The 288,358-nt window shown below is 41.0% G+C and overlaps 7 protein-coding genes and 1 pseudogene across 11 annotated transcripts; 7 read left to right on the top strand and 1 right to left on the bottom strand.

Annotated features, from left to right (window-relative positions):
• Positions 1 to 74,403: 74,403 nt before the first annotated feature.
• On the top strand, positions 74,404 to 85,439 carry LMO2 (LIM domain only 2). The gene is made up of 3 exons (XM_063117394.1): positions 74,404 to 74,563; positions 81,114 to 81,329; positions 84,352 to 85,439. Exons 1-3 carry the CDS (start codon positions 74,523 to 74,525, stop codon positions 84,569 to 84,571), a joined length of 477 nt encoding a protein of 158 aa, XP_062973464.1. The 5' UTR covers positions 74,404 to 74,522; the 3' UTR covers positions 84,572 to 85,439.
• LOC134393859 (U1 spliceosomal RNA) lies at positions 75,909 to 76,055 on the bottom strand (annotated as a pseudogene).
• Positions 85,440 to 99,362: 13,923 nt separating the features above from the next.
• On the top strand, positions 99,363 to 118,637 carry FBXO3 (F-box protein 3). The gene is made up of 11 exons (XM_063117412.1): positions 99,363 to 99,655; positions 105,404 to 105,493; positions 108,012 to 108,175; positions 109,702 to 109,816; positions 109,979 to 110,183; positions 111,580 to 111,625; positions 112,777 to 112,861; positions 113,939 to 114,061; positions 114,917 to 115,032; positions 115,562 to 115,752; positions 117,434 to 118,637. Exons 1-11 carry the CDS (start codon positions 99,549 to 99,551, stop codon positions 117,557 to 117,559), a joined length of 1,368 nt encoding a protein of 455 aa, XP_062973482.1. The 5' UTR covers positions 99,363 to 99,548; the 3' UTR covers positions 117,560 to 118,637.
• A 14,411-nt stretch (positions 118,638 to 133,048) lies between these two features.
• On the top strand, positions 133,049 to 141,546 carry LOC134392786 (CD59 glycoprotein-like). Its single transcript, XM_063117413.1, has 4 exons — positions 133,049 to 133,062; positions 137,039 to 137,116; positions 139,161 to 139,262; positions 141,196 to 141,546. Exons 2-4 carry the CDS (start codon positions 137,053 to 137,055, stop codon positions 141,387 to 141,389), a joined length of 360 nt encoding a protein of 119 aa, XP_062973483.1. The 5' UTR covers positions 133,049 to 133,062; positions 137,039 to 137,052; the 3' UTR covers positions 141,390 to 141,546.
• Positions 141,547 to 147,740: 6,194 nt separating this feature from the next.
• Positions 147,741 to 158,496, top strand: LOC134393728 (CD59A glycoprotein-like). 2 transcript variants are annotated; one of them, XM_063118808.1, is made up of 5 exons: positions 147,753 to 147,812; positions 153,790 to 153,863; positions 154,724 to 154,810; positions 156,899 to 156,994; positions 157,920 to 158,496. In XM_063118808.1, exons 3-5 carry the CDS (start codon positions 154,747 to 154,749, stop codon positions 158,114 to 158,116), a joined length of 357 nt encoding a protein of 118 aa, XP_062974878.1. In that variant the 5' UTR covers positions 147,753 to 147,812; positions 153,790 to 153,863; positions 154,724 to 154,746; the 3' UTR covers positions 158,117 to 158,496. The 2 variants fall into 2 exon arrangements, with proteins under 2 accessions (XP_062974879.1, XP_062974878.1); XM_063118809.1 differs by lacking the exon at positions 153,790 to 153,863 and having other exon boundaries at positions 147,741 to 147,812.
• Positions 158,497 to 172,317: 13,821 nt separating this feature from the next.
• On the top strand, positions 172,318 to 178,828 carry LOC134393398 (guanylyl cyclase-activating protein 2-like). Its single transcript, XM_063118426.1, has 4 exons — positions 172,318 to 172,512; positions 172,696 to 172,845; positions 177,015 to 177,123; positions 178,626 to 178,828. The coding sequence occupies exons 1-4, from the start codon at positions 172,318 to 172,320 to the stop codon at positions 178,826 to 178,828; spliced, it is 657 nt and encodes a 218-aa protein (XP_062974496.1).
• Positions 178,829 to 182,355: 3,527 nt separating this feature from the next.
• LOC134392778 (golgin subfamily B member 1-like) lies at positions 182,356 to 251,209 on the top strand. 4 transcript variants are annotated; one of them, XM_063117391.1, is made up of 29 exons: positions 182,356 to 182,559; positions 191,750 to 191,807; positions 192,991 to 193,134; positions 193,581 to 193,727; positions 197,574 to 197,696; positions 198,469 to 198,636; positions 198,971 to 199,156; positions 199,635 to 199,757; positions 200,795 to 200,908; positions 203,829 to 204,150; positions 204,634 to 204,743; positions 205,185 to 205,302; positions 206,191 to 206,282; positions 207,949 to 208,099; positions 215,168 to 215,277; positions 215,549 to 215,639; positions 218,296 to 218,426; positions 220,678 to 220,787; positions 222,157 to 222,325; positions 223,847 to 223,951; positions 224,299 to 235,125; positions 235,434 to 235,585; positions 238,140 to 238,299; positions 242,474 to 242,626; positions 245,445 to 245,609; positions 247,600 to 247,697; positions 248,267 to 248,401; positions 249,531 to 249,645; positions 250,256 to 251,209. In XM_063117391.1, the coding sequence occupies exons 2-29, from the start codon at positions 191,763 to 191,765 to the stop codon at positions 250,412 to 250,414; spliced, it is 14,523 nt and encodes a 4,840-aa protein (XP_062973461.1). In that variant the 5' UTR covers positions 182,356 to 182,559; positions 191,750 to 191,762; the 3' UTR covers positions 250,415 to 251,209. The 4 variants fall into 4 exon arrangements, with proteins under 4 accessions (XP_062973461.1, XP_062973460.1, XP_062973462.1 ...); XM_063117390.1 differs by having other exon boundaries at positions 215,549 to 215,672; XM_063117392.1 differs by lacking the exon at positions 245,445 to 245,609 and having other exon boundaries at positions 215,549 to 215,672.
• A 14,202-nt stretch (positions 251,210 to 265,411) lies between these two features.
• On the top strand, positions 265,412 to 287,869 carry LOC134392777 (actin, alpha skeletal muscle B). The gene is made up of 8 exons (XM_063117389.1): positions 265,412 to 265,551; positions 270,552 to 270,680; positions 275,708 to 275,818; positions 277,268 to 277,352; positions 279,585 to 279,746; positions 283,161 to 283,352; positions 284,633 to 284,814; positions 287,671 to 287,869. Exons 1-8 carry the CDS (start codon positions 265,423 to 265,425, stop codon positions 287,812 to 287,814), a joined length of 1,134 nt encoding a protein of 377 aa, XP_062973459.1. The 5' UTR covers positions 265,412 to 265,422; the 3' UTR covers positions 287,815 to 287,869.
• Positions 287,870 to 288,358: the final 489 nt, after the last annotated feature.

Raw genomic sequence — 288,358 nt, 5'->3', positions numbered from 1 at the left:
TTGACCCTGGGAAATCGCATTCCATAACTGAAGGAATAGGCATCGCACATAGGATCTGTTAGATTCACCCTGCAATATAGAATCCCTCTGCAAACAGTGAAGTACTGACAACATTCTACACTAAACAAGTAATTGACTCATTCATATGGCTTGTGTGACCAGAATGAACATGAACATAAGCCTAACCTGGACTTCATTAGTTTGCCCTAAGTAAGTGGTTGGCCTCTTGTATTATATATTCATGCTTTTATTTTAAAACCACACACTCATTCACAACCTGTACCGTCATACAGTACTAAGCACTGTTTAGGGAGTTTCGGCTATTGGGCGGTATAAAAATACAATAAATAAATAAATAAATAAATAAATAAATAAAATAATAAATAACTGAGCATGCATAACATAACTTTGCCAACAGTTCCTGCCCTAGGCATCAATGGGGCAGGAAAATCTTAATAACTTTTGAAGGAAATATATGCTATGCCTGCTCCAAAATTGGAATAAAAGGGGCAAATGTATTTTCAGCACTTTTAAAACTTGCTGTACCTGTTTATATCAAATTGGTGTGAAATTTGGTACATCAATAGACCACCTTTAAATAAATAACAGATGCCAAGTTTCAAGATGTGTTATTTTGATAAGCAATAGGAGTTTGAGGCATATTTGTATTCCATCTTTACTCCACTGACCTCAAAGCAGTGTAGATAGAATTCTTAGGTAGTCTCCCATCCAGGCCCTAACCGGGTCCAGACTTGCATAACTTCAGCAAGGTTGCTATATTAAATGCCTTCAGACCATGTGACATGACATGACCAAAGGGATTATTTTTGTGACGTGGGGGTGGCAGCACCATGCCAGGCAGAGCAATCCTCTGGAGGTAGGAGGAGATTCCTTGGCAATTTCCTCCCACAAAGGGGAACAAGGTGGGGTGGGGATTTGGGAAAATAGAGACCTTGATCCACTCCTGACATGCCTGAACATGTCCCTTTTCAGCCCCTACTGCCATTGGAGTACCAACAGCAGGGGCATGATGGTGGCAGATTTCGGTTTCTACTGCAACAAGTAGTCTTCATGAACTGGAGTACTAGAATCAGAAGACTCATTGATATCTGATCCTCTTCCTCCTAGGCTATCAATGGCTACTAGTCCTGATGTCTATATGCTACCTCCAGTATCAGAGGCAGTAAACTAATATACACGAGTTGCTGGTGAACATGGTTGGGAGGGTGCTATTCCATCGTGTCCTGCTTGTGGGTGTCAGAGAAAGGTTGCCGTGGGGTCTTGCAGTTTTTAGCTCAGATTTAATTAGAAATCTTTGAGCTTCTTCAACCTCTGGAATGTCAGAATCCATTGAGTTGTTTTCTGCCAGTGTTCTCAGAGCAAGGATGGGAAGTTGCCCTATTCCCCACAGCCACTTACTTGCCTTGGCCTTGGCCTTGGCAGAGAAGCTGTCTGTGAGAACTTGATAGAGAAAGAGTGGGGGTTTGCAGAAAGATTGCCCAGATTGAACTGTCATCTTGGTGGGCTGAGCAGTGCTGCCCTGTTTGGACAGAGGAATTGCTGAAAGGCCAAAAGCCCCTGTCTGTCAAGTGGTCCAGAGGAGGCCTATGCCTCCCTTTTTAAGCTGATGTAAAGGCAAGGAGCCTTTGCTACGAACGTCTGGTCTGCATTCCTGGAAAACCTCCTTGTTTGGATCCATTCTCAACTGAGACTCTGGGGTCACTCTGCACATGCTTCCTCCTAAGTGAACTTTGGATTACTAAGAACTTGTCATGAAAAGTACTGTGCGGCTTTTCATAGACGAACACCCATTTGCTCTGGATTGTGTGTCTTTGTTTGTCACCAGCTCAGTGTACCAGCAGACTGGGTTTAATCACTGACTGTTGGACTTTCCTCTGCCTGGACTCAAGCGGCGAGGACTTGCCCATGTAAAAGCAGTGGCTCAGAATTCTGTGAGTTTGAGGGTTTTCCTTTCCCTTGATCTTGTTTAAGCTTTGACCATCTTGCCTGGAGTTACCAACTTGTGATCCGAAGTTGGACTAGTTCTCTTTGGGTGGTTTGTTAGGCCTTTCAAGAACTTGCTCCTTTGATTGCCTGAAGGATCATGTCAGGAATCATCCCTATCCCTTGTCCGGGTTTGGAACCCATGTATGGATTGACTTTCCCTTGTGTTCAGAACTGTGGAGATGGCAACAGGGAAACCACATTGATGAGGATCTCGCCACAGTAGTAGTGACTAGCTTTTGACTGTTGAATTTCTTGGATACTATAGCTACTGTCCATCAGCTACATGATTTCTGAAGTGTGTAACCATTAAGCTTTTGCTGTGGGATTTCCTGCAATAAAGAAGTCTCACTGATTTGGGTGTCATGTGTCAGTTTGCCAGAACATGTGCTTGCCTGAGGGACCACAAAACTGACAATGGATCCCTGGTCGACTGCTGGTTGGCCACTGTGTGAACAGAGTGCTGAACTAGATGGACCCTTGGTCTGATCCAGCATGGCTCTTCTCATGTTCTCCTAAAACCACACATAGATCGTTTTTATTAGAATAAGCAGGCTGCTGTTCTTCCAGAATCAGATGTTGATGATGGACACGGAGATGGCAAGTTACATTTCTGCCTCAGGACTGTATCCCTGTCTGGGAATTCACTCCCTACCCTTGAAGTATCCAGTTCCTCACAAGAGACTTTACCCCATGGTTTGAGTCCTTCTAAACTATTGTGTCTCTGAAAATATTGCTAGTTCATTCATGCCAGTGTGGCTCAGCAGTAAATTAATCTAAATTATATCAGCAGTATAATTTTAAATCTAAATCCCTTTATCATAGGGATTTAAAGAGATTAATTGTCATTGTTGACGATGGTAAATATACTTAATGTAGAATCAATTTTGGACCTAATTTATATTTCCTATATTGGGAACCTTGGTGATGATTTACAAAGCAGCAGAATGTATAAAAGGCCAAATGCTGGACTAGCAAATGAAATCACAAGCTGGGGGGTGGGGGTGGAGGCAAGATGTGCGGTTTGTTTTTCGTTTGATTAGTTTTTAGTCAGTTAATTTTATCCTAGCATTTCTGGGAGGTTAGCCTGTACTGAGTACACAGCTTCCTCAAGGAGTATTGGTGAAAACGAACAGCTTTGTGTGTAAACGGGAGATATCCACCCATGACTTGGAGAGGATGAGCAACGCCGAGCAGTAAACAAACAACGTAATTATTTGAGTTGTTTTAACATTTATATCTTTTGGCTGGGAGTATACAAGTGGAACTCAAAACAAGAGCTACGGTGTTTACCAGAAAAGATTACAAGGCCTTGGGAATTGCACCTGTCGCTGGTGATCTCTTTCTGGGTAAAAAACAAGCAAAGATCAATCAGTTCTTCGAAAATAAAGGGGATGTTGGTGGAGCTGAGAAGAGAGTCGTAAACTCCCCAAGCCCCATTTTGGACTGGACCCCGTTGTCAGGATCGGTACTATTGCTGAGTGCTTACAGGACCCAGGTCCGCGCTCAAAGGGCTGCTCTGCTGCAGAGTGCTGGCAGAACTCAGGCCCTGGCCAGCAGCAGTTCATAGTGGGTTAATTCAGTGCAGCTGGGAGCAGCTAGAGTCAGGGCTATTTAAGACCAACATTGTGGCTCCAGCTTTTGTCACAGCAACACTGTTTCTGTGGTGCTCAGCTCCTGTTCCCGTGTGCCTTGTTTCCTGATGCCTTGTTTGTTCCTGACCTCGGACTGCTCTCTGGACTACGCTACTGCTCTTGCCTCTGCCCGGCCTTGTTTGTTCGGACCTTGGACTGTGCCCTGGACCACACCCTTGCTTCTGGCCCTGTCTGGACTCAGGTTGGACCTTGCTTTTGAACCTTTGTTCGACCCTGGACTTGCTACTACTGCTGGCCCTGTTGGACTCTGGTCTCTGCCACCGGGTTGACCCCGGAACCTCGCCCCCTGCCTCTTGCTCCCACCAAGTCATGGCTGTACAAGTAAACCGGTCTATTCCAGACAGCTTGTGTATGTTAGTCTCTGTACACCTTCGCTCTCCTGGGTCCTGGCACCAAGTCTGCGCTCCCAGCCGCCCATGCCCCAGACTGTTACACCTGACTGGTAAAGGGAATATCCAGGTACCAATAGAGGAGTTTCTATGCAAAGACCTAGCAGCCCAGCTGGCATTTGCTGAACAGATATCTCTCTCAGGATGAGCACAGCCAGCTATAGACGACACAATCCTTAGGTAAATACAGGAACTGACCCAAGAGAAGGGGAAAATAGACCAGAATACGTCCCCTGTTCAGACAGAGAAACTTCACGAGAAGCGACTGCTAGTTGAGGGTTGGATTTATTTGTTGATGAAGGACTAGCAAACAAATTTTAGAAGCAAGCCACAATTTTAGGCAGCAGTTTTAACTTTCTTTGCACATGAACAAATCTGACACAGACACAATAACCCATACAAGAAATACCGTACTTTTGTTTGCCAACAGTTCACTTAAAAGCCAATAAAAGAACACACACAACTCATTCACTGCTAAATGTGTCATCTGGACAGACACTTTTAAAATCAATATGAAATTCCCCATCACACTAACTGTAAGCCCCATCACATCTAGGTCGAAACACGTGGCGGCGCAACGAAGGCAGAAGGGGTGGAAGACACGAGAGAGGCAGACGACATCATGTGAGTAATTCGCAAGAGCTCAGTAACGAGCGTGCTGTAAAACGCTTGTCAGATGGAGCTTTGCGAAAAGAACCAAGCATGGGCAATATTAACAGTGTTGTGCATTTTAATTATTTTGATTATTGATCCCGCTGTGAATATTCTCTACAGGTATTTCAGATTTCAGTCCTTTCTAACCAAAGCATTGCCACTAAAATAAGATCCTTCCCCTAGAAGTGAAATAAATTATTTCACTCATCAAGTGAACGAGATGTATTTGTGCTGAAACTAATTAATTTTGCAGCAATAGCCTGGCATAACTTGCATTTGTGAAGTTAATTATTCATACAATAATAATGCTTACGATGTAAAGTTCCACATCTTTATCTCAAAATCTTTTATTTCGTTTTGTATTTTAACCCATTAATTGTGCAACATGCATTTTATACCTATTATGCTACATCTGGAGGTATTGGATAACTTCTGCCCAGCTGCTAATATCCCTCTTTTGGAAAAGGGTAGTGGCAGTGTAGCTACAGACATTCCTGGAGGAAGTAGATTATCTAGACCAATTATCTAAACCAATTTCAGTCTGGTTTCAGGTCAAGATATGGCACTGAAACTATCTTGGTTGGGACAGGGGAAGTGAAACCCTGTTGCTTTTCCTTGATTTCTCTGTGGCTTTCCATACCATTGACCATGGTATCCTTCTTGACTGCCTCTGTGAGTTGTGGGTTGGAGACAACATTTTTTTGGTAGTTCTGATCTTACTTGCAGGGCCGATACCAGAAAATATCATTGGAAAACTATTGTCCAGCCCCATAGTACCACAGATAATGAAAGTTGTGTTTAATATTTTGTAAGACCATCCTTATTGATTTATTATTTTATTTATTTACAAATGTTATACCTTACTCTTCCTTCAGAGCAGCTTAGGGCGCATTCCTGTTGATTGTGCCCTCTTGATCGGAAGCCCCTGAACTCGGAGAGCCAATCAGCCAATGCAGGGCAGGAGGAGTGGAGGAGGTGATCTTCGCCCCACCCCCCACATCCTCCCACCCTGCTTTTCTTTTCTTTTCGCACTTTAGAGGGGAAAGGAAGGAGACAGAAGAGGCCTCAGGATAGCTTGTATCCTGGCCATTCCAGTCTCCTCCTCTTCTGCCCCCTCTCTCTGAAGTCACTTCTCTGACCTCTGAGAGGAGCCAACACAGTTCTTTCTGTGTTGGCTCTGAGGGTTCAGAATGAGGGGTGCAGATCTCTAACAACCCCTCCCAAGGTCAGAGTGCTGTCTCTGATCTTGGAGGGGAGAATCCCCAGTATCCTATGGGCCCTCGCAATATTAAGAAAACAAGTACCAGTAGAACAATAACATCCCACTATCAGAATAAAACAATTTAAAATACAACTATATAATCTAAAAGAACTAAAACAAACAAATCAGGTGCTAAGTGCTTTTGTAAATAAAAAGCTTTTTTAACTTGCATTGAAAAGTATTCACAGGAGGGTTGTCTAATTGCACCTCTCCAGGGAGAGTTCCACAAATGGAGAGCTGCCATTAAGAATGCCCTGTGACAAGTCCCTGCCCTCCGCACTTCACGTACGACAGGAACAGGGCATTTTCTGCAGTTCGAAGAGCTGGTAATGGGAGTGATGCGCCTTCAAGTACTTGAGTCCCAGATCATTAAGGGCTTACTATACTAATAACAAGACCTTAAAGTGGGCTTTGGATCTCACTGGCAGCCAGTGCAGTGCTTTCAGGATAGATGTGATATGATTCCTCTTAGCCTCTCCGACCAGCAGCTGGACAGCAGCATTTTGCATTAGTTTCAGCTTCCAGAGTATCTTTATTTATTTATGTATTATTTGATTTGATTCATACCTCTCCTTTCTACCAAGAAAATTGACACTCAAGGTGGCTCAAGGAGAGCCCCACATAGAGTGCATTGCAGTAATCTACGTGAGATGTTACCAGAGCACGGATAACTCAGGTCAGATTATCTCAATTTGGGAAAAGCCACAGCTCCTGAATCAACCAGATCTGGACAAAAGTGCTCCCTGCAGTAACAAATTGAAATTGAGTAGTACATGCAACCTACATACCTGTTCCTCCAGGGGGTATGCTACTCCATACTCCATCCAGAACAGGCCAGCTACCCAATTCCCAGGCCTGAAAACTACTAACCCACAGCACCACATTCTTGTCAGGATTCAGCTTCAATTTATTGGCCTTCATCCAATCCGTCACTACCTTCAAACACTGATCCAGTACAGCCTCTCCTGATTCCAATGGGGGGGGGGGAGGAGAGAGAGAGAGAGAGAGAGAGCTTTCCAAAGTTCAAAACCATATCCCACACATGTAGGTGGTCCTTCAAATAACGTAGACCCAAATCTGGTCCTGACTTGTGATATCTGCAGTAAAAACAACAACTTGAATGTTAGCATTTAAGAAAGGGACTGGAAATAGAACAGTATCATAATGCCATTGTCTAAATCTTTGGTACAGCTAGATTTAGTATATTCCACACAGTTCTGATTACTTGATCTCACGAAGCCTATTGTAAATCAGGAGAAGGAACACTATGTTAAAAAAAGAAAAGAGTGATGGGTTGGAAAATCATCCCAATGAGGAAAGGTGAAAGAGGCTGTTTAATCTGGAGAGAAGAAAGAGAATTAAATGGAAGGGAAAATTAGGGACACTTTCAAAAACGTGCAAATGTGGCTTTTGTGAACATAAGGAACAGTTATTTCCAATGTGAATAGTAATTTCTAATTTGGCAATTTAATTAGTATGATCTAACTGATGTGTGTTTCTCTGTGCCTGTGAAATGACTCAGTCTTAAAACAGGTGCATTATAATCAGTGCTGAAATATCCAGGCTCCCGCTCCGAAAATAAAGTGCTGGTGGAAGAGTGGGGCACAAAAATATTGTCTTGAAGGAGCAGGCAGGTGTTCTAAAAACATCAAGGTGAGTTTGTGGCTCATAAAAGCACAGTAAGGCTGCAATCCTATGCTGATATGTCAAGTATCCAATGCAGGGCTGCCAAAGTGCAGAGGTGATCTTTGTCTCCTTGCTCCAGCTGCCTTGCTTTTCTGCTAGATGGGCAATTTTGCCTGTCTAGCAACTGCGGTTCAGAGGAAGAGGGAAAAGGATTCAGTGTAAGGCTGCCACCACAGTCTCTTACACTCCCCACCCCCGGGAATACCCCCTTTTTTCTGTCTTCTCACTCCATTTACCAAGTGCAGAGACGTATGCAGGGCAGTTCTTTACACGCCACCTATGAGGGAGAGTGGGTGGGGAGGGCAGTTTCTTATGAGGTCGGAATCAGGGGTCCAACCACATATCCAAGAAACCAACCAATCCTATGGCACCCCAGATGCTGTCTAGGAGCCTCACAACTGCTCTCCTATTCACTTTGACTAGTTTAAACGTTGGCAATATAATGTGGTTAATTTTACTGAAATCCTGTTATGAATGTGAAAGAGTCTCATAGAATCATAGAATAGCAGGTTTCCTCACAAGAGCCCTGTGTTGTAAGTTAGGCTCAGAGTCAGTGACTAGCCCAAAGGACCCAAGTGAGTTTCATAAGAACATAAGAAGAGCAGTGTTGGATCAGACCGCAGCAACGTGGGAAAGCCCCGTGGTGCAAAGCGCAAATCCATAGCTACCACGGGTGTTTCCACGCATATATAAATTTCTGGAGGAGAAGGCTACTAGTTTAGTATCGGAAGAACTAAGCCTATGTACACCAGTTTCTGGGGAACATGGGTGGGAGGGTGCTGTTGCACTGTGTCCTGCTTGTGGGCCCCTGGCCAACAGCTGGTTGGCTACTGTGTGAACAGAGTCCTGGACTAGATGGACTCTTGGTCTGATCCAGCATAGCTCATGTTCTCTACCACTGAATGATTAGGTGAAATCCAATGTGCCCATTGACAGAATGGAATCTGCCAACAGAGGAGGACTGGAGGACTCTCTGGAACAGATTTTTGGGGTGCATGGGGACTGCAAGGAGAATAGAGGATGAGAAAGACCCACTGCATGAGCAAAAAGTCCACTTGTGTGACATTGGATGTAGCCCATGGTGTTAGGCATGTAAGTATATGCCCTAAAATGAGTTGGTAGAGGAATGGATCTTATTCATGCCAAAGGAAAATCCAAAATGGTGAAAAATATTTATTCAAGAGTTTCAACACATTTCAATCTGTCCTGGGTCAGAGAACAATTCTTTTCAAAAGACAGACTTGCAGTTTGGGTATGTAAATTCTAATAAGAATGATGTTATTCTTAAATACATCAGGAATAAATATTGGGCTTGCTCTATACTTGATTTGTCCTTTGTCATTATGTGTCCAGATATACTTTGCTCTAACTTAAATCAAAGGATTGTGAAAATAAAATAAGCAATATTACGCTCACTGTGACCTTAATATAAGGCAAACTATAAATCTAAATGAACAAATAAATGATGTCTCATCTTGAAGAAACCATGTTATTTACAATGCAAACTTTGGCCATTCTCAACTTTTATTGCTGGGAGTTGTCAACAACATACAGAAGTATGATGGAATAAGGCTACTGTTTCTCCAGATTTTTTTCCTGTTCTTCATTTCAGGCTGCTTCCATCAAGACTCAGTCTCTTCTGAACCAGTGTTCGTTGTAATGTCATTGCCGCATAATCTTTTGCTAATGTCTTGCTGAATTTCTGGAAAAGGAATTTCTAGAACAAAATAGTATAATGATTAATGTTCACACACACACCAATATATTTTCATATGTTGGACAAGTTTTGGAAGGCATCAGCGCACATCCATAATCTCATGTGCCACTCTCTGACTCAGATTTTTCAAGACACAGTGAATTACTATCAGTTACATTCGGTTAGCAATTCAGAAAACCCTTTTGGGACCATAGCTGGTAGGGACATGAGGAAAGAACAGATAAGCACATATAAAATAAAATGCAGTTTCAATTGCTAAAATCATACAAAAATGTATTAGATTATTTCATTTCATTTAACGTTGATATCCCACTTTTCTATTAAAAGTAATCAAAGCGGCTCTTCTATTAATTTCAACCCATAAGAACTGGTTGTATGAGCATCTCTTTCTTTATACTGAGCATCTGCTTGACATTATAAACTGCCCTGAGTGAGGCAAGGCTCAGAGAGGTCTCCCTAAGGCAGGGGTGGGCAACCCAGTGCCCTCCAAATATTTTTTGGACCACAATTCCTAGAAGCCTCTGCCAGCATAGCCAATGGTCAGAGATTATGGGAGTTGTAGTCTCCCCCGTTCTAAGGGGATCAGATAGCTAGGCATATATTTGCCACAGATGATCCTGGCCCATTTCTAGGCAGCCTGGATGCATCATCATTTGGTGAAGTGTCAGATGAACAACTTACATCCAGCACACACTACTGGTTGCACTGAAGAATCCCCAGATTATTAGAATACAGGTAAAAGCAGTTTTGGGGATGTTTTGTCCTTGTTTTATATCCAATTCATGCATTCTGGTCTCTTAGTTTCCACACAAATATGTTGCTATTGTACATTGCTGTGGTTCCAGACCCTAAGCACAATCATTATATTTCATATTATTATCATGTGCCTTTTATTTTTATGAATGCCAGCCAGCAAGGTTAACCATCTCTGTTGTTCAGTAGACTACTAGTTAATTATCAGGATGGATGGTAGATGTTTTCTTAATGGGAGGGAGATACTGAGACCTCTGGCAGGTAAAAGCCAGTTTCTTTTCTTCGTTGTGTGCCCCAGCTCAGGAGATGGGGCTAAGACCTGTATAAATGCATAAGAAAGATAGCAAAGCAGAGAGAGGGGTGCGGGGCTGTGAGCTGAAAATACCTTAGAGTGTAATCTCTCTCTCTCTCTCTCTCTCTCTCTCTCTCTCTCTCGGGATCTGATGTTGGGCAGTGGGTCTATTGACTGCTAGGAATGTTGTGCTGTTCACCTCCACCTTTGTTTTATTAAGGTATTTACAAAATAAACCACATATTGCAGAAATGCCAGACATTTCCAGTGATCTCTCCTCCAAAAGGAAGTAGCACTGTGGTTCCACTGGAACTTCTCACTGCTCAGGAAGGTAGGAAATATGTAAAATACTATTTAAAACAATATTTTTTTAAAAAAAATCTCCATGCAGAGCAGTGGTTATTTGTTTTGTGCTTTCAAGGATTATACACCGCAAAAAAGTCTCTGGTGACACATGAAGTGTCATCTTTGTCAGAAAGTGCAGTTGCAGGTTATGAAAAAAGGCGAGGGGAAAGAAAATGGAGGAAAAGCCAGAAGGCAGCATTAGTTCTTTTCACTTTTCTGTGTTAAAGAAGAACAAACAGCTCATTTGTTTCTGAGGTGCTGCACATCTGTTTCTGCATCTAATCACTGTTAATTATGAAGGACCACGTCTCGGTAATATTCCCGGTCCCAGAGCTATGGTGTGCTTGTTGCCTTCTTCTGCAAGGTTTATTGCCAACTTTGGGCACTGCCTCATTTCATTATCGAATGCAAAAAAAGGTAGAGCTTTTTCTAGATCCTTGGCACGCACTACAAACTCTCCAAGCTTAATACTAAAGCGGTGACTAATCAGGGAATTCCCACGAGGAAGCCATGTAATAGCTCTTGCAAGGGTAACAAGGACAAGTTCCATGGTGTTTCAAGCCAAACAAAATGCAGGCAAGTCTATCCTTTAAAAAAAAAAATCTTTCACAGCCAAAAACAAACAAGCAACAAACAAGCAAGAAGGCAAGCCATGCCTTTCTCAAACAGAATGGCTGTATGATTAGCATGCAAAGTTTGTGTTGCTTTATCATAGCAGGACTAATAGTGAAATTCTATTAATTGCTGAACGTTGTTTTGTTTGGCAAATCCAGGAAGCAGTTTACATGGCTATGCAGTGCTCTGGTTCACAGTGCTTCTGAAATAGTATTATTGTAAGGGGCTAATACTGATTAGGGACAGTTCCCCGAGGAAGGAGGCCCTTTTGATGATTGAGTCATTTCCTTTCTCTGTTCTGCTTCAGTGATAGAGTGCTTCTCTCACCACAGATACACACCCTTTCTGTCCAGAGAGTCCTCCAGCATGGAGTTCAGAGCTTCATGCCTTGGCCTGGTGTAGAGATGGTTTAGTCTATGGCTCCTGGAGCAAGCAATAAAGAAAGCGTCAGCCGAAACCCATCACAATACTACAGATTTCTATAGAGTCTTTTGAAAGTAATTCATTTGCAAAAGCCTATGCAATCATTGTATAATATCCTTGCTATCATCACATATCGTAGGCATGCTCTTCTCTTAATTTAAAGAGCTACCATAGCTCCAAAGAAAGAACACACTGCTTTGAAAGGCACATAGGATTGATTCCAGAAATCAGCAATGACATTTTGATCTGGCAACATTATATTGGGATGGGAGGGCAGAGGAAGTAAACAACCTACTGGGATTTGCACTGTAAACCCCATAACAAAGCTGAAAAGACATTGCAGCTCTCTTGCATTCCAGTTTCTGTTCTGACAGACTGGTGATTTCCCATTTAATAGACAACATACTACTAATTACATAGACTACATTTAGGATTCAAAGAGAAACTGCAATGAAGTCACTAGAACTAACTATATACACTAAATCCAAATGAGGCAAATAGGCAGAGCAATCCTATGGAGGTTGGGTGGAGAGAACCCATGATGGAGAAACTGACACATCAAAACCCTGCTGTACACACTCCATCCAGGACCGAATATGGTGGAGATAGCTTCCCACCCACACCCACACCCGCTCCACTATGACAACATCAAGGCCGGCATAGTTTCTTTCCTGTTTAGGAGAAATGACAGGGCTTTGGATTCTGCAGATCCAAGGCCTTCCTCAATACGCCCCTTTTTCTATCTCTACCAATGGTGAATCACTGGTGGCAGAGGGGGAAATGGCAGCATAAGTTGCCACTGCCGTAACAAGGAGGCCTCCATTGGGAGATCTACTTCTCTGGCTGGAGACCTGTAGAGAGGGAGGGTCCTAAAATCCTATGGCCTGCGCAACACCTTCACTGGAACCATAGAATTGCACTTCTTAGGTAAGAGTGGGCAACTTATGGCTCTCCAGATGTTTTGGCCTACAACTGTCATCATCCCTCATCACTGACTATTCTGGCTAAGCCTAATGGAAGTTGCAAGCCAAAACATCTCTCCCAGAATGGCCTGCTGGGAGAGATTCATCAACTTAATGGCCTTTGCAAGTTTAAGAAAGCTGTAAAGACTGATCCCTTCTGGCAGGGCTATCCAGATGAATTTTAAGATGTTTCATTGTTATTTTAATCTTGTATCAGTTTTATGCGTTTTTAATCAGTTTTATGCATTTCATGGTATTTTTGTATTTAATGTTGTTTCCCACCTCGATCCAGAGGGAGAGGGCGGGTAAGAAATAAAATTATTATTATTATTTGGAGGGCCACAAGTTGCACACCCCAGTCAGTCCTCAGCTGTCATGCCAAAATGAGGAGGATCATAACATAAACAAGGACATATTAGCAATCATTCATTTCCTATTCATATATGCATGTCACAGAAATAATAGTAATTTCGTATTGCAATGTTTTAATTACTTCAGACTTCCAGCGTCTTTCTTCTGAGCTTTGGTGAAACTTATCTTGCTTATTTTAATTCACTTGCAAAAGAGCTTTGCTCTAGCAGGCAGCTTTATCTGAGCAGTTTACCGTTTGCAGAGCTTACCTTGATTCTCTTGCACACTAATATTTTTATTAGCATTTTTGTTCAGGAAAATAGTGTGGAAAAAACAGACTCTAAATAAAACTGACTGGAACCAAAGTAATCCAGGAAGTGGTAGATAAGTTATAGGGAAAGAGAACATCCTTTTTTTTTCCTAGGAAAGAACTGGAACTGGCAGGTCTCCTTGCAGGTTTCTAGCTTTCACCACAAATAATTGGGATCTGGGTAAATGTTAGCCTCAACTTACCTGGCTGTCTCCTGACTCCTGAGGCATTTCCCATGTGACAAATTTGTACACCGGTAACACTCTGTATAAGAAATTCCACACAAACCTTGTGTTGATCATCCTACATCTGTTCCGCAGCATGTACAAACTTGGATGCTAATCTCATGGCTTCTCAACCTGTGTACGTGCAGCAGAATAGATGCCAGCTAGCTTTACATGAGCCAAGGGAAAGTTACAGCAAATCCCAACACTCTCACACTGCAACAACCTTTGCAGAAGGACTCACTTTATCAAGATGTTGCAGATAGTATGCCCATTATCCATGGCTTCGTTGTCGCACTTTTCCTAGATGGGAGCTTTTGAAATGACATTTAAGGCCAGCAAAGAAAGGCTATCATGTCTGAGCTAAGACTAGACCTTTCAAAGTGTTTTCCCTCTAGAGGTGCAGTAATTGCTTTACGATTAGACAGGAAGCTGTATCAGCATTATTGCTCTAAAGGAGCCAGCGTTATCAAAAGACAACACATCGGGGCCTGTCCTCACAGGAAGGGCATCGTGAGTAATCAGCGCTTTAATCCAATTGGCTGTGCGACCTTTCGGGTGGTTGGTATAGTATTTTGGGGAAAACATCTGACTACCACTATCATGGATGTGAATATGGGGGGGGGGGTCTCCCAAATCGTACACACATTGTGATTTGCATCTAAGCATAGGTACATTCCATTCTGCCTCTTAGCAGCGGCCTTTTCAAAGATGACTATTCCCAAACAAGCAATAAGGAGGCAATTTAGGAATATATTTAATAGGTGCTCCTCGGCTGCTTGCAAAATACAACATATCCAGATCAGATGTAAAAGAATAATAGACCTGAGATGTTATCAGGATATCGGGATTCTTTAGATTAAGGGGAAATTGCAGTTCCTTATTGGGGCTTTGCTTCCTACTTCTGTTGCGCATTAGTAGTGGGGCTGCATTACACAGCCGGAGAGGGGCAACCATGTGGTCAATAATGGAAAACATCCCCTCCTCTTGCTGCTCATTGCCCTGAAGGGGACAGTGCCCTCTAGTGGATGATATGTACTGCAACTTCCCCTGTACAAGTAGGTAACCCCAAGATATTTCAACAGAATCGGGGTATCACAGGGTTTGTTTAAAAAACAGAATTACTGGGGGAAGGCCCTGGAGAAGTGCAGGAGGTTGCAGGTGTTGTCAAAAGGACCTGCGAACGTTTGTGAGTGGCCAGGCACGTGCATGCCTTATTTTGTTTGTGTGAAGAATGTCATTGATTTTACCTCTCCTCAGATGCTCTGTCCCATTGGCTTCAAACAGATTATGAATAAAAGGACCCTCATACAATAGGCTAAGTTCTGTTGATCTCTTCAGGAGTCCAAAGATCACATCCTGATCTTTACTTCTCAGACCATACAGGAAGTACACTTAGGCATGTCTACACCTCCAAGCGTTCCGGGAGAGAGGGAGGGGGGAGATCTCATGATTTTCTGATTGTGAGATCCTCCCCTTTGTGCAGATGGCGCCCGCAACATCCCGGGAGGAATGAGGGATGTTGCGCCTGCCATTTCCCCCCCCTTTTTTTTTTTACAGAAGATGAGCACTTGTGCGCTCCATAGGAAAAGTAAGTTTTTTTAAAAAAACCAATCCTGCTACCTCCGCCTCCGATGGGCACGGAGCGCCTGAAGAGCTCCATGCCCCATTCCCAGCTCCTCGCATTTACTCTCGAGGAGCAGGGATGAAACTGGGACAGCCACCCACACCTCCTGCGGTCTTGGGACAATCCCGAAACTGCAGGAAAAATTGGGCTAAAAGCCATCCTGGTTATCCCGGGGAAATAGAGGGATCTTCCCTCCCTGCCCCCAGGATCCCCTGTGTGTCATGTGGATGCACAGGGATGATCCCAGGACGATCCCTGGGATAAGGCATGGTGTAGACATGCCCTTAGTTGCTAGCCCATCCAGCAGGGCATTAAAAGCTGCTGCACTGAATAGTTGGATCCGCTGGGCAATATGTCCCCTGTCTCCTCATGCCTCACCATTGGCTGTGCTTGCTAGGTCTGATGGAAGTTGCAGTCCAACAACATCTGGAGGGCCACGAGTTGTCCAACCTTGGTGTACATGAGGGGGAAGTCAGTCAAAATGTGATGTTTGTAGTATGCATGTGAGCCTAGTAAGTAAATGACCAATGGAACTGGGAGACTGGAGTGTTTGGATTTCGAGTAAGGTCACCAGGATATTTTCTCCTGTTAACCTTCAAAACTTTTCACGGTCTAGCTCCTTCCTATCTCTCCTCTCTCATCTCACACTATTGCCCCGCTCGTGCTCTTCGCTCCTCTGATGCCATGTTTCTCGCCTGCCCAAGGGCCTCTACTTCCCTTGCTCGGCTTCGTCCATTTTCTTCTGCTGCCCCTTACGCCTGGAACGCTCTTCCAGAACATTTGAGAACTACAAGTTCAACCGCAGCTTTTAAAGCTCAACTAAAAACTTTTCTTTTTCCTAAAGCTTTTAAAACTTGATGTTGTGCGGACTTTATACTGTTAGTTTTACCCTACCCTGTGCCTGCTTACCCTACCCTGTGCCTGTTGGCATTCTCTTCCCCTCCTTATTGTTTTACTATGATTTTATTAGATTGTAAGCCTATGCGGCAGGGCCTTGCTATTTACTGTTTTACTCTGTACAGCACCATGTACATTGATGGTGCTATATAAATAAATAAATAAATAATAATAATAATAATAATAATAATAATAATTTTAAAACACTGTTCAAACATGAAAGGGCACTATTATTCTGTCTGATTAAAAAAGGGGGGATATACAATATTTCAGTAGATCTGGGGGCTTTTTACTCCTATGTGTAAGCTATGTTAGTTTGGAAAGCATGGAATTAACTGAAAGTACATACCTATTTGGAACAAATCCTCTCCCAAAGCATAATTCCTTAACTACTGGAGGAGGAAGCAGTGGCTTCAGTGTCTGAACTCTTTTCTGAGTTGTATCCCTGAAAATAAACATGTACTTTATTAATCATTCTCCCGGAGATTGTCAAAAGGATGGAAATTTGAAATCAAGTGAGCTTCAAAGAAATATTGCAATCAGATTGGAGAACTGTAAGAATTTCATAAATATTTAGATGCTGTCAATAATACTACATATTTAGAGCAAAAGTAAATGAAAGCTGATTCGTCTTACTCAGCTATAGTTGGGATCGCAGATTGAAGTCCCCCCCACAAAGAAATTAAACAATAAGCAAAAACTCTGCTGCCCTGGAGATGCCTGGCTGGCTGGGGAATGCTGGGAGTTGTAGGACTTTCTTCTGTCTAAACATGCATAGGATTGCCCCCAAAATAGATATTGTACTTCCTATTTTATTGAAAGTTAAATATTTCAGGTTGAAACTATTTTGGCTTTCATTATAAGAATATATGGATGAAACAGGGGTTGAAAACAATGTCAATCCATCTTTTAAACCTGACTATTCTCCAATACTGATGAGCATTGAACTTGTTTCTTTTATAAGCTTTTTGTTTTTGTTTTGGCTTTGTTGTATTCTTTTAATAGGGCAGTTCACATTCTCAAATGTGATAATAAAATATTAAATGTGAGGTTTTCTTCTAATGATCTGTGGCAGCCTACCTTACTGAGTGATAGTGAAGAGTATTGATTAGGCATATAAGAAACTCCATAGTAACTACAATATATAATTATAATAAGCCATGAGGCTTATTATATGGAAAATTCCTACTGAAGAGCAGGAATTCTCAAGTTAGAGCAAGAGTATTTACAGTGATAGTATCTTCTGGGTTTGGCTTTCATCAGGTTTAATACAGGAATGCACAAGGGGCAGGTAACTGTTAGAAAATCCCTTCCTTAGGAAACAAAAGATATTGCAAAACCTTTGGTTCCCTTACATTGGTTTTCCTAACTTTCCCCCTAAAAGCTCCCGGGCAAGTAACAAGTTAAAACAAACACACACCCTCCTGGTGTTTTTGTTTTTATCAAAATTTCCAGGGATCTATACACACCAGTTCGAAAACAAAATACGTAATACAGATACACAAAATACTGGCTCAGATCAAAAAGAGTCAAAGGGATTCTAAAAAAAACCCATTAGCCAGTCAGTTCTAATCATACAATTGTATTTATTTATTTATTTATTTATTGCATTTTTATACCGCCCAATAGCCGAAGCTCTCTCGGCGGTTCACAAAAATTAAAATCATGAAAAGCATAAAAACAACCAACAATCTGAAAACGCAAATACAAAATACAATATAAAAAGCACAATATACAATATAAAAAGATTGTGTGCATGCTAGGATTTTTTTTAAAGTATGTATACTTGTGATTTAGAGAGAGTTACAAGCTAGTGTTCAAATCACTCCTTACCAGCTAGCTAATACTGTTGTCAGATACTGATTTAAAACAGAACGCACCTCTGAAGGATCATCTTGATTAGAAGATGAGTTCTCCTTCTCCGTGCACTTTTATGAATGTTGTTCTGGCCATATCTTCTGTAAAACAATGGTCCAGGATGGCTAGGGAGATGTCTCTTTCTAGGAATGAATTGCTAGAAAATAGTTTGGAATGTGAAACCCACCAGAGCCTGAGGAAAGTGACACACATGTCATCTTCCCTATGCCTGCTCTTCTAGGAAGAGGTGGTTGAGGTCATAGAACATAAGAAGAGTCATGCTGGATAAGACCAAGTGTCCATCTAGTTCAGCATTTTGTTCACACAGTGGCCAACCAGATGCCTCAGGGAAGCCCACAAGCCGGACATGAGTGCAACAGCAGCCTCCAGGTCGTGTTCCCCAGCAACTGGTATGCAAAGGCATGCTGCCTCTGATGCTGGAGGTAATTTATAGCCCTCCTGATAGCCTTATCCTCCATCAATTTGTCCTTTTAAAGCCATCCAACCTATCTAATAAGCTTTTAAAGCTACATCTCGGGGTAGTGAATTCCATAGTTTAACTATGCACTGTTTAAAGAAGTACTTCCTTTTATCTGACCATTCAGCTTCACAGGATGACCCTGGGTTCTAGTATGATGGAAGGTGTGTTCTCCACTTTCTAAGCCCCATGCTTAATTATGTTCTTCACACATTCATCTTTTTTTTTCTCAGTTAGACAGCCTCAGACATTGTAACCTCCTCCCATATCTACCTGCCCAGACCCTAAGGTCATCCTCAGGGGTCCTTCTCCACGAGCCCCTGCCAAAGGAAGTGAGGCAGGTGGCTACCAGGAGGAGGGCCTTCTCTGCTGTGGCACCCCGGCTGTGGAATGAGCTCCCTGAGGAGGTTCGCTTGGCACCTACATTATATGCCTTTAGACGCCAGGTGAAGACCTTTTTATTCTCCCAGTATTTTAACTGTGTATAAATAAATTTTAACTTGGTGTTTTAAATTTGTAATTTTGCATTGCTGCTGTTTTTATCTGGTTGAGCTTTTATATTGTATTTTATATTATGGTTTTATACTGCTGTTTTATACTTTGAATGTTTTAAATTTTTGTGAACCACCCAGAGAGCTCCGGCTATTGTGTAATAATAAATGTAATAAATAAATAAATAAAATAAACCTTTCCTCACAAGGGAGTGACTTCAGCCTCTTGATCATTTTGGCCTTTTTTTTGCACCTTTCCCAACTCTACAGTATCTTTTTTGAGGTGCAGTGCTGTACAATAGATTTGTGTAAGGACAGTGTGATATTAGCAGCTTTGGTTTCCAAACTACGTATGTTCCTGTGTATGTGAAGGAACAAAAAAACTTGCAATATTTGAGAGAGACATAGAAAGAGATCCAGCTGAGAGTTCTGGAAGCACTGTGAGGTGCTGGGGTGCCTGTGTGGGTATTTGATATGAGGATAGTGGAGCTTGTATGCTTATATTGTTTAAATAAACCCAAAGATTACGAAACACGGTAAGTGTCCTCTCCGGTGCACTTTTCTTTCAAAGTAAGCTCTGCTCTGAAACATCACACAGCTGGGGAAAGCAGAGAGCACCCATAAGAGCGTATACATTGTGCATTTGGTACCGAAAATAAAGTGTGCAACCAAGGACTTCAGGGACAACAGATCAAGAATTGACACCATATGGTGATGACAATACATTGTTTGAGGATTGTAATATAAAACAGTGATACCTCTCTGGTCTCATGTTTGTTTAGATGAAATTAGTCTGTCTCTGTCCTAAGTGGGAAGATGAGGATGCGAAACCTTTGCCTTTTCAAACCTTTATCCTATATAGACAAATCGTTAGAATTTTTTTTTTCTACAAGAAATATGATTATCCATCTTTCACCCATAAGAAGAGCCATGGTGGATCAGACCAAGGGCCCGTCTAGTCCACATTCTGTTCACACAGTGGTCAACCAGCTGACCCCAGGAACCGTACAAACAGGACATGAGTGCAACAGCATCCCCCTGCCCATGTCCCCCAGCAACTGGTGTGCATAGGCAAATTTCCTCTGATACTGGAGGTAGCATATAGCCATCAGGACTAATAGCTATCAATAGCCTTATCCTCTATCAATTTTTACAATCCCCTTTTAAACCCATCAAAATTGGTGATCTTCACTACATCTTATGGAAGTTTAACCATCAACTGAGGAAAGTAGTACTTTCTTTTATCTGTCCTGAATCTCCCACCAATCAGCTTCATGGGATGACCCCAGATTTTAGTATTATGAGAGCACTGTCATTAGTCAGGAATGATGGGAGTTGAAGCCCTGAACTTCTGGAGATCTACTTTCTGCCCACCCTGTTGTAGGTAATAGACACTTTGAATAGTATCCAGAAATATATAGGGAGCCTGGACAGCTGTCTTCAAATTAGCTGAATATAATCTTGCCCAACAGTCCCTGTAGAGTATAGTAAAACCTTGTCTGGATTAAATTTCAGATTGTTGATATTTATCCAGTTGTCTCCAGCTGTTGTAAACTGACCCTGCTATTCCTTGACTGACAGAATCAGAAAGGTAGATCCAAAGGGATCTCCCAAGCCGGGAGAGTGGGCATCCAAATGGCAGATGTGGTTCAATATAAGCAAGTGTAAGGTGATGCACGTTGGGGCAAAAAAACCCAACTTTAAGTACAGCCTGATGGGATCTGAGCTAGTGGTGACCAAACAAGAAATAAATCTTGGGGTCGTGGTGGACAGCTCGATGAAAATGTCCACCCAGAGCTTTATCACACCAGCGTTATACTGTGCAATCACTGCAAATTGCGTGCAAAGGACTCCAAAGTTTTCCACCTTATAATCTGCTTTGATTGTGAAGTACTCCCATGCATCCTGCCTTAATTGTGCTATAAAGCCAAAAGATTCGCCATATTTAGCCACTTTTTGAGCGTATGGGTGGGAGGGTGCTGTTGCACCATGTCCTGCTTTGTTGGTCCCTGGTCTACAGCTGTTTGGCCACTGTGTGAACAGACTGCTGGACTAGATCCAGCAGGGCACTTCTTATGTTTTACTTACTCTTTCTTCCTCCATGTGAAGGAAGAGGAAGTATCGTGCGACAGAAGTGGGGGGAAAGCGACCGTAAGGAAACGTGTTTTCCCCCCTCTGATGATGCTCCGTGTAACAACATTTTGTTGCAGTTCCACTTGTAATGGTCCCTTATTATCACTTTCGGTCAGCATCCTTACCACAAAGAAAGTTGTGTTTCTAAACCAATTCAGGGCCTGAAAATTCTGTGGGATGTGATGGCCACTGGCTTTGGCTTTACTCAACAGGAAGAGCTGGGACTTTGACTGGGTAAGGATAGTCTTTCCTTCTCTCATTCACAGGGTGTTGAGACTCCTGGCTCTGAGCCCTGCTTTGACTCATGGCTTATTTTTATTATTTATTATTTATTTATTTTATTTATTACATTTTTATACCGCCCAATAGCCGAAGCTCTCTGGGCGGTTCACAAAAATTCTAATTCTCAGCTTCAGAACCCAGCTAATGGCTGTCTACAGTTCAGCTCTGATGTTACAAAACAGACATTAAAGATTGTTGCGTTCTTTGGGTACAAGATTTGAACCCTTATTCATCTCAGTTAATTTTCAAATATGAATAGGAAGATGGTGCAATGTTCCAATGACATCTGAAACTCTGTTTACATTAGGAATGAATGAATCAATCAATTTTGTTTTGTCTCAGTTCTCCAGTATTTAGTACATTCTGCCGTGTCCACAAGGATTTAACAGAAAGCATTCATATCTGCCTTTAAAACAGCTAGAGTTTCCCATTACATCTGGAACCAGAGAACCATTTGATCTTGAATCAGCCAGGATCAAGCCATAGTTTATGATCCTGGCTTGTTCACCAACTAGTTTAAACTAACCAGTGTTCCCTGAGTTTGTATGTAACTGGGAACCCTGGTTAGATTAAAAGCAGAAACAGATCTCCTCATGGCCACACCAGAGGAGAGGGGATTGGTGAGTCCATGAGCTTGAGGCTTATGTACGTTAATTCTTGTAAAGCTAAACCGTATTTAGTGTTACATCTGAACCAGCCTAGAGCCTCTTAAGAGATCAAAGCAACTGGAAAGCATGCCACTATCATGTTGAATTCATTACTACACTTTATAACCAGTGCCTGTGCCGCAATGTAGACTGTGGAAAGTTTATGTGAACAGCATCTCCATCTTGGACAAAACTCTTGTGTCTTTCTGTCCTGAAAGCTTGTGATGTACCAAGACGTGGAGTAAGTTCCCCCATGCATGAACATCACTTAATCTACCATCTCGGCTCTGGTGCTTGAAAAGGTACCACTAAACAGATAATTGCCAGTTAACTATTACCCTGTACCTGCAGTATAAAAAAAACAACTTTTTGTTTGGAGGATGGCTCAAACAGAATCAGCTCAAACAGAAACGGCTGCCCCAACTGTGTTATGATGAACCCTCTGAGCTCTAATTGTTTGGTGAAAAATATTGCTCAGTGACTGCATAAACAATTTTAATTGGCTCAGAAGCCCAAAATGTGCTTTTTTTGTTTGGCTGCCAAGGCTGCTTTCTCACTCACTAATTATGCTGAGCTCTAGCTTTTAGCAAAAACAGGAAATAAAGCATCCATTACTCAAATGACAACTTCTCACCCAGCCTGCATTTCAACATCCATTGTGTAATTTCCTACTCCTGAGCCCAGTTAAGAGCTAAACACATTTTAAAAACAAGTCGCCCCTTTTTGCGAGGGCCATGCTACGGTTTATGCTACCCATTAATAGACTGCAACGCTTGCAATTCTAGAAACTCTCTAAAGAGGTTTGCTGCACACCCAGCATGCATCCATGATACAGAAGTCATTATCTCCCAGTACGGCTCCTGCTACCTACCTATTTTCAATAAATAAGCCCACCACAGGATTCATATCAACCTTCAGGCAAGACAACAGGTAAAACTGCCCTGTGGGATTCCTAGTCACTGTCCTTCAGGGATAACCTCTTTCTACACTTCCCAACAAAGGGTCATTGTCAACCATCAGCCACTCTCAGTAAACCCCCGCCCCCCCAGCCAAGTCCTGATAGAATCAGCAGATTTGCTCAGCTTTATCTAGCAACCAAGAAATAGATTATTGACTGTTTTACACAGATATAATTGGACAATTGTTCTCGTGGGAAGCCTCTGCTTTTGAAGTGAGCACTCAGAACAGGAAGGAAGGATGCAAGAAAACAGCTGTGACACCTTGGAGGTGGAGAGAGTTTTGAAGACTTTAGACCTTGTCCTTCTCTGGTGCAGCAAATTATAGGCAGTTGCTAGAAGAAAAAGATTGCACGACAGCACAGCAGAAGTTATGATGGCATTTGAATGGTGGATCTGGTGCAGCTGTTTGGGTTTTCTGTTCTGGCCATGCATGTAATTTTTTAAAAAACTGCATCGATTGATGATGTGCACACAGTACTTCAACCTCAAACTAGCCCTTGCGGGATAAAGAGCTTTTAAATTGTATTTTATAGTATGGTTTTATATTGTTGTTTTATACTTTGAATGTTTTTAATTTTTGTGAACCGCCCAGAGAGCTCCAGCTATTGGGCGGTATAGAAATGTAATAAATAAATAAATAAATAAATAAATAAAGACAGATGTAATGTTCTTAACCGTGGCCATAGCAAGTTAGCACAGCTTCTCAGTTTGTCTGGGACATATACAGGTCTTGCAAGTCAAATGCTGGACTAGCTCTCAGTCTCTTCCCTGTGTCCAAAACCTTTAGGCTCTTTGGAAATGTAATGTGCCACGCATACATTTATTCATTTATATGTCCACCCCTCCTCCTTGCAAAAGTAAATAAATAAATAATGTGTAATTTTTCAACCAATTGCAAAACTGCTCCAAAGATTGGGAAGAGGCATGCTGCTGAGTGCTAGGCAATGACCACTAACCACCCCTAGCTTTCCAAGTTTTTCAGACTTGCTCTAGGACTGAAAAGTGCACGTACTTTTTTCAGCTAAGGTGCATTCAGACCTCTTCTGCCACACTTAAAATGTAAATGCACATAGGCTTTGGCAGTGCAGACCCCTGCACCCACGAGTGGCCATCCAGGTGGTGGTGGCGTGTACTGTGGTGCCTCCGGGTGGGAGGAGCACTACTGCCCCATTCCCTAGTAATCACATGGAGATGCATTAATTATCATGATCCCATTCTTTGTTCAAGGTGCCGAAAAAGGATTTATAGGCACCTTGAAAAACCTTTTATAAAGGATTTGATTTCCCCCTTGTTCACCAACACAATTACAAAAGACAATTTCTTTTGATGATGACTTAACATCATGTAGTCTCTAGCATATCAGTGTAATGGCGGCTATGTTGCCCTTCCTCCCCGTTAAACTCTGCAGCAGGCAAAATCCTGGCATTCAATGCTGCCCCTTATGCCTGGAACGCTCTTCCAGAACATTTGAGAACTACAAGTTCAACCGCAGCTTTTAAAGCTCAGCTAAAAACTTTTCTTTTTCCTAAAGCTTTTAAAACTTGATTTTGTTCTGACTTTATACTGTTAGTTTTACCCTACCCAGTGCCTGTTTACCCTACCCTGTGCCTGTTTGCATTCTCTTCCCCTCCTTATTGTTTTATTATGGTTTTATTAGAATGTAAGCCTATACGGCAGGGTCTCGCTATTTACTGTTTTACTCTGTACAGCACCATGTACATTGATGGTGCTATATAAATAATAATAATAATAATAATAATAATAATAATAATAATAATAATTTCAGCAGATGAAAGAATTTGGCTCTTTTCAGACGATCAGTTTATAATGCCAAAAAATTATTACCTCTCATTTGTTGTACAGCATCTACATGGTGCCTCTATTGTGAGAATATCATATTTTTCCAGCAAGCATGCTGCGAGATGTTCTCAATGGAAAAATGCAAGTCTTATTCCAGCTAGTGCATTCTGTCATATTGAAACTGCAGTATGGAATATGTGAGTGACACTAGCCCCTATTGGTTTCGTCGTTATGTGACACTGCCAGTGATAAGAGATGCATTCAGCCCGTTGGCCGATGCCATGTTGTAATGGGTTGTTTTTTCTGTTAGCTTAAAAAAAATTGTTTTAAAAATATATGCAGCCTTTGTACTCTTCCACTCTAGAATACCAGTGCAGAGTGAAATTGTCTAAGACAGCAGGCAAAATCTGAAAGCATCCTTGTCAGTTTCACTTCTGCTGAAGATTCAATGGAGATGAAACTGACGAGAAGTTCATAAGGGCCTTTTCCAGACCATTCTTTGATTCTGTAGGAAAAATGACCAATAGTAGCATTGTTTGAACATAAGGAAATACTTCCCCATGACGTCTTCACGTGCTGCTCCTGTAATAATAGCTGAAAGCTGAAATCTACCAGTAGCAACAAGGACAAATGACTTGGAAGGAGATGAGTTACCTAGACAAGATGAGTTACCTAGGGCTTGTCTATACGGCTTGTTTACCCCGACCTAAATGCATATATTCACATTTCAGGACACATGATGCAGCCGTCTATTCGCCGTAGCGCCGGGTTTTTAATGCGATAATGCACATATTAATAGTTGCGATTCACCACAACTTTTGGATCATGTCTGAGTTTGCACCGTGTTATGGTTATGTGTCTTTGGGGGAGTTAAAATGTATTTTGACATGTGGGCGGAACTTTGAGGGTAGGACAACATGATTGGCCGATTTCCCACCTATTGGCTGCCTCATTCCTTCGTGCCATTTTTAATTTGAATTACATGATTCTGCGGAGCTCCGCAGAGAGAGCATATTAAAACAAAGAGGGGGGAATGGGCATCCTCCTCTGCTGCCTCGTTCCTCCCCCCCACTCCACTCCTGGTTTGTCTGTTATATGAATCTGTGGAGCTCCGCATATAAAATTTATAGTTTCCATCGTCTCTACTCCGTAGCATCTAATTTGCATATATGCACATGTGCGCATTTATAACTGCACTATAAAAAAATCAGGAAATAAATTGCTGTTGCTGCTGCTGTGTGGCGCTCTTTGAATCAATGAAAATTTGGGTTTATATTTAATGAGGAGCAATCTTGTTGTCGTATGGACAAGGGCCAGTACAGCATTCGCCAACCTGATGCTGTCCAGATGTGTTTTGTATTACAACTCCCCAAAATCCCAGCAGATACTGGGAATTGTAGCCCAGCACATCTGTAGGGCACCAGGCTGGGGACATGCAAAAACACATGCAAAAACCTCCATGAAACTTTTTGAAAGTATCACTTGAACATTCAAGCAGGCCAGTTCCTCCCCTGCCAGTTAGCCCTTTCTCCAAAGGGGGAAAAAACTCTTACCATGGAGCAAGGAAGTGTTTGTGTGGGTGGGTGGGTGGGTGAGGGTAACGGGCAGGTCAAGATAGGAGAGCAGGGCAGGCAGCAGAGGGCTGGAATGTCAGTTACAGGTGCAGCCAGAAGTCATAGTTCTTGAAACTCCTATGACCTCTGGCTGCACATGGTGGAGGTGGGTTGTGAATTGGGGCCCAGCTGGAATGCCTCAAATAGTGGTCGGTGGGGTCCTCTAATTCAAGCAAAGATGCTGCCATTTTCACTTCAATAATTGATCTGTCTTTAGCTTTTTACTACCTTGACTACAATACAGATAACCCACCCTGACAAGCACATATACATGAGCAGAAATACTGTAGTTCAAACTGTAGTTTCTTACTAGGTAAAAAAAACCTTTACCCTCACTGCCAAGGTGAAACTAGCAGTCAAGACAAAATCTTGAGAAGTTCCTAGTCTGTTCCACCCTCAATAAGCCTTCCAGTTATTTCAAGGCTCGGTGCTTCTTCTTTCCTCCACTACAGTGCACATCTAGCCTTTTAAAAATGTAGCAGAACTATCCCCATTCTGTGCTACAAGACTTTGTACCTGCAGCACAACTATCTGCCCCTGAACCTCATCTCTCCGCGTCCTCCCATCTAATGTGTCTGCAAGGGATATTGTGCTATAGGGATTTTTGGGAGTATCCCACAAAAAGATAAGATGCGTTTGTGACACTCTTTGCTTGATCGGGTGGAAAAAGCCTTTATCAAGGTGGAGCCAGTTCATGTTCAGACCATGAAGATTTGGATAAGCTGTGCTTAGAGGAAAAGAGATAGTTCCAACTCTTGGTTCAGTGTGTCTGATGAGCTGCGTTCAACCCTTATGAATTATTTCCCCATAGCCGTTTATATTCTACCATGACATTCTGTGATCTTTCACCATTGTTAGTTACAATATCATAATGGGAGGAAAATGTTCCTTCAGAAGAAAGGGCCTGTATTATCCAGCATTTGAAAATATGGAAAGTGTAGAAATTGGCACAACTGCCCAGATCCAGAAAGAAGCAGAAAAATCCATTTTTAAAAAAATCTTTGTGTAGCTTTTCTCAAAATGCATTATCAAAGAGAGCAATAACAAATCTGGAGCTGTGCTACTGTTGTACCTTTATTCAATGAATTATAAATAAAGAACTTTCTCGAAGGATTTCTCAGGCTGTATATCACAGAGTGAACTTCCTTGATCAGGTCTCCTCTCCAACCAATATGAAAGGCTATAAACTGTCTGGAAGGTGGCCAACGAAAGAGCAACATCCCACACGCACGTATGTGAGCACAGACATATTTATACTCAAGCAAAATGACAGCCTGGACCACGCTGGATCTGGCAAGCCCAAGCCCCGACGTTTTCATCCTTTTTCCCTTGCCTGCCCAGACTAGATCTGAACCAGCCTCACCATTCCTGACTGTTATTCATGGGTTGCTCCTAACTGACCAAGTGCAACCATCTTCATAATTGCTTCCCTCTTTTTGTATAGTAGGGATAACAATGGCAGGCCACAGGCCAAGTCTGCTAAGGGTTTGCTGCTGTCTGGCTTGCTGATCAAGAGCCTCTGATGAGATCCTGCTACATAACATAACAAAAGAGAACTTAACGCTGAGTATATTTTCAGTTCACTTTTATGTCTGGTTTTTATCTCTGTGATGTTGTATTGTACATTGTAAAATTCTTGTCGGAAACACAATGCATGAAGGGCAATCTAAAAAAAAAAAACATTCAAAAACTGTTTACTTGGGATCCAGACATTGTCATTTTCTACTCATGACCCTCCCGTGTTTTCTTACTACTTTTTCCATCTTTTCCCTTAGAGCCTTTCTACATGAGGCATTTATTGTGTGCTCATGATTCTTCACTCATGGTAGTTTGCAGGTGCTTTACACGATGTCATCATCCTTCAGGGCCCCTCGCATGCTTTGCAATCATTATAGCAAGGTGTTTTTTTCTAACAAGGAAGGTCTGGTATATTCGTGAATGGCAGCATGAAACCCTGGTGTATTTGCACAATTCCATTATACCATGGTGCCACCTAATGGTTGTGTAACAGAAAGGCAGAGAACGACAAACCCTGGGGAAAAACATGTGTAAAGGAGCAGATCTTAATCCCACAAAGAATCTGGAAGCAGAAGCCTCAGTAAAGGTGCAGGTTAAAAGCTTCATGTAGAAAAGCCCTGAATGCAAAATATCTGTTAACGAAATAAAGGCAGAACAGCCACACCATGCCTTCTGATTGCTAGTGCTCAGAGTGTTACTAGGCCTGGGCTCATGCGGCCCCAGCCCCAAATCTATTTCCCACAGTCCCAGATCTATTCCCAACAGACCTGAGTGTCCATTGGGGCCAATGGAAGGTTTCTTTCTTAGCTAAGTTGCCATGTGGGGGGAGGCAGTTTTCAAGGGGGGGTTACAGCTGGGGAAGGAAGGGTTAACTCTTCCTTCCCCAGCTGTAAACCCCCCCCCTTGAAAACCCTCCCCACATGCTACACACCGCCCCGCAACCCATCTCTTTTGCCATGGCAATTAGGCTTGGTGAGGTGGACTTTTTCGATTGATTTGGGATGATCTGAGGTACAAATTAATTGAAGAATGTGCTTTATCTGAAATAAGAACATAAGAAGTGTCATGCTGGAACAGACCATGGATCAGACCATGCTGGATCAGGCACTCTGTTCACACAGTAGCCAATCACCTGTCAACCAGGGACCCACAAGCAGGACATGAGTCCAACAGCACCCTGTTGACCATGTTCCCCAGCAGCTGGTGTACATAGACATACTGCCTCTGATACTGGAGGTAGCACCTAGCCATCAGGGCTAGTAGCCATTGATAGCCTTCTCCTCCAGGAATTTATCCAAGCCCCTTTTAAAGCCAAGAGAAACTAATTGTCTGGATTTACCTCCTGTAACTGTCTTGTGTATTCAAAGCAGCTCCACAAAGAATGCTGCATGCTTGCTGCTGTAGTTGTTATATCTTTTATCTGATGGTGTTTTTGTCTATATGCTGCTTTTTAGAGCACAGCTCTGAAAAGTAGGTAGAAACTACTTTAACTAAGGGTGCAACCCTATGTTTGTTTAGACAGACAATAGTCCCATAACCCCCAGCACTCTCTGACTGACAAATTAAATACTTCCATATAGCTTTTTAATGTTCTAATTCTGATGTACTACAGACAATTAAAGAAATTGGGGAAATGCCAGCGATATAAATCCTACCGATATTACTATTTTTCTTTTCTTCTTCTTTTTACCAACAATTCCTCCTGATCTAGATTATGTACACTTTTGCAAGAGACAGCTGAAGACAGGGGTCTCTTGTTCAGCCACAGAACAGGTGCAATGTGAGTCCCAGCAAGAGCTAAGCTTTTCCTCACACTGTGCTTTGCGAACGTATCAAAATCTCACTGACAAAATCTCACAAAGGCTATTTATTTATTTAATTAATTATCTATTTATTTTTAAGTCATACCATTTCCTCAATTCTGGTCTTGTTTGAGGCCTTCAGGTGACATAGCATGAAGGTTAAGAGCCTGTTATGACGCAGTGAAGAGCTGCCCAGCTTCACAGAATTGGCAACCATTTTTAATAGGAAACAGTCAGCAAGCAGTCAAGCCTATTGGAATGCATGTCTGTGTGTGTCTGTCACCCATGCAACAACTGGAGGGAACCAATGAGATACAACAGTTGTTGCATCTCATTTTTTTACACCAGTTTTAAAATCTCTTCACTGGCTGCCAGTTAGTTTCCAGGCGAAGTATAAAGTGTTAGTTATCACCTTTAAAGCCCAACGTGGTTTGGGTCCAGGCTACCTGTGGGCTCACCTTCTCCCGTACAATCCGCCCCACACACTCAAGTCCTCTGGGAAAAATCTACTTCAGCTAGCAAAAACTAGATTAACAATTGTTACCCAAAGGACCTTCTCTTCTGCTGTTCCCAGACTGTGGAGTGGCCTGCCAGAGGAGACTCGTCAACTTAACAGTCTACTAGCATTCAAGAAAGCTATCAAGAGAGACTGATCTCGTCCGGCAGGCCTACCCAGGGTGATTTTAGCATCTTTTTAGAATGTTTTTAGGATGTTTTAACAATGTATATTGTGCTCTTAATTCAGTTTTATGTATTTTATATTTACTGTTGTTCCCTGCCTCGATCAAAATAAAGAGGTGGGTAAGAAATAAATTGTATTATTATTTTTATATTATTATTAGTCTTCAGCCTTTTCAGACTCAGTACCCACTATTAATCCCTACTACCTGCAACACAGGACCCAGAGTATACGGGTCCTATATATGTAACATATATGCTCATCTTACACTTGCTCTCACTGTCTTTTTCAAGGCCTACACTGCAAATATACTGGTTTAACAGTCATTCCTTCTCCCTAGGAACCATGGAGTTCTCTGAGGGAAGGGAAGGCCACAGATCTCTAACTGAGAGAATCCTTAGTTCATTCACCGAACTACAATTCCTAAGATCTGCAGGAGTGGAAAGCCATGACAGTATAGCATACAAATAGCATGACTGTGTAGTGGAAACAGAGGCGGCTGGTCCATATAGGCAAACTGGGCAGTCACCTAGGGCACCAAGTTAAGTGGGGCGCCAGATTCAAAGGGAAAAACAAATTTAAAAAATAAATAACTTAATAATTATAATTAACATTTTAAATGCAATTTTATTTGAAACTGGACTGAAATATCTAGCTGGCGTATACAAATCTATTCTGAAAATTTCATGACTTTATCTCAACTCAGAAACATTGGTTGGACAGATGGACAGAAAAATGACTAATTATGCCTCTGTTTAAATAAATATGCTTAAAAAACATTAAATGGAAAATAGGGGTAAAATGTTTCCCAGTTTATTTATTTATTATTACAGTTATATCCCGCCTTTTTTCCTGCAAGGAACCCAAGGTGGCATACATAATCCTCCTTCCCTCCATTTTTATCCTCACAACAACAACCCTGTGAGGTGGGTTGGGCTGAGAGTCTGTGACTGGCCCAAAGTCACCCAGTGGGTTTCCATGGCCGAGTGGGGACTAGAACCTGGATCTCCCGACTCTCAGTCTGACACTCTAGTTACTGCACCACACTAGCTTTACCAAAACCTCAGCCTAGATCTGCCCTTGAGGTGTGAAGGTGGGGCCTCCACTTGCATGGTTTGCCTAGGGCACCAGTTGCTGGCAGCTAGTCTAGGGCTACCCATGAGCACAGGTTTCTGGCAGCTTGGCGGACAGCAACCAATCAGGGGCTTACCATCCACCCAGCCACACCTCTGCATAGCAGATGGAACGAGGATAGATGCTGGAAGGGCCATGTTTGCCTTGCTCCATCCTGAAAAGTCGGGATAAGTCTCCGACTTCTAAAATGCGGAGCTTCTCTAGAAAGCCCCACAGTGACTTCAAGGTGGCTGCTGCATGGTATAATCGACACAGCAGCACCCCGGAGCCACCTTGGAACTTCCAGAATGTATAGACATCCGCCATGTGTCTTAAGACACCTTGATAAGAAGTTGTCCAGTATATGCAGTGTAATGAAGAGATTTACTTAATTTTACTGAAAGATTGGAGACTGCCATATATTCTAGGAACCCATGAACTGCCTTCTCATACCATAGTATCAGCACACTATGGGAGTAGAAGGGGGCAAATACCTTAAAATGGGTTGAAATCGTTTTAAGAAGAGGGGCAGAGACAAGAGAACAATGAGCAACATGTGAAAAGACTGGATTCGTTATTAATTTTGAATGTCTTTGAATGAGAAAAAAAAATGACCCAGAGAAAGAAGAGAGATTTAATTTCAAAACTGGCTTCATTTGCTGATGAGTAGTAAATGGCTGAATTAATGGGAAATCCAGATACTAAAAGCCTAGGATTTCAGGCTGGCTGCGAGTTCACCAAGTACACTGGAAAATAAATTAGTCTGGAGAACAAAGAACATGATGACCTGGAAATGCTGTAGGGAATGTTAAGCAAATAGAAATCTTGGTTATATGCATTAGGTTTATGAGGCTGCTTTTGAAGAATGTATATCAGGGCTTAGCAAGCTGTGAAACTAAACCGTGAATCTCAGCATTTCTGAAGTTTGAAATTCAGATATGAATAAGTGCTTATCTATTTTGGGGGGCTCATTTCGAAGGCACTTTGAAAGCAATAGAAGCATATGATCAGACATTTTTGCGCATGGCGCCAATCTGCATCAAGGATGCCACAAATGGCACAGACAGCAGGATGCTGCGGCATTCCTGGGCCAGCTCTGTGAAACCGGTAATGGTACAGAATCAGTCTTTCACTACTGCCTGTCTCTCTCATGTGGAGCTCATTAGTGCTCCCTTGTTGATAAGACAAAATCATTACATGGCAAAGGGCCATATAGAGCTGCATAAAGAGTCAAGCCAGGACTGGGACCACTTTCATTCAAATTTCCTTTTACCCTTAAAGCTCACTGGGGGACTCTGGGCCAATCACTTTCTCATCCTAATCTATGTCACAGCCTAACGGGCTAGTCTTTTGGGTGGCACAACTCAATGGGTTGGATCCAGGATTTGTGTTCTGTGGATGGAAGGGCTCTGCTCATGGATGTTGCCTCCTGATTTTTGTGGATTCCTGTGGCCCCCACACCACAGCTCTCTCCATTCAACAGGGTCCCTGACCCTCTGTGTAGCATTTTTAAGAGAATGAGAAGGGCCTGCTATACAGAAGAGGAGGCCGAGAAATCTACTTCTGCCAGCCCAGTTTCATGTGCCTCAATATGGATCCAATCCTTTATTGTTTTTACCTCACATAGTTGTTGTGAGGGGGAAATGTGTCAGCATAGCAATGTAATAATAAAATATTGTGGCATAGAATCCAATATACCTGGCTCTGTTATTTCAGAATAACTGTCAGGTCACATCCCAAACATACAGAAGCTATGGATTTTCCTTAATAGGTTTTATCTACCAGCAGGAAAGAAGAGATATCTCCCTGCCACCACATCTCACCTCTCCTTTCTGTCTTCCTGGGCTGGGAAAGCATTAGTTGCTCATCGCCATAGGTGATACCTGCCTATGTGCTATTTACCTCAGACTCTTTATTGCTCCTTACTGATGATTGCACTCCGCATTCCAAAGGGATATAATGGGGCTGTTTTCCTAATTAAATTTGTCCAACCCATGTCTTCCACTCATGACTGAGACAAATGTGCCTGATTCGTGCTATTTGCATGTACATTTGGAACCTAGCTTTAGAACTGTTTAAATCCAGGCTATATGGAAACTTATTTATTTATTTATTTAGCAAATTCTCCCTCATTCCTAGTCCCGGAGCTCAATAAATCTTATAAATTTGTAACATGGGCCTTGACTGTATGTTTTGGCATCCCGAGGATGCACAGATCATACTGCCATGCTACAGATTGGTCCATCGGGATCTAAGGGGGAAACAGGCTGAAATTCACTCGGTGGTGACTGAGGAATTTAGCTGGCAGTGGACTTTCCTCACAGACCCAAAAGTTCCTCCCGTGGTCCTTCCTGGATATTCCAAGCAACAGGATTTCATTGGTGCCTATAAAATTTATTGCAGGCACCAATGAAATCCTGTTGCTTGGAATATCCAGGAAGGACCGCAACAATTCTCCTGAGAAGCCATTCAGTTCTCTATATATGACTTATTCCTACCAGGCTGTTGTATTAGCTGAGTGTTGTTGTTTTGGTTGGAATGGCATGCCCTTATTTATTTATTTAAAACATTTGTATCCTGCCCTATATCATTACGATCTCAGGGCAGCATACAGATAAGGGAGTGACCAACAACCCTGCAAGGCAGGCTGCTTCCCACACTCCTTTCTTAACAACTGCCACCATCCATCTGTCCACTCTGGTCTTATGGGAGGAACTTTTGGGTCTGTGAGGAAAGTCCACTGCCACCTTAGTTCCTCAGTTGCCACGAGTGAATTTCAGCCTGTTTCCCTCTTAGATCCCGATGGACAGGATAAGGAAAAATGCAGCACTAGTTAGCTAAATTTTGTTCCTTGACTAGAAGCTGTAACATTCCTGTATTTTTAAAGATGTGTTGAAACTTAGTGTTAGTCTGTTTTTTGAATTTGGTTGGAAGCTACGTGGTCTTTGGAAGCATAAAGGCCACCATCAAATACCTATGCTTACCTCTCTGTCATTATGACCGTCTTTCCTCCAATCATAAATTTAGGAGAAGCCTGCACATTCTTTACAGCCACCTTCTGTTTCAGTTTTCCAGACACCGCACTAAAAATGGAAAAACATTCAGTAAGTTTGAGATTAAAGCCTGCATGCAGATAAATTCTCGCTTTGTGGTCATGATGATGCAGCAACTCTATCTCAAAGTCTCGAAGCCAGTAATTGGATATTTTAACACATTTCAGTGAAAGATCAGCATTTAAAATAAGACAAGAAACAATAAAACAAAAATGTACAAGTATTGTGAGCTAAAAAGAACTCTTTTCAAAGTGAGCCTTTACATTTAGGGCTTCTTTAAATCAATGATTTATAGCACGCTCGTGACTGGCCACTAAATGAAGTTTGCAGGTCATTTTGATGACAGCACGTGCCTCCTGCATATCTCCCACTTCTTCCCCCAGTTATTCTGTTTTTAAAAATACCTTGGATATCCCAATTCTTCTGAAATATCTCAGGATTTCCTGCTATGTGCACCTGAAGTTGCGCTACAAAATCCTCACTAGAGGGCGCTATCCTATTCAAGTATATGAGCAGGGAAGTTTTCAATTACAGACAATGTGGTTGCCCCTCTCTTCCTATGTAATTCAGCTCATTGCAATTGCAGAAGAGAAGCAAGAAGCAAAATGCCGCTAAGCAAACACGATTTCCCTTTATTCTAAAGAAGCCCTTAAAATACTAAACCAAAACCAAAACAATCAAATAAACACACCTGCAATCTTCTGACGTGGGGAAAGAAAATTCCACAACTGTGGATCAGTCCCCACAGGGACAAGTGCCTCTCTTGTCCACACACTGAAAGCAGCTCTATATGGATTTTGATTAAACTGTTGTTACTCACCCTGACTTTAAAGCAAAATAAGTATCTTACACCATCGAGTTCAAACTTTGGTCCCAAAATTACGAGGAGTCTCGACACTTTTCATCACTCAGTAGGTACAGCGTCCAGCTACAGTAGTGAGTCCAATCAACTATACGGCATCATGGTAATAATTTCTCATGAGTTATTGCTAGGCCTCTTCCCCTGTAAGACTGCATTTCCTACCACACTTTCTTGGTCTGAGCAACAACTTCTTATACTGGATGATCTTGAGGCTTCTGCTATGGATCATGACCATGATGAACTGATCACCCAAATACTGAGAATAAATTGGTTTGTCTTACTATGACCTAGTTTGCACATCACAGCAGCATTTAGTGGGTTATAATCCACAATTCGCAGGGATGTGCACTGCCTGTGAGCTGCTTCTGGTTTCTGTAAATAACCTCTGATGGGCCCAATTAGGGGTTATGAGCATCATATGCAAACCCAGACTGATGGGTTATTTAGGGTCTAAAAATGCAACAGTTAACCCAGAGTTTGTCATTGGGTTAACTGTTGGATTGTTTATTGCTTAGCAACCCATTGGTCTGGGTTCACACGTTACACTTGTAACCTCTGATCGGTGTTTGTTTATAGAAAAAGAAAGCAACTCACACGCAGCATGCATCCTGGCAAACTGTGGGTTAATTAATCCACGATTTGTCATTGTGACATGCAAACTGGCCCTATGACATCTTCAGACTCCTTATGATGAAGACTGGCATATATTCTCTCAGGCATTAACATCATGGCAATGAGACTTTCTATTTCCTGAAATACGTAATAAATAAACAAAATCAGTGTATTTGTTATCTCCAAAAGCCAAATGTCAGTGAACTGGATGTTCTGACTTTTGTGCTTTCATGAGAGTGAGACAGTTGCAGTGTTTAAACAACAGTCACAGTGGGTTCTTCACCCTTGGTGTGAACTTCACTGCTGACAGTGTAAGAACTTGCATGATAAACATAAAATAGCAAGAGATCAAATGTTGGATCAATCCCCACACTTGCCCCTACACTCACGAATCAGGCAAAATGTCTATCTTTTTTTAAAAAAGAGGGAGAAACACAATGGCATGAGCGTTTATCCTTCATCTTACATTAAAAGCAAAAATCACAAACATTTCTTAAAAGTTGCAAAACTGCACCAGTTTTTATTTTTATTTTGGAGGGCAGAGTCATGAGCTGCTGATCTCACAGGTGCTAGCTAGTAGGTGCCTTCCAAAATCAGCTTTTCCCCACTCAAGCTGTGCCATGCTGAAAACCCCATGCGCTGGAAAAGAAAAATGCACATTTCTTTAAAAAGTAGCAAAACTACCTCTGCCTCTGCAAAAAAATGTTAATCTACAAAGGATGAAAACATCTTGTTGGAGGAGGGCTATGAAATATCTATTTGCTCCACCTAAATTCTGCAATGCTGTTCAATGGGCCAATCATTGGGAGAAGGACTGCTTGAAGAATGCCCTCACATACTGGGCTTTTCTACACAAGACTTTTAACCCAAACATTTACTGAGGGTTCTGCTTTGGGATTCTTTGTGGGATTAAGATTGGCTCCTTTACACGTTTTCTTTCTCTGCCTTTCTACATGTTCCATTATACAACCACTAGTTGGTGCTGTGGTATAGTAGAATTGCAGAAATATATGAAGTTTTCATGCCACCTTTTACAGATATACCAGGCTTTACTCATTAGAAACCCTAACACACACACACACACACCCCGCTATAATGATTGCAAAGCATGGGACAGACACTAGAAGAAGAGGAGGATGTATAAAGTAGGGCTTCGGATTTAGATCTGAATTCTGAGTCAAAGTGGCCGATCTGGACTGAACGGGTCAGGATCTTGAGCAGGTCAGATCTGGGCTGAAGCGGCCTGAAGTGGGTCAAATTGGTATGAAATGCTTTGGATCTCTTCAGAGTGATCTGGATGATGTAGCAGCCCAGCCTGGATGGACAGACATCCAACTTTCCCAGATGCCTGCCAAGCAGCTCCCCATTCACACACTCCAGACATGCCTGCCATTTCCATAGGATTTCTTTTACAGAAATAAAATGGTGATTTCCTTGAAGAGGCACAGGTGGCCGTGGGCACTTGCTGTGGGTCCAGGAGCAGAGGGCTTGTGCGGCTCAGCAGGTGCAAGTGGTAGCAGCTGTTTAGCAGGCACCTGCCGGATGTCCCAATAATTTGGACATTTGAATCTCGCGTCAGATCCACAGTGGGTTGGATTGGGGGCAAAGCAAACCAAGGATCAGGAAGTGCCGATTTGGCCTCCAAAGCGGGTGGGGAGGGGTCCATGCACAGCCATAGTGTAAAGCACCTGCAAACCAACATGAGTGTGGAATCATGAGAGCACAATAAAAACCTCATGTAGAAAGGCTCCCTACGTGCCCCAGCAGGGCTTTAATCTGAATTTATGAACTACTCTAAATAAATGAATGAAGCAAATTTCACCTTAAACCTATCACTATGAGATTTCAGAATTCTCAAACCTTATTAAAATATAAGAAGGGTAGCTATTAGTACTGATGGGAAGGACATTAACAAATCTTCCTCATTATCTAAGATTCATGCCTGGGCAAACTGCCTGCTCTTGCTAACTTTAATAAAAATCTTTTTCAGGAAGCAAAAAGAGAGAGGCAAATTAATTGTGCAGAGGTTAGTCCTTGTCGACGTCAATCTGATTGTGATGTTTCTGTTATCTCCTGTGCAAGTATCACTTCCCATCGCTGCATCTAGCTACAGCGGGCGAGATCTGTCTTAGGCTGAACATATGAACCCGCCTTGTATGGAAACAAGCTCCCTTATTTTAGGCACACAGGAAGCTACTGTATACAGAGTCAGACCTATTAGTTGACCTGGGTCATTATGTCTACACTGACTGACAGCAGATCTCCAGGTTTTCAGTCTTTGCCAGTTATAGCCTGAGATGCCAGGGATTGAACCTGCAGCCTTCTGCATGCCACACATGTTCTCTACCACTGAGAGATGTATTACATAATACCCAAGAGTATCGAATTTGAGCTATGAATATGGGCTACTTCTGTTCATAACTCCATGCTTTAGCACCAAACTATATATATACACCCCCCCAAAAGGAGGTATGTGGCGTGGGAGAACTGCCACATCAACATCATGTCTTGGGGCATCTGGACAGCCTAGTCTTTTCCTGGCCTTGCTTTCATCTCCATCTGATATGCAGATGGGCTGGAGATTGACATCACCTCAAAGTGCTGGTTATCACCCAAAAAGCTCTATACAGCTCAGGTCCAGGTTATCTGCAAGATCGTATTCTCCCATATGAGCCTGCCCATGCTCTGAGATCTTCTGGCGAGGCCTTTCTCTCAGTCCCACCAACATCCCAGGGATGCCTGATGGGTATGTGGGAGAGGGCCTTCTCTGTGGCTGCTCCAAGGCTCTGTGCTACACTTTCGGAGGCAGGCAAAAACATTTTTGTTCTGGCAGGCTTTTGGAACTATTCTGGACCTGTGTTAATGTATTGGATCCCCCCTCCCCCCATTTAATCTGCTACTGTTTTTAAATTTTTAACATGTTTTTAATTTTACTGCAGGTTTAATTCTATTTTATTTTTGTAAATTTATTTTTCTGTGTTTTAATTGTACATGTTTTAATCTTGTAAACCACTTTGAGTCCCAGTACTGGGGAAAAGGTGGGATATAAATCTTCTTCTTCTTCTTCTTCTTCTTCTTCTTCTTCTTCTTCTTCTTCTTCTTCTTCTTCTTCTTCTTCTTCGCACATGCTCTTTGTGGGGAATCTTGTGTGCTGAATGAGCATATTTGATTCTGCTAAAGCCTCCTGCAGACTTGACCTTGCACATCCTGATCCTATCATGTATTGCATGTGATGGAGCAAAAATGGATAGAAATGGCCCTTCCTCACAGGTCAAAGTGTTGCACCAATGCAGGAGCAACAGTGTCACTACAGGGGTGCCTACTGTCTTGCCTCTGGAGCTGCACCATGAAAACAATGAACACAAGTCTGGGCCCCTCAGCCACACAGCTCCTTCACACAAAACTTGGGTAAAATGTCAAGCCCCAGGTGACAATGGAGAAGCCTATACCGCAGCTTCTTCCCATGACAGCATCACATTTCCTGGAAACCGGAGTAACACTGGCATAGCGAAGAGCTGTCGCATGGACTCATCCTATGCAGCCCAAGGTTTCTCTTGTTACCAAGACGTAGCCACACTGCAGCAGCCCACACACCACCAATGCAATGTGAGAAGGGGCTCAGGATATAGGTAGAAAAGGGCTATGACAGATAAGTAATAGAAGAATGGTACCATTCTATCTGGAGCAGCTCCATACTTGTAGACTTGGAAGCAGTCGCAAGGGAAACAGAGTATTGACGTCATAATTCTGTCAGCCAGTTGAGGAGAGTCCTTTCAGTCCCTGGATGCTTCCAATTGGAAGGTTCCTAGTTCTACCAATCAAAAGGGATTGTGCAGCTTTTCCATCTTTCCCTCTTTAATGTATTTTTATGGAAGAAGCGGTGGGAAAAGGGTTACAAGTGGAAGATGGCGTTGTCTGGACACACACGCACCAAATTCCCTGAACAAAGCAGAACGACCGAATGATAAAAGCCTCATCGGGAAGTATTCTCTGTCCATGATTCATTTTCAGTCAGCTTTAAAGTACTTTTTATTAAAACTATAAAAGCGACAGTGATTTTATCCCCCAATAGCTAATGATTAACTGTTGACACACAATGAAATCTGAACTTTAAGGGAAATCCCCATTTTATCCGCATCAACAGGGCTCCCTTTGTACCGGTGCATTGATCAAACATTAGTATTACCTCCAAAAAGGGCGCTTCGCCAAGTCTGATAGACAAAGCACACAACAGGATACCAGTAGGAGAGGAATATTGGCAAGTGTCCACTAGTAAAAGGACTGGTGGGTTCAGCCATTGGTTTCTCTAGGACTGGTGGGCTGAGACACTTTCCATCTAGCAGTTTAAAGTCATAAAGAATTATCCCACTACCTTGTTCCTGTGCCTGAAATTGTGGCTCCTAAATATCTGTCTTTGAAAGTCAGCCATCAGTGTGTGACAAACTTCAATCAATAGGTGAAAATCTGGAATAATAAAATGTCAGCCATCATGGAAATGATGCTACTGTGTGCCACTTCTCACAGTGGGTCAACTCTAAGGGCTCATCTACACCAAGCAGGATATTCCACTATGAAAGCGGTATATAAAAGGCAGGAGCCACACTACTGCTTTATAGTGGTATTGAAGTGCACTGCAGGATTTATACTACTGCTTTATAGTGGTACTGAAGTCCACTGACAACTGTTGGGGGCCTTGACTCATCTACACCAAGCAGGATATAACACTATGAAAGCAGTATGAAAGCGGTATTCGGTATGTGTCAAATGGGCCCCAACAGTTGTCAGTGTACTTCAATACCGCTATAAAGCAGTAGTGTGGCCCCTGCCTTTTATACACTGCTTTCATAGTGGAATATCCTGCTTGGTGTAGATGAGCCCCCTGTCAAAGCAAACACCAATCACAGAGCATAATGTTACATTAATGCTAAAATTGACTGTAGAGCTGTTCACATTTTCAAGTGGATTGCATACATTTTTATTAATTACATTGTCTGGGTACAGCAATTGCAACAGACTCACAGTGGTTTTCAGAGGATAAATGTGCAGGTGGTTATTAGAAAAAAAGAAAGAAAAGAAAACGCATTCATCTCGCCAGCATGATGTGGTGACCAGGAAGAGCTATCACAGGAAGCCATCTGTAAAAAGCCCGCCTATCAGTGTGCTGCTTACAGTTGTGTGTGTGTGTGGGGGGGTGTTACAGGAAGTCAGGCATGCAGGAAGTCAAGCAGAGGTGATTGATGCCTGGCCAGTTGCATTTTCAAGCGAGTCTCTATTCCTGTTTTGTCCTTAATATTGTCCATAGGTCCATTTAAGGAAAGAAGAAAGAAGCTGTCTACTGAAAATCATCGCCTATTATTTGCCGTGGAATGCAAAGTATGTTTTCAGACAGGCTGATAAATTACAGATTTGGGGTTTATTTCCTCTAGGGTGTGGTTACAGGATATTCACTTAGAATTCAAATAATTTGTTTAAAATGCTGCAATGTCCTTTTCCTGGGAAGAGGAATTTCAGCTCCCTAGAAGATACTGGGGGCAAGTCATGCCAAAGATGAAGGAATTGTTGTTGTTGTCTTGTTGTTGTTGTTTGCCAGAAAAGAAGTTGTGATGAAAAAGTGTAGCCATTGCCAGAATCCAGACTGCAATTGAATTGGTCAGAATAGGAGGACACAATGGATTGGATCCAGATTTAAACTGGATCCACTATACTGGCAGAAGTAGACTTCTCTATCCTTCCTTTCCTTGGCTGCCCCTCCACCCCTTGAAATTGCTACACAGACAGTCAAGAGACTCCTGCCTAATGGGGTGAGCTGTGGTGTTGGCGGGAGGGGGATCCCCCAAAATTGGGCAGAGGCCTCCTCAAGTAGAGCCTTTCATCAAGTGGAAGGCAGATTCTGGATCCAGCCCAGGAACCTTGAGAGAAGCCCAGTTGGATCACACCAACAATCCAAATATTCCCCTATCCTCCTTGATCCAGTGGCCAACCAAATGCTACAGCGTCCTCCCATTGCTCCCCAGAAACGTTTATTGAGTGGCATACTTTTTCAAGTGTTAATCACAGGCAGGTCCATGCAGGGAGAACATAGCAACGGCAGTATGACCTATGTGTATTCATTTCATATGTGATTCATATACGGGGGGATGGGGGAATACTGTTTCTGAACAGGGCAGTTCTATTTAGCCATTGTAACTAATAGCCATTGATAGACCTGTCCTCCAGAAGGTGAACATTTAGATCTATCTTCTTTTTCATTTTAAGAGCTTTTCTACATAAGGCATTTATTGTGCAGTCATCATTCTCTACTCATGGTTGTTTACAAGTTCTTTAACAGTGTTGTGACACTCCAATTTCTATTCTGCTTGTAAACTGCACTTTCAGCAAGTTTTTTTAGAGCAAGGGAAAGCGGATATTATTTCTGAAAGTGAAAGAAAACACTGTTTCCACTTGTGTATTTCTGCTATTCTGCTCTATCACAGTGCCACCTAGAGGTTATGTAGCAGAAAAGCAGGAAAGGAAATTCTCTTTATGTAGCTCTCAGATCTCAATTTTGCGATGAAACCGAAAGTAGATGCATTGGATTAACACCTCATGTAGAAAAGCGATAAGACTGGAGACAACTAATAGTTTTAGATGGCTTAAAAAAGGGCTAGGATAGGCTTAGGTTCCCATAGTGTGCGCACATGCACACACGTCCTTTGATGTGTTACTAGAAGTGGTATCACTGTCGTCTGTTCAAATAGGTTTTCAGGTTTTTGAAATTATATAAACCTCTATGAAACTGTTTATATTTCTATCAAACTATATTCAGGTGTGTTCAGCCTCTTATTCTTTAGAGGTTTCCCAATGTCTCTTGCAATTATTAACTTCTGTGTTGGGAATAAAACTATTAAAGGATAGAGGCTGGTCAGATTAAAAATGTTTTTTTGCTACTGGAATCAAGCATATTATAGGAACTACTTAGCTTGGATATATATTTCTATAGTTAAAGGCATGTAGATGTTTAGTTAATGTATTTCTTGTTTTTATTATACTATAAACAAGATATCCTTTCTTCTATTTCATATTGGTCATAAATTAAAGAGTCTTTTCTACTCCCAAAAAGAAGAAACATTAATCTAAATAGCAATTACCTTTGTATAATGTCAGGAAGAGCATAAAAAAATTCCTATTCTTGCTGTAGCACACTTTAAAACTGAAAAAGTCACTACACATAGAGCATTTTCTTTCCTGCTTTTCTGCTCCATAACCTCTAGGTGGCACTGTAGTGTAATGGAATGGTGCAATTACATGAATGGAAATAGTGTTTCCTTTCGCTTTCATGAATAATACTGCATTTCCTGCTCTAAAAAAACTTCCCAAAAGTGCTGTTAAAATGAAACTGGAGGTTCACAGCAGCATCTAAAAACCCGTAAACAACCTTGGGTAGGGAATGATGAGCATTCAACAAGTGTAGAAAAGTCTAAGTGAGTAATATGTTTAGGATTGTGCTGTACAACAATGGGGCAAAGGAAAAGAAGCAAACCAGTGGGTGGCAATATGGGTCTTCAGTATGAGAGATTTTGCTAGTTTAATGCTATAGTAACTCACCTCAGGAGTTACTATCCTTTTGATAGTTATGCAACTTCAGATATAGTGCATTGCATTGGTCGTAGCATCATCCATCCCAAGTGGAGAACCAAGATAATGATTTACTAGAAAACAAGTGATTTCCTAACAAATATTGAGGACCTTTCTGCACTGTCAAACAAAATGTATTTCAACTGCATTTTATTCTTTGACACTCTCACAAACCCTGATACGATACTGTTTAGCTTTATACATCTCCTTGATCAACTATTGGAAAGAAATGGCTAATAAATATAAAAATACAAATAACAAAAATGTAGGTCATTGCATGTTCTGGCACAGGAAAGGGGGCCATATAACATCCTCAGAATTAAATTTGAAGAATTTTTGTGAACCGCCCAGAGAGCTTCGGCTATTGGGAGGTATGAAAATGAAATAAATAAATAAATAAATGCACAATAATCTAGCCAAAGTTAAGAAATTAAGAGGAGCCCTGTTGAATAAGACCAAAGACCTACCAAGTCCAGCTTCCTGTTTCCTGTAGTGGCCAACTAGATGCCTCAAGATAGACTTCATGATCAATTGATTTCAGTGGGATATAAGGGTCCTTAATTTATTTATTCATTTATTTATTACATTTATACCGCCCAATAGCCGAAGCTCTCTGGGAAGTGTGTTGAACGCCTTTCAAGGGTTGAATTCCATGTTGGAAACGCTCTTGGGCATCACATTCCAGTCGTGGTTGGGGCCAGAGGCCAAAGGAGCAGGGCCAAAAGGGGTGGAGCTATAACTACTAGCCTATATTACCTAAAAGTTCTTACTGCTAGTAACGAAGCTTTAAGAGAGGCATTTCAATTTCAACTTCATAGAATGCGGAAAAAACGGCACAAAACCAGGAAAATGCCAGACAATCGGTGGTCAGGCAAAAGCGTGCATTGCCATCCTAGGTCTTAAATAAGCCGGTAAAAGGGGGGTTTCACAAAATGCTAGGGCAGTGTGGGTTGGGAAGGCAGTTAACGGCTACTCTTCACTGTTTCCGAGCCCAATTAAGAGGGCTGTTTTTGACCTTTAAAGCTCTAAATGGTTTGGGACCTAGTTACTTGAAGGACCGCTTCAGCCTGCCCCCACTTTGAGATCAGAAACAGAAGACCTTCTTATTTTCCCACCTGTAAGAACTATTCAGTGGTGTCTACACGAGGGAGGGCCTTCTCTGCAGTGGCCCCAAACCACTGGAACAAACTCCCATCAGAGGTCCGCCATGCACCTTCCTTGTAGGCTTTTAAGAAGGCCTTAAAAACATTTTAATTTACCATGACCTTCCCATGATGAGTATTGTTTTTGCTGCAATTGTTATTGTTGGTTTTGTTGTTTTCAATTCCTATTTTATTGTTATCGTATTTTTATTGCTTTTAATGTTTTTACTGTTTTTATGTATATTATATTATTGTAAGCCACCTTGTTGTGGCTCCTGCCATGAAGGGCAGCCAAGCAATGTTTTAAATAAATAAATATGTTAAAACTATGATTAGACAGGCACTCTAGCTCTGGCTTTGCACAGTGAGGAAGCACATCGCAACCAAAGAAATTACAAAAATAAGATAAACGTTTTCTTTAAAAAAAATAGCTCACAAAAAGCGTTGGCAATGGGGTGAGGGAAGTGCGTAATTAATCATTACAAATGAAGTCACAGATTATATTCCATTCTCTTCCCCTCCTTATTGCTTTACTATGATTTTATTAGAATGTAAGCCTATGCAGCAGGGTCTTGCTATTTACTGTTTTATTCTGTACAGCACCATGTACATTGATGGTGCTATATAAATAAATAAATAAATAAATAATAATAATAATAATAATAATAATAATATTCCAATGGTGTCCTGTGTGACTTGGCACAGCCTTATTCTGTATAGCAATCCAACACAACACCAATGGGTGAGCTATCTGGAGAAAGAACCACATATTCCCAGACACGTTGAGGTTTGTGTGTTGAGAAATGTGCTGTTCCCACAGCAGAATGTAATGAGTGGAAACGTGTCAACATTTTGTCACCCAAAAATGACTTTGCAAAAAGTCCTAACAAACTCCTGAATTGAACAGCACAAAAGGTTCACTCTGTAGAAAAAGGAGTGGCAAATATTGTGAAATACATTAAACCAGTGCAGAAATGAGGAAGGAAACAACAGGTTAAATCATTTTGTTTTCTAAGCTTATTCTCCAGATAGAGGCTTAGAATCAGAGCTGATTACAATGCAAGGGTTTGATTAAAATAAGACAGAAAGCAGAGCGATCTAACAAAGATTTCTATCCATTCCAAAGAATGCCATGATATTGTAAGTATCCCACCCACCTCAATAGAGGCTTTGATAATTCCAAGTGGAATTTATCTTTAAATCTTCTTGAGCCCAATTCTATTCTCAGCCACACTGCTGCAAAGCCATAGTAAATTTATTTTCTTTATACATTCTTGCCTTTGGTGGAGCTTACTTGATTGTAACAGAATTTGAGTCTAAATGAATTAATAGCAGATGTTCTATCTGAAAGTAGATTGTAGGTAGCATCATCATTATTATTATTATTATTATTATTATTATTATTATGTGTTAATCCAGGGCCATATTTACACTGTGAGTGTGGCTGCCTGTGCAAAATTCATCTGACCAGCAGGATTGGTACCACTCCATGCTAAACCTCTGCATATTGTTTGGGATGACTGTACTATGGGACTAACCAGGAACATCTGTTGAGAGCCCATTTGATTGGCAGGCACCCAATCAGTCAGAGGTGTGGATGTTGGCATTGGATTTCATTATTATTATTATTATTATTATTATTATTATTATTATTTTAACACATTCATATTCAACTCTTTCTCCAAGGAACTCAAGAATTATCCCATTTATCCTTACAACAAACTGTGAGGTAGCCAGGCCAACAGATAACGACTTGCCCCAAATTTCCCAGCAGGTTTCATAGCCAAGCAGGGATTTGAACCTTGAAACCTCTATTGCTAAGCACAGCACTTTACCACTACAGTGGGGGAGCAAGTTACCCGCCCAAAGCTGGCCCAAGACATTGAGCATCATCTCACAGGGGAAAACAGTGTTTGCTTACCGTCGCTTCTCTGCCCAAACATTTGTCCCTCATTACTTCCTCTTTTGAAAGAGGAAATAAACAACGTGCACGTGGCCCATTCAGTGGGTCGTTTTTATCCCGCTACGTCTCCTGCACGCAGCAGGAGATAGCGGCAACTTTCGTCTTTAAAAATAAGTCGGACTTACTAGGGTGGATTTTTTTGTCGTGCGAAGAAGGCTAGAAGGGGTGGGAGGTGTACAGGAGGCAGACAACATCATGAGAGGGACCCAATTGTGTTGCCTGAGACAAGGTACAAGATGGCACCCCTTTCCGTCCCATATGCAAAAACCAACCAGAATGATAATTGAATCTTAGTTTAACATTGGTGATGGGACTAGATCTGGCAGCAAACCTTGATGATGATTGATGATGATGATGATTTAAATTTATGTGTTGCTTCATAAATTCTTGAAGTGACTTACACACAAAAACACAGACATCTGTAATATAACCAAAATCAATACAAACCACAATCAGCATAATAATACCAATAAAAATAAACACCATAAAAACATAATCTAAGAACAATACACTATGAGAACTGTTTGTCCACAATACACAAATCTTCCCGACCCACACCCCCAGCTTAGAATGAATGCCACAAAAGCAGCCCACAACAACTGGGCCATAAATAATATCTAGATGCCTGGGGAAATAATTAAGTCTTCAGGGACACAAGACAGGACACAGGATAAACACACAGCTGTCCTCTTAACATCTTGCAGCTGTTTCATGCCCCCCAGCATCAGCTGCCTCACTCTGCCTAATGTTAGGGCCAGCCCTGCACCCAGCTGAAAGAAGATGCCAGTGGCCTGATTCATAAGATCATGGAAGGGAAATAAACGACGATGGCTCATCTGTTCACCACCTGACAACAGAACCCTACAACAGCCCATGGGTTCTGGGTGGCTTGTTAGCCACCGCAACAAGCTACCATGGCTGGGTTTGCATGGCATGACAAGCCATGCTACCGAAAGTAGTTATGCTAATCTCCCAAGCATGAGACCGGCACCATGTCTTTATGATGCCACTTTACCTACTCATTTCCCCAAAACACTGCCGCCGCATCGCTGCTGTGAAGCTGAATTGAAAGAGTTACATGGCAGGAATGAGCGCTGGCTATCCAGCAGCACTGGGGGAAATAGCAGCGCCGCTGTCGGACTGTGGGAACAGGGAGCAGATATTGAGGGAGCGAGGAAACCACGAAAACATTTTATTTCTGAATGGCAACTCTGTGCAACTTCGAAAGCTTGTAGCAGTGCAGATGCGCTGCTACAGTTCATTTAATTTGTACAATACCTATCTTAATTGCCCTTTCTTTCGCTCCCCGACTTTTACGTCGCCATGGTGGCCATTACAAGGCTTGTTGAGCCCGCACCCTGCCCTGCATTCCTGCACTTGCCCTGCGCTGGGATCCAGCTCTAGGTACGCTCACTTTCTTAACCCGGACTGAGGCCACCACTGATGAAGAAACAACTATGGTGACATCGGAGCAATGGGAAAACTTGCGGGAAAACGACACATCGAAAAACTGCAGTTTTGCAGGGAAAAGCACAATGTGGCTACAAGTTGGCAACTGCATCATAGAATCATAGGATCATAGTATAGTAGAGTTGGAAGGGGCCTATAAGGCCATTGAGTCCAACCCCCTGCTCACTGCAGGAATCTACCTCAAAGCATCCCTGACAGATGGTTGTCCAGCTGCCTCTTGAATGCCTATAGTGTGGGAGAGCCCACAACCTCCCTACGTAACTGGTTCCATTGTCTTACTGCTCTAACAGTCAGGAAGTTTTTCCTGATGTCCAGCCAGAATCTGACTTCCTGTAACTTCAGCCCATTATTCCGTGTCCTGCACTCTGGGATGATCGAGAAGAGATCCTGGCCCTCCTCTGTGTGACAACCTTTTAAGTATTTGAAGAGTGCTATCATGTCTCCCCTCAATCTTCTCTTCTCCAGGCTAAACATGCCCAGTTCTTTCAGTCTCTCTTCATAGGGCTTTGTTTCCAGACCCCTGATCATCCTGGTTGCCCTCCTGACATATAAACAATGGAGTGCCACTGCACAGTCAGTACATAGAGCCTACAGACAAGCTCCACCACGTACAGGGGTGGGGCCAGAGGAAATAAGTTATCATGACTTATTTCCGCCTCCATGATCATGCAAACCTGTTCATTACCTGGGAGGACAAAGGGCATGGCTAGACAGGGTGATGTCCCAGGGATCACCCCAGGATCATCCCTGTGCGTCCACATGACGAACGGGATCCCGGGGGCAGGGAGGCATGATCCCTCCCTTGCCCTGGGATATGGCCCTACACTTTCATCCCACTGTCTTGGGATCGTCCCAAGACCGCAGGAGGTATGGGCCGCTGTCCTGGTTTTGTCTTGGCTCCTTGCAAGTAACCTTGAAGAGCTGGGCACGGGAGCTCCTCAAGAGCTCCATGCCCATCGGTGGGTGGGAGGAGCGAGAGGTTTTGTTTTTTAAAAAATACCTTTTTCATAAGAGCGCGCCTGCGCTCATTTCAGATTACAAAAAAAAATGGCAGGCGCAATGTCGTCCCGGGATGTTGTGCGCCATGTGTAGACTGTGGGGGAGGGTCTCACAATCACCATATTGCGAGATCTTCCCCCTCTGGACCCTAGGTGTAGACATGCCCAAAGTATAGATGAAAGAGGGTCGGGGACTAAGGGTCAGGTAGGTCAAAGAAGAAAGACCTTAAAGCCAGTCAAAAGAAGGTCTAGAACTGTGACTAATCTGACTAGGAAGGGTTTATATTTTCCTCCCAAACAATCAGATGGCTGGACTGCAAGGCAATCCAACACTGGGTGATCTTGCAATAATGAGGAAAAGTAGAAGACTTCTCCCAGTCTGTGTGTCCATACTGGTTGAATAGTTATGGGTCTCTGGATACTCAGGACCATATGATCATTTATCTTGCAGTGACTGCTTAATATCTTGCCATGTGGCATCTCTCACTGCATGGACCGCCAGTTATTTGTATCCTTCAAGTTGTGGATCAAAGATTACCACTACTACCCTATCCCAGCTTATCTGGATTTTTGAGTGCTTGATAAAACACGTCTCACTGTGCGCCTGGAAAGTACAAACAACTTCTCAAAGAGAAAGCTGACATTACAAAGCTGACATGGGTGAATTCTTAAGTAGCAACAGTACAATACTGCAGAGTAGCTGACTGCAGGAATATGCCCATAGTTATGGGCCTGGAGGGCCCAACACTTAAGAAGTCTCTCCCTCATCAACTTCAACATCAGCTGTGCCAACACATCATTAACCTACACTGGCCCAGTTCTCACATAAAGCTTTATTGCGGGTTAATTAACCCACAATTTGCCAGCCACAAGTGGGAGCAAGCGCTCCTCACCTCTGCTGTTAGTTAATAATGTATGATCGCCCTGTTCATAGGCTGTTATTGTGACATCCAAACCCAGGCACTCTGGGTTGTCTAAGGGCTAATGCCCTGGTAAGGTTGAAGGCAGTTTAGAAATGTTTTAATCAGTAAGTAAGTAGTGATGAAGGACTGTCAGGCCTCTGTTTAAGGGGTCCTCTGTTTGAAGGACTGTCTACTCCAAGTCTGGTTTAAAGATCAAGAACCAAAAAAAAGGCAGAGCCTTAGAATTGCCCATCAACAGTTAGCACCCCAACAGTGGACTGAGCAGGCACACAGTTCAGTTGCACACAGCCTTCCCTGCTATGGTAAGATGTATTGAAACTCTATTTAAATTATATTAATTATTTCTAAGTTTGCATCGACACGTAGATGCAAATTTCATACAAATATGTGTCCTCTTTTAGAGGCAATGCCCAAGCAGTCATCCTAACATGTCCTGCCAGGGGGATTGACGTTCCTCTATCCCATTTTGCTATCCGAGGTAGGTAGTAAAACCATGAGATCATATGCTGACCCTCTTGAGAGCTGCATTCACCTTGGGCAGGCCTGGCCTATAAGTTATCCGGCATGTATTTCAGACTATCCCATTTCACCAGACAGACCCGCTGTTTAAATGCTGCCCAAATGGACTCCCCCTAACACAGTTCCGCAGAAATCAGTGCTCCCAGGCAGATCATCACTCCTCTGCAGCACCTGACAAAGCAGAATACCTCTCTCCTGCTTCAGGAGATTAAAGCAGCATTTCTTTTTGCACTACCCGGTGATTTTTATGATCTGTGATAAAGTTAATGTACAGGGCTGTCATTCTCTGTTTCATTTAACCGGAGTGCCCGGCCATTTCTCTGGACAAAGCCTATCGATAATCTCATAATTAACCTACTCTGCTCTTAGATATTTTGTCCTAAAAGCAGCAGGCCAAGCCAAGGAGCATGCACATATAAGAGGATTCTGGTTTTATTAAAGTTTTGTGAGATTGCAAAAACCCAGTGGAGAAAGTCTGCTGATATACTCCCCCTCCCTAGAAGCAGGAATCCTGATTACTGTCCGTGTTCTGCCTGAAGCCTTCCCGGAATCCAGAGATTTCCTCTTACACTTGGAGCCTTTATAGGCTTTTGTAGACACTATGACTTTCCTTTTAGAGCTTTTCCACATGGGGCTTCTGCTTCTGGATTCTTTGTGGGATTAAAATCAGCACATTTACACATGATAGTTTTTTTTACCAGTATTTTTGTTTCTCTACCTATAATATGTTCCATTACATAACCACTAGGTGGCGTTGTGGTATATTAGAATTGCAGAAGTACACTAGGAGGTTGTGCCACCATTCAGGATATATCAGACTTTCCTTGTTAGAAAACAACAACAACAACTCTATAATGGTTGCAAAGCACAGGAGAGGCCCTGGATGACAATGGAAAGCACCTGCAAACTACTGGGATTGAGAAATCATGAGCGCACAATAAATGCCTCATGTAGAAAGGCTGTTTGTTATATGTACCCTAAGAAAACAGAGCTCATAATGCCCAGTTGAAATGAGTGTCAATACAACTTTGAAATCTGGGCTTTCCCTCCTAATTAAACTTGTCCAATGTGTAAAGTCTTTTTACCCAGGTATATGATTATAATACGGAATGGATGGCATGATGGTTGAACAAAATGTTAAATGTGGCATTTCCTTATAACAATATGCAGTCACTTTGGGTAACCTTCTAGGTTGTCTCAAACTGAAGACAAACTGGCCCAATTCATATGTGATCCCCAAACTGCATGGGCACTGCTCCAGATGTAAAGCAAGGGCTCATCTACATGGGTGCTTTTCCCTGTGGTAGCTTCAGACTGGTGGCTGGTGATCTGCATAACGCAGCCACCACTCTGAAGCGGTCCAGGGGCAAAGCCCCAAAGCTCCACGCTAAAAAAGTCGGGGACTTACCCTGACTTTTTTTAGCTTGGAGCAAGGCTCTGCACCTCTGCGGAGACTTGTTAAGAAAAATAAAATAAAATTTGAAAGAGGGATTCGAAATCCTGTGAGGGAGGGAGCACCCCATTCCTCCCCCTTGTCCCCCCCCATTTAGCTTTAAATGCAATCTTTCTCATTTACAGCTAAAAACACACACACATCAGTCAGTTTTTTTTAAAAAAAACCCTACTAACCTTAGAAGAGGGGGCAGGGATGCTCCCAGGGGCCCCAGACCTGCCTTTTGAGTGCTTGGTTGGTTGGGCAGGTGCAACGGCAATGGTGGCGATAGCGCCCAGAAAGCCCACAACTGTGCTCCTTCTGATATAGATGGTCAGAAGGAGTGTCAATGCGGCAGTGGCGCGCCTTGCGCCACCACACACAGCATTCCCAATGTCATCAAGACGAGGGCCAGGCCTCACTGAAGGCAGGCCATATTTACCCTAGTAAAGGCCTCTGAAAGTGGTTGCCGCTTCACCTCATCCTACCAAATAGGCAGAGTTTCAGCGTATGATCTAAACTCCTAGCTGCCACCATCCTTTCAGAATCGAGAACTTTTCTACTCGGGGCATTTACTGTACATTCGTGCTTCCTTATGGTTGTTTACGGGTTCTTTAGATAATCATGGGCACATACATTCACTGCGAAAAGGAATTAGATTTTAGCTAGCACAAAGCTAGCTGATAATATACCCCCCCCCCAAAAAAAGGCACTTTAATCTTATGAAGTCATACAGTTGTGTCCAGCCCTGTCAGGAGCTGCTGTATGAGTGATGGTCTCCTTGCTGACAGCCTTCTAATTGGACAGTAGCAGGAAAGAGCAGAGAGCAGCTCTGAAAGATGTGTTTGTGCCAACAAGAGCTGCCAACATGGAGGAAGAGACCTCGCAGGAAGTGGATCTGGAAAACAGAAGTGAGTCGTTGCTTCGTTGCTACGCTCTGAGCTAAATATCTGGAAAGCCCCTAGAACTGTTTCCAAGAAAAGCAGCCCTAGTTCTATAGACTTTCTCTTTCTCACTACACAACAGTGTGAAGCACGGCTGTATGATGGCATCATATTTTCCTGTACTCAAATCACAATATATTGTCAATGGGGGAAATGTAAACCGCTCCCTGCCCCACGTCTCCAGATACCGTGTCTATTCATACTGTGATTGACGTTCAGAATGGGCTTGGCCATTAAGAACTATTGAATAGTTCTCTTTGCAGAAGAGCAAAGAGCAAAAGAACTCCAGTGCCATTTTGTGAACTTTTACAAAATGCTAGAGCTTTAAAAATATCTTCTGTCCATGTGCACTTTCCCTGCTCTGCCTCTAATCATCTACCACTAGTTTATTTATTTATTTATTTATTTAACAAAAATGAAAAGCACTACTGTTACCCTTCCTCCCAAAGAGACCTGCTTTTGAAGAGATAACAGTACAGGACATGCAAATATATACAACTGGATCCTGACCTCAGTGTTTTTTTAAAATGAAGAATTGTCCTGGGAAGGAGGAATTTACAGTAGAGGGAAGGTGACACTTCGGGCGTTACTAGACGAGGCTCTAGCGCGCGTTACCTTCCGCAGCCACGTCAAGGCTTCCAGATGACGTTCACGAGGATCCGCCGTTATCCTGCGGTGAAGCCTCTTTCTCCCGACTTTAAAAAAGTGAGTTGTAGTGCGCCTTTTCCTGCTGTCCCGCGGTAATTCGGAGTACGTGTGGGAGGATGTGAGGTCACTGCGGTCGGCACTGGTCAGGAAAAGGCGTGCTAAGGGGGAGTGGTCAGCGGCTTCGGTCAAGCCGCCTCCGCCATTTGCGCGCAGTCCGGCAGCTGGGGCAGCGCGGCGGAGCGGCTTTTTTTTTTTATTTCCCCAGTGACAGTTTGCGCAGGAACGGAGGACCGCAAAAGTGGCTGGTGACTCCTTGCGGTGGGCAGCTACCGTGGCCGCATAATGGCGGTGCTGTACGCTGCAGGCTGGCAGAGGGCAGAGCTGTTTGTGGGCTGCTGCCATGGCTACGGCCAGATGTGGGTTGGCTCCTTGGGATGGGGCACAGGGCACAGAGGCGGTCATCGCCGCCGACACCTCAGAGGCATGATGGGAGATGTAGGCACAGAGTGGCCATGCAGACGATTGACCTCGGGTCATATGACACCCGCCACGACCCCCATCAGGAAGTGAGCGCATCAATGTTGACCCTCAACAGCACCAGCAGCACTTCGGCTGGCACTGGCACTGCCGCCGCTGCCGCCGCCAGGGCCGGCGGCGGCATCGCTGACGGCTGCGCAAGTTTGCGGTCTTTCGGACGTGCGCAAACCGTGCAGCGAGCGAAAAAAAAAGCCGCGGCATTCAGGCCGGTGTGGCTGCGCAACCGTGCTCGCGGCGGCAGCAGCACAACCGGCGCAAACTTCCGCCATAAATCGAAGGCAGGTGTGGATGATGAGGCGTCACGGCTGAACGGGAAAAGCCGCTTTCACCGCTCCTCAACGACGGAACACCCGGTACGTCTAGCAACGCCCTTCGTCTCTTCTCCCACCAACCACTTCTATGCTCTAAATTCTGCCCTGCTCACGACTGCTTTTTCATTGCACAAGAGTGCTGAAAAATGTTTGCTGCTTTTGGAATTCTTGTAAGGCAGGGCTGGGGCAAACAGCAGCCCAGCAGTGTGTGGGGCCACTCTCCAAAGTGGGCATGGTATTCTTACTGCTGCCATGTGGTCTAGGCATGCTTGACTGTACCCAATCCACACACACACACACACATATCATTCAAGAAAGGCAAGGGACAGGAAAAGCCCCCTGAGCCAGTGCCTCGTGGTGTGATAATGATGCTGAGAGACCAGGAAATGCTGGTGTGTTTTGCTTCCTGTCTCTCCTCTTCTCCCCATCTGAAGTTAAACTTCCAATGCCTCTTCCTCAAGTGGACAGATTCACAAGCTGCTGATGTGCAGACAGCTTGCTTATCTTCCCATCAGGAGAGAGGCAAAAGTTACGTTAGAGCATGCTTGTTTTGCTGGAAAACATAATGAAATAATGACCCAACTGATACATAAAATCTAGTCGACCATGCTTCCCATATGCAAATAAATAATATGAAATTCTCTGAAAGAAAGAAAAAAAAACTCCTATGCCTAAAAAATAAATAAATCTGCTGTTAGTCCACATCTTCAGCTATCAGATAAACATGGGTGAACTGGTCTCAGCATAGTATCCACATAGTGGCAGAAGTGGGCGGGCAGGAGAGGGGAAATGAAGGCAAGGGGTGGTTTTGGTGCTACTTTACTATAATTTTCTGTTTAGGGTGGTGGCCATACTTGGTGGTAGAGCAGACAATCTGCATGTTGTAGGCCATAGGTTCAATTCAATCACCAGCATCTCCAGTTAAAATGATCTTAGATAGGAAGGCTAAGAAACACCTCTGCTTCAGCTCTTGGAAGGCAGCTACTAATCAATGCAGATATTACTGGGGGCTTCTCTATACACTCTATATACCCCACTGTGGCTGTGCAGTTGTGTCCCATTGTTTAAATGATGCAGACGCCAACTTGCGGCCACATTGTGCTCTTCCCTGCGAAGCTGCACTTTATCGATGTGTTGTTTGACCGCAACTTTTTACGTTGCTCTGATGTCACCACAGTTGTTTGTTGTCTGTCGGTGGTGGCTTCTGTTCAGATTAAGAGAGTGGGTGTAGTTAGGGGCGGATCCCAGTGAAGGGTAGGCACAGGAATGCAGGGCAGGTAGCGGACTCGACAAGCCTACTAATGGCTGCCATGGCGATATTAAAGTCTGGGGAATGAAAGTAAGGGCACTTATGATGAATATCGCATAAATTCAATGAACCGTAGCAGCGCAAAGTTGCCAGGAAAAAAACAAAAAGGTTTTCACGGTTTTCGGTCCCTTGAGATTTGCTGCCCATTACCGCCGTCTGACAATGGCACTTCAATTTTTCCTGTCTGGATAGCCCGCGCTGACTCATGCCTTATAACCATATTGTGTGTCATGTCTAGTCCTGCTCCCCCTGGGTTGGAAGAAGGTGTTTCAGGTGATCAATCAGAATTAGACTCTGAAGTAGAGGAGTTGGCGCCATCAACAGGCCAGCTTGTACCAGTGGGAGAGAAAGCTCGCATGGGCTCTTCACCAGCTGGGAGTGAACTCTCTCCAAAGCTTATTTCGTCAAGGGCAACTAATACACAGTCAGTGGGAAGCCAACATTCTTCTGAGGAAGAGAGCACGGAGAGGTTAGCCGATTCTAGAGTATGCCGCAGACTAAAATGGGTGGAACAAAAGGAAGGTGAGAGGAAGTCAGCCCGGCTGGCATCCCGTCAGAAGCTGCCTCAGAAGTAGTCTCTCTGAAGTTAACACATCTTGGGAAAGGGCTTTCCATTCTTCTTGAAAGGACAATTGTCTGGCTTAGTTTGCATAGTTTTACCTAGGGGAAAGTTCCTAGAGATTAGACTCTCTTCAGGTGGGAAGGGATGTTTATTGCTTGAATAAAGCTTTGTAGATTTACTTAGCAAGCCTCATTATTGTCTCCCAAGAAAACTAAAAATTTTGAGAAACGGGACATCGTGGCTGCTTTGCAGCAGCAATGCTGAAGGTTTGAGGGGAATGCGTAGGTAAAGTGGTACCATCTAGACGGCCCCTGGGATAAATGGACCAACAATCAGACTCAATACAAGTGAGTTCCATTCCATTTATTATGTTTCTATACTGCCCCATAGCTGAAGCTCACTGGGCAATTCACAAAGATTAAAAGGCATTAAAAATGCATTATACAAAGTGCAAAGCCATTATCATATAAAACACAGACAGCGCACACCAAGACAACATAAACATTTCATTTCGTATGTAGTTAAGAATATAAGAAGCGCTGTGGGGGGACCAGACCAAAGGCCAACCAGATGATTACAGGAGGCCCACATATAGGACGTGAAGCTGGGCAACCACGATTGTGGTGGGGCAATTGGTATTCAGAGACATGCTGCCACTGATCCTGGAGGTAGCCATAATGAATGAATAGCCACTGGTATTATGCTCCCTGCATTTGCCGAATCCCCCTGAAAAGACATGCATTTGGTGGTCATCACCACATCTTATTCGTATGAGGGTCCAGGGTCCACGAATACCACAGAAGGTCATATTTGTAAACCGCCCAAAGAGCTTCAGCTATTGAGCGGTATAAAAATGCATTATTATTATTATTTTTAAAAAGGAAAATATCTGAGTGCCTGCTAGTGCTCAAGTATTGTTAGTAAAGTACTCAATGCTCCCTGCTAGAGATCCTCCAGTTCTTACAGTTCTCTTTGGTATGCACACAGCATTCCTTTTTCGCTGGCAGAGCAGAGTGGTGGCACTGACAACAGCTGGAGAGGGTCTCTCGAGATGAAACAGGTGTTGCACGGCAGCAATTAGGGAGACAGCAAGAAGGCAAAATAACAGGGAATTGCCAAGAGCTACATCCTTCCCTCAGGGACAGTGTCTGACCTCAAGGAAGTCCACGAGACATCCAGCTGGACGGAAAGGAAAACCTAGGCACATTCGCTATCCCAATCACGCATCCCTTTATATTCGGGGTGGTAATGAAATCTTCGTCAAATGATGCACTAAATGTTGTGACCACTGTAAATAAACGCACAAGAAACAAAGAGCATACCACAGCCGGCTTTTCAGGCGGCTGAAATGCAAAGGCTGTCCATGCGAAAGTTTGGCTGTCATTAAAAAGGAAGCCAGGCAATTTCATGCCACAGTAGTTAAAGGCAGCCGGTGTTCTGGTCACTGGTAAGTACAATGTTGTTGCTAATGTCTCCAGTAGCTGCTAATTTACTCTTCCATTTTGCTCCTCTGCACCAGCCACAAAGGGAGCTGACTCCAATTATTTTTCAGACAGAGCCCAGGCTGGTGTTTACCATTATCTCCCTGACAACCCCCTTCGTGTGACAACATTATGCAATGTAATTGCAAAGCTGCTTCATCTCACTGGGGTTGTTATTTTCGGTTATTTTTCCCAAGGTCAAGGATAATAATTAAGGGATTGGAATGCCTGCAACACAACCTTGTTATGTACAAAAAATAACTCCAATAACGCACCCACTGTTCCCATGTGAGGAGATTTCTGTCCTGTTAAGAAGGGCTGGAAGATCATATGAAAGGAGTTGGGGGGAGGGAAACACTAGGAGATAATTTGAACAGAACAGCATCCAAAGGCCAAAACCTTAAGTATAGAGATTACACACACACACACACACACACACACACACACACACACACACACACTTCTTGATATTTTTGTCACATTGTAGCATGACCAAGAAATGAAACCCAGGAAGGAGATTTCTAGGGAAGGGATAGGCCTATGCAGTAAGGTACAGACGCAATTTTCAACAACCTTTATTGCATTCTATGGACAAAGAATGCTTGAGGAATTCTGTATTTGTGAATTCCTTTCCTTTCTGACCTGATTTACATCTCTCAGGCCCATGTATGGATCAGAACATAATTATGTTTCAGATTTCACGTTTCTGAATTTTGCAGTGCAGTTCTCAGCTCAAAAAACACATCAAAATGGATTTTAATATCCATATTTTAGGATAAATACACTTAGAAATATGTAAAATACATAGGTAAAATACATTAAAATTTGTGTTTTGTTAGAAAATAAGTTCAGAAAAACTTACTTAAATGTATATTGATATGTGAATTTTAGTGTGGGTTTTAAAAAATAATTTGCATATTAATGTGGAAACAGGATGGAAGGGATTTATGAAACGACACATATGAATTTGGAATTGGATCAGGATTTGGAATTTGGATCAGGAATATACACTGATCTGTCCATCCCTACTATGAAGTAAAGTAAGCAGGCAACAATCTGGGAAAACTGAGGGAACAAGAAACAGGTCTCCTTTTCTAAACACCATGAACAGGAAATGGGTTCATCTTGTATTCCAACAATACCCCTGTTTTATTTTCCCCAATGAATTGCTGCTACTCACACCTATGAAGGAAGTAAGGGATTTAACTTGGAAACATCATTGCAATGGTGGAAAAACTTGTCCACACCTGCTCCTGAGACAATGGGCATGTCTACACCATGCCTATATCCCGGGATCGTCCCGGGATCATTCCTGTGCATCCAAATGCCACAAAGGGGATCCCGGGAGCTGGCAGGGACGATCCCTCCATTTTCTTGGGATAACCCTTAGGTGTAGAAAGGGCCCAAGTGGCCTGACAATTTCTATAATATAAGGACCCTCCAATCCCTCACATGCACGCACAGCCTTGATAAGCAGTTTACTAGTTATATAAAAAGGTAAAGAACAGAGGAGGCTCCAAACTAAAAACAACAACCAGACATCTACTGTTTTGCTTCACCACAGGGATTTTAAGCTGCATCTGCCTTTTTTCAAGGACCAAATGCACACATTCAGAGCCATGTGCACCTGGAAGTGTGCCTGGCTTCCTGCCTTAGAGAAGGTAGTGAGGCCTGTTTGGCCCATTGCCTGCATGAAGCAATGCATGACATTTATACAGAGTTCTCCCATGTGGCATTATATTTGCTGTTTAAGAAACCTCTCCACGTGCTTCCAGTCTGGCGTTACAAGTGCCTATCTGGAAATGGAATGAGCTCCTTTGCATTCTTCAACAATTAGAGATGGTAAATAAGCAAGTTAGGCTCTAACAATGTTTTAATATGGGTTAGTTCTCCTTCACACACTTTAGCTCCCCTTTCTTTCATACAACCAAGGTAATTAAGTATTTTGTCCTTAAAGTGCGATGCAAAAAGATCATAGCAGGTCCTTGAGGGACCAAGGCTCCATTTGCAAGGGAGACGGTTAACAGCCCCTGAACCACTCAAAAGAGCTCTGCTGGACAGCTACTCAAAGTTGCAACGGAGACGGCAAAGTAACCTTCTTTGCTGCCTGCACCACTGTGCAATAGGCACAATGATGTGTTCTAGAGTGTATTCAGTCATCTTCACTTTGAGTCTTATGCCATTTGTGCTCTACCAGAAATCAAGCCTGTTTCATTGACCGCAGTTCCCTGGTATACCAAAGAGCGGGGGGAGGGGCGTCTACAGCACCACAGAGGGCACTCAGGTGCCATCAAGTTGATGGTTCTCCACATCTCACTGTTCCACAAGGAGACTAGGGCTTCAGCTAGATCACCAGTGCCCACTCTACATGGAAACAGATTCAGAAGTGTTTTCAGGTTATATCCAAATTTTCATTTAATCACTTTGGTCCCTCAACAGCACACGAAGCAAGAAAAGCTGAGTGTGCAATATCTAAAAACCCACTTTCACAAGTCAAACTGCACTATAAAGCGCCAAGCTTCGGGGTTGGGTGGATGGAGTCCAGCGAATATAACTAAACATCATCAACCCAGTAAGTGCTGCTCAGTGAATGAGAGAGGCTTGCTCCCCATCCTTTCGATGCTCCCCTGCTCAGGGATGTTTAATGGAAGAAATGAAATAGGTCTGGTAGCTTAGCACACACCTCTGGGTCCTCCACCCCTGCAGGAGGGAAGTGAGCCGTGAGTTCAAATTTCACCAGGCAATGGCCTGACCATGACAACTTACCTGAGAATAAATCCCATTGAACTTAGTAGGACTTATTTCTGAGAAAACGTTAATAAGCTTGCACTATTAAGCACCTAGTTGAAGTAGTTGAAATCCAAGTTAAAATAGGAGGGTTCTGCCCTATGTACAATAATAGATGCTTGTAAGGATATGACCATAGCGCAGTTTTGAAAGGACATAATTGTGTATCCAGTCAAAATCCAGATACCCAAGTCATATTCATCCATGAATCCAGACTAGACGAGTCCAAAGAACACCACAAGGAGTCACACATGTTGCCCACAAACTTCCATTTTCATTGTATTAATTGTGTGCTTCCAGTTATCTCTGTAAATACTGCACTGACATTAACCAGTTGTTTATAAAGTACTTGGAAAATGGAAACTGTTTTATATATTCTAAGAATGATTATGGCAGAGAATTCTCCCGTGGGGAGAAAAAGGTTCTGCTGAGTCTCTAATTGCCCTGATAATTCCCATCTGTATTTCCCCTCGAGTAAAGCCCACTGTCTGTATTTGCAGTTAGTGGCCCTTTTGGAAGCCAGATATTTTCTCCTGCTTTGACATCCGATTCACACCTTAGTATGGTAATTGTATCCAGCAGCCTGACCCCGTATGCTTTGACAGAGATGGCAAAGGAGAAAGAGTAAAAGTATTGGCACAAAGAAAGTGCAAATCACTTAGAAGGCTGACACTGATGAGCAACGGCCTTCTGGAAGGAGGTAGTCTGCAATAATTGGATCCCACTTGTGTGCAAGGCAGAAAGGTCTTGATGGGAGCAAGGGAAATCAATGAAGCAAGATAAAGGCAGGACGAGGGCGGGGGCACCCCACACATTTGGTGCCAGTAAAACATTTCTCCATTTTCCTGGGCCTTATAACTTACTTTTCATTATCTCTAGTGTGGGCCGACGTGCATCTTCTTTCTTGGTTGTAAAAACAGGCTGGTTTCATCTTTGTTGCCTGTTTAAAGAAATAAAGCAAACAATCTGTTCACCGAGGCACATGTGTTGTCTTCCAGATTTCCTCCTGCACAACTCCCATTTGTTTCAGGGAGACTCGCGTAAAAGCAACGCAAGAACATAATCTATTCTGCCTTTTGTCCATGCTGTTCCCGTGAATTATTTCAATGTATTGCAGATCTCCTCCAGACATTTTAATGTTGGGAGTTATGGCCTCAAAGCAGCAAGATCCAGATATTGGTTTTAGATTCAAATGTCCCTGTCCCTGAGAAAGAACAGCCAGAACTTTTGCAGAAAACTTCTCACCTAGGTCAGTGGAGTTAGTGTGTATTTAAATCCACTGAGAAAAGGTAGGTCTCAGATGGTGGAATTAAACTACATTCAGCTTGGTAGGTCTCAGGTTGTCCTGCTTTGCCTCAGATCATAATACACTAATCTTCCATACTCCTCAACCAAGCGTTGTTACCTTGGTACACTTCAACTACTGAAGGGCACCGTTAACAATTTAGAAATGTTTTTTCCTGCTCAGCATGTCCTTTGTTAATCATAGTCTGCATGAGCTTTTCTACACAAAGCTGTTGATCACTGTGCTTTCGGTTTTGTCGCAGAATTGAGATCCAGGCTCTACACAAAGTGTTTTTCTGCTATATAACCTCTAGGTGGTGCTGTGCTATAGTGGAATATCACAATTGCACAAATAAATATATCTTTTCTTTCGCTTTCAGAAATAATACACCATTTTCCCCGCTCTAAAAAAAGGGGGGGAAGCACCTCTAAAAACAGAAGCAAAACTGGAGGATCACAACCACAGCCCTGGGCTCATATATCACCTTGCCTTAGAACCAACTTCTCTCCCTCTCCCTCACCCCATTTTTATGACAGTATCATTGCACCCCAGAGTTGCTTTGCTATATTTATTTCTTGCCCTATTCCAGGAACACAGAATGGTTACAATGAGTTGCATACATGGTGTCAATCCACAAGTGGAAGGGAAACCACTGGTGGAACGGATTTCCCCTCCCACATGCAGCCCAGCCCCATGCCCCCAAATCTGCTCTGGAGAATGGGGAAAGCCTCCAGAGCAGATGGGGAAGGCTGCAGTGGGGAGGAAAGCAGGGGAAGTCCTATTCTATTCACTCAATGTGAGATCCAATCATTGAGCTTTTCTACATGAGACTGTTAATCGGCTATTAATCCACTATATCTACTTTCATCACAAAGTTGAGATCTGACTACTACACAGAGTGTTTCCTTTCGTGCTTTTCCACTACATAATCTCTAGGAGGCACTGTGGTATAGTAGAATAGTGCAAATGCACAAGAGGACATTGTACTTTCTTTCACATCCACAATTAAATGCTGCATTTCCACGGCTCTAAAACAAAACTTGCCAAAAGTGCTAGTTAGACACAGAAGTGAAACTGGAGGGTCATGACATTGACTAATGAACCTGTAAATGACTGTGAGTAGGGAATGATGACCTCACGATCCATTCCTCATGTAGCAAAGTCCATTTATTCTCCCAGCAATATTGAGACTAGTTACTGATGTCTACATTGAAATCACTTCCAGGTAGAAAATAGGATGTAGTCTTTTTGTAGAACGTCACAATGGACAATGCTGGTTATTTCCCCCTCTACAAATAGTTGTGGGGAAACAGCAATCTTGAGCAGGATCGCTGGGGGGAAGGAGAGGAGATTAGAGCCTCTCCATCCCCCCAGTGACCTTCATCAAGATCACTTTTTCCCCACTGCTAAGAGCGGTGGAGAAGCATTAATTTTGATGACAATTACTGGAGTGGGGCCTTTCCCTTTCTCCAAGAAATCCTGATGAAAATCACCAGAAGGGAGGTGTCTGTGTGTATCTACATGAGTGTGTGTGTTGTATGCTTGAGCGTTGCTATGTGCGTACATGAGTGTATGTGTATTTGTGCGCAGAGGTGGAGCCCCTGAGTCACCTCCTATCATTAAATGTGGCCCTTGGGCTGAAAAGGTTGCCCATCCTTGCTCTAAATAAACAGAATTTCCTAGTTCCTCTGAAACATGATTCATCCCAAATTTTCCAAAGCAATTAGTGTTACATCCTGCTCTCTTTCCTCAGACAAGGCTCCATAACAGGTTGTCCGTTTCCACTAAGCTTATAAAGAATGATGCATAGCAGCTCTTTCCTTGTAAAGCTGCAAGTAAAAATGTACAGGTTCCCACATTTGAAAGAAAGAGCACTTGGAATGATGTAGTGCACTGAGTTACCAGATAAAAGAGCTTTGAGGAGCCTTGAAAAGATAGCAGATTTAAAAGAAGGAATTGTTTTTATATCTTGCCTTTCACACTTGAGAGACCTCGAAGCATCATTGTTCAGAGTAATGTAATAGATGTTGGTGTTGTAATAGCTTGCCAGAGCCAGTATATGGCCAACAATAGAATTATACTGTTCTGGAGGACTTAAAGGGTCATCAAGTCCTATCTTCTGCATTGGTGATAGCACATTTGTCTAGAAGAAAGTCCCATGGAAGCCAAAGGGTTTTACTTCTGAATAATTATGCCAGCTGCATCCTGCTAGTTTCTGGTTGGAATCTGGAGAATCCTGGTGTCTCTTACTTCCTTCGTCTATAAGCCATAACTTCCCACATGCAGTTTACACCAGAATGTTCCTCCTATGAGTGTAGGAAACCATCATATAATAATGCAGTGGAGTCTAGGGTTCTGACAGGTTCTGACTGAAACCCAGAGTGGATTCACCATTCCATTGACATCGCAGCCATCAGCCTCCACTGGAATAACTGAAATGCAATTCTTGTGACAACCTGTCATTAATTAATAGAAAATATTCCTGATTTCATTTTATGCCTATAACAAAAGACAAATCAAAAGCCTGAATTCAATAAAAAAATTTACAAGTAGCTTCTATATCTACTTCTCTTTCTTTCCTTCTCTTCCTTTCTTTATACAGTAGAATGATTATTTCCTAGTGGCACGTACTTCTGAATAAACAGGCAAAGGACTGAACCCATATTTATTTAATTTTTTCCTATTCCACCTTTCCACCAAGATTGATCTTCAACATTACTTTTGAAAAAACAACAAGAGTTTAAAACAATACAACCTATCATCCAAATTGTACCGAATGAACAGCAGAAGGACATAACAGTTAAATTGATAAACAGTCCATATTATTTGCCATAAAAGACTCACTAGAGCAAGACATTTTTAGCTTTGTGCCAAAACAGTAGTGTCAGCACCAAGCAAATGTTCTACAATTGGGGGGCCATCACAGAAAAGGCCATATCTTTGTTAGCCATCTGTCTAACTAAAAATCTCAACAGGATTCTCCCTCTTCAAAGCATGTCCCTCATGCACACTTCTCTGATGGGATTCAGGTTTAGACAGAAGGGGCATTTGCTCATCAGTGCTATTCCCAGCTTTTCAAAGTGACTTAGAGCTTGCTTGTTTTCCCTCAGCCAATGTGGGAAAGTATTGCAATTTCCGCATCAATTTCTGCCTCAGATTATGATCTCAGCGGATAGGCAAACTCACACAGGATAACACAATCCTGTAGTTACCTGGTCTTAGAGTTCTTACTGTGTATCAAGAGGCTACATATGAAATCAGTACAAACCCCATATTATCTCTAGAATAATGAATTTCTAGTTTCCATCATGGAATGTGCCATTTTGGGAATAGCAATGCACATGCTTTAAGGCCAGTTCATATGAAGCATATTTTGCATATCATAAAATGCAATGAGAAAATACATGCACATGTGATCCGTACCCACCCCTTTGGTAATTTTGTCATAAATTCTAAGGGCTAAACTACATACTACATTAAATACATAGCATGCAGCTGATAGAAAGATTTAAACACCCCCCTGCCCATGCACAGTATTCTCAATCCGGATTGGGCCCTTGCAAACTTAAATAAACAAAATGGTGAGAATCAACTACATGCTGCATATTTAACATAGCGTGTAGTTTAACCATAAGGGGGAATTTGTGTATCTCTGCCACAATGAAACGAATGCTGTACAGATGCAAGGAGAGGTTATACATTTGTCCACAGTGGAGATAAGTTAGTTTCCCTATTGAATGTTACACCTGCTCTTTCCTTTAAACATTTTGGAATCCAGTAAAAGATTGTGTGACTCCCCCACTCTTTCCTTTCTTGACTAGTGCTGTTATTTCTGATCGCCTGTTTGGCTTAAGAAGGAGGAAAGAAGGTGTCACTGCTGAATTCAGCATCCATTTCTTCTTCCCCTCAGTTTACTAAGGTGATCAGCACTGATAGAACTCCTTAAGATATCATAAGCGGAGTACAGGGACTCACAAACACCCTCACAGTGCCAAATGTGGGGTTTCCACCCCCTTCAGTGCCTTGTAGATTGAAAGTTGGGTCAATCTTGTTTTTGCTTACAGATTGGTCTTGCTGGGTCAAGGCACACACATATGCAAAAGGTAATCAATAACACTGGACTTGATCTAGGATTTGCTTCAAAATAAAATAGACAGTCTCATCCATCTTAACACAAACTCTTAAGCAAACTCATCTTGCTTAATTCCAAGTACAAAAAAGATCATCTTAACACTCCACAAAATACAGTTTCCAAAACAAACAAAGACCAAGAAGATAATCTGATGTTTGCTTTGTTGTTTTGAGGCAGCACATGAAGGAATTTCAATCCTTGTTTAAAGATATACCAATGAATCTAGGTATATATTTCTATATCTTTAAACTATTATAGCATTTAGTGTAGAATTAAAGATGGCAACAGAAATGGCTCCTTCACCTGCCAGATCAAATATACTATATTTACGCTGTACCTTGTGGTTTAATTTTTTGTGTGAACTGTGGTATAGAATGAAATAAATACATAAATAAATAAATATTGAAGAGAAGGAACATGAATTTTCCTTTATTCCTCATGGTGGGAAAGGAGAATACTACCCATATTCTATGCCATTCATTAATAAAGGGAGGCTTCTGGATAGAGGAAAATACAGCTGTAAAGTTATTACTTACAAATCTGGCAAAAGAAGAAAAATCTTATTCCTATAAATCCAACTTACATTGCACTCTCTTTTTTTCTTCTCTTGAATAGTCAGTTAATCCATGTCAGCTTTAGAATGCTGTAAAAATGCTTATTTTGCTTCCTGTTATTTTATCCATTGGGAAGTGACATTGTATGCAGCCACTAAAAGTTTGAGGAAAGAGCTTATTTTAGATATGAATGGAAATTCCCCATAGAAAAATGTTCTTTGTGTTCATTGCACCCTGAGTAAAGGGCACACCTTTTGGTTTCACAACAGCTTTGTATATTCCTTAAAAAGGGCCCTACTTATGATGTGTGGTTTTAAACCCCACCTGCCACATGAAACCCAAACATTGCTTTGTTTCTGTGATACAGAGTCCTTAAGGCTCCATGACAACGTTTATCTTCTTGCAATATTTCCTGCATATCTGTTTGCTGAACCAGATTTATTTCAAGTACCTACCAAGCACAGCAAAAAGCCACACTGATTCTCTAAAACGTTGGCTTTTTGATTACGGTTTCCACCTCTTTCTCGTTCTTTTCTTTTTTCAGTTTGCGTCTGCAAAATGAAAAGCACAAACAACACACTTCTCAGTCATCACCAGACCTCTCTATAGATCAGCAGGCAGAAAAAACAGACAAGGATGTTTTCATATGTCACAGAACTAACCCAATGTGGGAACTTCAGTGATACATAGAATACTCTTACAGCACGATCCTAAGCATGTTTAGACCGAAAAAAGTCCTACAGTTTCCACCATTCGCCAGCCAGCATGGCATAGGAGTGCACCCTTAAACATTTTGAAATGACCCTCCAAAACCATTTCAACCTCTGTTTAGTATAGTTTATAAGCTCCGTCTTTATTAGACAATTTGCCACGATCTGACATGTATTACACATGTTTATCACTTGATGGCTGCCACATCAATGATAACTTCCATGTCTAGAAAAGTCATCCCAGATCTAATTACTGCATACTACAGTCAGATCATCTCAAATGCAATAATCTCCAACATTCGCACATCTAGCTCAGATCATCCAGATCAGTGGTTCAGAATGATTTCCGCACAATGTGTTGAGTCTAGCCTCAAGGACATATTCACAGGGAAAGCAAAAGTGTGACTACATAGTTACAACAAGAGGTGATAAATCAAGTGATATACATGCACGTGTGAACTAGTCTTATGTCAAATTCTGCCCTTGAGCATACTAACTTGTTGAACAATGCCAAACTCTGCCTTTCCACCTTACTTCGTACTATCGTTTTATGAGCTTTCCCCACAGGATTGACAAAACCATGTTCCAGTCCTATGAACAATCTTCACAGCAGCAGCCCAAGATAAGATTCCATTATTATTATTATTATTATTATTAATAATAATAATAATAATAATAATAATATCCTGCCTTTTTCGTAATACTGGGACTCACAGCAGATTACAAGATTAAAACATGTACAATTAAAACATAGAAATATAAATTTACAAAAGTAAAATAGAATTAAACCTGCAGTAAAATTAAAAACATGTTAAAAATTAAAAACAGTAACAGATTAAAAAGGGGGTGGAATCCAACACACAGGTCCAGAGTAGTTCCAAAAGCCTGCCAGAACAAAAAAAGTTTTTGCCTGCCTCCGAAAGTGTAGCACAGAGGGAGCCAGCCTAGCCCCCCTGGGAAGTGAGTTCCAGAGCCTTGGAGCAGCCACTGAGAAGGCCCTCTCCCGTGTACCATCAGGCATGCCTGGGATGTTGGTGTGACTGAGAGAAAGGCCTCCCCAGAAGATCTCAGAGCACGGGCAGGCTCATATGGGAGAATACAGTCTTTCTGGACCCGAGCCACAGGGCTCATCTACACCAAGCAGGATATTCCACTATGAAAGTGGAATATGGTATGTGTCAATGGGCCCCAGGAGCCACACCAAGCAGGATATAGCAGTATGAAAGCAGTATATGGTATGTGTCAATGGGCCCCAGCAGTTGTCAGTGCACTTCAATACCACTCCTGCCTTTTATATACTGCTTTCATAATGGAATATCCTGCTTGGTTTATAGGTGATAACCAGCACTTTGAATTGTGCCTGGAAACAGACTGGAAGCCAGTGATGTAGCTCTTTGAACCAGCTGAAGTTTCTGAACACTCTTCAAAGGCAGCCCCACATAGAGTGCATTACAGTAATCCAATCAGGATGTATCTAAGGCATGTGTCACCATGGCCAAGTCCTAACATGATGCAGGAGTTGGCACTGGAGTTGGCATTGCAGGGCCCTTGGGCAAGATACCTTCTTGGGCTACCTTCTCACCACCATTGTCACCAGCTCCTACTGTTCCTCCTCCTTTTCTTCCATCATTGCTACCACTTGCTCTCTTAACAGGCAGAGAGCCAGTGAGGCCGTGGCATCCACTGCTCTTTCTCCTCACCGCTGCCACCACCGTTGTCTGGGACACAGTGAGAGGCAGGTGAACCAGCTGGTTACAATGGTGTAAAGGAGGAGCAACCCCAGAGGGCTGGGGTGTGGGCCCTGACCGTGCCTACCCTTGACACTGCCCCTTCCCATTGCACAACATTCTATGGGCCTTTCAGTGGCACTGGAATCGTGAAAGCCTGCAAAATCTCTGAGAGCTGTCTATATGCAGGGAAAGCCCTGCGGTGGCTGCGGATTTGTGCTGCGTCTGCCAGGAAGAGGGGCAGTGGCTCCAGGACCGAGATGACCATGGGTAACCCCACACTCCTTCCTTAGCGTTGGGATTATCTGACACCACCCCGGGCAAGTAAAACCGGGGGGGGGGGAGAGGTGGGGAGAGGTCTCTGAAGAATTGTTGATGTTCATTTTTAGCTTTTTCAAAAGTTTTCATACCAAAATACCGAACTTTGGTCCTTGTTTAATGTAGTCACTGTTCAAATCTTCTTCCCAGAACCCATCGACAAATGTATATTTACAACCACTTTCCCTTAAACTGCAAAGTCAATAAGTCTGCTCAATTCAGTAAGTGGCTTGAAGATTGCAGTCTTGGACTATTTTGTGAGTTTACCCATTCAGCAACTTCCACTGCTTAAATTCCTGGACTGTCTTTTTCAAGTTTTAAAAAGAGGCTTCAAGGTTTGTTAGGAGAACTCTAAGGAAAAGAATTGCTTTTGTGAAATGCATCTGTTTTTGGACTGTATCCAATGGTAACTTTGCATTAGCAGAAAGTGCATCTGCTTGCGCATGTCGGGGCACCCAATTTTCCCAGTCCTCCTCAGCTTACAACAGCCTCCTGGCACCATATCCCATTCTGTTCTCAACCCTCAGGAGCAGCTTGGGGAGGGGAGAATGGTGAAAATCAGATGCCCAGATTTGTGTCAGAGGAAGAGTTTCCTAGTAAGGCCACCATTGGTTACAATACAACTCAATGTTTGCTTTTTTTAAAAAAAAAAAACCTTCTGTAAAAAAATGTTTAACTGCTTTTTAACTGTTGATCAGGCTGCAGCAGAGGGAGATGAGATGGGGGAGCATGGCCATTCCGCAAGCCCTGATGAAAGTCTGCTTGCTTTCCCCCCCTCCCCCTTCCCCTCTCCATCCCTTTCCCCTCCTTTGTCTCATCTTTTCAGATTGCAAGCCTGCAGGCAGGGACTGCCTTATTTTGACTTATGCACGGAAGTCACTCAGGGAAACTCTTCGAGAAGGAAAAATGCTTTAAATAAATGTTGAAGTACTTATAGCTTCATACCTGTTTCCCTCGAATTATCCCTACAGCGCTAAACTGTTGGCGCTGTTGTTGTTGTTGCATCTATGGATAAATAGATGGACCTGGGATAAGACAGCTTCCTGTTTCTACCTCCATCCCAGGCAGCCCAACTACATGGTTAGACAGAAGAGTAGTAACCAGTGGGCTTGTAAACTCTTAGGAGCTTGACCATCTAGTCTTTTTAGTGTTCAAGAGGCCAGAATATGGAGATGCAGACACTAAGCCCTGGGTGTGGGGCCTTCTATCCCCTTCCTTTAAAAGCTTTTTGTCCACTTCCTTTAAGTGTCCCGTCCAGAAGACCAAGAGACACAGGATCAGTGGTACAGCTAGGACTGGAACTGGGGGTCAAAGTCCAGGACCCTGTAGCCCTGGGGGCCTCAAAGTGACAACCCAGAAAGTAGCAGGTAATGGGAGCAGCATGCTCAGAGTCTATCTATCTATCTATTTATCTGGGTTAAGAAATACTTTTTGTTGTTGTTTTGCTCTAATGTATCAGGAATGTAGAAGCAATCATAAAAGAGAATGGGATGGGCACAGGTGGAGAAGAGAAATGTTAATTGTGTCCTTCACAACTTCACATGACTTGCTAAAGGGGTGCCCTGTAAAACCATTAAATCCAAGGTCCTAGTTGCATTAATGCACAGGATCAGTAAGGATCTGCAGATTATTTTTTTATGCCTAGACACTTGTAACATTATTTGAATTTATTACCACAATCTAGCAAGGGAGATCCATGTATGCAGCTAATGCATATGCATATTGATGTCTATTGATGAAGAGAAGTATATACATACTTCCTCATCAAGTACAGCAGGCACAACTAAAGGTGTACACATACATACCTAAATTCTGTGGATCTGTGTTCAACCTTTTTTTAGCTAGATCTACAAGTTCTTCAGAGAAACAAGATCAGGAGCATCCAGTTAGGATATAATCATCATCATCATCATCACCAACAACAACAACTTGAAACTTTGCTTAGGGCACTGGACAGGCAGAGTACTTTTGTGATTGTCAGGAGCAGCCAGCCAATCAACACTGTGAAGGGCAGGCTTCCTGTTTCTACCAGAAGCAGGCTGTGCAGAGTGCTCATTGGCTGGCCCCTGTGACAATCCCAAAGCCATTTTCCTTTCTCACTACCCTAAGTATGTGTGTGTGTGTGTGTGTTTTGTTTTTAAGACTGACTTTTCAAAGCACTCAATAATTGGATAGAAAACTAGTGCTGCTCTTTCAGGAGGCAAGGCAGGGTGAAGACAAATGTAGAATACATTGTTGCGTCCCTCTAAACAAATATCATATTTCCCTATCCTGATCGGGATCTGAAAAAATAGTTTTGCATGTTTTCAACAGGCTGCAAAAAAAAAAAAACACCTTTTTTAAAAAAACTGGCTATGGTGCATGCCTATTGGCTAGCGTCCATGGTATCACAAACATACTTTTCCCCTTTCCAATTCCCCACTAGTTTTACAACTGGTTTCCAACAGTTGTGTACATGTGTGTTCTAAACTATGAATGGCTGTAATGATGTAATCAGAGACCAGATTTCATATTAGATTATAGCAAGTTGAAGCATATTAAGTGCCCCATCATCAATCCACCAATGTCTGAGTTAAATGGGGAAAAGCTCAGGGTTGTTTTTTTTTAAAAAAATGTGCAGTTGGACACAAAATGTGCAGTTGGAGGGGGAAGGTGCAGTTGGAAATCTGATAATGTGCAGTTGAAAAAAGTGGTGAAAAAATAACACATGTGTTATGTGTATGTGTGTATTAAGAACTAAACAATAGACAAAGTCAGGGATGGCATGTAACACAAATTATATAAGGATGCAGGTGAAAGAGCATCTGTGACTGATGTTGTTGGGTCCTGTGACAATGTTGCCTGAATAGATGTGGGGGCAGAGTTGGCACTTGGGTGTATTGCTTGTTCTGGTCCATTTGTCTGTGTACTGTTGCTGGTTAGCATCCGCTTCATGTTGGGAGGTTATCTGTAGGCCAGGACTGCTCTGCCTCCGAAGGCTTGTGTGAGAGAAGTGTCTGTGCTGATGATGGGTTGGAGTTCAGGGATGATCCGTTGCAGTGGTTTCAACTGGGGCCTGTAGGTGACAACCAGTGGTGTACTTCTCTTGGTCTGTCATTCTTCCTGGGTATCCGTATGGCCTTGTCAATCTGTCTTTAAGTTTGAGCTGCTACTAGTGTTGGTGATAATCTGTCCAGTCGTGAAAGAAAAATAATGTGTTTGGCTTAGGCGGGTGTGTGTGGGGGTGTCTGACAGGGCATTTGTGCAGTTGGAAAATTTGCTTAACCGCCCACCCCACCCCCCAAAAAAACCCCTTTAAGGTCAGACAATGTTATTGTTTCCTAACGATCTGTGTTCTAAACAAAGAGGCACCAGAGGCCTCTCAATGCTCACTGAACCCCATCACAGAACTTTACTCATCTGGTACCACTGGGCTTTAGAGGATGTCCTGCCACCGCTGACATTATTCCCCAGGAGTTTGGGCCTGTACTCATGTAGTTAAAATCAGGCAATTGCAAATTAACTTCTTTCTTCTGCTTCTGCTCCTTTGGAGGGCGGGGGCAGGGGAGAAATAAATATGACACTGAGCTATTTCACTAACACCTCGTGGTTTTGATCTTTTCTGGTATTTTATGACTGTACTTATACAGGAATCACGGGAGCAGATGGTCCCCTCTAGTTCAGAGGCACACTTCCAACCTGGTGCTGTCACTGCAGTTCTAAAGTGAAGCTTCATTTTAACGACGATGCAGATCACTACTCTGCGTGAATTATCCTGTGTTCGTGGAGGGTTAGAGGGGACGAAGGCTAGAGAGAGGCTAAAAAATATGATGAGATAGCTATTCCTTTCCATTACCTATTTCTATGCCCATGCTGGAGCCCTTGAACTATATCTATTTCAATATTTGATATATAATGACCGATCAATAATGCTTCCCATTCCAGCATTTCATTAATTTCCAAGGGGTGAATCTGTAAAATGATCATCCATCTTCCCGATTCTGAAGAGGAAGGGTGCAAATGTGTTAATGATCAGCCAAGCACGCAGGAAGGCAATAATTAGTGGTGGTTTTTAAACCCCTTTTGGTCTCAAACGGCGCTGCGGTTCATAAAATATTGCCCACTTAAAAGTGATTCCCCCTTACAAGGCAACTTTCCATGAGCCCTGCTTGCCACTTTGCCTGCTCGCAAATCGCTGCGTGGCTCAATTAAAACGGCACCGCCAACAACGCGCAGAGCCTTTCTGCGTGCCTGTCCATGCGGTGTCAGCTGCCTCCCCGCCTTGGCTGAGAGCGAGCCGGAGGGCTGGCCCTTTAAGGCGCCAACTCAGTCGTGAGAGGGATGCTGCTGCTCGGGCTCGCTGGAATCCCCAGGAGCCCCGTTAAGAAATAGACAGCTGTCTCTTTAAATGTCATTTCCTTCCATTGTATTTGAATCGTGATCAGGAAAGAGGATGTGAAACCAGAGGGGCTCGGAGGACAGACCACGGAGCCAGCCGGCGCGGGCAGCAAGAGCAGCGAGCGGCGATCAGCATGGTGATGGTGGCGGGCGAGCCGGCGACGGTGGAAGCTGCCTCTGCGGCGCGCGAAGCCCTCTCCAGAGCGCGCCCTGAGCTGCGCAGGCAGGAAACAGAAGCCGAGCCGAGCGGAGGCTCCGGGATAAGCGCAGCAGTGACAGCTGAGAGACGGCGCTGAGCAGCAGCAGCAGCAGCAGCAGCCGCGAGCAGCTCTCTGCAGGCAGTGGGGCACACACAGTGGAACAGGAGGAGCGTGGCAAGGATGGGAGGTTAGATCCTAAGGGTTAGCCTTGCTTGCAGAGACGTAACAGGAGCGGCATCAACAACACAGCAGCCCACCTTGTCTTCTTCCTCTCTCTCTCTCTCTCTCTCTCTCTCTCTCTCTCTCTCTCTCTCTCTGTCCCTCCTTTGGTGTCACAGGAGGAAATCCTGTGAATGTCATTGGGGGGCGGAGGGGGGTGGGGGCCACTCTGCTGCTGCTGAAGCGGGTGAGACACATTCGGGAGCAGGCAGCCTTTGTGGGGGCAGCGAGGGCAGATCTCATCCCAGACAAGCCCACCACGTCCAGCACGCACTACAAAGGACCCGGACCTGCCAATGTCATCAGCCATCGAAAGGAAAAGCCTCGAGCCCTCCGAGTAAGTGGCCCTTTCGATCGTGACACCCCCGCGCACCCCTTTTCAACGTCCTAGCTGTTTCCAACTTTACCTTTGGATGGATGTGCATTCTCTGCAATCAATGGGCTGCGTGCGGTGTGTGGAGGGAGGTCTGGGCTGGGTTGGGAAGACACCTTGGTCGTTATTTTCTGGTTCCAGCTTCTAGAGAGATTGCTCTTAGAAAGTGCCGGCTGGCGAGAAAATGCAAGAGGGCTGCGTCTTCCTTCCTTTCTTTGGGTTAACAGCTCCCTTTCCTCCACCCCAGTCTCTATGCTGCGATCGCACTCTTATTATGGATGGATCGTGCAGCGTGTCTGTCCGCGTTGGCAGATTTCCTTAAGCTAATCCTAAAAGTGCCTGCTTGCTACTTGTAGGGATGTCAGCTAAAGCCCGGAGAGACAAACATGAGTTCCCCATTTTGCGTTGGAGACAAATGACCAGAGTCATCAGCTCTCCTATCAAAGCTCCTGTTGAGGGTGGGAGTAGAGAGGGAGAGGACCGGCCATTAGGAGCAATGCATTTTCCCTCTGATCTCCAGATTCGGTGCCGGCGGGGATGCTGATGAAAGTCATTTCGGGGAGGGGGGGCAGGAATCTAACACTTACCAAAACCCGATGTTGTTTTCAGTCTCTCGTTCCCCTCCCTGCCCAGCTTCACTGGCTGATTAGACTGAAAGGTCAAGGCTGTTATCAGATGTGTGCTCAACTTCCAGGTTTTCATAATGCAAACCATCGGTTTGAAACTGACAATAAAATGTCAAGCAAAAGTGTTTGTGCATGAGCCAGAGGACTAGCAAGAAGAGAAGGGTCCATCCCTCCACAAACACCCAAGCCTCATCCTGTTCTCCTGCCAGCTGGCACCTTAAAGAAGTTCTAAAATGCATACGTTATTATAGAATTGTGATTCCTAGTCGATTTCTTACAATGATCTTGCTGTACTCCCAAAGTAATGCAGTTACCAAGGTTATTAACTCGCTGTATCACTGGTGCTGACATGAATTGGGATTTTAAAGCCACAATCCTATACACACTTACCTGGGAGTAAGTTCTATTGAACTCAGAGGGACTTACTTCTAAGTAAACATGCGTAGGATTAAAGTTGTGTACTTCACTACTTATCATGGTTTATTTATCTAGATCACAGTAGATTCATGATATATGAACTGGGAAAACTTATTTTAACTTTAACTTTCTATGACCCTCTTTTTAAAAATACCCCCCACATACTTAAATAATCTGTCAACTGTTCCCATGAGGTTTCATGAAAAAATACAATATGATCCTATGCTGTTATTCAGGTTCAAGTGCCACTGTAATAAAAGGAACCTATATGTGGATAACTGGCCAGAAGTATGCAGTCGAGTTTCCCGCATTTGGGGAAATCGCAGGGGTCAGCACACCCCGAGTGCAATGGATGAGTCTCACCCTGGGAAACTACCTTCATGATCATGGCGTCTCCCCTGCCAGGAAAGCCTTATAATAGCATAGTCCTAACCATGTTTCTGAGAAATAGATACAAGTGATTTTAACTTAATTTAGTCTAGAGTAAATGTGATTAGGATCAGTGTTAATTTCAGATAAATATTTTTTCCACAGACCTACACATTGTCTATAATGTCAAAAACACTGCACATTGGTTACAATTCTTTCTGTTGCCTGCTTTCTCTACTAGATTATTGTATTTATTTATTTATTACATTTCTAATCCACCCAATAACTAATGTTCTCAGGGCAGATTACAAATAGTCAACAAACTAAAATGCCATAAAACAGTTAAAAATATCAAATACAATACAAATATTTTTTAAAAAATAAAATAGAACAGAATACAAAACATCAAGCAGCACAGTAATTGATAAAATAGCCATAGTAACCTAGAACTAGGTTTAGAACATTAATCTTCCTGTTCATCCTTTAGCCTGCAATCCTATACCCACTTACTTGGTAGTAAACCCATGAAACTCAATGGGACTTAGCTTTGAGTAGACAGAAAAGTTTGTGCTGTTAATTTTATAAAGACTTATGAAAGTAACTGTCAGCAACAAAAAGTGTGAGATCTTCTAGAATAGAAGTATTGCATCCATCATTCTAGAACACCAAAGAGCATATTATGGGTATTTCCTCTTTTAAAACTCCCTCGTTGTGTGCTAAAGTTACATGAAATTAGTTTTAAAGAACTACTGCAAGTTGCATAGCATAGCAATGCAAATCAAAGCCTTAATAATGTAAGATATTGGGAGGTGCATCTGAAATTTCAAAATAATAATTTTATTTCTAATAGCTATTTCTTTTCGCTATTTATGTACACCTTTTGGATGTCATGCAGATTGTTTCTGTGTATTGGTTTCATTAAATTGCATAATATTTTTCTTACCCCCTAGACATTTTTAAATATATAAACACTTTCATGACAAGGCATGTGGAAACACAACAACAGCTGTTCTGTTTTATTTTACTGTGGGTTGGGTAGCAATGCCACTGCTTAAAATAATGTGCAGGACAGATTTTAAGGATTTTGGTGTGATCGTGTTCATGAAGAAATTGCCACTGATGGCACTGGCAGCATCCTCCAAAAAAGGCTGCAGGCGGAAATAAATAAATGAATAAATAGATGGAACTTAGAATACAGAAATAGGAACTGTAAAGTGTAAAATGTTTCATCTGCTTATCCACATTATTCTATAACTCTGGACTGTTAGGTGAGAGATTTTTCTTCATGAAGGCAGATCAGGTCTTAATACAAAACATCTGGAGAACCTGGTCATTTTTCTGGCGTTGAAGAAAATAATATTTGACTAGAAGATTATTTTTCAACTAAATACACCCTGAAGATGTTTCACTTCCCCAAAATATGAATTTGAGGTAGTTTAATCAGTTTTCATTATCTCACGTGTTTTTCTTGTGAGATTGCTTTGCGAAAGTACAGGCTGGAGAAATACAATAGTACTGTTTACTTACTCTCCAGCTTAGGGTGCAAACCTAGGCATGTTTAGACAGGGGAAAAAAGTCCTACAACTCCCAGTATTCCCCATCCAGACTCCCCGCCCCCCGTCTAAATATACATAGGATTACACTCTAAACATATATGCCTTCTACTAGCCCTTGTACTTGTGAGAGGCTGGGGAAATGGCAACTATTGTAACCTCTTAGAAATCAGGGTTGCGCTTGATAATGAAAATCAAGCGCAACCTACTCAGAGATTTGGTGGCTGTGGGGTGTGTGTGGATTGTCCACCTTCAAACTATCTGGTAACTAACCTGTTATTGTACCAATTAATGGTATGGGCAAGGAGAGAGCATGGCTTTACAGCCTCGCTCTCAAGAACAGGACCGCAAGTGGAGGTCAATGTCTGACTGTCTGGGAAAAGAGTATTTTCCTTCCTATTTGTTTTTAAAAGTTTAATAAGAAGTGAGTGATACATTGAATGGGTGCCGAGTAGGATTTGACATGGGAAAATCCAATCTAGGGGAGAGAACTGGTAGAACCAGGACTTGCCTAGGCCTGCATAGTCGTTATTTCTTATTTGACAATATTGTATTTCATGATAACTTTAACTATCATTTTGACAGGCTTACATTGGTTTGTGCTTAAACAGATCTATAAGGCCAATATAACATCAATACTGACTAGAATGTACTTTTGATTTCATTTTCTCTCCCTCATTCCGATCATTCACATGTGGTACAAATGGTATGGAAGAGACTCCAATAAACTTATTTAGCATGGAAACTGACTTGAGTAATACTCAGGCCAAGGATGGAGTGCACGTTGTTATGAGCTTGAGCAAGATGCATAATGTAAGCCAATACTTAGGAAATGTGAGGGTTCCCCCCCCCATTATTATTCAATAGCCATGTTTATGAGCGTAAGGTTAAACATGTGCTAAAAATGTCTTAGTGTGAGTTGCTGACTATGCAGGCTGTCAGTGTTTCACTAGGAGTAATTCTCAACAGTGGTTGCAAAATGGAATATCCAGGGAACAAAGAGGTTTTCAGGGGAAGAGAATGCATTTACATTAAGAACTGGTTTTCTTCTAACTCTAATTCTTTCTAGTAATTATTTTCACTTTTTCTCCCCAAATAAAAAGTTGGGTGTTGTTGTTTTTTGCAGAGCAGCAGGGGATACATTACTTCTTGATAGTAACTGCCACATTGCATAGTTGTGAGAGGGGTGGACTCTTCCCACGTCCATGTAATGTAACTCAGATTCATCTCTAAAAGAAAAGATGAACGTTATTAACAAGAAAGAAAAGAAAAGATGAATGTTATTAACAAGTAGGTTCTGCAACAAAATGAAGCAGTGTGGCGTTCAAGATTACAGTCAATCCCTTGTGCCTTTTTCCAGGATATTCCATTCCATTTACTTTCCCCAGCCACCCCTAACACTCAGTCAGCTTTCCATACCCAGTAAACATGCTAATTCCTCACTGGGCTGTTTGTGGCACTTCCCCTCCCCCTTAGGGGGTTTTCCCTGCAATTTTTGTGTAGGTCTGTAAACCTTGGGATTTCCCCAAGCCTGCTGGTAGCTCCCTCTGATGCGTGGATGGTGCTGTATTGCTACATAAAGATCCGAACTTGAAGAATGAGTTTGCTATTTGTATATAGGATTATTTCTCTTCTGTAAGCTCAAGTTCAGTACAGGAGTGAATAACTCATAGGAAACACATTGCACAAACAGTTATAGAAGAACAGTGAAAGTTGCTTTTGATGGGTTTATTGGAATCACAAAGGGTATGAAATATAAAGGTTATTACAATCATGAGGACAAAGCCAATTGCATAGGTTCTTAATACAAAATGTCTTTTGAGTTAGTCGGGAGCAGGGTGCAGTTATAACATTTAAAAGGTACCCTTGGTGACAGAGACACAAAAGATCAATTTCCTTATGTTAAACAATCACACCTATTTTGGATTCAAGCAGATGTAGAACCAAACTGAATGAAAAAGCAATTTGAAGCATTCACTCACATTTAATTAGATTTGTATTACAAACCTATGCATTCCTGGGGATGGGAGGTCTTTCTAGCCAAAATTTTGAATATGTTTACTCAGAAGTAGGACTAAGTTCAATGAATTACAAACATTCCTATTTAAATGGCTACTTTAATCACATGTGTACCCCCAACTGTATGCATTTTCATTTACAAGGAAGTTAGTGGATTCAAACTCTGTGGGGCTTATTCCCAAATATGCATGCATAAAATCGCAGCCTTAAAACTCACAACCTTTCTCACAGCAGTTTCATACACTATGCTACAGTTTCCACGAAGTGTACATTGAACAGGATGATGCAACCAATTAAGTAAATGTGCATAGGATTGCAGCCATAGTCCCAGCTCAGCCATAGTTTTACTAAATGGATTCAGAATAACTTGACTATTTTACACTGGTTAATCTGTAAAATGGGTATAAAAGTTACCTACCTCACAGAATTGTTTTATGGACAGACAAGACCAAGACTCTAAAGAAACATACTTATACATATATAGCATCATTTACAAAAGTTGCAAATATTTCTCATTAAAATATCCATCACAGCAGTGAAAACATTGCTACGCTTGACAAAGCAGTAAAGGGCAACAAATATAAAACATTTGTTTTTCTTTATGAACTTCTGCAGGCCTTCTAGTTTGTCTTTATCCTGTCTATAAATTCATTGTTACAGAACAATATCCCAGAAACAGAGTTACACCTAAATCTTGATTCACTAATGCAGCAGTGACCAAAGCTATAACTCACAAGAAAACAAAATGCCATTTAAAGGAGGCCATAGTTCACTATTTTAGGCACAATATTTGCAGTTTATTAGAGTTACAGCAATAATCAGAAATATGTAGTGCTGAATTTAGACAAAAACAAAGGCAATCCGGACAATGTTGCTTTCTCTATTCTTGTTGATATCTTAAACATTACGTTGTTAAGTAATAGAAAATATGTTCACAGCAGCGTGTATATTCTGCAGGACTAAAATATTTATTAAAAAACAAAATAAACCAAAAACCCACACTGAGAGAGGCTGGATTCTACAGCTTGTATGAACTTTTGTAAACTGCCATAGAGCTTCAGCTATGAGGCGATACATAAATTTAATAAATAAATAAACTATACAAATTTAGCATTTTTGTATATATTTCTTTATTTGGATAATTTATTCTGCATCTGTATTTAGTACCCTTACCAGTAGAGAACTTATTCAGACCAATCCTACCACCCACCTATGGTAAATGAGATTTTCCCAAGCATTTCCTACACTTTCCGAAGTTTATTTTTCAGCCTTAATCTTTCAGAAATGAATGCTGAGATTCTCAGGATTTCAAATCCTATACCCAAATCTGTGTCCTTCATTTCTGCCCTATTTGGGATCATGAAAATACCTTCCCATATCTAGTTCTGTGTTGTCTGTGCTTTTTTTTTTTTTAATTGGTCATAAAGTACAATGAAAGAAAAATTAGGCTAAGCAGCTCTTCTAAGGAGACTACCATTGGGTTGGAATGCTTGATTTGGTTTGTTTCTAAAGCCTGCTTCTTTCTACTAGGGAGCCAGTGGATGAGGTGCTCCAAATCCCTCCTTCCCTGTTAACATGTGGAGGATGCCAACAGAACATTGGGGACCGTTACTTCCTCAAAGCCATTGACCAATACTGGCATGAAGACTGCCTCAGCTGTGACTTGTGCGGGTGCAGACTTGGAGAAGTGGGAAGGCGGCTGTATTATAAACTGGGCAGAAAGCTCTGTCGAAGAGACTATCTCAGGTATGCCATTGCCTTGTTACCGCTTTGTTTTTCCTCACAATTATTTAGAACAAAGCTAAGATCCACTGACGAAATTGTAGCACAAGAATGAGATGGGATGGATACTGCCTGCACAGAAAGTGATATGCACAGAGCTGGAAATGGACTAGTCTCAAAAAAAGCCAAGTCTGGATCGTCAGATTAGCTTGAGCGGGGTGGGTGTGGGTGGGAGGTTGGGGGAGGAATCTCAAGGCAAAGTCTGAAGATATGCTACTGGGTGTGGGGTGGAGACTGGCAAGCTACTTCTTTTTGCAACACCACACTTCTGCAGGGTGAATGATGATGTTAGAGTCACAATGTGGCATAGCAGCAGAGCAAGGAGGGAAGAATTATGCTAACATTACAGGCAGGCATGCCAGGCAACATGCACTTCTCCCTAATTGGTTGGGAATGATGGGATCTGTAATTAAACACATATGAAGGACATCAGGTTGAGGAAGGTTGGTGTACACACTTAAGGAGCCATCCTATGCATGTTTAGGCAGAAAAAGGCATGCTGGGAGTTGTAGGCCTTTTTCTGCCTAAACACACACAGGATTTAACAATTTTATTGTTTTCTACAAAAGAATAGGAAAAAAAAGACAAGCAAAGAAACAAAACATAACAGAACATCACACACTTAACTTAAACACGCATAGGATTGAGCCCTTAAGATATTTAGGTTATCTTGTACATATTTTCTACTTTAAACTAGTATCGAAACTCTTTTGTTCCCTATTGATTGCTTATAAATATGTTCTTCATTAAAATTCAAGGATATTAATTGTTTTCCCTCTCTAATGTATTTCACTTGTGTGATACCGTGAAGCCATGGGAAGTGACTCCACTTTATTTACAGCCTGATCTAGCTATGTTAACATACTCAAAGTTCACCTTGTGGGGAGAGGAATAAAGTACTAACCCACCTAATTATCCCACTTCAGAGCTTTTTCCAGTAGCAGTTTTGTTTGACTAGGACTGGCTTTGCGTAATGTAATATGCAGCAAAATCCAGTGTACGTGCAACACCCTGAAAGGATTCAGTCCTATTTCCACTAGCTGAATATTTTCTCACTGTAGTGGCAGAAAATATGGGCTGTTAAATTAATGCATTTTCTGTGCCTTGTAATTGGATGTGTCCTCTCTTTTCACAGTATAATGTGTTAATTATCTGTGTCTGCTAATGAAGAATTTCATAGACACGGGCTGTTAAACTGGCTTTTGTATTCATATATATATATATATATATATATATATATATATATATATATATATGAGATTTAAAACAGGCTCTCTTCCACATTTTAACCCAACATGTAACATTGTTTGCAAATGACGCATTTTAAACTAAAAGGCGTTCTTAGAGCAACTTATAAAAACACCCATCTGTAACAATTATTTGCCATTGTTATGGAGAAATGAACAGTGACACCTCCTGGAAGACAAGGGAAAGAATTACTGTTTCTTTCCTGGGCATTATATCCCACACTAATCAGGCTGGTTTTAGCAGATTGTTAAAAACTGACCACCCCATTCCAAAATTCATATGATTACACAGATACTGCTTCCCAGTAAAATACATAATAAAACAGAACTATTGGAATATGCTAGTTTTTATAAACCCAGTTGGCAGCAATTTGTATGAATAAATAACCCAGAATTCTTATAAAACAGCTTCGAAAGACAAGATTCCATACTGTCAATATATAATTTGCACACTAGTTTGAGTACCCTTTGAAAATTGCAACAGTAAACTCTATAGCAGGGATGGACAGAAAATAAATCTCTAGTAGTCTTGGACTTCAGCTTCCAGCATTCCTTACCATTGGCCATGCTGGCAGGGGGCTACTGGGATTTGAAGTCCAAAACATCTGGACATCTACCTTCTGCCTACCCCTGCTCTATAGGGTATATTAATATGTTTACAATATGCCAAAAATAAAATAAAAGAGTTATCTTAGAAAATGGTTGGATTTGGGCTAGAATTCCAAGAAGTTCACAGAATCCATTGTCATTCAGTTGAATAAGAAGGTTCTATTATCAAGGGAATGCTTTGATTACAAAGGAACCTCAAATTAGGAGGCTAAGGGGAGACATGATAGAGGTGTACAAAATTATGCATGGTGTGGAGAATGTGGAGAATGAGACTTTTTTTCTCCCTCTCTCCAAAAAATATTAGAACCTTGGGTCATCCCATGAAGCTGATTGGTGGGAGATTTAGGACAGAAAAAAGGAAGGACTTCTTCACACAGTGCATAGTTAAACTATGGAATTCACTACCACAAAATGTGGTGATGGCCACCAATTTGGATGGCTTTAAAAGGGGGTTGGATAAATTCCTGGAGGAGAAGGCTATCAATGGCTGCTAGTCCTGACAGCTATGTGCTACCTCCAGTATCAGAGGTAGTAAGCCTCTGATACATGAGTTCCTGAGGAACGTGGGTGGAAGGGTCCGGTTGCACCAGTGTTCTGCTTGTGGGTCCTTGGTCGATAGCTGGTGGGCCACTGTGTGAATAAAATGCTGAACTAAATGATCCAGCATGTCTCTGCTTATGTTCTCACTAAATACACACTCCTGTAATAATAAGCTTGATTACTAAATTATAACACAGCCAATCTACCTGTCTACAGACAATTTCTATAAGTCTACCCTAGCTTCCTGCCCTCCAGGTGTTTTGGATTTCGACTCCCATCAGCCCCAGCCTGAAAGGCCAATAGTAAGGAATGCTAGGAGTTGTAGTCACAAGGTTTTGGAAGCCTGCTCTAGGAAGAAATAGGACAAAACAAGAGGTGAGAGTCATCATGGTAGCAGCAATCGCCTCTATCACCTTTCCCTTCTTCCTTGCTTGACAAAATTCTAGGTGCTCTGACCCCAAATTTATTTAAAGCTCTGTACAACTTCACACAACAAAGACCAAAGGATAAGTTGCTAGCCTTGAATTTTACTTTGTGAGAAATACATTTGTAAACTTGACTCTTCAATGTTTTTGGATTTTTTTTCAAAGGCTTTTTGGCCAAGATGGCCTCTGTGCCTCATGTGACAAGAGAATCCGGGCCTATGAGATGACCATGCGAGTAAAGGACAAAGTGTATCATCTGGAATGCTTCAAGTGTGCCGCTTGCCAGAAACACTTTTGTGTCGGTGACAGATACCTTCTTATCAACTCAGACATAGTGTGTGAGCAGGACATCTACGAGTGGACTAAGATCAATGGGATGATATAGCCCACTTGTGCCTCATAATCTCCAAAATACATCTCATGGGTGACAAAAATACCTAGCTGTGGTGAGGAGATTATCACTCACAAAATCTATGTGCTTTGTCTAAGGAAGGGGAAAATACAACAGAATGCATAGGCACTGCATCATGTACAAATGATGATTGGGAACTGAAACTGTAGCAGATAGATGGATTTCTGTTAGCAAATTTGCGCTGATGATAAACTGACACTCTCAGACGTGATGGTGAAAGTTGGGAAACCAATATAAAATAACGATGGATTCCCTTTACTGGAAATATAGTAGTGAGTTGTAAAAATATATTATGGCTTTGACACTTGCAGACTAGGTTGTGCAACTGAATTTTCTTTATGTCATTTCGATTTACTCTACATAGACCATAATCCCAGTGATAATGCAAGAAAGGACAGTGCCACGAGTGTGTATATGTGAGGAGGGAAACGGTACTCCACTTCCTCACATTTTGGACATAGAAAGAGAACCTCTTTTTAATTTTTGCATGGAGATAAATCTTTTCCATTTGAGAATGAAAAGTACAACCTTTGGCTGAAATACTGCACAAAACGCACTCTGTTACATACCTTTAAATCTTTTTGAGATCAGTGGAACTTAACAACAGGTGACCAGGGTGCAGGACTGCAGCCTTAAATGCTAAGCAATTGTTTTAGGAAATAAAGATGGGTAGCTGCCTCCTGCTGCCATTGTTTGAAGGTGAGAAATTCCACTATTCATTTCTATACAAATATAAATTTAAAGAGTTGTTCAGCTATTTTATTAACTTAGGCAATATCCATAAATGAATTGTTGTGTGTAGTAAGATCCTGCCAATTTAATAAAAAAATGACTGATTTGAGAGTTGTTGTTCTTTTCATTTAATCACACTAGGGGCTATGCTTAGATGATCAGTTTTAAGTGAAACAAACATGTAGCCATTAGTCATTTGTTACTCGTTTTTGTGTGCACTCTTCCCTTGAATTGTGCTTTTGTTGCATTCCTCCACCACTGAATATGCTATGTTTTGTAAATATTATTTGATTTTATTGTTGCTTCTTGTAAGCTGCTGGGGGCAATACAAATGCTTTTGAAGGGCAGGATATAATGTCTCTTAATAAGAGTAAAGGTTGTTATTCCCAAAGGCAGTATATCCATTGCTTTTGTGGCTGCTGTATGCATTGTAATGGTATGATGTCACAGGTGCCTATCACATAACGATATGACTCTTCTCTGCTCCATAATTGTGTTGTTTGAGACTTCCTGTTTGAGTAGAATGTTAAAAAGCATTTTCTGGTTATAGCCGAACAGCGGAATATACATTACCTAAAAACCCGCTTTCGCAAGCAAAACGGAACTTGGAAGCGCCATACATCAGGATTGGGTGGGCAGAATCCTGTGGGTACAACTAAACATCATCAACACCATAAGTGCTGCTCAGGAAATCAGCAAGGTTTGCTCTCCACCCCTCTCCCTGCATAGGAAAGTGGAATGAAAGAGTGGAATGGTGCCCTGTAGTTTACCTCACACCTCTCCCCTCACATCCACCATTTGCCTTCAGAAGTGAACTGTTTTGCTTCTAGAATGGTTACACTGCTATGAAGCCACGCAGAGCCACAGCATCAGAGATGTATTACTGCATTATTCAACACTCCACTCCCTGCAGCCTTGGTCATTGTAATGGTGGAGAATGAGTTACTACCCAGTACGTGTCAAGAAGATCGATGATTTAAATGTGTTTCCATGATACCCCATGGCCCTTGCTGAGTGACTATGCTATCGCCATTGTAAGTGGTAGTGAAGTAGCTGCAAAGATGTGGCAGGAAAATGTCTTAAAGCCCCTAACGTGGAAGCATGCAACTGCAAAGAAGCAGTAAAGTAAAGAAAGTAAATCAGAAAAACTAACCGGGCCTTGAAATTGAAACAATGTAAATGCGGTGCACAACTGCACAACAGCGAAATAGTGTAGCAGTAAAGAGTAGAACAGCACTACTACCAAATAGTGCTAAGTGAAGCCGGAAAAGAAGCCTGTGTCCAAAGTGTGCTAATGTGAATTTGGGTGTGTGTGTGTGTGTGTGTGTGTGTGTGTGTGTGTGTGTGTGTGTGTGTGGAGGGATGGTGAGGAAAAAAAAGGGATGAAATGATGCAACAAAAAATGCCCCTTTACCAGGTCACAGCCATACCCTTAGGCGCATCCAGTAAGCAGGATTTAATTCAGGGGGACAGGGCACATTGCAGTGGAACCGCGTGGGAACCACATTAAAGGAAAAAAAGATGCACTAAAACAAATTTGTGAAAATGGCTTCCCCTGAACACGTAAAAGTTTTTTTAAAAAATATAAGAAAGGATGCTATAGCAAGAGGCATCAGCCCTGGTGAACCCTGCCATGCTACGGTGACGAAGAGCCTATTTGCGACTGGCGCACTCTTGATGATCATTTGGGAGCCCTGGTCCAAAGTACCAGTCCTAGATGCACCACTGATGAGACAGCAAACAATCATTGAACAGGAAAGCAAAATTGCAGAGCAGATGCAGCAGATTTCCAACTAAGAATATCTTGTTTACTGAACTTAGAAATAAATCTAAGCTTGAGTAACTTCATCACCAGGAAGGGAGGGGGACCAGTTAAAATATAATTTCCATTTTCATCTCTGTGTTACATCTGAACACAACACAGGTAATCTATGATTGTCATATATTTCACAGCGCACTGAATTAAAGGAATTAACATTGAAATCCTTTGTGCTATTATAAAAACATGCCAATTACTAGAGGTGGCCCTGGCTGTCCATGAAGGCTTTGGCTGTTCTAGTTGTCTAAAATCTGTCAATGCCAATTCAAGGCCTTTATTTTTGCATTAGAAATATCTTCCAGTTGGCAATGGCAAGCCACTAATGGCATTGCTAATTGTTCTATCCTTGCTTATCTTCCCTGTTTATCTTCAGATTGCCATCAAAATTTGAATGGGAAGACTTCATGGATCAGGTCTTGTTCCTGTCACCTCTTCTTTTTTGCCTTCAACCTGGTTTATGGTTGATTTGTTGTTGTTGGAAAAAAGGAGGCTAAGGGGAGGCATGATAGAGGTGTACAAAATTATGCATGGTGCGGAGAATGTGGACAGGGAGACATTTTTCTACCTCTCTCAAAATACTAGAACCCGGGGTCATCCCATGAAGCTGATTGGTGGGAGATTCAAGACAAATAAGAGGAAGTAGTTCTTCACACAGCGCGTAGTTAAATTATGGAATTCATTACCACAAGATGTAGTGATGACCACCAATTTGGATGGCTTTAAAAGGGAGTTGGATACATTCCTGAAGGAGAAGGCTATGAATGGCTACTAGCCCTGATGGTCATGTGCTACCTTCAGGATCAGAGGCAGTAAGCCTGTGTGCACCAGTTGTTGGGAAACATGGCTGGGAGGGTGTTGTACTGTCCTGCTTTGTTGGTCCCTGGTCAACAGCTGGTTGGTCACTGTGCGAACAGTGTGTTGGACTAGATGGACCCTCGGTCTGATCCAGCAGGGCACTTCTTATGTTCTTATGCTGTTTTTAATGCCTGTTCATAGTTATTATCGATATCCATAATTTACATCCTGAATGTCTCTTCAACCATTTCAGGCAGCACAGCCCTACACTGTTTGCAAAACAGTGCTGTTTCCATATGAATACACAAAAGCACAACTATTATTTGACCTTTTAAAATTTAAGAGGGTGTCGGCCAAGCACTTTTGCCCACACAACTCTAAAGAAAGCCCAGTTATTTCAGTGTATGTGCCCACAGAGAAAATAACATATGACAAACAGAATCAGCCATCCTGCAGTGAATATGTAGCAGAACTGCAGAAAGATGAAGTTGTGACAGCTCTGTGAGTAGGATTCATGAATAGGGCTGCTGTTAAGGTTTAGGCACTGCAATGCTAAAGTATAAGGCCAGGGCGAGCAAATAATTTTTCTGGAAAAAATGAGGTCTCTCTTAAAGGCTACTTTGAGAAAGAAGCACAGAATGCAGGTCAATTACAATCAATATGCACATTAAAAATAGCAGCAATTGCACTTCACTCTTTAATAAACTTTTTATTGCAAAACTCATTATGAATCATTGACTAATTTCTTTCCATTGATCCAAATGAAAAAGCAATAGATTCTAAATCTTCTTTCATAAAAAGAACGCTATAGCAATGAATACATTACAGGCAGATCTCACTCTTCCCCCCCCCCCATCCTTAAATAGTGAATCAAAACATTCCACCATGATCTACAAAAATAAAATCAGAAAATTGGACGGGGGTGCTGATTCGAAATTGTATTGTCCTTTGGATGTGCTCAACATCAGCATTATTTTTAAAAGTACATTATTATTCATAGTTTTCTTCCATTGTCCTCATTATTCAATGTCATGGTCTGAAGATGAGAGCATTACTGGAAAACTCACTTTTTAATTCTGTGCCCTTGAAAAAGGGCAATATTTCCACTGTGTAATGGAGTTTTAGTGGTGGGAATAAATGAGAAGCAGTTAATGCAATATCTTTAGCGAAAGCTGGGTACAGCAGCTGTCTTTCCTGTCTCTTTTCTCAAGGTAATACTGTGCTCCCAATCGTTGTTGTACCCAAGAATCAAATTATTTGAATTCTGGACACATCAGCACAAAACTGAAGACACGCTGCCAAATCTGTAGCATGCTTGGGAAAGAACATTGTGCAACATCACTCATTTATACGACTGTCAGTCTGATGCAGTAAATTCACAAAATGAGGAGGCTACGGGTGCTGCACTTTTTGTCTTTCTGCTTCTGAATCACCTTCCTTCAATACCCTGTACAAGCTAACATTTCATCTCTGAGCCCCCTGGCTTTCAAATATCTGCCAGAATACACACAGTTTGTCAATGGTGTAAATTTGAATGGAAAACAATGCATTAAGGCTGCCAGTTGGTTACAGTGACTTACAACCCAGACAAATTTATGCTGCTTCAGAAGTATGCATTTTAGAAACAATCTACAAAAGTGTTGGTAATTGTAAAACTGCAATATAATTGGCATGTACAGCTGTGGCAGGTTTACCTCTATTGCAGTGGATGCTGCACTGCAGGCAATGAAAATTCAAGTGGACACTTCATTTTCTTTTCTGCTCTGTGACAAAAATAAACATTTTATATCCCGAGGAAAGGGAAAATAAAGTGCAATACTTAACCACTAAATATTTAAGACCTACATTGTTTGTTTAACATTCATATCCAGTAACCAACCTTGCAGATTAAGAAGTTTAAGTCTTCTTATAAATGATTTGTTTCATCCTTGAGGAATTATAAAAAAACCCATCTCTTTGGAAGTACCTAATAAGGACAAAGAACCCTGCAAACGGTTTAAGGTAAGATTTTTGAAATAAGAGTATACAAAGAGCCATGCTGTACCAGACCAAGGGTCTATCTAGTCCAGCACACTGTTCACACAGTCACAGCTGTCGACCAAGGACCCACAAGCAGGACACGGTGCAACAGCACCCTTCCATCCATGTTCCCCAGCAAGTGGTTCCCCAGCAACTAGCAGGCTTACTGCCATTGATAGCCTTCTCCTCCAGGAATTTATCCAACCCCCTTTTAAAGCCATCCAGTTTGGTGGCCATCACCATATCTTGTGGTAGTGAATTCCATAGTTTAACTATGCACTGTGTGAAGAAGTACTTCCATTTATCTGTCCTGAATCTCCACAAATCAGCTTCATGGGATGACTCCAGATTCTAGTATTATGGGAGAAGGAGAAAGACCACGCTTTCATTGAAGAGCAAACATTAGTGCAAGAGATTTGCCATATTAGAAACAGGATGCATTTTACTTACTCCTCTCCTTTCAGCTCAGTAATACGTTTGACCACATGGCCAAACTTCAAGACTTTTGCTTTGAACAGTGATGGCTGTGCTCTTTTAAAATAGCTAGTTAATAACTGCCCTTCCTCTATCCAAATGCCCAAGAGACAGAGGTCTAGGCAGGCTAAAAATCCCCTCTGGAAAGGACACACACCAGAAGCCTGTGTTAATGCAGAACCTTTTGAGGGCATCCTCTCCTTCAGACCTTGCTCTCAAGAGTTGAGAACGGAACTGCCTGGGACCAGGCCAACATGGCACATAGGCCTCTAGGATATGTCTCCCTTCAGCACTGGAAGTCTGGTCAGCTCAGAAACAGTGTAATCCTTGGGAATTGGTATATCCCATGTTCAGCGCAGTATGCTCAGAAATCAAAGGGACCAACTTTGCCCCTAAGATAACCAAATCAACAGAAGAGAAATAGCTGGTGTACAGGGTGAATGGAACAAGCTGGGGAGGGGCACAGATACAGACTATACACCAATTGGCTAACCCTGGTCTAGAAAATATAAAGTTAAATAATGCAGTGTTTACATACAGTGCTATTTTTAAATGAAACTCAATGAGGGGCTTGTAGACAACTTAAAAATCAGAGGCTGTTTAGATAATTGAGGCACAGATTTAGGTGGAAGAAACAGCTTGGCAAGGCTAAGACAGGGACAGTGTTACCTGGTCATTTTTGAAAAAGCTCTTTTACCACCATAGAACCAACTTTGTTGGTATATTCTGGCAACTTTACTATTTGGAAGTAACCTTATATAAAGGGATTGTAGCTGACAGATTGCCTCTTTTCACAAGTGATGATATTTCTACATCTTTATCTGCTTTCACAGCTTGCATATTTATAGGATCAGGCTGAGAGGCTGTGCATAGAATCCATCCATCCATGTATGAAAGTTTGTCCCTAAACATCTTGACAGGTCAAAGTACTCAGGATGGAGCGGGATAAATACTGAAACAAACAGATTGAGTGTTTGTGTTGTGTTACTTCCAAGTATGTGTGCATAGCATTGTAGCCTAATGGTGTGATCCCATACATGTTTAGACAAAAAAAGTCCTACAACTCCTAACATTCCTCCAGCTGGAGCATGCTGGGAGTTACAGTTTTTCTGTCTAGACATGCATAGGATTGTATCCTAATATTATCTAATAATATCAGTCTAAAGGAATTATTTTGTAGCATGGGATATTGTATAAGCCAAAGGCTTATAGGGTGACAGCAGATACAAGTTCTAGACCTTATTGGTAACAAAAAAGTCACTGGGTCAAGATAATATCCACCCAAAAAGTATTCAAGAACTCAAATATGAAATTACTGACTGTCAAAAACAAATATACATCATTTTTCTAGAGAAATGGTACAGAATAACACCAATCTTAAACAAGGGGATCCATGGGGGATTCAGGAAATTACAGGCTGGTTATCATAATGTCTATTGCTGGTAGATACATGGAAGACATTATTAAAGATAAAGTTATCAAGCACATCTAGGAGAAGTTTGGCTGAAGGAGAATCAAAATAGCTTTCACAATGGTAAGTCTTTTCTCACTAACATTTATTATTGGTTAAGAATGTCAACAAGCACTTGGATTGAGCTGATCTGGTAGACATTATTTACTTGCATTTTCAAAAGGCTTTTGACAAAGTCCCTCACCAAAGACACTTGAGTAAATTTAGCTGTCAGCACTCCTCTTATTCATCAGTCATTAAAGACAGTTCTTGCAATGGAGGGTTATAAACAGAGGGGTCCCTCAAGGTTTTTGGACCAGTGCTTTTAAACTTGTTCATAAATGGTCTGGATTTTGGGGTGAGCAGTGAGGTGATCACATTTGCTGATGACACTAACTTCTTTAGTTAAAACAAAATGGATTATGAAGAGTTCCAAAAAGCTTTCCAAACTGGGGGAATGGAAATTAAAATAGCAAATTTGGTTCAATGTAAGCAAGTGTAAAGTGCTGCACACTGAGGTAAAAAGTCCCACCTTCACATAATGGGGTGAGCGTTGGAAGTAGGGGGTGTGCACGGACCCCCCGATCCACTTCTCTTCCAGATCCTCAACGTCTGCATCGGGTCCGCTCCGTTCCGCTCTACTCCGCCTATAGTCCCATCTGGTTCGCTGCAAAGCTCCGGATCCGGATGGGAGCTCCGCTTTCCCCCCCACCCATAGGCTTGCATTGAAATCCAAAAAAGCCTACAACTTTTTTCTGTTAACGTTAGAAACCTCAAACTTGGCACCATGATAGCTTATACATGTATACACATGCATGCCAAGCCTCAAGCAAATCCAAGCATCCCCTGATTTTGGGGGAAATTTTGAAAATCGGACATCCCATTTTCAGACATGGGCTTTTCTCTGACATTTTGACAGATAAAAACTTGGAAGCAGGCACATCCACATTCATGGCAAGTTTCAAGCAAATCCCATCATCCCCTAATTTTGGGCGGGGCTTTAACCTCTAACGCATCACCCCTAACCCAAATTCACACCCCTTTTGATATCTCCGTCAATTTTCATGTTAGAAACATCAAATTAGGCACCATGACACCTGATGCATGCCAAGCCTCAAGCCAATCCAAGCCTCCCCTGATTTTTGGGGAATTTTTGAAAATCGGACACCCCATTTTCAGACATGGGATTTGCTCTGACATTTTGACAGATAAAAAACTTGGAAGCAGGCACCCTCACAGATGCCATCTAGATCCACATTCATGGCAAGTTTCAAGCAAATCCCATCATCCCCTGATTTTTGGCGAGGCTTTAACCTTTTAACTCACCCCAATTCAAGTCCCATGCTAGAACTACGTCAATTTTCACATTAGAAATGTCAAATTAGGCACCATGACACCTGATGCATGTATACACATGCATGCCAAGCCTCAAGCAAACCCAAGCCTCCCCTGATTTTGAGGAATTTTTGAAAATCGGACACCCCATTTTCAGAGATGGGATTTACTCCGACATTTTGACAGATAAAAAACTTGGAAGCAGGCACCCTCACAGATGCCATCTAGATCCACATTCATGGCAATTTCAAGCAAATTCCATCATCCCCTGATTTTTGGCGGGGCTTTAACCTTTTAACTCACCCCAAATCAAGTCCCATGCTAGAACTACATCAATTTTCACGTTAGAAATGTAAAATTAGGCACCATGACACCTGATGCATGTATACACATGCATGCCAAGTTTCAAGCAAATCCAAGCCTCCCCTGATTTTTGGGGAATTTTTGAAAATTGGACACCCCATTTTCAGACATGGGATTTACTCCGACATTTTGACAGATAAAAACTTGAAAGCAGGCACATCCACATAAATGGCAAGTTTCAAGCAAATCCCATCATCCCCTGATTTTGGGCGGGGCTTTAACCTCTAACACATCACCCCTAACCCCAATTCACACCCCTTTCGATATCTCCGTCAATTTTCACGTTAGAAACATCGAATTACGCACCATGACACCTGATGCACGTATACACATGCATGCCAAGCCTCAAGCAAATCCAAGCCTCCCCTGATTTTTTGGGAATTTTTGAAAATCGGACACCCTAGTATCTCAGGTATTTAAAGCTGCAGACAGCTCAATGGGGCCATTTCAAAGGAAATCCCAACATGCCATGAATTGGGGAGTAGATAAACCTAAATATGAATCTTCTTCCACACTTGAAAAATTTATTTGGAACTTCAAAAAGTCTAAGTGAGCGCAGGAAGGACTTATCCCCTGAGTCAAAGAAACACACACACAAACCATCCCTGCGAGGTGGGCACAGAGGAGGACAGGCAGAGGAGCAAGCATGCCGGAGGCTTGTGGGGTTGAACCACAAAGCCCATCATGTAGTACAGCTCCCAGGGGGAGGAGGGAGGGAAGGCAGGCAGGCAGCAGACATTTCTGGGGGCACAAGGCAGTGCGGCAAGGATTGCTTGTTTCTTTCTAAGCCAGCAGTAACGCATTGCAAATCAACCTTGCAAGGCGGGCACAGAGGAGGAGGCAAGGATAGCTTGTTCCTTTCTAAGCCAGCAGTAACACATTGCAAACCATCCCTGCGAGGCGGGCACAGAGGAGGAGGCAAGGATTGCTTGTTTCTTTCTAAGCTAGCAGTAACACACTGCAAACCAACCCTGCGAGGCGAGCACAGAGGAGGAGGACTGGGAGCAAGCATGCCGGAGGCTGGTGGGCACGAACCCAAAGCCCATCATGTAGTACAGCTCCCAGGCACCAGGCGGGCAGAGAGGCAGGCAGAGATATGCCATAGATCTATGGGGGAATCAGTCCCAGCAGATGCCCCACCACAGCAGCACCTGGGGGGAAGGCAGGCAGCAGACATTTCTGGGGGCACAAGGAAGTGAGCCAAGGATGTTTCAAAGCCAGTAATGCAAACCATCCCTGTGAGGCGGGAGCAGCACAGAGAGATGCCTTTTCTTTTGCATCCCATAACTAGGAGGCTAGGAGGAGAAGAGTAAAGCTTTGTGAGCCTTGCTTCAGAGTTGATTGACTGCACTGTGATCACAGCTATTATTAAACAACAACAACAACAACAACGTTAATAATAGCAGTACTAATTAATATTAATAGCAATAACAACAACAACAACAACAACAACAACAACAACAACAACAATAAGGAGTTGAACCGCAATGAAAGCCTGCCTGACTTCACTGAAGGGGAAAAACCAGGAGAGCTTGGGCTATGGGGTGTATATATAAAATGGAATAAATAAATAAATAAACAAAGGAGGGGTGGAATTAAAAGCAGCAGTGTTGCTGAATAAACAACAAGAAGAATTTTTTTAAAAAGGTCTGTCTTTTACCAGTCTGTCTTACCAGCTATGTCTGTCTTTTACCAGTAAGAGGAAAATGGACGTGCCCAGGGGGAGTGGGATATGCCAATTTGACTGGCCATAAGTAAGTACCAGTCTTTAAGAAGCTACCTGTCACTTCAACTCATGACAGGCATTAGCTTCTCCAGTCTCCACTAGTTACTCTTTGGAGGGCGCTGATTACCCTCCAAGGGCAGGGCAGTGTGTGCACTGGGCACGTCCACATGCCCTAGGGGACCTCATCCCCTTGCACCACATCTATTCAGTTGTTCACCAAGGTTAGGGTGGGTAGCAGTGCTGTATTTCCTATCTGTTATTTATTTGCTTAGTATATGATTTCAGGTTGTGTTGGTGCGTTTGGTGGGGCTACTGTTTTAAAAAACACCGGGAAAAGTCCGTTCAGAGACTAAGAAAGAGAAGTTTCCCAGTATCCCAAGTTACTAAGTATCCCGTTTTGCCTATCCACCCCTCCAACTTTGGGATTGGAGGATGCTTCATCAGGTGATCATGACTGGGAGTTGAATCTGCCTCTCAGCACTTCAAAAAGGTACCTCTCCCGCTTTTTTTACCCTATTTTTTAGAAAATTATAGCAAGCAAACCGCACCACGTAGAGTGCTGAGAATAAGCTCAAAATGACCCCCACCCACGACTCTCTAATCACACCAAGTTTCAAATAGATAGCTTTAAAAACAAAAAAGTTATCTGCTAATCTTTTCCGCAATGCAATCCTATGGGCGAAAAAATCCAAAATGGCGGGCGGATCGCTCCGCGAAAAGAGGAGCACTCCGCCTATGGTCGCTTCTCTTCGCCATGCTCCTCCAGCCCCCCGACTCGCTTCTCCTCCACCTCAGGGCAAGGCGGATCAGGCCAATTCGCTGTTGCTTCTCTGGTCCAAGGAGAAGCGGATCACACTCTTAGTGGGAAGTAACTGACCAGGAAAGGAACGTTGGGATTGGCATTGACAGCTTGATGAAAATGTTAATCCAGTGTGTGGTTGCTGTGGAAATTCATATTGGGGAGCATTAAAAAGGAATTGAAAATAAAACTGCCAATATCATTATGCCTTTATATAAATTTATGGTGCAACCACACTTGGAATAGTGTGGAGAGGAAGAGACACCCTGTGGCCATTGATATTTAGGGACTCTGCAGTCTCATCCCAATGAAGAATGTACAAGTCCAGCTTTGTCTCACTATTCCTGGTGAGACCCTCCTTTCTTGCTTACCTTTGCAGGGTGCTTTGTTCATGCCGCCATTGCAGAAACAGATTTGAAATTTCTGTTTGGTTCACATTTTCTTCTTTTTTAAAAAATAAATAAATAAATCCTATTTGCTCCACTGATGCACCTCTTATTGCTTTTTGGCATTAATATGGCAGCAGCCACTAACAGCAAGTTTTAACAGTGTCAGAAATGGAAGAAAGTTTTGTTGTAAAAACCTTTGTCTCAAAGACAGAAAACCAAAAGACTGCAGAGATAGACAGAGTCCCTGATCTGGACATCTGTCTGTTTCACAATCACTCATGTACATTCATGGGATTGGGAATTGGTTAATTAACACCCTTACTTTTTTCCTTGTTAAGCATTGAATATACATGCAGGCATCTATATATAAAACAAGGTTCCATAGATAAATTAATCTCTGCTGCAATGCTATGGTTGAATGCAATAGCGCTTCACGAAATACCAAAAATAAAAGCAGATAGATTATCCTACTGTATGTTGCATGGTATCCTGCCCTAAATTCTGTGATGGAATTTTCAAATGATTTTTTTTTATTTCAGTTTTACTAAATGGTCGGAGAAGGAATAGCAAATAAATTTTACATAAGAATTTAAGAAAAGTCATGCTGGATTGGACAAAGCCCTATGTAGTTCAGCATTTTTCCACTTTCCCCATACCTTGCACACTTTTACACACCTCTTTCATGTTCCTCCTTTACTCATCTTTTTTCTAAGCTAAAAATCCCCAAATATTGTAACCTTTCCTCATAGGGGAGTTGCTCCTGTCTCTCAATCATTTTCTGCACTTTTTCCAGCTCTACAATGTCATTCGTAAGATGCAGTGACCAGAACTGAAAATAATATTTCAAGTGTGGTTGCACCATAGATTTGTATAAAGGCAGTATGATGCTGACAGATTTATTTTCAGTTCTTTTCCTAATGATCCCCAACATGGAATTTGCCTTTTTCACAGCAGCCACACACTGTGTTGATATTTTATCAAGTAAATAAATATGACAGTTTTAAAATTGATATTGGTTTTATGCTTTTGATGGTTTTAAATTTTTGTATATCTGTTTTAATGTTCATTGTTTTTAACTTCTTTAAACCATCCAGAGAGCTTCGGCTATGGGGCGGTATATAAATGTAATAAAATAAATAAATAATCTACAACCCCAATGTTTTAATAACTGCTTGGAATGCTTTGGGATGAGCATTTTATTGTGCAATAACCCTGCCTTATTACTGAAATGTTATGGGGTTTAGGACAATGTCTTCCACTTGTAACCCTCCCAGATTTTCCCACAGCTGCTTCTGTCTTATTTCTTACCACAAAAATATATTAAGGAAGGAAAGATGGAATAGTTGCATGATATCTTTTGACTGATAGCGCTACGAGCCATTTGTCTGGGAAGGCTGTTTGACCTCGTGTAGCAGCGGAAAGCACTTGTATATGTTATACAGATAAGTGCTTACATGATGCATCAAGGAACTTCAAAGGAGAATTTTTTGTTGTAATCTTTAACACATTTACTTGGGACCTAGCTTCATTGAACTCAATATGAATTAACATTCTTGTTTGAATAGGAATGGATTCAATAATGGGTTGTTACAAATCTATATGCAGTATTTATTTATTTATTTACTCTGTACAGCACCATGTACATTGATGGTGCTATATAAATAAATAATAATAATAATAATAATATTTATTACATTTCTATATCGCCCAATAGCTGGAGCTCTCTCTAGTTAATTTCCAAAATAAGAGATGCTGGGGTTGAAATCTCTCTAGAAGTCCTGGAAGTCCTAACTACAAATCCAGATGTATCTTAGGGGAAAGGCATTCTTTTGCAATAGCATATTTAAGGGCATTCTCTCCATTCTTCTTTTGTGTATTTGTGGCTGAGTCCAGGTATGAAAACAGGTTTTGGAACTGAACCCTGTGAATCCACTTTATAATTTACTTACCAGGAGTAAGCACTATTGAACTTAGTGGGGCTTACTTCTGAATAGAGATGCGTAAGATTGCACTGTCCAGCCAATTTGTTAGTAAAAACAAAAGTTGCCGTCACTATTTGATAAGCTGCCTTGTTCTTATTGAAGCCATTTCTCTACAGCCAAAATGAGATTAACTGTCATGTTTATTATGACAGGCTAAGGGTGCAATCCTATGCATGCTTACACAGCAAATAAATGGCTAGCTGGGGAATGTTGGGAGTTGTAGGGTTTTTTTCTTTCTTTCTAACATGCATAGGATTGTGCCTTCATAGAATTAGGAATGACTTGCCATTTTATTTAACTCGTACAAGAACTCTCTTCGACTCTAAAGCCTCTTCTTTTTAAGTAATGTAAATTATGTCATCCAAGTTTCTAGGAAATGCAGCATACAGAATGTGTGTTCCCTAGATTAGGGATGAACCAATCCATTACACGATTACAGACACGTGCTCAAAAATACAGAACTTCAGACCCAAATCAAATGCAACAAACTGAAAAGCTGCTGCGGATAAATTTTGGCCAGTAGCGCAGCAGTGAAAAAGCATCAGGACTCTGCCAGAATGTAAGCACAAACACAGACAATCTTGTTCACACAGCCCTCAAACCACAAGGAACCCTGCCAGGAAAAAAAAGTGATTACCCCCATGACCCCTTGTCGTGTGGGATTAGGACTGAAAGAGAGCCGAAAACAGCCCCATGTTATCTCAGTGCTATTTACTCCTACTTCCAATTAAACTGCCATGTATATAGGATGGTCCTGCGCGGGCCGTTCGGCAGCAGCCTGGGAGAGCGTTAAAACCGGAGTTCTCCTCTCTCTTCTGCGCTTTCTTTAGGGAGTTTTACGCTTCAACTTCGGGCCCAGCCCCTTTTAGTGTGGCGGTGCCCCGCCGCCTCCTTCTCCGCTTCGCGTGCGTATGTTTTGATAACAAAACCAACGCGAGGGGCGGTTGGTGTTCGTGCGCCGGGCAGGTAGCAGGCCACGGTTTGCCTCCGGTCGCCACAGCCCAACCCAAGCGGAGTAGGGAGGAGCCTCGGAGCAGGAGCGGCGGGACGACGAGGCAAGCGTCAAGATGGCGGCGTCCGTTGAGCTAGAATTGCAGCTCCTCAGCCTGGAGCTGCTGCCCACTGACCCGCTGCTGCTCATCCTCAGCTTCCTGGATTACAGGGACCTCATGAGGTGGGGGGACCCTGGCGCTCGATGTAGGGCGCCTCCGGGAAGCGGGGTAGCTGCCTGGGGCCGGGTGCATGGCTCTGTGCTGCCTTCGCCTTCCCTTGCAGTGGCTGCGTTTCTCTCCCTTTGCAGCGCCAGCCATAGGGGAAATGGGGGAAAAGAAGGGTGGAGGTGGCTCTCTAAGGGAGCCCTGGGTGGGGCGCTCAGAGGTTCTTCATCTTCCACTACTAATGGTGGCATAACAAGGGGTGCTTATGGAGGAGGCATCTCGTGTTTTGGGGAGGTTGATGCATGGGGAGGGGGGAGGTGTTCTCAGGAGTTAAGCTTACTGGGGTGTGTGGACGAGAATGGGGTGAAGAGTGTTCCGTGCTAATGAAAGCTGGGGAGATGCCGCTGGCAGTGGGAAAACAGCTCTCTGTTTCCTGCATCAGCGTGGGCTGGGCTGCATTGCACAGCGTGAGAGACGCTTCTGCCATGATAGGCGTGGGTCCCAAGTGCATTAGAGAACCCCTCAAGCTGTTCGTGCGTTGATAGACAGGTTTCTTTCATCACGGCCTGGCTGTGTCAACAGGTGCTTGCTCTATACAAGCCCTAGTGACAGCACATGGTGGGTCCTTTAAAATCATCTTACTGGGAGAGGGAGAGGGGGGGCGGATTTTCAAGTGTGGGGAATTTCCTTCTTTCAGTGAAGGGGGGGGCTGAGTTCGGTCGGACGACACGCTAATCAACTTAAGGGGTAAAACGAACAGAATGGGAAACAACCGTTGATTAGCATGTCATCCGAACTCAGCCGGAGAGTCTCTTGGAGAAAGCACCACAAGCTTACAGCCCATGTTATGAAGGAGAAACGTAAAATCATCATCCTCTAACCGTTTAGAAAAAAATGTAGTCACAGGAGTTCTGTCCTGTTCAGTGGAAGAAAGGGGAGGAGCTGTTTAAGTCTTTTCTCCAAGTTTCCCACCCACCGACCCCCGTTCAAAATTGGCTCCTTTGAAGCTGCATGCAATAGAAAATATATTGGTCCATGTGTTTTTTCACCTGTGGAAAATCAGCTGGGGGAAAGGTTTTTCTGGAGAAATAGCCAGAAAGGGTAAAAGCTTAAGTAGCACTTTCCCTTGCCATTGTTCTGATCAAATTCACAGCCTGCCCAAAGTTGCTTCTTATTTAAAAAAGAAAAATGCCAGCAGACTCTTACAGGCATCTCCCAGGTAATGTCTAGATTGGCCCTTAACTGAAAGTTTTTAGATGGGATTAGCAATGGGAATAGAGGTTGAAAGCAGGTTCTTTTAGTGGACAAATTGCTGATCCTGAGTTGCATTGTGAATGTCTGATCAAGGTAATATGATAAAAGTTTTGAAACTGACTTCTTATTGTACATGGGAAAATTTAGAATAATTTATTTCTAGACTGTTCCTATGATTCTTTGTATCAAAACTTTAAAGAGATATGGGCATTGTGCAAAAATAGATTGGCCCCTGCTATGTAGGAGTTCCTTAGATCAGAGCTTTCCAAATTTTTCATGTTGGTGACACACTTTTTAGACATGCATCATTTCGCGAGACAGTAATTCAGTTTTATTAGCAAAGCGGAGGTTAAACTAACCCCTTATAAGAGATACTGACACATACATAAATTGTAATAATGAAATGTATGGGGACACAACATATCTCATGAAAACCTTTCATTTATTTTTTTAAAATATTTGATTTATAAGATAATAACATACATTTCCAAGATTGTTGTCATTTATGAGTAACAATATGTAAAAATATGTGCAAGAATTAAAAAAAAATTGAATAACACCAATAACTACTTACCATTTTAATGAGATGTATGAGATTGATGGGATGAACACAGCTTTTGAATATTTGGTGGAATATTAGATAAAGACACTCGCATTTTGTCATCAAGCATTTTTAAACTTCTACGTTTCAGTGTCTTTAAGTTTGTCATCATTGAAAAGGATACTTCACAAATGTATGTAGTAGAAAACTGCAGAAGAATTTTTAACGCTTTTTTACCTATGTTTGGATGCATTTTTGAAACGCGAATCCAAAAGCTAAGTCACCCTCTTCATACATCATTAACAGACTTCGTTACGTTCACGCAACACACCTACACACTGCAGCCGACACACTAACGTGTCACGACACACAGTTTGGAAAGCTCTGCCTTAGATTATGCAAATAGGCTTCAAAAATGTTATTTTCTTGCCTCTTTCCATCAGCAGAACTGTTCTTCTGTCACTTTATACTGCATAGCTCAATATTGTCACATAGTGTCATAAGGTACAATAGTAATTGCTTTGCAAACACTTGACCATTAGCAAAGTAGTTGTCTGCTGTGCAGTTTTGATGGGTAAAAAGTTGGATGCAGGAGGAGGTCTCTGCTAACAAGGAGATCCTTTAGGTAAGCAAGAAAATATCAGATAGTTGAAAAAGGGGAAGGTGTAATGTGTCTTCTCTCCCCCACCAGCTTAAAACAGTAAAAAAATATATCTTTGACTGAGCATGTACAGTTGGAGGATTCTTGGAGGCAAACATTGGTGTATGAGGATGGTACACAGGTGTAAAGCGAAGGAACACAGCTTATGGGGACAGGGGTTATAGTGAGCTGTACAAGCAAAAGCAGGCATTCTGCTTGACTTCTATGCATGGAGCATGGGGAGAAAATAACAGAACAAGTGGGAATTAAAGCAAAGCAGCCATAGCCCAGGTGAGTCACAGTTACATTTTTCATAATGTTTCCTAAAGAGGATACAGATTTTCTTTTAAAGGAGGAGGGGAAATGGACATTATGAAAAAAAATACCTGGAGTGTGTGTATATTTCTGAGCATGCACATAGGGATAAATTAAGTTCACAATATGGAAACGGTGCATGTGCAGAAAGGAAGTTTATGAAATAGGCAAAAACAATATTTGAAGGAGGAGGTAGACAGGGAACTACAAAAACATACCATACAGTGAAGGAAATTAAAAAGAACAAAAACATAAGATGTAAATACAAGGAAACAGGAAAGTGCTTCAAAAAGACATAGTCCATAGATCAAAAGGGAATAGTCCATAGTCCAACTATAGAAGAATGGAGAAAAATGTCATTTAATCTGTGTTGATTATAGTTTAGCAGTTGTTAAATTTTGTTTTAAAAGTTCCTACAATTTTAAAAGGTTACAAGAAGAAATGAAATGTGGAGGAAAAAAGAAAATTAAAATGTAAGAGTGCGATCAGGTCCTCCGTATACTTAACTTGAAAGTATATTTACTTTGCTTACTTCCAAGTAAGTGTGAATAGAATTGTAATTATGGAGCACAAACTTAGCTATACTTAGCCCATTCTATTACCATCGGTAGACCTTGCTTCAGACTTCAGTCTAAGTGCACATATGATTGCAGGCTGACAGCACAATCTTGTGCATTTTTACGCAAAAGAAGGTTGCAGTGTGTTCAGTGGGGCTTAGTAACTAATAAGTGCATGTAGTATTGCAGCTTTTATGTTCAACTTTTTCAATTTGATGATTAGATGTGACAATTGAAGATCTGTTGTAAGGCACAAATTGTTTAGGCATGTAAAACTCTGCATTGGAAGCAGCTGAATAGAAAGTTGGTAAGTGGGTGGCTAAGAAGCAAAGAACATTTTATGGAGAAGGGGAAGAAGAGGACTATAATGAGGAAACTATGAAGCTCGCAAACATATTCCTTATGTGGGCAGAGAAATGGTTCATAAAAGGGAGAGAAACACCAAGAAACAGTTCAGAAGTTAAAGATAATAAAGATTATGGGTTAAATCCAACAGTGTTCGTCTGCCAGCAGAACTTCCTCTGCTAGTTGAACCAATTCTCCCTCCTTCTTTCAGCCTCCTATATGTCCGCTGTAATCTGCACCAGGAGGATCATACGCAGCAGATTTGTGGGAGGAGATCCAGAGAGACTTCAGGAGGGGGAAAGAGTGGAAGGGAAAGTTCCATAAGTGGAAATCTGCTCATGTGATATTTGATTTCTCTCAATAAAAATAAAAAAGTATTTCTGTTCACTTAAAATATAAATATAGGATGTATTATTAGATTAGAGCTTTTACAAAAAAAAAGATTTCTGAAACGCTAGAGAATTGGGTTGGGGGAGCTAAATGACTAGATAGAAAACAAAAGTAAGAATAGATACTGATGTAATCCATATAAACTTAGAAAACAGTACAGTCCTATGCACAGTTATTCATAATAGTATTTTCAGCAAGCACAAAAAATGGATGAGATGGAGAATGTACTCCTGAAAGAAATGGATGCAGAAATAGATGATTTATTAACTACAATGAGAAAAAGAAACCATATGGATGATAGTAACAGAATGTAGGCTATGTGTAACATTGAGTTGGAAGGTGCATTATTTAATTCTGTATAAATAATCAATAAACATACTGTCATACTATGAAAGTCTGCTGGATTTATTTCAAGATAAAGAGAATTTGAATGTATACCAACATGTAAAATAATCTTTATAATTTGAACAATTTTTAAATTTACAAAAATTAATATGTTTAGAAGTTATTTATTGAAGTAGAGAAATATGAAAAATATAAAATAAGACACCCAAATCTTATATAATGTTAAATGGAAAAACCTGTGGTACACACAAATAGTGTAACCAAAATGATTACCAAGTACAGAGATTTTATAAAAAATGAAATGTTATTAAAACTAGAAGAAAACTAATATAGATTCATAAAAAAGTTGATTTTATTAAAAAAACCAAATAAACCCTGAAGAAGTAGGCCATACATTATTCACAGGACTCCAAGTTGTCTCTAACCAAAACATTGTAGGGGGAAAATCCTCCTTGCCGTCCAATAAATTGTGCAAAAAAAAAAAAAAAGCTTTATATTCCTGCTTTATCATAGAAGATGACAAAATAGTTCCACCTTTAACAACTGATCTATGTCAGGCAGTATTGCAGCAAAAAGGAAACAAAATCAAATTTTAGAAAAGATATTTTATGCTTACTGTCAGTTTCATCCTGACTGAAACGTCCTTCAATTAGGATCAAATTGTGGGACTATATCCCATGTCAAAACTGGGTATCTTTAAGGTTGCATTGGATTCTGTATCATTAACTGATGAATTTACTGAGGTACAAGATGTTCTTATAAATGGTAAAAGAGGAGGAGGTATCCTCAATAGGTTGTGTACATTGGACTTCTTTAGGCAGAGTTCCTCTAAACATTCACTTGTGTTTTCTTTTTTGTGTGAGTGTTTTTGGTATACTTAATAATAGAAACATTATATGAATACCAAGTTGTCTCTGCACATTGATGTGATCTGATACTGTGGGGTGATATATTCTGCTGCAAGTTGCATACATGCAAATTGACATTCATTTTCTGGTGGAGTCAATGATACTGGAAAAACAAGTTGGCAATATTTAGATTCCCTTGATAAACTGGCTGAAATATTTTTCTAGAGTAGAACAAAGTCTCTAAAGTCACTTACTACACTTTATATAAGCTAGCATGATTGCTCATATAGTTTATTCATTAATATGAGATTATATCACTTATAAAGCTTGAACTGCACAGGTGAGGTATTCAGCTCAGATATATGTCTAATTAGATACATTAGTATTAAAGATCTCTGTAAAACAAATACTAGTTTCTAATTTCTAAAACAAAGTTCTTCAGCTTCATTTTTCATGGTGCAAGTATAATACGTAATGTACCTGTTTTATTATGATTGAGAAACAAATTTCAATTGACTCTGTATTTACAGCTGCTGTTATGTAAGTCGTAGATTAAATCAGCTTTCGAGTCATGATCCGCTGTGGAGGAGGCACTGTAAGAAATACTGGCTTTTGTCTGAGTAAGTATAGATAGTGTTTGATTTTCAAAGGATCAAAAATGGTTTCCAGCTGATAGGGTAGCCATGTATCCTACTTTACAGAGGGCAATCCTCTATTTGAAGGGCTGTCCAACCCAAGTCCAGTTTAACTCTTAGAGTCCATAGGATTGCGCTCTTCTTAGAAGGAGTCCTCCAATTTCTGAAGCCTCTGGGCAAGAGGAGCAACAGATACCTCTCCATCCTCCTTTTATAAAACAAATTTCTAGAGGGGCCTTTGAGCCCATTTAGAGAAGATACACTGCCAGAGGCTGGGCTAAAGCTGAATAGGCCATAGGATTTCTGGCCTCTCCCCTCATTTGTGACCTCGGGAAGCAACTGGTGCAGTTCTTTGCTTGGTGGCCATGAGGGGAAACAGGAGTGGAACTCAGAATCCCCCTCCCAATGTCATAGAAGTGTCTATGGCCATGGGAGAGGGACTCTGAAAAATCCCATGGGCTCTAGGACTACTATAATAATTGATGCTCTATTTCTGTCCCTTAGTTTTAATGGGACCTAACATCTCACATACACACGGTAAGGAGAATGGTATAACAGACCAATTTAGGTTGACTTCCCAATTTTTAATTTTTTTTTTTAGCAAATGTAAAACATCTGGGGTGGTCTTTTCTGCACTCTAAACCATACTGTACTACCACTCAGCTAGGAAGTAACTTGATTAGAAATGTATAGTTTGAACTGTCTTTTTCTTGCTTTAATGTAATATACCATGATCCACTCATTTGTGCTTTGAAAAGCTAGTTTATAAAGTACTCTTGTTTCTGAAACTGAATACTTTAACCACATGACAAGCCTCTGGGATCTTGATCCAGCAGAATATCTAAACAATGATAACAACAGCATTTCTTTGTTGCCCACTAAAAATAAGTTACTCAGGTCTCCAAAATGACCCAGATTGCATGCCAGTATGCAATGCTAGGCTAAATTTAGGCATATTTACATGACTTCAGTTGCAGTTTTCAGCCATGCTACTTTGCAGCGGCATTTCTGTGGCTTGAGCCAGTGGGAGGGGTGTGTGTGTGTCTGTCAGTCATTGTCATACTGAACTTTGGATCTGCATCTGACTGGAATCACCCAAAAAGCTGGCATGGGTTCAAAGTGGCGTGAATGGGATTTCAGCATGTGACAGCTATACTACAATTATAGCTTTTGCAAAAATGAGAAGCTGCAGTTTGGGTGGGAAATTCAAAATAATTGCTGCTCAATTTGATACACAATGATTTTTATAGGTATTCCTTTTCAGAACCTGTTCAAAAATTCACATAGCAGTACTTTTTTTCTGACCGAGCCCACAATTCTCTGACGAAGCATTATTCATTCACATCTCGTCAGAGATTTCACTGTTTTTGTGATACCTTCTACAATGAATTCACACAGGGTTAGTAAATTATCAGGGTGGCATTTTGCTTTCTCTTTTGTAAAATCATGTAAGGGTTCTTTCTGTTCTTGTTTCTGTACTCATTGTGCTAATGATGCTTCCACTTTATTTTTATTTTTTTTACCGATTATTCAAAAGGACTTGTTATTTATAAGGCCATAATGCAGCTAAAGTTAAACACTTAAGCCCAATTGATTTGTTTTAATGGGGAAGTTAAGCACCAATTTAAATCTGCTTCACTGAATTCAATGGGAATAAAGTGATTAACATTGGCTGGATTGTACCCTAAGAAAGAGATCCTATACTCTGAGTGGAACCTTCAATATCAGAGGCTCCATTCCTTCTAATGCCCTGTCAGCTATTGTCAGGAGGGAGGTGGAGCTCCTTGTATTTTTCTCCTGTCTGTGGATGGAAGAAAACCTACTCCCTCCCATTGTTGACAATGGAAGGAATATTTAAATGGGCTCTAGATATTTACTGGAAGCTGAGAGGGCTTAGGATCCCTTGGATCCTTGGCCACTTCCTCTCCACCAGAATGCCCCTAGAACACTCAGTTTCCCCACTTTTTATGGTTGGAGGTTTGACTTCATAGAGGAAGCCACTGTAGAACTCACCACTGGGGCTAAGAGCAACTAGGTGCAATTAAAAAAAACACCACCCTCCATGGTTGTAGCTCTGTCTACAGATTGGAGGTTTTTTTCTGAACAATCGTATAGTCCATGGGATACTGTCTAAGGACCACAGGAGTGCTCTTTAACAGTCTAAGGACCACAGGAGTGCTCTCTAACAGTGTAATCCTGTACATGCCTACTCAGAGGTAAGTATAATTGTGCTCAATGTAGCTTAATCCTAAGTAAGTGCTTATAGTATTGCAGCCTAAGTGATGGTGATAATGTTGTTATTGTTGCTTAAATGAAGGTGGAATAAAGGGGGATTTTCTTACTTTATGAAACTATGACCTAGAATTTCCACCCCAAAAAATGAAAATTAATGAAATGGCTGGTGGGGTGGGCAGGGGGCTTAGAGTGCAAAAAATGTTTATAGGTAATATTCTTACTATTGTTTACTACTTTAAAAATGGTGTGTGTGTATTTGTCTTTCTAGAACTGAGAAATCTCGGAGAAGTAAGACCTGGAAGGCAATATTTACAGATATGTATGCTGACTTAGGAAGGTATATTCAGCATTATGCTTTACTTAAAAAAGCCTGGGATGATCTGGAAAAATATTTGTTGCAGCGCTGTCCTCGGATGATTACTTCATTGAAAGGTATGGTTTATTTGAGAGCTTGAGCCACTAGTCCTACTCTCATTTTGTTTTTTAAGTGTTAAGCTGCCTTAATATTTTATGCATAGGAGCCCAAATGTCTGGCAGCGGTCATCCTAAATTATTTGAATATTGTATCAACAAAAATTACCTAAAAAAAACATAACTGACATTACATGCTTCATTTGTTCAGTTTACTTGCAAAGCTGGAAAAAGTTACAGCTTTTTAGCCTTGTTTTGACCTGCTGCATGAAGCAAATGAAATTGTGCTGAGCTGCAAAGAGAAGAAAAAACAATGAACTTTTGGATCCTTTATTGCATTTTATTTATTTAAAACATTTACACACCAGCTTTCACTAACAGGTCTGTGTACAAAATCCATTCATGTTATGGTGAAAATTATTGTATCTGTAAATATGAACTTTCTGCATGGACAGAAATATCATGCAGTCTCCCTAGAATTCTTATCGGTATTCACACAGCAACCAGCATGCAATGACTGTAGTTGCTTCCATGTTAGCTGTTTCCCTGGAACATCATTTATTCAGAAATTAAGTGGAGGACACACAATATTGGGTAATATCCAGGGCTGTCACAGCTCTAACCTTAATGACATTGCACTAATGTAAGCAGATCACTAGTGCAACATTGTTAGCACTTGCTAGGCAAAGGGAGCAAGCTGTGATTTGCCATTGAATTTTGTGCTATTGTTGCTTTGTGCTACTGCAGTATTATTAGTGCTGGTATTGTGACAGCATTGGAAACTATCCAAAGTTTGGTTGCGTTTCAGTGAGACCCATCTTGTCCGCCTTTGTTTTTGTTTTCTTTCAATCATGATTTATGGAGCTGTTTTTGACTTTAGGATCCATGCTAGCTAGTCCAGTCCTGATGGACACCACTCAGTTCAGCATTTTGTTTTTAAATTCTTATTTCTTGTTTGGCACAAAAGCAAAAGTCCTTCAGTTGTGGGGTTAGATTTGAGAAAGGAAGTGTGGAGCAACTGGGGCTGGTTAGCTGAGATGTTCTTCCCCTCCTGAATGCTGGATCTGTCCATCAAGCAATCAGCAGCTGGTTTGGGGTGGGTGGTAGCCACTCCAATTATTTAGCCTTGTTAGAGTCCTGAGGGAGGGGTGGGAATTACAAAGAGGTCTTGTTGCTTCTCAAGCTCCTCAGTTCTGCGAGCAAGCTCTGGACAAAAGGGGAGAGTTTTAGAGAGGTTTGCAAAACAGCAATACATTTCCTCTTTTGTAAGCCACTCTATTTTGGAAGCAAAGGTTCATTCAGGCATGCAAATGTTACGCTTTTTGTTCCCTGTTTCTTACATAAGTATTAATACCCATTTCAGAAAAAGTAAACTGTGAAGAACCCCTGAAAAAGGATATGATCCTAAATACGGTTTTCAGATCTGCTGACTGGAATGGGGCTTGCTCAAGAGTTTAGCATTGGGGCTTAAATCATTCAACGCAACATGCATTGTTTATATGATCTGAAGATATCTGCTAAAACATGTAGTTTTTGAATGCTCACAGAGAGTGTTCGAGAGGAAGATCTGGACGCTGTGGAAGCACAAATTGGTTGCAAACTCCCTGATGACTATCGATGTTCATTTCGGATCCATAATGGACAGAAGCTAGTAGTTCCAGGGTGAGAAGTTAAAGTTAAATGTAATTGCTGCTTAGTAGTCAACTGTCTACATATGGGTGCACATATTTTAAATTTATCACTTAACTTATTGTCCCTGTTACTTTTCTTACACATTTTAAAATAAGAAATCTTTTTTTCTTTTCTTTTTCTGTTGGTGCAAAGGTTGATGGGAAGTATGGCGCTTTCCAATCACTACCGATCTGAAGATTTGTTGGACATTGACACAGCAGCTGGTGGTTTTCAGCAGCGTCTAGGACTGAAACAATGCCTCCCCCTAACCTTTTGCATTCACACTGGATTGAGTCAGTACATGGCTCTGGAGAGCGTGGAGGGTCGCAATAATTATGAGATCTTCTACCAATGTCCAGTAAGAAAGACTTGTAAATAGATCCTTTAGACAACACTAATGCTGCTCACCTGCTTCAGTAGATGAAATTGATGCAGTATATGGTAGGCACAACCGGACTCTGTGTGTAGAATCTTTAAAGTCAGCTGTCTTTCATCTATGAGCCCCTTCCCATCATTGGCAAAAGGTCACAGGAATGCTCAAGTGTTCTAAATGATGAAAGGGAAGAGCTAAGCTTGCAATGGTAGTAGCGGCTGTAATTGCTATGAAGGAAGGAGAAGATTGATTAGACTATGGGAATAAAATCTCACACAACAGGATGTACAGCCAAGAGATGCCATTGGTAAAAGGGCAGGGAGGTTGCTAGTCAAAGCTGGGAATGGGATAATTGCATATTGATTAGAATTAGAGTGACATAAGATTTGGCTTCAGGTCCCTAACATTTGATGATATAACTTTGGATTTTCCCTGATCTATCATTAAGAGTTCGTATTCTTGGAAATGTTTAAAGTTATCTGCATCGTTCTTTCTTTGATTGTTGTCTTGATAACCAACCTGCAGGCTATAGAAACTCCTCTGCTGAGTTAAGAGCTTACCTAGCTTACACTTTGAAATAATAGTAAGACATTGTTTAACAATGCATTGGCAGGGGTGGGTGGGGACACCGTAGCACCTTATTATTGGTGTCTCACACAACACAACCTTGGTTTTTACATTTCAGGTTGTTCAGGTGGATGGGGGACCTCTCTTCCAGTTTGCAAAATCATTCCTGTTGGCCTGGAAACCAAGATTCCATTTCCCAAACATATTGTAGTACAACTTCTCTTCATTTGTGAAATACCGAGGCCTTTAGTTTTCCTCCTTTTTATAAACTGTCTAGTTTGGGGCTTAACTACTTAGATCCTAAAAATGAGTGTAAGACTACCTGTAACTATCAGTATAATTCTTTAGTAATTTTTTAATTAAGGTAACAGAGCGCTCTGTGTTTCTTGTTAAGAATAAACCCTAAAATAAAAAAGACATATCCCACAAGATTTTAGCATGCCATGATTTATTTTGGACTAGAATTAAGTGAACAGTCATTTTTTTAAAATCACATGCTATTCCTAGGACCTTAATAATAGCTGCACAATGTGACACTTAGTTCTACAATCCCTCTGTCTGGAAGCACCTTGCATTTTCAAGTTTGGGTTTGTCTACCTAATGTTTATAAACCTGAGTTGGTAATGCAAGCTGACGTACATAAATGACATCTATAATTCTGCTCCTTTGTTACTATTGTTGGAGAGGCCGTGACTTAAAATTATCCTGCAAAATCTTGATAGAAGTTTCAGTAATGTACAGTGCAAATCCTACCTTGTGAAAATCTAACTTTTTAGGATTCAAATAACCTTCTGTTTCTTTTTTCTTTTTAAAGGATCAAATGGCCCGTAATCCCTCAGCAATTGATATGTTCATTACAGGTAAAAGTATTTTGGAACTTGAGTGGGAAACATTTTGAAGAAGACAAGTTGAATTGTGATACTACCACTGCAAGTTCCGTTAATATGCAGTATTTGTTTAAACTAGATCTCTTGCCCACTAGAGGGCAAACTATACCTTAAATTGCAGTCACATGTAAGAAGTTCTGAAGGCATCAGCTCCTGTGTAAAGTGCAGGAAGGGGGTGTTTAAAGGCAGAGGAGGAAAGTAGAAGCAGGGTAGTGCTTAACCATTACTGTGCCAGTCCACTTCCCTTGAAACTCCCAGATCTGGATGTGGGAGTTTCCAAGAATTCCAGATCTGTATTCGCATGGTAACATGGGTTCAGAATGCTAGTGAGCTAAAAGCAGCTCCCAGGGGGGTGGGGGTGGGGGTGGGGAGAAGTGTTTTTTTTTTTTTGAGAGAGAGAAGCAGTGGGAAGAGAAGAGTTAAGAACTCCATTCCCTCTACTTCCCTTCTCTACTTCAAAATTCCTCCTCTTGAGTTGGAGGAGAAGTAGCATGGGCTGTGTGCACCAGCACTCTCCTTGGTCACATTAAGCCAGGATACACCAGGAATCCTGGCTTATTGCTATCTGTGAACACAACCAGTGCCTTTCAGAACTTACAACATGGGTGTTGCCCTTTATATGTTCTTGGACACCCTACTGTCATCAGCTCCAGCCATCATGGGATAATGCCCACCAGCATCTGTAAGGCCAAAGATTCCCTACCACTGGCTTGCTGCATCCTGGACAGGATGGGAGGGATTGATGTTATAGTACTGCCCCCCAGGTACTGTAAGCTGTTAGGGGCTCAAGGGGGGACAACTTCCACCCCAACCATTCTGTTACACACCTGTGACAATCAGTTCCCTCAATATTCTGTAATTCCTAGAGCATGCTCAATCCTGGCTAAACCATTGGTTGTTTTTTTCTTAATTTACAAACTATTTTCTCAGATTCCACAAATTATGTAGAAGCCCCTACTTTGTGGTGGCCCCATTTACTGCCCTACTGATACACACACAGTTTCGTATTAGATGTGGTAGTAATATTTTTTATCCCACTTGGTCTGACTTTTCAAATAGCATTTCTAATCGGTTGTCTGACCTTTTATTTTTCTTGTAAATTTCCCTCCCTCTTTGATATTTAGGTAGCTCCTATTTGGAATGGTTTACTTCCTATGTAAACAATGTAGTAACAGGTGGCTATCCCATCATCAGAGACCAGATTTTCAGGTATTATGGCTTTAGTCTGCATTGCCTGATCTATAGTTTTTTCTTTTGTTGAAAAATTGCTGGGGGCTTTTGCTGTTTCCATGGCAAATTCAGTGGTGGTAAGGTCAACAGGGGCTGCAAAATCAGTGATGGGGATGCATACTGCTCATGAGTTGCATGTTGCCCACCACACACATAGAGGATGCTGCTATGTTTATGAGAGGAGCGTACAGGAATTTTGTTGATGTGAATTTCTGTTTGCCTTTACTGCAAAATTTGTGGTTTCATTTCCCACCCACCCTACTTCTCATATGGCAAAACCTGGAATACATCTGTTTAGCTGGCATAGGTATAGTAGTTTGCAGCTCTCTCCATAAATTTACAAAACTGTTCTTTATACTTATGAAGATGCAATCCTATGTGTACTTAAAGCAGCCCTTACTTCTGAGTAAACATACATAGAATTGCTCAGTAAACTTCATAAAAATGATGAATAGTTAACTTTTTATGAGAACTAAAATGATTTTTTCTTAGGGCACAATTCTGTCACGATGACCATAAGGCTCTGAAATCTGGAGCTTATGGTCAGCCAATGCAGAGCTGTTACTATCATATTATCATAGTGCATTGAGGCTATACAGGGCAGTGGCACAGTATACAGCTTGCATAACCCTGTGCTATCAGTTTGGCTAGCTAGATGAGATCCATAGCTGTTCTTAGAAACATAGATTTCCAGTTCTTTGGGTTTTAGTGTCATGTTTCTGATGTATGGACTATTAGTTGGTTTATCAGAATAAAACATTGAGTTCACAATTAACTGTGGTGCAGCCAATGTGAAAGAAATGGCCATTATAGCACTTAAGATGAGTATCAGTGTGTGCAATAAATGCATCAGCTTTGGTAATCAAGTATGGGTATTGATCTGAATACAGCAGGAAGGATAGGTGTAGTTTTACAGCTGCGTTTATACAGACTCAGTTTGAAGTGTACAATATATTCATTGTTATGTGAAATGTTGGCTTTTATACTAGAATGTGTTTCAATATGTATTGCTTAAAATATTGAACAAGAGAGTTTTATTTCTTTTTCATTTGCTAGATACATTCACGATAAGGATTGCGTAGCAACAACAGGAGATATTACTGTCTCAGTCTCCACATCTTTTCTACCTGAACTCAGTTCTGTACATCCCCCTCACTATTTCTTTACTTATAGAATCAGGTAGGAATAGCATAACTTGTTAATTTTATCAATGTGTTGGTGTCAAGCCTTGAAGATTTCTTTGATCAGAGTAAAATTGTAAACTACTTAAGAAAACTAGTTTATCTTCTCAAAATCACAATTTCTGTTTTTAAGAGGAAAATGTGGAAATGTTTATTTTCTGCAAAGTTGCACAGAGAACTTGAACCTAGTTCTCTGCTTTTGACTCTCTCCTCTATACCATTCTGTATATTCCTTTGTCTAAAAACCATTTCAAATGATCATTCCCCCCCCCCCCCCGGGTGTAATAATTGCATGACAGTTGGACAAGATCCCGATGTGTCTCTTCAGGGTAGTATTTCTTGTGCTGTGAAGTTTAATTTCCCTTTTAGTGAAATTGCTGTATCTGTTTTAGGAGGAAAGCCTGAGTTCTTTGCCCTTGCTAATGAGTGATATGTATAAGCGTCACAGACAGCTGTCAGATAATAGCTGTAATATCTGTGAGAGACATAGCAACCTCCTGGCTATAAACTTTTGTAAAAAGTTATTTAGATGTATTTTAGAAGCTGAGCACTTCTACCCTCAGGAGTGAGGAATTTTGTGCACTTTGTATATACAAAGTAGTGCACACCAGCAAAGTGCCTGATATTTCATCTTTTGTGTGACTTTTGCTCTATGCTCTCCTTCTGACACTGCAGTGCACATCTAGGCTGGCTTTTGAAGTAGCAAACATGAGTGCTGCTATCTTCAACCAGACAATTCTCCCCACCCCAGTCCTAAAAACAAATTAGCATTTTTAAGAACTGAATGCTTATGTTGGTGCTTTCCTGTGTAGGTGACACTTCACTAAAATGAGTGCTTTGTGTAATTTGTTAGAATTGAGATGTCCAAAGATGCACTTCCAGAGAAGGCTTGTCAACTAGACAGCCGGTACTGGAGAATAACCAATGCCAAAGGTGATGTGGAGGAAGTTCAGGGTCCTGGAGTAGTAGGTAAGGAATGTTCTTTTAAGATTTTGACCATTTGTGGAAATGTTTTATTTATTTATTTATTTATTTATTTATTACATTTCTATACCGCCCAATAGCCGGAGCTCTCTGGGCGGTTCACAAAAAAAAAAAATGTTTTTGGCTTGAAATGTTCAATTAAGTGTGCTTCAACTGACCAATATTTATTTATTTATTTATTAAAAAGTCGCTGTGGGGCACTGGTCTAGAACTTGCTGCCACTCATGGTGAGGGCCCCACACTAGTTTCTGATGGCAATGCTCTGCTCTTGGCTGCTGTTTGCCTCTGAAGGACCTATTTGGAGTAAACTACACCCCTTCAGGAAGCAAATAGCAAACAAGGGAGTTGATTTTTGTCAGGAAACCAGTGTGGGGCCCCAAGGCTACTTTTTAAAAAGTGCCCTGTTTAAGCCTACTTTTTAAAAAAGTATGTTTATCGTAACATATAGATTGTCTCTAGCTAAAGTGTATTTGGTTTTAAAAACTGAAGTCCTCTGCTCGCTTTGTTTGTACAGGAGAATTTCCAATAATCAATCCTGGTCGAGTTTATGAATACACTAGCTGCACTACGTTTGCCACTACTTCAGGGTACATGGAAGGATACTATACATTCCATTGTCTGTATTACAAAGACAAGTTTTTTAATGTCACCATTCCTAGATTTCATATGGTTTGCCCAACGTTCAAGGTATCCACAGCACGCATGGTAAGTCAAAACCATTGTTGGTTTTCAGAAAACTGTTAGACCTGTATTTTTAAAATGATATGCTTTGTGCTTGAAACTGCTTAAATAGTTCTTAAAAGCTATGCATAGTGTTCTTACATATTTTAAAATGTATATACTAAAAAAACTAACATGTTCCCATATTATTATTTTGATTAGTTGATTTTGACCATTAATCACTTCAAACTCGCCCATATTTTCCATCACTACTTCTGTCTTTTTTCTTATTGCAAAAAATGTTAAAGAGAAAGACAGAATAGCTGCACAACGCCTTCTAATTGACAGTGATAGGAGCCCTTCATTTGGAAGCACCGTCTGCTTCTAATGGCAGTACGGACAACCCAAAGTCAATGGGTGGGTTAATAGTCAACATCACAGTTGATTAATGAGGGAGTACTCCCCACACAATCTCTTATATAAAAGCCCAGAGTCCTCCTCCAAGCCACTTATGCAAATAGGAAAGACGGCAGAAGCAGTGGATTGGCCTACTGGTTGGTGATGCCTTCTCTCCTAGTTGCATGTTCTCTCCTATTTGCACTTATAGGCTATTTGCATGTTCTCTCCTATTTGCACTTAGAGGCCAATCCACTGCCTTGGAAGTTCCAAGAAAAATAACTGCCATCTAGAGACGTTCCAAGATAGGCCAGAGGGCTCCTCCAAGCCACTTCTAGGTTTTGCCCTCTGGCGCCATCTAGCGACGTTTCTCGGAACTGCGGCCTTCTATGGAAGTTCCAAGTTCCGAGAAAGAAATAGTTTTGTCTCATGAGGGTAAATTTGATAGAAGAATGGGAAAGAACAGGGGAAGTCGGTTCAAAATTTTAGCCCAAGGACAGACATTAGAAAAGGTGGGCGTTTATTTGCCAGAACTGGTATTTACCATGGACAACTGTATGTGGCAGTGTCCAGAGTCCGACGGTCTAAGGACAATTGATGGGAAAGAACAGGGGAAGTTGATTCAAAATTTTAAAAAAGTGTATACCAAAAATACTGTATTCAAAGAAGTGCTAACAAAATAAATACACCTGTCGTATGACAGGCTTTTTTGCTAGTATGATTATAATCAACCATGATGTGGGTTAAGGCCAGCTTCAAGTTAACGATATTTGATTGACACATCCCCTCTCCCACCCCCCCCAGTCCTCCCGCTGGTATCCCACCAGCCATTGCAAGTTCTGCCAGCTGGACCAGAACAGCAGCCACCACTAAGGTTGCTCTTGCCAGGGGACTCTGCAGTCGCCAAAAATAACAAACGATGTGCAACGAAATAGTCAGTGGTGCACGACACACAACACAATAGCCAACAGTTGTTCAAATAATGAACTCTGCTCAATGCTGGTTATTTGCATTGGTTATTTTGGCTGAATAACCAACTGTGGTGTGAAAAAGTCCCGACAGACGACACAATAACCAACTGTTGACTATTTAACCCACCATTGGTTACCATGTTGTCCGAATCCAGTCTTCTTGTTGAATAACCTGCCAGACCAAGTTATATAAACACCACTAAAAGTAGCATGAAATGTTAATGTACTTAACTTCTGTTGCAGTTGCCATTGCTTTTCTGGATGAGCTGGTAGCATAAGCATGACCAAATTAGTTGGGGTGTTTTTGCAAAGAAACTGGCTAAAACTTAAGTTATATGGCTTCTGTTTTTACATTTTAGGAAACCAATCATAACGAATGTGCAATGGATGAGGATGAAGATTCAACAGACACTGATGAATATGAAGATAGGCGTAGAATTCTAGACATTCCTGCTCCTTCTGGACGCTGTCCACGCCAGACCTGATTAAACTTTCAAAAAACTGTTTTCTGGGGCAATGACATATAAAAAGGTCTGAATACTAAATAATAATTTGGCAGTGGAGCAACTAGCATGAATGCTGGTGCTGGTTCCGATTTGTATTTGATCAGATATACAGTCAAGGTTTTCTTTTGTCTTGCATTTATTTTTGGATGGAAATGGGAATACAATAGTGTGGTAAGCTTTATTCTTTCAAACAACTTTAGGGGTGGGGGTGGGGTAAGTCATTGTACATTTAAAATTTAAAACCAGAATGGTGCTTCCTTTTGCTTCCTTTTAATGAGTTGGCCACAGCAAACAAAATGGAAAAACAGGCATGTTGTTTTCACAATGATTTTGTACTGTTGTTTATCTCTGTCATAAGTGAACAAAATATTTGAAGTTTAATTCTGTGTAACCAATGGGTTGAGTTGGGTGTTCTTGTACCAGGAAACTCTGAAATGTTTAAAAGAAATCCTGCATTCAATCTCTGATCTCTTTTGGGATGTTGGATAAGCATTTTGCTTACTGCATTTTTTCATTTATTACATGATATAAATATGTAAATAGCTTGATTTCCACCCTTCAAATTCCATTTAACTATTGTGAAAAGTGCTTAGAACTTCGTTTTAAGTATAAACCATGTTTTCTTCAACACTGCATTTTTATAATTGTCTGACTAAAAATAGAGACACAGCTTGAAATAATAGTCATAACTGGAATATTGGCATTGATGGGTATTTGTATATACAGCAAAGGATATGTAGAATGTATAATTATACAACAATTGTAATATTTTAAAGTAGTAAAATAAGATACTACAGAAGAGGAGCAGTGGAGACACAGATGATTTTAGGCAACAATCCTAGACACAATGAACTGGAAGTTAGTTCAGAACATATATTGAACATATACTAGTTGTGGTGGAAGAGATTATCCTACAATAAAATCTGAAAGCCTGTTATAAACCTATAGGCCTAGGTTTTGATGCAGATAAGAAACAAAATTGAACATTGCCTAATTTTTTGGGTGAGCATAGTTCATCTTCCCTAATAAACTGGAAAGTAAGTGCTGTGAACAATAATGTGGCCCAACTGTTCCTTGTGTACTCTACGACTCAGTTTAATGAATTGTTTCTCACTCCACAAGAGGAAATTAAGAATATATTGGATAAAATTCTTGATTAGAAGTATCTTTATATCAAATTGGTAGTCTCAGTTGAATTTTTTGGTATTTGCAGTTCTGCTTAACAGCTATCATTTTTATAAAAGAATGAAGTGAGTGTTGTGATAAATTACTTACAGTGCAATCCTATACATGTCTACTCAGAATCTTTACTGAGTTCAATCAGTGGTGGCTCTTGGCCATTGTGATTGGTAGGGTAGAGTGTGACGCCAAGGGATGGCAAGAGGCAGAGACGAGGGGGTCTTCAGAGGATCCTCTCCGCCACACACACACACACACACACACACACACACACACACACTTCCAGCCAGAGATGCAATATCATGTTAGACTCAGAGCTGCTTAAATAAAACAGAATAGGCCAGAGTGAGGCTTTTCCTCTCACATCTATCCAATCTGCTGCCTCTACCTGCTTCCCCCTTGGCTGAAAGAGTAGAGGCTGTGACCCAGCAATTGGAGGTGGGGGGAATTGCGCTGTGGCCCTCCTGACCCATCCTTTTTGGAAAGATGACAGTTGAAACCAACTTGACTATTTGGCCCTCGAAGGCTGTGACTTTGCATAAATAAAAGAAGAATCCAGAGTTTCATAGGAGTGAGCCCTCCATGAAGGAAGCCATTTTCGTATACTCTATACTATCACTGAGTTCAATGGGACTCACTCCCAGGTAAGTGTGTATGAAATTGCGTCCTTAGTGTACGTTTTTCTGTATTTTTTAGCATTTTAAAACATTTCTGCAAGTGTTTTAAAATGCTGCAGGAAGCTCCCAATTGGCTTTAGTATCCCATAGTGAGTTCCTTGATTGATCCCTTCTTTTGTCAAATATTTTTCTTACAACGTATACCATGTACAACATGGAGTATTACTTTATCTTAGAAAACTTAGTTGTAAACATACTGCATTAAACAGTATATTCATGTATTGCAACATATACACTGATTACACATGCCTATTCAGAAACAATCATTTCATCAGTGGCTGCAGCTACACCCATAGGGTAACGGTTGTCATAAGTTATACTTAGAGTAGACCCATTGAAATAAATGGTATTCACTTTAATGGGTCTACTGTAAGTAGGACTTATGTTGGGTTTAATTACTTGTGTAGCATTCAAATAGTGTTTGAAAGGAACAAATGCTCTGAAATGTCTCCAGAAGATATCGAATGAATGAAGGCACATTGAAATCAAGCAGACCACCATATATCATGCAACTATACTAGACATCTTGGGATTCCTGTGTTACTTGGGGCCTCATTGGAGGCCTAAAGATTTGAATGAGAAGTAGGGGTACTCCAAATTTATTACAGCACCTATCAAAAGTAGAGACAGAAAAACATACACGTAAAAGATGGATGTGCCTACAGGCCCAAAATGTTTGGAGACCTTGATGTGCTATCACATCGTCATTATGAGACAAAACTTGATACCCCCCAGCTCTGAAAATTTCTGTGCCATCCTTTTCTAAACCCTTAGGCTGGCATACAACAAAATAATTGCAGAAAATCTGTGAAACATTTTAAAGGTAGAACAGGAATGTTTTAATTGCTGCTTCTATGATCCTAGAATGATCGTACAGTTCCAAATCAGCAATAACAATATTGGTTCTATGGTGGTGTAGTACCAACGTGACTGTCCTAAAATTCTTTTGAATAGTGTGACTTCATAGCTAAAGACAGAATGAAAATCTTGCAAGGGTCTCTCCTGTGGGAAGGAATTAGGTAGATGGCAGGCAGGCAAAGATAACAGCAGAGCCAGAGTTCTGTTTGCTTTCTGAAATCTTCCCAGCCTGCCGATGGTGTAGACCTGCCTTACCTCTTCCCAAGGAATGGATCTATTGGGTAGGAAAAAGCATTTTAAGAGGAGGACTTGGGCTTTCCTGTCAATGGATCATGGGACAAACCCAAACGTCTTCACTCAAACAAGGCAGTTGCTTCTCTTGCAACCAAATCTGAAAGTAGAGCTCTAATAGAAGGAGGTGTGGAACAAATATTTGATTGCAGACCTCACTGTTATTACTATGTGGTCCATGGGCCACACCAAAAATTGGTATCCTGTTTTCTGATTCAAGCTATAACGCAGGAACAAAGAATTTTAAAACTGCATTGGAAAACTAATGCTTTCTTTAATTTTTATTAATTTTACTGCATATGACACCCAGATATGCACCTGAAGAATTTTAGACAAATGTAGGGTACTCTTTTACTTTTCTAACAATGAGTAATTTTGATATGCCATAGTTAGCCACATATCCACATTTCATATATTTTTTATCTGACTCTGTTTCAGTTTGTCTGTGGGCCTTGTGCCTCTTGACCTACCTATTTCAGCCTTGCACTCTATTGGACCCAGTAGGTGAGGCCTTGTGTCAGACACAGCCAGTGTGGGAGTCTCTCTGAACTTGTACTGCAGCTACTACAAACTGAGAGAAGGGAGTTTGAAGTAGAACCTGTAGGCCTTGCACAAAGAGCTGGAAAAAGGGCTTACCCTGTGTTATTTCCCCCCTAAAAAGAATCGGCTCATTCTTGTTCTTTAAAGTTTATTGTAGTTATCAAGCTTCTGCCTTCTGATGCTGAACTGGGGCTAATGCCATTGTGGCATATGAAGGAGTCCTTGCATGATCCACAACTTTTAAATTTGGCCTTGATATTGGAAGATACTTCATGTAATGCACACCCCCATTAACTTGTCAGCAATTACAGATTTCCTTGCATAAAACTGTTCTTCCTTCCTTGACAGTTGTGCAGCAGAAGGCTGTAACTGCACCAGCCAAGGAGAAAACCAGATCGGCACTGGGAGGGGCTGGAGGATGCATTCCCACAACTCCGGGAACGTGTCCTTCTAGGACCTCCCAGTGCTGATTGGGGCCTTCACTTTCCCAGTAAATTGGGGCCCAGCCCTGGTTGCCCTGGAGAGCTTCGTTTTTCCGGAGGTCTCCAGGGTTTTCTGGGTCATCTAGTCACCCTAAGAGTACATATCTCCCCTGATACTTGCTAAAAGTGGCCATGGCAGGGATGGGGAAACTCTGGGCCTCAAAGATTAAACTCTGGCCCTCAAAGAGTCAGTGTGGTGTAGTGGCTAAAGTGTTGGACTGGGAGTCAGGAGATGAATAATAATAATTAATAATAATTTTTTAAAATTTATTTCTTACCCGCCTCTCCCTTTGGATCCTTGGTTCTAGTCCCCACTCAGCCATGGAAACCCACTGGGTGACTTTGGGACAGTCACAGACTCTCAGCCCAACCTACCTCACAGGGTTGCTCTTGTGAGGATAAAATGGAAGGAGGAGGATTCCTTGAAAGAAAAAAGGCAGGATATAAATGAAATAAAGATTACTCATGTAGCCCACAGACGCCCCCTCCTCCAAGCCTCATTTCCTGGAGGCTACTGGGGAGAGGAATCACCACTGTTATCTTTAATCACTTATCAGAGATAACAGCAGGGATCCAGTTTCATGTGCCACTTATCCCAAATGGGGCAATGAGTGGCATGCAAAGGCAGAACTTGGAGGAACCACTTGTCCAAGCACCAGCTGAGTCCTTTCTTCTGTTCGGAAAGAAATAAGGAACTCTATACCCCTCTCTGCACAAAGAAAGCAGAATGGGTGAGGATTGGGACAAGACAATGTCAGGGAGGGGTGGAACTTCTTGGGCGGGATGAGATGGTGTCAGGGAGGGACTTTACAAGTGAGCCCAACCACCAATGTTATCCAACCCACAAGATTGGTCTAGGGGGGATCCTCACCCACCATCCCAAAAATGTTCAACAACCCTGTGCTAGGGACTTCAGCAAGCCAATTCTGCCTTTTCCCCCCTGCCCCCTCAAGTTTCCTCTCATCTCAATTGACACCTTGACATTCTGTACACCCTGGAGGTTCACAGGCCCTTATCAGGTTGCTTCTGTGTGTGTAGGGAATCTCTTGAGCATGGTGACAGACAGACATGCCTTCTTTCAGAATAACTCATTCTGTCCCACCCACTCCCCAAATATCCAGCATCCTGTGGCTACTGAGGTTCCACATTGGGGATCCTAGGGATGCACATTTTTTAAACCTTTTTCTTTAAAAGAAGAAATCACCTCCATTTCTTGCATGATAAAGTCCACATGTTTCTAAGCAAAACGTTCCTCCTTTACTATGTTGGTGGGTTTCTCTTAAGAGAAAGCTTGACTTCTTTAACAATGGGACACAGCCAAATCTGTGGCAGGCAGGTTGTTTGGTTTTAAACAATTGCTGCAGGATGTGGTGATCCAACTTGGTAAGGTGTGTTAGCTGTTTTTGCTATGTGCTGCAGTCGTAATAAATATCTTCCTCCCCAATCCCCAGCAGCTATCTCTCTCCTTCCCATCTTTTTTCACTCTGTAGACGGAATCAAATAAGGTGCCAATCTGAGATGCTGCTTGCCTGTACAGTTATCACACTTATTTGTACCAATTTAGTATATTCATTCATCTCCCTCCCTTTTGCAATAAAATACATATTCTTATATTTGAACTTGGAAATGTAACAAAACCTTGAAAATTAGCATAGTTTAGGGTGCAAAAAATGTTTATCATGAGCATGATTCAAGGCTCCTAGTACAATAGTAGGATCCACCAGTAGCACAATGGGAAGCTAGTGGTTCTTCTTCGTGGTCTCTGTGCATTCACACATATGGGCTTTGCGCCTGCGCAGAGCTAGTTCCGGAGACTTCACAAGCTGAGAAACGTTTAGGCGGGAACCCCTCCCCCACCATCCACTGAGCATGCCCAGGGGTTCCTGCCCAAACTCCCCAGTTCCTTTTCGATCGCTACGAGTTAGCAGCTCCGTGAGACTTTGCTCCACTTTTTGCTTATCTTTACTTACCTTGCTGAGAACTCGTTCCTACTCCTTCTTCTTTTCCTTTCTTCTCTTCACTTTTTCCTCCTAAATATATTATTATTATTATTATTATTATTATTATTATTATTATTATCATTATTATTATTATTATTATTCTACTCCAGACACGGATATCCTCCATACCCTCGATACGACAACCTCCCTCAGCGTCACTTTCTCGCCCTCCTGCCGACAATGATGCTCCTTCCTCGCATCCGCTCACAACTAGGGATGCCTCCAGGGCGCCTGTCTCAGTACCGAGTCAGCAACCTCTCATTATTTCTGCCGCAACTCTCTCCTCGCAAACCACGCAGATCGATACCGCGCTCCAGCAGCATCCCCAATCAGACGATGATTACGACTCTGACTCTGAATCTTCCATTCCACACTCCATTCCGTCTCCAACTGACTTAGTGTCTCCTCCAGAAAGATCGTCACCGTCTGAGGATATGGCACAGTTTGCAGAACAAGTGCAGCGCATGGCCGTGTCTCTTGGTATCAAGATGTCACAACCAAAGGAGAAACTGCATGATCCAGTTTTTGACGCAGTCTCCTCTGAGTCTTCTACACCCGTGGCAATCCCATATTTACCTACACTACTTCAGACTGCCCAACAATCTTGGAAGTTGCCATCATCCATGCCACCCACTTCCAGGAGGTATGAATCCATGTACAAAATTCAAGAGTCAGAGGCATCCTTCCTAGTCAATCATCCTAAGCCCAATTCCATCATTGTTGAGGCCTCACAAGGACGATCACAGAAAAGACACACCACCCCTGTAGACAAGGAGGGCCGTAGGCTGGATATTTTTGGACGCAGAATTTACTCTTCCACCGCTCTTTCCCTAAGAGTAGCCAACTACCAGGCCACCATGGCTCGTTATCAGCTATTCTTATGGGAAAAGATGTCGTCTCTTTGCAACTACTTACCTGATGAGCAAAGGGATTTAGCCCATATCTTCTACACCATGAGACTTTCCAGACAGGAAGCCATGAGACTTTCCAGACAGGAAATCAATACAGCACACCATGCCACTGATTGTGCATCAAAAGCTATGATAGCATCTGTTGCCCTTCGGAGGCACGCATGGCTTCGCTCCGCTGGCCTCTCTCAAGAGACACACACACGAATCAAGGACCTCCCGTTTGATGGCAACGGCTTGTTTAATTCTACCACCGACAAAGCCATGGACAATATGCAAAAGGCTAGAAACACTGCAAAAAAGATGGGTATTGGGCAGCCCCAACAACCCTCCTTCCGTCATAAACGCTGGTTTTGCAACCAATCCACTACGTTTTCCCGATCCAATACACAACAGCACGACCGCCCCCTGAGATACCACACTCAAAACCAATATAAGAGACAACAATTTCCAAACCGCTTCAGACAAGTTAAGAACAAACCCGACAGCACCACCAAACGGCGCCTTTGACTCGCCGATTCATTCTCTCCTCACACCCATATTCGGAAACATTCTCGCCCCTCATCTACACACATGGACTCTCATCACTACAGACACCTGGGTGCTACACATCATTCAACATGGTTACAAGATCACCTTCTCCTTTCCTCCACCTCTCGGTATCATGAAAAACACCCAGCCTTCCCCTCCACTTACACAAGAAACAACATCGCTACTGGAAAAGGGAGCCATCCAACGAGTGCACCCCAACAACATCAACAAAGGGTTCTACTCTCGATATTTCACAGTTCCAAAGAGAAATGGCCGACTACGCCCCATTCTGGACTTGAGAGACCTCAATTCCTACATCATAACAACAAGGTTTCGCATGACCACGCTCGCAGCCATCCTTCCCCTACTTCAACAAAATTCCTGGTTCACAGCGGTGAACCTCAAGGACACCTATTTCCACATATCCATCCACCAAGATGCCACCTACTCCGATTCATGATAGGTCAGCAAATCTTCCAATTCCAGGTACTCCCCTTTGGGTTAGCAACAGCTCCCAGAATCTTCACCAAGTGCATGGCACCAGTATGTGCTTTCCTCAGAACTCTACGCATCAAAATTTACCCATACCTAGACGACTGGCTCCTGGTAGCCAAGTCCCACACAGAAGCAGTAAAAAATACCAGAACCACAGTCAACCTCCTCAGATCCCTAGGGCTCTGCATCAACGAGCAAAAATCCACTTTTCATCCTACCCAACGCATCAAATTCCTAGGAGCAATTTTGGACTCCACAATAAGCAAAGCCTTCCTGCCTCCCGACAGAGCGTCTACACTATCCCTTCTTGCTCAATCTCTATGGCAACACAGGACTGTGTCAGCATTCAAAATTCAAAGACTATTAGGCCTTATAGCAGCGACTGTCTATGTAGTCCCCTATGCACGCCTCCACATGAGGCCCCTTCAGCTATGGCTTTTCCAGAATTTCGACAATTATACCGATGCCCATCATTGCAGACTCTCTATACCGCCTCATATTCGCCAGTCCATCCGCTGGTGGACAGCCATAGACAACATCACAAGGGGCATGGACTTTGCACCACCAATTCCCTCGAGAACGGTAATCACAGATGCCTCACAGCTCGGGTGGGGTGCCCACTGCAGACATTTCAAGACCCAAGGACTCTGGAGTCCCATAGACAGACAGAAGCACACCAATGTACTAGAACTACTAGCTGTCAAAAAGACACTCATATCTTTCCAGCACATTTTATCCGGCCACAACATTCTCATACTCACAGACAATATGTCCATAGTATGGCACATAAACAAACAAGGTGGAACACGCTCCGCGGAGCTCATCGAGTTGACATTGGAAATTTTTCAATGGGTCATTGCACGGGACATCTCCCTCTCTGCACTACACATCGCAGGACAAGACAATGCTTTGGCCAACAACTTCAGCTGCCACTTTGTCGACGACCATGACTGGCAGCTATCCCAGAAGATCCAATCCATGATCTTCCGCTGTTGGGGCCAGCCCGTCATAGACCTCTTTGCCTCTCCCCTCAACACTGTCTGCACTCACTTCTGCACGAGAGCAGGCCTCGGACGCTTCTCCATGGGAGACACATTCCAATTCCAATGGTCAGGTCCCCTACTCTACCTGTTCCCACCTATACCTCTCCTGCAAAGAGTTATAGTAAAACTACAAACAGACAACTCCAACGCTATCCTCATTGCACCCTGGTGGCCCAGACAACCCTGGTTCACGCCTCTACTCAGACTATTCCTAGAGGAATACATCAGGCTGCCCAGACAACAGAATCTGATCACCAGGGACTCAGGTCACATTCTCCACCCAGATGTTCACACATTACAGCTAACGGCTTGGAGAATCCAACGCCGCACCTAGGAACCGATCTTCCATAGGTCATACTTAATGTCTTAGACCAGTGGTTCCCAAAGTGGGCGGTACTGCCCCCTTGGGGGCAGTGGGAATGCATAGGGGTCGTTAAGAGGCAAAGAGGTGGCAGGGGGGCACTCGAGGTGGTCTTCTCTGTACCAGGAGTTTTGGTTACAGAAGGAAATTTCTGATGGCTATTCTGCACTATGGAGAGTGGTTCAGAAGTACCTGGTTGCATTTCCAACACCATATTTGGTGGAATGTGGTTTTAGTGTGGTCTGCCTACTTCTCTCCAAGCAAAGAAATCGACTCCAGATTTTTTTTTAATTATTATTATTATTTTAACGTGGTGATTTAAGACTCAGGTTAAGTGACTTTAAACTAGACATTGGGAAACTGGTATCACTTCATCAAGCCCCTCCATCACATTAAGAATTTACAGAATAGTGAGGTACTCTACCCTAGTTACTAAATGTCGTATCTAATATTCTTGCTAAATGACTATCAGACTTCGAAAAGATGATACCTGAGAGAACTCCTTCTCCTTTACCAACCTGCCCAGTCACTGAGGTCATCTGAGGGCCTGCTCCTGGTGGTTCCACATAGATCTATCCTCCAATTGGAATCCACCAGGGGAAGAGCCTTCAGCATGGTGGCGCCCCTCCTGTGGAATTCCCTGCCTCTGGAGGTCAGGCAGGCGCCAACCTTGTACTCCTTTCGGCACCTCCTGGAAACATCTTTATTCCAAGAAGCTATTCCTTAATTTGCAGCCTTGAATCTGTTTTTGCTTCTTTAAAATTTTGTTTTAACTGTTTTATTCTGTTTTTATTTTCATTTTATCTTGTACACCGCTCCGAAATTTTTCAATGGGGAGCGGTATATAAATATTCTAAATAAATAAATAAATATCACTGGATCAAGTTCATCAATTACGTTTAATTGAATAAACTAAAAAAATGTAATGGATTTTGAATATATATTAAATTAATTGTTACTGTTTTGAATTTTATTGTTATTTTCTTCCTTAGTGGGTCGTTGAAAACTGCTATTCTGAATAATGATTTTTATAGTGTAGTGTAGGCATTGAGCAGGGGGTCCTGCATTGAGCAGGGGGTTGGACTCGATGGCCTTGTAGGCCCCTTCCAACTCTGCTATTCTATGATTCTATGGTAGGGGGCGCTGGGCATGAGTTTGTGGAACCAAGGGGGCGGTGACCTAAAAAAGTTTGGGAACCACTGTCCTAGACTCTGCCAGAAAGCCGGCCACACAAAGATCTTACTCCCGTAAATGGAAACTTTTCACCGAGTTCGCTCTCACTAAAACATCCAATCCGGCATCAGCTCCCATTCCGGTCATCCTGCAATTTCTTTACTCCTTATTCGAGAAAGGCCTTAAATTCTCTTCCCTTCGTGTCTACCTAGCAGCCATTTCCGCCTCCCACTCCACCATTCGTGGTTTTACCGTCTTCATGCACCCTCTAGTCAAACGATTCATGAAAGGCATGAAAAATATGCTCCCACCGGTGCGCTCAATGGAACCTCAATGGAGCCTCTCAGTCGTACTAAAGGCACTCTTGTTAGATCAATGTTCTTTTCACCCAAGGACGAGATCCAAACAGCCCTTAAGCACGACTCCACCATTCCAACGACAGAGGGTTCAAAAGCGCTTTATTGATTAGTAATCAAGGCCTGGTCTCTTCAAAGGGAGCAATCAGACAAAAGACATAGGGAATATGGTACAGTATTAAAGCTTTCAAGGGGCAGGGCCCAGTAGCAGCATTAACCAATCAGAACATAACACTGAGGCATAGCTAATTATGCTAAACAGTCCTGTAAACAATACCTTTGGCCTGACAGTAAGTTACAGAGAGTTAACTTCGACACAGACAGCTGGAGCCAGGACTCTTGTTTATATTAGTAATCAAGGATGCAAGGACGCACTCTCATCAAAGCCGTTCGAGCCTCTTGCAATGGCTAACCTACGGCTTCTCATCCTCAAAGTAGCTTTCCTTATTGCCATAACGTCAGTCCGGAGAGCGTCAGAGTTATGCGCTTTAAGGATAGACACACACCCCCTTACCTGATCTTCCACCACGACAAGTTAGTCCTACGGCCGGACCCTGCGTTCCTTCCAAAGGTAGTCTCCTCCTTCCATCTTAACCAGGACATCACTCTGCCAGCCTTCTTTCCATCACCTTCTTCCACGTTAGAAAGCACCCTCCACTCTCCAGATGTCAGAAGGGCCCTCTCCTTTTACCTGTCAAGGACAGCACCAATTCGTAAATCACAACGTCTTTTTGTGTGCTACGGAGGACAACAAAAAGGGCAACAAGTCTCTACCCAAAGACTTTCTTCCTGGATAACCCAGGCTATCAAACTGGCTTACAAGGTCCCTAACATCCCTCTTGAGGGACACATCTGAGCTCATTCAACCAGAGGCGTGTCCACTTCAGCAGCTTTTGAACGAGGGGTCTCTATCCCTGACCTCTGCAAAGCAGCTACATGGTCCACTCCACTGACATTTGTCCGTCACTACCGCTTGGATCTCAGGGCCCGGAAGGACTGCGCCTCCGGACATGCCATCCTCTCCTCTATCCTGTGACATCCCAGCATGACACCACCCTCCTCCGGTAAGTCTGCTTGTTATTCGCCCATATGTGTGATGCACAGAGACCATGAAGCAGAAAGACAGGTTGCTTACCTGTAACTGTAGTTCTTCGAGTGGTCATCTGTGCATTCACACAACCCACCCACCATCCCCACTATGTGTCAACCTGGCCCTTAGTGTAGGTTGACACATTTCTCCTCAGTGGGACTCTTGCGGTCTTGGAACTGGGGAGTTTGGGCAGGAACCCCTGGGCATGCTCAGTGGATGGTTGACACATTTCTCCTCAGTGGGACTCTTGCGGTCTTGGAACTGGGGAGGGGTTCCCGCCTAAACGTTTCTCAGCTTGTGAAGTCTCCGGAACTAGCTCTGCGCAGGCGCAAAGCCCATATGTGTGAATGCACAGATGACCACTCGAAGAACTACAGTTACAGGTAAGCAACCTGTCTTTCCTGAAGCAGCCGGAAAGAGAGGAAGCACAAGTTTCCAAACAGGGCTGGTCAGTGAACTTGCAGAAGGACGCGCTAATTCCTGTTGTGCTAATGGTGGGTCCTGCAGGCACCACAGAACTAGTTCTTACTACTGTAAAAATTGTGGTGGTTTTTTTTTTCCTTTTTAGAGCTGAGAAATCTTGGAGAGGTAGAAAGCAATTTTTATAGACACGTATTCTGATTTAGGAAGGTATATTCAATATTATGCTATACTTTAAAATGCTTGGGATGATTTGGAAAGGTATTTGTTGCAGCGCTGTCCTCAGATGATTAGTTCATTGAAAGGTATTGTTTATCTATTTGACAGTTTTAGCTACTAGTTGTACTCACATTTCTCTCTCTCTAAATTTTAAGTTACCTGTTTCATTTTATGCATAGCAGCCCAAATGTAGGGTAGTGATCAGTCTAAATTATTTGAATATTGTATCAACAAAAATTACCCAAGAATATAATTGATGTTGCTTGTTTCATTTGTTCTCTTTGCTAAGCTGACACCAATTCTGTCCTTTTTAGCTTTGTTTAATTCTGTTGTATGAAGTAATATAAATTCTGCTGAGCTATTGATTTGGCATAACAGTCTAGAGAGAGAGAGAAAGAAAAACAGATGAACATTTAGACTTTGATGGCATTTCATTATTTATTTAAGATATTTACATACTCACTTCATTAACAAATTACAGGGAGGTATACAAAATTCAGTCATTTTACAGTAATAGATGTTATACCTCTGTCAAATATTGTATCTGTAAACATGAACTTCAGGAGAGTGTGGACAGTAATATGCTGCAGTCTCCCTAGAATTCTTATCAGCATTCACATGGCAGCCACTATGGGGTTTCTTCCACATTAGCCATTTCTGCTCTCGAATAAGCCCAAGCATTTTTCTTGCATCATATTTTGGGAATACCTAATTGTGTAAAATATGCAGCCATGTGTTTGGAAACAGGCATAGGATTTGTCGAAACCAGAGTATGGGCCCTGACATGAAAACAATGGTTACATTTCCATTTTTCTTCACCAGCATCTAGTTTTGCATATTCCGTGCTTGCAGACTCACACTCTAGTAAATGGTTCCATATAATTTTACATAAAATTAGCTCAGTTGGTGTTTTGTTTGAAGCCCTTCTAATACTTGAGCAACAACAAGCCTCTGATCCAGGTATTATATGATATTGAAAGACAGGGTCTGTAATCTCTGGCTAACAAAACTTGTTCTCCAATGGCCCATGAGATTCTGCCCAGTTATGGTATCTTACCTTCTTATTGAACATCTCTTAGGAATATACAAGCTCATAGAGTGTTTATACTTGCAAGACTTAATGTTCTACCTGCAGTAGTGCTTCAGGACAGATTTCTGAAAATTCCACTTCAAAACAGATTGAAGAAAGCACGAGTCCCTGAAACTTTTACACATGTACTTTTATATTGTAATTTTTACTCTGATATGAGATGCCACATAATTTATCTTCTGACCAACTTCCCAAGCCATCCAGATAAAAGATTGGTAATAAATTGCCTCTCGAATAAGTTCCAATTAGGTGGCTAATTTCTTTCTAATCGCCATGCAAACAAGAACCAAGTTGTTTGACTGTAATAGTTAAATTAAAGAAATTATAGTTTTTGTGTCCCGATTTTATACTTAACTGTATTTTAACTTGAACGGGCTGAAACGAATGTAATAAAAAGCATTTGATTTGATTTGCAAAAATAGGACTGCACGCTCTGTGGATGCTCACCTGATTTTCAACAGCCACTGTTAGGTCTTTTGTTTATCCTTACCTTTCTGTGGAAACAGGCAAAAGGAATATTGCATGATATTAAGTGTGATGTGGAACCACCATGTTAATTCCACTTACAGCTGAGAGTGGCAAAGTGATGTGTCGGCGCTACGAACTTAGTATGGAAGCAGACTATTAAACTGGGAAGAATGATTAAATTGTTGTGGGCATTAGATACACTCAGGGGGACCCTTCCTTCCACGTTTTGCTATTATTTTTTTTTACTCTGTACAGCACCATGTACATTGATGGTGCTATGTAAATAAATAAATAAATAAATAAATAAATAATACCTGGCTCTAAGGAAGGACCCCATCAGAGCCAGGCATTTGGGTGGCTATCTGAAGAATCTCCAAGCATTTTGGAGATATTTAACCCTCTTAACTCCCCCTTTCAACTTCTTCTTTTTTACCAGGTCCCTCGTTTTGGAGATGTTTCCTCATTTGAAGTAAAATGTGACTGTGTTGGGCTTCCTTGGCACTTATTTTTTATAATACTGGGGTCACTGTTTCCCATTGGTTTAACAATACTGACACCTGCAGTCCTAAGCACACTACTAAAAAGTAACAGTGTTTCCATATGGAGGGCTCCTATCACTAACAATTAAAAAGGCATCCTGCAGCTATTTTTTTCTGGTAAGAAAACAGAGGGAAGCAACGGGTTAAACACAGGAGGTCTAGTACAAATGTAAGACTTAATTGTCTGGGCGTCTTGTAAATTTGCGTGAATGAAACCGTGCAATACATAAACATGTATAGTTTGCTCTGCAATTGGCTGTGGTTGAGGATTTTAGTCTTGGCTAGGACCAGTTTTTGAAGATTTGCACTAAGGACAAAGTATCTGCAATGGCATCAACCTTATTTCGAATAATGTGTCCGAAGTTAGTGTGTGAAACATTGATTAATATATATCTCGTTGCTTTGTATTGGAAAAATCTTCAAATAAAACAGTTTCAAAGAATTATTAAACCCAACCGGCTGCTGCTGCTGCTCCTCCCCCAGCTGAGAGGATGGGCTGGATTGGGTTGCGCCTCCCCCCTAAAACGCAAAGAACGTTTTGCCGTCTGGGGCTCGCAATCGCCTTGCCGCAGACTGGCGTAGAGGGGGGCGGGGCGGCACCAGAGGGGAACGGCGCTGAGCACGCGCTAGTGTGCTGGAGGAGGCGCCTGTGCTGCAGAGGCGTTGCGGATGAGCTGAGTTGAGCATCGCGGCGGAGCGTCGAATTGCTGGGGCTGAGCGGATCCTGGATTCATTTTGTACGTTGAGCAAGGTCAGATTCCGGTAATGCAAACTAATCCCGCATTTTAGAGGCTCTTGTTTGTCAGCTTTTTGCCTTCGTGCGTTCTGATTTTGTTTTAATCCAGGCCCGGGGTGGGGTGGGGCAAGGCGACCCCCTTTTCCTTCCGAAAGGACAGCGGCTCAATACACGTCGCGTGCGGAAGAGATACTGCTTTTGCAGATGGGGGCAACATGATCGAGCCCTTTGGAAGAAGCAGTGCACTTTTAGAGGTTACTGGGTTTAATTCGGGGGGGGAGAGTCACCAGGCTTTGGGTGGACAAGCCGCAAGGTGTTATGGCGCGGGGGGTGGGTAGTAATATTGCAAATGGGTAGTGCTGGTTGATTAGATGCAAAGAGGATCGGGCTCCTTTACTTATCCTTGTGTCTTTAGAATTGGGTGTTTTAGTGGGGACCACTTTTCTTAGCTTTGCATCTCCATGATTGGAGAAACGGATCCTACAAAATTTCCTCTTCTGCACAACTATTCAAAATGCAGCAGTCCCTGGTCCTCTTTGTATCTGACCATCCTAAATGGAGTTGGTTACTCTATCCTCTTCTCTACAGCTTGATGAGGATTCCCTGGGATTATGGGCTGAAAACAATGTAGAAGCCATACTGCAGGATATACTTATGTATACTGTTCTGTGATCTTGTCAATCATAACTCCTCAGCACACCAGCTTAAAAAAAAAAAAACCTTTGGCATCACATTCTCAGTTGTTCTGTTTTCCCTTCTTTGCTTAATTTTGCATAATTTTGGGTTACCCACAATGCCGCACCTCCCCAGAAATTCTAGCTTTGTTAACATTTGATGCACATTAAAATCTTGGAGTCTCATGTCTGCTTTCTGTTTTGCATGCTGGGTAGGTCTCCTGTTAAGTGCTGCAGTGATAGCAGCTGCAAGGAGTTCGCTAAATTAAGCAGCACAGCAAGGGAGGGGCCATAGCTCAGTGGCAGAGCATCTGCTTTGCCTGCAGAAGGTCCCAGGTTCCATCCCTGACATCTCCAGGTAGGGCTGGGAAAACTCCTGTCTAAAACCCTGGACAGCTGCTGTCAGCAGTACTGGGCTACATAGATGCAGAATACCGGTGATACAGATATACTCATGGAGCTTTCTGCAGGCATGCTAGGGGCTCTGTGGCACAGTAAATGCCAGAGGACCTCCAACAGCAGAACTACACTTATACCACATTCAAGAGACCCTCAGCTGATATTCAGCGAGCTTTAGGATTGCACCCTAAATCCTGTAATTTTAGATCAGTTAGGCTGCAGGTACATACTATCAGCAGAATGAGGTGGTAAAGACTGATGTTTTAATGGACTAAACCACTGGACATTTCAGGGGGATGTTTTTGTTTTTTAAAAAATACTCCCTTAAATATTGTTTTAGGGTGACAGACACTTCACTAGTATGTATATACTGGCCAGTACAATCACACCACAAACTGCTAGAGAGCATAAGCGAAAATCGTCACCTCATCCCTATCAAGTTGTCAGCATATGTATCTGAAAAGGCAAAGATTCAACCTATGAATCTAATACAAACCCAGAAAATAGATTGTGACTGCAGATCTCAGTTGTACAATTTTACAGAGAGAACCCTATCCAACAGTGTCAGTCCACAAACTCAAATAGTGCTAGCAGAGATCTGCCAAATCTTTCACTTGTGCAACCACTAGCGCAATCGCCAGTGCAACTTTAGCTGAATTCTCCTTTTGTGCATAGTGTGGAATCTACTTTCTGTTAGCGCAGCATCATTTGCACTAGCGGAATGATAAGGTTTGATACTGCCCCTAATTTTTCACACTGCAGAGGCTTTGGAGCACTAGTGTCTATAGAAGAATTTGGTAGAGCAAGGTTTATTAATTACCAGACTGATTTTGCTCATTTTTGTTTTAAACTGAAGACTGATCAGTATAGATGTGCAGAAAAATTTGGAAGTTCAAAAAACTTTGAAGTTTGAGCTTTAATAGCAATTAATATCCTCTTCACCAAACAGGAAGCTCAGCTCCTCTGATGGACAGCCCTGCTTAGCCAATCAGTGTAGTGTGAAGGCGGGGCACAGGCGCACAATTAGGCTGTCACCACTAGCGAGGAGGGGGATGGAGGCAGCCGATCGAGTGCATGAGGGCGCGGGGCCATGTTGCATGCAAATTTCAGAGGGGGATTCACTATGCATGACCCACGTTTTCATTATTCATGAGCCTCATGTTGAGGGGACTGAGGGGCAAAAAATGTGGGAAAGGAGCAGGACTACTGGCATCCATGGTGACGTGGGCTTTACGCTAGTGAGTTGAAGAACCTTCAAAAGCTGTTTTAAAAGTAATTGATTTATAGTGCTGTGTATATCCCATGTGAATTCAATGGGATTTGCTCCCAGGGAAGTGTGTATAGGATTGCAGCCTTAGTGTCCTTATTATATATTTTTCTTCTTTTCAAATTGACTGAATATCCTTGAAAAAAGCAGAAGATGTTCTGAGGCTGAAGTTTAAAATTAGTCCAACCTGGGAAAATCTTTCTGATTTTTCTGGCTGTTGACTTAAAAATATTGCAAATGTTTCTACTGGCTTTGAAAAGTTCAAGTGGGTCCCACAACAAAATGTTGCAGTGTAGAGGGTTCTTACATAGAGCCTTTCTACACAAGGCATTTATTGAGCACTCGTGATTGCTTATTCAGGGTTGTTTACAGGTACTTTAGATGACTGTAATCCTCCAGTTTTTGCTTCTGTTTTTTAAGAGCACTTTCCTTGTTTTTTCGGATCAGGGAAAACGGGGTATTATTTCTGAAAGCAAAAGAACTACTTGTGTATTTGCTCTGTTCCGCTATGGCACAGTGCCACCTGAAGGTTATGTAGGGGGAAAGCAAGAAAGGAAAAGCCATTTGTATAGAGCTTGGGTCTCATTTCTGTGACAAAATCGAAAGTAGATATAGCTATTAACAGCCTCCTGTAGAAAAACTCTTCGTGTGCCAGTCAGCCATACCCTCCTCTAGCAGGCCATTTCCCTTCCCCTCCTCATTAGTCCTTTTCAACTTTGTGGGCTAATAAGCATGCTCAGTCCTTTGTTGGGATGTTGTTATTGTTTTAGGGGGAGGGGGCTTAGTTTGTCTTTTTATTGTATTGGTGCAAAACCCAGGTTTCCTTTGAGTGTGGTCATATATCCATGTTTGCCCAGTGCAGCCACAAAGTCAAAACAAAACAAAACCAAAACCGTTTACAGTGTGATCCTACAAATCTTTACTCAGAAGTCAATTAATGTTGAGCTCAGTGGGACTTATGCCCAAATAATTGTGTGTAGGATTGCATCCTTAATATTTTTATTTGACAGATAAAGCTTACAAAAGTTCATTCAGTCTGAAATGGAGATGTGTTTTGATTAAATGTATGCAATATTGTTTCCGTATGATGGAGTGCACAAGTTTCCTAGGAGATTTAGAAAGTCATAGTTGGCTGCCAAGCTCAGCTGCAGTTTATGGAGCTCAGTTGTCCTGGCAAATATTCGCCACAGAATCATGAATGTGAAGCATATTGGAATGGAACACTTTCATGCAGAAGGGTGAGATTAGAAGACAGAAAAGCAACTGACCCTAGACCAGGAGTCAAGTAAACAAAGTGCCTTGCATGCAGAGGGATTTGTGCCCCCTCCCCATATCATGCCTTTCAGTCGTTCCCCAGTATCAATAAGGACCCCAATGAATAGAAAAGGTATGGTGAGGGTGGGAGAGAGGTGTAAAGGTTGAAGACATGGACTGAAAGAGCAAAGAACACTACCACAATAGTGCATTTCTGTGCTTCCCTGGCTGGAAAATGTAAAACAGTGCAATGGGGATGGAATGTGAGGAGGTAGTTTTGTTCTCTTGACTAGGATCATTTGCTTTTCTGTCTTCTAGGTTAAGAGCAAGTTCAAATGAAATGGCTCTCCTAATTCTTGGTTACTGGCAAGGAGAGTTTTAAGCTACAATGTATGTTTGTGTTTCCAGACTCAGGAGGGAACATGGACAAAATGAACGGCATTCTGCTTACAGTCTTCGTCATTATAACTGTATTTTGCCATTCTGGTAGGTGTTGTGTAATTGCACTTATCACTACAGTACAGAGATGTGCATTGGGATATGTTAAAGATTTACTGCTTTAACACCTTGTGGGTTTAACTCTTTAGTGATATGTGGAGAAAGACTGGCAAGCACACTTGTTGGTGGGATGTAGGAAAACTTCCAAGATTTTTTCTGGATGCCTGATATCCCTTAGAATACATTTCCTGTCCCTGAGCAGGAGAAAGAGGGGGCGGGGCGGGGACCAAGCCTCCCATACGTGGATGATGACGTTCATTTTAACTGGCAGGACTCCGCCCACCCTACCCCAAAGTAAGGTGGATTAGAGTGCAGTGTGACCTGTGAAACCCGTTGGTTTGGAAGGGGTATAGTTTGCTTCTTTCAACTTACTGTGCTGCTGACGGACCAAAACCGATTTCAGGAAAAAGCAGAGAGAAACTGATGACATTGGAGGAAATCAGCATGTTCCACTATATAAAAGTATTGTATATAAACATTTTATTTATCCAGATGTTTTACTTAGTTAGAAGTGCTTAAGCCCACTAATTATTTAGGATTGGACTATCAATATAGGAACAAAGAGCTACTCACTTCACTGTTTTGCTCAGTAGGTAGCATGTTTGCCAGTTGAGTTATCAGGATAAAGTAGAGCAGCTTTCCTGAGCTGGCTTATGGCTGATGGGAGTTGTAGTCCAAAACATCAGGAGAGCACCAGGTTGGGGAAGGACAAAGTCGAGAATTAAATCCTTTAATCTGTTGTTGGCTGGTTAAACGAACTGCCTTTTAAAATTTCTCTTAAGTATATTTAAAATATATATACTTTGTTTTGAGGAAATTATGAAGTCAGCCAAAGCAAAATAAAGCTATTGTCATCATTTTCAGTGCTATGCTGTGTTGAGTTTGTCTCTTGTCTAAACATTATGATTGGATTTTGAGAGAACTTGCATAGCACAATGGCTATGTGAGTCTGCAGCTCAAATCTCACTTTAGCCACAAACCTATTAGGTGGCTTTAGAGATGTAAAATTTCCAGAAATGTTGAAGCCAATGGGGGGGACATGACGTGTTTTTTTCTGGGTTTTTGTGTGGGGAAAAACAGCGTTTTTTGGAAAAATAAAAAAGCAATATTGGCACTTTTAAATATTGAAAGTCACTCTGTTATTTTAGGAACCTAAGTAATTATGTACAAGTTGGTTTGGCATAAAATTATTACATTTGGTATAATAAAAGTATAATGTATTCAAACAAATATCACAAATTGAATTTACTTTTTAATTTTTTTGCCCTTTTTTTGGTAACAAATAGAGCTACAAGAAACACATGAACTGTAAGGAACCTCTTTGGTTTTGCCAGTTTATGAGGAGCAGGCAAAAAACAATTAAAAAACAACAACAGAAGAAACCATCAACATTAATAACAAAGAAAATTATTTATGTCTCTGCTAGTCCTCCACAGTGTCAAGCAGACATAAAGCACCCATTCCCATAAAACAACTGAGAAATATGCAAGAAATTTAATCAGACTCATTTTCTGAGCTACAGCTATCACTATCAGTGTCTGTCTCTGCTTCAGCGGCAGTGCCCCATAGAGGCAGAAATGCATTTGAGAGTTGTAGTCTTGATTTGCAACCTAGGACTTGCTTGTCCGCAGTGCACAGAAATTGTAATAATCTGATACTGTACATAACTTTTAGAAATCATTCGGAGAAGTAAATATCTGAACACCTTGTCTTAAACATTTTATTCATCATGCTAAAATAAAACATTCCATAATAAATTTGTCTTCATTTTTTCCCTGTTTGGGGGGGAAAAAAAAGCTTTGGGGAATGTAACACACACACACACACTTTTCTTTTTTTCCGGGCCTTCACATCTCTAGGGCTTTCCAAAAGCATCTATTCTATAAGCCTTACCACAGCCCCTGCTCCCATGTAGAATATGGGCTTATTTGACAGGGCTATAAGGCTTGCTGGAGTAATGTATGTGAAGTAGTTGGATATACATACCATATATATGTTAGCTTGTTTAACAAAACCTCCCTTTATGTCTCAGGATACACACTGCGATGTTACCAATGTGATCAAAGCCCCTTCCTGTGTCGGAACAATATTACATGTAGCTATGAAGAAGATGTTTGCTTGCAAATTAGGTTTCGTAAGTATATTTTGCAAAAGCAAATCAGTCTCATTCAACTTGTGTCCGTGGGTATGGGAGTGCCATACAGTGAAATACTATACATGTCTATTAAGAAATTAAGTCAAACTGAGTTCAATGGGGGTTGCTTCCAGGTAATGCATATGGGGTTGCAGCCATAAATGTTTTCTACCTGCCCTCTCCAGGCATTTAAGCAGCTTGCCTAATGGCACCAAACAACCCCTCCCCCCATATCTACAGAGTCTTGTCTAGCGGCTTCATATTCATGTTGATCAGTAACAGTGGGGGGGGGACTTATACTTCCCACCCCCACAAGGTAATGAGAAAGTAACCCATCATGGCCCATTTTTTAATTGCCGTTTGTCAAGGGATTACATTTCCACAGAACAATCTCTGTTGAATTTGTGGTCTAAAAGTACCATTCCTCTTATTCAGAAAGGATGAAAATGGCTACCAAATTTCTGTGAACTAGTGTATGGCCCACTCTCAACTTTGATCTAAAGTGCCAACTTTGCTGTGTTAACACTTTTGTCTCTCACACAATTTCCAAGCGTAAAATCCAAGATCTTAGAGAGCAGTGGTGTAGTGGTGTCAGAGCTCACAGGGATGCAGCGCTGGCAATTTTCATTAGTATCATCTGCCACCTTCTCAAAACTCCCAGATCCCTTTGAGTTTAGCAGTATCGTTGCAGTAGCTGGGGTGAAATGAACTTTCCTAACAATGTATTGTTTCTTGTAGTAATGCAAAGTATTTTGGGGTTGCTTGGTCACAAATGGGCAATTAAGATGCATTAGCTTTACAAAAGACCTGCTCCTAGCAGATGAAAACTTCTAGAATGGGTTTGTTGATGTGAATTAACACAACTGCCTGCCATTTTGGACTTTGGTAGGTGGGTATAGCTACACTACTGTCCAAGAGAACCAGGATCTTATTCAGAGGACAGTACATAAATGGAGAGGGATGAAAAACAAAGGACACCTCTTCAGTTAAATACCCAATAGAAGGAACATGTAAACATTCTGTGGTTTTAAGTTCATACAGCCTAGTCCATGAGGCATTTGAGAAATGTTTATTCTAGCATTTCCCTTTACAGCATATTCCCTTTTCAGTTCACTTTTTGGAAATCAGCTATGCTTCTGTTAATGGTGCATATGCCATGAGTATACATTCAACTTATGCATTGTAGTGCAGGCCATATGTTAGGTAATAGGTTCCTGCTCCAAATTTCCAAGAGGTCATACTTCATGGAACCAGAAGGCAAAGGCAAAGAGCCTGCATGCATAGGTGAATGGTCCAAAGGACAAGACACAGTTGAAGTTATCAATAAACCAAGATGCAAGGATCCAGTTTAAAACAAACCATATTTATAATTATAACAGAAAATATAATAAATATAATTAAATATAATAAATAAATGCATAACTCTAAATCCACTCCTCTATACCGCATGTTCTTTGGGGAGTTACATATAAATGGCAAGTGTGGCAGCCCTGATCCATATCCGAAGCCTGATGTTGGAGGTAGGGGGCATTAATGCTTTGTGTGCACGCCCCGCAGTCCTAAGCCAGATGCTAAATCCCATACTTCTGATGTGAAACTGGTGGTGGGGGGAGAAAAAGTATATAAGAAGTTGTGGGAATACACAGGAGGGTTACAAGTGGGAAATGACATTGTTTGGATCCGCAATAAAATTCTGTGAATGAAACAAGACAGTTGCATGATACTAGCCTCATCTGGAAACACCCAAGGTCTCATCCTAAACAGTATTTCAAGTTATGTTTTTGTTTAACTTGGTTGTTTTAGCTGATTTTGTTTAACTTAGCCATTCTAAATGCTTCCCGCAGGTCTAAATTCTACAGAAAGAAAAACTGGTTTTTATTTTTTAAAAAATTAATTTGGGTTTTCTCTCTCTCCCTTGCTTCCCTTCAACCAGTGCATTTGAGAACCTATGGCTGCTGGAAATCATCACAGTGCCAACATCAAGAAATTGCCAATGCCTTTAACGCTGATAGTTTTAGATTCCTCTGCTGCTATAGAGATTTCTGCAACAAGAGTCCAGACATCCTGGTCAGTACAGCTCCCCTCGGTATTTCTGCGATGACTGTGATCTGGATGATGTACCTGTAAGAAAGAGATGAAAAGAAAAGTGTTCTCCATACATCACACTCTCCCACCCCTTTTGAGTTCATATGTCTGTAGCTAATTGGAGAAGAGGCACATTGTCTCCAACCAGAAAAATGCTGAGATATTAGAGAGTAAGAGGGAGAGAAGATGCACGCTAAATCCCCCCTTTTTTTAAAGAGAACAGAAAAAAGGAAAATGCATCCTTGAATGCAAGACACCAATTTTATAATATACTATTCTCAGTTGGTATTTTGTAATGCCCTTTGACAATTTGTCCAACTCCATGATGTGTAGATCTGGGGCTGGTCTATTAACTGTTGGATGGAAGCTGCTTCAGTTCCATGTGGCATAATGGTATAAACAAGCAGCTTTGGTGATTTTCTCTCTGATGCCAGGAGCCAGTATTTGTAGTGGTGTGAAGAAAACTGAGCATCGTGTGCAATGAGCCACCTCATAGTAATGGCTTTTTACATGCAAATAGCCACCATACAGTAGACTTTTTTTTTTAAGCGGCCTTTACTTAATGGGTGTAACCTGTAAGTTTTGGACTACAACGACCAGGTTCCTGACCATTACAAAATTCCGAACATCCGGAGAGAAGCAAGTTAAGGAAAGCTTATTTGTATGTCGTATTTCATTTAAAGGTACTTCATGCGCATTCTAAACCACAATGACAAAATATTACGTCATTTGTAGGAATCCAGTTTATTAGTCTGTAGTAGTATATAGCTGCTATAAAGAACATCAGAAGCCTTCCAGTTTTGCATTTCTCCTGGACTTTAGTATGAAGACTTTCTCCAATAAGAGGAGGCTATTTAATTGTAGCCGGAGTTTTGAAAAACATTATTTAACAATGTTCTTAAAATGACAGTTCATGGCCTATAGTTAATAGTGACTTTATAGCTATTCAACAAATGTGCACACTTTCACTTATTGCCATATTTTTACAACTATCAATACTGCAACAAATAAAGATAGTATGAATAAGGCTTATACTATTTGTATAAAGGCTGATGAGGTCACAGGCTTTTCTTGCTTATATTTGCTCCAGAATAGAGCTAGACAACAGCTACTTTTTACAATATTTGAAATTGTTCTTTCATCTGTAATAGTCTTCTAAGATCAGATGCTTCTAAGTATGAATATATACTTTCAGGCAATAGTGGGCTAGTTTGGAGGTAATTAAACATTTCCCCAAATACTTTAGTTGCTGGTAATATGCACTGTCACTAGTACCAAGGAGGACTGTTATATTGCACACTTTGTATTTACAGCAGTTGTGAGCAGAACAGTGCCATTTTTTTCATTGTACACCATGCTTGTTTTGTCAAAATGGATTTATTAGACAGTCTGGAAAATTGTTCAATCACTTTGAACATGACTAATGATTATATATATGGAACATGACTATATGATTATATATATTTTAAATAATAAAACAGTAAAATAAAACATTCCTTTGTCATGTGTAATAATTTGGGAATTAGGAACATAGAATGCTATCTTATACTGAATCAGACCATTGGATCATCAAGGTAAGTATTGACTTTACCAGCCTTCCCCAACCTGATGCCCTCCAGATGTTTTGGGCTTCAACACCTATCGACCCCAGCCAACACAGCCAATGATCAGGAATGCTGCGAGTTGTAGCTCAAAACATCTGGAGGACATCAGATTAGGATATGTTGGCCTTCAAAGGGGTGGGCAATTTATGGTCCTCTATGTTTGGGTCTACATCTCTTAGCCCTGTAGGCCAAAACATCTGGAGGACCACAAGTTGCCCACCCCTGGTCTACACTGACTAGCAATGGCTCTGTCCAGGGTTTCAAACCCAGGTCTTTTCCCCAGCCCTACTTGGAAATTCCAAGGATTGAACCAGGGAATTTCAGTATGCAAAGCATATGCTCCACCACTGATCCATGAACCTTCTCAAATTATGTTGTATTGAAACCACAAGCAAGATTCTTATATGAAAGCAATCTTTCAAAGACAGAATGTCTGTTAATGGAAATGGAAACTAAGGCCTCATCTCTGCTATCCTAGATTTGTATAACATATTTAGTGTGTTTTGGATAGCTTATTTCACACTTTGCTATCCCCATTATTTTTATTCTGTTCTTTTGTCAAATACTTTACTTAGAAATTATTCCATGTAGAATATGGGGCTTACTCTCATTAGAAAACTTAGATATAAACAGATGGCTACATATCATTTATTTTCTATAGGCACTCAGGTGACTAATGTTCTTTTCTTCAAGTAAACCAGAAATTCTTTGTTAGGTTCCATGCCCCTTTAATAAAATAATCATTTAAATAAATAAAAAGGAATCCACATTGTTTGCAAAAAGTTGTCTTATGCAGTTGATATAGCTAGATGAAAATGTGAGAGCCTGTATAGCCTTTGTCTTCTGGAACATGTTTTGTTCTCATTGTTTGTAAAATCCATGAGAATGCATTTTAAGACAGACAAGGCCACATTGACTTCCTGTGAGCCTGTGAGGTGGCATATGTGCCTTCATCTTCTTTGCAAAGTTAGGGCACAGGTAGCGGATATAATTACGGTAGCTCGTTATTGGGTGAGGTTTCAGCTCTCACAGTCTGAGTGTTCAGACTTAATTGTCCACACTTCATAACCTTAACTTGCAGGGCTTCCCCCTTCATTCAGAGCCAGTTTAGCTGTACTTAGCTGACTAGAAGCCTCTAAGTACTTCCTGAAGTAGACACAAGAAGTGGACAGTGTTCTTATTTCTAGGAGGGAAGCCATTAACTGTATTAATAAGCACGCTTGGAAAGAGATTCTTCGGTAAGATAACCCAGGAATCTTGGTGGTTGAACAGGATACTATTTTTCATTATGATTCACAGATATCCCTGATAGAATCTTCAAAAAACTTCTGAGTTTTTTTTATCCTATTAAATCTCCATCGCTTAGCTTCTGTGTTTAAAAGTTTGCTTCTGGGTAGCCTATTTTTTTTTATATCCTAACCATGAACAATCCAAGGGAAAGTATGACACAGATAACATCCCACCTGCACATACTCCTCTATTTTCTCAAATTAGGAATAAGAACTAGAACATACTTGGGTAACAGAAAAATCTTTTCTTTTTGCTTTTGGCAAACAGTCATCGAAGCACTTCCAATTTTTCAAGTTCTCAGTATGTGTTCTCTGGGAGGAACACAGTTTGGCTCCAAATCAAATGCAACAAAGAGGTGATAACCTTAACCTAACACAATATAAATGAAAACAAAGAAGTTAAGGAAACAGGTAAAAAATGCAATTTTATATAGTAAAATATACTGTTAAAAATAACATACACAGAACATTTCACAAGTACAATAATACAGCAAGACAATCGGAATGCTAGACAAAAAATGCTCAGTAAACTAGATCCATTTGGCCAGACGCGTTTCAGAGTGATTGTTAAATTTACTATTTCCTGGTCATGGTGTACGTGCAATGTAGCGCTTCCAGGTACATGTGCCAAAAAAAGCAGAAACACTCATTTCAGGAATGGGCAGGTTGCATTTCTTCCAGAAAAGAGCAATTCTGCTTGTTGGAGCTTGCCCCCAGAAGTGCTATATCATGGCTGCCAGAGGTAGGGACCATGTGCACAGTGGTGCTAGTGGGCCCAGCCATGCATGCACCAAGGCCAGCGGGCTTGAGCCATCCACACAAGGATTCCATTGGATACTGCCTTCAATGTCTGTAGTATTGTTATTTGGATCAAATGTAGTTTAAATACAACCTGCTAATGTTTATTATTGTTACATAGAGATTTTTGAACTTCTCACATCACCCTATTGCAATCTTAAGAAGTGATTGGTCCAATATTAGAGACCTTGTGTATTTATTGTATAGGCGAGTTCTGTTGGGTGTATACTGTATATACCACAAATTTACAGTAAACAATTTATATTTCATTTCTCAGCCCCTTGGCAATTAAGCTATGGAGTACTACAGGGCACTATCTTGTCCCCAATGTTGTTTAACATCTGTATGAAGCCTTTGGGGTGGTCATTAGGGGATTTGGAGCAAAATGCCATTAGGACACTGATGACACACAACACTCTCCCTGTGACATCTGAATCAGGAGAGGCTGTGCAAGTCCTAGACCAGTGCCTAAACTCAGTAAACTGAAGCTGAATCCTGGCAAAATGGAGGCCCTGTGGGTGAGTGGTTCCTGAGTCTGGGAAACAGGCTCACTGCTTGTTCTGGATGGGGTTGCACTCCCGCTGAAAGACCAAGGGTCCATCTAGTCCAGCATTCCATTTACACAGTGGCCATCCAGCTGCTTATGGAAAATGCCCAAGTAGGATATGAGCACAATAACAATGTCCCACTTGTGTTCCACAGCAAGTGATATTATCCATAGACATAGGCCTAAGCCACACCAAGCAGGATATAGCACTATGAAAGTGGTATATAAAAGGCAGAAGCCACACCAAACAGGATATACCAGTATGAAAGTGTCAATGGCCCCAACAGTTGTTAGTGCGCTTCAATACCGCTATAAAGCAGTAGTGTGGCTCGTGCCTCTTATATACCGCTTTCATACTGCTATATATCCTGCTTGATGTAGATCTGGCCATGCTGGCTCTGATAAAGGAGTTAGGTACTAACCATGATGGTTATACACTATTGATTGCTTTATCCTCCAGGAATATTTCTAATCCCCTTTTAAAGTCATAAAGTCATATAGCGATGGTGGCCATCGCTATATCTTCTGTTGATAAATTCCAAAGTTCATGCAACAGTCCCAGATATTCTATCCTTACCTTACAGAAGAGTTTCTCCAGACCGTTGATAATTTTTGCTGCCCTTTTCTGCATCTTTTACAACTTAAGAATAGGTGTAGTGAGCAAAATTCTTTATCTTCGGTGACATAAATAAATCTTCAAAATGCATCACACATGTAAATGGCCTCAGGTCATATCTGGTGACACCTCTTGTCCACTGGGACAAAGAAAAAAAACTTTCAATTCTTATTACTGCTATCCAATCTCCATCTATTAACCATCCATCAAATGTTCTTTAACATGTGCTCTGTGATTGGATTGTGGTTTGGGGGATCAGGAGGATCCATGCCTTGAATCCATGTTCTTGCTCTGAGGGGGTGCCCACAACTGTGCTCTGACATCGCTCACGAGTGGTGGATCTGTGATTTTTCTGGTTCAGTCTGTGGAGACAAATGATGCCCTCTTTAAAAATCATATGAAATCATGAATGTCCCGTGTGGATGCTTGTTTTACTTTCTTCCATATGTATCTACACACACACACACACACACACACACACACTAGAGGTGTACAGTGATCCCCTCCCCACTTTGACATAAGTATTTGCAAATTTGGGTTATGAGCCTGTGCCCCAGATCTTTTAAGAACCTAGCAACGACCCTGTTCAGCATGCCCATTGTTTATATTCCCTTCTCTTGACAAATATTTTACACAGAATATGTCATGTGGAACATGGGGCACTACTCTAGTTTACAAAAAATAGTAGGATCATTGGCAAAAAATGTCAAATTTTGCCTGAAATCAGTGGCTGAAGTTTCGGGCATAAGATACTCATGCACCATTCAAACAGTGTTTGAAAGGCAGGTTCACACTTTCATATATTTATCTGCTTTTATTGTGTACATATTTAAAATGTCTGAAAAGAGTTTGGGGACTACTTCCCTACTTCCGACCTCTGACGATATCTGTTCTGCATGCACTTTATTATAGTCTCCTGCCGTTTGCTCTCAACACATTTGTAGTCTGAATTGTGAAGATCACACCTACTACACATTCGGAGGAACGTTAGCATTTCCACTAGCAACCGTTTTGCTATTTCAAGTGACTCATGGCTTATTTTCGGATGCAGAGATGTGCAGACTTTAGTGCTTTGTTCCAGGCTCTGCCTGAACCTCTGTAGCAATGAAGGATGCAGCCTGGGGACTCTCTGCTGGGGAAACTGCACTCTCGTTGGTGTCTGGCAGCACGAGTAACGCCGTGGGTTTCGGGCAGGACTTGGTGCCACGCCCCTCCATCAGGCAACACCGCTGCGCAGAATGCTGTTCGCCGATACAGATTTTCAGGATTTGAAACGACTTCTGCGGTACGCTCGGGAGGGGGGGGGCGGTCTACGTAGGTAGATTTTGAGCGAGGAACAAGCGACCGGAACTGCTTATTGGGAGAGTTCTAACTGTTGCCTGATTCTTGGAAGCTCTGACCGCCTCTGTTATGAAAACTGACGTAATTATATCTGCTGGGCTTCAAGCCAATCAGGAATCAGTCCATCCGTCTTTGGCCAATGAGAATAGTCAGGCTCCCCCCCCTTGCTATATAAAACTCCGGGCTTAAATAGCGCGAGGAAGAGGTGTGCAGCAGGGATATTTGCAGCATAGTTGCTCAGTTTTGCGGGCGGTGGTTTTTCTTCTACTGGTAAGTGTCCTCCCCCTTTTCTTTTAAATGCTAGGCTGTTTTGTCTTCTCCGCTGTTGTGCAAGCCTTTCCTTGTAAATTTTAACTTCGTCCCGCTCCCCTCTTTTGCAAACGCAACACCCGGCAAAGGCCTTTTGCAAGAACGTTCCCCTCCAGAGAACTGGCAGTAGCCGGGCCATGAGGGAGTAAAGCACCGAGGCGCTTCACGGGGGGCTGCAAGAGTTCACGCCTACGCCTCTGATCTGACGGAAGCGCAACCGATGGAGCTGCACCACTCTTTAGGAGAGCGCAGCAGAAACGAGAAGAGCTAGAACCATGGATAGAATTGCTGCGACTTCTCCTGGCGCAACGCCACGGCCCTAGCGCTGTGGGGAAGGGGCACCGAGCCTGTCCAAGTACGAAGAGCGATCAGACGTTGCAATGGCAGTTTGAGAATAGGACGTGCTTTGGGCGTGGGAAGAAACAGATATACTCACCCTTCCTTCCCTGTAGAAACAGAGGCAACCCGATCAATGCTAATGTCAGTGTTAATCTCAAACGCCCATCTTGGCTGGCCGAGCACGAACAGCCCAGCCTCTACACGTGTCTATTGAGAAGCGAGTCCCCCGTGGTCAATGGGGCTTCCTTCCTAGCAAGCGTGACCAGGAGCTGATCTGAGGAGAAGCTTATAATGTGGGCAGATATGTTCTCTCCTTCTCCCCCCCCCCCACCTGCCATTTTATTTCCTTCCCCGATCACCCTTACCGTTTCTTCTGAGCGCCCAGCTTCAAACGATATGACGCAGTCGCGTTTTTCCAAGGTGGCTGTGTGAGTATGACAGTAGCGGCAGCTGTCGCCGTTTCTCTGGCTTCCCCCTGCCTGCTTAAAATAGTCACATGTTGCCTTTGGTGCATGTTCTACTATGTAGCTCAAGTGGCTACCTAGATAAGAACTTAAAATGCCCCTTGGTCAAAAACGGGTATCTGTGATATTCAGGCGAGGGAATTAGCTGTTCAAAAGCAGCTTGAAAACGCCTTACTACGAATCCTGAAGGTATTGGAACGTATGGTTAATGCAAAAGGATCTGGCAAGGCAAAGCATTCCAGAAAGGTACCACCAACCTTTTTGGATATAATGTGCTTGGCAACTAATGTAGAGACCTGTTGGTGCTGTCTAGCCCTTCTGATGTATGTGTGGAACACTTGCATATCTGCAGAGTAACCTAGTACAAGATAAGCTATCTCAATCTCATGGTCATCGTGGAGTTACCTTGAATATATATTTTTGAAAATGTCTATGCTATCCTTTGGTAAGTTTTCAGGATGGCGTATGACAGATAGCAGTAAATGTGTGAAACTTCTCAAAGGTAAAACTGGCATTAGTTTAATTGCTGCCTTGACAATCGTGGAATGATTTTACAGTCCCAAACTGCCTGTAACAAGCTTGGTTCTGAGGTGTTGTAGTTTTAACAAGAATTCCATGTAACTATGCCCTAAAATTGTTTTGAATAGTGTAGCTTCATAGACAATGGCAAAGATATCAGTAGAGGCCTGGGGGCTGCCTATACACTCTGAAAGCCCCACAATGGGTGCGTGCTGGTGCTACGTCAGTTATATAATGCAGCAGCCACCTCTAAGCTATCGCAGGGCTTTCCCGCAAAGCTGTGACTTTAAAAAATTGGAGACTTACCCGACTTTTTTGCTGGAACGAGGTGAATACAGCACATCCACAGTCTATCCTCGCTCCAGTGTTGTGGCAGAGGCATTCCCTGGGGTTGATGGCAACTCCTCCTGTGACCCCGCAGCAGAGAAAACACGGGATTTTGATTAACAAGGGGGCAACCTGGCACTGACTAGGTAGCCCCCTGGTCCTGTTTTAGCAGGACCTTCTTCTCCCACCACAAGAGGGATCAACTATCCTGGGGCAATGTCCTGTATTTTTATTTTGTTTGTGAGATGCGTTGGAAAGTGTTGTATCCTTAAAGACAGTATATAAATATTTCTGTTTGATAGAAACATCACTTCACCTTTTTTCCTACATACACACTTTTGTAACCTGGTGTAAAAGACATACACTGAGAATTAAAGAATTCTGAGCCCAGGAATTTGTTTTGAATATCAGAACTGAACAGAGCTCACAAAGTCCTCCCTTTTGCACACAAAAAATTTCTCCTTACTGCAAGTTCTCCATTTCAGTACTGTAATTATGGGGGAAAGAAAGTTATTTGCTGTTGCTTTTGTTAAATAGGATCAGAAAACTTTGTGATCTACTGCTGATCACTAGCTGCAGGTGCAGATCTTCTTTCTTCTAGCACTGCTATGCCTTGCTGCTTAATTGCACTGTTAGAGGAAGGAAAGGATCTACCGTATTGTGAGGCATTTCTTAGATGGAGCTGCAGCGTTACCCCACAATTGAGTATCCTGTATGTGTTTAGTTTAGCATGTCTGCTGAGTATGGAATGTTAGAACTGAGTGGGTGTGGTTTGTGATGTAATAGGTAGTATGGGGGGGAAAGGAGTATATAAAGAGTGACTGAGGGGAGGAGACGTTATGTTTTAGTTAGAGTATGTTAGGGTGTTAGGTTGTTGATGGGAGTAGAGATTGGAATTGTTTGTGGAGTGAGAGATTAATTGCTAGGGATTTGGTGTGGAGAGAGAGGTGGTTGGTATATGTGTGGAGTTTGGATTGGGCAGGATTGGAAGCATATTTTCATTTAAAACTTTTAACATGACACTAAACTTATTATTTTGTTTGCTACCAATTACCACGTGTCAGCTTGGCATTATTTACCTGCCTCATAGTTATCAAACACCCACACCAGAATATACCCACAGCAAACAGATCCTATATTAAACCTGTTTCCCACATAGATAGGGGAAAGGTTTTATTTAATCCTCCCTCAGGTTTTCAGGTGGTGGTGCTTAGCCTGAGAAGGGTTTATGCGGCGGGCCTAGTATAGGTGTAACATCACAGGAGCTCTGAATGGAAAAAAACAAAAGTGTTTAGAGCATCGGTCATCAGCCTCCTAAGGATTGGGAACTAAAAATGAGTCATGCCTTCTGTATATTCTTGGGCTAATTTTTAAAGTTAACATCCTATGCCTGCCTATTTGGAATTAAGTCCCACTGAGTTCTTGAGTATAATGGAACTTTTTCCCAAGTAAATGTTTATAGGAGTGCAGCTGTAACTTTGGTGTTTTTCCCCTTTTTGTGGGAAAGTGGAAGGAGAACAGTAGGGATGGATATACAGTCTAAAAAACCAGCTAAACATGGGCCTGTCTTAGAGGTAGGGTTAAAGTGAATATTTTTTTGTCTGAAAAATTGAAGATGACTGTGCCTATTAGTCTCTGAAGACCCTCCCAAGCAGTTAAGAGGTTTTTTTAAGGTCTTTGTTTTATAGCTGGCCTACTGCATCCCCAAAATCTTAGCTCTCAAGTGCACTCAAGAATTGTTAGGGTGTAGTAACATAACTTATTTATTACCTGGGAAGTGAAACAAACTGGCTAGAGTTCTGCTTTCTTTCTGAAATGAGCCCTTTCCAGTCTGCAAACCAGGGATGGGCAACTTGTGCTCTTCCAGATATTGATGGATTGCAATTCCCATCAGCCTTAGCCAGCAGAACCAATGGTAAGGGGTCCCAGGAGTTGTAGTCCAACAATATCCGGAGGAGCACGAGTTGCTTACACCTGCTGCCAAAAGTGTACACCTGTCCCAGGTAGGAATAGGTGTTCCTTGGGCTTCCCTGTCACTGGGTCATGGGACAGACCCAAACCTCTTCATGTTCTGCATGTGTGAGTTCACTCAAACAAGGCACTTGCTTCTCTTGCAAACAAATCTGAAAGTAGAGCACTAATGGGAGGGTGTGTGGAACAAATACTAATTGATTATATACATTTGTAGTGATGAGGTTTGCAAAGTCATTTTTCTGAATTTAAAACTTGCTCTCTTCTTGCTAATAAACTGGTGTAAGGCAAAAAAAGAGGCAGAACCGATCTTAAGGTTCCAATTTTGTAACATGGGCTCCCATTAGTCCTAGGTGGAATTCAAGTGTGGTGTTTTCTTTCCTTATGTATAGTATAGTTAATGGGAATTTGCCATAAATAGGAATTTGCCATAAAATATTGGGAGTTCCCCCCGTCTGGATTCTGATTTTTCTTGCCACCTTCCTCCCTCAGCTTCTGGCTGTCTGACCTTCTCTCTCTTTCCCTTTGGTTTATCATGTGACTTTTTTTTCCTCCCCAGTTCCCCCCCACCCCTTCCTGGACAATCCCTTCTGAGGATGTCCCAGCACTTGCCTAGACCCGTCACACCTTCCCCACCAGCTACCCCTGCCACCCCCACTGGAGATCCTCAACCACACCTACCCAATTTCCCCCAGCTTACAAAGCAACAGTTTTTCCTTTTCTTTTGTGGATGGCCGGAAAGCCTCGGCTTACTGTCACCTGCCCTTTTTTTCTAAAGTAAACCAAGCGGCTGCCCCTGGAGGCATACTGGGCTCATGGGTGCCATGTTGCTGACCCTTGAGTTAACCCAGTTCTCATCCTGGGTTATCCTAGTCTTAAAAAGTATGCTGGTTTAGTATATGTTTTTGCTCCTGCAGAACGAATAACTGGGTTTGACAATTACGACTTGAGTCAGGGTGAAATTGGATGCAAGAATTCTCTGCTATCTTGACAAGGCTGTGAAAAACAAGCCAAAGGCGGGGGCGGAACCAAGGATATCTTCTGAAAAATATTATTTGTAAAAAAGTTTATTGGAAGTGCCAAGTGCCTACGTGTTTCGGACACAATGTGTCCTTCCTCAGGGCTTATTTTTAACAAGGTTTTGCAGTAATAAGCCCTGAGGAAGGACGCATTGCATCCGAAACGCGTAGGCACTTGGCACTTCCATTAAACTTTTTTACAAATAATATTTTGCAGAAGATATCCTTGGTTCCGCCCCCGCCTTTGGCTTGTTTTTCACTCCCTCACGGGGTTTTCCTTCTTTTTCCGCACATCTTGACAAGGCTGCCTGTAATGGCTAGGGAAAAGTACACCACTATATGATGTGTATACCAATAAGATTAAGATCAGGTTTGTTTTTAAAGTCTGTAATAAAACTTGAGGGCTTGAAGAGATCACTTGATTTATGTTTGATATTTATAAGATGCCTTGTAAAATTTCTGTTTGTATTTACCCAGTAAGATGCCTTGGAAAGACAATAGTCCTGAAAGGTGACTAAGAAATGGCTTAAATAACTAAAAGCTGAATTCCACAGTCTTTGTAGTAATATGATTTCATACTTCTGCTAGGCATGGGGAATCACAAGGAGTTGAGTCACTAAAAATCTTGCATTTTTCCCTGACTTCTCAGGGCTTACCAGGCGTTGTCTATGTACTTTTAAGCCTAGATTGAGGACTTGGATTGTCTTGGATTTTTTTATATATATATGTTGTCACTGTGTGCTGTTTGTTTATATATTTTATACCTGAGAGAGCACCTTCTCCCTTACCAACCTGCCCGGTCACTGAGGTCATCCGAGGGCCTGCTCCTGGTGGTTCCACCTAGATCCATCCTCCGATTGGAATTCACCAGGGGAAGAGACTTCAGCATGGTGGCGCTCCTCCTGTGGAATTCCCTGCCTCTGGAGGTCAGGCAGGCGCTAACCTTGTACTCCTTTTGGCGCCTCCTGAAAACATCTTTATTCCAAGAAGCCTTTCTTTAACATGCAGCCTTGGATTTCTGATTTTTGCTTCTTTTTAAATTTTGTTTTAACTGTTTTATTCTGTTTTTATTTTCATTTTACCTTGTACACCGCTCTGAAATTTTTCAATGGGGAGCGGTATATAAATATTCTAAATAAATAAATAAATAGTTTTATACTTCGTATAATATATCTTTAATGGTTTTTAATCTGTGTGAACCGCCCAGAGGGCTTCGGCTATGGGGCGGTATATAAAGTAATAAATGAATCCTCTCTTATTAGCTATTTCTTTTCTTTTTTATTGTGATTATTAAAACAGAACAAAATTAAATCATGAAGAAGGAAAACAAAGAAACATTACATGTATAGGAATATCATCATTTTTTCCATCAGGTATACTGTTCATTAAAAAAAAAAAAGGTGGGGGGAGAGTTATGCATAGATTTCAAGAAAGGCAGACCAAATATCCATGTACTTATGCAGTTGCATCTATATAACACCCATTCAAATGTTGAGAGCATTGTTAAGTCCTCAATCAGTTACATTATGGGAGGTGAGCATTTGTCCTTCCAACGTAATAATATGTCTTTTAGCTGTCATAAGGGCTCTGAAAATCCATTTGCACTGACCATGTATTAACTTCCAAGAAGTCAGTAGGTAGTTTAGGAGGACATGCACATCATTCCATATTAAAGATAGTTTCAGTTCAAAGTTTATCATTATTGTAATCTCCTCCCAAAAGGGGGCAACTACTGGGCATCAGCAAAACATATGAATTAAAGAAGCATTGGGTGCAATACATCTCCAACAATTATGCAAGTTAGACCAGTCCTTATTGAAAAGGCATTGTGGAGTCCAATAAACCTGGAACAAGATTTTTTGCTGAATAAGATGGAGCCTAAGATCCATAGAGGCTTCAGATACAGGTGCCCCCGCAACAACTCTCCTTTCTGCCAAGCTGTACGCAGTAGAAATTCTTTGGTTGAAGCACATAGAAGCTGAATAACTGGCCCCTTTCTGGACCCACGTATAGAACCTCCAGGCACACGATAGGCGCTTTCAATATCCAGCTGGAAATCCTCAGAGAGTACAAACAGCTCACACAGCAATTTCTCCTCCACTTAGCTCTAAGGATTAAAAACTAACTCTTGAGATAAAAGGCCTTTGCTCAAGGCCTATTTTGGCACTTGTACAGATCAGTCTGCTTGTCTCAAGATATCCAGTACTAATCAAAACATCTTCTTGCTTTATAGGTTAAGGAGGAACTATTAAGAAGATGAAGCGTTTCTTGATCACTGCTTTGATCACTATCTTCATTCTGGCTTTGTTCAGCCACTCTGGTAGGTATTGGAGCGCTCCAGTAAAATGTTTCAAAGCTAGAGCAAGGGACTGAGCAAAAAACGTAGAGGAGTTGGTGACTCGTATTCCTACAGCTAAATAGAAAGGATCTGCTGGTGATTTATTGCCAACTGTGGGCCCAAAATGATTAACATTTCCAAAAATGATTAACATTAACAGTGGGCCCAAAACGATTAACATTTCAAAAATGATTAACATTAACAGTGGCCCAAAAATGATTAAAAGTCTGGTGAGCTATGATGCAGTAACTGAAGGACCTTATCTTGTATCTTGGAGGCAATCCTTCCGGGATGTGATAGGATTTTCCTTGAACTGGGAAGACAGTAACTGCCCTAGTCACTTTGTAGGAGGATCTCTGGTGAGGGACCAACAGGGAGAGTGTGCATCTCTTGGTTTTGTCCAAGAGTGCTTGAAGTTGTATGGCTACGACCACCTGCTCGAGCACCATACAGGAAAATGTAGAGGCAATGTAGTGTCTAAATATCATCAGGAAATCAGGATTGTAGCTGCAGATGTTTGTAGTAGGTTTTGTTTTTATGCTGGTGTTTTGTTGCTGCTTTTGCTATTGTTACTATTTCTATTACCCTGTTGGATTTTATAATGTGAGTTTTATTGTTGGACACTGCCTTGGGAGAGCTCCTGCCCTGAAAGGCAGCCAAGAAATGTTTCAAATAGATACATCTGATTGTGATTCTTGTGTAGATGTTGTGTTTCATAATCAGCAGTTCTAGTTTGAATGGAAACTAAAAAGAATTGGTTTGTTCCTGTTCTTTTAAGTTTGTTGTGACTACCTAGCTTCTGATGCTGAACTGAGGTTAATACCATGGTAGCAGTAAGGAGAGCAGTCTTCTATACACAGCCAGTGGATGTGCTGTTTATTCCTTCCCTCACCATTGCTGCAAGTAACTGCATTGCAACATGGATCTCCCTTCTGGGATCCAAATTAAGTTCAAGGCTGCAGTAAATCTTTTAGCCTAGCTAATTCAGCAGTCCATTAAAATACTTTCATAGGAGCTGTTCGTGTGAGCTGTCTTGTCTCAGCAACCATACTGATGTTCAGTTTGAGTGGTCCATGTTATATTGGGCCTTCAAATATTCCAGCATGACTGAGTTAACAGAGCCCAAAAAAAAGTGTCTTCCACTGTGCTACGGTACCACATGAAGGAGTTCTTGCACAAACTGAAACTTTTAAATTTAGCTCTTATACCTGAGGGATTCCCACAATGCCCCTGATGTGCCTTGCATTTGCGAACCAAGCTGGAGTTTATTCCCAAAATCAGGGAACCTTTTTGGTGGGGGTGGGGGTTGGCATAAAAAGCAGTTTGCACAAATTGTGGCTGCAATTAGTGTAATACAGTATGTGCAAGTTATTTTACACAAACTAAAAAATAAAAACAAAATGTAAATCATGAGCTGGCATGACTCGAAGCAGAATGAGTTGGGGCAGTTCAGAAGAATGTGAGCCAAAGTCCAGGGAGGCGAACTGACTAAAGCTCAGCAAGCTTCACCCCCAGATGGATTCCTCCGACGTCCCTGACTTGACATAGCTCACAACCACTAATGTGTTGACAGTGAGGAAGAAGGCAGTAGAGCCCTCCACAGTTGTGGTGGTCATAGGACCAGATGACTCTGCCAATTGTGGTCTAATTGTGCTTGCATAAAACTGTACTTCCTCCTTAAACTGTTGTTCAGCTGAAGGCTTCTGAGTGGGAACCCACTAGACAAGGTCCCCTTTCAAAAGCCTGGCTGCTGGTCATACATTTTTAGGTCAGGCTGGCCCAACTCACTGGCTCAGTAGTATTTATGTAGAATTCAAACCCCACCCCACTGTTCTTCATCCAGCCCTGACCACTCCCCACACCTTCCCATTTGATTCTGTAGTTCAGCTGAGTTGCACGGCTGCATCAGAACTACCTAATAACAGGTTCCAATCATTTACTTCAATTAATTCAGGATACGATCCTTTTTCATTATTGCTAGAATAGTATTGGAGTTCAAGCTTTCTACCAGGAATTTGGTTTCATGAAGGAAACCTGCATTTAGACAACCTACATTTTTCTTTCATTTAGGAAGTGCCCTAACATGTTTCCGGTGTGAACGGAGTCCATGTACGAACAACGTGACGTGTCCAGCAACAGATAATCGCTGTATGGTGGCTTACCTAGGTAAGTGTGCTACCTTACATCACATGCTTTACTTGTAATAAGTATAACAAATACCTATTTGATTTACTTCAGAAAAAGAGGTAGTTGCACTGGGCTCAGCTTTTATAAGAACATAAGAGGAGCCATGCTGGATCACACTGAGGGTCCATTGAGTCCAGAGTGGCTAACCAGCTGCCCGTGGGAACCCCACAAGCAGGACATGAATGCAACGTGTTCCCCAGCAACTGGTGTACAAAGGTCTACTGCCTCGAATACTAGAGGTAGCATATAGCCATCAGGATCCCAGTAGCCATTGATAAGCTTTTTCCTCCCGAAGTTTGCCCTGTCCCCTTTTAAAGCCATCCAAATTGCTGGCCAATTATATCTATTTTTGCTCCTACACATTTTCCCAAATGTTTTGACACAATGACGTGTCCTCATAAGTTTGCGGCTGCCAGTGGAAGTGTCTGCGGGTGTCACATTGGGGACCCCTGCCTTAACATTCTGTACAGCCTGGAAGTTTACAGTACCTTGTAAGCACGTGTTTGAGATTTTATAAACACCTTATTTGTTTTGTTACACTTGTGTCCTGTAACCCATAGAGACGTGTACAATTCTCCTCTCCATTTTATCCTAACAAGAACACTGTGAGGTAGTTTAGACTAAGAGTCAATGACTGGTCCAAAGGAAGGACGTACAGTGCCATGGGTGTGGATGTTAATTGCTTAGGGAGTTGTTGCCCTTTTTTGTTAAGAATTTAATAACTGGCTACAATGCTAATCCTATAGGGATGGTATGGAGTCATTGAAGACTTGCCTTTTAAACCTCTTTTTTCACCCCTCCTTCTTTTCCCTTTTCCTCCTCCTCCCCTCTAATTTTCAGGGTCTTAACAGGCAGTTAAATTGTATGTATGATAATCTTGGATTTTCTTTTTCTTTTTTTTAAGGTAACAGAAATACGTCTAACTGCTGGCAAGATGCCAATTGCAATTTGGACTACATTGGGAAAACTTTCAGTAGTACAAGCTTTTCATTCAGATGTTGCTCAAGAGACTTGTGTAACGGCAGCCCAGTTACAACCGGCAGCAAGATAGTCCTTGGCATAGCTTCTTTGCTTACAATAATCCAGGTGCTTTGTTTCTAATCTGGAGCAGAAAAGGCGTGCTATTTGTTTAAAATTTACTTAATACCTATAGACAAATAGCCTTTGCAGAAAGCACCAAGCTTGGACAGGAGAGAATGAGTAAGTCATGGAAAACCAATGTGTAGTAGTATGAAACGTGTTTACTATGCTTCAGTTGCTGCATTGCTTGTGTCTTTCCTTGCAATACAGCATTCTACTTGCAAGTTTATATCAAATCTGTGTGGGTAACCTTTACGCAGTTGGGTAATGGAAGCTTCTGATAATGAAATAGCTCTAGTTCTTGGGGAAAGTTTCTAAATCACTTGAAATTACCAACTTTTTTTTCATCTTGACCTGTTTGCAAAATTGTATTATCGTAATAAAGTGGCTACTGTAATGTATACTCAGATTAACAAGTTTTTCATCACAGGGCTCTTTTGGTTCAGAACTGGTCAAAAGCTTCTCCTGATGAGTATCAAATGTATTTACTTCCCTGCCTACTGTCAATGTGTTTGCTTCCCTGTTCCTTCAGTTTTGCTGATCTCTATTTTCGTGTTAGAATAACCTTCTTGTAGTCCAATCAAAACATCATGTGACATCCCCATCATTTGTCTGAACTCATAATAATTTCTAGTTGTAATTAGCAGCATTTCAAACCATTTAGCAATTTATACTTATTTTATTTATTTATTTACAATATTTATATGCTGCACCCCATTCAAAATTTTGGAATGGTGTACAAGATAAAATAAAATAACACATTAAAATGATTTTTAAAAAATCAAATGCAAAGTGAACCGTAGCTGATCATCAAGGGAAGGCTTCCTGGAATAACGTCATTTTCAGGAGGTGCTGAAAGGAATACAAAGTTGGCACCTGCCTGACCTCCAGAGGCAGGGAATTCCATAGGAGGGGGTCTACCACGCTGAAGGCTGTTCTCCTGATGGACTCCAATCAGAGGATAGGTCTATGTGGAACCACCACGAGCATGCCCTTGGATGACCTCAGTTGACCGGGCAGGTTATATCAGTACATGCCACTCACACTATCAGTATGAATAGTAAGTAAACGTATTCTATACAATCCCTGGAATCTAGTGTCCATTTTGCTTTGCATTCTGGAAGCCGGAGGCTTAACTTCATTAAATTCACCTGTTAGGAGCATTGACTCTTGCTTAATTGATGATATTCACCATGCATATATGCTTTGCATAGTGGACAACTGCAATGCAATTAGCAACTTGCCAATGCTAGTGCTGCTTTCATATTCTTTTATACAATGTTAGATAGCTGTTTGTGTAATACATTTCACGTATAAAAGTAACTTCAAAAGTAGGGGCGTGTCTTGTTCAGATTTTCTGAGTTGTTGGAACTGCTGCTGAATTAGTACTAGTCCACAAAATTGGTTCAGATTAGTGATCTTAATGTTAGACACTTACCAGTATGATTAGGTTCTAAGGAGGTTACGCTGCTCTAGTGTTGCCCAAGAAACATTTCAAATATATGGGAGGGCTGCATAAAGAATGACATCTTCGCTTCTTAAGTGCATCAGTCCTTCCCCAGCAGCCCACCCCCTGTTTCCTGCTCAATATAGTTCAGGACAAGGTGAATTGATTTTAAATCAGGGTGATACAGAGAGGTTCATCAGGTGAGCATTTTATCGCATACTTGCTACTGCCCACTTACGGACGTGCACGCGTCCTTTAGATGTCAACTTCCATGTCCCGCTCCTTTTTCCGTCACAAAATAGACCCCTTTTAATCTGGCTTTTTAAAACAACAACAATGTACCCCAATCTCCTGCTGTGTGCAGGAAAAGCTATGCAATTAAACTGGCCCCTGAATGGGCCACGTGGTCTTTGTTTATTTCCTCCTCCCCCTCAGGGCAGAAGAGGAAGTAATGCGTGGGCAGAGAAGCGATGGTAAGGAAATGTGATTTTCCCTATTGATGATGCTCAGAAAGCAATCCTATAGCCCCTCAACAGTGGGTGGGGGGCGGGGGGATAGGATACTTTGAATTTATGGATTCAAGGTTGAAGACAGTGCTCTGATCTCAGAGCTGGGATTCCCTGCTCCCTCCCCACTGGGGCAGACAGAACTGCACTAGCTGCTTCTCCAAGTTGGAAAAATGACCTTGAAGAGGAGTTGTTTTGGTGGGGAGAGAAGGGAGGGGACTATTGAGGTCAGAATATGAGCTAGCCCAAAGCTTCTCCAGTCTCCTTCCTTCCTCCTCCAACATGCCCCAGCAACACAGGCCCATCTAGCTAAAATGGGAGAATGGAAGGAGCAGCAGAGGCAACAATTTCTTCTGCCGCTCATCCTGCTCTGCAATGAATGCTCATCAGTCTCCATGTTGCGAGGTGTATGTGCATCAGGTGAGAAAGTAGTGGGATTGTGCCCTTAATTCATGACTTAAATCAGCAAGAAAAAAGGTTGATTTAAATGACGTTTCTCATTGAAACGTTTTCATATTTCTTGAACTATGGTGCAAATCTGACCTCTAAACCATTTTAATTTACAACTATATATACTGCTTTGTTCTTACAAGCAGGGTTTGCATCATTTTTTCTTGATGTGTATATTTTGCATTCTTTCACGTTTTACCTATAGAGGGAATGTTCTCTAAATACTCAGTATAGGGTCTTTCTTATGATCACCACCTAAGACAGTTTGGTTAACAATGAAATCCAGTATGTGTCTTATCAGAAATAAGTTTCATTGAGTTCAGTGGGACTTCCTCCTATGCAAGATAATATAGTATTGCAGTTGCACACTGGACAAGTTAGTATTTACTTTTTTAAAAAATAAAGTCCAACTTAATTTTTAAAAATCATTTTTAATCTTTTAATCTACTGTGCTATATTGTATTTCTGTCTTAACATAAATCCTAAATGGCCTCCATTTTTACACAAGTGATTTTAAGTAGAGAAACATTCAATACATTCTGGACCTGACAGGAAGGACTGCTACCACTGCAATACACTGCCTCCAAAGCCCAGCCCCACCAGATGGTCCAGAAGTATTTTGTGATAGATGCTATCAAAAGCTACTGAAAGAACTAGTAGGCCTCATCCCCCCTCCCCATCCAGTTCCTGGCGTAGGTCATCCACCAAGGAGACCAAAGCAGTCTCAGTCTCATATATCCCAGTTGAAATCCCAATTTAAATGGGCCCAGGTAGTCAGTATCATCCAAATGCATCTGGAGCTGTGAGGCCACCTTCTCAATCATCTTAGCCAAGAATGGAATAATTGAGACTGCCCTGTAACATTACTAATCTGTTGAGTCAAGGGAAGATTTCTTTAATGGAGGCGTTATTATTCCATTCTTCAGGCAAGGGGGAACATACCCCTCTTACCATGTGGCCTATCCTGTCCTGATTAATTTAATCAGACAGGATGGGAAAGGGTTGAGCAGGCTAGTGGTAGCCCTCACCTGTCCAGACAACTCCTCCATTTCAAGATCTGTAAGCTGAAAAGAATCCAAATCTATTAAGAACCTAAGAAGTGCCCTGATGCTGGATCAGACCAAGGGTCCATCTAGTCCAGCACTCTGTTCACACAGTGGCCAACTCACCATCGGCCAGGGACCAACAAGACAGGCCATGGTGCAACAGCACACTTCCACCCATGTTCCCTAGCAACTGGTGCACACAGGCTTATTGCCTCAAATACTGGAGGTAGCACACAACCATCAGGGCTAGTAGCCATTGATCGCCTTCGCCTCCAGGAATTTATCCAACCCCCTTTTAAAGCCATCCAAATTGGTGGCCATCACTTACATCTTGTGGTAGTGAGTTCCATAATTTAACTATGCACTATGTGAAGAAGTACTTCCTTTATTTGTCCTGGATCTCCCACCAATCAGCTTCATGGGATGACCCTGGGTTCTAGTATTTTGAGAGAGAGAGAGAGAAATGTCTCCCTATCCACATTCTCCATACCATGCATTGGACAGGAACTGCCAAGGTTCCAGCCTTCTAACCCACTCCAGTGTTGGAGACCAAACCAAGGCAAAACTGAGTGACTTTATTCTTAAAGATTGAGACAAACTGTTCACCGCAATGGGAGAAGAGTGAGGAACCTAGCTCTTTGCCATGGGGGGGAAAAGTCAAGGTTTCAAAAAGAGTTAGCACTAAGCGAATTTATTCCGAGTTTGCCTTTGGTCAACATGACCCCCAATGGAATAGAGGCTAAATTCAGTCACTTCTCTTAACTGGTTAGGAGGGTTCAAGGAGAACCCAGTTTGGTTTTGGTTGAGTGCTACACTCTGCAGGGCTTAAGGGAACCTGACACAACTTGCTGAGCTTTGGTCTCCCATAATTGCCTTGTTTTTATAGAGGCAGGATGAAATGCCTATTCATCAGTGAAGCAAGAACCATGTAGCCCTGATACTGATCTGCCTGGTGACAGGTAAATCGGGTGGTGTTTATTATTTAGTTATAAAGCACTAAAATATTGAAAAATAAGGCAGTCCCTGCCCACAGGCTCACAATATAGTAGATATAAAAGAAAAAAAAGGGAATGGGGAGGGAAAAGGAACATAAGCATTAGAGCAGCAGCTCCTTCTCTAGCTGATGGATGGGATCAGGCTGGTTTCTCTGTGGTCATAATGCCCTTGCTGGCAGATGGGAGAAAGATGGATGGATGCTGTCAGAGTGTGCTGCCCTTCAGCTCTCCAGTCCCAAGGCAAATGTGGGCCAGAGCCAAGTGTTCTGTTTGGCAGACGGGTGACGCAACCTCCCTGCAGCTGCTCTTTCAGCTCTCAATTTTCCTGATCTCGCATTATCAAGTCTCGTTCTACCCTTTGTGTTGCCCAAAGCCTGGGTTATTTATATCTTGAGTTGCTCCTTTGCAACTAGGCATCCCAAATTCTGAGCGCCCTCTCATTTCCTTATTTGCCTCCACCTATGTCTCTCTTTCTCCACTCTTTTCATTCCGTAGATCGAATCAAGTTTACAATGCAATGTGTTGGCTAACTTTCAGAAAAAATGATGCAGCTATTTGGATGGATACACCCACACATGCCCGCACCTCAAAATGAAGATACAGAGTTGTGCTATCATACTATACCAGTGGTGAATTACGATAAAGAATAGATATTTCCAAAGCCCTGAAAATTATGGCACAAACATACCTTTGAACTCAAATAACCATTCTACACAGTTATTTCATGCTTATACATTTGTTAGCCATCTCACTTCCTAAAATATAGAATGTTCACGTTGTATAGATAGGAAGTTATGACCATTTAGAAGACACCATGATTGGATTCAGCAGGCTCTTCCAGGAGCAGGAAGCCTCTTCTAACTTAGCACAAGATCCTTGTATGAACAGAACCAAAACTCAGAGATGTGTTTGTGTTAGGCATTGCACAATCTCTTTCTCAAGGTTGCAAATGACTGACTTCCTTTAGTAGTTCACAGAATAGCACCACTGCCAGAATCTCTTCTGTGGGCATATGTCTGGATCCAACCTCATAGATCTCCAGTATTGTGTCCATGGGAAATGATAGGTGACCCAATAAGCTAGAGTCCGCTCAAGAAAAAAAAATGCACACAGATACATGGGTGCGTATGAACTTTCATCTGCCATTGAGTATTCAAAGCATGAATGCCCTATGAGAATTAAGGATTTTGGAGGAACTATGACATTTTGAATTTCAGATGGGGAGCTAGAATCTTTCAACTAGAAGGGCCAAACTAGATTACGTTAAATGTGTAGTTTGTTTGTTCTTAAATTGCAGCAGGATAGGACGATCTAGATTGATGGGGCATTGGGGGGGGGGGGGGGCTTTTTCCTGTGTGCTGCAGTCCTAATAGAAATCCTCTATTTTTGTCAGAGATGATGCATGGCATGAAAGGGTTAGCTGCTCCCACCCCAAACCCAGGCTGGATCTCCAACCTCCACCTGTGGCTACTATTTTTAAAGTATGTAAGAGCAAACCACATTTCTACCATAATGTGCAGTTTGGCCCTTAAAAAGGCAGTGTTTTAATTAGCATTTGATGGTGTTTTTGTGAAGACAGCAAGGTTCAGAAGATAAAAGTGCTTTTCTTGCAGTTTTTTTGACTTCTATATTATTTTTTCTGACTTCCCCTTTACTTTCCAATGATTTCTAAAATTTGTGCCAAACTTACAAAAGAAACTACAATGGAGAAGAGGAAAGTGATACATCTACCATGAGTGTTTCTAGAGGAACAGCTCCTAGTGCTACAAAACCATTGTATTTCCCCTGTAAGCTACGTGAGGAATTGCAATGGGGCTTTCCACACTACCAAGGCCTTAGTACTTTTTGTGTGTATACATCTTGCTATAGTCTCTCCACATTAAAGGGGCAGGACATAACATGTTTCCAGACAATGATGCATTGTGGAATTGCCATGGGTTGTTGACTCATATTTTATAGGGGCCTCCTCAAGACATCCATTTGTAATCTCATGTATTTCCAGGGCTTTTTATGAAAAAGTCTGACTTTTTGAGAAGGATGGAAGAGTAATGACATCTCCACAAGTGTAGATGCCCTCAGTGCTTAGCGTGTTGTCTGAACAGGTCCTCTACAAGGTTAAAATTATTTGGAACTATTTATATGCCTCCTTTTGCTACTTTCCCCCCTCATACCATTTTCTTATATTAAACTTGAATAAACCTTTTTGGTTTGGACTCTGGAGTTGTCTTTTGATTTGCATGGGTCTATCCCACAAATGTTCTAAGCCATTTGGGTCATGCTATATGCTTAGAATGAGAGGTTCTGGGAGTCACAGATTGGACCCTGGCTGCCACTATCAGAGGCAGAAAGCCTATACACACCATTTGCTGTGGAACATGGGTGGGAGAGTGCTGCTGCACCTGTGCCCTGCTTGTGGGTTCCTGGTCGGCAGCTGGTTGGCCACAGTGTGAACAGAGTGCTGGACTAGATAGATCCTTGGTCTGATCTATCATGGCTCCTATGTTCTTATGCTAGTAGACAAGTGAGGACTTTGTGGAGTGTTCCTCTTCTCACTAAATAACAGATCATAGGTTTCTTCCTCACCCATGCCCTGGTATAAAAGGAAGAAGTGGTGAAAGCCACCAGTACAGCTGTAGCCTGATCTGCATCAAAGGACAGCTGCATTGGCATTTGTGACAAGACATATCTATAAAAATCCTAGAAAGCTCAAGCCAATATTACATTTCCTCTCCTTTTAGGTGGTGATCCTGTTTATTGCTCATATTTTACTGGGGGAGGAAAAGGACATATCTATCTTTGTTTCGTCTGACCGTCTATAGCCACCCACTTGCCAAAATGTGTTGGCATTTATCTATAGTCAACACGAAAAAGCAGTAATGGGAAACAAAAAACCATTTACCCTCACTCGAGATCTGCGTGCATGGACTTCCAGTTCTTCTTTGCCAATGAGAACCAAAAGTCCCAGAAAAAGCTGTGCATTGGGTAACTGCCTATCGAACCTACTGTGGCCAAGATATCCAGAGCAGAATCTTATCAGCTAATCTTAAAGCGGAAATGAGCTCATATTTCAAATACTCCTTGAGGCATGCCAAGCCCAGGAGTTGTAGCATTTTATAGATTATATCCCAGCTGATACAGACCTGGAGACATATGGTCCCTCTGGGAGTAGGTGTGAGTGAGCACCTTTCTGTACTACCTGGAGCTTCTGAACCACATGTAGAATGTGTTAAATAACGACTTTAAGAGCAAGACCATGGACAATTGTCAGATCCCTCTGATCTGGAAAAGGCCACAACTGATAAAAGGCACAGTGTCATCCTTGACTCCTTCAAGTGGAAGTTGTTTTTGTTTTGCCCTGTAGGGCAAATGGCAGCTCTGTCAAGTGGTTGGGGTTGGAGGGTGAGGAGATTTCCATTACAAAAACTGCAATGAAAATGTATTAAACCCTCTCTCAACTAATGGCATGATCTTGATTGGATTGCCCTCCCCACTCCATCCCAGTTGCTACTAACCCTTTAGAAACAGTAGCCACATTCACAGATGTCCTGCTGTCAAATCTAGCTCAGAGTTTCTACTTTTGCCACAGGCATTGGAATGCACATGTGTTGACACTCCCCGGCTCCACAACACAATGTATTGTGAAGCAGAAGTTACGGCGTGAGTTGGGGGTCATTGCAGCTGTCTCTTTTTTCAATTTGGTTTCCAGCCCCACAGCTGTTTTATTTTCTTTCTTTTTCCTGATCCCTACCAGTATTCTCAGTTATTTTCCCCATCCCTGATGTGTGTCAATGGTGGTCACTGGCATGGTTATAGGGAAACTCAGTCTATGATAGCCCTGTTTGTTTATTTATTTATTTATTACATTTCTATACTGCCCAATAGCCGGAGCTCTCTGGGCGGTTCACAAAAATGCAACAAGCTCTGCTTCATATATAGGCAGGGCTGGCCCTAGGGAAAATAACCCTAGGCAAGGAGCCCCTTATGTGTTCCCCACCACCATCAATTTACAACTTTCATTTATTATTCTTCATAGAGTCTGTAGTATTTATTGTACTTTGTAATGTTACCTCAAAGTAAAGCTGTGTTCTGCCAGCTTTAATTTAGAACAAATGATATCAAACTGGGAACTGAAAAAGCAACATACTTTAAAGCTAATTGATGGAAGTTCATAGTACCAAGACACCTTGTAGAATTTTTTAAAAAGTAGTTTGAACACACACACTGCTTTTCTTCACCCTGGTTCACTGCAGACAGCATATCCAACAAATACCGAGTCACCAAGCTCAACTTGGCACCCCATTCAGCGTGGCATGCAGGGCGATTGCCCAGCTTGCCCACCCGTAAGGCCAACCTTAAGGGTTTCAGATACGGGCATCAGGAAGTAGTCACAGGGAGTACTATTGTTCAGAAGGAAAAATCACTGGAGACGTGTGGTGTTTTTAAAAAATATTTGTCAGGTTCCAACAGGGGCCTTCTGCAGTCAGCCAGCCCCTGCTGGTCCTGATGCTCGTGTAGCCGGCTTTGCCGGCCATGGTGTGTGCACGGTCCCTACCAGCGGCAGCATGATGTAGCACTTCTGGAGTCAAGCCCCAAAACAACCAGAAATGTGCCCTATGGGTTTATTTAAAAATGAACAAGTCCAACATACATGAAGCCATAAAGCTTAAGCACTCCTCCATTCAGAAAATCAACTCCCCCCACCCCCGGCATGGTGCCGTATCACTACACACTTAGATTGTTTTAGTTTATACCTAGTACTGCTCTCTCAGACTTCCCCAGTTCCAAAATCCTCCCTGTCAGACACAGAATGTAAGTTCTGGACAGACCTTGCAGGTTTTCAGGCCTGTCCTGATGTAGGAAGCCTGCTTTGTACTTTCTTTATTGCTTGCTCGGGTTGAATGGAATGCGTACAAAAGCAACGGAAGGGACCGAAGACAGAAGCAAGGAGAAGCAAACAAGTTTAAGGAAAATAACTTGTTTGTCCCAGAGATGAGATATCCTGTGACAACAGAATTCACTGTTCAATCCAGGACAGATGTCCAGATGGAAGCCTGACTGGGATGGCCAAAGCAGATAAGATTCACCAGACATTGATGGATGTTGCCTGAAAGTGCGAGTGCCCAAGCAAACGGTGAAGCAGGGTTGGACTAAAGGACAGAGACTATAAAAACCTGGTCAGCCCTAATTGAAAGTGCAGAGGCATGACATCAAAGTGGGACATCTGCATGCATGAAGATTGCTTCTTTCCAGTCCCAATCTATCAGCACAGCATGGGGTTCCCCCTCCCATTTCAGTGTATGAATGTACATATGAATGGGCTTGCTTTGCTAAGGAAACTTAGGATGTGCTTGTGATTGCTGACATATAGGAATATTTAAATAGTCTAATACATTGAATGAACGTTACTGGCATGATATGCTAATCTAAACTTTTGTGTCAGTTCTCATTTGGATCCTAAAAAACCCTGGTTTTCTTAGGATCCAAATGAGGTTTAGGAAAGTTTGTCTAGTCACCTAGGACAAAGGAACTAGACCATTTGGTATAAAACATTCTAAATAAATATAGTGAAGTGAAAGGAAATCTCCTGTGTGTATGAAGTACTAATAAGAGAGGCAGGCGGCTGGTGTGGTTCATACAGCCAGCAGCTGAAGCAATGAGAAGCAGTGAGCTTACATTAAAGCCACTCTCTTTCTCTGTATATTAGGGGTGTCTTGATAATGCCCAGGGTTCAAATATACACTGCCTAAAGGCTAATAAACAATAAACTCCAGCAAAAGATCCAACAACTAAAATGTACAGGTATGGTGTTAGAATGAAATGCGTTAAGTTCTAAATTGCTGAATAGGTAAGAGTATATTTTTATAGAAATGCTTTGACAAAGAAAACAAAGCTATGGCCATCTTGTAATATCCCCACTTTGTTGAGGTTCATCAGCTGCTGCCATTGAATGAATAACCAAGTTTCTTCCTCTGTATACCGCAAAAATGTTGATGACATAATCCCCATATAAGGGTGCAAATAACTCACAAATGTGTTAATACACAGACAATGAAAATATATCACCATTTTAAGGGTTCAATTGTTCACAGACAACAAATGTTACTTATAGAAGATTCAATATCAGAATCTACCAAATAGGCTATGGAGTTCCTAATTCTTTTAAAACCTACACATAGAGGGACAATCATTGCCTAAACTGATAAAAAATCTCTTTTGCATCTTTCCTAATTCTTCATAGTTTACATATGGGCAATATCTCAGACTGAAAAAGAACTCTTCTCATAAAAAGAATGACATCATTAAAAAATAATAATACAGGTTTAGGAATCAGCTGCCTGAGATAATTTATCCTCTTAGAGTAGTTCATTTTGCAGAGGATCAAGTGGATTTGTTCCCTAGACAATGGTTGTTAATTGATAGAACTAGGTATTCATTTAATAACATTACTTTCTCCTTTGAGTATTCCAATTTAACTCTTTCAATTTTAAAAAATAACATGTAAGCATTGGCACATGCTAAGAAACATTTCCAGTTACAGTGTTCTTCAACGTGTAGCCTCAGAAACTATTTGCTGCATTCTGATACTAATTTTTTCTAGAAGTAAAAGGACTTATTCAGGGACATTTTAAATGTAGTGCTTGTTCCACCTGTCTTTTATCTATCCATACGACCATTTTTGACCACCCATAGGATCACTATGTATTTAAACTGCGTCATTTAGGGTTGGACTTGATGGCCTTATAGACCCCTTCCAACTCTACTATTGTATTGCGGCCCAATGAGAGTGATTTATATTATTATATGCCAATGGGGGTTACTTTATGCTGGGAAAACATCACACAGTATTAGGACATGTACTGTGGAACATCTATCTAAGCTAAAAAATAGAATTATTGACGGACCTTTATAGAGCAATCCTATGGCCTCTAGACAGTGCCTAGACAGCTGCAGATCTCTTCCACTCTGCCCATCAAAAGAGCTATGAGTATGGAGACAGCTCCTCTTTCTGAGGTTGCAACAGAGATCTTAGAAGAGGCCAGGGAGGGTCGAAAGGGGCTGTTCTGATGGGAAAGAAGGGGGGGGGGAGGAAAGGCATGGATCAGCAAGATCCAGAAGCCTGCCTAACATGCATCCCTGCCCCCTTGAAGCTAAATGGACCAAGAGGCCAGCTGAGCTCAAAACAACAAAATTGGAGGAATGGGAGGCTGTAAAAGCCCCCGTCCTCTTCCTGCTCCACCTCGTGTTTGCCAGCAGGCTTTTCGATAGACAGAGCAATCCATTTTGTTGAGCAGTCTATAGAAAAACAGATTTCAAATTCCTGGTCATTGATAGTACTCTCATAAGTAGCGTTGCTTTCTTATCATCGTGTTCTTTCTGTAGAAAAGATACACTTACCTATTCAGGAATTTGGAACGTAACACCTTTCATTCCAAATGCACATGTGTGTATTTTAGTTGTTGGATCTTTTGGTGGGGTTTATTGCTTTTTAGCGTTTCAGCAGTGTACATTTGGACCATATTCCATGTGTAATGCACATGTATACACTTCGTAATAACATGCATATAAGACTTTTATAAGAATGTTAGAGTTTGGTCATGTAATTGTGGCAGTTGTATGCTCTTGGTATTTGCTAAAGAGCATACAAAAAGCATGGCCAGGCCTTGCTGGCAGGATTGGCTAGCATTCAGAACCATATAGATCAGCTTTTTCACCAGTAGGATCCTGGAGGTAAATCAGCTGCCTCATTTTCTTTTCTGTTGAATCTCTGCAGATGCCATAAAAGTATGCGGCACGCTATGTGCTCAGATTGAATTATTGGCAACCGCTTTATTGACCTTGCTCAGTCATTTGTTATCCACAACTTATTAAGCCCGGAATGTGATGATGCTGGGTAATATTCATCCATCAGTTTTGTTTTGCTTCCATTTCTTGTGAAAGCTGGGTGGTTAGGGAGTTTTTTTATGTCACCTAGCATTTGAAAATCCCAAAGGGAGACGTTTAGGCCTCTGTCCCTAACCTTGAAGTGTTAACATGCAACCTGATCCTATCAGACTGCTACAGAGGCAGTGGCACATGCAAGGTAATCATACTGAGCCAGCTGCTTGTTGGTGGAACCCATCTAATGAGAATCAGTGTGGTGTAGTGGCTAAAGTGTTGGACTGGGAGTCTGGAGATCTGGGTTCTAGTCCCCACTCAGCCATGGAAACCCACTGGGTGACTTTGGACCAGTCACAGACTCTCGGCCCAAGTCACCTCACAGGGTTGTTGTTGTGAGGATAAAATGGAGAGGATGAGGAGGATTATGTACGCCACCTTGAGTTCCTTGGAGGAAAAAAGGCAGGATATAAATGTAATAAATAAAAATATATTAAAATAATCAGAATGCCGTAGCCAGACAATTGACTAGGACTAGATATAGAGAGCATGTGATGCCCTTGTTACTACAGCTTTGTTCCTTTTCCAGGCATGGCTCAAAGTGCAGTGATTACTTATGAAGCCCTACGTTTAGTATTTACTTATTTTTATCCCATTCTTCAGCCAAAAACGGTTCCTGGCTGGAGCAGCTTACCATCAGTCAGCAAAACAAGAAAGTAAATGACTTGGGACCAAGCATTGTCCGATTATGAACCTGCCCTGGGTTTTAAGGTCTTTGAGAGAGGCCTTTCTCTCTCTGTCCCATGCATGTTTGGCAGGAAAAGACCTTGTGCCCAGACTTTGGAACTCCCTTCTTGGGGAGACCCCTCTTGCCTCCTCTCTGATGGTCTTCTGACATCAGGTTACAACTCTTTATATAGACAGGCCTTATGCTTGTCAAGCTGATCTGTTTTAGCTGCTGCTGTTTTTAACTAGCTGTTTTTTTTTATTTGCTTGTTTTATATACTGTTTTTATTTTATTTTATAGCATTCTTTTAATTTGTATGCTATCTTGTTTGTTCTTGGCTGCCTTGGGCATTATTGCGTGGAAAGGTGGGATATACATTTACCTCCTCCCAGGTAGATGATGAACACTATCGCAATTTATCTCACAGGTTCATACATGCACATTGATCGGTGAAGTCCATTGGTTTGTGAGAGGCAGAAGGTTAAACCATCTGCCCTCAGTGCCATGGCCCTAAGCCAAATTAGGGTTGCCACTGGCTGTATTTAACTATTCTTTAAAACAAGGAAGATCCAGTCTTGGATCCCTCATAATCTCATCTTGTTGTGCATTTAGAATCATATGCTGTTATGCCCCAAATACATAACCAATAAAAATAACAAATAAAACCTTTGACAAAAGTGTATTTTCTTCTATCAGATATTATTTCTATACTCATTATATTTAGTCTTGTCTTAATTGTAACAATATACGTTTTTTCTGAATGGACACTGAATAGCATTAATAAATTATTTCAAATTTATTTTACAAGGAGATTGTAATTGACTTGTGGTGTAGTTGAATGGACTTGTTCCATTTTCCAGATGCAGAACGCTAGAATATCGAAGTTGTTGAAAAGGTCTGTTGCAGGGTAGATGTGATGTCATTGCCATGAGTGCCAGTAATTACAGGAATAAAAATAAAACTATTATGCAAGCTATTCTCATAAGAGAAAATACTCTTGATTGGCTAGACATAGCAAGGAAGACATTGTGTTTGGATTACAGAAGGGATCTATTGTTCTCTGTTAAAGCTTTCAGAGAAATCTTTGTTGAATAACATGGCCATATGTGACAAGCTTTCAGAACAGAATGTTTATAAGGCTTTGGAAACCTCATAAGACATAACAATTCTTGGAGAATGGGGCAATGCCATAATTGTAATATGAAAGGAATTGAGGTGGCAGAATTACAAGATATGTACAAGAAGTTTGTTGTAGAATGTCCCAGTGGAGGGCTCTATTTGCATGAATTTAAGCAGTTTTTTGGCATTAGCAACCAGAGTGAAGCATCTGAATATGCTGAGAGTGCATTTAAATCCTTTGACAGGAATGGGGTGAGTTTTACTTTCAAAGATAATGTAGGTGAGTTCTGTGTGCATGGAATTAGCTCAGTATAATGACTTATTGCCCTAGAAGAGCCATTCAAAAATGGCAATTATTCTATCATTTTTGGATCATTTTATAAAATGTTGATTCTTAGCAGGGGGTTACATAATTGTTTTCTTTTCATATTTCAGGATAATATGATAGATTTCTTGGAATATGTAGCAGTTTTAAATCTAGTACTAAGAGGAAAACCTGAGCATAAATTGAAGTGGTCATTTAAAGTGCATGACACTGATGGGAATGGCTTTCTAGATAAGGCTGAACTACGGAAAATGGTGAAGGTAAGAAATCATTATTGAACAGAGATTTTTGCTATGGCAAAATTATACCAAGCCACGAACTTCTTCATATGTAACCAAAAGAAATCAAAGAGGGGAGCTCAGAAGGTGGCAACAAGAAAAAGGGCCTTCTCAGTGATGTCCCCCCACCCCTAATTATAGCATAATCTCTCCAGTGAGGCTTGTCTGGTGCCAGCACTGTGATATTTTCAGTGCAAGGTTAAGACTTTCCTCTACTCTCAGGCATTTGGCAACACATGATAAGGTTTTTAATCGGGTGCTGGGATTTCATATACTTGATTTTGTGTGTGTGTGTGTGTGTGTGTGTACGCACTGTCTGTTTATATATTTCTGTATAAATTGTTCTATATTATATAAAATACTGTATTTTTTAAAAAAAAAATCTTAGTAAACCAGTCTATTGGCTATTGAGTAGTATAGAAATGTAATAAACGAATGAAATGAATGAATTCGCATCAGGTCAGATGAATAACTGGATGAAAAAAGAGGACAACTTTATGGCGCGTTTTAAGATTTTACTGTTAGACAAGGACTGAAGGGAAGGGAGGAAAATGAGATACTGTTCATTGGCATTATCAATATGCATAAGTGGGGGAAAACCACTTTGCTTTGGAACATCTATACAAATTCTGGGTTGAGGGAGTAAGCAAGAAAGATGTACTGCCTGTCTTAACAACTGACTGTACTTCTATAGAGGAGCTTTCTTCAGCTTTAAAAATCATGATCGTAGAGAAGTGATTCAGTGCCAGAATGTTTGGATGTTTTGGCCAGCAGTTCATTGTCCCTTTCAAAAGAAAAGAAAAGGGGTGGGGCGGGGTGGGGCAGGGAAGCTCCATTGACAAAGGCGTTGTGGGTTTATTGCTCAGTTCTTTTGACTTGCTGCTCACTCTGCCATTTTGCATGCCCTGCCTTGTCTTGCACATCTTGGCTTGTCTGACAAGACGAATCCCTTGCCCTGCATCCTCTGTGGAACACCTTATTTCTCTCTCATCTGTGGGAATCTGAGAAGAGTTTGCCTCGCTTCGGGGCACTGAACTACATCAGTTTCAGCACCCTCATCCAGGCTTCCCCAACCTGGTACCATCCAGATGTTTTGGACTACAGCTCCCATAGCTACCTAGGAATTATGGCAGTTGTAGTCTAACACATGTATAACACATCTGGAGAGGAAGGCTGCCATAGAAGCACAGTAATAAACTGGATACTGCTTGCTGTATCCAAGACTCTCCCAACCTCTCCTGGCTGCATAGATGCCAGACAGTTGACTGGATGCATCAGCTTTAGAAGTACTTTAAAAACATTGGATGGGACAGCTTGCCTGAATTGACTTTCCTATCCAAGACAGACAATTGGCATTTTCAGAGCTGACATTGCTAATGATCTATTGTAAAAATCTGCATGGGGTGGGCAGCCACTCATTACAGATTTTCACATAGGATAGAACAGATCCAAGTTCCTGCTAGCACAACATTATTTGCAGTAATGGAATGATTCAGTTGGAATGATTCAGGCCTATCCAATTGAATTTTAAGATGCCTTTTAATAATGTGCTGCTTTTTAATAATGTATTAGTTTTATATGTTTTTAATCAGTTATATGTATTTTATGGTGTTTTATATTTGTGTTGTACCTCGTCCTGATCCAGAGGTAGAGGCAGATAATAAATAAATAATAATTATATTGTCCCATCAAAATTATTTATCTCATTACATAATAAATGTCATGGTAATCCTAAAACCATTTCTTCTGCAGTAGTTCTTTTGCTGTGTCATGAGAAATGCATGCCATGTTTTTTGTACAAATTATTTGGTCCCTAGTTTTAAGTTGCTATTTGATATCTCAGTTTGAATATATTTCTCAGCCTTCATGAGTAACAGTACAATTGTATACATGTCTACTCACAGGTAAGTCCCATTGATTTCATTGAGGCTTACTCCTAGGTAAGTAGGCATAGGACTGCACCTTAAATCTTTTTTAAAAGATCTTGATCCTATCAAAAACTAATCGACATCAAGATCTGCTCTTTAGTATTCCTTGAGACATGAGCACTTGCCAGGGCCAGGCAAAGCTGGTAATATGCCCAGGCTAGATGGGAAATGTAGGCCCCATTTCAAACTACTCATTAAATTTTTTTTAATCAGTTCTAAATACATATTATTTATTATTTATTTTTATTTATCATATTTATACCCCGCTCCTCAGCCAAAAAAGGCTCTCGGAGCAGCTTACACTTAGCAAAAAAGACAGTCCCTGCCCTCAGGCTTACAGTCTAATAAAGACATGACACACAAGGAAAAGGAGTTCAGGAGGGAAGAGGTAAAGAGAGAGAGAAATTAAGTGGACTGGGAAAAGGGCTGATGGGATTGTCCTGTTCCCGAAGGAGGGGAGTCCAACTGGAGCAGGCCCCGATGTTTCCTCGGCCTGCTCCTGTCCCCTCGGTCCTTCTTCTTCCCCACAGGGCCAAGATGGCAGTTTGCCCTGTGGGGGTAGGGGAAGAGTCCAACAGGAGCAGGCCCCAATGTTTCTTCGGCCTGCTCCTGTCCCCTCGGGCTTTCTTCTTCCCCACAGGGCCAAGATGGCAGTTTGCCCTGTGGGGGTAGGGGAAGAGTCCAACAGGAGCAGGCCCCGATGTTTCCTCGGCCTGCTCCTGTCCCCTCGGTCTTTCTTCTTCCCCACAGGGCCAAGATGGCAGTTTGCCCTGTGGGGGTAGGGGAAGAGTCCAACAGGAGCAGGCCCCGATGTTTCCTCGGCCTGCTCCTGTCCCCTCGGTCTTTCTTCTTCCCCACAGGGCCAAGATGGCAGTTTGCCCTGTGGGGGTGGGGGAAGAATCCAACAGGAGCAGGCCCCGATGTTTCCTCGGCCTACTCCTGTCCCCTCAATGAACCAGAACGATTTATAAAAATAGTAATGGCAAGCACTTTTATTCAAGATGCATATAAGACATCACTTCTTTACATTCAGAAATGCTTTACGTGCTTTTCTTTGGGCAAATTCATCAACAACAGAAAAATCAAGCAACTTTACCTTGTCAATGTTAATGTTCAAAACTGCAAATCCACTCAAATGTTCTTGCACCATTGCGGACCGAAAGTATGACTTGATTCGTTTTAGGACACTGAAGCTCCTCTCATTAGAGGCCACTGTTGCTGGCAATGGCAGAAAAATTGCTACTTTGTAACAAATCCTTACCAAAGGGCCCCCCTTTGTCTCTACCAGGGGGACTCGGAGTAGGCCCCCTCAAAATTGTAGCTCCATGCCAACTGCCCCCCCCCCCCCTGCCCAGCCCTGGCACTTGCAATGCCAACTGAAGTCCTCATGAAGTTTTGGGGGTATGTTTGAAGTGCCTTAATACCTGATAGAAAGAAATTTGTTTGTGATTTTCTAGGATACATGGGCACCATAAGCAGCTGTTCAATATAATTTCTTTAAGGCTGTAGTCCTACTCTCACTCATTTCTAAGTCCCATTTAACTTGCTGGGCTTACAAATGAGTAGACATCCTAAGATTATGCTGTCTGTGTACAAATGAAGGGAAGGTATTCCAAACAGGACCACACAGACTATTGTTCCTAAAAGCAAATCTATTATGGAATTCACTACCACAAGATATAGTGATGGCCACTAATTTGGATGGCTTTAAAAGGGTGTTGGATAAATTCCTGGAGGAGAGGCTACTAGTCCTGATGGCTATGTGCTCCCTCCAGTATCAGAAGCACTAAGCCTATATACAACAGTTGCTAGGGAACATGGGCAGGAGGGTGCTGTTGCACCTGTGTCTTGCTTGTGGCTTCCTGGTCGACAGCTGGTTGGCCACTGTGTGAACTGAGTGCTGGACTAGATGGACCCTCGGCCTGATCCAGCATGACTCTTATGTTCTTAAAATAATTGCTTTAATTCAATATAATAAAAATTTCATGAGGTTTGCACTTGTCAGCCTAATTTTGGCAGGCTGAAGTAGATTCTTCCCAGAGGACCTGAGTGTGCGGACATAGTCTTCAATTTAGCCCTGGCTTCATTCCTTTCCCCTTTCTCTGTTTCTTCCCTGTGTCGACATCTAAATTGTAATCTCCTTTGGCCAGTGGCCTGGCCTCTCATTCTTTGTAAAGTGCCATATATGGATGGTGCCATAATAATAAATGAATCATATTTCAGAGTGTCTATAATGTCAAACAAGGATGGGCAAGAAATACAGATACTCAGATGTCAACGACGGAGGAAGTGTGTGACAGAATATTTCAACTAATGGATGAAAACAATGATGGTAAATGTATCCCAAAGTACATTTGTTTCTCTGTTTGAACCAAGTTTTCAATGCACATGTCTAAGCTACCCTACCAGCCAGTCAGGAAAAAAATGACATGACCCATTGAGCTTTCAGTCTTACTGCCATAAAAGTATGGGACAAAGACGTTCCTCTCCCACACACTTCTGTTCTTAAGCTCTACATTTTATATGTGATGGGAACTTAGCTTTTATGAATAGGTGGTAGCTAATAGACTGTAATCAACACAAAGTTAAAAAAATGTCCAAACTATATTCAAGTGCAAAAAAGCAAGCAAAATCTGACCTTTATATAAAGTACAGTCTTGATAACCAAAATGCTTCTGTTGTTTCTTTATTTTATAATAGGGTTGAGTTTCTCTATTGTATATTCTTCCATATTTAAATACTAAGCAAATTCTGATATCAATCTTGAAAATACTGAAGTACTTCCTAACAAGTCCAGGATTGTGTTCATACCACTACACAGAATGTGATTAGTTATGGGGATGCTTGATGCTTGCTTGCTTCCAGTCATGCAAGAATGGAAAATAACAGCTCAGTCTTAGACATGTTTTCTGAGAAACAAGTCCTACTGTATTCAGTTGCAATTACTTCCATGTACATGTACTTAGAATAGCAGCCTAAGTTGATTATCTTCAGAAATTAGGGAAGGATGGCCAATCGTGTGGAGAAGAGGGTTAAGCTTCCCTGATAAAACTTCAGCTGTTAGCCATGCTATATAGACAATAGAGCTTAACCAAACAGATTTTTCCGGAAATCTCTCCAAGTTACGTAACTGTGTGAACAATGCAATTATTAGTGTCTTACTTAACAGAATCACTGGGAGATGCTTAAGCATCCAAACTATAAAGACTGGAATGTTTTAAGTCTGACATAACTGTTTATTATAAAGTATAATTCTAAAACGGATGGCTCTACTTCAGGAAACTGCAAGTTCAATGCGCCTGTTGCTGTCCTTCCTGACCATTTATCTAGTGGCTGGGAGGAAAAGGGAAGGAAAGCAACACTATACACTTGTTTTTCACTTCCACTTCCCATTTAATAGTTGTTCACAAGGTTAGTGTGAGAACTGTATATATGTGTATTTCTCCAAAACATTTTCAAAGAAGTGCGGTACCAGATCACTGGTACTTTAGCCTTAGAACTTGGCTTCAAATACTTTGTGGATAGATTTTGCCCTCATAATATCTTAAGGATAAGGAATTTCTTTTCCCAAATTGTTTCTAAAGTTTGAGAACAGCAATTGTTGTTCAATGTTTCATTTTGCAATCTGCAAAAGCAATCTTCAGCTGACTGAAGTGGAGAACACAATGGCCAGTTACCAATAAGTAGGTAGAGGATGGCAGCCTAAATATCTTACTAAGTTCCCTGGCTTGTGTTTGATACTCTTATTTTAAAGCAGTCGTATTGAGGTATATTGATGACTGGTTTAAGTTTCTGATGGAATCTCTAATCCATCATTTTTCTTTATTCTTCCAGGAAAGATTTCATTGAAAGAGTTTGTTGATGGAATGCAAAGAGATGAATGGGTAAGCAAAATGCTACATGTAGACATAAATCCCACAGAATGGATCCTTGAACACCAGGAAAAAAGGAAGGCAGATGTAAAGGATCAGACACCAAAGGAAAAAGTTACGTTGTATGCTGCCGGGGTGGCAGAGGTTCGTAAGGATTCGGATTAGGCAATGAAGACACTGGAAAGTTCCTCTTTAAACTTTGTTTATTCAAGGAAGAGGATAAATCACACACAACATAAGAAACCGGATACATAAATTCATGCCCCTTCTGTTGCTGAGGAACCCCTAAATCAGTATGGACATGCTCCTAAGCCAACATGTTGTGGCACACTTCACAATTCCGGCCCACGGTGAGGTTCACCTTGAAGGGAGTCCTTTGGGTTTACATCCCCTCCACCAGTGACTGCCATGTAGATTGCCTATTCATCATACAAGTGTTTTTGGTCTTACTGGTAACATACACCTGACAATGAGTAGCTCATTGTTTCTAGCCCAAAACTCCTGGTCCCGGGTACAGCAAAGACTTAGACATAGAGAAGACTTATTGTATGCATCAAATCCTAAAATAATAATAACAACAACATTTATATGCCGCCCCATAGCCAAAGCTCTCTGGGTGGTTAAATAATAAAATGTTATGTTATGCTTTAGTTCTATGCCACCTTTTGGCTAAAAGCCCCCCAAAGCGGCTCACAAAGACACACACAGAATTCAACTATACTAAATGCAAGTTTGCATCAGAAATATCATACCAATATACTACCACAACAATATTCAACAATATACTAAACAACAACACAACAGTATACTACATAAAAGTTTACAGCAGAGCAGATAAAAAAATAACAGCCACTAAAAAGACAGACATTAGAAAAACCCATAGCTTAGGGTGAGCCAGCTGTTCTATTTTAAGATATGAGCTGGCAACTAGCTACTGCTATCCTCCTCACCACACCTTAAGCTTACATTCTGTTCCTATTACCCTCCACCCCAGTTGATTAGCATGTTGTCCAAACTCAGCCTCTGCTTCCACTGTACAAGTGCTTGTACCTAGCAACTATCTTTTAAATAAAGTACTGTATCATTCTCTCCTCTGTGTGGCTGAATGTGGAAAAAAGGGAGACATGTACAGTTGTAGTAACCATGTGTCACTAGGAAAATGGGGTGGGAGGAGAGAGATGACAGTGTTTATATTAGCCCTCTTAGGATAGTGTTCTTTGGCATAGAAAATTGAGAATTTGGAAATCATGAGTTTAGCTCATTCAAAAGATAAGTGCTTAGAAGGCAGGGAGGACCTCTAGTGGTTAGTTGTAAAAAATCTCTAGCCTAAATAGAAGCAAGCTTGAGATGTATTGAAAGAATGTGAAACATCCTCAGTTAACAAACTCAAGATGTGTAGAAATATGAACTAATAACAAATGTGTGATACACAGGTTCAATTCTAATAGTACTTTAATGATCCAAATCCTTCAAGATGGTGAACATCTCTAGTGACTTACTTTAGAGTAACACTAACTTACCTATAAAAAATATTTTGCCTTTCTAAAGCCAGAATACTATAAGGGGAGGGGGAAGGCAAATTCAGAAGAGATACATGTCCTCTACCAAGGAAGCATACCTATGCAATGTGCACATAATTCATGGTTCACATCATTTATGAGGCAGGATCTTTGGATCTGGAGTGCATTGTCATCATCATGCAAATGACTCAAAGCTCTATTTTTCCTTTTCATCTAATTCACATGAGTTGTTGGATTCTCTGACCGGATGACTGGCATTCAACCTGTTCTGGATAGGCTTACACACCACATAAAGGATAGGGGTTTGTAGCTTGGAGGTACATCACTGTCACTAAAGTTGCAGGTAGCTTCTGTGGCGTGAGTGTCTTTTATCAGCCAATAAAAACTCAACCAACATCCCAGTTATGACCCAATCTGGATGTAGATAACCAGTCTTCAGCTATCCATGCGCTGATAACCTCCCATCTGGATTATGGCAATGCATGGTACATGGGGCTACCTTTGAAGACAGTTTAAAAATATTCTGCTGGTGCGGAAAATAGCAGCAGAAGATTTGACTGGGACCAGGTGTTGTGAACATATGATGCTATTTTCTTGTCTTTACTGGCTTCTGATTGATTTCCAGGCCCAATTCAAAATGCTAGTCCTGACCTATAACATCATGCATGGTTGGAGACCTTAGTATTTTAAGGAACAACTTTTTCCATATGCACCTACCAGTGCCTTAAGATAATGAACTGAGGTCTTTCTCCAAGGGTGTCCTCAGATTTAAGTATGGAGTGAGGCAACGAAAGAAAGGGCCATTTCAGTAATGTTCCCCAGTTGTGGAAGGCTCTCCCTAGAGAGGCACACCTGCCACCCACTGGCCTTGTTCAGACAAAATGCTAAACCATGATGGTTAAGCATTTTGAGCTAAACATTATGGCTTAGTGTGTCAGTTGAACAATGTTGGCTACATAACCATGGCTATATAATGACAGTTTAAACACACTCTCTAACCACTTGCTGCAAAAGGATTAGCAGCCTAGCCATGGCTTAGCATATTGTGACCCTGTTCAGAAGACACCTTAAAAGACTTATTCACCATGGTTAAAGCCATGGTTTAAGATGTCTTCTGAACAGGCCCATTGTAACATATTTTCAGTACCAGGCAAAGACCTTCTTGTTCACTCAGAATTTAAAACAGTTTGCAATAGCTCTTATTATTTTAAAGATTCTTAAATTTACTTTAGTCTCTATTTTAACGGTTTTAGTCTCTATTATTTTATAACCCTATTGGATTGTTGCCACTATCCATGTGTGTTTTTATTTTCTGTGCTGGTAGTACTACCTTGTGGTAATATATATTGTATTATGCTTTTATTTTTTGACAATTTGTACAACGCCTAGAGATCTAGGTTGATAGGAGACCAATAAATGCAAATAATAAACAGATAAATAATGTAAAAGAGTTGGATTGAAGATGCTAAGTACTTCTGATGAGGTGCCATCTGAAGAAGTGGACAGTTTCTACAAAAGCTTATGCCAGAATAAATCTGTTAAGTCTTTAATGGGTCACAAAACTGTGTTGTTTTTAGAAGATTACAGAAAGGCATGATTTGGTTAAATTTGACTGTCAGAAGGTGGGCTTTGTGCATTTCTTTAAGCCCCTTCCCGCATTTTTCCTTCATAGTTGAAATAGTTCTAAAACTTCTTCCCCTCCTTCTTTTTTAAACATTGTCAGGACCTCAATTCCTTAAAACCACCTTACGTACTGTCACAAATCTATATTTTTCAACATTCACGTTTTCCTTCCCTGTACTGAGAAAATATATAATTCACGGCTATTGCCTTTCGACACGATGCCTCTTGTACCTGATATCAAGTACTATCTTGGATATAAGCCACCCTGAGAATATGGTTACATGGCGGCAAACGCACACGTGAAATTAAAAATAAAATACTACCTCCCCTGCGAATTAAATAAATACTTCTCCCTCGCAGTGCCATGAGCCATGACGACCACTAGGGATCGCCGTGTGGGTGGAAAGACTGGGGTACACCCGGCTGACGGGGGGTGGGCCGACTTGAGTGACGGCTGAGTTTACCTGTTCGCTGATTGGCTGCGCTCTCGCCTGCGTACACGGCACGTACTGACGTTTTCCAGGCTCGCGCGTGCCGTCGCAGTCGTCGCGAAACTCCTGGTCCGGACATCACATCGGTGATATCGGGATGACGATCCCGGCCAGCTTCTGGGCTGCCTGGAGCGGGCCGAGGAGGAGTTGGCGACGCGGCCTGTAAAGACCGGGTCTCCACACCGAGTCGCCGCCACCGCCGCCCCTTGCCTCTCCCTGAGGGGGTTGAGCGTGCTCCGGGCTCCTTCCCTTCAACCGCCAGGTGAGCGCTGCCAACCTCCCCCTCCCCCTCTAGAGAAAGAGGGTCCAAACCGGAAGTGTTTACCTTCTTCGAAGCCCTGCCCCTTAAAGGGGCGCGTCGGCCTCCTCGACCTGGCCCTGGCCCCACCTGGCGCCTTATCATAAAAGGCATCGGCTATGAAACGTCTAGAGACGAGATGGTCCCTCAGATCCCCGCTGAAATAGGGTCTGTCCCTGGAGAGGAACAGGTCTTCCTTTCCCAGCCAGTCGTGCCCCATAGGGAAAGAGGTCAGTTCCATCAGCCTATGCATGTTTACTATTACTATGCAAGTCCCACTGGAGCTGACTCCCATGCAAGTAGAATTGCAGCCTAGTTGTTAGTGAAGGATCCATGAAACAAAACGCCCGTGCGCCCCCCCCCCCCAAATCTGTAATGCTCACGGGTGAAACACACGAGACACACTTGCAGTTTGATCCTAAGCATGTTTACTTAGAAGAAAGTGCCATTGAGTTGAATGGGATTTACTCGTAAGTGTGCTTTGGATTGCCCTCCAGATTCTTTCACTTTCACCGTTGCTAGTCCTCATGGTGTCTGCTATCTATTGTTTCAAGATGAGGTGGGATGAAGACTGACTTGTCTTTGTGTGCACACAGATGGGCATCTTCTATTTAGAGAGAGCTAGAACCCACCTAGAAAGAAGTGCTGAGGATTTCACCCCCTAGCACAGAATGCTTTAATCTCAGAGGTTTGGTAGCTGGACAAGAAAATTACATGCAGCATTCATAGAACTACCAATATTTAGATCTGTGAGAAGTTACAGGATCTCTTAAAATTGTTTTCATTAGAGTTGATCCTATTGAAGTTGTTAGGACTTATTCCTGAGTAGATAGATTGCCTTAAAATGGGTTATATATACCCTGCTGTGGTATGTAGAAGAGTTGGATTGAAGACCTGAAGTATTTGTTCTCCCCTTCCCCCCTCATCAAAGCTGAAATGTAAATATGTAATAAAATGTAGTCTGTTTTTGGAAAGGAGTGGAACACAACTCTTGTCTTGCGTTCCTTAAAAATGTGCAATAATTAGATGGTGGTAAGTTCATAGAAATTAAAACCTGCTTGTAGTTCAGATAAAAGGTAATGGAGCACATACTTTGCTTTTGTGCTCTCTCTCTGTTTTTGCCGACAGAAGCAGATGAGTTTAAAGAGGGATTTATAGTTGGGAGGTGACAGTTGGTTTGCAGATTATGGAGGTCAAAGTAAAACAATAACCATCTGTGGATTTTGTTGTCAAATATTATACATACATTTGAGTATTATAAATAGTTCTGAGGTTTAATGTCAACTTGAAGAGGAATCCCTAATTGATAAACCTAAATATGTTTAATCATGGTTTTTCTCAACCCGTTTTTAGTTAAAGGAAAATCTTCAGTCCTTTAACTGTGGTTGTACGGAGTGGGGAGGAGTTTGTGTAAATTCATACATAGATTTAGAGTGAAGGGAACATTGTGAAGTTGATGGCAGTCAGCTGTGAAATGCACAATGATAAAATACATTAAATAATTAAATTCAACTTTATACTACAAATCATAAACATCAAAGCAAGTTTTTTTTTAAGATTGTGATCCTATACACACGTGGGATTAAACCCCATTGAACTCAGTGGGGCTTAATTCTGAGTAAACATGCATAGGATTGCACTGAAAGTCAGTGTGTATTAATTAGACGGGGTAATATCCAACACTATATGAAAGCAAAGCATGCTCATGCAATGGATCTTTACTTTCACCACCTCCCCACTGCAGCCCCTTTTACTCCCCCAAAAGCCTCACCAGAAGGTCAAGAGGACCTAGCAAACATTGTTGGCTGTATCCTATAGGGCTTCAGTGTATATCTGTGTGTGGGAATTAATTGCCAGAATTGAGAATCTTAAGCAAGCTGTGCAAGATTATTTCACCAAATTGCAGGCAATTCCCCCTCCCACTGTAAGGGAGAGGAGGAGAAGGGTAAGATCTGTTATGTGAGCTTGTCTCCTGCATGCACAGTGTTAGCTATCACTCTTGTAATTTAACTTGGATTGAATTTTTACTAAGCTTCTTGCAAGCAATTCCTATTATATGCAAGTTAACATGCTTAGAATTTTAGCCCTTAGATACAAAAATCATTGGTTGGTTGCATAAGGCTTCTCTTAAGAATTATGATTTTCAGTTTTGAAATTATTAATTTTGTAAATGTGGAAATGTCCTATGGGTAATTTCAGGTTGGCTAAAACTATGATATTTTTCATAAAGCTTCATGTGTTATGGGGAAACACTGTCTCTATGAATTTAGTAAGGATGATTCACTGGCCATGTGTAAATGTCCTATTTTGGGTATAGAATCTTACTCATTTTCGGAAAGCATTAAGCACAAAAACATTTAATGTAGAATAGAATGTAATATTCTGTTTAAGTAACTCACAGCTAGGCTTCCAAATGGTCTCCCTATAATTATGGAAATGCTGCAATGTAAAAATGTTATCACACCAACATAGAACTGCCTCTGTATAACATTCCCATTTTTTTAATTGAACTTGCTGTGCAAGTCTTTAAAAATGACTTCACTTAGATATCTGTGTGTATGAATGTGCAGTGCATTTCAACAACGCCCCCTTAAAGCTATGGATAATACTTTGTGTGAAAAGGGCTATACTTTTATTTATAGAACAGCAAGTTTAAAGTAAACTGAGTAGATAAGGCACAACAACATAAAAGGACCTGCAGAATATATGTGTAATGAGAGAAGTAAAATGATCCCAGAATGCAGCAAACAAATAACTGTTAAAGAATTGTTTATTTGACCTAACATATGCACGCTGAGCACAAAATGTGGAAATAAAACATACTTTTAAAAGATTGAAATGTTTCCTATGTGAACTGCACTTCTGTGTAGGAATTTAATGCAAACATAAATAACAAGTGGTCTCTTTGGCTTGGAGCAACTTTTACCAATTTAGGTCCACATTTGGATTTCTGCAATACATTGTATGTTACGTTGTCTTTGAAAATGGTTTGAAAATTTCAGATGGTACAGACTATAGGGTGCAAGATAGTGTACTGGGACTGGATGTTAGCTACATATTAAGCATATTAGGTACTCTGTTTCCAGTCAGTTTCCAGACTCAGTTCAAGGCCCTGGTTTTAATGCCCTTCATGGCTTGGGACCTTGGCATTTGAAGAAACACTTCTTCCCACAAATATCTTCCTGGACCCTGAGATCTTCATCTGAGGCCCTTTTTCGACTGCCCCTGCCAAGTGAGGTATGGCAGCTACCTGTGAAAGGTTGCAGCTGATAATATTGTTTGAGCTCTGTTGATTTATCAATTTTCTTTTACCTGTTCCTGACATTGTTTAGAGATCCTAAGGCCTCCCAGCACCTGACCATGCTCTGATCCAGAAAAACATTTCGTTATGCTCAAGAGTGTATCTAATTGTATCTCTCCCATTGCCAGAAATGGCAGAGACTGATGTTTTCTCTCCATCAATGGATGGCAGAAAAATACTGCAAACTCCTCCTCTTTCCTGACCTCCATTCTGCCAGCAAGAACAGACAGGTTTATAGGAAGGAGCAGAGTCTCTGATATATGGGGCTACACTCTTGAGATAATAAGATTGCTCTCTTAGGTTGCAAGTCTATACCTGCTTACCAGGAAGTATTTATTCATTTATTTATTTAATTTATACCTCCCCTTTCTATGAAAAAAGGGCATTCAAAGTGGCTTGCAAAAACAATTTAAAATAAATGAAAACAATAAAACATATTAAAATACAATAAAAACATAACAACTATAGAATAAAAATAGTATCCCTGCCTCGATCAAAACGGAGAGGCAGGTAAGAAATTTATTATTATTATTATTATTATTATTATTCAACCCACAGGTCCATTGACAGTCCAAAGGCCTTCTTGAATAAAGCAGTCTTTGCCTGCTATTGGAAGGATAGCAGAGAGGGAGGAAACCCATTGAACTCAGGCTTACTTTTGAATAGACATACTGTAAAATATTGTTACTCTGGAAGGAGAAGGTTCTTCTTACCGTATTTCTTCGATTCTAAGACACACACTAATTTCAGTACCACCAACAGAAAAAAGCTTTGATTCTAAGAAATAATAAATGCATCCTCAATTCTAAGACACACCCCATTTTTAGAGATGTTTATATGGGGGAAAAAGTGTGTCTTACAATCGAAGAAATACGGTAGGCCCTTGGCTTCTCAAGTGGTAGATGAAGCCTGGGCAATGAAGCCTTCTTCCAAAGTAAGTTATTCTACTTTCAATATAGCATATGCAAATTTTAAGAAAATCCTTTACCGTGAAGTGCAGGTATGATTTGAATGTTAGTGATTCTAATAGAGCTTTTAAATATGTAGTTGCTTATTCTTACATCTTTGGCATGTTAATTATGTCTTAAATAACTTTGATGGTTAAAGGTAAAATGTCTTTTCCAAAAAGTACTTCAGTAATATGTGGCTGGATGGGTAGGGAGTTTCCTACTGTGCTGTTAAGCTTATTTAGTAACACTTGCCAATCCTGAAAAGTCACCTTTATCATTAACATTCATAAGCACAGGTGCTTGACTAGAGACAGTTTTTAGGTAGGAGAAACAGGGACTCTGATCTAAAGCTGGGTGTAGTGAGAGCTGTGTTTGGTATGGAGCTTTTAACTTTCTTTTTTTAAACAGCAGTTTCTCAGTGCTTCATTGAAAGCAACTTCTGAAGCAGCATTCCATGAAATATGGCAGAGCTGCTATTTACAAAAGAAAAAGAAAAGACTTGCTGTATCCATATAAGCCTGTATACAACCCTAATGGGCCTGACTTGATTGGAGCCATTGTGAGAAGGGAAGCCCAAGTGAAATCAATGTGACTTAATTCCATGTAATTGCATTTCAGCATGAGGGTGTGTCCAGGCATGTGCAAACAAGACACAAGTGGGTTTTTTCCTCCTGTGAAGCTTCTCTTGCCTTCAACTCTCAAACAATACATGTACAGATCCTACCCTAAAATCTCTACTACTTTGCTTGTACTGCTATGCTTCAGGTGCAACTTTCCTTCTTAAAAAACAAATGTAAAGTACCTTGTGAACTTGTTTGTTTGGTGCCTTATTCCTTTTATTCTTCCCCCATCATTTTTTTAAAAATTGTAAAACTGCTTTAAAGAGGTAGAGATCATGATGTTTCAAGTTCCATCATGGAAGGGGGGGTAGTGGAAGAAGGCATTCCTGCCCCTTCTCCCATGGGACCCTGCTGAATGAGGTATAGGGAAAATCTATTGGAGACACCTTCTGTAATCAGGAGCTCTACTTACAGAAGGTGTCTCCATCTGAATTTTGGGTATCCCCCCTTTCGCTCTCAACCCTTTTCACCAGTTTTTTCAGGGGTCTGTGGGGCGGCTGGGAGAAGGATGGGTGGGAACGTTAGCTTCTGCCTTTCCCCTTCCCTAGCCTTTTATCTGGATCCAACCTACAGTCAGCTTCTGATGGAAATTAGCCACAGATTTATCCTGAGCTCAGTCCTACTGGGGTGATTGTACATTTGATCGAGATGGGGTGACTGTATTTCCACAACACCTTAGCTACTTTAGTTATTCTTGTTTTTAAGTTGCGTTTGTCATCAACCAAAGTAGTTGATTTCCAAGGAAACAGATTTTATTATGCGAAACAATCAGTCTAACAGTGATTCAGGTTATAGACCTGGTCATCTTATAGAAATCTAATGCTATGGTCCTTGATTAAGCTGCACAACACTAAATAACTTACCTACAGATCCCTTTAAGTGATGCACAATAGTAGTAGAAAAAGTTGTTGCAAAACTGACACAAGTCTTCAGTACAGAACCTGAAAGATTTATCAGTCCTGCCCTTGGGGTGTGTGTCTTCTCCTAGAGACCTCCTGTCTAACCTTGTAGAATGCCTTACTTCCCTATGTTGCTCCTCCCTCCTGACCCTACATCTGATCCATGCATCTATCACAGCCACCTCCTTCCTCTCTTTGAGTTTTGGGTTCCCACTGATTGGACTTTGAACCAAATTTTGGTTGTGATTGGACTTTGAACCAACTGATTAGTCTTCACCTGGGAAGATTTGTCTCCTTGAGGCTTGGGTTTCTCCCCCACATTTTTGCACTGTTCTTCATCTGACTCTAAGCTCTCTTCCACAGTCTTTGCAGAGAGTCCTGGGCAAATCTTAAAATTGGCTCAGTTTGGACAACACTTTAGTCAACGGTGGACTTAAATAGTCTCCCGTTGACTAACATGTAGTCTGTTGGGAAAAAATCATGCTGCGATTATTACATGGGAAATAATCATGTCCTGAGAAATGCTTGGGGAGCCGCCGATCATACTGTCCCTTGGTGGGGTGGAGTGGGGCGCACCACGTGTTCCCAGGGACATGCACGTCCTTTGTCCCCCCGCCCCCACCCCATGATCCATCTGAAGATCAGCTTGAGGGGATGGAAGGAGCTTGTTCCATCCCCTCGAGCCGATCTCCAAATGGTTCTTCAAACCACAGGAGAAATCCATCTGACAATATCAGGGCGGGGAGCGCAATCCATCCAACAGCTTTCACGAGCAGGACAGATCCTTTTGCTTCCTGTCTCTATTTGCCTGAAGAGAAGGGGAATCAGACGCGCAAGCATCTCTCCTGCCACTGCAAAGGATTCCCCTTCTCTTTTCGCGAATGGGGACTGGACACACAAGGATCTGTAGGACAGATCCTTGTGCCACCACAGATACTTTTGCTATAGCCTCCCACTTCCCTGTGGCTATGGTGGTGATGGGGAAGGGCATATCGGCGCCGAGTGACATCATCCCTGTCGGGATCAGATGGCTCGGTGCCACCGTGTCCTTCGCTGGCAGATGGATCTTGTCCCCTGACATGCATGAAGACCGCTTCGCATCTTCTTGCTTCTCCAGCAGTTGCTTACGGAGGAACACATGTCGTGCCCATTGCAGAAGCAAGGGGCTGTGGAACGGTCTCCTCATGTGTCAGTGTACAATATCCATCCAGCGGCAAAGGATGCATCGGTGCCCGTGTCGCCATCCTTCCAGGGTCGCTGCAGTGAGAACAGGCTGGTGCATCGCCTCCAATGACAGGGGAGGCGATGCGCCCGCTTGAGCAATAGCGCATGGATTCCACCTCCTTCAGGAGGTGTGATGCCTCTGCTGCTGCTTCTTCCTCCTGCGATGGCTACTGCGACAGATGCGCCATGGCTGTTGCTGGAGAAAGAAACAGCGGCAGAGGAATCACACCTGACAGAAGATGAAATCCATGTGCCGCCTCTGCCGTTGCTCCAGTCATGGTGCATCCCCACATGCTGTGTCTCTCCTCCTCCCTATGCCCCTCCCCATGGAATGGCAGTGCCCTGATAAGGTAAGCAGGAACCAGTACTGCCTTTTGGTAGGGCGGGCAGGGGAGGGACGACTACTCAACAAATTGTGAATACTCTACTCCATGGAGCACTACTTCCATGTCGCCCAAGTGCAACACACAATAGTCATCCGTGGAGTGGGCTATTCACACTCTGTGGACTAAAGTGTTATTCGAATGCACGTGCCATCATGTCTCTACTCACACTGAGAAGGTTATGATTTTTGCTAACCTGAGACATTTTACGACAGATGGAGCTGATTTCTGCCAAGTTAGACTAATGATCTGCCTAGCCCATCCTTCCCCAAATTGGTGCCTTCAATATGTTTTGTACTTCACAACTCCCATCCACCACAGTCAACATGGTCAATGATCAGGAATGCTGGAATTTGTAGTTGAAAATGTCTGGAGGGCAGTAGCTTATGAAAAGCTGTTTTAATGAGTTACCAAGGATTCGTTAGATAAGTAAAGCACGTAATCAGTTGCTGAGCTAACAGTAACATGGATGATCTCTTAAGCTAAAGTTCCTTGGTCAGAGATGTGAAGGCTTGGGGGGATAAAGTGGAGGGAAACACAATTTGTTTCCCCCCACTTTTACCCCTCAGGGATTTTTAGAAAATGGGGAGGGGGTATGGTTTGTTCTGTTTTTACTCCAAGCCTTCTCATCTCTACTCTTGGTAAATTAATGATTTAACACATCATAAAATTATATCTTTGCATGCTACTGAAAGCCTGTTTTAACTGAAGACTTGGTTTATGGATGCTTCAGTTATATACTAACATCTATGAGACAGGAACGCTAAGTTCCCCTTCCTCCTGATAAACTGACCAACACAGATAAGCTATACCAGAGTTAATGTTTGGTCAGAATAGAACAATTAAGCTAACACAAAAAAATTCAGTGTTTTGGGCTATAATTTTGACCAAATTTCTATCCTGCTGATGAAGACCCTTGTGGTCGAAACATGTATGGGACAGGAGGATTATAGCCTTCCATATGACCAGTAGAAACAAGTGACGTGTAGTTTAGATTTCGTGCTTATGGACTGTTTGGCTTCTATTTTGGTATAATGTTATATTATGTGTTAAATTGTTAAATGTTTAAATTATTAAATTTTTACTCTCTCTCTTTATGCTTAGCAGTATGGAGTAGTTATTTCATTAAATTTGAACTTTGTATTGTACTAGTTCTCTTAAACCCATTTTGTTCTGTGTATGGACTTTGCTAAAGACACACATTTTATTACTAATTGTTGTTGTGTTTGGTTATAAACCCCCTCTTGACAGAAGGGGGCACAATGGCAAGGGACATTGATATGTTTAGTTATACAAAGGAACAGATAGCTACTGTGTTGGATGACTTGGTGCTGATTTTGACACTAAAAGCCTTAAACAGTCTGCTGAGGGAGCCTTTGCTTGCAAATATCCTTACTCACTCTTAGATCAGCAGAGGATCTCTGGCCAATGTTCTATGCTTTGCTGAAATCAGGTTAGTGAAGGCTTTTCAGTGGTGTCATTTACTTTGTAGCACACACTTCCTCAGGAAATCTGCTTTTATGTCATTTTGGCAGATGATGCAATTCCCCCCTATTCTCAGCATATGGTGGTTTTAACTGTTGCTGATCAATTTTTCTTGGGTTGACTAAAGTAGGGCTTTAGGGTCTTTTGTGAGTTTTTTTTTAGTTAATGTTTTTTGTGATTTGAATGTCTTTTGGATAGCCTTTGAGCAGAAAACGTAGCTTAAAAGTGCCTGAAATAAATAATTTACATTAGAAATATTGAAGAAAACTATTTTCCTTGTACCCTTCTATAGCCATCTTAAAACTATGTGGAAATGGGGGAGTGGAGATGATTCAGCCACTAAATCTGGAGTAAGTACGTCTTTTTTTAAAAAAAAATCCTTACTTTTGTTTGAATTTTATAAAATTACAGTTTACAATGTAGTAGTGCTAAACATCTGCATTTTTACAGTGTACAGTTTAATTGGCTCTTAGAGATCTTTACATCTCAAATGTTTCTGGTGACTTAGCATACTCAAAATAATTAATATTAATTCTCAGCATCAAATGAAAACTGCATTAGGCTTCTTTTGTTTGTATTTTTAATGTAAAAAATATCACCCCTTTCTTGTTGTAGGGTTATACATGTATGGAGGCAAGCTTCTGTCCATGTTTCCTGAGCTGGATGGGAGCTTGTATGCATTAATTGGTGCTGTGCATGTGAGTTCTCTTCCTGATAGGGATGAATGAGCCTTTAAAGCAGAGATGGGGTGCTCATGGTCCTCCAGATCAGGAGTGGGCAGAAAGTAGATGTCCAGATGTTTTGGACCACAACTCCCAGTATTCCTGGCCATTGGCCATGCTGGTTGGGGCTTCTGGGAGTTGAAGTCCAAAACATCTGGATATCTACCATCTGCCCACACCTGCTCCAGATGGTGTAAGACTCCAACTTCAACAGCCTAGCCGGCATGGCTTATGGTCAGGGATAATGGGAGTTGTAGTAACAACACAGAGGTCCCCCCTTGCTTTAAAGCAAGCTAAAATCCTGCCAACTGGCTGTCTAAGAGAGGATTCAAACAACTGATTTGGTGTGGCTTCAGCTGTCTTAAAGCTAAGCATAGCTGCTCTGTGCTGCACACTGCGTTGCACCAGAAATAGACACTACACAGTATTAGACATAACTTCTCTAAAGTACATTAACATGAAGTACGTTAAGTGAAAACTGTTCAAAATATTTAGACTTGAGTCTAGCTGGAAGAATAGGTTGTTTGTTTACTTCTATGGCGTGTGCAGCTCTGTATGGAGAAAGGATTGTGCATATAGAACTGCTTTCTGCATTGGAGTAAATGGGGCTGTTCTGACTGGCAGGAGGCTTCGATGTCTGCATTGGAACGTTCTTTCTTCGGTAAATAGCTGGTTTGGGCCACATGTTAAAGGATTTCAGAGATGTCTCTTGTTCTTATACTGAAAGATGGGATTTTTAAAATTCTGGTAATATGTATGTATTTTCTTGCCTCCTTCATTTTGTTTTTGCACAATTAACTGATATCTCTAGGTTCATGGTACTTCTCAAGCAGCAACTATGTCAGTGGCCGATTTAACTGAACAGCTGGCCCAAACGGAACAACTGGTAACACAGCTCAAGGAACTTGTCAAAGAAAAAGATAATGAATTACACAATAAAGAGCAACAATTAAAGGTATTTTATGTATACATCAAGATTTTTGTGAATTTACAACTTCCCAGTTGTCTTGAGAGCAAGTTGCTTTTTGTAAATATTGCCTTTAAAATTGTTATTTCAGACTGGAGTCTGCAGTGATTATAATTAGCAGGTGCATCTTTCATCTAGTTTATTTTAGGTTTCCATAACTTGCCAGATTTGGTTGTCACTCAAAATGCAAATGTTTCCCAAGTATGAACAGATGCTGTTGATAAATCCAGGTTAAAATTATCCATTCCAAATTGGTAACTGTAATTTATAATTCCATATCAGGCCCAAGGCCACCTGTCTTAGAACTGTAGTTCTTTTAGTGCAAAAACTACTCTTATATTTTCATATAAGTTTTGATGTATATTTAATATTTGTCATTGAAATGAATGTGCAGGTTGCATTTTGTCTAAAAACAAAGTCTTAATAATCTATAGGATGAAAAAGAAGCTTCTGATGCCAGGATTTCCAAATTAAAGCTGCAAAACAAAGCCAAAGTAACATCATTAACTTCACAATTAGAGGAACTTAAGAAGCAAGTATCAGGAACCAGAACACAAGAAGGAAAACCTGAGCAAAAGAAAGTGAGTTATATCTTTAAAATGTCAGTAGACTTTGAGGCATTGGTCACAATCTCTTGTTTTGTTCTCTCATTTCCTTTTTTTTTTAGGCTGGTATTGTGTGTACATGTTTATCTTGGTGGGTGGTTGAACTCATGCGGGTACACCTAGATCCATCATTCTCGCCGGAGGCTCAAGTGGCCATGGCAGCTCGGAGTGCCTTTTACCAGCTTCGGCTGGTTCCCCATCTGCAGCCTGTCCTAGACAGGGATAGCTTAGCCACAGTGGTGAAGGCTTTAGTAACCCCAAGACTGGATTACTGCAATGAACTCTGTGTGGGGCTGGCCTTAAGGCTGCTCCAGAAGCTGGAGCTAGTGCAGAACGCAGTAGATCGATTGCTGTCAGGAGCTGCCCCTTTTCAGCATGCAACTCCTTTGCTGAGGGAACTGCCCTGGCTGTTATTTCCTACTGGGCCAGGTTTAAGGTTCTGATACTAGTGTACAAAGCCCTAAAGAAATTGGGACTGGGATACCTGAGAGAGCGCCTTCTCCCTTACCAACTGTGATGGAACCGCCAGGCTTGACTCAGCGATTCCCCGGCCGGAGAAGGGGGGTCTGACTCAGCCAGCCCAGACACACGCCCCTTCACTGCCGCTTTTTAACCCTTTGGGAGTCTAGGTTCTGAAGGAACAACACCACACAGGAGATAGGGACCAAACACTTTTATTATTCACACAAACACACTTCCTTAAGGGTCCACACATTAAGGTAAACACATAAGAGGTTTGGGGGGAAAAACACAGACAAAGGAATGACACATTTTGGACAGCAGGGACTAATACCTCCCCCTCCCCCTTTTGCACACTCAAACCAATTGGATTCGCACTCACTCCCCACTAACCACCCACCAGCCATAACTCCGGCAAAGTCCCTTACCCACTTGTACCCAAAACCTATTCTAAAACAAAACAAACACTTAACACTGCGACTTAAACCTCTGTTGCTCACTTCGACTCGGCTCCACGCCACTCGAACTAGACTCCTTCCCTCAGCGGCCACATGGGGCTTCCGCCATCCAGCCAGCCTGGCCTGGATGCTCTCGTTCACCACGCACACACTGAACTCCTGGCACCCACAGGAAAGAGACCGAAGCCTTGGGTGCCCAAGCTGTTATCTCTTTCTGGGACCCCCTTGTCACCAGACCCACCCTGACCAATTGAAACCCCCTAGCAACCCACACCTCACTCGAAGGGAGGGGGGGAATGCTCCCAGACATTGCACAGTTGCAACTTGTTACTATCCCGCGGTACCATCCCGGGGAACGCGTTATCAGATGCCAGGCGCTTCTTGCGAAAGCTTGGCCTTAGCATTTAGCTTGCTACTCCCTTCTGGACACAGAGAAACCCATCTTCTTTTCTCCGGGATAATGCAAAGATGTTTTCTTAAAGGGACCATGGACTCATCCCATGACACCAACCTGCCCAGTCACTGAGGTCATCAGAGGGCATGTTCCTGGTGGTTACACATGGACCTATGGCCCAATTTGTGTCCATCCAAAGAAGAGCCTTCAGTGCCGTGTCTCCCTTGCTCTGGAACTCTATGCGGCTGGAGGTCAGACAGGTGCCAACAATGTGCTGCTTTCGGCACCTCCTGAAAACAACTCTTTTCCAGGAAGCATTCTCTATCTAATCAGCCATGATTTTCATTGGCATTCTGTTTTTAAAAGAATAATTTTAATAATTGTGTTTTAGGGTTCTTAGTAGGACACCTCTAAGGGTCTGGGCAACACTGAAAACCCTAGGGATAACCTTGCTAGGATGATCTACACCACTTTCCCCCATCTGTCAATTGTCAGAGGCTGTCAAACCAGCCTCTATACAGCCTGTCAACTTTTATGTTTGACAGCTCAAACAAAAAAAGTATTGAGGCAATGCAAGCCTGTATATTTCTGACATTCAGAGTTCTGTACTTGTACAACTCCCAAAATGTGATTAAAAATAATTTTATACAAGGGCCTTTATTTATTTATTTATTTATTTATTGCATTTCTATACCGCCCAATAGCCAAAGCTCTCTGGGCGGTTCACAAAATTAAGACAATTCAAAACAAAACAACAGTATAAAACCACAATATAAAATACAATATAAAAGCACAGCCATCATAAAAACAGCAGCAATGCAAAAATACAAATTTAAAACAACAAGGTTAAAATTAATTTATAGACTGTTAAAATACTGGGAGAATAAAAAGGTCTTCACTTGGCATCTAAAAGCATATAATGTAGGTGCCAAGCGAACCTCCTTAGGGAGCTCATTCCACAGCCGGGGTGCTACAGCAGAGAAGGCCCTCCTCCTAGTAGCCACCTGCCTCACTTCCTTTGGCAGGGGCTCATGGAGAAGGACCCCTGAGGATGACTTTAGGGTCCGGGAAGGTACATTGGGAGGAGGCATTCCTTCAGCTAGCCTGGCCCCAAGCCGTTTAGGGCTCTGAATGTTAATACCAGCACTTTGAATTTGGCCTGGACCTGGACTGACAGCCAATGAAGCTGGAGGAGGACTGGCGTGATGTGGTCTGATCGGCCAGTCCCTGTTAGTAACCGTGCTGCCCTGTTTTGTACCAGTAGAAGTTTCCGGACCGTTTTCAAAGGCAGCCCCACATATAACGCATTGCAGTAATCCAAACGAGAGGTTATCAGAGCATGGATAACTGTAGCTAGCCTATCTCCATCCAGATAAGGGCGCAGTTGGTCTATCAGCTTAAGCTGATAAAGGTGCTTTTTGCCACTGAGTTCACCTGTGCCTCAAGTGACAGCTCTGGATCCAAGAGCACCCCCAAACTATGAACCCGATCCTTTAGGGGGAGTGCAACCCCAACCAGAACAGGGTAAACATCAGCTAGCTGGACAGGCGAACCACCTGCTAACAATGCCTCCGTCATGTCTGGATTGAGTCTCGGAACAGAGACAGGGGGATTGGTGGGACAAAAAGGGTCAGCGACAGCCCTCAAAAATGCAAGGGAAAGGGTTACTGGAAGCAGGAGGGGTTTTAAATGAGCCTTTCATTTTGAGGCTGATTGCTCATATTTGATTTTAGATATACGTCATCTCTGTGTAGGCTGTTTTGAGTTTTTTATGTAAGTGTTTATTTAAACTGTGTGTACTATATTTTAATGTTTTTAATCATTGTAAACCTTTCAGCGAGCCTCGGCTATGGGGCGCTATAGAAGTGTAATAAATAATTTTTTAACCCAGCCCACCCCAAATTAGTGGAAGGGACAATACCTCAGTTGAGCACATGGTTTGCAATTAGATGGCCCCAGGTTTAAATAGCAGGTGATGTGGACCTGCTACAGAGAGCTTTGGCTGTTGGGCGGTATAAAAATGTAATAAATAAATAAAACTCTGTTGGAGAGCTGCTGCTTGTCAAAGTAAAATAGTATTGGGCTAAGTTATGAGTAGGTATATGACCCTCCAGATGTTTTGACCTGTGATTCCCATGCTTCCTTACCATTGGCTATCCTGACTAGGGCAAAAACAGGTGGACAAAGAATCTGACCTGTTACAATGCAGTTACAGAATATTTTAGAACCAAACCCATAATTCCCTTTTCTAAGCTGATTTTGAGTCCTAGTATTGGGGAAAATGCTGGATATTAATAATAATAATAATAATCATTTTGTTCTGCAACATATTTATTTTATTGTCCTGTTGGGTGTGTTAACATTCTGCAGTCCTCAAAAAAATTCTAAAGCATACTCTGTTGCTTTTATGCTTAAAAATACTTTTCCTCTAGTATTGTTTGGCTGTGATATAGTTTAAATCATTCACCTTTTGTTTTATTTGAGGCTACATTTTCAAATCTATCTTTTTAGGGTTGTAGAGATAGTGATCAGGATAATGCTGCTGCAAGTCGTGGAAAAATATTGGTACTTAAAAAGAAAGTTGAAGAGCTAGAAATACAGAATACTCAAAGAAATGAAGAGCTACAGAAAAAGGTACTGTTTTGTACAAAGGTGCAATGATTTGTTTTATCTTGAGTGTTGGCATTACTTCTAAATATTGAGCAGCCATTTTTTGTGAAACTTTCTCCAGATCTTTTTTAACTGACTGGTAATGCATGCTGTTAGTGAAGTGTTGAAATATTCATGTGTGTGTTTTCTATGAGAAGAAGAGTTAAATGCAATGAGCATCCCTCTAAATTTTCCACAAAAATTACTTTTATTTTTCTGGACATCTGCATTTACTGTGCAATGAAAACTTGCAATTCACAGACCAATTCTAAACATGTTGACCTGAAAGTACATCCATTTCCCAAGAAAGTGTGCATAGAATTGCAGCATTCAACTGTTAAAAGGGTTTTTTGGTATTCAGAGGCAAAGCCTCATTTGTGAGTAATGTTGCTGACTGCAGAATATTAAGAATTCTTGAACTAGTCATTGTATTGAAATTCCAGAGAATAAATGGGATTTCCTGAGTTCATCAGTATCAGGTTCATTCACACCAAAATGTAAAAATAGCCTTGATATCAGTGAGGTCAGCTGCCTGTTTTTCAGCCAACCCCTACCATTACAACTTACTGAAGTTGGAGTGGGGTGAGGGAAATGAAAAGCTAAAAAAAACCACAAAGTTGATATCACCCTTTATGGATGGAAAATAATAGTGATAAATGAAGGCGATATCTTAGCATTAAAATCGAACAATAACAACAAAAAAGTAAAAATAGGTGGCAATATCATATTTCTGATGAAGGCATGATTTTGTTTCCAGATTGCTGAATTAGATGCTGCACATCAGCGGGGGGCTGAAATGGATTCCATGCTTGCGGAGAAGCAAAAAAAACTGGCTGAGAAAGAAGCCTACATAATTGATTTACAGCTAGCCTGTGGATCGACTAACGATACCAAAGAAGTACTAATACTTAACAGTGAGTTAAAGGTATACTTAGCTGCATATTTATTACTTTATATTTTTTACATTTCTATACTGGACAATAGCTGAAGCTTTCTCTGTGTATGGGGGTGGTGAGATATACACGCACCACAAACACACACACATCTGCTGCTTTACTTACCACTGCAGGTATGGCAGCTTCCTCAATACAGCGAACAGCATTCACAAAAAGCACAAGCCTTTAATTGCTGCTGGTATAATGTAATTTCTCTGCTGCTACTTTTCAAGTAAACCAGATAAATATTTATTTGAGCATTTCATAATCCTGGATGATTCTTGTGCTAAGTGTTCTAATTGTCTTGTCTTGTGAACTTCAAAGAATCAGCTTTCCACAAAAGAGGCTTCATTGCAGAGTATGCAGGTCCTAGTACAGAACCTTACCAAGAAAGTTGGAGACAGTGAAGAAAAATGTAGCCTCCTCGAAGAACAAATTGAAAATCTTAAAAGCATTCAGAGTAAAGAGAAGGAGCATTTCCAGGAAAGAGAAGCCATGTACACACAAAATGTAAGTCAGTCTTAGTAAAAATAAGTAATTCTTCAATGTTTAGGATTTGACTCCTAGTAATATTGTAAAGCTAATGAATTCATTTTCTTGGTGAAGATAATGGACAACAAGAATATTTTACTGAGTATGTCAAATGTAGCATTTATAGCATTGAGGTTTTCTGAAAAATACACACTTTTCCAGGCACTTGTGTTTTTTGCACAATAGTTGTGTCATTGTTGCTCAGTTATTACAGGGAATCTAGGCAGCTTTCTTCAAGATAAGACCACTAGTCCTTATCAGTGATCTTCTTGTCCATTTGTTTTTTGTTGTTGTTGAGTTTATCTGTAAGATAGCAGGCACAATGTTTAAAATAGATTACACTGTTTAAATTTCACTAGAGTTTTACTGGCTGCTCAGATTTGTACACTTGACAATTCAATCTGGTGTTGCTATTTATGGGCCAATTTTCTAGAGACCATTTTGTTTTATTTTTTAGATCCGTATGTTTCAAAATATTATCCAGGAAAAGGAAAAGGAACTTATGGAACAGGCCCAGAAACATGAGCAAGAACTCTTTAAAGTGGCTGCAAAGTCTGATGCTAGTGCTGACCTAGAACAGGTAAGGAAAAGGTACCGTAGTTCAGTGGTAGAGTTGATTATCGGGTTCCTCAGTTAAAGCACTTCATATGCTCTTGTTACCACACTGCCAATTTAATTTAGCCATTGGACTGTGGTTCTGAAAAATACTTGTATCCTGTTACAGCCCCTCAGGTACGTTTATATCCTCTCAGTTACACCAAAAGCCATGGAGAAATCTCTCCCTTCAGTAGAGTAGAGCAAAGAAGTATTACTTATTTATTTAATTTCTATTCTACCCCACAGCCAAAATTCTCTGGGCAGTGTTCCACAATTGATAAGAATACAATTTAATCCCTGTCCATCACTTTCAGGTAGACAAAAGCAGCTTGAGATAGGGCTCCTTTTGTCTTCCCTTTTTCTGTCCCCCTATCCTGCCTTAAGCAGCCATAGTAGCTTCCAACTTGGAGTTATAGATTGGCAAGAGGACTCTGTCTATGGTCACACACTGATGTCCTATCTGTAATCACTATGTTTTACTGATCCTGGCCAATAATAATAATAATAATAATAATAATAATAATAATAATAATAATAATAATAAAAAATTATTATTATTATTTATTTATTTATTTATTTATTACCTGCCTCTCCACTTGGATTGAGAGCAAAGCCCTGTTTCGTTTGTTTAGAAAAATCCACTCCTAACTATTTCTGTTCCAAGACATAGAGCTATCACAGGAAGGATAACAAGGTGGAAAGGGGTGTAAGGGGAATCGTAGAGGGCTTGGTGAAAATGAAGGGACACCTTTGGTAATCTCGGGGCTTCAGGTTCCCAGCCCTGAGACCCTGAAAACTGTTGGCTTTTATGGCTAACACTTGTGGGGTAGATCACTCTTTGAAATGAGCAGATATCAAGAAGCGACTTACCTCCTATAAATGTGGAATGTAATTTTATGAAGTGGGTGGAGAGGGGTAGGGATGCAAGAAGGCAGAATATAAGGTCATGGAAATCTTCACATGTAGAGAGAAGTGTCTCTTCTTTCATTATATAAAATGAAAATCTTTTATTCTCAACAGTTACTGAAAGCCTTGAAACAGAAGTTACATGAAAAGGAGGAAGTGATGCTAGGAAGAACGCAGGTGATAGTCATGTTGCAACAAGAACTGGATGGCAAGGACCAACAGCTAAAAGTAAGGAACAGAGTAGAAGGACTAGTCCAAATAAATATAGGCAAATTGTTGCCCTTCCTATTTAAGGTGTTACAAAACATAGCATTTGTAGGCCTAGATCAGAGTTCATTTGACTAGCAATCTTGAGTATCTTGTGTTGTATTATCATACATTGTATCAATAAATTGTATTTGGATTATACCCTTACATTGCTTTGGGGACATCTGGGTAAAGAAACAACATAGAAATTAAAATAAATAAATATAAAATCTTGTTATAAGCAAGAATAAATCCAGAAGAAGAAATCGGCCAGGCAATAATAAAAGATTCTGTTTGTCGAGAAAGATGCAGTGATAGCACATATTATTTTTTTTAATTGTTTCAAATTGTGCATGGCTCCTAGTTAAAGGTTGAAGCGGTGCTTAAAAAAGAAGGAAACTGAAGCCAAATAGCGAAATAATTACAAGCACTGACCTAAAATAACAAAGCCTGTCTTATGTACCTGACATGATGACCAGAATCTGAAGAGCAGCTTAAGCTTGTGTTGAGGATTTATTATTTATTTGTGCCATTTATATGCCTCCCTTTCCTCCAGGAAGCCCAAAGCGGCATCCATGATCCTCCTCTCCCTTTCATCTTCACAACAACTGTATGAGGTAGATTGGGCTGAGAGTCAGTGACTGGCCCATAGGTACCCAGTGAAATTCATGGACTAGTGGGGACTTGGAACCAAGGTCTCCTGTCCAGCACTCTAACCACTATATCACACTGGCTCTCACACAGTCTTACTTAAAAGGAGTTTGTGGCAAGCCAATGGAATTTGCTTTCCTTGAACAGCAGATCCCTCCATGCCATGCCACACATTACTTTTAAAAACTCCTGTTTCAAAAGCAGTTTGCCTCGTGGTTGTCTGTAGTGGTGGGTCCTGCCCCTGCGATAGTTGAGGTGGTGTGTCCTGACTGCAGTGTCTTTAGGCTCATGGGTGCTTTTTTTTTTCTTTTGAAGTTTTTGCGGTTTTGGAGATCCTGGCTGGAATATTTATTTTATTGAAATTTATCTCACCCTTTATCCTAACAGATTTCAGGGTGACATGCAACAATGCAAATACAATACAATCAAAACAATGAAGCACAATACAAGATACAACAATAAAATTAAGAGGCAACAAGACCATAAAAACTACCAAGCAGAACCAAGGCAATCGAACCAATGTCTCAGCAAATAGAATTGTTTTGACCTAGTGCCAAGAAGACTGTAGTTTCAGCATCAGTTGAACCTCCTTAGAGAGGCTGTTCCACAGTTAGGGCACCACCCCAAGAAAAAACCCTCTCCTTTGTATTTGAATAACAGACATAACCAAGTGATGGCTCTTGGACAAGTGCCTCATCTGACGATCTTAATCACATGGGCTGCTGAGTCCATGTGCTCTGTATTCTCAGCAATAGGCTCAGGAGGTGAATGCTATTTGGGAAAGATCAATCTAAATTAGAAGAGAAATCATTACACAGCTCACGATCAACTGGAGAAAAGCCCAGTTAAAGGACAGACTATGAAGAGATGGTAGTTGAAGACAAGGGTTCAAGCAGAGGAGTGGGATTTGGGCAAAACATCAGCAATAAATTTCCAAGTCTAGAATGTTTTGTGGGAAAACCACATTTCCCAGAATGCATTGCAGTTTTGAGTATCATTTACACTGAGGTTTTCAAGTCTCCCCATGACATATTGTGGAGCTATATTTAGAGGCCAAAAGCTCCCTGTGCTGCTCATATAACCCTTTAAAAAAAATAGTTGAACATATTTCGTTTGCAATAATCTGCCATTTCCTTATCCTTTTCATCACCTTAGCAGTATCTTGTCCCTTTTCATTTGTTCTTCATTTTTTACAATTGAACCTTGTGTTGTTTGTATCCATTCCTATAGGACACATTTCCTATTTGTTTTAAAAGTAACAGCGGCAAACAGGTTATTACTCCCTGCAGCAAACCATCTCCCTTATTGTATATTGCATCGCTAGTGCTGCATTACAGCTTGCATTAGTATAGTGGTAAAAAACAAGGGCTGTTTTGGGTTATCTGGCAATGAGCCAAGTTATACAAAACAATACATTTCTTCCAAAACATTTTGACAGATATCAGAATGATTCCATTCCTCTCTTCAAGAAAACTCCAGAGCATATTGTAAAATGTCAGTGAATTCCACAGTCCATTCCAGGCATTTACAAAGAGGCTGATCACACTTCCTTTATGCTGTTAGATTTTTGACCTGGTGAGGAGAAGCTGGTGTCTCATCTTCACATTAGAGGCAATAGAGCATTCAAGGTAGATATTTGATGTGACTTGGAGACATCCTACCTTCTGCACTGGGTCCTCCAGTTATTTCTGGAATAGGAACTGCTGTGGTGCGACCAAGTCCTTCCATTGTAGAAATTATTCCACACTAGCTACCATCTGAGGTTTGGGACTGAATGCTTGCTAGAATGCAGTTGCGTAGCATCCCTAAGTGCAGTTCTTCTCAGAGGATACAAGAATTTCAGTGCTTTTATGGCAGAAGTATGGAGTCTGAGAGTTAATTGAGATTAATTCTGTCTTGGATCCAGACCATCCCTTAAGCGGAATTCTGTTCAGGGGACACTGCTGTTGGTGGTGGATTTTTTTCTGTTGGTTTCCCCCTTGCGCCTTCTGAAAAAATGTTCAAGAGTGTAGGGGGACTTTCTGAAAGCATATGGAAGCTGGACTTGGACGTTGCAGGGGGAAGAGGGAAATAGCCAAATTCCCCCCTGTCAGTGGGATCCCTCCACAGGATCAAAAGCATTCCATGGATGAAAGGAGTCCTGCCCACAGAAGGGGTGTGTGTGTGTGTGGGTGTGTGCTTGAATGTGCAAAAGAAGTATTTTCCAAGTAATAAAAAAGGTACATTAAAAAAAATCTTTGTTTTAAATCAGGAAGTTAATGAACATCTGAACCGCATTCAGTCAGAGAAAGATAACCTCCAGTCCAAACTGAATGCTGAAAAGCATGTAATGCGAGCCCAGCTGAGAGACATGATGGAGAAACATGAGAATGAAATGAAAAAAGTTAGAGAGCAGCATAATGCTAACATGCAGGAGATCCAAGAGAAACATGAAACGGAGTTGCAGGAAAAAGACCAAACCCTGCTCCAGCTTCAGAAACAATTGGACAAATTAAGTTTCAGTGGACAAAGTAATTTGGACCAAGCTGTTGATATAGATGCTGTAATTAAACAAAAATTGGAACAGCTCGAAGGTATTGTATTAAACTACAATCGCTCTACAATTGCTGCCTTAATGCATGGAATTATGCTTGCCTCAGTAATCCTGCTGGCATTGTGTTTAACTTTTCTTAAAGAGAAGCAGTATTAAGAAACAGTTTTATGGATAGTTTTTTGCACAAGACTCAAGGCTTCAGATTATCCATGTGGTGACGCACAGGAGCAAATCTGTCGATCATACACCCAACCTTGCAATGCATAGATGGTAATTTGATGCATGAGTGGTAGAAGGACAAACTCCATACATGCTCGTCTGTACTGCCAAGGCTAATCTATCTGTATCCCAATATGATACAGTATAAAGCAGTCCTTGGTAATTCTAATATGTTGACTTAGTAGTTTTTGTCTTAAACATGTGTTATTTAGCCTATAACAGTGCCAGCTAGACCTGCAATGCATGTTATAATAGCACTTTTGCTATAATTCTGAATCATGACTGAGATGCCTGTTTGTTTAAGCTCAAGCAAAACTGAAAACAGAAGAGGCCAGCAAATCTGAAGCGAGGTTCCTTAAGATGAAAGCTTGGTCCAAATCCAAAATCAGACAGCTTGAAGATGAGCTAAAAAATGTACGTAAAACTTTCAAACAAAGCTTAAGTCTTATGTTATGATATTGAAGATTTGAAATGTGATGGAGTGCCCAGTTAAAATTTAAGGTATGAACAAAATATGTTGTTCTTTTGCTAAAAGTTAGTTTACCAGAATATATTATAGTTGAGTAGTTGTTTAGTGTATGGAATTGAGTTGAGCAGTTGGTTGGGGTATTAAGTGAACCGCCCAGAAAGCTTCGGCTATTGGGCGGTATAAAAATGTAATAAATAAATAAAATAAGTTACTGAAATGTGTAGAATAATTCTGCTGCAACCAAAGTATACCTATTGCATTTTAGAAACATTGCTATTTCAGAATGGTATCAGTGTGTCAGAGATGTTATCAGGTGTATCTGAAATTCAATCATCTTTTTACACCTCTGTAGTGGAAGGAATTAACACAACATTTTTTCTGTGTAGCTTACATCAATAAATAACAATGCAACTGCCTTACATGACCGGATTTCAGAATTAGAACAAGAGAAGGAAGATCTGCAGTCAAAACTGCAAGCATTTTCTGAATTTAAAACTCAAAATGGTAAGCAGTGACAAGATTTCTCTCTACTTTTGGATTTTGAACAGATGAAATAAACTGAACAACAGTTGGCCAGGATTGTTAGAGGATTGAAAAGAAGTTAGTAAGGCTATAAAAGTGTCTAGCAGTGATGTCTTCCTTATTTATTTATTTATTTATTTATTTTATATCCCGCCTTTCCACCAAGGAAATGGTACTCAAGGGGTGGCTCCTTATTTTTCCTTATTTCACTAGCATGTAATACTTTGCTATAGTTACTTGGAGTGTGATGTGAATTAGATTTACACAGACATAAGTTTCACATTTTTTGTGGGACTTACTTCCAAATTTATTTATTTGTTTATTTATTTATTTTATTTCATTTATATACCGCCCTAGAGCCGAAGCTCTCTGGGCGGTTTACAACATTAAAAATAGTAAACATTAAAAGTATACAATTTTTTTTTAAAAAAACATAAAAACAGTATAAAAACAGTATCCATTTAAAAATAAATATGATTACAATTACAGTCTAGTCTTTCCTCCCCCTTTATAAACTTAAATGTATATAACATACCTGGATTCAGAATTCCAAGCAATACAACTGAGGTTTAAATTTTCCAAAATTTGAAAAGCAGCTTGTAATGCAAGATGCTGGTTACTCAGCAAAAGGTTAAAAGTCCATCTGTGCACATATATACCCTTTGTTGGGTACGTTGGATCAAGGGACGGCAACCAGGATCATACGAATAAATCTATTTGGGCATACTCTGCATTGCTGGATTGCTTAGGCTGTTAAAGATCATTCTTCAACTGAATGTTCATGTGATCCCAGTTTAAATTTACAAGCTCTCATCTGAACATTTTCTCAAACTGTTGATGCTACCAATTAATAGATAATTGTATTTACAGAAGAATTACTGGCTAAGCTGGAAGTTTATGAAGAACAGCAGCGGAAACTGCAAGCAGACCTTGAACAAGTTACAAAGAGGGCCGCTTCACAGGTCTGTTATTCTTGAGATTAACTGAATTATTTTAATATTCACTAGTAGAAACAGTTAAATATAGTAGTTTACAGAACTAGGAAGCCTTTTCAAATTCTCCATGCTGAAAATCTGGTGACTTAATAGATTATGTACAGTGAATTAATAGTTCTGTACAGTATGATAGCTGTATTAGTTTGTTTTGCCTATTGCTGCTCAGCTTCTGCATCAGATAAAATCCTGTTGATAAACAAAAATTCACCCTTGCCCATACCTGATATTATGGACTGGAAGTGGGCCGGAGGGATCTAGTCTTACCTCTGTTCTGTGCTGGCTAGGCTTCCCTACAATTGCATGTTTTCCTTTTCACCCTAAATTGGATATTTAGTTAAACTATCTTTGCGATTCACTAAGGGAGCAATCCTATGACCACTAGACATGGTCTAGATGGCCATAGAATTTTTTGGTTTCTGGGAACTCAAGTCGGAGCGAGCTCTCTGACCTCGGTTCCCAGAAACCGCTTGCCCCATCCCCACTGCCTCTTAGCCAGCACAGTTATCTCCACACTGGCTCCTTCTCCATGCTCAGGAACAGCGCACAGAGAAGGAGAAAACGGTATGCTCAGGGGCAGGGAGGAGAGGAGACCATGGAAGCCCCTTTACGCAGCTTCCCTTGCGTGCACGGCTTCTGCTCCTCCTGCTCTGAGGCTCCCCAGCTAGATGCTCAAAATCGAGCATTTGGTGAAAACTGCAGGGTGGAGGGAGCACAGAAGAGACATCCCCTCCATGCTCCGATCGCCTGGAGCATGGATAGTCATTAGCTTCTGAGTTCGGAGACTTCCAACTCTCCTGATAAGATTACATCCTAAGTGCGTGAAGGAAAACTTGGTTCACCCAGATCTGTGCTGTGGCCACACTTGGAAAGCTGTATTAGTTCTGGTTACCACATCTCAAAGAGGATATTATTGAGCTGGAAAAGGTGCAGAAAAGAGCAACCAAAATAATTAAGGGGCTGAAAGAACTCCCCTGTGAGGGAAGGCTACAATTTCGGGGGCTTTTTAGCTTAAGAAAAAAGTGATAAAGGTGTACAAAATTATGTATGGTGTGGGGAGGGTGAATAGGGAGACATTCCTCGTTCATCATAATACAATTTGGGACCATCCAATGAAACTGCTCGTGGGAGTTTCGTTCAGGTACTTTTTAACATAGTACATAGTTAAACTATGGAACTAGCTACCACAAGGTCATCTGTGGAGAATATGGCTATCAACACTACTCATCATGATGACCATGTGTTACCTTCAGTAACGGAAGTAGTATGTCTCTCATTACCATTTGCTGGAGCACATGAGCAGGAGGGTACTCTTGCCCTCACATCCTACTTGTGGGCTTCCCATAGGGATCTGATTTCTCACTATGGGGAGAGGATGCTGGACTACTCAGGGCAGCCTTCACCAACATTATGCCTTCCAGATGTTTTGAACTACAACTCCTAGCTTTCATGACCCTTGGCCATGCCAGCTGGGGCTGATGGCATTAAAAGTTCAAAACGTCTGGAGGGCACCTGACATAGCACGTTAGTCTGATCTAGCCCAACAGATTTTATTTTCTTAGATGCAGATGCTGATAGCTTATAACCTTTGTTGAAATGGTTATATTATTTCTTGTCCCAACTTCACTTGCTGCAGGCTAGTGAATCGGGTAGCATGGATGAACTGCAGAGTCGACTTTTGGAATGGCAAGAAATTGTAACTGAATCTGAAGAGGCAAACAATCAAATAAGAGAGGAAAAATCTGCTATGGCACTAAGAATGGCACAGATTGAAGAAGAGAGAGAAGGTGAATTAGTCTACTTGAGATGACATTAGCCCATTTTGTCAGGTTGGCAAATATTAGAAGTAAATCGACAGTTTATGCTTTTGATAATTGGGTACATTAATTTATTAATATTATAATTGCGATCAAAGCAATAAAGTTTTGTGGCACTTTAAAGACTAACTAGTCTATGATGGCTTAAGCTTTCATGTACTATAATCCACAACATCAGATACATGGAGTGTTACCATGTACACACAGATGAAAGACGGAGTGGGCAGAATTGTAAATAGTGAGGTCAGAGGAAATTAAATGCAGAAAGCACACAATAACAATCACATAATTAACAGTGGCCATTCACTATAGTTGTTGATAATAGTTGTTGATAACACAACAATCCTGGTGATTAGGTAAGCCAAGTAACACATGTTAGACCTGGTTCACACGTTCAAACAAGCCACAAGAGGTTAAATAAGTCACGGTGCTTGTTTTAATTTCCAGCACATTGAAGATGAAATGGATCTGGTTTGCATGATCATGATGGGTTAAACAAACCAGGGTGGCTTGTTTAATCTGCACTGTGTGCAGGGTGCCATTTGCTTAATTCCTGCCTAAGTGTATCTTGTTTTGTGATCAGAACCTGAGTGGCATGACTTGTTTGATGGGGAAACAACCCTCAGATAATCCATGGTGCAAACCAGCCCCTAGTATGTTTAAAAGCAAACAATTATCTCATCCCGATTCAAGCCTCTGGCCATAGAATTGAACTTCTGCAATTTGCCATAGGACTGAATCAAGATAAAAGTGTTGTTTTTTTAATCACACTAAATGTGCTAATTAGCTTACCTAGTGCCAGGATGTTTGTGTTATCAGCACAATTGTGGAAGGCCACTGTTGATAGTGGACCAGTTTGCACATGATGACAGCCCTGGTGTTATAACAACCCATTGGCTATAGGAGATGAATGGGAAAGAGTGGGTGTGCTGCCTACAGTACACCAGCCATTTCTACTTTTAATCAGCAACTTACAATGGGCCTGTTCATAGGTTATTGAGCATGATGTATAAACATGGAGTGCTGGGTTCTTTAGGGGCTATATAACCCAATAGATAACCCTAAAACTACCGTGGGGTTAATTGCTGGGTTGTTAAGCACACCAGGCTCACATGTCATGCTCAGCAGTCTACAATCCAGCCGACCTAGGTTGTTGATTAAAAGTGGAAGTGCTGGCCACAAGGGAGGCAGCATGCCCACTCTCTCCCACTTGTACTCAGTGACCCAAAGGTTGTTTAACCCACGGGCTGTTGTTATGTGTAAACCAGATCAATGTCATTGTCACTGTCAGTACTTTCCGTCATTTAATTTTCCTCTGTTACCATTCCTCTGCCCATCCCAACTAACTGTACTGCATATGAACCTTGATAACACTTCATGCATCTGATGAAGTAGACCGTGTCCACAAAAGCTTATGCCATAATAAATTTGTTAGTCTGTAAGGTGTCACAAGATTCTGTTTCTTCTGCAACAGACTAATGTGGCTGCCCTCTGGAAATGATTAGGATCATTATTTGTAATTCTGTTAAAGTTTTATATTGGCAACTGACTTACCAAGGAAACAAGAGCCTGGAAAATGAGCATGTTAGAATGATGCTTTGTTTGCACATATTTAATCATACTGAAGTAATCGTTTGAAGGACTTCAACACTGGACAGTGCTAGTAGTGGAGCAGGGAGAGTTGCCCAACTCAATTTGCATATGTTCTGCAGCTTCTCGTTAAATGATTTTGTTAACCAGACAGATACATCACAGATTACATTGAGCTAATTGAAGTGGCACTTGGCACTTTCAGCAACTGCTAACTTCCTAGCTTTTACATTTGTCTTTTAATTATTCATTAATATTTAAGGTAGCTCCACATCTATTATCTGCACAAGGGCCAGTCTTGTTATCCATAAGGATGCTGCAAACCCAACATCTAATGAAGCTAAAGGATCGTCCTATTTCTGAATCTCTTTCCTTGGTCATTAGCTAATGACATATTAGTTATCTGTTTTACTTTCATGCCCATTAAGTAGGTCTGAAAGCCTCAAATGGATACCATTTCTGTTCTTAGTGAGTGAGAGTTACATACCATAGGGTACAGTCCATTGGACTTCATGACCAGTCCTCAAATTAAGCATATATTATTATACTGGGTCTTTGGCCATAACAGGTGGAATGCAGATGAAACACATTGTTTAAGGGTGTTTGGGACTGAAACATTCTGTATTATGTTTAAGCTCTTATGCATTAATATGGTCACATATTGATCTTCCTGTATGTCCGGTCAGTATTTAATTTTGCATTTTTCCCTTGGGTTAAGCATGACCTTTCTGTTTTGTTTTCCCCCCTTTGCGATTAAACCTGATGAGCACTTGGGCGTCCCTTCCCCCTCCAGTCCTAACCTACACTGCGATTTGGTCAGCCACTGAGAACATAGTTTCCCATCAGTTTTGTGCATGCAGGATTCTGCAGCCACAACAGCCTATGGTGTACTATTGCTGATTTTCCTCTGTAAACAGTATGTTGTGGGAAATCTTCAGTAGTGTGTTATAACAGCTGTTTGTGGTGCTGTGTGGTTTTTTATTTTTTTCTTGGCATAAGTTAACAAATGCTGTTTTTTTAAACTTGATTTTCTTTCCCTTTACAATGCCTATTTCTTCATTTATGTTAACAGAATCATCCTCATACTATTTTGTACTAATAGCTGGCTCCATATTTACCTGACAAACTGCAGAATTTTATAATAAGCCATACTTTTAGTATTAAAAATTACTTTCACAGGCTTTATGTAGAGATTTTACATATTTATTGAAGCAATTGTCACTTTCGGATCAGAAATTTGAATAAACATTAAGTTAGTATTTCCAAAGAACATTGACAGTATAATTGCAGCAGTCGGGTTTTTTTTGTTTTTGTTAAGTTCTTTTCTGTGAATAACTCAAGCTTCCATTTGAGGTCATGGCCACGTAATGAAATTCATAGCAAAGAGTCCTTCCATAAAGTTTTGTAAAGAGGGGTTTATATAGGAGAAAATGTCATGGTGAACCCACGAGATTAGTGGGCATGATCCCATAAACATTAAGCACTTGTAAGCCCTGTTTTCAGAGAGTTGAGGATGATTTGAAAGCATGATTGCTGCTTGTGTTATGTGCACTTGTCCTTCTTCTTCTGCCTTGAGTAAACATGTTTGGCAGGCTTTTTGTATTGTTTAGAAAACCTATCTGATTAGAGGCAACAGTGGGAGCAAAGAAATCTGTGTTTGCCAAGAGAGTGGAAGCCTTTCTCAAATCATTCAAGCCTCCTAAAAACTATTCTCTTTCTGCAGCCTAGCTTAGCTTTCCTGCTGAAATCATTTAAGACTTGCAAAGTGCTTGTCCTGGATCATGCCCAAAGGTTCTAACATCATGGCATTGTTATATAGAAACAAAGACATTTCCGTTTCATCATAATCCTAAATTCAAACTATCTCTTGATTGGTAGACATGATAAATTCTTTACTGACAGGACTGGTTCCATTTAAAATATATATGAATATATATATTTATATATATATGAAAATATATATATATATATATATATATTCAATGAATATATATATTCATTGAACAGCTTGTCCACCTGACAATTTTGAAAGTGAAATTTTTCATAATTAGGGGAAATATTTTAGGATGCAATCCTATGCACGTTTAAACAGAAAATACATCTAAATATGCATAGGATTCCAGCTTTATAAAGCAAATCTTTTTATGCTTGGCTAATAGTGGCAAATGCTCGTAAATTGTTTCCAACGGTTTCTAATGAGATCTTTTCATTTTTCACTAGTTTGTGTGTGTGTTTGATTTGCAGGTGCTGAAACATTATTATAATGTAAAAATATTAGCAAAAAAGTTAAATCTATACAGTTATATTGGGTAGTTCATAAAGACTGGGTTCACACGTCATGTTAACCCGTCATGGGTGATGGCCCATGATGGGTTATCGTGTCATAGGAATCCAGACCCTACTTATCAGGGTATGTTGTTTTTCCCAAATAACTCACCCTCAAAACCAACTATCTGTATTAGGGGTTGTTTTACCCATGATGGGTTAGCATGTTGTGTGAACCCAGACATGTCAAACTATTGTGGCTAAAGGGTATTGGGCAGCTCTGCAAGAGTGGCAGAAACATCTGGCACTCTTGCCAAGTGGGGCTCAATCACCTTTTGCAATCGCGGCCAAGCCTCTGCCCTTGCTAATGACAGCCCCTCCACCCCTGCCAAGTCCCCTTTCGCTGTAAAAATCCTTCAAGCTGCTTCAGTTTTGACAGTTATCAAAACCAAAGTGGAAAGAGCAATCTTTAGGGTTATACAAGGATGTGTGTGTGCTTTTATGGAACGTGGGGGAGTGGGATGCTAAATGGGAGACCTCCTTAAGGGGCTAGTCCACTCATAAAAACATGGGAATCCATAGGGGTAAGAGGGTAGCTATAAAAAGGGTTTTAAATGACCCACTTAACTGCAGGTTTCCCATGCTTTAATGGCTGCACTACATCTTTGGAGTTGTCCCCTATTTGTTATCACACTCCACCTCCCCCCGCTCCTTCATATAAAAGTATACACATTTCCCCAGTTTTGGGGAAAGGTTGCTGAAGTTGGCTTGCATTTTGAAAGCTGTCCAAATGAAGGGCACTTCAGCAATGCTTATGGGGGTTGGTGGGAAAGCGACTACTTCTGTATGAAGAAGCGGGGAGCCCAGCATGGGGAGGGGTGGGATACGGTGGCGGGGGCTGTGTATTTGGGGCAACAGAGTCCTTGGCAGAGGGTTGGTTGTGGGGCCCGTCCAGCCAATTTTTGGCAGTGGGGGGCTTCTGCGTTGCTGTACAAGCTTATGGAGCACCCCCTGGTAGGCTTGTAAGGCAATGGCACAAAAAAGAAGTCTGTTTTTTAAAAATAACCTAGCGCGCCCTTTTGCTTGAGCAAGCAAGGATATACAATTGGACCCAGAGTTGCATGTACGCTGTTAACTGGATGATCCCGCTGGCAGAAGATGGTGTGGTTTTCACCAGTTCCCTCTCCCACCTGCAGCTCTCTATTCCCTCGAAAACCTCACCTGCAGGATTGAGGGGCCCTCCATAACAATGCGTGAGGGGTGCATGGGAGAAGGAGGAATTGGCAATAATTGTTGCTCCACTTCCTTCCTCTGCTGGAATCTGGTCTCCTCTTTCAGTGGAAAGAGCCCTTCCATTGTCGGGGGGCAAGTCTGGATCCAACAAGTTGTGATAATAATAGAAACATCTTAAATTGTATTCATGTCCTTAATGTGATCCAGTGATGAAGCCACACACATGCGTGTCCTACTCGCCTACTGTCACCTATGCCATCGAAATGTGTTGCCCTCTGTCTGGCATAATTACCAGTGGGAGCCTTGTTAACTAATGGGACTGTGAATTACAGTAGATCAGCCAATCCACGGGCGTTCAGAGGCACTCACAGAATTTCCATGACTTGGTTCCAAAGCTGCCTGGCACAAACATTACTTGCATGTGTGTGAGGTGAGTCCTCCCTCTTTCCACTCCTTGTTCTCACTTCTGCCCTTTGCTCCACATACTGTATCATTCTGTTGGGTTCCCCAGCCCTCAGGGATGCAGGGAGGAGAAGGGGGTGAGAAAGCCCAGTTCCAGGAAGGGAGTTTAGATCCAAGTCCATAGGTACAAGATTATCTTTAGATCCAAGTCCATAGGTACAAGATTCCTGGCTTGATACTTGCTGCTCCTCTTTTTTCTTTGATAGCTGCTTCTATTAAATTGGTGCTGCTGAATTTATATTACTGTTTTTATGTGAGCCATCATGAGTTGTGGAAAGACAGCACATAAAGTGTATTAACTGTTGTAAACTTCCCAGAGAGCTTCAGGTATGGGGCGATATATAATGTAATAAATAAATAAAATAAATAAATAAACATGCCTTTTTTAGTTATGGGGCAAATCTCTTCATAAAAAGATTGCAGCTGCATAGATATGTCAGTGGTTGCAAATCAAACACACTTCACATAAGGATGAATGAAACTGCTGTTCTTATTAGAAAATTATTGGGAATTAATTACTGAAAAACAGACCTGACCATGTCATTTAACTTAGTGGAGCAGTCAGACTTAGACACATTTAGTTTTTACATCATTAATTCAGGTGTAAATCTTTGAATAAAATAATAATAATAATAATAATAATAATAATAATAATAATAATAATAATGTGAACAGTTGCAGTTGAGTTATTGCTTTAATGAATTGCTTTAGTGATGAACAAACTATGGAGCCAACTTTGCCTTCATTTCTTCATGCTGACTTTTGTCTGCTTTACATGAATCATTTTTCGAATATATGTGCTTTGTTGATCACACAAAACAGATGGGAATGTCCTTAAAATAAATAAATAATAACCATCTCTCACAATGGATTGCATTCATTTAAGCTGCTGTATTCTCTAATTATTGTGTGTTATTGACAAATGGGTCTATATTATTTTATACTTAATGTTATGGCTTGATGCCAGTTTGTAGTGTGTGATACAGGCTTGTGACTTCCTCATATCACCTGTAACAAGAGCTCTATTTAATATTTAAAATCCAAGCAAGGCTTGCTTCATTTTTATAAAAAGAACATAGCTATAGCTGAATAATCTGAGGTGATATATTTGTCACACACATCAGCTATATTTGAATATAGTAAACTTAATTTAGGCTTAATTTGGTTATATAAGTGGCTGCCCTCTTTGTCAGTATCCATATACAAATTAATTTTTATTTGAAAAATATTGCCTATACCCTCTATGGCTTCTTTTAAAGAATGATATGCAAATTGTTTCCAGATGCTCGGTAGAGGGGGAAATCACAAGATGAATTATGACACGGAGTATGTCTATAACTTTTATTCCTGCCAGTCCTTCATAAACTTCTGTCTGTATCACTGATCCCTCTTGAATGTGTACAACATGCTTGTCTGATGTGTGATTGCTTTCCTGTGGCACAAAACTGATTGAGGATGACTGGTTCTTTCCTGGCTGCTCTGATCCAGCCATAGTCCCAGGGCAGCAGGACCTGGAGGAGGAACTGGCCACAGGTCACGGGATTGGCAGGATGCAGGCGGAGAGAAGGAAGACTGCCCAGTCCAGTAGGAAACTACAGGTAATTTGGTTGCATTAAGAATCCATATTTTAATTAATGTTGCCATAAGTAGCAAGACTTTTCCTCTTGCTGTCTATGTATATGTGATGTCTTAATGTGTGGAGCGGGACACTGAAGATAGTTACAGTGCATTTGGTACTGGCCTTATTGAAGTGTTTTCCTCATTAAACTGAGGAGAATTTCAAGAATAATGATATCCTTAGGTGGCACGTTGTGTGTTTTTGTTTTTTAAATAGACTGTTAATTTCAGGTTTTCCCCCTTTGTGCTTAGGGAGAGTATGGCTTCGATGGAAAACAGTGCTATGAAGACCTGAATATCACTTTGGATAGCACTGATTCAGCTGAAGGAGAGAACATGGGAGGTTGGTGGCCAGAGTACACTTCCCCTAGTACAGGTGTGGCAACCACTAGACAGTTTATTAAAGCATGCACACATCTGTTTTGTCTTATTTTTGTTTTTCAAATTCAACTAACAAACCATGTTGTGTTGTGTTTGTATCTGTTGAATTTTATATTTCTTTTGGCTTGCCTTTTTGTTTCGTTTTGAAGCATGTGCGTGCTGGATGAACTGTCTAGTTTTGGTTAAAAACTAGAACTCAGTCATGGTGTAACACCCCGGACTCTCACTTGTGAATAAAGATTGTTGTCATTCATGGTAAGATTTTTTTAAGTTCTAGTCCTGTTATTCTTGTGAAAGTGTCTTCACAGCCAGCCATTGTTTTTAGTTTGTTTTCATGTTCTGTTTGTTAAGTTAGCTATATTTGTATCTACAAAGAAGACTGCATTTGTATCACAGGGACAGTTACGTTGTAAAAAGAATACAATTTAGTGCTCAGGTGATCATAATAAAGTAGGAAAACTTGCAGAAATGTATTAGTGCCATTTTGGCTAGGCCTGCTAACTTTATACTGTGAGTTAAATGTTTCACAGAATAGAGTTCTCCAATATACTACTGGCATTACAAATTCTAAAAGGGATAAATAATCTGCTACAGTTAAAATGAAATAAGGGGCAGAATTGGAATCAAAGCATTTAATTTTACAATTATGTATACAGGCAAATATTGGCTGAGTTTGCACATAATGCTAGCCTATGATATGGGTTGTTGAATTCTAGGTTATTGTATTGTGCGAACCTAGACTCACTAATAAACCATGAACATGGCTTGTTGTTGGGTTGTTTAAGATAGTTAACAATCCACACTGCATGGTTAATGAGCAACCCTGCAGAAAACACACTGCATTCAGACAACATAATAACCCATGGTTCAACAACAACCCTCACTGGGTTGGTTAGTGTGTAGTGTGATCCCAGCCATGGTTTGTTATTGAGTTGTGAACTCTGGTTGTTTAAACCATGGGTTGTTGTTACATGTGAAATCAGAACTGTGAGCTGTTTTGACAAGCTACAGAAGTGGCAGGCATGAGTGGTTAAAAAAAAACCACACCAGCCAGTACCACAGCGCCACAAAGACATTTGGAATACAGGGAGGGAATGGAGCAAAGAAAGAAGAGAACGAACTACCCAGGAATTAAGAAAACAAATTGTGGTTTGATCAATCATCTGCCAGCCAAGCCCTGGGTAGGACAACCAATTACAGATTAAACATGGGTTAAATAAACAAGCCATGAGTTAGTATTATATATGAACCTGTTATTTTGATTAACTAAAAATGAATTTCCATACTAAGAAGCATCTGTTTCCTTAAGTTTCAAAAATGCAAAATGAAAAAATATTTGGGATTCAGACAAAAAATATTTCTTTATCAGAGCCTAATTTCAGTGTGGCTTGTTAACCATGCAGTGTGGCTTAATTCCTCGAAGAAGCCATCTTGAAAACCATGGTTTGTTGTTGGGTTGTTTAGGATAGTTAACCAACCACACTGCATGATTAACAAGGTACCCTGACCATGTTCAGACAACACGCTAACCCAGCAGAAAAAATTGCTGCGTTCAAACAACACGCTAACCCACAGTTCAACAAACAACCAGCGGTTCAAAACAACCGACAATCAACCATTGAGTGTGGTTAGCATGTTGTGTGAACAGCCCCATAGTCTACTCCTACTTCTGTTTTATCCTTACAACTCTGTGAGGTAGTTTAGGCTGAAAAATCCCCAACTCTTATGAACCAAAACCTAAATTAGTGTTCTGGTAGTATGCAGTCTTATTTGTTGCCTGTCTATGTTGGTGGCAGTTCAATCTTAATAATCTTGCATTCTGGATTGTCAGCATATTTCTTAGGTCTATTTTGATGCTATGTTGGCCTGCAAATAAATTGAAGAACAGTTGCAGTTACCAAGACCCTAAGGCATTTCCATGGAAAACTTTCAGTATAGTTTCACACTTATCACAGATTAGTTTTTCCCCTCTCTTTTAAATGTTGATAGTATAGTTCATTAATTTTATCTTGGCTGTATGAAAAACAAAATCTACATATTTGTTCAGTACAGATTAATTCTATAAATACAAGTTTTTTTGACATATTTGTTCATAAAGCATCTAGAAACTTTGGATTCCCAGGGTGGAATCCACAGCCCATCCCCCTTGCAGCCAGTGTGGAAAGAATCATGCCAGCTCTCCCTGAGGTTAGGCAAAAAAGTCTTATCTAAAATGCAGAACTAAAGGACAAGGAGGTGGACCACACCAGCTGCACTTGGAGATCAGGAACTCGACCTTGGAGCAGGGGACATTTTGGTGGGCAGGAAGGGGAGGAGATTGGAGAGGCCAGGATACAAGTTATCCTGAGGCCTCTCCAGCCTCTTTCCCTCCCCCTCTGAAGCACCCGAGCTGGACAGGCAAAAAAGATCATCTGGCAACAAAAGCAGGAAAAGAGGAAGGGGAGGCAAAGATCGCCTCTGCTGTTCCTCCCACCATTGGAAGCCTCCCAAGTTTGTGGGGCTTATGATCATCAAGGGTGCAACCCATAGGATTGTGCCCTTAATTGATCAATTAATCACTTACACAATTGATGGATTAAATGGATCAGTCTAATAATAATGTTCTTCAAATTAAATAGGGTTACGTACTGTGGTGGAAGAATTAGAATTGGAAAGAAATCAATTGCAAGAACAAATTCTCTTCTTGGAGGAACGTTGCCGGGACCTAGAAGATAGATTGCAGCTCCAAAGCAGAATGGAAGCTCTACAGGTATGTGTTACAGCTCTTTGATCTGTATCTGATGTTGATTTATGTCCTACTTTAAAGTAATTTTTGTTTAACAGAGTAATAAATATAATCAGATTACAGGAAGTTAGAATGCTTACTGAGTGCTGAAGAAAATGATTTAAGCTTCACCGCTTTATTCATGATACCATCCCTCCTCAACAAGAAGTCATGGAAGGTAGTTGCAATGATTGTTACATGGCTTTGTGGAAGCTATAGTGTGGTATTCCACTCTGTCACCAGTAACTGTGACAAGTACGTGAAACTACTAAGAGAGACTATACACCAATTGGTCTGGATAATGTAACCAACACCTATCAATAACTCACCCATAACAGATCGAAATGTAGCAGTGCAAATTCTGCATCAACCTCTGGTTGAAGAAATCAGAATGCATTGAGTGAGGGCTAATAAGTCTTAATATCTTCTGTATAGACCCTTCTATGAATGCCTTCTGTATGGTAGAGTACATATTTACAAGGAACAGGCCTTTTTCTTCAGTTAAAAGTTTCCTACTCGCCCAAGCATTTAGAGGAAATTTCATTCCTGTTTTTATTCTTTTATTTTACTTAAGTTAGTTGTTTTATTTTACTTAATTGGTTGTTGTATTCTGTTATGGTTGGGTTTTCTATTATTATAATGTATTTTTGTGTAAATACACTTTTTTTTTTACACTAATCTGGAATAATCTCAATGAAGGGCAGTTAAGAAATAGCTTAAATAAATAAAGTTAAAGATAAACAATAGTCAGGACCACTTGTGATCTCAGGAGGTGGATTTTCTTGCAATACAGATAATCACACACACAATGAAAAACAGATTTGCACACTGGATTTTGTTCCAGAGTACTTTCTATAAGTTACAAGTGATTTACTATATGCTACTCTTTCTGCTCCTCACTAGCTATTGTTTGCAAGCGCAATGGCTTCATCTTATTTAGATGAGTTCTCACTTGCTGTTGATTGAGCTGCTTTGTTATCATGGAATGGTCATCAATGTTCTGACTGCTAATGAATTAACCTGCTAGCACAAAGTCCTGGGGACAGAACAACTGTATGCTGTTGATGGGAGGAAATGCAGAGAAGTGAAAATGCAGTTGTTATTATTTATTTATTTATTTATATAGCACCATCAGTGTACTATTATAGCAAAAGTAAACTCATAGGCAGCTAGTATAGGTGTGTGTGGAATATTATCAATGATCTACTACAGCCTAAAATCACAGCCATCAAATTTCACAAATCTTTATGTAAGTAAGATAAGTGAAACATACAATTAGCGTGGGTTTCTAAGCTTCATGTAAACGGTATAGTTTTAAATATTGGACTTGTTGATCTTAGTGTGTGACTAATAGCTCCATAACTTACTAAAATGCACGTGCGTAATAATGGATCATTTACAAGATGTTTCTTATACAGAAATATATCAATCTATATTTGAGTTGTAACAAAGCATTTCAATACAGGTGGCATTTGGTGTAGAGGAAGAAGGGCAGCTATTGAGGGCTGTACAGGTGTGTCCTGCCCATTCCTAAATGATAGCTTTTTTTCCCCTTAGAAGTGATACATGGTTTGTTATCTAACCTGCCCAGCATGTAATGGCGATTTTGGATTTGTATGAGCTTTTTCTGTTTATGGTTGATGTTTGTTTTGAAGTTTAACTTTGTGCACTAGTGTTTCGATGCTGGATAAACTAACATATTTAGATTGCTTAATAAGTTGACTGTGTTAGTGGAGCTTGCTTCGTTGCCTATGGATTGCATTTCACAATTTATTTCATACCTTTCTACTCATCATTGGTTGAAGTACAAGGAAAAATAAATTAAATGGGAATTCAGTCTGAATCAATTATTTTTAAATTAAAATTCTGCTGGGCATCAGAAAAATCCCTAGTTTTTTTTAATGCAATACCTTGCTTTTATCCGCTTCCATCTTAGACGTAAGCTGCTCCCACACAGTAGATGTGAGCATGTTGTGCTTTTATATGAAATCATTATAGGGTCTCTATGAAATCAATATAGGGTCTCTATTTTGGCCACCAGATGATTAGATCACTTTGAGAGAAACCTTTCAAAAGGAATCTCAACTATTTGGATTAAGAAATAATATTCTTGATGGTATTTCTCTGGGTAAGAATTTAATAAGCTATAGCGATAGAATCTAATGTACATAGTTTAAAGCTAACCCTATTATTATAATCCATATAAGTGGCAGTTATGTACATAATTTTCTTGCAGAATGAAACTGACCGTTTGCAGTCCCAGCTTACACAGTTACGCAGCCAGCAAGCACGTGATACAGAAAAACACCAAATTCTTGTTTCCAGTTTGAATGAACAACTTAAAGGGTAATTTAAAAGCAACAACCAAACTTTAAGTAGCTCCAATCATTACTGTGCATGTCTCATTATTATTATTATTATTATTATTATTATTATTAACATTTATATACTGCTCCATAGCCGAAGCTCTCTGGGCGGTTTACAAAAGTTAAATGTCTGTGAATGTTTATATATTCAGCAAGTAATTTTGTGGAGGATGGCACTTTTAAAATCTTATTTCATATTGTTTTTTGCTTTGTTTGGTTTTGTTCTTTGTTTGTTTAATATATACCCTGCCTTTCCACTAAAAATAGTGCTGAAGGTGGCTAACAATAATAAATTACAGATAAAATGTTACATAACCTTAAATATATCCACACCAATTAAAATACATCCATTAAAATAAATAAAAGCACCCACAAGATAAAAAACCTAGTTAAGTGAACAAGCCAACCAGCCAACGGAAAAATAATAAAGATGGAGCTCACCAGAGCCTGGGAGCAGCCACTGAGAAGGCTCTCTCTCATGTTCCCACCAAATGTGCCTCTAATGGACATGGGACAAAGAAAAAAATCTCTCTCGAAGAACTTAAAACCTGGACAGGATCATGAGGGAGAATACAGTCTTTCAAATATCCTGCTCTGAAGTCTTGTAGGGCTTAGAGGTCATAATCAGCGCTTTGAATTGTGACCAGAAACAGACCAGTAGCTAGTGAAGCCACTGTAGCAACTGCATCACATGCTTCCTATAACCAGGTCTAGTCAACAGTCTGGCCACAGGAATTTGGATCAGCTGAAGTTTCTGGAAACTTTTCAAAGCAGCTCTATGTAGAGTGTGTTACATTGGTCCAAACAGGAGGTAACTAAGACCAGATCCAACTTTTCCAGGATGGCACAGTTTATACATTAGCCTTAGTTGTGAAAGGCCACCTGGCCACCACTGAAACCTGGATATCCAGCTTTAGGACTGAATCCAAGAGTACACTTAACTGTGAATCTGAGCCTTTTTAAGGGGATTAATAGCCCCATCCAACACATATTGGCTCCCTGTTCTCTGGTCTGCTTTTCAGTTGTCTAGGAGCACTTCTGCCTTGTCTAAATTAACTTCAGTTGCTTTGCTGCCATCACTACCATGGAATAATCCTTCAAATAGGCTCTTACCCATGTTTGGTCAGATTTGTTCCTGCGTTTCTGCCAATATCACTCTAGCTGTCATCCCATTCATTTCAGCAGCCCTAGCTCCTTTGAAACTGGGCTTACTTATTTTTATGGTAATTTAAAGGAAAGTTCATTTTGCTTTTGGATGCATGAACACACTTTGTTTGTTAGAGAGATAGCTGTGTATATAAATAATTTTTATCATAATATATATAAGTCCAAATTCATTTAATTGGCAGATTGAATGAAAGAAATGGTTTGCTTGAAACTTTGCTTGGGGAGAAGGAGCAGAAGCTTTTAAGTACATCAGAAAAGCTAGAACAAATAGAAGACATGAGAAATTCACTTCAAGGGAGAGACCTTCTAAACAAGGAACTAGGTGAAAAGCTTTTGCAGACTGAACAAAAGGTAAGTTACAGTGTCTTCTGAGTCAGCCAAGGAGACAATATCTTTGGTATATATTCAGTAATTCTTAAAATTTTCCATCCTTTTTACTCAGTTATCCTTACAATCACTTGCAAGCCAATAATATCATTGTCATATTACAGAATGGGGGCAGGGAAGGAGAATAGATTGTTCAACTTGAGTGTTAGTGACACCACCATCCATTGAATTTGTGGGTGAATTGAGATTTGAACTAAACATTCTTCAGCTATTTACTTCTATACTTTTTCATCCCGAGGGAAGTCTTGATGAAAACGGAAGTGAGTGTAATGGTTTTACAGTGGGAACCTAAACATTTTTACACAGAAAAAAAATCAGTTCAACTTATTCCCTACTAAGTGAGTTTAGGATTTTAGCTCTACAGCACAATCCTATACACATCTACTAAGGAGTAAATTGCATTGCATTCAGGGACTGAACCCCAGGTAAATAAGTATAGGAACATAGCTCACAGCTGTAATCCTGTACTTAAGTTCCAGTCAAAAGGAATTTATTTGAACTATGTACAGAAATGCAGCTCTGATAGATGCTAATACTATTAACACATTCTTTGGTGAAAATGATAAAAAAAATTGTAGATAAATTTTCAGTTGTAATTTATTTTGCCATTTTAAATAACAGTATTTATAGAACTGGACTGGGGGGAAAACTACAGGGAAATGTACACCTGTGTCTGTGTCTAGGACTCACCTAAAGTTTTCCCCCCTTAAAAACAAGGGGGTAAATTATTCCAGCCTCCTTACTTGTAGAATTGCTTACCTCTTTGCTGACGCAAACCCTGCCAAAAGTGGTTGTCAACTGATTTGTCTCCTCAAATACAAAGTAGTCAGCAAGCTCAGTTCAAATGTCATATTGCCCTGATGACAAGAGATGGTTTGACAATCAGAATCACCCCAGAGCTTGCATGTCACCTTCCTCCTCCTTTTCCAGTTAGCAATAACTAGTTTACCAAGACATTTGAACTAGTGTAATTATAGTTACAGTTAACCATCATTTGCCCTCAGATTAGAGACTGCAACCAGTTTCTAATCGTAGTTTCAGCTTGGGCTTGAAAGCATACTGTAGCCAGCAACAGCTATAGTTAGGCCAGTTTAGATGTTACAATAAACCATAGTTAGCATTAACCAGAAAAGAGTGGGGTATATTTGCATGGGTGGGAGTAGAAGCACAAGCAACAGGGCGCTCCCAATCATTCAGCATGACTTCTCAACTGAGCCAAATAATGGTGAACAGCTGAGTTGAATGTGAACAACTTTAACTCACTGTTTATATGTCTGAATTATTTTAGTGTATCTTATGATGTATAAACTAATTGCATCCAACTGAGGTTAAACATGGTTGGTCATGAAAAACATTTGTTTGGGGTAGTGTGACTTGGGTTTGGGTTAGATTAGTTTGGGTTAGTTAGTACAATTTTATAATGGAAATTTTTGTCCATCGGTTATAATTGCATAAAGCACTAAAGGCTTTCCCCCCTTAATCTAGTTGGAAGATGCCTTGAAGAAGTGCAGTTCGTATGGTGTAGAGTGTGCAGATCAGAAAGCTGTTATCAGTGATCTAACTGAGAAAGTGGCTGCTTTTAAAGAAAAGGTAAAAAAAAAAACCTATGAATTTCGAATGGAAAATGTGTAATTTGAAATTGCCTATTTAGTCATATAAGCAATATAGTAGCAATAAAATAACACTCATATAACTAGTTCTATGAGCCCAAGATAACTTTAGGCTGTTTTGTTTTGTTTTGTTGAAGAAGTAGCATCCTCGGCCTCATAACACACTGATTTTAAAAGTGAAGGTATTTCAAAAGCAGTATATGGAGTCAGTCATCCTGGTACAGTGGGCTGGCACCATGCCCTTGGGTGAGCTAAGCAGCAGTGTCTCAGTCATAGCTAGTATTGTTGAATTAATGCTTAAATTGTCTCATTTATTTTTGTTTTCAGACCGTGAAGCAGGAGGATGTCATAGGATTAATGCGACTGGACCTTGATCAGACGAATGAAGAACTAGACAGATTGAACACAAGCCATCTAGAAGAGAGATCTCAACTCATTCAAGACCTGCAGAGACGGGAAAGAGAAATTGACAACCTCAAAGAAGTTTTAGCTGAGAAAGATAAAGAACTTTCAGCTCTTTCTTCCAGTATGACTGAGTATTCTGAACAGATTAATATTCTTAAATGCCAGATCAAGTGCAAAGAGAATGAAATACGAGAAATAGAAGAAGCACTGTCCAAGTCTGAAAGGGAAGTCCAGTTGCTGAAAGATGTACAAACAGCAGATGGGAAAGATGCAAGCACAAAACTTTCAAGACTTTCTGAGCAGTTAAGTACAATAGAATCAGAGCTGTCAAAGGTGAAAATTGAAAATGAAGCTAAAACCAAAGAAAATGAGGAATTGGTTAGGCAAATCAAAGAAACCAGCAAAAGAATGAAAGAACTTCATTCTGAAATCAAGACCCGTGATGTTACACACAGCAACAAACTCACGGAGTGCGAATCACAAATTAAATTGCTTAAGGAACAAATAAGTAAATCAGCTGAAAAGTTGCAAGAAACAGAGATAAAATGTAGGGAGGAAACAGAGCATCTCAAATCCCAGCTTGATGAACATATCTCTTCAAAGGAGAAGCTGAACATTTTGCTGAAAGAGAGAGAGAACAAAGAGCAAACTTTTGTGAATGAACTGAAGTCAGTGAAAGACTTACACAATCAACTAACTTTAGAAAATGCTAAAAAAGATGAAGAGTTGTCTAATTTATCTAGACAGCTTGCTGAACATACTGAGCATCTAGAAATCGCTAAAAAGTCTTTACAAGAAAAATCCGAAATCATAATTTCATTAAAAGACAAGCTTCAAGTTGTTGAGCAGCAAAGTGAGAAGGAGAAGCTCAAGATAGTTGGAGAACTGGATAACAAGGAAATGCAGTGGAAAGAAGTTAATAATGCACTACATGAAAAATGTGAAATAATTAATAAGATGGAAAGAGAAAGACAAAATAACACCCTGGCTAATAAGCAGCTGCAGGTAGCTCTTGAGCAAAAAGAAAAGGACTTTGCAGGCCAGCTTAAAGTTAATGAAGGTCTTAGAAATGAGGTACATACTATGGAGAAAGAGAAGCAACAGCTAATCAGTGAGAATGAGAGTTTGTCCAAATTACTGGATGTGAAAGAGTGTGAACAGATGAAACGTGTTCAACTTATTGCAGAGATGGAAAGTAAGATGTCTGCTAGTGCCATGGAACACCAAAAAATGCTTTCAGAAGTCAGCCATGATAAAGAAACTTTAAGAAGCAAGGTTGAAGAACTCTCAGGCCTTGTAAAGCAAAAAGACATTTCAGTCGCAGAGCAGTTGCTAGAGAAAGAAAAGGAATGTGGTGTGTTAGCTGATCAGCTCTCCCAAACCAGAGAAATGACAAAACAGTTACATGAAGAAATACAGTCATTTAGCACTCAACTGAAGGAAGCTAAGGACAGAGAGCTAGAAAAAGATGTAATGCTAAGCCAGAAAGAGTCAGGGTATAATAAAATGGTCCAACAGCTTAGGCAAGAGGAAGAAAAAATATTGTTACTACAGAAACAAATTCAAGATATAGAAATGGAGCTTAAATTAAAAAGCAAGTCTCTTGAAGAAAAAACCATGCATACTGATACTTTGCTTAAGCAAATAGAAGACAAGCAGGTTAATATCATAGCATTAGAGAGGCAGGTAGAAAGGCTTCAAGGTGATGGCATACAGTTATCTCATCAGGTTGAAGAAAAAGACTCTGCTCTATTATCTCAAGGGCTAGAGCTTGAGGATCTCCACAGGCAGATTGCCAAGAAAAGAGAAGAGTACATAGCCTTAAATGATCAGCTAGCACAATTAGTCAAAGAAAATGATGTTTTGAAATGTGAAAAAGAGAGTGCTTTGTCTATTTGCAATACTAAGTCAAGTGAATGTGATGATTTTCAGCATCAGTTAACACAATATCAGCATGAAATTGTGTCCATGAAACATGAAGCTCACATGTTGAAATTAGAAAATGAAAAATTGAAGACAGAGATTGAAACAATCAATGCTACATTAATGAAAAAGTGTGAAGGAATCACTTCTTTAAATTCACAATTGCCTCAGCAAGATCATAGTAGTTTAGCCTTTATAGACCAAATTGATATCTTAGTCAGTGAAATAAAAACCTTAAAGAAGAGTTTTCAAGATAAAGACACTGTACTTTCCCAGAGGGAAGCTTTGATTCAGCAAATGAAAGAAAGCAAAGATGCAGGTGAAAAACAGCATTTGCAGATGATTTCAGATTTGCAGTGCCAGGTGCAGGCTCTAGGTTGTGAATCTGGTAAACTTAAGCAGGAAGTGCAAGAAAAAGAAAATGAATTGAAGAAGCAAGCTCAAGACTTAAAATTGCTTAAAGATAAATCTGACGAGTCTGATTTGCTTAGAGTTCAACTGTCTGAGAATATGGAAATAATTTCTGACCTTCAGTGTCAGCTTAAAAACACGATAGAAAAGACTGAAGAATTAAGTAAGTCAATTACACAGAAAGACAATTTTTTAAAAGAAAAGCAGGAGGAGCAGCAGAAGCATGTTGAATTGTTGACCTCTGAAGCAGAACAGTTAAAAGCAATTGTTTTTGAAAAGGAGTTGGTGGTGAATAATACTTCATTGCTTAACAGTAAATTGAAGGCTGAACGTCAAGAGAAAGAAAGCGAATGTGAGACATTGAGGAAGCAGGCTATAGATGTAGAAGAATCAAACTTGAATCTAAAAAAGGAAATAAGTGATCAGAAGAAATTAATAAACGATATTAGTCAGGCACTGACAGAAAAAGAGGCTTCTCTTTTGAATAATGCCAGTCTCATGAAAAAACTGAGAGAGGAATTAAAAATAAATGAAGAAAAATTACAGTTAGTTTCTCAGCTTCATGGTCAAATTAATGAACTGACCCAAGAAATCCAAAGGTTAAAAGAACTAGCACAGGAAAAAGAGAATGCTTTCTTGTCTTTGCAGGACAAATTTGCTGCTCAGTATGAACAAAGAAATGAACTCAGTGCTACTCTAAATCAAAAGGAAGAGTTTATTACGGGATTACTTAATTCTTTAGATCAGAAAGATGTCAGTGTGCAGCTAGCAGAAAGCAATGTTCGGGCGCTTACTAATGAGATTGAACTGCTTAGAGAAGAACTAGAAAAAGGTGCTGCTACCCTAAAAAAACTTTTACAAGAGAAGGATGAAATCATTGCCAGTAGCCAGAAGAAAATGGACACTTTGACAGTTGAACTGGAGTCTGCAAAATCAGAGTACCAGAAAACATTGGAGCAAGTTGATCTGTGGAAGCAAAATTTTCAACAGAGAGAGATTGCTCTACAGGCTGAACAGGAGAAATGCACTGAGCAGGCTAAACATATTGAAAACTTAAATTCTGAGCTTAGCTTTGTGAATTCTAAATCCTGTCAAGAATGCCACAACCACATACTTTCTATAGAAAAATTGCAACACCAGGTGGATTCTTTAATTAAGGACAAAAGTCTTTTACAGGAGAATTTTGATAAACTGAGTGTAGAAAACAAAGAGCTGGTTAAGTATCAGAACAAATTACAGCAGAAATCAAAAGAACTACAAGAACTTCATGAAAAATTAGAAAGCAGTGAGAATGAATCGCAAAAGCACCTACATGCCGTCACTTTGCAGCTGGAGAATGAGAGAGAGCAGTTGCAGATGCAGGTTAGTGTGAAGGGCAAAGAAGTTGGTGAATTAAAGTTTAAGGTTGAAAAACTAGAACAAAGTCTCCTTGATTCAGAAAACAGATGGGTGTCAGAATGTAATAGGGCAACTCAGCAAAATGAAATTAATCTTGAGCAACTGAGATATTTAGAAAGGGAAATTAAATCAAAAGATGTTCAGATTCAATCTTTGCATCAAGAACAGGACAGTATTAAAAAAGAGCTATCTAGACTACTGTGCACATTATCAAGTAGCAGGTATTTCATCAAAGAAAGTGATATTGATGCTGGTCAGCAAGTAACTAAAAGTGAATTGGAAAAATTATCTACTCTAATAGATAGCATTCTCAGCAAAGAAACAGAAGCAATGACAATGCAGCAGGCCCTTTCAGAGAGAAAGAAAGAAATACATAACTTGAATAATCAACTGGAAAGTATGTGTTTGCTGCAGGAAGAAAAAGAGCTGATACAGAATGACTTTGAGAAAGTTAAAAATACTAACCGATCTGAGATTGAATACCTGTCAAATGAATTGAGTAGTGCTAAGGAGGCATTATGTAAGCAGCTGTCTGTTTGTAAAGAAACAGACATTGCATTAACAGACATGAAGAAACAGGTTACTTTTCTCCAGGAAAAGATAGATACATTAGGAAAAGAACTTGAAATCAGTTGCAAGACATTGAAAACCAAATGTCAAAAAGAAGCCAAACTTTTAGAAGAGCTAGAGCAGAAAAACCAGATGATAGAAAACCTGATTTCCCAAACTAACCAACAAAAGGATTTAATTTCTACTCTAAGCCAGCAATTAAAGGAAAAGGACTGCTCAGTTACTCAAGTAATGGAATCTATGTCTAATGAAATGGTGAAGTTTTCTGAAGAAAAAAATGTTCTTACCATCAAATTGCAGCAACTAGAAGCCATTCGGAATAGTATGACAGAAGAGACAATTGAATTATCACAGCAGGTGGAAGAATGTAAGAAAGAACTTGCAGTCAGTCAAATGGTGTTGACTGACAAAGAAGTTATAATTAAAGACTTACTGAATGAGAAGGCACAGATAACTATTACTTTGGAAAAGCTAAGTCAGGATAAAGAGAATCTGAAGAAGAAGCTTCAGGCAGCTTTGATAATAAGGAAAGATTTAATGCAAAAGATTGGGAAACTTGAAAAGGATGGTCAGGAATATACAGAAAAAGAGTGTAAAAAAACAGAAGATTTACTGGAGCAAGTCAATGAATTAACAAAGCAGGTTAAAATTTCTGAAGCTCACAACAAAAATCTTGAATCCCAACTTGAAGGACTGAAAGATCAAATGTTAGAAAAAAATGCCAAGATAAATAACATGAGTGAAATATTATCCACTAAAGAAACATGCTTGGCACAGCTGCAGAAGGATGTTACAGAATACAAAGATACTATTGCTGAACAAAAAAGCATGTCTGAAAAGAGTTTAACATGCCTACAGGAGAAAGATTCTCTGCTTGCCCAAATGCAGTCTGTGCTTACTGAGAAGGAGAGAACATATGGAGAGGAATGTTCTCAACTTTTCTTAACTATAGAAAATCTCAAAGCTGAAGTTGCAAAGAGAGAAAAAACATTAACAGAAATGAATATGTCAGAAGCTACGTTAAGTCCTGAAGGCTCTTGTAGTGACGATACACATCTGCAGAGTGCAATTAATCAGTTGCAGAAAGAGAAGGAAATCCTGCAAAAGAAACTTCAGGCATTGCTTGTAGCCCGTAAAGAAAGCACTAGAAAAACTCAGAAACAAATGGAGGAACATGCTACACTATTAGCCAATTTTGATGAATTAACAAAAGACTTTGAGCTCATAAAAAGGGAACATAAAGCACTCCAGGCACTTCATCAAAAAAAGTGTGAAGAATTTGACTCTAATTTGTTACTACTGAGTTCTTTGCAGAAAAAGATGGATTCTTCTGCAGATCTCCATCACCATGAAAACCCTAAGCTAAAAACACTGGAGTCAGAGGAGTTAAAGATGAAGGATCATGTTATGGTAGAAGAATCGGAAAAGATGACAAGCACGCTGATTGCCAAAGAGGCTGAGATAGTGAAATTCCATAATGACTATGCTAGACTTACAGAAGAAAAAGAACATTTTAAGAAAGAGTTAAAAGAGAAGTCACTCGAACTTGATAGAAAGGAACAAAAGATAGCAAATCTGATGATCTCTATTGAACAACTGGAACAGCAGTATAAGCAAGACAAAGACAATATGCTGATTGAGAGAGGTCAGCTTCAGCAACAAGTGGAAACATATGAAAATGAATTGATACATGCTAAAGCTATGATTGAAAGTGTGAATAATGAAAAGAATATTCTCCATAAAAAAAATGAAAAAGATAATTTCTTCAGTCTGGAAGAAATTGAAAACTTGAAGCGTGATGTTCAAGAAGCCAACACACAAATTTCAGAGAAAGATAAAGAGATCAAATATTTACATCATTCTCTTAAGGATCTCAAAGGCAAATTTGACCATGGGAAGGAAATAATGAAAGAAGTCTCACAGTTACAAGAAAATTTGCAGGAAAGCCAGGAAGAAGCCAAGCATTTTAAAACAGTGTTTGAAAAAATGAGGCAGGAGAGGGAGGAGTTTATAAGCACTCTAGAGAAATCAAATATAGAATTAATTAATATGAAAGAGGAGTTAAGACATGCCAGCGAAGAAAACAAGGAGCTATTGATGGAGTTAAACATGTTACGGGAGAAGGTTTTACCAGTTTCTAATATAGGCAGAGATGTGGTGGCATGTGTAAAAGATAAAAGAGAGAACCCAGAGATCGTGTGTCTGCATTCAGTGCTGCAGAACAGAATTCAAGACACAGACAACTCTGTTCCATTGCTAGATGTCGCTCATACAGGAAGAGGGATGTTAACAGGAAGAACAGTTGATCAAGATCAGCCACCAGCAGAAATGACTCGGGAACAGATGGAGAAAAATATAAATGGAGGGAGCTATCAACCCCCAAAACAGAAGTATGATCCTGAAGAAAAGAATAGGGAACGTCTCCAAAGAAAGCTCCAAGCTGCTTTAATATCACGTAAAGAGGCTCTGAAAGAAAACAAAATTCTAAAAGATCAAATGGAGTCACTAATGTTGGAAAACAAAGAACTGGTTGATAAGGCTCACACATTTGGACTTCTGGTGTCTGAGTTGAGCAGCGAAAAACAAGATTTGAATACAACATTGCATAAGGAGCAGACTCTTGCAAAGGAAAATGCTAGATTGTTAACTGAAAATGAAAACCTAACTGCTGCATGTGAAAGTCTGAAGTCTACTATGGAGACTATCGCCCAAGAGAAGGAAGCCTTTTCTTTTCAGTTGAACTCATTAAAAGATTCTCAGACAGTTGAATTAACAGATTGGAAAGCTAAACACAGTGAACTAAAGCAGGAATATGAGTCACTGCTCCAGGCCTATGAGAATATTAGTAGTAAAATAGCAGAAATGAGGAAAATCATTGATGTCACTAGAAAAGAAAAGCAGGAAGCTCTTCATAGAGTAAATGAGAGGGAATCTGATAAACAGGAACTTGAGAAGCTGCTTCAAAAAGCAATTTATGAAAACACAGCAGTGCAGGATCAGCTGAAGCAGTTAGTTGAATCTAAAGAGAATGAAATCAATAAACTGCAGATTGAAGCAGAAAAGCAGGTAACTGAGCACAAACTGTGCTTGGAAGAATATCAAAAAGATGTTGATGAATCTATTCTTCAGAACAAGCAGCTAACAGAGGAAAATAAGCAATTAAAAGAAACTTCTGAGACTTTAAAACAAACCCTAGAGAAAACTCAGAAAGAAAAAGATGCCCTTTCTAAGGATTTTAGCTTAACAAAATCTACTCTGAGGGAACTGCAAACACAGTTGGAATTGGACATGTTTGATGTGCAGTCCAAGATCAGTGGTTCTCTCAATGAGAAAGATTCATTATTAAAACACATCCATTTGTTAAATGAAGGGATCTCAGAAAAAGAGAAAAGTGTACTGATTTTAAAGCAAGAGAACAAAACTATGTCAGAAAGGTTAAAAGATGCTGAAGAATCAATGTATCAGAAACAAAGCACTTTATCACAGTTAGAAAATTATTGTAAAAGTCTTAATCAGGAAATAGTAAGCCTGGGTGAAAGAATTAAAATACTAGAAGATGACAAATGTCTGTTACAGGAAGAATTAGAAAATGTTCAAGAAATATCATATAAAGTGAAAAATGAGAGAGAATGTTTGGAGACTGAGCTTCTCAACCACATTAAAAAATTGGACCAAACGACAGACAGATTGAAAGCAAAGCAGGTACAAGTCAGCTCACTCACACAGCAGTTGGAAGATTTAAAAGCAGAGAAATGTAACACCATTAGAGAAAAAGAAGAACAGCAGCTGCATCTTGTCAGAGTATTTGAAGAAAAAGTGAAATCTGCTCAGAGAGACAATAATGGGACAAAGAACAGAACAAAAGAGCTGCAAGAACTTTTAAAGGAAAAACAACAGGAGATCAATCAATTGCAAAAGAATTCTATTCAATATCAGGAGATGATCTTGGACTTGGAAAAATCTGTGAAGTTGTCACAATCCAAAAGTGAAAAATTAGAGAAAGATTTAAACAATGCTGAAAGAAAGCTTATCAAATCAAAGGAGGAGATGCAGAAGCTAAATGAAGAGTTGTCTTCACAGAAAACTTTGTTGGATGAGTGTAAGGCTGAAACAGCTCAGTTAGCGAATGAGAACCTGAATTGTAAAAAAGAACTTAAAAAGAAAGAGAACCAAATATTAAATCAAAAGAGAGAATATGAGAGCCAACTGGAGTTGAGACTTCAGCAGCTAAAATCAACTTGCCAAAAAGAATGGCTAAACCTAGAAGAAAAATACAATGTCCTTCAAAAAGAGAAAGAGACCGTCGTTGGTGAACATCATCAGTTGCAAGAAGAAATTTGCAGGAGGGACATGCAGAATAAGAATCTTCAGTCTGAGTTGAATGATGCCTTAGCCAGATTGGCAGCTTTTGCCAAGTGCATGTCTTCACTTCAAAATGACAGGGACAGAGTCATAGGTGAAATGAAAAATTGGGAAGTGCAGTTCAAAGAAGCTATTGAAAATAAACAGCGACAGATAGAGGCCAGTAATGTCACAATATCATCCTTACAAGAAGAAATCAAAGCAAAAATGTCTCAAGTTCAAGAATTAGAGCTCAAAAGTTCTGTGATGGAAGGTCCAAAGCATACAGTGCAAGACTCTGTAGACTCACATCATTCTAATGAACTTTCTCGAATAAAGGAAGAAAATGTCACTCTGCAGAACAGACAACGTGAACTGGCAACTGCTTTGCAGTCAAAGGAAGATTCTTTGCAGGCTCTGATTAAAGAAAAACAGTCTCTTAACCATTTCATAAAAAATAATACTTTAGAAAAAGAGGTGGAAGCATTGAAAGTTAATTTGACAACAAAAGAACAAGAAATACAACAGCTTCTGTTGGAAAATAGTGAGATCCAAGCTGAGTTGGAAAAACAGGTTGTCATTGCTGGCCAAATGAAGGCCATGCTGAATAAGAAAGATACAGAAATTTCTCTTCTAATTTCTTCAAAGGACACAGAAATTTCTGGATACCTTGCTCAAATACAGACTCAGCATAGACAGCAAGTTTCAGAATATGATCAGCAAATAAAGACTGTACAGGTGGCCAAAGAGCAATCTGATGAAGCTTGTCAAAGGATGAAGAATGAGTTGAAAAATCTTCAGACGAAAGCCGACAAAGCAGCTCAAGGCAGGGCCGAGATTGCCAGTGAAATTGATGCCTTTAAAAGGGCAATGGCATCTCTTCAAAATGACAGGGATGCCTTGCTTTCTAAACACAAAAAGCTAGAGTGTGAGCACAAAGTTGCTTTATGTGAGAAGGAGAGACTTGTAGTAGACAGTGCAAATGAAAACATGACCTTGAAACAAGAATTAAGGAAGCTCCTAAATCAGATAGATGATCTTCATTCTGAAAATGCAATGCTCACTGCACAACTTATAAAGTATAGGGAAGATCTGAACCAAGTTTTATCACTAAAAAATAATCAGTTGAAAGAATTACTGACACAGAAACTGGAAAGCATTAAGAGTCTTGAACAGGAAAAACTTGAACTTCAGAAAAATATGAAAGAAATGCAGCTGACAGTGAAAGCACAGGAGGAGAATTTAGAATCTCTAAGACTGGAAAATGCAAAGTTATCATCAAAAGCTTATGACTTAGAGATTCTGATTACTTCTATAAACAAAGAGAGGTTAACTTCTGAATCTAAACAGAAATTTCCAAATCAGGAAGGCGACAGACTTGATCAGATAAAAGGACTTGCTGTCAGCAACCAGCTTGAAGAACAAATTGAGAAACGATTACAAGAAGTCCAGCAAATGGTTGGCAAAAATACAGAAGATACAGAGCAGGATACTAGGTTATTGGAGTATGAACCAAGTGAATCCCCACAAAAGAAGATGTTGGAAATTCAGTTTCAGAATAAAGAACTAAGATCTCAAATTGAATCTTTTGGAAAAGCGATGACAGCTCTGCAAGATGATCGGGAGAGATTAATTGAAGACTTCAAGGTACTTCAGAGCAAATATACGTCTGAACTCAGGTCTGAAAAAAGAAGAGCAGACAAGCTGGAAACCGAGCAAAGTCAGTTCAAATCAAATGTTCTCAGTGTGCTCAAAGAAAATGCCCTTTTGAACCAGGCATCACTGGAAACTAAAAGCAAGATCACTCTTGACCAGCTTATTGATGAACTTGAAAAGCTGTGCAAGCTATTAGATACCCGAAACCTTGAAATTAGCAGACTGTCATCTGAGTGTGAGACTTATGCTCAGCAGATGGATGCCTTTTCCAAGGCTATGGCCAGTCTTCAAGATGACAGAGACAGACTTCTGCGGGCGTTCTGCAAGCTGAGAGTAGTTCATGAAGCTCAGCAGGGCACAAGTCCGATTTCCATACCCTCTGACTACATGCATGAGATTAGTTCTCTTAAGCATAATTTGGAGACTCTTCAGATGGATAGGGACAGACTGGTAAGTAAAATTAGGTGTAATGTCCTACAACATTTATGAAAAAATAAAGACCTAGGCTGCAATCCTACACACTTTCTTGGGAGTAAGTCCCATTGATATCAGTGGGATTTAGTTGTGAGTAGACAAGTATAGGATTGCAGTATTCATGTTTTCTTTTCTTTTCAAACTTAATATGTTTGAAGCTGCTAGCTGAATAAATAAAAATGGAATTATACATCTGTGTATATTTGCCATCGTAAAAAAATGTGCTAACCATAGTTCTTTAGAAATAGCGTGTCTTGTTTTCTTAAATTGTTTCTGTTCTGTAGGTTAAAGAAGGAACTAATCTTGCAGCAGCTGAGATATCACAACTAAAAGCCAAAGTGAATGACCTCGAAAGAGACTTGCACCAGACAAAAGCTTTCCAAGAAGAAGCTGAGAAAGAAAGAGCCTCATTCCAGAATGAACTAGTTGGATTAAGGTAAAGTACATTTTAAGTATGAGCTGTAAAATGCCTTATGAATGTTCCTTTTTGATAATATTCAGGTAGGGAATTTTTTTGTAGTTCACGTTTAAATTGGCTGGTAGGCTGCATCAAAAGTATCAACGTTGATACGTATTAAGATGATTTTAGAGTCTGAGCAAGTATGTATGGGAGGAGATGAACTTTCAGATAACCTGGTCCCAAACAGTTTAGGGCTTGGAATGTTAATATCAGCACTTTGAATCGGGCCTGGACATGGACTGACAGTCAGTACAGTTGGGAAAGTGCTGGCATAATATGATCTCATTAGTGAGTCCCTGTTAACAATCTTGCTGCCCTGTTTTAGACCAACTGAAGTTTCTGGACTGTTTTGAAAGGCAGCCCCACATATACCGCATTGCAGTAATCCACACAAGAGGTTATCAGAGCATGGATAACTGTAGCAAGGCTATCTCTGTCCATATAAAGACATAGTTGGTATATCAGCCTGAGCTGATAAAAGGTGCTCCATGCCACTGAGTCCACCTGTGCCTCAAGTGACAGTACTGGATCCAAAAGCACCTCCAAAGTACAAACCTGATCCTTTAGAATGAGTGCAGCCCCCTTCAGAATGGGTTGAACTTCACCAAGACAGGCAGACGGACCACCCGCTAACAGTGCCTATGTCTTATCTGGCTTGAACCTCAGATTATTGGCCCTCATTCAGTCCATTATCGTGCCCAAGCACTGATTCAGAGTGGCCACTGGGTTTGATGAAAAAGAAAGGTAGAGTTGGTGTCATCCACATATTGATGACACCTGAGCCCACACCTCTGGGTAACCTCCCCCAGCAGTTTCATGTAGATATTGAACAGCATAGGGGATAAAGCCCTATTGGATTCCATAGCGTAGTTGGCAGGCACAGAGCAATAATCCCCTAGTATCACCTTCTGGAATTGGTCATCCAAGTAGGGGTGCAGTGCTCCAGCTCCCAACCCAGACAATTTATCCAGAAGGACACCATGGTCAATGGAATCAAAAGCTGCTGAAAGGTCCAGGAGAATCAACAAGGTCACAGTCACCCTGTCCTTCTCTCAGTAGAGATCACCCACTTTGTCTTCAAAGTGCAGTGAAAATTCGTCACTGCATGCTACTGAGGGTTCCACCATTTCCCTCCCTCATCCAGAGTTTAGCAGGCCACAAACCATAAAGCTCTGCTGGACAACACTGAGAAGATGCAATGCTAGTGGAAACGAACTGTCTCTTCGTCCTTTTTACCGCCACAGAGTAGGCTTGATAATTAGTTCTAACATGTGTTCAGTCTCCTCCACCTGCATTCTACCCATTCCCCTCTTGCCTCATATACCAGGCCAGCTCGGGTGTATACCAAGGTGCTGGCCAGGCTCTGCTCAGATGGAGAGGGTGCTTGGGCACAATTGTGCCAACTGTGCCCAAGTCATCTCTGCATTTCACAGAGTGACCTGAGCTTCAACCGGAGCACCAGCTGTACCAGCAGGAAAATCCCCCAGAGCCTTCTGGAATCCATTGGAAATCATTAGGTTCTGGAGGAGGACCATTTTAATAGGTCCCCCAGCATGCAGAGAGGAAAGGCTGCTGAGAGTCTAAACCCCAATAGGAAGTGATTCGACCATGGATAGAAGTTAATTCCCCAACTTTCAGATTATCATCCTGTCCACTCGAGAGAACCAGATCAAGCGTACGTCCTTTTACATACAATGGGCTGATGACTTGTTGAGACAGTCCCATGATTTTCAAGGCATCCATGAATTCCTGAGTTGCCCCGCATACAGCAGCCTCAGCATGGAAGTTGAAATCCCCCAGAACCATCATCCTAGGGGTCCTTAGCACCAAATTCGAGACAACCTCCACCAGCCCAGGCAGGGATTCTAAAGCGTAGTGGGGTGGGCGGTATACCAGCAGAATCCCTAATTTGTCCTGGGTACCCAACACAAGGTAAGACACTCAGGAGTTGTACACAAATGAACAGGAAGCATAGAGGGGAAGATTGTATTCCTATAGACCACAGTAATGCATCCCTCCCCGAACCACGAGTCAGTGTTGGTACACAGCTGGGTGAGAATAACCCCTTCCAGTTCACCCATCCAGTGGTCTCAGTAATACATACCTTATCTGCAATCAAATCATGGATGAGGGAGGTTTTGTTTTGGACTGAACTAGCATACAGCACCACCACCAGACCCTAGGAGAAGCTGGTAAAGCTGCCAGGAAGCATCTGATTGGGGGAAGAACCAGAAGAGGGGTAGCTGTAAGGTAACTAGCCCCTCTTCTCAACTGGCTTGTTAATCTTCCTTATGTGAACAATATGTGACAATTTTCTGGTTTTTTTTAATTTTATGCTTTTTATGATTTTAAATTTTGTATGTTTTTAATGTTCACTGTTTTTAACTTTTGTGAACCACCCAGAGAACTTTAGCTATATAAATCCTCCTCCTCCTCCTCCTCCAAATTAGCCTCACTAATTTAAAGCAAGAACTGTCTGAACATTAATAACATAACTTTGTTTAACAGTGTTTTAATATTATCTGTCTAGAATGAAAAATAATCTTCTGCTGGCAGAATCTCAAGCACTTCAAAATCAATTCCAGGCAACTCTTGCAGAAAAAGAGCAACAGATTGCAGAACTACAAAAAGTGCATCACGAAGTAGTATCTCAGGGATTTAAATCTGCTGGTAGCAATTACCCAACCAAGGTAATACAATATATTCATGAAACCGGTCAAAGAACTCTTTAAACATGTGTAGAATGCATAGCCCTATAGTCCTGTTCAGGTGTTCACCTGAACGCATGAGGGCAAAAACTGTTTTGGGGGACGTGGACACAAATGCTGGCTCCACCCCCTCAGTTCCCGTAAATGCCAGCTTTCATATTTACATTTACATCCAGATAGTTTTCAAGTCACACAAGTTCTGAAGCTGTAATCCTAGGAAATAAGCCCCATTAAACGCAGCGGGATTTAGGTCTGACACCGTAAGTGACATTTAAAATAGCCTTCTCATTCTTTAACAAAAGTAACTTGTTGAACATACTTACATTTCTCTGTTGGCGTAGGAGGATGTGCAGAGTGGACTTGACTCTCCTATCAGGGCTCAAGAGGCAGGATCACATGACTAGGGTTTTCTTTTTACTTTATCCTCTCAGAATAAGCTCCTCACCAGTTATTTTCCTGCCTCCCTCAAAAGTAGATGCAGTTTATCTCTTCCCAGAAGAAGAAGAAAATCTTAAGCCTCTCTTTCTGAATTTGTCCTTCCCCCTTGTAAAACTTAAGACTTTTCTTGTTCTTCTGTTCTTCTTATCTTCTTGGAGACTCGGCTTTTCTACTTTCCTTTATTATTAGCTTTCCTTTCCTGTCAGCTTTGATGGCTCCGCCAAAGAAACATGCTGGAGCCAAGGCTGGAGAGAAAGCAATGAAGCATATTGAGATCACCTGTCCAAGAAGACAACCTCCTGCACCCTCCAAGAGCAATCAATACGGAGGTGCTGGAAGTTGGATCATCTGCAAAAGCAAAGGGAGTGGCTGCCAAAGAGAGGAGTGTGGCATTCCTGTTCAACAGAAGGACAGAAAACACTGCTGAGAGCCAGCAACAAGCGGACAGACCTGCAAAACCACACATAGCAGTGCCTGGACCGCGGCTCTTTTAGCCTCTCAACAAAGCGCTGCAAAACCCCGAGCTAGGCAAGGAAATATTGCTCCTCTCTCACACCAACAGATGGCAGTAAATGGCAATAATAATAATAATAATAATAATAATAATAATAATAATAATAATACACACAGAAGACTGACAGATTTGTTACTCTGTCCTTTTAGTACATGAGCCAGGAGTAATTTTTTTTTTTAGCAAAGTCTACACTTCAAGAGAATTAAATGGAAGTTATAAACCTGCGACACACAGTTTATAAGGGTTGCATCCAGGGCCAGCTCTGCCATGCTGCCAGGGGAACCAGCCTGCTTAAGTTGATACCAGCGTTGGTATCAAGTTGATTGCCAGATGCAGAGTACTTTGTGTGGTTACCCACAGCTGCAGTACAGTTTCCTCTATGAATTGGCACAGCATTGCTTCAGGCCCATGCTTTGCTTAGTCTCCAGACAGTGTCAAGCATACTACCCCTGTGGCAGTAACACCCAAAAGATGTATAAATGATTACGGCTATAGCCCAAATTAAACTTTCGGCCACCCCTAGCTATATGCCCAAATACTTTTTTGGGATACTTGACACTATCAAGCATATAATGAATAATGCCCTCAAAAATGTGTTCTCAAAAATGGATGAAGAACCGGGGTGTGTATACTACCAAACTAAGCGCTGGGCCACCCTAAACCATGCACCCAAACGTCCAGGGGAGTGTCCTCTACACATTGGCATACCATTGCATCTAGTCCAACACTTCATTTGGGTGCAAGGCACTTGTCAAGCATGCCACTCCCAGGGCAATAAAACCCAATGTATATAGAAATGAATATGGAATAAGTTTTGGGCTACAAGCTGGGATAGAATTATGACTGGCCCAACACTTCGTGCACAAGATCCTTGTCAAGCATATGGAGTGGGCCCATATATATAAATGAATAAAGAAAGTGTATACCCACACCTCTGGGAGAATCATCTCTGTGAAATGTCACAGTCTTGCGTCCATCCCAAATGCTTTGTGGGAGTGCAACACAAGCTTGGGACCCCCATGCCAATAATATCTAATGTACTTAGAAATGGATAAAAAAAACCTCGAGTTTGTACACACCAAGCTAAGCATTGAGATAAGCTGAATAAAATATCCAAACTCTAAAAGATGCCATAGCATCACATCCGGCCCAATACAGAGCTGCTTGGCAAAAGCAACAAAAAAATGGATGCCGCTCTTGGCAGTCCAGTCTCCCTCGCCAGTGACTGCCCTTCCACCCCCAGCCTGTAAATTTGTGCAAATATTCCTAACAATTAAAAAAGTTAAACCCTTAGAAGATGACTGAGCAGGAGGGAGCAAATGAGGTACCTTCAGCAGTATCAGCACGCACACACATCCCATTGGGGCCCCATTCACTCCGTCCCATGCAGCTGCCTACTTAGATTTTATCAAAAAAATGTTAGGGAGATTTGCTCACATTCACTGAAGTGCAGTAACTGCTCTGAAAAGAAGAGACCAGCAAATGGGCAGTATAAAAATGTAATAAATAAATAAAAAAAAATGCAACCCCCATTTGTGTACTTTTGAGGCACCGATTTATTTATTTTTTAAAGCCAGAGATTGAAAAAGGATTGGACTTGAAGAGAGATAGTCAGGACAAGGAGACCAGATGGAACCTGCTGCAAAAGCGCCTGAAATATGTGCTGGAGGATTGAGGGGGGAGGAAGGGGAGAACAAGCCACGGCAAGCCCGATCACCTGTCAGACGTACCGTGGGTTGTTCTGCTAACAACTAACCCATTGTGGCTTTTTCACAGGGTGATTTAGTGTGATCTGTGTACCAGCCCAAGATCAGTGCACTTTCAGTCAAGGAACAACTATGCATCTTCCAAAAAGGCAGGGTGACCCTCAGAGCAGATCCGTGTTTTGACATAAAGATTAAGCCCTATTCCACAGAGCATAAATCCTATTCTTCCCCAGATATGATCCTGGGGTAGGAAGATACCAAGAGCTGCTTTCAGAAAACAAAATGCTTCTAGTGATATTTTGAACTTGTGATTCATACATGTATACTCTAATCCAGTCAAAGATAATGCAGTTAAGCATGTGGAAACAGGCTTCTGTGCATATATCCCCAGCTAGATAGGGAACTGTGGGCAGAATCCAACGGGACACTTACCCACGGATTCCCATCTGCCCTGCCAACACTCTTATGCAAGTGGGGGGTCTCACCAATTCCATTGCACGAGCGGGACCCACTGCTTACATAAGGGAGTTTTAGTGCTTCTTAGAGGAAGCCCCAAAACAAGTGGAAATGCTAATTTCTGGAAGGAGACAGGTCAGCAGGTCAGTTCCCCTATGTGAGCTCTGCCAACCGGCCTCCTTCCAAAAATAAATGTTTTCCTTCATTTCAAGTTGTCCCGGAAGTGCTAAAACAACATTGCGCAAGTGCTGGGGGCTGATTGCACAGTGAATGTAAGCCTATGCGGCAGGGTTTTGCTATTTTATTGTTTTACTCTGTACAGCACCATGTACATTGATGGTGCTATATAAATAAATAATAATAAATAATGGAATTGGGGCATAAGAGAATCAGTGGGGGCAAAAGCATCCCATTGGATTCTGCCCCGTGTATACTGTTTCCCTCTCCCTTTCAGCATCCAGGGCCGTGTGTGGGAGCCAGTGTGAAACCATTTTTTAAGATTCTACCTGCCTGTTTATGGGGAAGGGGAAGGCTTGGTGTAGTTCTCCAATTTGGAGGGATTTAAACTTATTTAAACTGAATCCCACACATGGGCCTCATCATTCCATTTAAGCGCCTGAGACTTGAGGTGGCAGTACATATGCCGAGGAAAGATATATCTGATGAGTGCAGTGTGCTGCAGTGACTAGTAAGTTGGGTTTGGGAAAGGTGGGAGGTCCAGACACAAGTCTCTCCATTCAGTTGTAGAGCTCATTGGGTGGCTTGGGCACTCTCTGTCCCTGAGCCTAATTTATTACCCAGGGTCGTTGCAAGCTTAAAATATCACGTTGAGCTTCTTGGAGGTAGCATGATACAAATGTGGGAAACGACAATCGTACGTGCTGTAAATTATGCATCCCAGATGAACGTGCCCTGGTTTGTTATTAGGCCTAAGCATGTCAGAACATTTCGCTTTTAAAATAGCAATGCAATGTAAATGTAGAAAGTTCATGTAACAGTGCCAATTCCTATAGCTTTTTAAATTATTATTATTTTGTTTAAGGGATTAGAAACTGTTGCTCTTGTTGGAAGCACAGACACCCCGAATCAAGTGGACCGTCTGCTGGCTGAGAGGAGCCAGCTTCAGAATGAACTGCAACGCTGCCTTCAGGAGATGCACCAGAGAGAACTGCGCTTCCAGCAGATAAATTCTAAGGTAAAGACAAAGGTGAAGTAAAGATTGCTGATTAAACAGGATGCTCAGTGCATAATAACAATTAGCCCCCTCCCACCCCTTATCTAAATTCTTAAGTGCATGGAAAGTGCCCCCTTGTTCTGTCACGAAGCAGTGAGAGAGAAATGTTCAGTTCGTTTTATAGTTATGTCCCGTGCAAAACTGGACACACGCACATTTCTTTTGGGCTTAGTTTTGGTGATCAGTATCAAACTTGGTATGGGGGTGAGGTGAAATTGTATATTTTATATGTTATAACTTGCCTCTTTTACCTGAAGCAGGCCAAAAATGGGGTGGGTGGGAACCAATGGAGAGAAAACAGTTGCTCTACATTTGCAGGACCATAAAACATTCCTGTCTGAGTCACTGAAGTTTGAAACTATTGCTTACTTGTTTGCACCATTTAAACGTCATAAGCTTTAAATAAAACCTTAAATTAGCCATCAACATGGTTGCAAGTACATCATGAATGTACATAGGGATGGATGAATTGTCAATTTTGGTTTCTATAACTTTAGAAATTTTTAAAACACAAAAAGTTTGTTCTGTCTTATTTCCATTTGCAATTGTTTGGGTCACAATTCTGCACAAAAATTCATATGCATGTTTATATGCATTTCCCCTAATGTATGCATTTTTGTAGACATTTCTCCTAGGAACAAAAATTAATATATTAAGACAAACGCATACAAATTGCATAACATTACATTGATGGTGCTATATAAATAAATAATAATAATAATAATAAATTTTGTACTCATTTTTTTTTTAATCAAAGAAGTGTGTCATAAAATTCAGGAAAGTGAAAAAACTAAAGAAAATATTGCTCTTTGGTTTGCATTTTCTGGAAGTGTTTGGGGATTTTATGATATGGGATTTTTTGTATTCCCAAACAAAGTGTCACTATGAAAGTTATAAATTAACAGAGTTGCATTGCAAACAATCACCATGGCTTAAGCAGGCCACACTGGCTTGTTTAAGGCATGGTGCATGCCAGGCTCCAGGGCGCAGCTTGTCACGTTGTCTGAACCCAGGTGGCATGGTTTGTTTGAGGGGAAACCACCCCTCAAGTAACCCATGGCCTGTTCAGACAACACAACAAGCTGCACCCAGGTGGGTAGTTAGGTAAATGGAGCCTGGCTCAAATCAGCACATGCTGCGGCTTAAAAAAGGGCATGGTGACCCTGCAAACTGGGCCAGAGTTTCTTAAATAAAGGACTTTGAGATCAAGTTATCATTTCATCTTTTACTTCAAAATCTTAAGCAGTTCCTACATGGTTATTTGATATAAGAGCATTGAACATAGACAAAAGTCCAAATTTGTTGTTACAAAGTACAGTTTAAGAGCAATCTACCTTTAGTTCTATGAGCATTGCCTTTAAAGTAGTAAAATATCTTATCTAATATCTTCTCTTCAAAACAGGATAACACCTGGTTCTCTTTTGTAGGTTCTGTTTCATAGATACTTACCATATTTTATGTTTACTTATTTGTGTCATAAGCTGAACATATACTAATGTCTAGTAAGCAGTTATCCTTTTTACCAACTTTCTTATTTGGTGCATATTTTTCGTGAGTTTAGGTGAGAAACCGTGCTTTACATGGTTTCCATGGGGAAATGGTTCTACTTTGCTATTCTTAGATTCCTTGAAAAAAATAGCTATTTTTTAGGTCAGTGAAAAGTCAAAACATATTAGCACAAATGCTAATATTAGCACATATTAGCATTCTGATAGAATGCTTTGCTAGAATCAAACTGCTTCCAGCTTCATATGGTAATATATTCTAATATATTTTATTTATGTATGTATTTATGTATGTATGTATGTATTTATTTATTTATTACACTTATATACCGCCCCCATAGCCAGGGCTCTCTGGGTGGTTTACAGAAATTCTAAAAAAATTAAGATAAAAACAAGTATACAAAATTTAAAATTCTAAAACACAGAACATACCATATATCATTTGTTTCTTTATGAAAGTTATTAATTTATGAGAGTGGTACACTTACGAGAGAAATATGCAGAAGACCAACCACTCTAATTTTGGATAAATATTTGCATTGTAGCCTATTATGAGGCTGGTGCAGGAGTTTTGCATGTTTAAATATGATTTAAACTTGGATCAGTTTCAAAATGGTTTGCAATGCGATTGTTTGTGAGGCTTTTAAAGAGGGGGAAGTCAAAAGTCTTTCAGTGCATATAACAGGCGCTGTGCTCTTCTATGAGAAGCTTTCTTTTGGTGGCTTGAATTTTGGAAACATCATAAACAATATCAAGCAAGGTGGCCTATTCACATTTACTGTGTCTTTTCAGGGAGAACCAGCCAATGAAGGAGTGCTCTGTTCCATATTGTGTTTGGGGCTATGTGTTTGGGTCTGGGCTGTAGCGCACATGCCTTGTATGTAGGAGGTCCTAGGTTCAATTTGTGGCATCTACGGTTAAAAGGGTTAAGTAACATGTGGTGAGAAAGACCTCTGCCTGAGTCCTTGGAGAACAACTGCCAATCAATAGACAATATTGGACTAGATTATTTGTTTGTTTGTACTTCTTATTACCACTTGATGTAATGAAATCTCTAAGCCGTTAGATGGACAAATAGTCTGACCTGGTACAAGACATCTTCCTATATTCCTACCCAATTTATATAGTTTAGACTGAGCACAGGACTTGAGTGTCCGTTAAATAGAATTTGGACTCTTTCAGCATGTTTACATAAAGCCTTGTGAGTGATAAGTCAGATAATCACCTTGAGGAAATTGTATGCTTGGTAGTTCACCCAATCCAAATTATTGCAGGTAATGCAGTCAGTAGAAGAAAAAGCGGTATTAACTGCCCAGCTAAAAACAGTGTCCCAGACGTTGCGGGATAATCAACTCCGTTATACTGATCTGCAGAATCGTTACTTGCAGCTTGAAAGAGAATATCAAGTGCAAGTTGCTTCCGTTCAAGTTTCAGCTCAGGTAAGAAAGCATAGAAAGCTTTGAACTCTCACTGTTCAGCAATCACACATGGAGAATAGTCTTAGCCACAGAGTCTGGTTTGACTCTGAAGACCTGAGGGATTTCCCATAGATGGTTGTCTTTGCAAAGGCAAAGAGATTGCACCCAGGCTATTTTAAAAGAAATTAAATTCTGGTAGTGGGATTGGGGGAGAAATAGAAGACAAGAACCTTGCTCAAGCTTCCCCAACTAGAATGAATTGTCAGGACAGGCAGGGCTGGGTAGGAAGTCTATTCTGTACCAGCTTTCTTCTAGACTCAGTCTACCTTGTCTGTATCAGTTGCCAGAGGCCTCATGAAAGTGTTTGTCGAAGCTAATGCAAAGCACAGTCATTCTTGTTCTCTACCCTACACCTAAACAAACAAAGGACATTGGCTTCATAGCCACAGCAGCAGCATGGCTGAGCATAGCCCCCTTTCCTTCCAGCCAACCACTGCTGAAAGGCGATAGTGCCTCCATTGTAGCCTGTCTTTGGGGTATAGCCAGAACTCGTCAGAAAAAATTGCAACTATGGTTGGAACACATGCTCCTGATTAGTGAGAGAAGCACGGGGTGCCAGGATTCCCTATTGAGCATCAAGGAGGAAGGAATCATTGACTCTCATTCCACAGATGACAGGAATTTCTGTCTTGGTCCTGCTGTAGTTCCAGGTTTGGGTTCAATCCAAGAATGGGCACTGGAGGCATGCAAGCAGAAATAACAGCAGTCAGTGTTCCAGGAACCCTTCCTTATCATCAAAGAGAGCCATGCAGGATAAAGGACATTAGATACAAGCATTACCTCAAAATTGTCATGAACAGACACTGAGTGGGGCATGCTTTTATCTCTTGTGTTGCAGGATTGGCTAGTGGAGTTTGCTCAAGCTGGAAGGCTTACCTTTATGTGCAAATGCAGAAATGATGCAGTCCTGCACTAACAAAGCTCCTATTGCAAGCACTGCTCTCAAGTTATGCACCACTTTTCCAGTTGTTTGCATTGGAGTCTTTCCTGGTGTACAAGACTTGAACCTTCTGGCAGGGAAGGTGGAGCCAGAAACCAAGTCATGATTTATAATTTCTTCTGAGTATGTGTGCCACTTTCCAGAAGAGAGTAATCTTATACGTTCTTAGAACAACTGTATCTAGACTGGAACAAAAACTCTATTTGAGGTGTTCGTTGCAAACTCTTAAGGAGCACCTCAGGAAAATAAAACTAATTACCATCTCTGTATTCAGGAATATGTTTCTATTGGCACTGAAACTTCAACAAAAGCGAAAACACTGTGCTCTACGTACAGAACCTCCTTTGATTTAAATGGCAAACTGTAACCGCACACAGGACTTACCTAAATGCTGTGGGTTTAGATGTGTCAAGATCTATTTAAATTATAATCATCTTCATTTATATGATGTATCAACATTATTTTGAAAAGTTAAGCTTCTATTTTAGGAGTACAAATATTGTTTGGTATTATTAAGTCTTATGTCCATGTATTTGACAATTTCCTCCACCTGCTTTAACCGTGTTGAAATCGGATTACAACTAAGTGTAATCTGATTTCTTGCATAACAAGTATTCTTTACCAGGGTTTCAAGCTAGTTAACAAACTCCAGCTAAATGGGAACGTGATTAACCTTAACTACAGTGAATGTCAGTGATAATGTAACATTTAAGTCAGTCAGAAGAAATTTATGCGACCGAGAAAGGATGGAGATAACCCAAATTATGGGCTATACCCCAGTGAAAATGTTTACCGTATTTGCCTTATCATCCATGAAGTGTTTGCCGGTGGAAGATCCAGTAATCGTAAATAAATGTCCTGTTTTGCTTATAAATTAATTTTGCAATGAATATAAAGGGCTAAATATTACATATTGTAAAATATGAAAAAGGTTATTTTTACTAGAACAAAACTTACTTTTTGGCGAAGAGTTTCCACCCACATAAATGGGAAATCGATTGATGTATTTAGGGTGAACCTCAAGCAGAAGTTCCTCCAGGCGCTCCCCAAGAAAGAGCTGCAGTTATTGTTGAAATAGACAATATGGAACTCGATGAACTCAGGAAAAGGTCAGGATTGTTTCTGCTTTCTGGTAAAGTATGATCATAGATACAAATTATTGCACATTTTTCATGACATGATATAAACCCCTAGGAAAACATTACTGGACATTTAAAATTTAACTACATTTTTATATTAAGTATTATTTTTAAATTGAGTAATTTCTGTGTAGTACCCTAATAGGAAAGGAAAGAAACCTCTTGTGCAAGCACTGAGTCATTACTGACTCTTGGAGGGACGCCAGCTTTTGTTAACGTTTTCTTGGCAGGCCTTATAGTGGGGTGGTTTGCCATTGCCTTCCCCGGCCATGATTACCTTTCCCCCAGCTAACTGGGTACTCATTTTACCGACCTCGGGAGGATGGAAGGCTGAGTCGACCCGAGCTGGCTGCCTGAAACCAGCTTCCGCTGGGATCGAACTCAGGCCGTGGGGAGAGTTTCAGCTGCAGAAACTGCTGCTTTACCGCTCTGCGCCACACGAGGCTAGTACCCTAATAGGGTGATGTTTATTCAGAAAGCAGAGGATGCTGCCTGGTTTGGCTTTGCATGAATTATTTAGAATTTGGGTTTTTCTCTAGGCTCACAGCGATGGAAGTGCAACATGATTCAGCTCAACAGACTGTTTCGCAACTAACAGAAACACTCTCAGAAGAGAGGAATAGGCGGCAAGCTGCAGAAGAGGCCTTGGGGCTTTCTGAGGAACAAATTAAAAGGTAGTAATATATGTAAAGATCCTTCAAGCTAATCTAGAAGTATGTTAATCTTAGTAGGCAAACATATATGTCACTGGAGCAATTTATCAGCACAACTACTGTTGCAACAGACTAACACAGCTACCCATCAGGAATTTATTGACATTGAAGTACTAAATATTGAACACAGGAATCTGTTGCTGTGGATTAGATGGACAGTTCAGACTGTAAAAGTTTGATTTCTTTTCTGTTTGTCTATGCTAATCAGTTCCATACAATTCATTATCGTTTACTGCAGTGTACCTCAAACTTTCTTTCCCTGGTGATTTGTTGGTTGTAGAGTCACTATACACTGCAGAAGTTTGGGAACCAGGTTCAGTGGGTACCCAGTTCACATGAAGTGCTGGTCGCCAAGCTGTTGGGTCTCACTGTTACACTGTGCAAATTGAAGGCACACGTGGTTTCCATTTTTAGGGGAGATTTGGTAGCTGTGGGCAAGATGGCTTTTCTGCCATTATTCATTGAATAATCCATGATAAGCTTCCAGGAGCTGATTAGGACAACCATTGATTTGCTGATGGGATCCTACTTTTTTAGCTGCATTTTTTACTATTCTTTGAAACTATTAGTTAAAGTGCTGGGTATCCCAGACAAAGTACCCACATTGTTTGGCTGAGAAATAATGTATCATTAAATGTTACTCCATCTTTTTGTATATTTCACAATATACAATCATTGTCAGGCACAGCCAATTTATCTAATCCCTCTGTCTTTCCTTATATCCCAGTATATGTTGGCCAATTTGATGCAATTTTAAGAAATCGGTCTAGCCCTGTTTCCATAATTACATAATTAAGATTGCTACTAAAGATTGTTATTCTACTAATTAAGATTTCTCCTCTACTGTTAAGGTTGCTGTTCTACTAATCACACTTAAAGGAATATTAATAACATTGTATGAAATTGTGCTGTTTGAAGAATAACTACAGAATCTGATGCAATTAAGGAAACTTTCATTCATTTGAAAGGGACTGATATCCAAAGTCAAAGTTCAAAGAAAGATCTGCAGAGATAGATACGTGGTAGCTTAGAAAAATAGAGAATCTGGTAACTCTTTTGCATTTTGAATTCTTTTTTTTTTCTTTTTTAGGCTTGAATTGAGCACTTATAGGTCAACGCCTAGGGAATATACCGTTCAGATGGAGTCTGATGAGGAAAGGGAGGCCTTGATCATCAACACGAGTGAACATATTATAGTACGAAAGGTAAGCCTATGATTTTAAAGGCAAATCTGAGATGTTATGTGCGTGCCTGTGGTTGGACAAAAGCAAATATCTGGAAATAATTTCAAAAGAGTCTTGCTGAAATCTAAAAAAGGTGAACAGTAAATTAATTACTGAAAGCTGAATTAATGGGCAGCAGTGGGGGTTTTTAACCACTTCTCCACTAGTGTCATTCTTTATACTGTCATCAGATTGTTGAGGTGTAGGATGTGTTCAGTGCAGTCCTATGTGTAAATAGGTAACTGACTCTTTACTAACACCTGCTGTTTCAGCGTTGTTGGAATCCAAATTCATTCACATCAGCAAGCATTGTGATTGAGCACACCTGTACATGACCATCAATTAATGACCACTTACATTATTATTTCTTCACTGGCCCATGGACCACATAAAATGTTTGTGTAAGCTTTCAGGACAGCTATTGCAGTGGTATTGTAAATATTTACACATACAAAGATTTTGTTAGTGCAAATCTATTGGAATCATCTCAACAGCAAACTAAATTGATGCTTTCATTTTTGAGAGTCCAGTTGGAAGATACGAACACCCAGTGCTGTTTTTTAATATGATTATACGCTTCTTTTCTGAACAGGCAAAAGGAGGAGCCCTTTCTTTCAAGAGATGGATTCGGGGGAGAAGTCTATACTGCTCCAAGTTGTTGACCTCGAGGGCAAAATCCCGCTATCTCTTTCTCAGTTATTTGGTGATCCTACATCTTCTCGTTTTCTTTTGCCTAACAGGCGTCTTATAAATGCACTGAACTTGCTGTGTGAATTATTTTCCTTCTAAATAATGGTGTGCCAATTTGAGATAATGGACTTCTCACAAGCTGCTGTTACGCTATGCACTGGACACAGTTGTACATATTTTCAGTATAATGTGTGGCTTTTTCAACTTCTTCCTTAACAAGAAGTTTTAAATGTACATCACAGTTGCTCCAAAGTTTCCTGAGTTGCTCTTTAACAATGGGATATTATATTTGCTAAGAAAGAGATATTATCTTATCAAAACACACTACTAAGAAGCTGCTGCAATTTGGATGTTTAATATTCTTTAGGAATATATAATGATTGAATACTGTTGAATGAGTTGTAAATGATATCTTTTCTATATAAATTTATTTTAACAGAGTTGAACTATAAATTTGGGGGCGGTGAGGGGGGACAACTATTCTCCGCTATTGGGTTTCTTGGCTTCTTGATTATAACAAGAGGCATACAGAGTGCAATACAGGGCACAAGTGGGAAGCTGGAATCATTAGAGTTTCTCAACTTCAAATAAAATCATAAGAACTGAAGAAAAAATCCTCTTTCTTTTGTGTGAAATATTGTATATGTATGTGAGGAGAACGACACAAAGTGACAGTGACTAATTGTAAAAATGTCCAAAATAATCAGATAAGATGGACAAGTTTCTTGCAGTTTTTGAAGGTGTCCAGGATTTGCTTACTACATTATCAGTATGGAAATCTTAGCCAACCCAATTTGTTGTATAATACCCCCCCCCAAATCCACGTCTTTAAGCTCACTGTGTGAAAGAAATCAACCCCCTTCTATATTAGAATTCTTTTTCTGAGCTGTGGACAACAGATCCAGTATATAAGAACATAAGAGCCATGCTGGGTCAGACCAAAGGTCCATCTCATCCAGCATTCTGTTCACACAGTGGTCTAACCCACAAGTAGGACATGAGCACAATAGCACCCTCCTGGTTCTACTGCCTGACACTGGAGGTAGCATATAGCCACCAGAACCAGCAGCCAAATATAGACTTAACCTCCATGAATCTGTCCAATCCCTTTTTAAAGCCATCAAAGTTGGTGACCAACACTACATCTTGTGTTAGTGAACTCCTTAGTTTAACTATGTGCTGTGTGAAGAAGTATTTACATTTATCTATCCTAGATCTCCCACCAATCAGCTTCATGGGATAACCCTAAGTTCTAGCATTATGAGAGAGGGAGAAAAGTCCACTTCCTCCACATCATGCATAATTATGTACACCTCCATCATATCTCTCCTTACTGGTGTTTTTTCTAAGCTGAACAATCCCAGATGTTATCATCTTTCCACATAGCGTAGTTGCTCCACCCCCTTGACCATTTTAGTTGCCCTTTTCTGTACTTACCCATTATTACAACTAATTTGAACACCTCCCTAATTTCATTTTCCATCTGAAGATCACCCTGTGTATTCTGGTCTGGGGGTTGATAGCATGTCCCCAGTACTAAATTGCTTTTGGAACCTGGTGCTGTCACCTGCAGTGCTTCTGTGGAGGAGTCTGCTTGTTCTAGGTTTTCCAGTCTGCTTTAGACAATGCCCTCTTTGATGTACAGAGTAGCAACACCTCCGCCAGTACTCTCTTCCCTGCCCTTCCTATAGAGTTTATATGGAGAGATGGTTCTTTCCATTCCACCAGGTTTCTGTTATGCTCGCTATATCTAAGTTAGCATTTAAAACCAGACTGCTGATCACTTAACTTATTTACTATTGATTGATTGAAGCGGGTAAAAGCCAATTTGTTTTTATTGTTAATTATCTAACCTTTACCAACACAAGGGACCATTCCCTTTCAGATGTTCTCTCTGATTGGATCCGCATGATCATTAGCATAGTTATCCTCACCAACACGGGTTGTTGTGATGTCCAAACGCAGTGAGGATGAATGGCTGTGGTGGTTTACAAACCACCCTGAAACCACAGCCACCCACCCTTGCCGGGTTCCGACATCACAACGGGGGTCATTATGCTAATTAGATGGCTTGCAGCCAGCACACATGAGGGAAAATAAACCACTATGGCTTATTTTCCCTTCATAATTGTGAGAACCTGCCTTCTGTTTATGGGTTCTGGGTACGCACTGTGCTACGTGCACAAAATGGGCCAGTTTGCACGATAGAACACCCCACCTTGCTTTATTTAAGCCACTGTGGGCTGCAGTGCATGCCAAAAGCCATTTTGAATATTCAAGCTGAGGCTTGAGTCGTCGAAACCAAGGGATCATTGGGGGGGTGGGGGGTGGGGGGTGGCGTTAAACAACCATCGTATAATCCAACAACAGACCACACGTTATACAAAGGTTGTTTTAACCCTCACATAATCCATAGTCCCCAGGTTGAGGTGACACAACAAGCCATGTCTGCAGCTTGAATGTTCAATAACTGCCTGGCTAACCATGGCATAAGTCCCAGTGGGCAGTGATCATGGGAATAGGGTCAATAGCATTCAACAATATAGCATTGTTGAATTGAGACTCTGGGAGATCAGGAGGAGCATTAGAGCACTGCTTCAAAAAGGAGAAAGTCAGCACTATTTCTCCTGACCAAATTAACAAATGGGAAAAAGAAGCTTGAGTACATGCAATTATAATTTCATCTAGCATGTGTTTGATAATTCCTCAGGATTTCCATTCCAAAGCTCAGATATAGTATAATGTGTAATGATCACAATGTTAAAAGATAGCATAATGTTCTCTCCTTTATGTTACCTAGAGTTCCTTACTATGTAAATTGTTTTGTTCCACCAGAATACCTCATTCTGATGTAGCATTGGAATAAAGCCTTGTAAAACTAAAAAGGCATCTGAACACATAACTTAGAACTCTTTTCCATATTGGAATATATATAGTTATTGCAGTGAAACTGGGATTGGGGCCAAGCACCATCTGATATTAAAGAAATACATAGTTTTCTTAAAAGTATACGTCTTTTAAAGCATTCATTACTAAAAACAATGGCAACTGTTTGAAGATCCAAAGTAATTAATTGCCTTATCAGAAGATGCCATTGGGAGAGTGTCATGCATTCATAAATAACTTTCCTTCTCTGTGTAGTCCGCCGACACATAGCAAATTTATACCTGAAAAGGAAACCAAGGGGGAAAGGCAAATGAACACATGATTAAAATAGGAAATGTATAGTGACAACGAAAGAGATGATTGTTAGAATGTAAGTCATGTAAAAAAATAAGTTGTCTGCTGGGTTTAAAGGAAGCTGCTACTAATTGAACTAGTATGCCATTAAGTTGTCGGATATGAACCTGCAGAAGAAGAAAACATCTACGTTCAGTGCTTTCTTTGAAGCCTTCAAGTACACATGTGTGTGGGGTGTGGAGTTATTTCTGAATAGAATAAAATGTCTGGATGCCAAATTCTTAATGGCTTTTAAAGTCATAGAACTGTGGGACCTTGGAGGGGAACCTCTTAATGCAGGATCTACAATGCAGGCTGTAACTACAGCATCCCTTCCAGCCTCTTCTTAAATTCATCCAGCCAATGAGAGGCCACCACCTCTCATTTCATTTCATTCTATTCCATTATCAGGAAGGTTCTCCTGAAGTTTAGCCAAAATCTCCTTCCCTGCAGTTTCCACCTATTGGTTCTAGTATTATCCTTTGGACTGACAGAGAAAAAGACTGCTCCAACTTCTGTGTAGTATCCCTTCAGATACTTAAGATAGTTATCAAGCCCTCCATTAATCTTATGATGTCTTCCATTAATCTTTTCTTCTCTGGGCTAAATATACCCAGCTCTTTCAACCATTCATTGTAAGACTTGAGTTCCACATCTCTCACCATCCTGGTTGCCCTCCTCTGGACACACTCCTGTTTGTTTACATCGTCCTTAATGAATGACATAGTACTCCAGATGCAGCCTGAGCAGTTCAAGATAGATTAATTTTTGTGTGTGTGTGTGTGTATGTATTCAATTTCTATACCACCCAATAGTTGAAGCTCTCTGGGCAGTTCACAACAATTAAAACGATAAAACAATATAAAAGTTTAAAGCTATAGTATAAAACCAGAATAAAAATAAAACCTAGCAGCAGTGCAAAGATTTAAAATACAGTAACAGATTTAAAAACAACAAAGACTAAAGACTAAAATGCTTAGGAAAATAAGGTGTTCACCTGGTGCCTAAAAGACCACAATGTAGGTGCCAGGTGAACCTCTGGGAAGCTCATTCCACAACGGGTGCTACAACATCCGGCCCTCTTCTTAGTAGCCACCCAGCTACATTTGGCAGGGACTTCCAGAGAAGGAGCCCTAAGGATGACCTTAGCATCTAGGGAGGTATATATGGGAGGAGACTGTCATTCAGGTGATTTGGCCCTAAGCCATTTAGGGCTTTTTTGAATGTTAACACTAGGACTTTGAATCAGCTCAGAAATAGACTGATAGCCAATGCAGATGGAAAAGTACCAGCATAATATGACCTCATTGGTCCTGGTAACAATCTCACTGCTCTATTTTTGACCAGCTGAAGTTTCCAGAACATTTTGAAAATTTATTTTTAAAGGCAGCCCCATGTATAACACATTGCAGTAATCCAGACTTGAACTTCCTGTGATTTGAACAATATGCTGCTGTTAATGCAGCCTAAGGTGGTGTTAGCTTTTTTAACAGCCAATTTGTACTGCTGGCATATATTTAATTTTGATCCACTATAGCATCTAGATCCTTTTCATATGTACTACCGCTGCTAATCAAGTCTTCTTCATCCTTTACTTCTGCCTTTGATTTTGATTTTTGATAACTAATTGCAGGACTTTAACATATCTCCATTGATTTTTATCTTGTGAGCTCCAGCCCAATGTTCCAGCCTGTCAATATAGTTCTGAATCTTAATTTTGTCTTCTGTGATGTTGGTGGTGGTGGTGGTTGTTATTATTATTATTATTTACATTTATATACCTCCCCATAGCCGAAGCTCTCTGGGGGGTTTATTATTTATTTATTTATTTATTTATTTATATAGCACCATTAATGTACATGGTGCTGTACAGAGTAAAACAATAAATAGCAAGACCCTGCAGCATAGGCTTACATTCTAATAAAATCATAATAAAGCAATAAGGAGGGGAAGAGAATGCACCAAACAGGCAGTATAAAAGTCAGAACTATTCAAGTTTTAAAAGCTTTAGGAAAAAGAAAAGTTTTTAGCTGAGCTTTAAAAGCTGCGATTGAACTTGTAGTTCTCAAATGTTCTGGAAGAGCGTTCCAGGCGTAAGGGGCAGCCGAAGAAAATGGACAAAGCTGAGCAAGGGAAGTGGAGACCCTTGGGCAGATGAGAAACATGACATCAGAGGAGCGAAGAGCACGAGCGGGGCAATAGTGTGAGATGAGAGAGGAAAGATAGGAAGGAGCTAGACAGTGAAAAGCTTTGTAGGTCAACAGGAGAAGTTTATATTGGATTCTGAAGTGAATTGGAAGCCAATGAAGAGATTTCAGAAGTGGAGTAACATGGTCGGAGCGGCGAGCCAAGAAGATGATCTTAGCAGCAGAGTGGTGAACAGAAACCAATGGACTGATGTGAGAAGAAGGAAGGCCAGTGAGAAGAAGGTTGCAGTAGTCCAAGTTAAAAACAGTGAACATTAAAAACAAATATACAAAATTTAAAACCATAAAAAGCATAAAATACAAACAAAAACAGACATATTATCCCTCCCAGCTTCATGCAAATTTGCTAAGCATCTCCTCTGTGCCCCCATCCAAATAGTTTATAAACATGCCCTGTAAAACACTGCCCTGTAAAGCTCATAAGAACATAGGAGCAGCTACACTGGGTCAGACCAAGGGTCCTTCTAGTCCAGCATTCTGTTCACACAATGCCAACCAGGGCTAGATCTATACTACTGTTTTATAGCAGTATTGAAATGCTCTAACTATTGGGGCACAATCCACCTCCTGCGCGCCTCCCACTCCTTCCACAGCAAAATAGACCCCTTTTAATCCAACTTCTTTGAAAAATTAAAAACAGAATGTGCTGCGATCTCCTGCTGTGTGCAGGAAAAGTGGCATGATAAAAACAGCCTCTGAATGGGCCGCATTGTCTTTGTTTACTTCCTCTTTCAGTTCTGGGAAGAATGAGGAAGTGTGGAGAAGCGCTGGTAAGGAAACACGATTTTCCCCTGTGTGATGATGCTCCACATTCTATATAGTGCTTTTATAATGTAAAATTCTGCTTTTAATTCCACATTCGTAATGATTTGACACAAGGTGTAGATCTGGCCCTGTGGATCCACCTAACACTAACATCATCCAGCCCATCTGGTGTCCTGCAATTTCCCCCCACAGAACCCCTTATAGAAGTTCAGTTGAAACCAAGCATCCCCTAACTCTATTGACTATCCCATGACACCTATTTCCTAATACCCATGTAAGCTTCATAACGTAAGCCTTATGCTAACCAAATGTTTATATAAATACATAATACATTGTCTAATGGGTTGGATCCAGACTTAGTCATGCTTTGACTAGACCCACTGAAATCGATGGAATGTAATCTTGACTAACTTAAGTCCCATTTATTTTAATGGTTCTACTTTTAAGTAGGACTAAATCTGGATTTAACCCAATATTTGAGACAATGTTTGCTGTAGGCTGTGCGAACAAACAGTGTATGAGATAGAACTGAAGTAACATAGAATTATCATTTAGGAGGTGACTTGTGGCTGAATCGGGCCCCATTTTCAGACATAGAGTCACCCCATCTCAAGATAAGGTGGCTATTTTCTGACTCTCTGCTACAGAAAACTGATAACATGTACAGTTCATGTGCCAGTACTGTACATGGTAACTTTTCTTTTTGGCACCAGTGCCTGATAAGTACGAACGGAGTTATTAATGTTAACTACGTATTAATGAAATAAACAAAAGCTCCTGGTTCTAGGCATGGAACTAATAATGATTTAAGTTGGAAAAAACGGAAGTGATAAAAAGGAGATTGGCGGGTGAGGGAAACTGAGAGGAAGCCGTCTGAACAACTTAGAGTGGGAAACTGTCCAAGGGTGTTAGAAATTCTGCCGTAATTTATCCACCCCTTTAAGCTGTTGGTTTGATAAGGACAAGCTGGGAAAAATGTTTCCAAAAATGGCATGGCAGACCTAGGTATTCTATGAACTCCATTCCACAAGCTGATATAAATATAATAGAAGGTGAGATCATTTCATTTGTTCCAAGGGAGCTATTGCAAATTTTTGTCATTTCCTGGTGTTTGGGGTAAGTATTACCCATATAACTTTTAACCTTTTGTATTTGATGAAACAAGGCTTGATTTTATGAAGGCTACAGCGGGAGGGAGGGGGAATTTCTGGGCTTTCTAAACATGCTTAAAGATCTTGTTCCTTCTGAGGATACAGGTGATTGCTTTCCCTAGCAATACAAGACACTCCATTGAAGCAGCATACTAAATGGCCTTGATTTTGGATGGTCTGGCTGTCATTTAGTGATTGTCAGAACCACTTAGGGTAGGGTATGGAACCATGCTAATTGAACACTGCATTGCAGTTACTAGTGTAACCAGAAACCTGCTCATCATTAGAGATAGGGAGAGATTGGGGATGGGGGAGCAACCTAAATGGACAAAGTATAAGAGAGAGAACAAAAACTGCATATCAGCAAAGTGCAGAATCCCATAGTTTTTCTCTATGTGATGATTTCTTTAACATGGCTATAAAATAATAGCTATAGCCTAGGTTTTTAACTCCCTAAGTGATATCCTCCCTAAGTGATATCCTCTCTAAAATTCACTGAAATGCAACCTTTTCCTACAAGCTTAGAAAGGTTGTTTGTTATTAAAGCAAGGATTCATAGTCCTTGTTTTTTAATGTTTATATTTTAATGCATTACATCCAATTTTATCATCTGCTAAAAGGCATGGAAATACTGCTTGGAATTTGGAATTACTAGCATCTTAAGAAACTAGGCTTGCAAAAAACATTTACTTGCAAAGAACTCCCATTGTTCAAGATGGAAGGTTGTGACCATATTCATTAGTATGAATAATAGTGCTTGATTTCTGTGGAACCTGTGCCTTGCATAACTATTGACTCGTCCATATTTTGTTGTGTTACAAACTAGAATTGAAATGGAGTCAATTGGCATGTTTACCATTTGATTTACACAACATGCTTAATACTTTGAAGGTGCAAAATATTTTTTATTGTGGCACAAAAGTTAATTAAACAAAAAGAAACTGGCATTTATTGGTTGCATAAGTATTAACCCTCCTGAGTCAAAGCTTGGTAGAAGCACTTTTGGCAGCAATTACAACTGTGAATCTTTTTGTGTATCTGGATCCTGCAATATTTGCCCATTCCTCTTGGCAACATTGCTCAAGGTCAGTCAGGTTGGATGGGGACTGCTGGTGAACAGCAATTTTCAAGCCTTGCCATAGTTTCCCAAGGACTGGGCTTTCATTGGGCCATTCTAAGACTCCAGTGTAACTTTGGCTGTGTGTTTAGGGTCATTTTCCTACCTCCACCACAGGTCTCTTGCAGTGAAACAGGTTTTCCTCTAGAATTGGAATTGCCCCGTATGTGGCTGCATCCATCTTGCCCTCAGCCCTGACCAGTTTCCAGTCCCTGCCAATGAAAAGTATCCCCACAACATGATGTTCTCAGGGCAATGAGCACTGTTGGCTTTGTGCCACATTTAGCATTTTTGCTAAGACCAAAAAGAGCAATTTTGGTCTCATCAGACCAGAAAGCCCTTTCCCACAAGTTTGCTGTATATCAGACATGCCTTTTGACAAAATCCAAATGGGATTTGATATGGGTTCTTTTTAGCAATGACTTTCTTCTCGCCACTCTTCCATCAAGCCCAGCTTTAAGGAGCATCCTGGCAATAGTTGTTCATGGACGGTTTCTTTCATCTCAGCTGTGGTTCTCTCCAGCTCCTTCAGAGTTACTATTGGCCTCTTGGTTGCTTCTCTAACTAATGCCCCCCCTTAACCAGTCACTGAGCCTCTAGGCAGAGTTTCAGTTGTGCTATGTTCTTTCCATTTTGTAATAATGGATTTAATGATGTTCCAGGGGATGTGCATAATTTGGGAATTTTTTTAATAACCCAACCCTGATTGGTGCATCACCAGAACTTCATGCCGGATTTGTTTTGATATCTCCTTGGTCTTCATGAAGCTGTTTGTTTAGATATGCTCTCCAACACACTGGGGCATTCCAGAAACAGGTGTGTTTCATCTGAGATCAGTTGTCTACGCTTTGGTAACCTCCAAATTAGATTACTGCAATGCACTCTACATGGGACTGCCTTTGAAGATGGTTCAGAAGCTGCAGCTTGTGCAAAATGCAGCAGTCAGACATTTGAATTGCACACAGGTGGACTCCATTCAACTAATTATGTGACTTGGGAAGGCAGTTGTTTGCACCGGAGCTTATTTAGGGGTGTCACAGCACAGGGGATGAATACTCATACAATCAAGACCTTTTGGTTTTGTATTTGTAAATCCTTTTGCGAAATATGTATATTCTTTCTCTTCAACATTATGGACAATTTTGTGTTGATCAGTGAGAAGAAATCCCAATTAACTCCATTTGAATTCCAGGTTATTACACAAAATCTGGACAAGTCAAGGTGTGTGTGTGTGTGTGAATACTTATACAAGGCACTGTGAATGTGTTTAGAACTGCAGTCTTGGAGAGGACTCTGAATTCAGGAGTGAGCACAGTAGAAGAAACCCATTTGCGTCTGCTTGGCTAGCATTCTACTAAATACATTTCAGTAAAACTTCCATCTAATGGTTATCAACCCGAACTATACATCCAGGTTTTTTATTTTTATTTTGCTACAGGAGTTACTAGCCCCAAACTATGTCTTTACACAGAGACAAAAGAATATGCCTGCACCATCGTTGTCTCCCCACTGATCTGTTGCTAATCTTATGAATCACTTTTGCTGTCCTCTTGGATGTTTCTCTTGAGCAGGAACCTCCAGTTTTGTCTTTTTTAGGGGAAATAACTTTACATAAGGGAGTTTTAAAAGTAGGTTTCATTTTGGAAGCTGATGTGGGAGCCCAGCCTATATGCACACCTCACGTGTTCCCCTCACTTTGAACATGTCTTTTTGGAGTATCTATGATTTTCAAGTGTGTAGCAGGCCTTTCTGCATATCCACCTCCTTGTTCCAAACTTAGCTCCAATTCTGCATGATGATTTTGAATACGAGTTTTATTTGAGTTCCTGAGCTCTATATGAAGCCCATCCTCCTTTTAAGGCTGTTTGAATTATTGAGAACTAGTTGCTGATGGAACAATGTTCCTGCATTTGCAAGAAGATTAGTGCATGGTGTAATATGGCCTAGCTACCATTGGGTCATTGTGGGAAAACTGTATTTACTTGAGGCAAGGGTTTAATATATTCAAACGTATTGCTTTGAGGACTAAAGCATGAAAGGATTTGCTCTTGGCTTGAGCCAGAGGAGTGATACACATTTTTCCTTTCACAGTTAACACCATCATACTTCAGTCCTAATTTCAAAATAATACACTTAGAGCACAATCCTATGCATGTTAAGATGGACAAAAGCTCTGCAACTACCAGCATGCCCCAGCTATCCATGTTTTCCCCCCTGTATAAACATGCATAGGATTGCACACTTAAATATGTTAAACTGTTACCTCAGGTAAATATAGTTTCTCCACAGTCATAAATGTGAGTGTGTATTTGTGTGTGTGTGTACCTTGGAGCTGCTGGAAGATTCAAAGAATCTCTTGAGGGTATATATTTGGCTTTCATTTCACCGGTAAAAGACTATTGTACTGGTTGAACAGCTCTCCACTTCTTTTCATTTAGGGTAATTTTATGAAATTTTGTCAAGTTGAGAGCAATATCAAGACATTATGAATGTTTCTCAATTTGTACAGGAAGCCTTGTGGCAATGATTTCCCCCATAATTAAGCAGTTGAGCATTATTTTTTTCCTGGCATGTTCTCAGAGTGCCATTGAAATTCAGTGTAGAAGTTGACAAGTTAAATATGTCACCTTTGCTCCTCAGAAAGTACCAAATTCTCCCAAAAGATCAAAGGAGGAAAGATTCACATAGTTTATTGTACAAACTACCTCCATGGAAAATGTTGTGTTTGAACTGATTAAAAGTGATATGCCTTCATTTAGAATGTGCATATTCATTCTGGGATGGAGTTCCTTCCATGCATATGATTTTTTTCAAAGACTTTTCAACCCTGTTCCAAGTTAAAGCACCAGTGGTATGTTCCCAGGGAGGAAAGGTTGTCGCAAAGCATTTCCTAAATTTGCTGGCTCATTGGTACCTGCATCAGTAGAGGGAAGCACTTAGCCCTTACACATTGAACTTAAAGAATCCCAAGCAGAAGTCACATGTACAAGTTGTTTTGGGCCTGTAGAGCCAAGCATATCTCACTGTTCTTCTCAGAACAGTCATTTTGATAAGAAATTCACAGTTCACAAATATAGAATATTTCTTGTAAGTGAGCACTTAACGGGAGCAGCTGCCATTTCAAAACATTAACCAACACTTTCTGAGAGGGTCTATTTTTAGACCTTTCCTGCTATGACTGTTTATATCATGGGGGATAATAGAGACTTTGGGTGGGGGGGAACATGTTTCTTTCTTTATTCTTTATTGCATTTGTACACCACCCCTTAGCCAAAGCGCTCTGGGCAGTTCACATAAGATAAAAACACTTAAAAACAATATACAAAAATTAAAACCACAAAAACATGTAAAATGCACATACATTTAAAACCACTGTAACAGTTTTACAAATGATGAGCCAAAAAACAGACCCAGTCTCATTACATATTGCTAAACGCCTGGGAGAATAAAAAAGTCTTGACCTGGCGCTGAAAAGATAACAATGTCAGCACCAGGCAGGCCTTGTCAGGGAGATTGTTCCACAGTTGGGGGGCCACCACAGAGAAGGCCCTCTCCCTTGTTGCCCCCCTCCAAGCTTCCCTTGGAGTAGGCACCCATCAGAGGATCTTAGATGTTGATCGCAGTGTTCAGGTAGGTTCATGTTGGGAAAGGCGTTCCGTCAGGTATTGTGGTCCCAAACCGTGTAAGGCTTTATATGTTTAACCCACACCTTGCAATGGGCTCAGAAAAATACAGGCAGCTAATATAAGCGGGCCAGAGTGGGTCTTATATGCTTGAACCTTCTGGTCCCTGTTATCAATCTGACCGCTGCATTTTGCACAAACCGCAGCTTCTGAACCATCTTCAAAAGCAGTCCCATGTAGAGTGCATTGTAGTAATCTAATTTGGAGGTTACCAAAGTGTAAACAACTGAATCCCTGATAGGGGCGTAGCTGGGCCACCAACTGAAGCTGGTAGAAGGCACTCCGTGCCACCGAGGCCACCTGAGCCTCAAGTGACAGAGATGGTTCTAAGAGAATCCCCAAGCTATGAACCTGCTCCTTCAGGGTTAGTGCAACCCCATCCAGAATAGGTTGAACATCCTCCTTTAACTGGTAGTTTGGATTGGAACAATATGCATGTACTTTACAGTGTCAATATAAAACTTCAAAATGTTCCAAAGTGTCACCTCTTATAGCTTGTTTGGAAAAGCAGAAACTTGTCCCTAGCATATTGAAAAAGTTTTCAAATCAGAGAAGAACATAGCAATAAATATAGTACTCCTACTATTATTTCAGTAAAATAATTAAATCTTGGTAATTAGAGACTATAATTTACCATGGTATGCAGGTAGTCCCTCATTAAACTGGTTACCTATATTGTCTCACTAAGCAGTGCAGAGAATTTTACTACTGCTTTGTTTCCCCAAGTTTCTGAGGGGAAAGGTCTTACCTAGGGTGACCAACTATCTGGTTTTGCCTGATCACATCCTGCTTTTCATGCTCTCAGGGGGGATCCAGCTGGAATTTTTTTTTCTTTAAACGTTTGGGAAAGGTGTGGGGCGTGCATTTCTCGGGCCTCCAGAAAGTACTCAAGTCATCTACACCATTAGCATGGTTGGGAGGATATCAGTGTATGCACAGATATTCCCCAGCCACCCTAATGGCGCAGGTGATCTGCGCAGTTTCTGGGGGCCCTGCAAACATGTTCCTGGCTCTCGCCCCCCCCCCCAAGCCAATTGATGCCTGAAGAGTCTCTTAATACTTGCATTAAGGGACCTTTTCAGGCATCAATTGGATTGGGAGGGAGCCAGGTGTGCATTTCATAGAATCATAGAATCTTTTCCTGGGCCTCTGAAAGTGCAGAGAACGCCTATGCCATTAGTGTGGCTGGGAGGATATGTGCACATGTGATGTAGTGGCTAAGGTGTCGGACTGGGAGTCAGGAGATCTGGGTTCTAGTCCCCACTTGGCCATGGAAACCCACTGGGTGACTTTGGGCCAGTCACAGACTCTCAACCCAACCTACCTCACAGGGTTGTTGTTGTGAGGATAAAATGTTGAGGAGGAGGATTATGTATGTCGCCTTGAGCTCCTTGGAGGAAAATAGGTGGGATATAAATACAATAATAAAATAAATAAGTTGCGCAAGACTTGAGACTTCTAGAAGAGGCAGGGTGTGCGTACACGCACCAAAAAAGAAAGCAGCGGAGTCGGCCTGGTGCAAAGGTGTGAACGGTCGAGGCGGAGGCAGCAGCGACAGTAGCAGCATGGGCCCAGGGCAAAGGGGTGAGGTGGCATTGGTGACAGCAGTGGCACAGGCCCGGGATGAAGGGGTGGGGCAGAGGCAGCAGCAACAGCAGCGGTGTGCGCCCGGGGTGAGGCAGAGATGACATTAGTGGTAGCAGTGACAGCGGGGATGCAGGCCCAGGATGAAGGAGTGAGGCGGGGGCAGAGGCAGCAGTGACAGCAGTAGTGCAGGCTCAAGGCAAAAGGGTAAGGCATTCGTGGCATCAGTGACAGTAGCAGCTCAGGCCTGGAGGAAAGGGGCAAGGCAGAGGTGGCATCGGCAACAGTAGCAGCCTGGGCCCGAGATGAAGGAACGAGGGGCAAGGTGGGGGCGGCAGCAGCGCCGTGGGCCCATTGTGAAGGGGAGAGGTGCGAGGTGGTGTCAGCTCAAGCCCCAGGACAACCCGCATTGGGCCGGGCTTGCTCCCAAGGAGAAGCCTCGTTGTCACTACAGCCACCGCTGCTCGTCCCCACAGAAACGGTGCAACCACCCGGAGAAACTTAGGGGACACCATCACTGGAAGTTCAAAACGTTTATCCCTCAAAACGTTTATTTCATTAGGCCCTTGCTCTTTCTTCCTCTAAAGAAAACTTTGTCTTGCAAAATGTTTAATATGTTAACAGTTTAGAAGAGAGTAACAAGGAGGGGGAGGACTGCTGTAAACTGATGGGACCACCTCTGTGTCTGAGGTGACGCCATTTCCTGTATCTGCCTATGGGGGCTAATTACTTGCTCAAACACCTTGTGAATACCTCTGTATACCTGTCACCCAAGAGGAAGAAACTGGCCTATGCACTTATTACATGTTCCCTCTTCAACTTCCTAAAAGTTTGTGTCTGAGCTGTCTAAAGGCAACATGTTGTGTTGTTTTGCAGTGATTCTCTGCTTGCATTCCCCACCTTCTCTCCCTTCCCCAACCCTATGGGCTGGGAGAAGGAGTCTCTTACCAGCTGCGGCTGGCCAAGCCTTGTTGCCAAAGGATGGGGAGGGGGTTGACCAGGGGAAGCGTTTCTCCCGACCTGCAGGAGCACCCTGTGAGTGTTTATGAGATCATTGATTTTTCCAACTTAGTTAAAGATGGGAAAAGCCATACTCAAGATATCTCACAGAGAGGCATGCCAGTGGGTTTTGAGACCTACAATATTAGAAAACATTGCTTTAGGGTATGTTAACTTGAATTGTTTTAATATTAATGGATCCATTTGTATTTTTGCTGACTTTACCAAACAAAGGCCTTACTATATTTTTACTGTTTCTTTTTTAAATTATGTTTTATAGTTCCCAAATAACCCAGCCTTACTTTCCCCTAATATGTTCTTTCTATAGCCTAGTGTGAGGAGCCATGTGTGATGACGATGAAACCACAGCTCTTGTTTGTGATAATGGCTCTGGGCTTTGTAAAGCTGGATTTGCAGGAGATGATGCTCCGCGGGCTGTTTTTCCATCCATTGTTGGACGACCTCGGCACCAGGTTAGTTTTTATAAAGCAGCCTATGGCCACCATCTGGAAAAGTCCACTAATTCTACATGCAACACATGCAATCCAATACACTCCAGTTTCAAAATTAGTGTGGCATGTGGGGGAAAACGTCTGTCTGGTGTTCAAAATGAGAGAAAATGCATTGGGCTTACATTCTCCCACATCCTTCATTGTCTCCCAGTGTGGCCACATGCAGGAATTCAGAAACTTTCACTTCCATTTTGGCTTAAATGTAGCTTGTCATATCATCCAAAGCTGGGCAAACTGTGGTTCATCTTAACTATGGTTTGTTGAAACAAACAACTTCAAACCAAGGGCCTTCCACGTGACTGTTACCAGCCTCTGAAACACTTGGCCAAGGGAGACCAAGCTAGCTCCATCTTTGTTGCCCTTCCATCAGCAGGCAAAGATGTTCTTATTCACAAATTTGGGCTTGAAACTGAATTGTTTGCTGAAGTATGTTTTATCTGGACGATGGTACTTATTTCTTTTTTATGGATGTGTGCTTTTTTATTTATTTATTTATTTATTTTTCTACAATACTTATACATACACCATTACAATTAAAGAAAACAACATACTACATAAATGTTGAGTAACATTAATATCATATCTATATAACATAATCAAACTTAACATATAAGTGCACCCCCCCACCTCGGGATCATTCCTGATTCCAAAATCTCATACTTTCTTCTGCTGGTGGTTTCCCACTTCCCTTAGAAAACACAAATATTAGGAACTGTTTCCAGATTCCTTCAAAATCACTTGTTTTAACTATACCTCTTCTCAGTTTGATATTACATGTCAATTTATCATTAATAGCTATATCCCATACTTCTTTGTACCATTCTTCAATACAATAGTCCCCTTGAATCTTCCAGTTCCTAGCTACAATCAATCTTGCTGCAGTCAGCAAATTCGTTATCAATTCCTTGATTTCTTTTTTACATTTTAAATCTTCAAATAGTGACAGTAATGCAACTTTTGGTGTTCGTTCTATCTTCATTCCCACAATTTCTTCAATCTCCAAAAACACCATCTTCCAAAGGACTTGGAAGACGTTTTAAAAGATAAAAAATTAACTTGGTTAAACTATTGGCAATTAGAACAGTGGACCAAAAAGTGGGTAAGAGAAAATGGAGATTGCAGAGAGTTGTCGAAGTTTGAAGAATTAATAGTTTAAAAAGAAAATGATAAGGGAAAAAGAACAGCGACAAAAGGGTTAATGAGTGAAATATATAGAATATTGTTGGAGAAAGGGTCGATAGATAGTTCAGGAAAAATGGTTTGGGAGACAGATTTGAATGTACAAATAGGACAACAGAGCTGGGATGGACTATGGAAACAAAGAGCGTTGAGAAATATGTCAGTGAGAATAAAAGAGAATTACTTTAAAATTATATGGAGGTGGTACCTAACCCCGGTCAGATTAAATAAGATAAATAATCAGCACTCAGCAAATTGTTGGAGAGGATGTGGGGGGAAAGGAACGTATTTACATATGTGGTGGGAATGCAAATATGGATGTGTTCTTAATTGTGTTTGTAATCGATGGCTTTTACTTTTTTCATTTTAATTATGTTTGTATTTAACTGTATTTTATTATTCTTAGCCATGTGCCATGAACAATATTTTAGGAGGGAGGGAGGGAAGAAAGCAAGCAAGCAAGCAAAACATAGCTTATGAAACAGTCTTGTTTCAACTAACCATAGTTTAAGGTTTGAATAATACACTAAAACTAAGTTAATCTAAAACTAAGGCAGAAACATCAACTTTCTCCCTTGCTGCCATGCTAGGTGAGAGGGTAGAGGGAGTGTGCAAGCCTAAGGTTCACTGTGTCTTGTACTCATAGAGATAAATTATGGTTTTAGCATTGCATCCAAATGCAGCCATTGAATTAAAGGGTTCTTATCTCATCATGTGTTGAGTAATTCATCAGCTGTAGCATTTATTTAAGGAAGTATCCTCAGAATAAATAAATGCATCAGTTCTGAGAATCATTATTGCTAGCAAATACATCATATATCTGCTTCCTATTATTTCATATCATTATGAGGAACCATTGTGTATCCCTGAAGCGCTTCCCCATTGCACTTTTTCATTTTTGTTTGTTTGTTTTGTTTTTACAGATCTGTTGGTATTTAAATAATACTCAACCTCTCTTGAACAGGAAAAGGTTGGAAAAAGAGGATCTTACCGTATTTCTTCAATTCTAAGACGCACTCCCCACCCCCATATAAACAGCTTTAAAAACGGGGTGCGTCTTAGAATCGCATGCGTGTCTTAGGTGTTTTTTTTCTGTTGGTGGTACTGAAATTAGTGTGCGTCTTACAATCGATGGCGTCTTACAATCGAAGAAATACGGTAATTTACTTTATAATGAAATATCAAATTTCGGTGCAGTTGTTATTACTGAACACACTTTATCCACATCCACTGGCCAAGTCCACCCAGTCCTCCTATACACCTGGTACTAGTTAATTTAATCTCAAAGAAGTTCTATTGAAGCTAAGAATAAGGTTTCATAACCTCATCCTGATTGTCGACACCCAGAAAGTTCTGGTTGGTTGCTCTTGGACAGATAATGCTGGACTAGAGGGACCTTTGATCATATTCAACTACACAGTTCTTACGTTCTTAAGGGCGCTATCTTATGCAGGTTTAAACATTTGGAATTGTAGGACTTTTTCTATTTAAACCTACATAGGACTGTGTCCTAAAAGCCCTTACATTAAATGTGTGTATATCGTAAAATGCGCAAACCATTTTTGGCAATGCATAAAATAGTTTAGATTTTGTCAAGAGACGTATATGATTAATCTTACTTAGTTCTTTGATATTTGCCGTGATGCTTTTAATGGCTAGAATTTATGAATATGGTAAAGTCAGAGCTCATCAATAACTTAATGCGCTTCTACTAAAAATGCATACAATGGAGGTCACTTTTAATAGGCTGATTAGTGCAGTCCTAAGGAAACAGAATAATAATTGCCCATTAAATCAACTTCTTCCAATTGTCAGATTTACTCTATACAGAGATTGTAAAGTTTGTTACTTGCATGTTGTCCTTTAGAACTTTTACTTTGAAAAGAAAGATTGCTAATTGTGTAACACTATAATATAGCTCTATAGATACTATGCAGTTGTTGAATTGCTTTCCATCTTACAGTTTAATAATTGCCCATATGAGCAATCCAGCTATATAGAAAGCAATCCAAAGTATATGAGCATCATCAGACAAGCGTTTGATAGCACTCTTGTTACTGGCCACTTACAGATGTTCATGGGAACGTTATTATTATTATTATTATTATTATTATTATTATTATTATTATTATTATTATTATTATTATTATCTTTTCACGATGACATCCACTTTCTGTGCATCTCCTGCTCCTTCTACTGTTTTTTTTCCGTGACAAACTAAGACCTGGTAAATCCTTTTTTTTTTTAAATCGAAGTGAAACTTGTCGCCATTTCCTGCTGTGTGCAGGAAAAGCAGCACAATAAAAACTCCCACTAAATGGGTCACATGATTGTTGCTTGCTTCCTCTTTCTTCCTCATGTGAAGAAAGAGGAAGCTGCTAGTCCTTATCGTGGGACAGAAAAGCAACTGAAGGGAAACACAATTTCTTCCACGTCTGATGACGCACTGACAACAGGCCTAAAGGGGAAGGCAAGATCCCAGGGCAAGCGAGGGATCATCCCTGTGGACGCACAGGGATGATCCTGGGGATTGCCCCGGGATTTCGCCCCATCTAGCTATGGCCTGTGTCTTAAATAACCCATGGTGAGTCTCAGCATGTCATGCAAACCCAGCCAACTTCTAAAGCAAGCAGAGGTTGAATATTGGTATGTAAATTATGGATGAGTGTTTCAAGTACAGGGCAGAAGTTAAGGCAAAGTTAAGCATTTTATGTGCTGTTGATGTTAATGGGAGAGTTACAGAGTAACCCTATACCTATTTACTTGGAATTACATGCCACTATGTTCAGTGGTCCTTCTTCAAGGGAAGATTATATAGGATCATAGCATTTACTACCCAATGCACATTTGCTTAGAAGTAAGTGCTATTGAACAGGATTATGCCCTTAATGATTTCCCAGGTTGTGTGGTGGCGCAGTGTTCAGGGCTTCCCCCGGAAGCTCCAAAGCAAAAAAGTTGGGGACTTAGCTTGACTTTTTTGTCTGGAGAGCGGTGAGGATGGCGCATCGCCATCTGTCGCCATGCTCCGGGGTCATGGCGGAGGCGTGGCCAGGTGGATGGTGACCCCTGATTGGTTGCTGTCCACCAGGGCAGGGGAGACAGCAACCAAATGGCTGCCTGAACATCTCTCTGGGTGGAGAGAAGAGTCTCCCTTTTACTGATGGGGAGAGTTCTCCCTTCCCTTGGCTTCAATCCCCATAAAATAAGGGGGAAAGCCAGGGAGGGATGGGCAGCAGCAGCTCCCCCCCCCCCCCACGATGCATATAAACCTCACACTTGCTCTTTGGCGTGGGGATAACATGGCACAACCCTGCAGGAGCGAAACCACGGGGTTTGGGGGGCTCACTGTGCCAAAGTTTCATCGTCAAGACAGCCCCCCACTAAAATAAAACTTAATTTAATTTCAGTTTTATGATATAATTCCTACAAAATTTGTATTTCTGGTGCTAAGCAAAGCTGAATGGGTAGAAGAGTCAAGATGACACAAAACTTTATAAATTTACCTCCTAAAATAGACTGTAAAATATATGGTTATAATTCTTTTTTAATACTACTGAATAAATATTTTCCTGCTCTTTTGATTTGTGGCCACTTCTGTCTCTGCAGAGTAAAACAATTAAAGTGGTTGTATGAAACTGTGGGGGGAAAGGCACAGATTGGAACAGTGTATAAAACTGTATTTCACTGCATCAGGAGGAGGAGGAGATGACAATTGATGGTACTTTTGATAAACATTTGCAGAATTGAAGTTTTTCTTTTCTTTTGATTTCTTCATTTTCCAGGGTGTTATGGTAGGGATGGGCCAAAAAGATAGCTACGTTGGGGATGAAGCACAGAGTAAAAGAGGAATTCTGACTCTGAAATATCCCATTGAACATGGGATTATCACTAACTGGGATGACATGGAAAAGGTGAGCTGATTTTTCCCCTTTATATTTTTTTCATGATTAGTGATCATTTGCTGCTTTAGAATTAGTAATATCTGTGACAATGAGGTAGTAATTCCTCACCGCTAGGGACAGACTAGAGTCTCCCCATGCACAGCCAACTGCATAGGAACCCCTCCCTCATGGGGTGACCCCACACTGCATGGAAGCAATGCAACCACACGGCTGGGGATAATTGCACAGGCCTTTCCCACTTCATTGGCACCTTCCTTTCATAGCAAGGTGCTGTTTGTGTGGGGAAATGCCACATTATTGGACCACCAATGCATTGCATTATTCATATATGCTTTCCTGCAGTGTGGAATCTCGTACCCCACAGAAACGGCTCCCATGGGAAGAGGTCAGACAGAGCAAATTGAATTGGCTTCACTTATAATTATCCACTTCTGCCATGTGAGGAAGCAAGATCTGGGAAGAAGGCAAGGCACAGGTGGAGCAGGTCTGTGGTAAGACAATAGCAACAAGTGGAGACTTCTTATTGCTTAGACCAGAAACTCAAACTTACTACATGATCTGCTCTGGTCTCCTGCTATCAAAGATATTACTTTGCTGGTCTGGTTTGTTATCTGGTAGTTCATTGCTTTGGCTCAAGTTTGGTAGTGGTGGATCAAAGGCTGAATCCCCACCTCCAGGTCCAAGACCTGACAGCTTCATAACACCGAAGGCAAACAAAGGCACTTCCCTCGTCCCCATCCACCTGCCCTCAGAAAACCACTAGTTTTTTCTTCTTGGCCCTTTAATGGAAACATTCTGGGATTTCCTATGCTTAAACCATCTGTCATGGGGAAACCTACACACTTCATCCTCTAGATGGAAGCATAGTGTTTCCTTATTCTGCTGTGCTTCATTTAGTCCCTTATAGAACATGGGCCTAACTTTCCCCAGTGAATCTCAACAGTTCACCCTGGTTATTCCTTTAATTTCTGCATTTTGTGTTGTTACGTAACCCTGCAGTTAAACGGCAGCATCTGTGATATAGTCTTCATTGTGCTCTCTTGATGCCTTGTCCCTTAGGTTGCCAGCTGTGTCAATCCAGATATCATGCCAAGCCAGACAGCCTGCTAGGAGAACAGTTGCAGCCGCTGCACCTTTTGCCCTGCTGTTCCTCTGTCAGTCCTTTTGCCCAAGCTTAGGGTGACCATGTGGGGACAGGGCTCCTGTATCTTTAACAGTTGGATAGAAAAAGGAATTTCAGCAGGTGTCATCTTTATGCATGCAGCACCTGGTGAAATTCCCTCTTCAGCACAACAGTTAAAGCTGCAGGAGCCCTGCCCTCTTTTGTATCTGGTTACTCTAGTATAGCTCCTGCAGCTTTAACTTTTATGCTGAAGAGGAAATTTCACCAGGTGCTGCATGCATACAAATAACACCGCTAAAATTCCCCTTTCAATACAACTGTGAAAGATACAGGAGCCCTGTCCTCCTTTACACATGGTCACCTACCCAAGCTCCTCCTTCATGTAGTGTAAAAACAAGACTTGAATTTTCTTGTGTCTCTCTGCACTCCAATTTTCCACAGTGGTGCAACTTGGTAATTTTGGACTCTTGACCTAATGGTGTTATTGGGGTGGGTGGGTTAGATATTGTGTATTATTCCAGTAGTAAGCATGCAAGTATATAAGAATATAAGAAGAGCCAAGGTGGGCCCCTAAAAGTGGGAGGGGTCCATCTAGTCCAGCGTTGTGTTCACATAATAAAAAGTACGTCAGGAACCTTGCAGATTCCAAGCCAAACCCTGACTATAAAATGCTTTTAAATCTAAGAAGAAAGGATACTACAGCAATCAGTATCAAAAGCCTTATTCACCGTGGTTAAAGCCGTGGTTTAAGGTGTCTTCTGAACAAGGCCAACATTTCCCTCAGAGTTGTCTGTCACCGCAAAACACAGAACCAAGGAAAAGACAAATCAAAAGCTCCAGAAAGAATAGTGGGGATGTAACAACTTTTAGGGGACAGGGTATACTGTATGCAGGGCTGGCGCTGCTCCACCCCCTAACCCCAGCATCCTGGCTTCGAAGCGAGGAGCGGGCACTGGGGTTGGGGGCTGGGGGCAGCTTCAGTACAGCGCAAAATAGTCTGGCACCGGCCCTGACTGTACACTTTGAAATCATTACTCGCACACACTCGCACAGACTGATGTTACAGCCATACTTGTTGCAAAGTTTACATGCATATTTCTTTATTACCATATGGTGCATGGCCATTGTTGGTGAGCTGTGAGAAACTGAATGCATGGGCAATGAAACAAAGCTCTCTCCATCTCATATCCTTCAGTTCACAATATTCAAATCAGGCCTGCTCCATTTTCCAGTGAACATCCACTTAGGGCAGCATGTAAGTGTTAATGCATTCACAGCTACTGCACATTTAATGTAAGAAAGAGGAAAGCACAGAAATGAGGCATTATCTTCTGATGGCTTCATAAATGCCTAATGGGGCTGTTCATTTTTCTTCAATGGCATATGGAAGGGAAATCACTCACAGTTCCTCCTTACGTTTTAATTTAAGCATTTGCCATGGTCTATGGAAAACAAAATGATCTTTCTTTGGTGTTCATGAAATCAAACACATTTGGGCGGGATCTACACTACTGCTTTATAACAGTTTAAATAGTTTTGACAACTGTTTGGGCCCAGGTTACATTCCATATACTGTTTTCCAACCATTTTCAAAGTGTTATATCCTGCTTGGTGTGCATCTGGCCATGGAAGTCAGTTATTAAAGGCTTTATGTGATGGGAATAGGAATTTATTGATTTGGTATGTAATACATCTCACTGGACTCGCACCAGATTTCTCAATCTTATAAAATCTCAAAGGCTTTGAAATTTAAAATTCTGAAATGAAGGCACATAAATTGTAGGAGTCAAGAAACAAACAGCCTGATTCCAGCCCTGGATTAACCTTTAAGCAATACAAGCACGTGCTTAGGGCACCAAGGGAACGGGGTGCCACAGAGTACCGGTACCATAGCTGTAGCCATCTATTTTTAAGGAATTCCAGATTCATAGAAAGGGCCTATTGGCATATTTTAAGAGCGGCAAATTTTTATTATTTGTGTTTTATTTTATTACACCCAATCAACCAGCTTTAGGCTGTAAGTGTCCCACGACGACATCTGACATCTGAGATAACTTTCTGACAATCTTTGTCTCAACATATACCTAGAGTTGTTATTATTATTATTATTATTATTATTATTATTATTATTATTATTATTTATTTATATAGCACCATCAGTGTACATGGTGCTGTACAGAGTAAAACAGTAAATAGCAAGACCCTGCCGCATAGGCTTACAATCTAATAAAATCATAGTTCAGTATGTTTGACTGTCTTACCAAGTTTATATTTAATATAGTTGTGTGTTCTGGCGTGGGAGATGGCCTTGAAGAAAACTGAGTTTTTAATGTCTTATTTCACCTTCAGCACTTATTAAGTCTTAAAATCTTGCCGGATAAGCAATGGAAGGGCCAAGGGGGCACCATTATTGGGCTGAGCTTTGGGCATCAGCTGGTCTTAATCCGGCCCTGCCTGATTTGGACATGTGCTATAGTCCTCTCAAACAGGGCCAGCCCAAGACATTCACTGCTTGAAGTGGAGAAACGAATGGTGCCCCCTTACCCAAGCCAAGGTGCGTAGTACTCAAGGCCAGTCAAGTTATTTTGGCACTTGGAGCAGAACAAATTAAATTAAATTCGGTGTCCTTTCCTGACACGGCAAATCAGCTTCCATAAGTGGCTGCCTCATTTTACTTGCAGGGTCTCAAGGGCCTGTACCATCTCAGAATACAACCATAGGATTGCTCACGTGAGAGCAATTGCCACATCAACATTTCCCAGCAAGTGGAAAGCTAGCACGTTAGGGAAAAGCTTGTAACCTAGCCTCAGTGCTTTGCTAACATTCCATGTGCAGGATTATCATCATCATCATCATCATCATCAATCATGATTTATTTGAATTTTATCCTCACCCTTCCTTGCAAGTAGTCTAGGGTGGCTGGCTCTCAAGCATGCACTTTCCCCGTGGTGCAATACAATCATGTGAGGACTATGCTATGTGCTTTTCCTGTACATTTGGATTAGCCCCTAATAGTGAAGATTTTCTTCTTTTACATAACCATTCAGTTCTGAGTAGCTCAGTTGGATCCAGATAAATGCTTCTATAGGAAAGCCACTCTTTGACACCTTGTGGATATTTGCTGGATCCCTCTTGTACTGGGGATTAGTACTGGGTCCTAACATCAAACGCTACATGTCGTTTTCATAAAACTTCACTCACTTTATGCCATATCTTATATTAAAAGAGTCTTGAGTGTCACTCCTGGTGACTATGAATATTGTTAAGATACTCCCCCAATAGACAGAACTTTAAAAAAAAATCAGATTAGAAAAGCCCCAAACTGGACCAGTGTTATGCATCTTATCCCTAACAGATCAATTCTATTGGCATGTCTACACCACAAGGGTGTAGGGGGAGGATTGTGGACTTACCAGCTTTGGCAATCCTCCCTGGGTGTCTAGATGGCCACGCAACGTCCCGGAAGGACGTCGCAACTGCCATTTTAAAAACAACAACAACGAGAGGACCACACTCACATGCCAGTGTCAAAAGTAAGGAAAAAACCTGACCCCACTCCCCACCCTCAATGGGCACAGACTGCCACTGTGCAGCTCTGTGGCCATTTTACGGCCCCTGCTAGTCACGAGGAGGACAGGACAACCTGGGAGCGGCAGCCACACAGCCGTGCTCCATGGGATGGTCCTGGAACCTTGGAAAAGTTGGGTTTTCCATGGTTCCCGATATCCCAGAGTAAATCCTTGCTAGTCCTGGGTTGCCCCCAGGGATATAGGCATGGTGTAGACATGCCCTATGTGTAAAGATATATAATGTTACAGTTATTCTTTTACCTGAAATTCAAACATTAGATTTCAACACACCACTCATGCTTCCCAGCATTGCCTAGTTGCCTCACGCCATCTGTCCCTCTTAGATTTGGCATCATTCCTTCTACAATGAACTTCGTGTTGCACCAGAGGAGCATCCCGTGCTACTGACAGAAGCTCCTTTGAACCCCAAGGCAAACCGAGAAAAAATGACTCAGGTAATGATGTGGCTGCTGTTTCTTACAAGGTTGTGCTGCTTTCCTTCTGAGGAAGAAAACGATTGTGTCAGCAGTGATAGAGATGAGATATCATCACATAGTATTTGCATATAATGGCTGAGATATGTGGGCATGCTACACTGCAGTTTTGTGGAAATAAGTGGCATAACAGTGCCTTTATGTTCTCCAGTCCTCTCTGACTCCTTCATTTGACGTGTCTGTACTATAATCTCCCTAAACCCTAACCTGGACACGGTCCCTAATGTGTCCTTTGTCATGGCTAAAGTGCTGTATGCTTCACAGGACAGTAGACAGGCTCCAGAATTATGTAGCATTGTATCTATTGTATAGCATATTGTTCTATGCTGATGGATACTGGGTGTCTCATTGCCAATGTTCTCCTGAAAACAATGTAATTGTTTACCTTTCTCTTGCCCAAGTATTTCATTATTGTTCAGAAGTAGAACTTTCCCGCTCTAGTGCTGAGGAAATGGCTTTGTGAATTCTGCCAAAGAGCAATTTCACAGTTTTGCAGCACAAATGATTCCTGATAGGTATGTAAGACCTATTGCTCTTCTGAAGTGGAGAGAGAGAATGAAATACTTGTCATCCATCCTTGCTCAGAGAAGAATATACTGCTGAGCTGCTCATTTCTGAGAGGCCGTGAATTAACTAATTTAGGGGCCATATCTGAAAAGAGACAGTTGAGCTGAGTCAGGAAACAGCCAAAGAAACTGGTATTAAAGCTAGAATAAATTGAATTTCATAAGTATTAGGCTGCCATTAGGTAGAAAATCCAGAATACTTCATTTTAAAAAAATCTGAAATTTTATGACCAAGAAAACAAAAACAAAGAACCAAAATCCATTGGACGTGTGATCCTTTAGCTCAGAGACTAAACATGTACACATGTAATTAAACGATTAATTAGAAATATAAAAACACCTTTGCAGAATCTGGCAATTGGGTTTGGGACTTCTGAACAGCCATCTTCTTAGGCCATGACTAGACCAGGCCTATTTTATGATGATTTTAATTTTTGTGAACCGCCCAGAGAGCTTCGGCTATTGGGCGGTATAAAAATGTAATAAATAAATAAATAAATAAATAAATATCCCGGGATCACCCCTGTGCATCCAAATGACACACAGGGGATCCCGGCAGCAGGCAGGGATGACCCCTCCATTTGCCTGGGATAATTCTTAGGTCTAGCTAAGGCCTTTGTCTACTTGCATGAGGAGCGAATGAGTTAGGTTCTCCTTAACTATCATGTGTTTACCATAGTGAAGATCAAGGGTTATTGCTTTTGGAAATGATAGGTACTGTGCACAATTGGAACTAATGATATTGTGCTGCTGGGGAATGTAGATTATCTGAAAGCCAAGAAATGTTTGCATTGCAATATTCACTTTTCATGGAGATCTTAAGAATTCACATTCCTCTTTACAGATCATGTTTGAAACATTCAATGTACCAGCAATGTATGTGGCGATTCAGGCAGTTCTCTCTCTGTATGCATCTGGCCGGACTACTGGTGAGTTTGGAGAGGTGTCTTTATCATTTGTGCTGTGTATGTGTTTTTTTGAACCAGTCACGCCCCACCTCCTCCCATATATGTACATTAATATCTAATTCCCCGAGGACGTTTCCCTCACATAGGTTTTATGAGAAAATAATTCAGGGTCATTTGATAAGCCCCTACCATGAACTCTCCAAGATGAGACTTTTATTGTGCACTTGCCATTCCTCCCCTGTGGTAGTTTATTGGTGCTTTAGATGATGTCATCATCTTCCAGTGTCTCTCCAATGCTTTCCAACCACCTTTTTGGTTTGCTTACTTGTATGTTTAAACAGGGAAAATGTGGGTGGGTGGGAATTGTGAAACAAAAAAGTCACCACTCCTCAGTGTAGTTGCCTTATTCCATTTTGTTCCACTATGCAGTACTGCCACCTAGAAAGGCCTCCCAAGTAATACCACAGAAAGCCAAAGGGCAATGCAGTTTGACCTTTGTAGGCATAAGTTTGCACACACCCAGCTGCCAATTTTTAAAGGTAAAAACATTATTAGGTGGGACCATTTAGATGGTTATGACAGGTACTGCTATGTGTGGAGGAAATTTTGCACTGATGAAGTTTGAACTTGCACAAGAATACCAAAAAACAGGGTATGAGTTTTTATGTATTATTGGCAATAATATGTAAACATTATGTAAACATTGGCAATAATATGATAAAACTTGGGAGGAAGTTTTTCTGCTTTTGCGCAAGTTATTCAGTTTTGGAAGAGGTATCTATAAATTCTGCCCAGGTTGCATGATTCTTTGCAAGATTAAGATTGGATCTTTACACACCTGTATTCTTCTTTCTTTTTTTCAGTACATTTTACTATATAACCTTTTACATGGGATGCATTGGATATCAACATTATTCTCCCCCCTGTTCTATAGACTTATACCCTTCCCTGCTCCAATTAAAGCAGCCATTCAAATGAGAGGAAGCCAATGACTGAGAGGAAGCAATTCCCTTTTTTAGTGGGATGCATACGCAAGAGGGAAACCCTTGCATATCAGGGAATGTTCCTCAAATAGTTGTTAGCTTTCTAAGGAAGAGAATTACTTCACTTGGATAAGTAAATGCATTTAAATGCATTCTGGTGTGTTGTTTTTAATTGAGAATTATCTACTTTTTTAAGGCTCAGCTTTAGAAAATATCCCCAAATGCCAGATGAAACTTTGTTTATGTATGCATGGAAGGGATGAAGAAAGAACAAAACCCTATCTTTCTTTTTCTTTACCACTTAACCCACCTTGGCTGTATATGACAGATTAGCTCATTTGCAAAGGGTTACAAATCCACATTAAATTATTTTGCTGACTGTGTCCCCATGGTGCACACAAATAAGATCAAGGAGCTGAGGAAATAAAGAAGGGGATAGAGAGACGGGAGAAATGGAATTGTCAAAGAAAGGCTTAAGGAAAGGAGGAGATGAGACAAGTATGGAGAGAAAACAGGATGTGTCGGTAGTTACTAGGCAGAGAAAAGTAGAATCTGGAGACTAGAAACCTTGACCCTCCTGGCCCTGGCCCTGTCATCGTCCATGGCATCTGATACTTCCTGCATCAATCTGGACTAGAGAATGGTGGCAGATATATTTACTAAACCATTTGCAAGCCATGCCTAATGACAGCAAGCCCAGTCTGTAAGAGTGCTGGCAATTTTTTTACTTCAAGCACCCTTGGTACATGGGCAGGGCCAGAGGCTGGAGCCAGAACCAGGACAAGGGGGTAGAGCTGTCAAACTTTTACAGTAGTACATGATGCCTTGTGAATAGATGCTGCATTTTGTTCCATAAAAGAAGTCTGCATTTTTGGTGGCAAATCTATATGTTTATACATCAGCATTTGGGATTCTTTGCAAATTGTTTAGGATCTTTTCTCTCTCTTTTTTTTTAATGAAAAGCTATAGAAATGTAAGATCATTATCATTAGCATCTGTTCAGAGCATTCAATACTGTGTAATTTCTGACTCTTTCATGCTTTTGCAGAAGGCAGTCGCTTCTTTGTACAGGCCAGCAATTTCCCCCTTGCAGGAGGAGAGTTCCACTTAGTATAGAGACAATAGGGATTGTCATTTGCAGTCTCTCCTTTCAAGTCCTGTTGTTGTCAAAGAGTTTAATTTAGCAGATGGGTAGATTTGGCAGACTGGGGCAGGATGAGGTCTACTGAGAAGAATGCTGACACTTTTTCATTTTCTGCTTCTGCCGTAGGAATAGTTCTGGACTCTGGGGATGGTGTCACGCATAATGTACCTATCTATGAAGGTTATGCTTTGCCGCATGCTATCATGAGACTGGATCTGGCTGGCAGAGATCTCACTGACTATCTCATGAAAATTCTTACAGAGAGAGGATATTCTTTCGTTACAACTGGTAATCAGCACTTTTCATACAGATTATGTGTTGACTTCTTTTAAAGCCACCCTGTTCTGCCACATCTTATCAAACAAATAAGCATCATGCGAAACTTCATGTGAAATGTTCCTATTCATCTCTACCAACATTGTGTTGTTGAAAAACATATTAAATTTGCATCCAGACACACATTATGTACTTTAATTTAGGAGAAGTTGCTTATGAACCTAAGGATTACAACTCTTTTTTAATTATTAAAAATGAACAAACACTCTCTTTATTCTTTGTTGCAGATATACATGAATACAAAAGCAGGCAACAAAATAAAAATGAAGTCAAAGACTAAAACCAAAACACATTCAATGGTAACCACCCAAAATAGACTCTTTCCCTACCGCAATCCTCCCATAAACATCTCTTAGCCCCAAAGTCGGGAACCTCTTTCAGCCCAATAATCAAATTCAATTTTGAATATGCTCTCAGGGCCCACATTCCAGTAGTGGGTGGGGTCAAAGGCAAGAGGGGTGGAACCAAAAAACCAGCATAGTTTAGCTTAAGGCCTTTACTGCCTTAAGAGAGACATTTCAACATTTCAGAGTGGGGAAAATACTGCACAAAAGCCAGGAAACCACCAAACAATTGCCAATCAGATGAAAAGGGGTGGAGCCGGGGGAAGGGGCGTGGCTACCTGGGGAACCCTGGAGGGCCAGGTTTGGTCTGAGGTTCTGCACAACATCATAGCCCGTTTTAAAGTGTTTTGTTCTGTTTTTATTGTATTTTATCTTGTACACTGCTCTGAAATTTTGAACGGGGAGCGATATATAAATATTGTAAATAAAATAAATGAATAAATAAATAGATGATAGGCCCAGGCTGAAGGAGGAGGAAGCTTGAGGAGCTATGAAGTTTCAGCTCACAGATTTTTGCTAAGGTTCAGCTAGGGTGACCATACAGAAGGGAGGACAGGGCTCCCATATCTTGAACAGCTGCATAGAAAAGAGAATTTCAGCAGGTGTCATTTGTATGCATGCTTGCAGCCCCTGATGAAATTCCCCTTCATCACAATGGTTAAAGCTGCAGGAGCCCTGCCCTCCTTTGTATCTGGTCACTCTAGTATAGCTCAAGAACCCTATACTGTCTTCACAAAGGATGGTTCTAATGACATGCAAAACTGTACTCTTATCAAGTCACTTTAATGCAATATCCATATACAAGCTTACAATAAAATATAAATAAAGCTTCTCAATTAACTTTTAATAAAATATGAATTTTATTTATTTATAGATTTATACTTCACCCCGATTTTTAAAATCAAATTCCAAGGCAGCTACTAAGTATTGAAAGTAATGTTAGGAAATCTAACTGTCTCACATGTAATTTTAAAATTAAAAATCAACATAATTTCAGACAGATTTGCTAATATTACTTTAAAAACTGTCAGGCATTTTCTTTGTAAAATAATTCCATTTACTTAATATGATTTATTTATCTTTTATTGCATGTTTGTTACAGATATTGTGTTAAAGTGAGTTCATTGGAGTAAATCTATATAGTCTGATTTTGTCATACATGTTTTGCATAACCTGATAGAGTAAGGCTGTAATCCTATGACCACGTATGTGGAAGCAAGTCCCATGGAATTTACTGGGCTTACTTCTGAGTAGACATGTATAGAATTGTGCTGTAATTGAGTTCAATGGGTCTAATTTCCAGGTAACCGTATATAGGATTTGCAGATTAAGATGCTCAGAGATATGTTTATTTTGTTAGGACCCTTTTGCTAATCACAGGGCTGGCCCTTCCATGAAGCAGGGTGAGGCACCCGCATCAGGCAATGGAGTGGGAGGAGCAGTGAATTGTGCCACTCCCCCTGCCCCCACCCTACCTGCAGGGCCCATCACCAGGAGGACCTGCTCTGCTGCTGTGCTTCCTATAGCATGTACTCTGGGAGCCCTGCCAACTGCTCTTCCACTGTGGCATTTAGTGTAGTGAAAGAGTGAAGCACAGCTCTCTGGAGCAGCTGCCCCACTCTGCTTCCCTCATCGTGCACCCTCGCTTACTTTTACTGCTGCCACAACAATTCTCCATAGACGAAACACAGCAGTGGCAAATGCAATGCAGTGGCAACAGGAAGGGGGATAATGTGGGAGGTGGCAGGAAGGTGTGGTGCTGGCCTGTGTTCCCTCTTGCCTCAGGCAGTGAGAAGTCCTTTTCCAGGACTGGCTAACCAGGAGCTTGCTATGTATCTACATAGCTTTAGTTTTACTTCTCATTCCTGGGTAAACTGTTATATATTTGAAAATCCATATTTGGCCAATACCTTTTTAGGTCAACTAAGGCTGCAATCCTGTACACACTTCCCTGGGAGAAAGTCTCATGACCTCATTTGGACTTTCTTCTGAGTAAATACCTATAGGATTGAGCTATGAAGGTCACAAAATACTGTGCAAGCCACACTGTGTACAGAACTTCTTCAACAGGCAACATGATGATCAAAGCAAAAGAAGGTGAGGAGGCTGCTGTTCAAGCCATGGGGTCTGCATCTAGTTACAGGGTTAAGGTGGAATGTGGGAGGACAATTAGGAACTCTCGGGTGCTTTGATGGTTTCAAGTTGCTCCTGGGACTCTCCCAAAGGTTGCTGGAATGGAGAAAGAAACAGTGGTTGATCTCTCATTTCTGAAAATATAAAATCCAGCTGTTACTCAGAACCATCTTCATCCTTAAGCAAAACACACAGGTTCCTTGGTAGTTGGAAAACAAAAGTATAAAAAAAACTAGACAATTCTTATATTAATAAAGCTGCAGAAAATTTTAGATGGCGTACTAAGTAAAAGAAGAAGATGCCAATAGATGCCAAATTGAATAGCTTTACCTAGTAGTTGGAGGGGATCTACTCTAAGAGAATATATTATCAGATTTAGGTGATATAAAATCCTCTTCCTCTAGTATGAGATCCCTTGTTTGAACAGCTAAATTTGGGAAATTCCAAGTCACACAAAAAGCAAAGATAGCCAAAAGAAAAATGCCAAAATCCATATTTGGACAATACTTTTATGAGTCCAACTAAAGGTGTGCATATTTTTGACTTCTCCAGAACTCTTCATCAGGTAAGATACAGCATGTATTTGGTTAATGTAGAGATCAGTAGCCCAAAGTATCTATTACAACTAATGTACACACCATTAGATATTATAATATTTACCTCATATATGAAAAAAGCTTAATAGTGAGGGTACTTTGTGCTATTTTCTTTAATGAAAAACTAAGGGGTTTCTCTGTGCTGCCTGTATGTTACAAGAGAAGACATTTTTCACTTTGATCAGACATGTGGAAAATCATTGTTCTTATAAAGCAAGCAAACTACACAACAGTAATAACTAAATGAATAGCCTTCTCCAGTCTTCTTACCTTTCACTTGTTGATGTTTGCAGCGGAGCGTGAGATTGTGCGAGATATAAAGGAAAAGCTCTGCTATGTGGCTCTAGACTTTGAGAATGAAATGGCTACTGCTGCTTCCTCCTCTTCTCTGGAGAAGAGCTATGAACTCCCTGATGGCCAAGTCATCACTATTGGCAATGAACGATTTCGATGCCCTGAAACTCTCTTTCAGCCATCGTTTATAGGTAGGTCTGACCTTGTTTCCCTATACTAGTATGGCTGAACTGAACAGGATATAACAAGTTCCTGTACTGTTATGTCTTCTTTAAATATGCTAAGAATATTTTGAAATAAGCCATGAATAACCTCTTAAGAATGTAGATGTTACTGTCATGCTATCACAAGATAATTTGTTGTTAATAATTTCTGCAGACATTATAGCAACCCCTTGAAGGCGGCCTTAAAAAACCAAGAGGCCAAAATGTGTGGGGCTTCTGTGCAATGAACTTTTCTGCAGCATCCTGAGACTTCTCTCCCTTTTTGTGACTGTCATGATAGCTACATGTATCTTTTGCTTTCTAGTCAAGAAACGTGAAAAGGTTCTGTAAGAAGATAAAAAATATATACTATTGCATCTGACTGGACAACAGGGAACAGGTCTGGGGCCAATGGGCACAGCCCTGCTCCTCTGTGTAATGTGCTAATCGCATCGAGAAGAACACCTGAATAGGGCTGTGGTTGAAAAATAAAGCTTCTGTTGTTCTCATAAATGGAAGCACTGCAAAAGGGGACCATATTATAAACTATGTTAAAGATTCCATTGACTGAATTATAACCTCTACATAACTAATTTCTCCTTTACCATTGTTACTATCCAATGAGGTTGAAACTAGATTAGGTAAGATAGATATATAAAATAGATAAGATAATGCTTTACTGTTAAAACCTTTTAGTATTTTTAATGACTGTAATCATGCTTTGTAGAAATAACTGTAAATATATTTTTATCTTGTAATAAAATATTAAAAAATAAAATAAATGGAACCACTGCCGTCATAGAAACATAGGAAGCTACCTTATACAGAGTCAGATCATTACTCCTTCTAGCCCAGTATTGTCAACACTAACTGGCAGTAGCTTTCCAGGGTTTCAGGCAAGAGTTTTTCCAGCTTTACCTGGAGTTGCCAGGTATTGAACTTGAGACCGTTTGCATGGAAAGCAGGTGCTCTACCTGATTATATTATTTCTGACTGCCCTCTACACATCAGAATTAAAGGGAAGGATATTAAAGGGATGCCTGTATTTCCTATCAGGCTTTAATTCTATTTAAAAAGGGGGGAAACAAGGTGAAAGTGATTTGCTAAGAAATCCATAATAATAATAATAATAATAATAATAATAATAATAATAATAATAATAATACATATCTATAGTGCCCAATAACCAAAGCTCTCTTGGTGGTTTACAACAATTAATAAGATAATAAAATACAGCATAAAATCCATATAATTTCATTTCTTTCTAGGAATGGAGTCTGCCGGTGTCCATGAAACTACTTATAACAGCATAATGAAATGCGATATTGACATCCGTAAAGATCTTTATGCTAATAATGTGCTTTCTGGAGGGACTACCATGTATCCTGGCATTGGTGACCGTATGCAGAAGGAGATTACAGCTTTGGCTCCAAGTACTATGAAGATCAAGGTAAATGTTGATCTAATGTTGATCTAAGAGATGGTGGACTAACACCACATAAGAAAAAGAATCTAGGATACAAGACTGCTATTCTTAAGTTTTACTGTATGTCGCTTCAATTCAAAGCTTCTGAATTGCTTTTGCTCACTTTAATAGGAGTATAGATCTATCAGTGGCTATTTTAACCATGCTATGTAGCAACGAAATCTCCATGTTCAAATACTAGGGACAAATAGGATATGTCTATCTCCCTTGTGACCTGCCATTGTGCTTACCAAGGATTTCTGGTGAGTACTTGGAGATAGAAGGCTAGATTAGATGGATGCTTAGTTTATATTAACCTTATATTAATCTGGTTAGATGTGAAACTGAATATTCTGAATGTGTTTTGTGTTCTAATGGTCAATAGTAGAAAAGGAAATCACCCATCACAGAATTGGAGGGTTGGTGATTTACCACTGAACCATCTTATCTTGTTTGGAGCAGCAAAGAAGTAGAGATAGTCCAGGTTTGGACTATCAGCAAGGAAAACAAGGCAGTGTTGGTTGTTCCCCCTGCCCCTGTGAATGCCAGTCACATGACCAGGATTACCCTAATTACCCATGCTGTGTCACGGGTTGCCATGTTATCCAAACCCAGTGTGTGGTGCGGGCATAGTGCATTTTCACTCATCATACAACCCACGGCTTGCCGCCAGAGGAATGATGGAGGGTGACATAAGAAGTGATTTTGGGAAAATCCAAATTAAATTATTATTTTTAAAAAGAAACATAAAGGGGTGAGAGAGTACATGATTCCTTTCATATGATAAGTTATTTTATTTCAATATAATTATTTATCTGTTTGCATCATTTCTATACCACCCAATTAACAATATCCTTTGGTCAGTTGATAATAAAATTAAAAACAAGAAAGAAAGCTCTAAAAATAACAAATAGTTGCCATTGAGACTGCACTGGCAGATACTTCCTTTAAAGTTTCTAATGGAGAAATCGAGCTTTGAATGTAATGAAGTTACCTTCTTCTGCCATCGTTATTGGGGCACTCATTTTAACTATAGCAGAAAGTGGCCCACATGGATGCAATGCACTTGCTAAAATGTATATGGGACAATGGTCATAACCAATCAAGATTAAAAGCAAGGAAGAAACAGTGATGTGTGTAGGTTAAAGTTTTCAGTATGACAGGAATATATTGTCATATTGTACACAAAATGGTTCAAGGTTAATAGCTACTTAGTGCTAATTTTAGAATAGCAGTGTTTATCATTCATTAAATTAAATGTTTTTCTGGGGTCGGCACAATGTTTTAAAGATGGTTTAATCATGTATGGTATGTTTTCAATCAATTTTTAATGTGTATTTTATATCATGTTTTTATACTGTTTGTTTTATACTTTGAATGGTTTTAGTTTTTGTGAACCGCCCAGGGAGCTTCGGCTGTTGGGTGGTATAAAAATGCAATAAATAATAACAACAACAATAATAATGCATCTCTCAGCGAACAAAGTGGCATAGAGGGGATAAATGGATCCTTTAATTTCATGTCTCCTTTAAATTTGCCTGTCAGCCTATTTGGTTTACAAAAATATATGTTTATGTGAACACGCAAGGTATTCACCAAGAACATACACAGCCATATAATGAGAGCAACAGATACATGACTATACTCAGGTCTGCACATAAATTTGCAAACACCAACATGCAGAATCTCACCACTGGAACATAACTGGCTTTCTGAAAATGTCATCTTTTTAGGTATGTCATAGAATTAAATCTGTACAGAGAGGTTTTCTTGGGCAATGATGGACATTTATTTTACAGTATCTACCTACAGCTCTCTAGGGAATAAGGCACCCTATAGATCTTGTTAAATATTATTGTACCCTTTCATGAGGGTCACATGATGATGGAATCTTATGAATGTAAGCTGGACTGCTCTTGATGGCATCATTCATTCTTAGCAGGTAATTCTCAGAAGGTAATAATAAGAGATAGTTGATCCTTCCCTGTGCAAAGGTCTATCCTCATTCCTGTTTAACATGCCACAAGGCAAGACTATATGCAAGCATAGTGTGGATTCAGCATCCTCAATACACTCAGGACCCTTGCAGTGCAATCCTGTACATATCTATTCAAAGGCAAGTCCCATTAAGTTCAATGGAACTTACTCCCAGGTAAGTGTGTATAGCATTGCAGCCTAAACATGCACTTATTATCATCCTACTCACGTCCCACTTCTTTATGCTCAGTCAATGTTTTGACCATGATTTGAGAACTGGATATGGGCAAGCTGAACTGTATCTGGGCAACACTGATAGCCAGCAGGTCCTCTGCCTTGGAGGCATATTGAGACCTGTAACTGATGACATTTAACCTCCCCATATCATCCAGCAGATGCAGAATGCAGCGGTCCGTTGTGTCACTGGGACCATAGGTACTAGTGCTGAAGCATCTATACTGGTGTTTTTTAAGCCCTCAATGATCTAAGATATTTAAGGGGTCACCACCTTTGCTATATCCCATTACAATCACTGAGACCAACTGAGAGTGCTCTCCTAAGTGATGCCTTCCAAATAATAAATTAGAAAACTGTATCACCAATTGGATACCAAAGCTCAAGTTTGGATTTTTCACATAACCTTGGATAATTGATATATTGCATTGCTTGCATTTTTCTAAGTAGGAATAAATGGGGCTTCATGGGTGTCTCTAACATTTATTTATTTATTTATTTATTTATTGCATTTCTATTCCACCCAATAGCCGAAGGTCTCTGGGTGGTTTGTTCAACATGACTGAAAGGAGAGGTGGTCACCTGATCTATGTGTTCATTTCTTCATTTTACATTTCCCCTTTCTTCTAGATGATTGCACCTCCAGAACGTAAATATTCTGTCTGGATCGGAGGCTCTATCTTGGCTTCTCTATCAACCTTCCAGCAAATGTGGATCAGCAAAGATGAATATGAAGAAGCTGGTCCCTCCATTGTCCATCGCAAATGCTTTTGAATATACTTAAGATATCTATTACAGTAAACCATATGTTGTTGCTCTACAGATATTCCTTAGGCCATAACCCCACTGCTTATTAAAAACAACAACCCCACAATAAAACATTGCATTGATTGGGTAGATGCTGTTGCTTCTGGATGCCTCTAATATGCCTCAGATTTGGCATTTCAATGACAGGGGCCCTCCAAAATTAACAGCAATGACAGGGTGCAATTCAGTAGTTCTTCAAAGAGTTCAAGCAATTTTGTAGAGAAGACAATGTGCATCGGAAGCTTCCCAGGGAATTTCAGCATGAAAACAGGAGGGAGGGAAAACTTGAATCCCCATGGGGGCCTTACATGCTTACCCAGAGGTATGTCAATCACTGTGCTACGAAGAGGTAGCTTACAAAGAAAAAAAGTTGATCAATGTGAAATGACCAGCTGAACTGGAGGAGAAGGAGGAGGTGGACACTGATGAGGGAGCATAAGCTGTTGTCAGGCAGAGTTCATGAGGAACAGTTGGGTTTTTCACTGCTCCAGCCAGGCAACTCTATAGCCCT

Source organism: Elgaria multicarinata, chromosome 2 (genome assembly GCF_023053635.1).
Source record: "Elgaria multicarinata webbii isolate HBS135686 ecotype San Diego chromosome 2, rElgMul1.1.pri, whole genome shotgun sequence".
NCBI lineage: Eukaryota > Metazoa > Chordata > Lepidosauria > Squamata > Anguidae > Elgaria > Elgaria multicarinata.
The sequence above is the reverse complement of the archived record's forward strand: the minus strand, read 5'-3'. Positions and strand labels throughout refer to the sequence as shown.

What these genes read in the sequence shown, in the direction of transcription:
- LMO2 (XM_063117394.1), top strand. Translation starts at nt 74,523, where the DNA reads ATGTCATCAGCCATCGAAAGGAAAAGCCTCGAGCCCTCCGA. An exon ending in AAAAGCCTCGAGCCCTCCGA is followed by an intron (nt 74,564 to 81,113) that starts GTAAGTGGCCCT and finishes TCTTTCTACTAG; the next exon opens with GGAGCCAGTGGATGAGGTGC. An exon ending in TGTCGAAGAGACTATCTCAG is followed by an intron (nt 81,330 to 84,351) that starts GTATGCCATTGC and finishes TTTTTTTCAAAG; the next exon opens with GCTTTTTGGCCAAGATGGCC.
- FBXO3 (XM_063117412.1), top strand. Translation starts at nt 99,549, where the DNA reads ATGGCGGCGTCCGTTGAGCTAGAATTGCAGCTCCTCAGCCTGGAGCTG. An exon ending in ATCAGAGACCAGATTTTCAG is followed by an intron (nt 112,862 to 113,938) that starts GTATTATGGCTT and finishes TTCATTTGCTAG; the next exon opens with ATACATTCACGATAAGGATT. An exon ending in TTCTTTACTTATAGAATCAG is followed by an intron (nt 114,062 to 114,916) that starts GTAGGAATAGCA and finishes GTAATTTGTTAG; the next exon opens with AATTGAGATGTCCAAAGATG.
- LOC134392786 (XM_063117413.1), top strand. Translation starts at nt 137,053, where the DNA reads ATGGACAAAATGAACGGCATTCTGCTTACAGTCTTCGTCATTATAACT. An exon ending in AACTGTATTTTGCCATTCTG is followed by an intron (nt 137,117 to 139,160) that starts GTAGGTGTTGTG and finishes TTTATGTCTCAG; the next exon opens with GATACACACTGCGATGTTAC. An exon ending in TTGCTTGCAAATTAGGTTTC is followed by an intron (nt 139,263 to 141,195) that starts GTAAGTATATTT and finishes CCCTTCAACCAG; the next exon opens with TGCATTTGAGAACCTATGGC.
- LOC134393728 (XM_063118809.1), top strand. Translation starts at nt 154,747, where the DNA reads ATGAAGCGTTTCTTGATCACTGCTTTGATCACTATCTTCATTCTGGCT. An exon ending in GGCTTTGTTCAGCCACTCTG is followed by an intron (nt 154,811 to 156,898) that starts GTAGGTATTGGA and finishes TCTTTCATTTAG; the next exon opens with GAAGTGCCCTAACATGTTTC. An exon ending in CTGTATGGTGGCTTACCTAG is followed by an intron (nt 156,995 to 157,919) that starts GTAAGTGTGCTA and finishes CTTTTTTTTAAG; the next exon opens with GTAACAGAAATACGTCTAAC.
- LOC134393398 (XM_063118426.1), top strand. Translation starts at nt 172,318, where the DNA reads ATGGGGCAATGCCATAATTGTAATATGAAAGGAATTGAGGTGGCAGAA. An exon ending in AACTACGGAAAATGGTGAAG is followed by an intron (nt 172,846 to 177,014) that starts GTAAGAAATCAT and finishes ATCATATTTCAG; the next exon opens with AGTGTCTATAATGTCAAACA. An exon ending in AATGGATGAAAACAATGATG is followed by an intron (nt 177,124 to 178,625) that starts GTAAATGTATCC and finishes TTATTCTTCCAG; the next exon opens with GAAAGATTTCATTGAAAGAG.
- LOC134392778 (XM_063117390.1), top strand. Translation starts at nt 191,763, where the DNA reads ATGTGGAAATGGGGGAGTGGAGATGATTCAGCCACTAAATCTGGA. An exon ending in GATTGAAGAAGAGAGAGAAG is followed by an intron (nt 208,100 to 215,167) that starts GTGAATTAGTCT and finishes GCTCTGATCCAG; the next exon opens with CCATAGTCCCAGGGCAGCAG. An exon ending in GTACACTTCCCCTAGTACAG is followed by an intron (nt 215,673 to 218,295) that starts GTGTGGCAACCA and finishes CAAATTAAATAG; the next exon opens with GGTTACGTACTGTGGTGGAA.
- LOC134392777 (XM_063117389.1), top strand. Translation starts at nt 265,423, where the DNA reads ATGTGTGATGACGATGAAACCACAGCTCTTGTTTGTGATAATGGCTCT. An exon ending in ACCGAGAAAAAATGACTCAG is followed by an intron (nt 275,819 to 277,267) that starts GTAATGATGTGG and finishes TCCTCTTTACAG; the next exon opens with ATCATGTTTGAAACATTCAA. An exon ending in TGCATCTGGCCGGACTACTG is followed by an intron (nt 277,353 to 279,584) that starts GTGAGTTTGGAG and finishes CTTCTGCCGTAG; the next exon opens with GAATAGTTCTGGACTCTGGG.